Source organism: Nicotiana tabacum, chromosome 17, assembly GCF_000715075.1.
Source record: "Nicotiana tabacum cultivar K326 chromosome 17, ASM71507v2, whole genome shotgun sequence".
Classification (NCBI taxonomy): domain Eukaryota; kingdom Viridiplantae; phylum Streptophyta; class Magnoliopsida; order Solanales; family Solanaceae; genus Nicotiana; species Nicotiana tabacum.
In genome coordinates this window covers 90,348,761-90,637,118 of record NC_134096.1, presented here as the reverse complement: position 1 = coordinate 90,637,118, position 288,358 = coordinate 90,348,761, and the positions used below count along the sequence as shown (strand labels likewise).

The 288,358-nt window shown below is 39.6% G+C and overlaps 8 protein-coding genes across 12 annotated transcripts; 5 read left to right on the top strand and 3 right to left on the bottom strand.

Annotated features, from left to right (window-relative positions):
* Positions 1 to 56,443: 56,443 nt before the first annotated feature.
* On the bottom strand, positions 56,444 to 57,475 carry LOC142171968 (uncharacterized). The gene is made up of 3 exons (XM_075235701.1): positions 57,402 to 57,475; positions 57,120 to 57,256; positions 56,444 to 57,066 (listed from the first exon to the last, which is right to left on the bottom strand). The coding sequence occupies exons 1-3, from the start codon at positions 57,473 to 57,475 to the stop codon at positions 56,444 to 56,446; spliced, it is 834 nt and encodes a 277-aa protein (XP_075091802.1).
* A 21,825-nt stretch (positions 57,476 to 79,300) lies between these two features.
* On the top strand, positions 79,301 to 192,350 carry LOC107811686 (cystinosin homolog). The gene is made up of 11 exons (XM_075235700.1): positions 79,301 to 79,364; positions 157,204 to 157,280; positions 157,401 to 157,454; positions 158,405 to 158,494; positions 158,615 to 158,668; positions 172,787 to 172,876; positions 172,990 to 173,114; positions 173,292 to 173,334; positions 173,500 to 173,617; positions 192,019 to 192,064; positions 192,203 to 192,350. The coding sequence occupies exons 1-11, from the start codon at positions 79,301 to 79,303 to the stop codon at positions 192,348 to 192,350; spliced, it is 909 nt and encodes a 302-aa protein (XP_075091801.1).
* Positions 192,351 to 193,910: 1,560 nt separating this feature from the next.
* On the top strand, positions 193,911 to 197,802 carry LOC107811685 (cystinosin homolog). 3 transcript variants are annotated; one of them, XM_016636663.2, is made up of 11 exons: positions 193,911 to 194,020; positions 194,102 to 194,177; positions 195,153 to 195,306; positions 195,411 to 195,543; positions 196,122 to 196,211; positions 196,323 to 196,447; positions 196,624 to 196,666; positions 196,807 to 196,924; positions 197,062 to 197,111; positions 197,245 to 197,334; positions 197,458 to 197,802. In XM_016636663.2, exons 3-11 carry the CDS (start codon positions 195,188 to 195,190, stop codon positions 197,482 to 197,484), a joined length of 795 nt encoding a protein of 264 aa, XP_016492149.1. In that variant the 5' UTR covers positions 193,911 to 194,020; positions 194,102 to 194,177; positions 195,153 to 195,187; the 3' UTR covers positions 197,485 to 197,802. The 3 variants fall into 3 exon arrangements, with proteins under 3 accessions (XP_016492149.1, XP_016492148.1, XP_016492150.1); XM_016636662.2 differs by having other exon boundaries at positions 194,102 to 194,202; XM_016636664.2 differs by lacking the exon at positions 194,102 to 194,177 and having other exon boundaries at positions 193,917 to 194,020.
* Positions 197,803 to 204,525: 6,723 nt separating this feature from the next.
* On the bottom strand, positions 204,526 to 214,304 carry LOC107811684 (uncharacterized). The gene is made up of 10 exons (XM_075235699.1): positions 214,148 to 214,304; positions 213,040 to 213,155; positions 212,825 to 212,985; positions 212,501 to 212,725; positions 211,804 to 212,063; positions 208,190 to 208,398; positions 207,085 to 207,210; positions 205,899 to 206,084; positions 205,126 to 205,263; positions 204,526 to 205,044 (listed from the first exon to the last, which is right to left on the bottom strand). The coding sequence occupies exons 1-10, from the start codon at positions 214,302 to 214,304 to the stop codon at positions 204,718 to 204,720; spliced, it is 1,905 nt and encodes a 634-aa protein (XP_075091800.1). The 3' UTR covers positions 204,526 to 204,717.
* A 31,518-nt stretch (positions 214,305 to 245,822) lies between these two features.
* LOC107784570 (uncharacterized) lies at positions 245,823 to 246,711 on the top strand. Its single transcript, XM_016605714.2, has one exon. It carries the CDS (start codon positions 245,929 to 245,931, stop codon positions 246,568 to 246,570), a length of 642 nt encoding a protein of 213 aa, XP_016461200.1. The 5' UTR covers positions 245,823 to 245,928; the 3' UTR covers positions 246,571 to 246,711.
* A 1,192-nt stretch (positions 246,712 to 247,903) lies between these two features.
* On the bottom strand, positions 247,904 to 257,110 carry LOC107784571 (uncharacterized). Of its 3 annotated transcripts, XM_075234600.1 has the most exons (10): positions 256,901 to 257,110; positions 256,303 to 256,791; positions 255,437 to 255,814; positions 255,302 to 255,360; positions 255,105 to 255,179; positions 254,581 to 254,680; positions 254,408 to 254,470; positions 253,125 to 253,235; positions 252,706 to 252,835; positions 247,904 to 248,067 (listed from the first exon to the last, which is right to left on the bottom strand). In XM_075234600.1, the coding sequence occupies exons 1-10, from the start codon at positions 256,970 to 256,972 to the stop codon at positions 248,063 to 248,065; spliced, it is 1,482 nt and encodes a 493-aa protein (XP_075090701.1). In that variant the 5' UTR covers positions 256,973 to 257,110; the 3' UTR covers positions 247,904 to 248,062. The 3 variants fall into 3 exon arrangements, with proteins under 3 accessions (XP_075090701.1, XP_016461201.2, XP_016461202.2); XM_016605715.2 differs by lacking the exon at positions 247,904 to 248,067 and having other exon boundaries at positions 252,324 to 252,835; XM_016605716.2 differs by lacking the exon at positions 247,904 to 248,067 and having other exon boundaries at positions 252,324 to 252,835; positions 255,437 to 255,811.
* A 3,301-nt stretch (positions 257,111 to 260,411) lies between these two features.
* On the top strand, positions 260,412 to 271,082 carry LOC107784572 (uncharacterized). Its single transcript, XM_016605717.2, has 2 exons — positions 260,412 to 260,578; positions 260,982 to 271,082. The coding sequence occupies exon 2, from the start codon at positions 262,047 to 262,049 to the stop codon at positions 262,713 to 262,715; it is 669 nt and encodes a 222-aa protein (XP_016461203.1). The 5' UTR covers positions 260,412 to 260,578; positions 260,982 to 262,046; the 3' UTR covers positions 262,716 to 271,082.
* LOC142171967 (uncharacterized) lies at positions 269,617 to 270,780 on the top strand. The gene is made up of 3 exons (XM_075235698.1): positions 269,617 to 269,945; positions 270,073 to 270,196; positions 270,694 to 270,780. Exons 1-3 carry the CDS (start codon positions 269,617 to 269,619, stop codon positions 270,778 to 270,780), a joined length of 540 nt encoding a protein of 179 aa, XP_075091799.1.
* Positions 271,083 to 288,358: the final 17,276 nt, after the last annotated feature.

Sequence of the window (288,358 nt, the reverse complement as noted above, 5' to 3'; positions counted from 1 at the left end):
GTCTTGTTGTTTCGGTAAACTTGATAATATTCTGATCTATGTTGAAATTGGGAGCCTTTGGCTATTGCCAAGCGGATTATATTATATGGGATCGGGTTGCACGCCGCAACTGGTATGATTAATGTTATATGGGATCGGGTTGCACGCCGCAACATATATGAATTGTTGGCACGATATGCTGGGGAAAATATGATGGGGATATTGGCACGTGAGTTGTCCGTACGGTTGTGATATAGATATTGGCACGAGGTGCCGTGGAAATATGAAAGTGGGCTGAGACCCGTATTTTATGATTATGAGATGAGGTTTCACAAGGTGACTTTTATTTGAAAGGATTATATTCAAAATATTATTTGAAAGAATTATATTCGAAAGACATTTATTTGAAAGAATTATATTTGAAGGATATTATTTGAAAGAATTATATTCGAAAGATATTTATTTGAAAGAATTATATTTGAAGGATATTTAATTGAAAGAAGTATGTTCAAAATATATTTATTGGAAAAGATTATATTCGAGAGATTTCTATTGAAAAACTTATAGATGAAAGATGTATATTTTGAATGACTTGATTATTGGTTGTACTTGTGTTCATTATCTGTTTGAGCAATATTTATGGAGTTCTTGCTGCCTTGCTATTTACATCACTAGTTGATTATTATTTCTATCACTGCTATTTATTTTTCTATTATTTTTGTATACTATGCACAGGTTGTTAGACTAGTGAGTGTCTTGACTGTACCTCGTTACTACTCTACCGAGGTTAGTCTTGATACTTACTGGGTACCGACTGTGGTGTACTCATACTACACTTGTGCACATGTTTGTGCAGAGCCAGGTATTTGAGATATCGGACTCAGACATAGTTAGAGTGGGATCACAAGGATTCAAGGTAGAGCTGCTTGGTCGCCGTAGTCCCTTGGAGTCTTTCTATTTTATTGTACTGTTAATCATTATTCAAATAGTATTGAGTATTCGATCCTTGAGATAATTTCATATATTCAGTTAGAGTTCGTGAATCAGTATTTCCAGTCTTGAGAGGTTGTTTGTAATTATTTCCGCTGTTGGTTTCGATTATCTAAAAAAATATAGCTTGAATTGTATTTATAATCGGCTTACTTAGTCTTAGAGACTAAGTGCCATCACGACGCCTGCGGTGGGATTTTGGGCCGTGACAAGTTGGTATAAGAGCTCTAGGTTCACAGGTTGTAAGAGTCACGAATGAGTTTAGTAGAGTCTTGAGGATCGGTACAGAGATGTTTGTACTTATCTTCGAGAGGCTACAAAGCTAGTATCTTGTATCACCATCTTGTATCATCCCGGGAAGGCCAATGCGATGGCCGACGTTTTGAGTAGAAAGGCTGCGAGTATGGGTAGCCTTGCGTACATTCCAGTCAGTGAGAGACCGCTTGCATTAGATGTTCAGGCCTTGGCCAATCAGTTTGTGAGATTGGATGTTTCTGAGCCCAGTCATGTCCTAGCTTGTACAGTCACTCGGTCTTCCTTGTTTGAGCGCATCTGGGAAAGGCAGTATGACGACCCTCATTTGCTTGTCCTTAAGGACATAGTGCGACACAGTGGTGCCAAGCAGGTTACTGTTGGAGATGATGGAGTTTTGAGGATGCAGTGTCGTGTTTGTGTGCCTAATGTGGATGGACTTCGTGAGTTGATTCTTGAAGAGGCTCACAGTTCCAGGTATTCTATTCATTCGGGTGCCGCCAAGATGTATCGAGACTTGCGACAAAATTATTGGTGGAGGAGAATGAATAAGGACATAGTTGCATATGTAGCTCGGTGTCTAAATTGTGAGCAGGTAAAGTGTGAGCATCAAAGACCTGGTGCTTTGCTTCAGAGGATGGACATTCCTGAGTGGAAGTGGGAGCATACCACTATGGATTTCGTTGTTGGACTCTCACAGACTCAGACGAAGTTCGATGCTGTTTGGGTCATTATGGACAGGCTGACCAAGTCAGCACACTTCATTCTTGTGGCAGTTACCTATTCTTCCGAGCGGATGGCAGAGATTTATATCCGCGAGATCGTCCGTCTTCACCGTATTCCCGTGTCTATCATTTCTGATCGAGGTATGCAGTTCACCTGGCACTTTTGGAGAGCAGTACATCATGAGTTGGGCACACAGGTAGAGCTGAGCACATCATTTCATCCTTAGACGGACGAAAAGTTCGAGCGCACTATTAAGATATTGGAGGATATGCTCCGCGCTTGTGTTATAAACCAGTTCTTGCCTCTCGCGGAGTTTGCCTACAACAACAGCTACCCGTCGAGCATTCAGATGGCTCCCTATGAGGCATTATATGGTAGGCGGTGCTGATTGCCAGTTGGATGGTTTGAGCTGGGGGAGGCTCGATTGTTGGGTACAAATTTAGTACAGGATGCCTTGGATAATGTCAAGATTATGTAGGATCGACTTCGCAAAGCTCAGTCCAGGCAGAAGAGTTATGCCGACCGTAGAGTTCATGATGTTGCATTCATGGTCGGAGAGAGAGTGTTGCTCCGGGTATCACCCATGAAGGGTGTGATGAGGTTCGGTAAGAAGGGCAAGTTGAGCCCTCGGTATATCGGGCCTTTCAAGATTCTTGAGAGAGTGGGAGATGTGGCTTACAAGCTTGCGTTGCCACTGGGTTTATCAGCAGTTCATCCGGTGTTCCATGTGTCCATGCTCCGGAAGTATCACAGCGATCCGTCCCATGTGTTAGATTTCAGCTCTGTCCAGTTGGACAAGGATTTGACTTACGAGGAGGAGCCAGTGGCTATTATAGCCCGGCAGGTTCATCAGTTGAGGTCGAAGAGTTATACTTAAATCCGAGTGTAGTGGAGACGTCAGCCCATCGAGGCAGCTACTTGGGAGTCCGAGTCGTACATGCAGAGTAGATATCCCCACCTTTTCACCAACCCAAGTACTTTTCTATGTCCGTTCGAGGACGAACGATTGTTTTAGAGATGGAGAATGTGATGACCCGATAGGTCATCTTATGTTTTAGAACCTAATTCTGCATTTTGAAGCCTTAAATATGTCATTTTAGCCTTCCTCGATTTGTGTGCACAGTCCGAGTGTTTTTTCGGAAAAGCTTTTTTGTAAAAAACTGAGAAAATATGAATATTTTTCCTTAAGATCCATTTGAGTTGATTTCGGTCAACGTTTTGAGCAAACTGACCCGGATTCGTATTTTGACGATCTCGTTGGGTCTGTATCGTGATTTGAGACTTGGGCGTATGCCCAGAATCGAATTCGGAAGTCTTGAGTTATCAAACTTGTTTGAAATTTGAAAGTTTGAAAGCTTAATGATTTTAAAAGTTTGACCAATGTTTGATTTTATTGATATCGGGTCCGTATTTTAGTTTCGGAACCCGGTATAGGTCCAATACTACATTTATGACTTATCTGTCAAATTTGGTATGGAACGAAGTTGGTTTGAAGTGATTCAGACGTCTGGTTGTTAATATAACAATTCTAATGTTTCTTGAAAATTTCATTTGATTTTGGTGTCCGATTCATAGTTCTAGGTGTTATTTTGGTGATTTGATCGCGCGAGCAAGTTCGTATGATGTTTTAAGACTTGTGTGCATAGTTGGTTTAGAGCCCCGAGGGCTCGGGTGAATTTCGGATAGGCTACAAAGTGGTTTGGACTTAGAAAGACTCAGTTCGTGTTTCAATTCTGGTGTAGGCCTCTGATCTCGCATTTGCGACCTCTGATGGGTTCGCATTTGCGAGCAACTTATCGCATTTGTGAAGAGTAGCTGGGCCACATTATGTTCGCATTTGCGAAAAATACTTCACATTTGCGAAGTGGGTCAGGGGGTACATGATCACAATTGCGATCAGGTGGTCGTATTTGCAGAAGGTTAGAGTTCGCATTTGCGAACATTTCATTGCAAATGCGATAAATGCAGAGATGCGAAGGTCTTCGCATTTGCGATAGATTATTCGCATTTGCGGGGCTCGCATTTGTGAACCCCAAGTCGCAAATGCGACATCTGCAACTGATCAAATGGGACTTAGAGACAGGATTTTGCTCATTCTTAGAATTTTCAAAACAAGAAACCGTAGAGGCGATTTTTCAAAGAACCTTTCTTCCCCAAATCATTGGTAAGTGATTCTAAACTAGTTTCTTTCAATCTTTCATTACATTTCCTAAGATTTCAACCTAAAATCTAGTGTTTTCATGGTGGAAATTGGGGGTTTGGGTAGAATTAGGGATTTTTGTAAAATTAGGAATTAGACCTCAAATTGAGGTTGGATTCCAAAACAAATTACATAACCGGGCTCGGGGGTGAATGGGTAATCGGATTTTGGTCCGAATTTCGGGTTTGGACCAAGCAGATGTAATGACCCAACCAGTCATTTTTACTTTTAGAACCCCGTTCCCTAAAATAAAACTTCCCGTATGTGCTCTTAAATATTTATGACTTGCGGGGATGGTTGATTCGGGACTTGGAAGTGTTCGGGTTGAAATCAGAATACTTGGTTCCTTAAGTTGGCCTTAAAGTGCCAAGTTTGACTTCGGTCAAAATTTTGAGAAAGACGACCTTGGAATCAGGATTTGACGGTTCCAATAGCTCCTTATGGTGATTTTGAGCATGTTCATAATTTTATTTGGAAGTCCGTAGTTAAATTAGGCTTAAAATGGCTAAAACAAGAATTTAAGTTTGGAAGTTTGACCGGGGAGTTGACTTTTTGATATCGGGGTCGGAATTTAGTTCCGAAAATTTTCATTGCTCCGTTATGTTATTTATGACTTTTATGCAAAATTTGAGGTGAAGCAGACTTGAATTGATAAGTTCCGGCGTCGTTTGTAGAAATTGAAAGTTTCAAAGTTCATTAGGCTTGAATCTGTGTGTGATTCGTGTTTTTAGCATTGTTTAGTGTGATTTGAGGGTTCTGCTAAGTTCGTATGATATTTTGGGACTTGTTGGTATATTTGGTTGAGGACTTGGGGGGCTCGGGTGAGTTTCGGACGGCTAACAGATCATTTTTGGCTTTTGGGAGATTGCTGATAGCTGCTGGAATTTTGTTCTGATTTCCTTATACACGATCGCGTATGTCCGTCTGCGATCGCATAGTGTAATTTGGGCAGCTGGAAATTTATTCTATGTGATCACGTGGGAAAGTCCGCGATCGCGTAGGTCTGGCAAACCGTGCTATGGGAATGCGTGGCTAAGACCGCGTTCGCGAAGAGGAAACGAAGTAGAAGCTGGACCATGCGCTTAATGCTTCGCGATCTCGTGAGGAGGCTCGCGATCGCGTAGGCTTGCAGAGACTGTGCTTCGCGATCGCGTGGAATTTTCTGTGATCGTGTAGGGTTATTTTCTGGGGAGAATAATTTATGCTATGCAATCGCGTGAGTTGGTCCGTGATCGCGTAGAAGGAATCACTGGGCAAAGAGTTTAAGTTCTGACCCATTTTCTATTTTTAACGATTTGGAGCTCGGATTTGGACGATATTTCAGAGATTTTCAGAAAAAACAATGGGGTAAGTGTTCTTAACTCAATATTGGTTAAATTACCCGAATCCATCACTGTTTTTATCATTTAATTGGTGAATTGAGTTGGAAAAGTTTGAAAACCCTCTTGGATAGATTTGAGGATTTGAGGGCCGAATTGTTATCGGAATTTAGTGATTTTGCTATGGGTAGATTCGGACTTTTATTGAAAAATGTAGTATTTTCTTATAGAATTGATTCCTATAATTTTTAGTGATTGTATCGAATTATTTTGGCTAGATTCTAGCCAGAGGGAGTTGGATAATCGTGGAAAAGGCCTTCTAGTGGATTAAATTGGAGAAAATTGAGGTAAGTCTCTTGTCTAATCTTGTGAGGGGAAAATTACCCATAAGTGATTAAATTAATAATTGTTGCTAATTGTGGGGGCTACGTACGCACGCGGTGACGAGAGTCCGTGCGTAGCTACTATTAATGCTAAAGTCCGGGTAGTTTAGGACTCAAAGCATGAATTACTTGTACAAGTTGTATTCCTTAATTAATTAAAATTATTTGATATATATATATATATATATATATATATATATATATATATATATATATATATATATATATATATATATATATGGTGAATTGTTAGGGAATAATATTAAAGATGAAAATCTCATATGCTTAATTTTCTGTTTAAATTAATTAACTGTTAAAAGAAATTGTTCACCCTCCCGAATTTATCTTATAATGAATATTCTCTCTTTTCCGGAGGTACATAAGAAAATGTCCTCCTTTCTTGTGGAGCGAGCCGAACGCCTCGATAGGATAGATGCATCTATGGATCGTGCTGTACGTCCCTCGGCAGTGTACACAATACTCTAGGATCGGGCCGTACGACCTCGGCAGAAATCGTGCCTAATAATAATAATTACACGATATTTTAATAGTTTATTGCAACTTGTGAAGCAAATTGATAAATTCGAAATCTTTGGAATTTAAAGAATTATTATCCCTGCTTGTTAAGGAATTATTGTTATTCCTGTAAATGAGACTATTGATAAATTGGAAATTTATTAGAATTGAAGGATTTTAATTAATATATTGAGAATTGTTGTAATTGAAGGAATTTAATTATTTCTGCTGGTTAAATAAATTATTGTTATATTCTGTGAATCATGCTGATTTAGATATTCTAGTTTTATTTCAATTATTATTATTGACCCATAGTGAGTGTCAAAGTTGGCCATCTCGTCTCTACCACTTCGAGATTAGGCTTGATACTTACTGGGTACACGTTGTTTATGTACTCATACTACACTTGCTGCACTTTTTGTGCAGGACCTGAGGCAAGTACTAGTGGGGGACCTATCGTCTTACACCCACGTTATCCAGAGGCATAGTGGTGAGCTGCCTTTCTAAGCCGTTCTGTAACTACCAATGTCTCTTCTTATATTTACATTATGTTTATTTTATTTCAGACAACATTTGGAGTTTTGTAAAATCTAATAGATGTTCATACACTTGTGACACCAGGTCTTGGCACACACATTGGTATTATTTTCTGGAATTTAAACTAATCGGTATCTTTTATATTCTCTTTAATATTGCTAGTAAAAGAATAAAATTACTTAGAAAATTATTCTGAAAATAATTGATATATGTTTAATTTATTTGTTAGCTTGCCTAGTTGTGGTGTTGGGCGCCATCACGACCTATAGGTGAAATTGGGTTGTGACAACATGGTATCAGAGCACTAGGTTAACGTAGGTCTCACAAGTTATGAGCAGACCTAATAGAGTCTCGCGGATCGGTACAGAGACATCTGTACTTATCTTCGAGAGGCTATAGGGTGTTGGAAAACTACCTTTCTTCATATTCCATCATGCAATTAATGTAGTACTAAATATCCTTCTTTTATTCTCTCACAGATGGTGAAAACACGCTCTAATGAGGTTCCAGACCAGGGAAGAGCTACTCCCCCAGTTGCTAGAGGCCGAGGCAGAGGCCGAGGGAGGGCTCCAGCCCGTGGTAGAGGGCGAGGACGTCCCAGGACTGTTCCAGTTATGCTGCCAGTGGGTCCAGTAGAGAATCCCATTGTTGAGGAACAGGGTGAGGTGCCTGTGGCAGAGCTAACTCCGGTGGATTTCACATCTGCACCGGGATTCCAGGATGTTATGGGTAGTATGCTGCGGTTCATGGACAATATGACTCAGGCTGGTTTATTTCCGGCAGACCCAGCCACATCTCAGGCATGCGGGGGAGCACAAACCCCTACTGCACAGGCTCATGGACAGGCAGCTACTGTATATCAGACCCAGGATGCACTACCCGTGGGTGGAGCCCAGCCAGTGGCTGCAGCTACACCTGAGCCCAGGCCAGCTGTAGCCGTTGATCCTCAGAAATTATTGGACATATGGACTGGACTATATCCTCCTGTCATTGGGGGTGAGCGACATGAGGATCCCCAGAATTTCATTGATCGGTGCAAGGATATACTGTACAACATGAGGATATTGGAGTCTCATGGGTAGACTTTGCTACTTTTCAGCTAGAGAGCAGAGCCCGTAGATGGTGGCAGTCTTATGTTCTTGGCAGACCAGCAGATTCTCCTCCCATGACTTGGGACAGGTTCACCCGTATTTTCTTGGACATGTATATTCCACCCTCTCAGAGGGAAGAATTGAGGTTTCAGTTTGAGCAGCTCCAGAGGTTTCAGTTTCAGTTTGAGCAGCTCCACCCATGGACAATATGACTCAGGCTGGTTTATTTCCGGCAGACCCAGCCACATCTCAGGCAGGCGGAGGAGCACAGACCCCTACTGCATAGGCTCATGGACAGGCAACTGCTGTATATCATACCCAGGGTGCACTACCCGTGGGTGGAGCCCAGCCAGTGGCTGCAGCTACACCTGAGCCCAGGCCAGCTGTAGCCGTTGATCCTCAGAAACTATTGGACAGATGGACCGGACTATATCCTCCTGTCTTTGGGGGTGAGCGACATGAGGATCCCCAGAATTTCATTGATCGGTGCAAGGATAGACTGTACAACATGAGGATATTGGAGTCTCATGGGGTAGACTTTGCTACTTTTCAGCTAGAGAGCAGAGCCCGTAGATGGTGGCAGTCTTATGTTCTTGGCAGACCAGCAGATTCTCCTCCTATGACTTGGGACAAGTTCACCCGTATTTTCCTGGACATGTATATTCCACCCTCTCAGAAGGAAGATTTGAGGTTTCAGTTTGAGCAGCTCCAGTAGGGTCAGATGTTAGTGACCGATTATGAGGCGAGGGTTTCTGAGTTTTCTCGCCATGCACTTATGATACTCCCTACTGAGGCGGAGAGAGTGCGGAGGTTTGTTGTGGGTTTACATACTGGCATTCGGGCCACTATGGCTCGAGAGGTTGAGATGGGTACTTCTTATGAGCTAGTCGTGGAGATAGCCCGCATAATTGAGGGTGTACGTCAGCAAAGCCGAGAGCAGGTTATGAGAGATAAGCGGTTAAGGTATTCTGGAGAGTTCAGAGGTGCTCCGTCTGGGGGCAGAGGTCAGTTCATGAGAGGGCAGTCCAGCAGGCCCCCATATCCAGCACCACCGCCTCCCCGAGGTGCTCCAGTGCGACCCTATCTCAGTGCTATACCAGAGAGTTCTTATCGCCCCCAGCTATTCAGGGTCCTCCCAGTGGGTATTCAGTTCCCTAGGGCCATACTCTTAGTCAGCAACCCATCACACCGAAGAATTGTTATGAGTGCGGGGATCCCAGTCACATACGGAGATTCTGCCCCAGGCTTCGGGGTAAACTAGTGCAACAGGGTCAGCAACCTATGATTACCGGACCAATTGCTCCACCAGTTGTCCGACCACTAGGAGTTGGAGGACATATGGGTAGGGGCCATCCTAGAGGTGGAGGTCAGCCAGGTGGAGGCTAGCCAGATGGCGCTCTAGCTCGGTTCTATGCTTTTCCGGCCAGACCAGATGCAGAGGCCTCAGATGTTGTGATTACAAGTATTATTTCTGTTTGCGGAAAAGATGCCTCAGTATTATTTGATCCAGGATCTACGTATTCATATGTGTCATCTCTATTTGCTCCATTGCTGGGTGTTTCTTGTGAGTCCTTGAGTACTCATGTTTATGTGTCCACTCATGTGGGCGATTCTGTTGTTGTGAATTGGATCTACCGTTCTTGTATTATTACATTATGTAGTTATGAAACTAGAGAAAATCTCCTATTACTTGAGATGACTGATTTTGAAATTATTCTGGGCATGGGCTGGTTATCTCCATATCATGCTATTCTAGATTGTCATGCCAAGACTGTTACCTTGGCTATTCCAGCATTGCCTAAGCTGGAGTGGAAGGGTTCGTTTGCTAGTTCATTTAATCGAGTTATTTTGTTTATAAAGGCTCAACACCTGGTTGAGAAGGGTTGTTTGGCTTATTTAGCCTATGTTCGGGATACTACTGTAGAGACTCCCGCTATTGATTCAGTGCCTGTAGTTCGGGAGTTCTCTAATGTATTTCCTTCAGATATTCCAGGTATGCCACCTGATCGTGATATTGATTTCTGTACTGACTTGGCTCCAGATACCCAGCCTATATCTATCCCACCATATCGCATGGCTCTGAAAGAATTGAAAGAATTGAAAGAACAACTTGAGGAGTTACTAGCCAAAGAGTTTGTCAGACCGAGTGTATCGCCTTGGGGTGCACCGGTATTATTTGTGAAGAAAAAGGATGGAACAATGCGGATGTGTATTGATTATTGCCAATTGAACAAAGTCACTATTAAGAACATGTACCCATTGCCGCGTATTGATGATCTATTTGACCAGCTGCAGGGTGCTAGGGTGTTCTCTAAGATCGACTTGAGGTCGGGGTACCATCAGTTGAAGATTCGAGATCTGGATGTTCCAAAGACCGCCTTCCGGACTAGATATGGTCATTATGAGTTTCTGGTGATGTCCTTCGGTTCGACTAACGCCCCGGCATCATTTATGGATTTGATGAACATTGTATTCAGTCCATATATTGATTTGTTTATCATTGTCTTCATTGATGACATCTTGATCTACTCGCGCAGTAAGGAGGAGAACGAGCAGCATATGAGAGTGGTGCTTCAGATATTACGAGAACAAAAGCTATATGCTAAGTTCTCTAAATGTGAGTTTTGGCTAGAGTCTGTAGCATTTTTGGGGCATATTATATCGGGCAAGGGCATTAAGGTTGATCCCAAAAAGATTGAGGCAGTTCAGAATTGGCATCGTCCTACTTCGACGACTGAGATCAGGAGTTTTTTGGGTTTAGCAGGTTGTTATCATCGGTTCGTGGAAGGTTTTTCATCTATTTCAGCACCTTTGACCAAATTAACCCAGAAGGGTGCTCCGTTCCGATGGTCCGATGATTGTGAGGTGAGTTTTCAGAAGCTCAAGACAGCATTGACTACAGCACCAGTGTTAGTGTTGCCTTCCGGTTCGGGGATGTATACAGTGTATTGTGACGCTTCACGCATTGGCTTGGGTTGTGTATTAATGCAGGAATGGCGAGTTATTGCATATGCTTTACGTCAGCTGAAGCCCCACGAGAAGAATTATCTGGTACATGATTTGGAGTTAACTGCAATTGTTCACGCTCTTAAGATTTGGAGGCATTATCTTTATGGGGTGTCTTGTGAAGTTTACACTGATCATCGTAGTTTGCAGCATTTATTCAAGCAGAGGGACCTAAATCTGAGGCAGCAGATGGTTGGAATTATTGAAAGATTATGATATTACTATCCTGTATCATCCGGGCAAAGCAAATGTGGTTGCAGACGCCTTGAGTAGAAAGGAGGAGAGTATGGGTAGTTTGTCTTTCATTTCAGCAGAGGAGAGGCCATTAGCTTTGGATATTCAGTCCTTGGCCAACAGACTTGTGCGGCTAGATATTTTAGAGCCCGACCGAGTTCTTGCATATGTTATAGCTCAGTCTTCACTATTTGAGCAGATCAAGGCTCGCCAGTATGATGATCCACACTTAATAGTTCTTTTAGAAACGGTACTACGGGGTGGTGCCAAGGAAGTTACTATTGGCACAGATGGTGTTCTGCGACTCCAGGATCGTCTATGTGTTCCTAATGTGAATGGACTGAGGAAGAATGTCCTAGAGGAAGCACACAGTTCTTGATATTCTATTCATCCAAGTGCTACGAAGATGTATCGTGACCTGAGGCAGTATTATTAGTGGCGACGAATGAAAAAGGACATTGTTGAGCATGTAGCTAGGTGTCTAAATTGTCAGCAAGTTAAATATGAGCACTAGAGGCCAGGTGGCCTACTTCAGTAGATGACTATACCGAAGTGGAAATGGGAACGCATCACTATGGACTTTGTAGTCGGGTTGCCGCGTACATTACAAAAATTTGATGTAGTTTGGGTCATTGTCGAAAGGTTGACCAAGTCAGCACACTTTATTCCTGTTGTGACTATGTACACTTCAGAGAAGTTGGCCCAAATATATATATATTCAGGAGATAGTTCGGTTGCACGATATGCCAATTCTTATCATATCAAATAGAGGCCCTCAATTTACTTCACATTTTTGGAGAGCAGTAGAGAGTGAATTGGGGACCCTGTAGAGCTCAGCACAACCTTTCATACGCAGACCGACGGGAAGTCAGAGCGGACAATTCATATTTTGGGGGATATGCTCAGGGCATGTGTGATTGACTTTGGAGGTCAGTGGGATCGTTTCTTGCCTTTGGCTGAGTTTGCTTATAATAACAGTTACCAATCCAACATCGAGATGGCTCCATTTGAGGCTTTATATGGTCGGCGATGTTGTTCGCCTATCGGGTGGTTTGAGCCCGGTGAGGCTAAGTTATATGGTACCGATTTGGTGAAGGATGCCTTGGAAATGGTAAAGTTGATTCAGGAGCGACTTCGTACAGCGTAGTACAGACAGAAGAATTACGCGGATCAGAAAGCGCGTGATTTATCATTTATGGTAGGTGAGAAAGTTCTCTTAAAAGTTTTACCGATGAAGGGACTCATGAGATTTGGGAAAAAGGGGAAATTGAGCCCAAGGTTTATAGACCCATTTGAGGTGTTAAGACGAGTTGGGTAGGTTGCTTATGAGCTTGCATTGCTTCCCAGCCTATTGGGAGTTCATCCGGTTTTCCATGTATCTATGCTCCGAAAGTATCATGCCGACCTATCACATGTGTTAGACTTCAGCACAGTTCATCTAGATAATAGCTTGGGTTATGAAGAGTAGCCAGTTGCCATTATTGATAAACAACTTCGCCAGTTGAGGTCCAAGAGGATTTCTGCAGTAAAAGTCCAGTGGAGGGGCCAACCAGTTGAGGAAGCAACTTGGGAGGCCGAGGAAGACATGCGGAGCAGATATCCACACTTATTCAGCACTCTAGGTACAATTCTAAACCCGTTCTAGGACGAACGTTTGTTTAAGAGGTGGATAATGTAATGACCCAACTGGTCATTTTGACTTTTAGAATCCCGTTCCCTAAAATAAAACTTCCCGTATGTGCTCTTAAAGATTTATGACTTGCGGGGATGGTTGATTCGGGACTGGAAAGTGTTCGGGTTGAAATCGGAACACTTGGTTCCTTAAGTTGGCCTTAAAGTGCCAAGTTTGACTTCGGTCAACATTTTGAGAAAAACGACCTTGGAATCAGGATTTGACGGTTCCAATAGCTCCGTATGGTGATTTTGGACTTAGGAGCGTGTTCGGAATTTGATTTGAAAGTCCGTAGTTAAATTAGGCTTGAAATGGCTAAAACAAGAATTTAAGTTTGGAAGTTTGACCGGGGAGTTGACTTTTTGATATCGGGGTCGGAATTCAGTTCTGAAAATTTTCATAGCTCCGTTATGTTATTTATGAGTTTTGTGCAAAATTTGAGGTCAATCAGACATGAATTGATAGGTTCCGGCGTCATTTGTAGAAATTGGAAGTTTCAAAGTTTATTAGGCTTGAATCTATGTGTGATTCGTGTTTTAGCGTTGTTTGGTGTGATTTAAGGGTTCGACTAAGTTCGTATGATATTTTGGAATTTGTTGGTATATTTGGTTTAGGACCCGAGGGGCTCGGGTGAGTTTCGGACGGCTAACAGATCATTTTTGGCCTTTGGGAGATAGCTGATAGCTGCTGGAATTTTGTTTTGATTTCCTTATACGCGATCGCGTAAGTCCGTCTGCGATTGCGTAGGGTAATTTGGGCAGCTGGAAATTTGTTCTATGCGATCGCGTGGGCAAGTACGTGATCGCGTAGGTCTGGAAAGCTGTGCTATGCGAGCGCGTGGCTAAGACTGCGTTCGCGAAGAGGAAATGAAGCAGAAGCTGGACCACACGCTTAATTCTTCGCGATCGCGTGGGGAGGCTCGCGATCGCGTAGGCTTGCGGAGACTGTGCTTTGCAATTGCGTGGGATTTTCCGCGATCGCATAGGGTTATTTTCTGGAAAGAAATATTTGTGCTACGCGATCGCGTAGAAGGAATCACTGGGCAGAGAGTTTAAGTTCTGAAAACGGGACTTCGCGTGAGTTCGTCCCATTTTCCTTTTTAACGATTTGGAGCTTGGATTTGGATGATTTTTGGGAGATTTTTAGAGAAAACAATGGGGTAAGTATTCTTAACTCAGTCTTGGTTAAATTACCCGAATCCATCATTGTTTTTATTATTTAATTGGTGAATTGAGTTGGAAAAGCTTAAAAACCCTCTTGGATAGATTTGAGGATTTGAGGGCCAAATTGTTATCAGAATTTAGTGATTTTGGTATGGATAGACTCGTAATTGAGTAGGCGTTCATATTTTGTAACTTTTGCTGGATTCCGAGATGTGGGCCCCACGGACGATTTTTTAATTAATTTCGGACTTTTATTGAAAAATGTAGTATTTTCTTATAGAATTGATTCCTATAATTTTTAGTGATTGTATCGAATTATTTTGGCTAGATTCTAGCCAGAGAGAGTTGGATAATCGTGGAAAAGGCCTTCTAGTGGATTAAATTGGAGAAAATTGAGGTAAGTCTTTTGTCTAATCTTGTGAGGGGAAAATTACCCATAAGTGATTAAATTAATAATTGTTGCTAATTGTGGGGGCTGCGTACGCACGAGGTGACGAGAGTCCGTGCGTAGCTACTATTAATGCTAAAGTCCGGGTAGTTTAGGACTCAAAGCATGAATTACTTGTACAAGTTGTATTCCTTAATTAATTAAAATTATTTGATATATATATATATATATATATATATGGTGAATTGTTAGGGAATAATATTAAAGATGAAAATCTCATATGCTTAATTTTCTGTTTAAATTAATTAACTGTTAAAAGAAATTGTTCACCCTCCCGAATTTATCTTATAATGAATATTCTCTCTTTCCGGAGGTACATAAGAAAATGTACTCCTTTCTTGTGGAGCGGGCCGAACGCTTCGACTGGATAGATGCATCTATGGATCATGCCGCACGTCCCTCGGCAATATACACGACACTCTGGATCGGGCCGTACGACCTCGGCAGAAATCATGTCTAATAATAATAATTACACGATATTTTGATAGTTTATTGCAACTTGTGAAGCTAATTGATAAATTCAAAATCTTTGGAATTTAAAGAATTATTATCCCTGCTTGTTAAGGAATTATTGTTATTCCTGTAAATGAGACTATTGATAAATTGAAAATTTATTAGAATTGAAGGATTTTAATTAATATATTGAGAATTGTTGTAATTGAAGGAATTTAATTATTTCTGCTGGTTAAATAAATTATTGTTATATTCTGTGAATCATGCTGATTTAGATATTCTAGTTTTATTTCAATTATTATTATTGACCCATAGTGAGTGTCAAAGTTGGTCATCTCGTCTCTACCACTTCGAGATTAGGCTTGATACTTACTGGGTACACGTTGTTTACGTACTCATACTACACTTGCTGCACCTTTTGTGCAGGACCTGAGGCAAGTACTAGTGGGGGACCTATCGTCTTACACCCACGTTATCCAGAGGCATAGTGGTGAGCTGCCTTTCTAAGCTGTTCTGTAACTACCAATGTCTCTTCTTATATTTACATTATGTTTATTTTATTTCAGACATCATTTGGAGTTTTGTAAAATCTAATAGATGTTCATACACTTGTGACACCGGTTCTTGGCACACACATTGATATTATTTTTTGGAATTTAAACTAATCGGTATCTTTTATATTCTCTTTAATATTGCTAGTAAAAGAATAAAATTACTTAGAAAATTATTCTGAAAATAATTGATATATATTTAATTTATTTGTTGGCTTGCCTAACTGTAGTGTTGGGCGCTATCAAGACCTATAGGTGAAATTGGGCCCGGGAGTTGACTTTTTCAATAATGACCTAAATTGAATCCTTTGTAATCGTGGGTAGTTCCTAAGACTTAATTTGAATCGTTTGGTTGGTAATTTGCTAGATTCTATTGGTTCGGAGGCTTGTTTGAAAGGCAAATATATGATTGAGCTTTGAGTGGACCTTTGAAGCGAGGTAAGTGTCGTGGTTAACCCTGATTTGAGGGATTAGGAATTGTTTGTGTACTTTCTACATGTTTAGATATTGGGTATAACGTATATGTGAGGTGACGAGTACTTATGCGTTGTTGTCGGGTTAAAGCATGCGGGTGGGACTTGTTCCTTGTGGTTTATTGCTTACTTTGATCTTGTTATCCATGCTTAGACTAGTTACTTACTAAATTGATCATTCTTATCGTGTTTACGGGTTTTTGTGATAATTGAGTATTGATTCCAAAGTTGAGATTTGTATTATGGAACCACTGTTGAAGTAAGGCTTGTTCTTGTTGATTCTATCTCCCCACTATTACTTGTTCATTGATATGTGGTAAGGGAGAGTGTTAATGCACGAAGGGTGATGCCGTGCCATATTGTGAGTGTTAATGCACAAAGGGTGATGTCGTGCCATATTGTGAGTGTTAATGCACGAAGGGTGAAGCTGTGCAATATCTATTAATTTTTATTGTGAGGTTGAGAGTAAAAGTATGAAGGGTGATGCCGTACAATTTTCTTTATTGTGTTTAGTTATTTCCACTGGTTAAAAGCATGTTGACTGTTCTGGTTATCATTTCCGTTGTATCTCTTATATTTTGTGCCCCTTTAGCATATCCCCCTCCCAATAGTACATGTTTAGCTGTTATTGTTGTTTTCTTGTACATATACTGTTATTTGCACAGGTTTATTGTATTGATGTCTTGTCATAGCCTCGTCACTACTTCATCGAGGTTAGGTTCGATACTTACGAGTACATGGGGTCGGCTGTACTCATATTATACTCTACATTTTTTGTGCAGATTTTGGTACTGGTCCTAGCTGATCGTGAGGCTTAGAAGCTTGGACTTGCTTATTGGAGACTCAAGGGAGATCTACTGGCATCCGCAGACCTTGGAGTCCCCTTCTATCTCCCCTATTTTACTGTAATTCGTTGTAACGACCCTCGTTTTAAGAATTAACGGCCCGTTCAATGACTTAAGGACTCGAGCAGCTTCGTAATATGTATTATGACCCTCATGTGTGGTCGAGTTTGGTTTTCGGAAGATTCAGAATTTAATTAAAAGAACAATTCTCATTTTGAAGCTTAAAATTAAAAGAGTTGACCAGAGTTTGACTTTTGAGCAAACGACTTCGGAATGGAATTTCGATGATGTCAATAGTTTCGTATGGTGATTTTGGACTTGGACGTGTGTCCAGATTTGGATTTGGAAGCTTGTAGGACAATTCGACATATAATGGAGAAAGTTAAAAAAATAGAAGATTTTTGGAGAGTTCGACTGAAGGTTGAATTTTTTATAACGAGGTCGAAATTTGATTCCGGAAATTGGAACAGCTCCATTATATTATTTAAGACTCGTGTGAAAAATTTAAAGTCATTCCGGATTGATTTAATATGTTTCGATGCAAATTATAGAATTTGGAAATTTCATAACTCATAACTCGATTCGAGGTGCGATTCGTAATTTTGGCATTGTTTGATGTGATTTGAGGCCTCGACTAAGTTCTTATCATGTTTTAGGACTTGTTGGTATGATTTGTAGGGGTCCCGACGGGCTTGGGTGTATTTGTGGATCATTGGTTGAGAGACTAGTAAAGTAAAAATAAATTGGGAGTTTGACCACGGTAAATATCGGGTCAAGACGACCTTTTTTCAGTATTTTGAGTGCGCGAGCAGGTCCGTAGAGTGTTTTATGATTGAAATTCATATATGGTTTGTGTCCGAAATGTTTCGGATGAGTTTCGGGGTGGTTTCAGATCGTTTCAGAGAAGTTTGAGTTTGCTGGTTTCTGGTGAGGTACTTGTCACGACTCGAAATTCCCACCTCCAGGATCATGATGGCGCCTAACATTTTACTTGCTAGGCAAGCCAACGTTAAAATAATCTTAACTATTTCTAAACAAATTTAATTTAATAGAAGTAAGATTACTGAAATAAAGTGCGGAAGACCATAAATACCGATTTATCAAAATACATCCCCGAATCTGGTATAACAAGTACACGAGCTACTAGGATAACACAAATAAAGGTCTGAATAAAACTCAAGTTGTTTGAAAGATAAGACACAACTAAGATAAGATAAAAGGGGACTTCTGAACTGTCACGACCTAAATTAACCCTCCGTAAGGTGTCGTGACGGCACCTAGTCTTTACGACTAGGTAAGCCTAATATTACGAAAAATGTAAAGAAAGCTCAACATTTTAAAGATAAACAGCATATTGTGAATAACCAAAAGTAGTACCATTCGGCATATACAAAATAATTTTCCAAGACCCGGAATATCACTAAGTCACAAGCTGCTATAATCTATGTAGCTCTATACAAAAGTCTGAAGATAATAAAGAAAGTCTCTAGGCGACGGAGTAGAAGGGGACTCCGAGGATCTACGGATGCAAGCAGAAGTATCTTGAAGTCTCCTAGCATTAGCAGCACGCACTAACCTCGAGGCTGATAGCTCGTACCTGGTTCCGCACATGAAAACATGTACAGGAAAGGTCATGAGTATACCACAATGGTACCCAGTAAGTACCAAGCCTAACCTCGGTCGAGTAGTGACAAGGTCAGGTCAAGGCCCTACCGGAGTAAATGCAATAAATTAAATAGTAAAAGATATAAGTAAGTTTTATGGTAAACAATTAAAGAAAATTCTCAAATATTTAACAGTCAAGGGAACTCTCGGCTCAGAATAAGGTATACACAATGTGGAATCTCCCGGGATACCGTCCCATAGTTCCGAATGAATATGCAGTACAGGGGGATCTCCCAGAATACGTCCATAGTCCCAAAGTAAATATGCAGTGTTGGGGGATCTCCCAGAATACGTCTGTAGTCCCAAAATAAATATGCAAGATAGGGGGATCTCGCGGAATACGTCCGTAGTCTAAATTTAAATATGCAAGACAGGGGGATCTCGCAGAATACGTCCGTAGTCCCAATTTAAATATGCAACGCAAGATGAAATGACAGGTATGACATCGAGTTATACAGTTTACACTGAACACAGATAAGGAAAGTAGGGACTTAACTAAGCATGGCGCACAGAATGTCAAATAGGCAGTTAAAACACGTAAGCATGCTTCTCTAATCTAAGCTAAACAATTAAACGTATTAGTACAATTTAATAAGGGAAAATAGTTTATGATTTAGAAAGGAAAAATGGGATTTTTGCAATAATAGCCCGTGTACGTACTCGTCACCTCACGTACACGACGCCCACACATCAATTAATATCAAACATCCTAAGGGGAAAGTCCCCAACACAAGGTTAGGCAAGCCACTTACCTCGAACCGCTCAAATCAACTCGATACCACGCTCTTGCTACGAGTATCCAACTCCGAATGGCCCGAATCTATTCAAATTAATTGCATAATGTAAATATAACTACAAGTAACTAATTTAACTAATTAATTCAAAGCTAAAACATGAAATTAGGAAAAAACGCACAAAACGTCTCCCCAGGCCCACGCCTCAAAATCGGGTAAAAATTACAAATTATGAACACTCATTCACTCACGAGTTCACTCAAACAAAAATCATCTAAATCCGACGTCAAATTCCCATTCAAATCTCAGATTTTCAATTGGGGAACCTTTTACCCCATTTCCAAACTTCTACCCTCAAATTCCTTAATTAGACTAGGAAAACAACAATAGATTAATGTATTATGATCAAAATAGAGTTAGAATTAGTTACCCAATAGTTCTCCTTCCAAATCCCTCGAGAAATCGTCTCCCACCGAGCTCTAAATCGAATTTTGTGTTATGAAATTTCAAACCCTCGAAACCCCCTTTTTTGCTCAGCGATCCTCGCACCTGCGGATACCGCACTTGCGGTCCAAACGGCGCATCTGTGCATTTCATTAAAGAAGCCAGGCTCCGCACATGCGCCCGCGCTTCGCACATGCAGGCTCGCATGTGCGGTCAAACTTGCGCACCTGCGCTCCATCACCAGCCCCACCAGTGCCGCATCTGCGCACCTAGACCGCACCTATGGACAAACCCATCGCAGGTGCGAAGTCCACTTACTTGGGCTGGGTCCGCACCTGCAACCCCTGGGCCGCATCTGCGGTTCCACTTCTGCGGACAACCAGCCGTACTTGTGAGCCTAGCTTGACAAGCCCATTTCCGCATCTGCGAGCTTCCCATGCACACCTGCGGAGGATGCGAGCTTCCCATGCACACCTGCGGATCTCCCCTCCGCAGGTGCGAAATACCAGAACCAGCAATGCACCAAATTGTTTTCCTAAGTCTCATTTCCTCCCGTTAAGCATCTGAAACACTCCCGAGGCCCCCAGGACCTTAACCAAACCTACCAACCCTTCCTAAAACATCATTCAAACTTAGTCGAGCCTTCAAACCACATTGAACAACACCTAATACATGAATTAAGCACGGATTCAAGCCTAAGAACTTAGAATTTTCCAAATTCTACAAATGATGCTGAACCACGCCAAATCTAGTCCGAATGACCTCAAATTTTACACACAGGTCACAAATGACACTACGAACCTATATCCACTTTCGTAATTCCATTTCGAGCTCGATATCAAAATTTTCACTATCGGCCAAAATCGCCGAAAAACTAACTTTCGCCAATTCAAGCCTAAATATACTACAGACCTCCAAAACACATTACGGACGCGCTCCTACGCTCAAAATCACTCAACGAAGCTAATAGAGTCGACAAAGTTTCATTCCGGATCCGTCTTCACATAGTTCTGATTACGGTTCAATTTCTAAGGCTTAAACTCACTACTAGGGACTAAGTGTCCCAAAACTCCCCGAATTCCATAACCAATCACTCCGGCAAATCCCATAAACAGAAACAAATGTGGGGAAAGTAGATATTAAGGGATCGGGGATCTAATTCTCAAAATGACCGGCCGAGTCGTTACATCCTCCCCCTCTTAAAACAATCGTTCGTCCTCGAATGAGTATAAAGACATACCTGAAACTGTGAAAAGATGAGGGTACTGGCTGCGCATATCCTGATCAGTCTCCCAAGTCGCCTCCTCGACTGGCTGACCCCTCCACTAGATCTTTACTGAAGCAATATTCTTTGACCTGAGCTTTCTGACCTGCCTGTCCAAAATGGCTACTGGCTCCTCAACATAAGATAGATCCTTGTCCAACTGGACTGAGCTGAAATCCAATACATGAGTCGGATCACCGTGATACTTTCGGAGCATAGATACGTGGAATACCAGGTGAACTTCTGCTAGACTGGGAGGCAAGGCAAGCTCATAAGCAACCTCCCCAACTCACCGTAATATCTCAAAATGACCAATGAAACTCGGGCTCAGCTTGCCCTTCTTCCCAAATCTCATGACGCCCTTCATAGGCGATACCCGAAGCAAGACCCGCTCACCAACCATAAATGTCAAATAACGAACCTTCCGGTCCGCGTAACTCTTCTGCCTAGACTAGGCTGTGCGAAGTATCTCCTGAATCACCTTCACCTTATCCAGGGCATCCTGGACCAAATCTATACCCAACAATCGGGCCTCGCCCGGGTCAAACCATCCCACTAGGGACCGGCACCGCCTACCATACAAAATCTCATACGGTGCCATCTGAATGCTGGACTGGTAACTGTTGTTGTAAGCAAATTCTGCAAGTGGCAAGTATTGGTCTCATGACCCTTCGAACTCCATCACACAGGCACAAAGCATATCCTCAAGAATCTAAATCGTGCGCTCAGACTGCCCGTCCGTTTGAGGGTGAAAGGTTATGCTCAACTCCACCCTAGTACCTAACTCCTGCTGTACGACTCTCCAAAACCGTGATGTGAACTATGAACCTCTGTCTGAAATTATGGATACTGGAATACCATGAAGGTGGACAATCTCTATAATTTAAATCTCAGCCAACCTCTCAGAAGAATAAGTGGTCAACACTGGAATAAAATGAGCTGACTTGGTCAGCCGATCCACAATCACCCAAATATCATCGAACCTTCTCAAAGTCCGTGGAAGTCCAACTACAAAGTCTATGGTGATCCGTTCCCACTTCTACTCTGGGATCTCTAACCTCTGAAGTAATCAACCCGGCCTCTGGTGCTTATATTTGACCCGCTGACAGTTGAGACACTTGGCCACAAACCCAACTATATCCTTCTTCATCCTCCTCCACTAGTAGTGCTGTCTCAAATCCTGGTACATCTTCGCGACACCGGGATGAATGGAGTGCCGCTAGTTGTGGGACTCCTCGAGAATCAACTCCCAAAACCCATCTACATTGGGCACACAGATCTGGCCCTGCATCCTCATAACACCGTCATCACCAATAGTCACATCTCTGGCATCACCTCGCCAAACTATGTCTTGAAGAAATAGAAGATGAGGATCATCATACTGGGGCTCCCTGATACGGTCATAAAGAGAAGATCGAGCAACCACACAAGCTAATACCCAGCTAGGCTATGAAATATCCAATCTCATGAACTGGCTGGCTAAGGCCTGAACATCCAAGGCTAAGGGCCTCTCAGTTGCCGGAAGATATGCCAAACTCCCCAAACTCTCTACCCGGTGACTCAAGGCGTCGGCCACTACATTGGCCTTCCCCGGGTGGTATAATATAGTGATATCATAGTCTTTAAGTAGCTCCAACCACCTCCGCTGACACAAATTAAGGTCTTTCTGCCTGAACAAGTGCTATAAACTTCGGTTATCAGTGTAGATCTCACAAGGAACAAAGTACAAATAATGAAGCCAAATCTTCACGGCCTGAATAATAGATACTAACTCGAGATCATGGACCGGATAATTCTTCTCATGCACCTTCAACTGTCTAGACGCGTAGGCAATCACCCTACCATCCTGCATCAATACCTCTCCAAGGCCAATCCTCGAGGCATCATAATAGACAGTGTAGGACCTCGAACCTGTAGGCAATACTAATACTGGGGCTGTAGTCAAAGCTGTCTTGAGCTTCTGAAAGCTCTCCTCACACTCCTCGGTCCACCTGAACGGAGCACCCTTCTGGGTCAGCCTGGTCATAGGTGCTGCAATGGATGAAAATTCCTCCACAAAGCGATGGTAATATCCCGCCAAACCAAGAAAACTACAGATCTCCATAGCTGATGACGGTCTAGGCCAACTCCGCACTGCCTCCACATTCTTCGGATCTACCTTGATCCCATCACAAGATACTATATGGCCCAAGAATGCCACTGAATCAAGACAGAATTCATACTTAGAAAATTTTACATACAACCTCTTCTCCCTCAAAGTTTGAAGCACGGTCCTTAGGGGCTGCTCATGATCTTCTCGAGACCGGGAATATACCAGGATGTCATCAATAAACACAATGAAGAAGGAATCAAGATAAGGCCGGAACACACTGTGCATCAAATGCATAAAGGCTTCTGGGGCATTGGTCAGCCCAAATGACATGACAAGAAACTCATATTGACCATATTTGGTCCTGAAAGCAGTCTACAGGATATCCTGCTCCTGAATCTTCAACTGATGATAGCCAGAACGCAAGTCAATCTTGGAAAACACCCTGGCACCCTGTAACTGATCAAATAAATCTTCGATGCGAGGCAATGGATACCTGATTTTCACTGTAACCTTGTTCAACTGCCGATAATCAATACATAAACGCATACAACCATCCTAACTCATAGAACCATCCTTATTCTTCACAAATAAGACCGGAGCACCCCAAGGTGATACACTGGGCCTGATGAAACCCTTATCAAGCAACTCCTACAATCGCTCCTTCAACTCCTTCAACTCAGGAGGAGCCATATGGTAAGGAGGAATAGATATGGGTTGAGTGCCCGGCAACAGATCAATGTCGAAATCAATATCTCTATAGGGCGGCATACCCGGAAGATCAGCTGGAAACATATCAGGGAAGTCTGTCACTACTGGGATTGACTCAACTGTAGGGGTATCAATACTGACATCTCTCACATAGGCTAAATATGAATCACCACCCTTCTCAACCATTCGCTGAGCCTTAAGAAATGAAATGACCCTGCAGGGAGTATACTCTAAGGTACCTCTCCACTCTAATCTTGGCAAGCCTGGCATAGCCAGCGTCATAGTCTTAGCGTGACAATCAAGAATCGCATAATGGGGAGACAACCAGTTCATGCCCAAGATAACATCAAAATCTACCATACTGAGTAATAACAAATCGGCTTTGGTCTCAAAACCACTAAGAGTAATCAAACACGACCGATATACGCAGTCCACAATGAGAGAATCTCCCACATGAGTAGATACATAAACAGGGGAACTCAAAGAATCCCAAGATATCCCCAAATGTGGAGCAAAATAAGAAGACACATATGAATACGTAGAGCCTGGGTCAAATAATACTGATGCATCCCTATGACAGATAGGGGCGATACCTGTGATGACTGAATCTGAAGCGACGACCTTTGAACGGGCTGGAAGGGAATAGTACCTGGCCTGGCCTCCCCTCTAGGGCGACCTCTACCTCCTCGACCTCCTCCTCGAGCTACTTGAAAAGGTGGAGTGGCAGCTGGGGCTGGAAGAATGGCCGGAGGACCCAATGGAGCACATGGAGGCTGATAAGTCTATGGAGGTGCACCTCTCCTGGCTTTGGGGCAAAATCTAACCATGTAACGAGTGTCACTACACTCAAAACAACTCGTCAGAGGAGGCATCGGCTGAGACTGACTCGGACCTGGCCTGCTGGACTGGTCGGTAATAGCACTTCGAGTAGGAGGCATACTGGATACTGGCGGTGCATAATAGGGCTCCTGAGGTCGACGAGGAGCTGGAACACCGCTGGCTGCTGGAAGAGCTGAATGAACAGGGCGACTCACAAAACCCCTACCATAGCGTGCTGCTAGTGCACGAGCTCTTGAATAATGACCAGTCTCTCGAGACCTCTTGGCCTCTCTTTTCTCTCTGTCCCGGGTGAACATGCCCTCCACTCTCTTGGAAATGCTCACTGCCTGATGATAAGTGATGTCCATCTCCAACTCCCTGGCCATACTGGTCCGAATACTGAGGTGGAGTCCCTCAATGAAGCGACGAACCCTCTCTCTGACTGTAGCAACCAGAGCCGGTGCATGGCGAGCTAACTCACTGAAACAAACTGCATATTCCGACACAGTCATAGCACCCTGATGCAACTGCTCAAACTCTGTGCGCCAAGCATCCCTGAGGCTCTGAGGAACATACTCACGCAAGAACATCTCTGAAAACTGAGTCCAAGTGAGTAAGGCTGCCTCATTCAGACTACTCAGCTCATAGGCACGCCACCATTGATATGCTGCTCCCCTCAGCTGGAAAGTGGTGAAAGAAACCCCACTCGTCTCCATAATGCCTATAGTGCAGAGAATACGATGACACTCCTCAAGAAAACCTAGAGCATCATCTAAAGCTAGTCCGCTGAAAGTAGGTGGGTGGTACTTCTTGTACCTCTCAAGTATGAGTTGCTCTGCCTCAAAAGCAGCTACCCAAGTCTCATGCTGAATCGGAGCCACTGGGGGGCATAGGAATATACTTTGGGGCCCGATCAACCTGGACCCTCTGCTTAGGAGTGTGGGCTGCGGGAGTTTGTGCCCTTCCCCCGGCCTGAGATGTAGCGGGAGCTACCGGAAATTGTCCAGCCTAAGCCAGAGTGCTGAACATGCTCATGAACTGAGCTAAAGTCTCCTGGAGGGCTGGAGTAGCAATTGGGATCTCAGGTGCTGGCCCTCCAGCTGGAGCTGCTGGGGGCTCCTCTGACGCAGCTCTCGTAGGTGCTCGGGCTGCACCGCGTGGTCATCCTCTACCCCGATCCCGGCCTCTGGCGGCTCTGGCAGGGGGCTCGGGTGCCTGATCGTCGGTCCTCCCAGTATGGGTCCTCACCATTTGTGAGAAACAATAGAATAGAATTTTAGAATTTTTGATGTCAATAACTCGCACGACAAGGAAATCAAGGAAATATGATTGTTCTTAACAGTTACATAGCCTCCCGAAGATAAATACGGATGTCTCCGCACCGATCTGCAAGACTCTAATAAACTGGCTTGTGACTCGCGACTCCTATGAACCTAGTGCTCTGATACCAACTTGTCATGACCCAAATTAACCCTCCGTAAGGTATCGTGACGACACCTAGTCTTTACCCTTAGGTAAGTCTAATATTACAAAAAATGTAAAGAAAACACAACATTTTAAAGAAAAACAGCATATTGTGAATAACAAAAAGAAGTTCCACTCGGCATATACAAAATAATTTCCCAAGACCCGAAATATCACTAAGTCACAAGGTGCTATAATCTATGTAGGTCTATTCAAAAGTCTAAAGATAATAAAGAAAGTCTCTAGGCGAGGGAGTAGAAGGGGACTCCGAGGATCTGCGGACGCAAGCAGAAGTACCTTGAAGTCTCCTAGAATCAGCAGCACGCACTAACCCCGAGACTGATAGCTCGTACCTGAATCTGCACACGAAAACATATGCAGGAAAGGGCATGAGTACACCACAATGGTACCCAGTAAGTGCCAAGCCTAACCTCGGTCGAGTAGTGAAGAGGTCAGGTCAAGGCCCTACCGGAGTAAATATAATAAATTAAATAGTAAAAGATATAAGTGAGTTTTACGGTAAACAGTTAAAGAAAATTCTCAAAATTTTAACAGTCAAGGGAACCCTCGGCTCAGAACAAGGTATACACAATGTGGAATCTCCCGGGATACCGTCCCGTAGTTCCGAATGAATATGTAGTACAGGGGGATCTCCCAGAATACGTCCGTAGTCCCAAAGTAAATATGTAGTGCTGGGAGATCTCTCGGAATACGTCCGTAATCCCAAAAAATATATGTAAGATAGGGGGATCTCCCAGAATACATCCGTAGTCCCAGTTTAAATATGCAAGACATGGGGATATCTCGGAATACGTCCGTAGTCCCAATTTAAATATGCAACGCAAGATGAAATGACAGGTATGTCATCGAGTTATACAGTTTACACTGAACACAGATAAGGAAAGTAAGGACTTAACTAAGCATGGCGCACAAAATGTCAAATAGGCAGTTAAAACACTTAAGCATGCTTCTCTAATCTAAGCTAAACAATTAAGCGTATTAGTGCAATTTAATAAGGGAAAACAATTTATGATTTAGAAAGGAAAAACGGGATTTTTGCAATAATAGCCCATGTACATACTCTTCACCTCACGTACATGGCGCCCACGCATCAATTAATATCAAACATCCTAAGGGGAAAGTCCCCAACACAAGGTTAGGCAAGCCACTTACCTCGAACCGCTCAAATCAACTCGATACCACGCTCTTGCCATGAGTATTCAACTCCGAATGGCCCGAATCTATTCAAATTAATTGCATAATATAAATATAACTACAAGTAACTAATTTAACTAATTAATTCGAAGCTAAAACGTGAAATTAGGAAAAACGCCCAAAACGTCTCCCCGGGCCCACGTCTTAGAATCGGGGAAAAATTACAAATTATGAACACCCATTCACTCATGAGTTCACTCGAAAAAAAATCATCTAAATCCGACGTCAAATTCCCATTCAAATCTTAGATTTTCAATTGGGGAACCTTTTCCCCCATTTCCAAACTTCTACCCTCAAATTCCTTAATTAGATAAGGAAAACAACAATAGATTAATGTATTATGATCAAAATAGAGTTAGAATTAGTTACCCAATAGTTCTCCTTCAAAATCCCTCGAGAAATCATCTTCCACCGAGCTCTAAATCGAATTTTGTGTTATGAAATTTCAAACCCTCGAAATCCCCTTTTTTGCCCAGCGATCCTCGCACATGCGGCCGTTTCTCGCACCTGCGGTCCAAACAGCGCATCTGCGTATTTCATTAAAGCAGCTAGGCTCCGCACCTGCGCCCACGCTTCGCACCTGCGGGCTCGCAGGTGCGGTCAAACTTGTGCACCCGCGCTCCATCACCAGCCCCACCAGTTCCGTATCTGTGCACCTAGGAACGCACCTGCGGACAAACCCATCACAGGTGCAAAGTCCACTTACTTGGGTTGTGTCCGCACCTGCGACCCCTGGGCTGCATTTGCGGGTCCGCTTCTGCGACCCCTGAGCCGCATTTGTGGTTCTGCTTCTGCGGACAACCAGCGGCACGTGCGAGCCCAGCTTGATAAGGCCATTTCCGCATCTGTGAGCTTCCCATGCGCACCTGTGAGTCCGCACCTACGGACCTCCCCTTCGCAGGTGAGAAACATAAGGAACCAGCAATGCACCAGATTTTTTTCCTAAGTCTCATTTCCTTCCGTTAAGCATTTGAAACACTCCCGAGGCCCCCGGGACCTCAATCAAACCTACCAACCCTTGCTAAAACATCATTCAAACTTAGTCGAGCCTTCAAACCACATCGAACAATACCAAATACATGAATTAAGCACGGATTCAAGCCTAACAACTTAGAATTTTTCAAATTCTACAAACGACGCCGAACCACGTCAAATATAGTCCAAATGACCTCAAATTTTACACACATGTCACAAATGACACTACAAACCTATATCCACTTTCGGAATTCCATTCCGAGCTTGATATTAAAATTTCCACTATCGGCCGAAATCGCCGAAAAACTAACTTTCGCCAATTCAAGCCTAAATCTACTATAGATCTCCAAAACACATTCCGGATGCGCTCATAAGCTCAAAATCACTCAACGGAGCTAACAGAGTCGACGGAATTCATTCCGGATCTGTCTTCACACAGTTCCGATTATGGTCCAATTTCTAAGGCTTAAACTCACAACTAGGGACTAAGTGTCCAAAAACTCCCCGAATTCCATAACTAATCACTTCGAAAAATCCCAAAAGTAGAAACAAATGTGGGGAAAGCAGAAACAAATGTGGGGAAAGCAGATATTAGGGGATCAGGGCTCTAATTCTCAAAACGACTGGCCAGGTCATTACAAGAACTGCAGACGTCTTGCAGTTAAACCTCAAGTCTCCTCTAGGTAGTTGAATCCGGGCAAGTCTATGGTATGCCGCTGGGACCAACTTTAAAATCTGCATAAGAAGTGCAGAGTGTAATATCAGTACAACCGACTCCATATACTGGCAAGTGCCGAGCCTAACCTGACAAAGTTGTGACGAGGCTATGACAAGACGCGTACGTAAACCACATGTACAAGTATATACAAATGATAATATAAAAATGGCACAACACCACCCTTCGTGCTTTTACTCTCATTTGGCATGGCTACACCCTTCGTACTTTTACACTCACAAATGGCACGACAACACCCTTCGTGCTTTTACACTCACAAATGGCACGACAACACCCTTCGTGCTATTACACTCACAAATGGCATGACAACACCCTTCGTGATTTTACACTCTTCCTTACCATGACAATAATATTATGAATAATTAAAATGGCACGACATCACCCTTCGTGCTTTTACACTCTTCCTTACCATGAAAATAATTATATAAATTCGTAAGAGTATTTAAATGCGGGAATATACACTTATCAATCAATTCAATACCAGAATACCAACTTCACCTTCCAAAATATTCAACAATAATTTAATGAATAATAATTTCATGAGTAATGATCAAATAATCAATAATAAACTTAAGCAGGAATATATTAATTAATAGACAATTATTCACAATAAACAAATTCCACGTGCATGCTTTGACTCAACCACAATGCATAAGTACTCGTCACCTCACATATACGTTATACCCGCACATTAAATCATGTAGCAAATAGACAAATATGTCCTATTCCCTCAAGTCAAGGTTAACCACGACACTTACCCCACTTTGCAACCAAATTCAAGAATCCAATACACCTTTTTCTCGTGAATTCGTGTCTGAAATCCTCAAATCTAGTCATAAACAATTCAATATACTCAATATAAATCGTAGGAATTAATTCCATATGAATTTACTAATTTTTCGGATTAAAATCCGAAATTCATCTCAAAATTCAACAGTGGGTTCCACGTCTGGAATCTCGGAAAAACTTACTAAATCCGAACACCCGTTCCGAGACGAATCCAACCATACAAAAATTACCAAATTCCGATGTCAAATGGACCTTCAAATCTTAATTATTTTTTTGGAAGGTTTTACAAAAAATCCAATTTCTTGCATCTAAATCCGAAATAAGTGATGAATATAGACATGGATTCATGAAATATAATCACTTTTGGTTATAGAGCACTTACCCACTTCAAAGTCGTGAAACATCCCTTGGAAATCGTCTAAATCCGAAATGAGTAAATATGGCTAAAACCTGATTTTATGTATTATGTCCAGCATTTTCGCACTTGCGGACTATATTTTCGCACCTGCGGCTTCGCATTTGTGATACAAAGCTCGCATTTCTGGAACAGTGAAGCTTGTCTAGTGGCCGCATCTGCGCCCATACATGTCGCACCTGAGACATCGCATAAGCGCCCTAGTGACCGCAGAAGCGGTCTTCCTCGCAGAAGCGGCTCGTCCATCACGGATGCGGTTGCACACCTGCGCTCCTTTCTCCGCAGAAGCGGTGCTTGGCAGGGCTGTCCAATGTCGCATAAGTGGCTGGAATTCCGCAGGAGCGACCACACACCTGCGCACAAAATGTCGCAGGTGCGACACACCAGAACCAACACTGGGCAGCAGGTTCCAATTTCTCCGTGGCTCGTCCGAAACTCATCCGAGCCACTCGGGTCCTTGTCCGAATATTCCAACAAGTCCCGTAACATAATGCTGTCTTACTCGGGGTTTCAAATCATGTCAAACAACATCGAAATTGCACTTCACACCTCGATTCAGACTTTTGATTTTTTAAACTTTTCACTTTGCAAAACTCGTGCCAAGACATATTAAACGGATCCGGAATGACTTTAATTTTGACACACAAGTCATAAATGACATAATGGAGCTATTCTAATTTTCGGAATCGGATTCCGACCCCGATATCAAAAAGTCAAATTCGTGGTCAAACTTTAGAAATCTTTAGCCTTTAAATTTCTAGTTTTCGTTAAATTGCCATAACTTGAGCTAGGGACCTCCAAATTAAATTCCGGGCATACGCCCAAGTCCCAAATCATGATACGGACAAAACTATCAAAATACTGATCCGGGTTCATTTGCTAAAAATGTTGGCAAAAGTTAACTTAATTGAGTTTTAAAGTTCTATTTCACATTTTAATCCTTTTTTCACATAAAAACTTTCCAGAAAATTATACAGACTGTGCACGCAAGTCGAGGAATGATCAATAAGGCTTTTTGAGGTTTTAGAACATAGAATTTATTATTAAATTTAACGATGACCTTTTGGGTCATCACATTCTCCACCTTGAAAACAAACGTTCGTCCTCGAATGGAATTAGAAAAGTACATGAGCTGGTGAAAAGGTGTGGATATTTACTCCGCATGTCCGACTCGGACTCCCTGGTAGATGCTTCTACCGGCTTACCTCTCCATTGCACTCGAACTGATGGATAACTCTTAGACCTCAACTGTCGGACCTGCCGGGCTAGAATAGCTACCGGCTCCTCTTCATAAGTCAAATCTATGTCCAATTGGACTGAGATGAAATCTAGCACATGGGATGGATCACCATGATATTTCCGGAGCATTGACACATGGAACACTGACTGAACTGCTGATAAACTTGGTGGTAGTGCAAGCCTATAGGCTACTTCACCCACCCTTTCAAGAATTTCAAAGGGTCCAATATACCTAGGGCTCAACTTGCACTTCTTTCCGAACCTCATTACACCTTTCATAGGTGAAACCCAGAGCAATATTATTTCTCCAACCATGAATGTAATATCACAAACCTTACGGCCGACATAACTTTTTTGCCTAGACTGAGCTGTGCGAAGTCGATCTTGAATAACTTTGACCTTATCCAAGGCATCCTGTACCAAATCGGTACCCAACAACCGAGCCTCTCCTGGTTCAAACCAGCCAACTGGCGAACGACATCGCCTTCCGTATAATGCCTCATATGGATATATCTGAATGCTCGACTGGTAGCTATTATTACAAGCAAACTACACAAGTGGCAATAACTGATCCCAAGAACTTCCAAAGTCTATAACACAAGCGCGAAGCATATCTTCTAATATCTGAATAGTGCACTCTGACTGTCCGTCTATCTTTGGATGAAATGCTGTACTCAACTCAACCCGTGTGCCTAACTCACGCTGGACATCCCTCCAGAAATATGAAGTAAACTGCGTACCACGATCAAAAATGATAGACACGGGCACACCGTGAAGGCGGACAATCTCACGAATGTAAATTTCAGCTAACCATTCTGAAGAATAGGTAACTGCCACTAGAATGAAATGTGCTGACTTGGTCAACCTGTCCACAATGACCTAAATTGCGTCGAATTTTTTCTGAGTCCGTGGAAGCCCAACAACAAAATCCATAGTGATACGCTCTCACTTCCACTCAGGAATTTCTAATTTCTGAAGCAAACCACCAGGTCTCTGATGCTCGTACTTAGCTTGCTGACAATTCAGACACCGAGCTACAAATGTAACTATATCCTTCTTCATTCTCCTCCACCAATAATGTTGCCGCAAATCTTGATACATTTTGGCGGCACCTGGATGAATAGAATACCTGGAACTGTGGGCCTCTTCCAGAATTACTTCGTGAAGCCCATCCACATTAGGCACACAAATACGACCCTGCATTCGTAGAACTCCATCTTCCCCCCATAACAACCTGTTTGGCGTCACCATGCCGCACCGTGTCCATAAGGACAAGTAAATGAGGATCATCATACTGCCACTCTCTGATGCGATCATATAAAGAAGATCGAGCGACTGTGCAAGCTAGAACCCGATTGGGCTTTGAAACATCTAGCCTCATGAACTGATTAGCCAAAGTCTGAACATCTGCAGCTAACGGTCTCTCACCAACCGGAATATATGCAAGACTTCCCATACTCACAACCATTCTACTTAAAGCATCAGCCACCACATTGGCCTTTCTAGGGTGATACAAAATAGTGATATCATAATCTTTCAACAACTCCAACCATCTTCTCTAGCTCAAATTGAGATCTTTTTGCCTGAACAGATACTGCATGCTACGATGATCAGTAAATACCTCACATGAGACACCGTACAGGTAATGTCCCCAAATCTTCAAAGCATGGACAATGGCTGCCAATTCTAAGTCATGAACACGATAATGCTTCTCATGAACTTTCAACTACCGTGATGCATATGCAATCACCCTGCCATCTTGCATCAATACTGCACCAAGCCCAACGCGAGATACATCACAATACACCGTATAAGATCCCAAACCTGTGGGTAATACCAACATTGGCGCCGTAGTCAAAGCAGTCTTGAGCTTCTGAAAGCTCAACTCACACTCGTCTGACCATCCGAATGGAATACCTTTTTGGCTCAGTCTGGTCAATGGGTTTGCTATAGATGAAAACCCCTCCATGAACCGACGATAATAACCTGCCAAACCCAGGAAACTTCGGATCTCTATAACTGAAGTAGGTCTAGGCCAATTCTAAACAACCTCAATCTTCTTAGGATCCAATTTTATGCCTTTTCCCAAAACAACATGCCCCAAAAAGGCAACTGAGTCTAACCAAAATTCACATTTTGAAAATTTGGCATATAATTGATTATTCTTCAAAGTCTGAAGCACACTCCGAAGATGCTGCTCATGCTCCTCTCGACTGCTGGAGTAAATTAAGATTCATCAATGAATATAACCAAAAAATAATCCAAATAGGGCCTGAACACCCGATTCATCAAATCCATAAATGTCGTTGGGGCATTTGTCAGCCCAAATGACATCACTAGGAATTCGTAATGCCCATATCGAGTCCGAAAAGCTGTCTTAAGGACATCAGATGCCCTAATCTTCAACTGATGGTAACCATAGCTCAAATCGATCTTCGAAAATACCTTGGCACCCTGAAACTGATCAAATAAGTCATCAATTCTTGGCAACAGATATTTGTTTTTGATAGTGGCCTTGTTCAACTGCTGATAATCTATACACATCCGCATAGAGCCATCTTTCTTCTTTACAAATAGTACTGGTGCACCCCAGGGCGAGACACTGGGTCTAATGAATCCCTGATCAAGCAAGTCTTGTAACTGCTCCTTTAATTCTTTCAACTCTGGCGGGGCCATACGGTATGGTAGGATAGAAATGGGCTGAGTTCCCGGAGCTAAATCAATACAGAAGTCAATATATCTATCGGGTGGCATTCCCGGCAGATCTGCAAGAAATACATCTGAAAATTCACGGACAACTGGAACTGAATCCATAGAAGGAATTTCCGCACTGGGATCGCGAATATAAGCCAAATAAGCTAGACACCCCTTCTCGACCATACGTCGAGCTTTCATATATGAAATAACCCTGCTGGTAGAATGACCAAGAGTTCCTTTCCACGCTAATCAAGGTAACCTCGGCATGGATAGGGTCACCATCTTGGAATGACAATCCAATATAGCATGATAAGGTGATAGCCAATCCATACCCAAGATGACATCAGAATCTATCATATCAAGAAGTAGAAGATCCACACTAGTCTCAAGATTCCCAATTGTAACCACACACAAATGATAGACATGATCTACCACGAACAAATCTCCCACAGGAGTGGACACACATATAGGAGCACTCAGAGAATCATGAGGAATCACCAGATATGAAGCAAAATAAGAGGACACATAAGAATAAGTAGATCATGGATAAAATAGAACAAAAGCATCTTTATGGCAAATTGGAACAATATTTGTAATCATAACATCGGATGACTCGGCCTTAGGCCTAGCTGGAAAAGCATAAAATCGGGCCTGGGCCCCACCACTCTGAACTGCGTCCCAGGGATGACCTCTAACTGGCTGGCCTCTACCTCTAACGGCTTAACCTCTACCTCTAATAGTCTAACCTCCACCTCTAGCTGTCTGACCCCTACCTCTAGCTGGCTGAGCAGGCGGTGAAGCAAACGATGCTGGAACCATAGCAAGAGAACCCTGTTGATGCATGCTGCCTTGAGAACTGGGGCAGAATCTAGCAATGTTCCTCGGATCACCACAAGTATAACAGGACCTCGGCTGTTGTGACTGCTGACCCTGAAATTGTCCCCGTCGGCCTGAGTAACCACCTTTGAAACCCTGGAGCTGAGGTGCACTAACAGGAGCTGGTGGTGCATTGTAGGATGCCTGGAGTGCTGAATGAAATGGCCTGGGAGGATGACCCCTACCAAAATTAACCCTGCCTCCAGACGAGGCACCACTGAACCCACCGAACTGACGAGGCCTCTTATCAGACCCTTTCCCTCTCTCTTGTGCAAGAACCATCTCGATCGTCCTAGAAACATTAGCAGCTACCTGAAAAGAAATTTTACTTCTGGTCTCCTTGGTCATCTAAAGCCTAATAGGGTGATTGAGTCCCTCAATAAACCTCCTCACTCTCTCTCCCTTAGTAGGTAGTAAAAGGAGAGCATGACGGGCTAAATCCACAAAACGGGACTCATACTGAGTAACAGTCATACTGCCCTGCTGTAGACGCTCAAATTGCTTGCGGTAATCCTCCCTCAATGTGATAGGGAGGAATTTCTCTAGAAATAGCCGTGAAAACTACTCCCAGGTCAATGCAGGCGATCCAATTGGTCTGGTCAATGTATAATCTCTCCACCACCTCTTGGCTGAACCCGTCATCTGAAATACAGCAAAATCGACCCCATTGGTCTCAACTATACCCATTTTCTGCAGTACCTCATGGCAGCGGTCAAGATAGTCATGTGGGTCCTCAGAAGGTGTACCACTGAAGTGAACTGGAAAGAGTTTAGTAAACTTATCCAGTCTCAATAAGGCCTCAGAAGACATGGCGGGCCTATCACCGGCCTGTGCCGCAACAACTGGCTGAATTACCCCAACTGGTGGGGCTGCTGGAGCCTGATACTGCGGAGCCATCTACTCCGGAGCGGGGGTAGTGGGAGTTTGTGCTCCTCCCCCAGCCTATGAGACGGCTGGTGACACTAAAAATGTACCATTCTGGGCCACACCCTCCATAAGACTCACCAAATGGACTAGAGCGTCCTGAAGCACTAAAGTAGCCATAAATCCCCCCGGGACCTGAACTGGTCCAACCGGTACAGTCTGAACGGGAACCTCCTCCTGAAGATCCACCTAAGGTTCTACAACAGGTATTGCTGCTCAAGCTCTAGAGTGAGCTCTACCTCTGCCTCGGCCTCTAGCACGACCTCGACCTCGACCTCGACCTCTATCCCTGGTCATAGTTGCCACCGGGGTCTCTGGTCCCTATCCATCGGTTGATGTATTACGTGTTCTCACCATCTGCGAGAGAATAAGAATAGAATGGTTCAATCATCGATGACAGAATAAAATCGTACGACAGAATAAGAAAGAAGTGATATTGTTCCTAAACTTCATAGCATTTGAGAGATAAGTACTAACGTCTCCGTACCGATCCTTCATACTCTACTAAGCTTGCTCATGACTCGTAAGACCTATGTAATCTAGTGCTCTGATACCAACTGTCACGATCCAAAATTTCCACCTTCAGGATCGTGATGGCGCCTAACATTTCACTTGCTAGGCAAGCCAACATTAAAATAATCTTAACTATTTCTAAACAAATTTAATTTAATAGAAGTCAAATTACTGAAATAAAGCGCGGAAGACCATAAATACCGATTTATCAAAATACATCCCCGAATCTAGTGTCACAAGTACACGAGCTACTAGGATAATACAAATAAAGGTCTGAATAAAATTCAAGCTGTTTGAAAGATAAGACACAGCTAAGATAAGATAGAAGGGGACTTCAGAACTGCGGATGCTGTGCAGTTATACCTCAAGTCTCCTCTGGGTAGTTGAATTAGAGAAAGTCTATGGTATGCCGCTGAGACCAACTCCAAAATCTACACAAGAAGTGCAGAGTGTAGTATCAGTACAACCGACCCTATATACCGGTAAGTGCCGAGCCTAACCTCGACGAAGTAGTGACGAGGCTATGAGAAGACACGTACGTAAACCACCTATACAAGTATATACAAATACAAGGTAACAATAATACAATAAATAACAATTTATAAATTGGGAGGGAACATGCGAAGGGGAATGTTATAATAATTTCAGCAGGAGAAATATCACTTAGCAGTCAATTAATTCATCAACAATAAAATGAGCAAATGATAATATAAAAATGGCACAACACCACCCTTCGTGATTTTACTCTCATTTGGCACGGCAACACTCTTCGTACTTTTACACTCACAAATAGCACGACAACACCCTTCGTGCTTTTACACTCACAAATGGCACGACAACACCCTTCATGCTTTTACACTCACAAATGGCACGACAACACCCTTCGTGCTTTTACATTCTTCCTTACCATGACAATAATATTATGAATAATTAAAATGGCACGACATCACCCTTCGTGCTTTTACACTCTTCCTTACCATGAAAATAATTATATAAATTCGGAAGAGTATTTAAATGCGGGGATATACACTTATCAATCAATTCAATACCAGAATACTAACTTCACTTTCCAAAGTATTCAACAATAATTAAATGAATAATAATTTCACGAGTAATGATCAAATAATTAATAATAAACTTAAGTAGAAATATCTTAATTAAATATATAATTATTCACAATAAACAAATTCCACCCGCATGCTTTGACTCAACCACAACACACAAGTACTCGTCACCTCACATATACGTTGTACCCGCACATTAAATTATTAGCAAATACACAAATAAGTCATACTCCCTCAAGTCAAGGTTAACCACGACACTTACCTCGCTTTGCAATCAAATTCAAGAATCCAATACACCTTTGCCTCGCAAATTCGTGTCCGAAATCCTCAAATCTAGTCATAAACAATTCAATATACTCAATATAAATTGTAGGAATTAATTCCATATGAATTTACTAATTTTTCGGATTAAAATTCGAAACTCATCTCAAAAGTCAACAGTGGGGCCCACGTCTCGAATCTCAGAACAACTCATTAAATCTGAACACCCGTTCCTAGATGAATCCAACCATACAAAAACTACCAAATTCCGATGTCAAATGGACCTTCAAATCTTAATTTTTCATTTTTTGAAAGTTTTACAAAAATTCCAATTACTTGCATCTAAATCCGAAATAAGTGATGAATATAGACATGGATTCATGAAATATTATTACTTTTGGTTATAGAACACTTACCCACTTCAAAGTCGTGAAAAATCTCTTTGCAATTGCCTAAATCCGAGACTCAAAACTCAAAAATGAGTAAAAATGGCTAAAACCTGATTTTATGTATTCTGTGCAGTATTTTCGCACTTGCGGACTATATTTTCGCAACTGCGGCTTAGCATTTGCGAGACAAAGCTCGCATTTTTGGAATAGGGCAGCTTGTCCAGTGGCCGCATCTGCGCCCAGAAATGTCGCACCTGCGACATCGCAGGAGCGCCCTAGTGACCGCAAAAGCGGTCTTCCTCACAGAAGCGGCTCGTCCATCGCGGATGCCTTTGTGCACCTGCGCTCATTTCCCCGCAGAAGCGGAGCTCGGCAGGGCTGTCCAATGTCATAGAAGCGACTGGAATTCCACAGGAGCGACTACTCACCTGCACACAAAATGTCGCAGGTGCGACACACCAGAACCAGCACTGGGCAGCAGGTTCCAATTGCTATGTGGCTCGTCCGAAACTCATCCGAGCCACTCGGGACCTCGTTCGAATATTCCAACAAGTCCCGTTACATAATGCAGACTTACTCGAGGTTTCAAATCACGTCAAACAACATCGAAATTGCGCTAATTCAGACTTTTGATTTTTCAAACTTTTCACTTTGCAAAACTCGTTCCAAGACATATTAAACAAATCCGAAATGACTTCAAATTTGGCACACAAGTCATAAATGACATAACAAAGCTATTCCAATTTTCGGAATCGAAGTCTGACCCCGATATCAAAAAGTCAAATTCGTGGTCAAACATTGGAAATCTTTAGCCTTTAAATTTCTAATTTCCGTTAAATTGCCATAACTTGAGCTAGGGACCTCCAAATTAAATTTCGGGTATACGCCCAAGCCCCAAATTATGATATGGACCTACCGGAACTGTCAAAACACTAATTCGGGTCCATTTGCTAAAAATGTTGACCAAAGTCAACTTAATTGAGTTTTAAAGCTCTATTTCATATTTTAATCCATTTTTCACATAAAAACTTTTCGAAAAATTATACAGACTGCGTAAGCAAGTCGAGGAATGATCAATAAGGCTTTTCAAGGTCTTAGAATACAAAATTTATTATTAAATTTAAAGATGCTCTTTTGGGTCATCACAATACTGTTCATTCATAATTGCGAACAATTTATCGCAATTGCGAACACTGTTCATTGAAGGATTTTGTTCATTTGCAATTGCGATGATTTTTGGATTTTAATGAAGTTCGCAATTGCGAACTATTTATCGCAATTGCGATAATTTTGGATTTTAGTGCAGTTCGCAATCGCGAACAATGTATCGCAATTGTGAACACTGTTCATGGGAGGTTACTGTTCATTCGCAAATGCGAACCTAGGCAGAAACTTAAGGATTGAAGATTTGTCATTTCTTCATTTTCGATTGGGATTTTTGGAGCTCGGTTTTTTGGCCATTTTGAGGATTCCTTCATGACTTCGACTGTGGTAAGTGTTCTATATCCGAAAGTGATTATATTTCATGAATTTATGGTTATATTCATCATTTAATTCGAGTTTTGATGGAGGAAATTGGGATTTTTGTAAAACTTTTCAAAAACGAAAATTCAAGATTTGGAGGACGATTTGTTATTGGAATTCGATAAAATTGGTATGGTTGAACTCGTATCGGAATGGGTGTTCGAATTCCGTAAAAATTCTGTCGGGTTCCGAGAAGCGGGCCCCGCATTGACTTTTGGTTGAATTTTTAATGTGAAATTTTAAGTCGATATTTTATTATCCGGAATTATTTTTGATAAATTTTAATGAAGTTGTACAATTAATTTGGATAGATTTGAGCCGTCCGGAGGTCAATTCAAGTAAGAAGGCTATTTTGGAATATCAGCATAACTTCAAAAAGGTAAGTATCTTGCCTAACTTTAAGTGGGGGAAATTACTCGTTAGGCATTGAGTCGTATGTGCCATTTATGTAATGTGAAAGCTGTGTATGTGAGGTGACGAGTACGTACTTGTGCTTATACGTGAAAATTGTATTGGTTTAAAGTCTTAGGCATTCTCATGTATTAAATTGGAAATTGTTGGAACTTAGTAAATCCTTAAATTGTCATGCCTCGTTCCTTATTTGTCGAAATTGTATTTTATATGATAATTTGGTGTGATGGTCACTTGAAATTTTATGTGAATTCCGTGTGTTTGTTAATTGATATTTCCTAGAATTAATTATATTATGGATTTTTCATCTACAAATAATTAATTAAATAAGTTTAAATTGATGTATTAATATATTTATCAAAAGCTTGGACTAAAGAAGGTGTTGTTTTTATGCTTAGTTAGTTTTCCTTCATTGTTGTTGTTTTCGAGGTGTTATATACGTTGTGTGGAGCCTTGGGCTATTTGTTGTAAAATTAATTGATTTTGTTGTATTTTTGGAATTGGTTGTGGCCTATGGGCAATTTATAATATGAAATGTAGTTTTGTGTTATCGTGGTAATATCCGTGTTAATTGTTGTGTGATTTGGGTTATTGTTATGTAGCGGATAAGGGTGGCATTCCACTGTTGATATTATGTGGGTATAAGGGTGGCATTTCACTGTGATTATGTGTGTTGGGATATTGTCTGGACGGAGCGATAAGAGTGGCTATAGGAGCGATAAGGGTAGCTATTGATATTGTCAGGGCGGAGGGATAAGGGAGGTTATTATAGGAGTGATAAGGGTAGTTATAGGAGAGATAAGGGTGGGTAGTATCAGGGATGATATGTGATGATGTGGGATTATTGTGTTGGTAATTTTTATGTGATGTTATGATTTTTTGTATGTTTATCATTATATCTTGTGCATCTTGTCTTGTTGTTTCAGTAAACTTGATAATAGCTTGATCTATGTTAAAATTGTGAGCTTGTGGCTATTGCCGAGCAGGTAATGTTATGTGGGATTGGGTTGCACGCCGCAATATATAAGAAATATTGGCACGAGGTGCCGGGGGAAATATGATAATTTTATTACTGGCACGTGAACTGTCCGTGCAGATGTGATGTGAAAAGTGGGCACGAGGTGCCGAGAAAATATGATGATTTAATTATGGGCACGAAGTGCCATCAAAATATGAAAGTGGGCCGAGACCCGTATTTTATGATATTGAAATGAGGTGTCACAGGGTGACTTTTATTTAAAAGATATTTATTTGAAGAAATTATATTTGAAAGAGATTTATTTGAAAGAATTATATTGTAAAGATATTTATTGGAAGGAATTATATTTGCAAGAGATTTATTTGAAAGAATTATATTGTAAAGATATTTATTTGAAGAAATTATATTTGAAATAGATTTATTTGAAAGAATTATATTTGAAAGATATTTATTGAAGGGAGTATATTCGAAATATATTTATTGGAAAGTATTATATCTTGAAGATTATTATTTGAAAAACATATTGGTGAAAGATTTATATTTAAAGGACTTGATTAATTGGTTGTACTTGTATTCATTATTTGTTGAGCAATATTTATGGTGTTCTTGTTTCCCTGTTGTGTATATCACTGGTCGATTATTGTTTTCATCATTGTTATTTGTTTTCTATTAATTTTGTAGACTATATTGCACAGGTTATTTGACTAGTGAGTGTCTTGACTGTACCTCGTCACTACTCCACTGAGGTTAATCTTGATACTTACTGGGTACCGACTGTGGTGTACTCATACTATACTTCTGCACATTTTTGTGCAGAGCCAGGTATTGGAGATATTAGACTTGGACAAAGTTAGAGTGTGATCGCAAGGATTCAAGGTAGAGCTGCTTGGTCGTCGTAGTCCCTTGGAGTCTTTCCATTTTATTGTACTTTTAATTATTAATCAAACAATATTGAGTATTCGATCCTTGAGATCATTTCATGTATTCAGCTAGAGTTCGTGACTCAGTATTACCAGTCTTGGGAGTTTGTTTGAATATTTTCGCTGTTGGTTTTGACACTTGTATTATAATTATATGTTTAAAAAGAAAAACAATGGCTTGAATTGTTGTTATAGTCGGCTTACCTAGTCTTAGAGATTAAGTGCCATCACGACGCCTGTGGTGGGATTTTTTGGTTGTGACATTCTTATTATGATTTACAAAAATGTAATACAATCCCTATATGTAATGAATTGAGCTGTAATGAGAGATTCTCTTTAACAACTTCTCAACTAACTCAACTAACTTTAACTAACTTTTGGCTCTTAACTAACTTCCGGAACTGACCACTAACCACCCTAACTATCACACTTCTTTATTAAAACCAGCTCATTTATACTAATTGTGTGATGACCCGATAGGTCATTTTTAATTTTAACCTTCATTGATGTATTTTGAGACCTCGAATAGCTCCATTCAGCCTTTCTCGATTCGCATGCGCAATCCATATCTTTTTCGGAAAATTTTTACGTGAAAAAATAAAGAAAATGTGAAATTTTTTCTTTAAAACTCATTTGAGTTGACTGCGGTCAACATTTTGAGCAAACGAACCCGGATCAGTGTTTTAAAAGTTTGTGTGGGTCCGTATCGTGATTTGGGACTTGGGCGTATGCCCGAAATCAATTTTGGAAGTCCCTAGCTTGAATTATCGCCATTTGACGGAAATTAGAAATTTAAAGGTTTAAAGAATTCCTAAATTTGACTATAATTGTATTTTTGTTGATACCGGGTCCCAATTTGGATTCCGAGAGTTCAATCATCTTTGTAACAATATTTGTGATTTATGTACAAAATTTAGAGTTATTCCGAGGTGTGTAGGCACATTTTCTGTTTGTTTCAAAATGTTTGATTTTATAAAGCTTGAATTTCTAAAGTTTGACCGAAGATGTGACTTTTGAGCAAACGACTCTGGAATGGAATTTTGATGATTCCAATAGTTTCATATGGTGATTTCGGTCTTAGGAGCATGTCCGGATTTGGATTAAGATATCCTTAGGAAAAAATAGAAATTTTTTAGAAAGTTTGACCGGGAGTTGACTTTATTGATATCGGGGTCGAAATTCAATTCTGGAAATTGGAACAGCTCCATTATGTCATTTATGACTTGCATGCAAAGTTTGGAGTCTTTCCAGATTGATTTGATAGGTTTCGGCATCGAATGTAGAATTTGGAAATCGTTAGTTTTTATTAAGCTTGAATTAGGGTGTGATTCATGTTTTTAGCGATGTTTGATGTGATTTGAGACCTCTACTAAGTCCATAATATGTTTGGAGACTTGTTGGTGTGTTCGGATAGGGTCCCGAGGGGGTCAGGTGAGTTTCGGAGTAGTTTCAGATAATTTTTAACTGCTGATTTTAGACAGCAATGTGCGAAATTTCTGATGCGCAGAGTTAACTTTGGAAGCTTATATCTCGAAATCTATAAGGAATTTGGAAATTATCAAAACATAAAAGTTGTAGCTCGTTGATTCTAGTTTCCAGAAATTTCTGTTGCATAAGGCTGACTTTGGGAGCGTATATCTCACAATCTATAAAAAATTGGGAGATGAGCAAAACATAAAAGCTGTAGCCCTTGGTGTCTATATTCCATAAAGTTAAACCATTTATCATTTGGACATTTGTACAGAAAGTTATGATCGATTAACCGAAGCCTAGTACTACAGTTTTCACTGCAATTTCTGGTTGGAAATAAGTTGAAGTAGGTCGCATCTTACGTTGGCAGAAGCTATATTTTGGGGTTTCAGCCATTTTAACATATTTGGAGCTATGGAGCTCAGATTGAAGCGATCTTTGAGGCGATTTTTACCATATGGATTGGGGTAAGTGTTCTATATCTAAAAGTGATTATACTTCATGATTCCATGGTTATTTTCATCAAGTATTAGTGAATCAAATAGAAGAAAATGGAGAAATTTGTAAAACTTTTCAAAAACGAAAATTTAAGATTTGGAGGTCGATTCGTTATCGGAATTTGATAAAATTGGTATCGTTGAACTCATAGCTGAATGGGCGTTCGGATAAAAGAGGCGAGCCCCGCGTTGACTTTTGTTGACTTTTAAATGTGAAATTTTAAGTTGATGTTTTATTATCCGAAATTGTTCCCGATGAATTTTAATGAAGTTGTAAAATTAAATTGGATAGGTTCGAGCTGTCCGAAGGTAAATTCGAGCAAGAAGACTATTTTGGAAATATCGGCCTAACTTCAAAAATGTAAGTATCTTGCCTAACCTTGAGTAGGGGAATTACCCCTTAGGCATTGAGTCTTATGTGGAAATTTCATGATTGAAAGCCGTGTACGCAAGGTGACGAGTATTAAATTGGAAAACTGTTGGAACTTAGTAAATCCTTGAATTATCATGCCTCGTTCCTTGTTTGTCAAAATTGTATTTTATATGATAATTTGGTGTTATTGTCACTTGGATGTTTATGTGAATTCCGTGTGCTTGTTGATTTGATATTTTTCTTGGAATTAAATTCATTATGGAATCCTTATCTGCAAATAATTATTAAATAAGTTTAAAATGAGGCATTAATTTATATTTATTAAAATCTAGATTAAAGAAGGCGTTGTCATATGCTAAGTTACTTTTCCATCTCTGTTGTTGTTTTGAGATTTTATATACGTTGTGTGGAGCCTTGGGCTATTTTTGAGAAATTTATTGATTTTACTATATCATTGGAATTGGTTGTGGTCATTGGGCAAATTGTGATATGAATTGATTGTGTTGTGTTGTCATAATAATATTCCGTGTAAATTGTTGCGTGATTTGAGTTATTTTTATGAAGATATAAGGGTGGCATTTCACTTTGATATTATGTGGGTATAAGGGTGGCATTTTTGTAACGACCCGGCCGGCCGTTTTGAGAATTTAAGCCCTGTCCGGCGGCATAAGGCCCTGAGCAGCTTCATATTATGTGTATTGACTTGCGTGCGTGCTTGAATTTAGTTACCGGATGATTCAGAGTGATTTGGGACACTTAGTCCCTAAAACGGAAGCTTAAGTCTTAGGATTTTGACCGTAGTCGGAACTATGTGAAGACGACTCCGTAATGGAGTTCCGTCGGTTCCATTAGCTCCGTTGGGTAATTTTGGACTTAGGAGTATGTCCGGACTGTGAATCCGAGGTCTGTAGCTGATGTAGGCTTGATATGGCAAAAGTCGAATATTTGGAGATTTGAACCGGAAGTGGACTTTTTGATATAGGGGTCGGAATGCGATTTCGAGAGTTGGAAAAGCTCCGTTATGTTATTTGGGACTTGCCTACAAAATTTGACGTCATTCCGGGTTGATTTAATAGGTTTCGACACGAGTTTTAAAAGTTGGAAGATTTGAAAATTTATAAGTTCGATTCATGGTGCGATTCGTAGTTTCGACATTGTTTGATGTGATTTGAGACCTCGAGCGGGTCCGTGTTAGGGTATAGAACTTGTTGGTATGTTTGGACGGGGTCCCGAGGGCCCCGGGTGTTTTTGGACGAGTTACGGATGATTTCCATGGTTCTTTGGGAGGTCTGAGTTCTGGTGTAATCGCACCTACGGACCTTGGGCGCATGTGCGATGGTCGCAGGTGCGAAGAATGAGGCACAAGTGCGAGAGGGGCTGGACTGGGCAGTCTTCGCAGATGCGGGGAAATGGTGCGCACATGCGGCCCCGCAGAAGCGGATCCTTAGGCGCAGGAGCGAGAGGGAGCGCAGGTGCGGTTGGTCATGCGCACCTACGATTGCGCAGAAGCGACTATTTTTGTCGCAGGTGCGGTCATGCCTGGGCAGAGAGTTTATATTTGAGGGTTTGCCATTTTCTCCATATTTTGACTTGTAGAGCTCGGTTTTAAGCGATTCTTGGTGGGTTTTTCAAGCAATCCGATTGGGTAAGTGTTCTTCACCTAGTAATTAATGTATTCCATGAATTTATCTTCAATTCTATTATTAAATTTGTGTTTTGGGTTGAGGAAAATGTTGGTTTTCGAAGAAAATTTCTAAAATGAAAAATCATGATTTGAGGAACAAAATGGTATCGGAATTTGATAATTTTTGTATGGTTAAACTCATATTGGAACGGGTATTCGGATTTTTGTTAAATTTTCTAGGTTCCGAAGTGCGGACTCGGGGGTCGACTTTTGGACTGATTTTTGGATTTTGTTAAAGATTTAGACTTTATGATCCGGAATAGTTTCTTATAAGTTTTATGTTTGTTTTGAATATATTTTAGTTGGATTTGAGCCGTCCGGAGGTTTTTTCACCCGAGGAGTTCATTTTAGAGTACCGGGTTGTCGTCTTTGAGGTAAGTATATTGCCTAACCTTGTGTGAGGGAACTACCCCTTAGGATTTGAGTTTTCTATGTTGATTGTAGTCCGTGTACGCGAGGTGACGAGTGCGTGCTCAGACTAATTTGTGGGAAGTTGGCCTTTTAGGGTTCTTAGGTCCTTATATTCACCGTTTATGAAGTTGTTCATGATACGTTTGAGTCCCTATTTTCTAGTTTCACCTCTACATGATTTTATTAGAGATAATTACTTTAGGATTCATCCTTACTGTCTACTTGACCCTGATTTGACTTAACTGAAGATTTTACCTCCTCTATCGTCATGCTATATTTTCATAACTGCTTATCTTTAATTGAAATTATTATTATCTCATTCTATAATTGTTTAGTCTTAATTGGAGTTATTATTATCTTCTGTTGCTTACCCTTACTTGAATTGTTGAATATCTCTCGTAATTGCTCAACCTCAAAAGGAGTTTAGATAACCTATATCTTAGTTGACTTGCCTTTATTTGGAACTATTTGACTCGTGTTGGCTTCTTATTGTTGACTTGAATATTATGGAATCGTTGCTACATTTTTGTTTTGTTTTCCCTTGTTAAGTTGTTCTCCTTACAAGCCTAGCATTCTTTACTATGGTTATTCCTTGTGAATGAGTTCTACCGTTCTTGTGATTTAAGTTCTTGAGTTGATTTACTCACCGTACTTCGCATTACTGTCATTGTTGCTTTTGTACTTGTTGTGGTGATATACGAAGCTTCTGTCGTGCTATAGTTGTTACCTCTGTTGGTTGTGCTGCATATTTAAATTGGGACTACAAAACGATATTCCGGGAGATCCCCCTGTCTTGCATATTTACTTTGGGACTACAGACGTATTCCGGGAGATCCCCCCCAGCACTACATATTTACTTTGGGATTACGGGACGGTATTCTGGGAAATTCTCCCCAGCACTACATATTTATTTTGGGACTACGAACATATTCTGGGAGATCCCCCTGTCTTGCATATTTATTTTGGGACTACGGACGTATTCCGGGAGATCGCCCCCAGCACTGCATATTTATTTTGGGACTACGGACGTATTCCAGGAGATCCCCCTGTACTGCATAATTAATTCGGGACTACGGGATGGTATCCCGGTAGATTTTCATGTAGTTATATTTGTGTTCGGAGCTTCTAATATTCTATGCTTAGGTGTCACAGGGTGACTTATACTCTAAGGATATGTACTTGAAAAGTTTATATTTTAAAAGTATTTATCTTAAAGGAACTATGTTTGAAGGATATTTATGTCAAAGAGTTATATTTGAAAAGTATTGATCTTAGAAGAAATATGTTTGAAGGATATTTATTTGAAAAGTTATATTTGAAAGGTTTTTATCTTGAAAGAACTATGTTTGAAGGATATTATTTGAAGGAAATATATTTCAAAAAAAAGAATTTCTTATTGGAAAGGATTATATTCTAAAGACCTCAATTTAAAAACTTACGGGTGAAAGTTTACACTTGAAGGATTTGACTAATTTATTTGGGGTTTGTTGGCTGAGACCTGATGTGAAAACTATTGCAGTTGCTGAGTTAGTACTTGCCTTACTGTATTGTGATTTTCGGATTTGGGCTGTGTTTCCGTTCATTCTTCTGTGTCTTTATTATGGTGTTCCGCTATTACGTGCTGTTTTTCCTTCCTTATTGCCGTTACTATGTCTTTAGCCATATCGCGTGGTCCTTAGATAGATGTCATGTTCTGTCATCCCTATACTTATGCTTGTTCAGTTTATTAGACCAGTGGGTGTCTTTACTAGTCCTCACCACTACTTCCCCGAGGTTAGTCTTGATACTTACTGGGCACCGCTGTGGTGTGCGCATACTATACTTCTACACATTTTGTGCAGATCCAGGTATTGATTGTTAGTAGCTATGCGGATCCTTGCTGAGGAGACTCAAGGTATACCTGTCGCTGCGTTCGCAGGCTTCGGAGTCACCTTCTTACCTTGTATTTCAAACTGTTTTTACTCATTTCCATACAGTTGTATTTAGAAGTTGTAGCAACTTTGTAGAGCTTATGACTTGTACTACCGGTTTTGGAAAATTATAAATTCTGTAAAGATTTCTATATCGAGATTGTTAGATTTCCTTTATTATTGTTATTTAGTAAATGTTAGGCTTACCTAGTCCCTAAGACTAGGTGCCATCACGATACCTAACAGAGGAGAAATTGGGTCGTGACAAGTTGGTATCAGATCTCTAGGTTCATAGGTGCTATGAGTCATAAGCGAGTTTAGTAGAGTCTTGCGGATCGGTACAGAGACGCCTATACTTATCTTCGACAGGCTACAAAACTATTAGGACAATCTCACTTCTTTCATTCCTATCGTGCGAGATTATTGATCTCGGAGTTTGAACTTTTGTCATTCCATTCTTTCACAGATGGTGAGGACACGAGCTACAGTTATAGACGGCGTTTCTCCCGGAGCAAGTATCGTTAGAGGCAGAGGAAGAGGCTGACGAGGAGTAAGTGCCGCAGATAGAGCACCTACTAGAGCAGCAGTTGAGGAGCCGCCAGTAGTTCCAGTTGGGGAGCAGGTACCGGAGGCGCCTGTTGTTACCCCCGGACTTCAGGAGACCTTAGCACAATTCCTGAACATGTTTGGTACATTGGCTCAGGCGGGGTTGATTCCGGTTGCACAAGCTATTTCACAGACCTGGGGAGGAACCCAAACTCCTGCCGCCCACACCCAAGAACAGCGAGTTCATGTTGGTTAGGTTCTAGGTGTCATGGTGACACAGTCTGTGGTTCTAGTTCAGCCCGACGTTAGGGCAATAACATCTGAGGAAGAGCAGCGTAGACTTGCAAGGTTCAAGAAATTTGACCCTCCTACATTTAGTGGTTTGGCTTTAGAGAGTGCACAGGGTTTTCTATAAGAGTGCCATCGTATTCTCCGCACTATGGGTATTGTTGAGACGAGGTAGGTTGCTTTTACTACGTTCCAGCTTAGGGGAGCGGCTTATCAGTGGTGGCGGGCATATGAGTTGGGTAGTCCAGCCGAGTTAGCTTCACTTACATGGGTTCAATTTTCAGAGATGTTCCTGAGAGAGTTTGTACCTCAGTCCCTTCGAGATGCATGGCGCACGGAGTTTGAGCGGCTGTGCCAGGGCACTATGTCAGTATCAGAGTATGCCGTTAGATTCAGTGATTTGGCTAGACATGCACCTGCGTTGGTCACCATAGTTAGAAAGCATGTCCATAGATTTATTGAGGGATTCAGGCATGATATTCGGTTCAGCATGGCTCGGGAATTGGAGTCATATGTTTCGTTTCAGTAGGTGGTAGGGATCGCTCGCCGCATAGAGGGAATATGGGATCAGGAGAGAGAGGACAGGCGGGGCCATGAGAGAGAGAACAAACGAGCTCAGGGGAGAGAGGACAGGAAGGCGAGGAGGCCTCGTAGACCGGAGAGATTTACTGGTCCTTATTTTGGAGGCAGGGTACGCCATAGTAGAGGTTTTGTGGGTCAGCCAGTTCAGTTTGCACTTCAAGCTTCGCACAGTGTTCCATGTGCTCATGGGTCTCAGAGTACTCGTATCGCACAGTTACCACATCCACGTCAGCAGAGAGGTTGCTTCGAGTATGGGGATACTAGCCACAGGGTGAGAGATTTTCCTAGACTCCGGACATGTGGGTCACAACGGAGTATTCAGGCGAGTAGAGGGCACCCAAGAGAGGAAGGCCCGACCCGTTGATGTGTTTCATATAGCAGGCTTGAGGCCACTATGCCAGATGATGTCATACAGGTATGCTTTTGATTTTTTACATAGGGGCACCACTCGTATTTTGATTCGGTTCTGCTTATCGGGGTGAGTTCCCCTATTTGTTGACCCACCTATGGGTGAGTTCATGACTTAGTATCATGTTTATGTGTTTGACCCTATTAGGAGATTCTATGAGTGATAGCCGTGTCTATCATCGTTTTAATTCATTTGTTTTGAAAGTTACGAGACTAGAAGTGAATTCATGTTGTCCATTATGGCAGGTTTGATGTGATTCCTGAGTAATTTGGTTACGATTTGTGATTTGATACTCTACCGGGGTGAGAGTTTAGTAAGTGTTGTGATTTTATTGGAAGAACTGAGTTAGTAGAAGATTTCCATTGGTATGATGTGTATTCGACTTGTGATTCAGAGTTGAGGGTGAGACCCTCGCGATTCCATGTGATTTGATATGTTGAGCCGGGCTGAGTACTGCAGTGGAAGTTATATTAGGATGAGATCCTTGTGATTTGTTCATATACTTTAATTTTCCTTTTAAATTGATTCGTAGTAGGGTACTGTTAGAGAGTTGTGCCTGTCGGGCTTGTTTGATATTTATCTTATGTGTTTCTCTTTACATATTCAGTCATTTTTTGTTACGTGCTTCTTAAGTTTTTTCTTGCGGGGTGTGTGCCCGGTGGTGTTAGTTGTGACTTGTTGATTCGGGTGAATAGTTATGAGGTATTCGTATTTCTTGCATCATTGTCAGCGTTGTGGAGGTTTGAAACGGGTTGCTAACGGATATGGGTCTAATTATCGATGCTGGTTTTGATTTCGGGCAACTATTGTGATAAAAAATGTTATTATAATCCTATATGTGGTGTGTCTTGTTGTGTGGTCATACCTTGTGGATGTAGGCATGAGTTGTTATAGTTGGTTGAGACTGATACCGGTTATGGATTTAGAATAGGGTCTTTTGAAGATAAATGAAAGGTGAGAATTTTTGACTCTAAGGCTTATCGGCGTTGGCAGAATGGATAAATTACAGTTGAGATGGTGTCGTCAGGATTATGTGGATTGGGATGACGAGACCCCAAGTTGGGTATGTACTTTCAGTGATTTTAAGACTTTGAGGTGATTCTTAGCACGTTCGAGGACGCATGTTTGTTTAAAAGGGGAAGGATGTAACGACCCGGCCGGTCGCTTTAAGAATTTAAGTCTCGTCCGATGGCATTAGGCCCTGAGTAGCTTCATATTATGTGTATTGACTTGCGTGCATGATTGAATTCAGTTACCGGATGATTCGGAGTGACTTGGGACACTTAGTCCCTAAAACGGAAGCTTAAGTCTTAAGATTTTGACCGTAGTCGGAACTATGTGAAGACGACTCCGAAATGGAGTTCAGTCGGTTCCATTAGCTCCGTTGGGTGATTTTGGACTTAGGAACGCGTTCGAACTGTGAATCCGAGGTCTGTAGCTGATTTAGGATTGAAATGGCGAAAGTCAAATTTTTAGAGATTTGGACCGGAAGTGGACTTTCTGATATCGGGGTCGGAATGCGATTCCGAGAGTTGGAAAAGCTCCATTATGTTATTTGGGACTTGTCTGCAAAATTTGAAGTCATTCTGGGTTGATTTAATAGGTTTCAGAACGGGTTTTAGAAGTTGGAAGATTTGAAAATTTATAAGTTCGATTCATGGTGCAATTCGTAGTTTCGACGTTATTTGATGTGATTTGAGACCTCGAACTGGTCCGTGTTAGGGTATAGAACTTGTTGGTATGTTTGGTCAGGGTCCCGAGGGCCCCGGGTGTTTTTCGGACGAGTTGCAGATGATTTTCATGGTTTTGGGGAGGTCTGAGTTCTGGTGTAATTGCGCCTGCGAACCTTGGGCGCAGGTGTGATGGTCGCAGGTGCGAAGAATGAGGCGTAGGTGCGAGAGGGGCTGCACTTGGCAGTCTTCGCAGATGCGGAGAAATGGTGCGCACATGCGGCCCCGCGGAAGCGGATCCTTGGGCGCAGGAACGAGAGGGAGCGCAGGTGCGGTTGGTCATGCGCACCTGCGATTGCGCAGAAGCGGCTATTTTTGTCGCAGGTGCGGTCACGCCTGGGTAGAGAGTTTATATTTGAGGGTTTACCATTTTCTCCATATATTGACTTTTAGAGCTCGGTTTTGAGCGATTCTTGGTGGGTTTTTCAAGCAATCCGATTGGGTAAGTATTCTTCACCTAGTAATTAATGTATTCCATGTATTTATCTTCAATTCTATCATTAAATTTGTGTTATGAGTTGAGAAAAATGTTGGTTTTTGAAGAACATTTCTAAAATGAAAAATCATGATTTGAGGGACGAAATAGTATCGGAATTTGATAATTTTTGTATGGTTAAACTCATATTGAAATGGGTATTCGGATTTTTGTTAAATTTGTCGAGTTCCGAAGTGCGGACCCGGGGGTCGACTTTTGGACCGATTTTTGGATTTTGTTAAAGATTTAAACTTTATGATCCGGAATAGTTTCTTATAAGTTTTATGTGTGCTTCGAAGTTATTTTAGTTGGATTTGAGCCGTTCGGAGGTCTTTTCACATGAGGAGTTCATTTTAGAGTACCGGGATGTTGTCTTTGAGGTAAGTATCTTGCCTAACCTTGTGTGGGGGAGCTACCCCTTAGGATTTGAGTCTTCTATGTTGATTGTAGTCCGTGTACACGAGGTGACGAGTGCGTGCTCAGACTAATTTATGGGAAGTTGGCCTTTTAGGGTTCTTAGGTCCTTATATTCACCGTGTATGAAGTTGTTCATGATACGTTTGAGTCCCTATTTTCTAGTTTCACCTCTACATGATTTTATTAGAGATAATTACTTTAGGATTCATCCTTACTGTCTACTTGACCCTGATTTGACTTAACTGAAGATTTTACCTCCTCTATCGTCATGCTATATTTTCATAACTGCTTATCTTTAATTGAAATTATTATTATCTCATTCTATAATTGTTTAGTCTTAATTGGAGTTATTATTATCTTCTGTTGCTTACCCTTACTTGAATTGTTGAATATCTCTCGTAATTGCTCAACCTCAAAAGGAGTTTAGATAACCTATATCTTAGTTGACTTGCCTTTATTTGGAACTATTTGACTCGTGTTGGCTTCTTATTGTTGACTTGAATATTGTGGAATCGTTGCTACATTTTTGTTTTGTTTTCCCTTGTTAAGCTGTTCTCCTTGCGCCTAGCATTCTTTACTGTGGTTATTCCTTGTGAATGAGTTCTACCGTTCTTGTGATTTAAGTTCTTGTGTTGATTTACTCGTCGTACTTCGCATTACTGTCATTGTTGCTTTTGTACTTGTTGTGGTGATGTACGAAGCTTCTGTCGTGCTATAGTTGTTATCTCTGTTGGTTGCGTTGCATATTTAAATTGGGACTACAGAACGACATTCCGGGAGATCCCTCTATCTTGCATATTTACTTTGGGACTACGGACAGATTCCGGGAGATCCCCACCCCCCCCAGCACTGCATATTTACTTTGGGACTATGGACATATTCCGGGAGATCCTCCCCAGCACTGCATATTTATTTTGGGACTACGGACGTATTCTGGGAGATCCCCCTGTCTTGTATATTTACTTTGGGACTACGGATGTATACTTGGAGATTCCCCCCTCCCCCAGTACTGCATATTTATTTTGAGACTACGGACGTATTCCGGGAGATCCCCTGTACTGCATAATTAATTCGAGACTACGGGACAGTATCCCGGTAGATTTCCATGTGGTTATATCTGTGTTCGGAGCTTCTAATCTTCTATGCTTAGGTGTCACAGGGTGACTTATACTCAAAGGATATTTACTTGAAAAGTATTTATCTTGAAGGAACTATGTTTGAAGGATATTTATTTGAAAGAGTTATATTTAAAAAATATTGATTTTGGAAGAACTATGTTTGAAGGATATTTATTTGAAAAGTTATATTTGAAAGGTTTTTATCTTGAAAGAACTATGTTTGAAGGATATTATTTGAAGGAAATATATTTCAAAAAAAAAGAATTTCTTATTGGAAAGGATTATATTCTAAAGACCTCAATTTAAAAACTTGCGGGTGAAAGTTTACACTTGAAGGATTTGACTAATTTATTTGGGGTTTGTTGGCTGAGACCTGATGTGAAAACTATTGCAGTTGCTGAGTTACTACTTGTCTTACTATATTGTGATTTTCGGATTTGGGTTGTGTTTTCGTTCATTCTTCTGTGTCTTATTATGGTGTTCCGCTATTACGTGTTGTTTTTCCTTCCTTATTGCAGTTACTATGTCGTTAGCCATATCGCGTGGTCCTTAGATAGATGTCATGTTCTGTCATCCCTATACTTATGCTTGTTCAGTTTATTAGACCAGTAGGTGTCTTGACTAGTCCTCACCACTACTTCACCGAGGTTAGACTTGATATTACTGGGCACCGATGTGGTGTGCGCATACTATACTTCTGCACATTTTGTGCAGATCCAGGTATTGATCGTTAGTAGCTGTGCGGATCCTTGCTGAAGAGACTCAAGGTAAACCTGCCGCTGCGTTCGCAGGCTTCAGAGTCACCTTCTTACCTTGTATTTCAAACTGTTTTTACTCATTTCCAGACAGTTGTATTTGGAAGTTGTAGCAACTTTGTAGAGCTTATGACTTGTATTACCGGTTTTGGAAAATTATAAATTCTGTAAAGATTTCTATATCGAGACTGTTAGATTTCCTTTATTATTGTTGTTATTCAGTAAATGTTAGGCTTACCTAGTCCCTAAGACTAGGTGCCATCACGATACCTAATGGAGGGGAAATTGGGTCGTGACAATTTCATTGTGGTTATGTGTGTTAGGATATTGTCTGGGCGGAGTGATAAGGGTGGAGGGTGGCTATAGGAGCGATAAGGGTGGCTATTGATATTGTTAGGGTAGAGGGATAATTGAGGCTATTATAGGAGTGATAAGAGTGGCCATAGGAGAGATAAGGGTGGCTATTGTCAGGGATGATATGTGATGATGTAGAGTTATTGTGTTGGTAATTTTTATGTGATGATGTGGGGTTATTGCGTTGATAATTTTCATGTAATGTTGTGATTTTTCTTGTGTTTATTTTTATATCTTGTGCAACTTGTCTTGTTGTTTCGGTAAACTTGATAATAGTCTGATCTATGTTGAAATTGGGAGCCTGTGGCTATTGCCAGGCGGATTATATTATATGGGATCGGGTTGCACGCTGCAACAATTATGATTAATATCATATGGGATCGGGTTGCACACCGCAACAGATATAAAATGTGGGCACGAGGTGACGGGGAAAATATGATGGTGATATTGGCACGTGAGTTGTCCGTGCGGTTGTGATAGAGATATTGGAACGAGGTGCCGTGAAAATATGAAAGTGGGTTGAGACTCGTATTTTATGATTATGAGATGAGGTTTCACAAGGTGACTTTTATTTGAAAGGATTATATTCAAAATATTATTTGAAAGAATTATATTCGAAAGACATTTATTTGAAGGATATTATTTGAAAGAATTATATTTGAAATATATTTATTTGAAAGAATTATATTTGAAGGCTATTTAATTGAAAGAAGTATGTTCGAAATATATTTATTAGAAAGGATTATATTCTAGAGATTTCTATTGAAAAACTTATAGATGAAAGTTGTATATTTGGAATGACTTGATTATTGGTTGTACTTGTGTTCATTACCTGTTTGAACAATATTTATGGAGTTCCTGTTGCCTTGCTGTTTACATCACTAGATGATTATTGTTGCTATCACTGCTATTTGTTTTTCTATTATTTTTATATACTATATTGCACAAGTTGTTAGTGAGTGTCTTGACTATACCTCGTCACTACTCCACCGAGGTTAGTCTTGATACTTACTGGGTACCGACTATGGTGTACTCATACTACACTTCTGCATATTTTTGTGCAGAGCCAGGTATTTGAGATATAGGACTCGGACAGAATTAGAGTGGGATCGCAAGAATTCAAGGTAGAGCTGTTTGGTCGCCGCAGTCCCTTGGAGTCTTTTTATTTTATTGTACTTTTAATCATTATTCAAACAGTATTGAGTATTCGATTATTGAGATAATTTCATGTATTCAGTTAGACTTCATGACTCAGTATTTTCAATCTTGGGAGGTTGTTTGTAATTATTTCCGCTGTTAGTTTCGATTATCTAAAAAAAATGGCTAGAATTGTATTTATAATCAGCTTACTTAGTCTTAGAGACTAAGTTCCATCACGACGCCTGTGGTAAAATTTTGGGTCGTGACAAATTGTATCACTAATTACAATTTGTATAACAATACATCCCCCCCAAAAGAGATCCTTATCCTCAAGGATCAAAGTGAGGAAATCGAATTTTAAGCTCATTGTAGTACTCCCATGTAGCATCATCAGCTGGTATTCCTTGCCATTTAACAAGCACTTGTGCCACATCCTTATTTCCCCTTTTCACCATTCTTCTTTGTAAGATCAACTCTGGTTCTGGGCATTGAGGATCAGCAATGTCAACTACTGGAGGATAAAAAATATGATCGGGAATAACATGACACTTTTTCAACAAGGACACATGGACCGTTGGATGAATTTTGACAGATGCTGGAAGCAAGAGTGTGTAGGCTACAGAACCTATCCTCTTGGTCACTTGAATAGGTCTATAGAACTTAGAAGCTAGCTTGTGGTATGGCTGAGAAGATATGGTTGTCTGCTTATAAGGTTGCACCTTCAAACACACCCAATCTTCAACTTGAAAGGATATATCACTCCTGTGTTTGTCAGCTTGATTCTTCATCCTTAGCTGGGCTTTGGTCAAATAATGCTTGAGAAGTTGAAGTTTGAATTCCCTAGTAGTGATAATGTTGTCCACTTCACTTGCAGCTAATTCACCAAGAATGTATGGTAGGTGAATAGGAGGAGGTATGCCATATAAAGCTTCAAATGGAGTGGTATGGATGGCTGAATAATAATTGGTATTGTACCAATATTCAGCCATAGGAAAACAAGCTAACCAAGCAGTAGGATCTTCTGCACAAAAGCATCTGAGATAAGTTTCAAGACATCTGTTCGCCACTTCTGTTTGACCATCAGATTATGGGTGGTAAGCTGAGGACATATTGAGTTATACTCCTTGTAGAGCAAAGATCTCCTGCCAAACGATTTCTCAAGAATACTTTATCTCTGTCACTGGTTATGGTTGAAGGAAACCATGTAATTTCACAATGTTGTCTAAGAAAGCCTAGGCCACTGTTTGTGCAATATAAGGGTGTTTTAAGGCAAGGAAGTGAGCATACTTGTTCAATCTGTCTACAACTACCATGATAACTTCATACCCTTTAACCTTTGGTAAACCATCAATAAAATCCATGCTAATTTATGTCACGACCCAAAATCTCACCAGTCATGATGGAGTCTATCTCAATATTAGGCAAGCCCGCAATCTTAATAAACCATCATATCTTTTAAATTTGAAAATAAATTAATTAAATTCAGCGAAAGAAATCTTACAAATACAAATATAACACTCCCAAAATCTCGTGTCACTGAGTACATGAGCATCTAATATGAATACAAAGTCTGACTGACGAAATCACTGTCTAAAAATATAGAACAGTACAATCATTAAACATGAAGGGAATCAAGTTTGTGCGGATGTCAAGCAGCTACCTTGATAGTCTCCAACAGAATTAACTTCAAAATCTAGCAGCTGCCGTATCCGGGAGCACCTGGATCTGCACACGAGGTGTAGAGTGTAGTATGAGTACAACTAACTCAATAAGTAACAAGACTAACCTCTGGCTGAAAGCAATGGCGAGCTGTGTAGGTGCATTCCAGTATAAGTAATGGTACAAAAATGTAGGCATGCTTTCAAGTTTAACAGTTAAACTCAGTACAAGTGAAATAGATCAATACTCCATGAGGTATATCACATCTCAGTAGTAGGACCTCATGTAAATACTGGTCACAAATTATTCGGTTACTCTATACTTTTTACGGACAATGCAGCCCAGGGGTGTTCCAACCCGTATATAAATACACATCGACTGACAGTCAGTCACTTAGTACTGTATAAGGCCAATCCAGCTCTGGGGTAATTTATATCCAAATGTAAATGATACGGACAAGATCCATGTCCAGGTAAATTCAGTACAATATAAATCAGTAAGGCAAGTCCATGCCCTGGGAAATCCATCCCGAATATATATAATCATTTATGCTCACTGGGTTGTGTACAGACTCCGGAGGGTCTCCTTCAGCCCAAGCGTGATATAAAGCCTTTATGGCCTACTGCAGGTGGGCAGCCCCGATCCGTATAATAATAAAGACTATAAGGCCTTCTGCATGCGGGCATCCCCGATCCATAAAATAGTAAAGCCAATAAGGCCTGCTACAGGCGGGCAACCCCGATCCAGAACAATAATAATGTATAAAGCCATTCTGGACTGCTGCAAGCGGGCAACCCTGATCCATTTACTGATAACATATATAAAGCCAATATGGCCTGCTGCAGCGCGCATCTCGATCCTATAAATATCCTCATAATGGATGAATATGATTGAGTGTAACATGTACATTTTTAAAACAATTAATTCAACAGCAACACGACCCCATGGGTCACAAAATATCGGCACGTAGCCTAAACATGATCTTTAATAAGAGCCTCATCTCAATTTCTCTAACACGTGGGGAAATATGCAGATAATAACATGATTCTTTAATTTTTCAACTCTACAGAATTTATTCAAGTCACAATTTCAATGGTGCACGTCCACACGCTCGTCAACTATCGTGTGCATCACTTCCAAACAATTTATATAACACCAATTCGGGGATGCATACCCTCAGAACCAAGTTTAGAAGTGTTACTTACCTCAAACTGTATAATTCTTTACTCCGCTATTCCTTTGCCTCGTGAGTTGGCCTCCAAACGCCTCGAATCTAGCAACAATTAATTCGATTCAGTCAATAAAATTTATTGAAATTAATTCCATATGAAAATATAATTTTTCCATATAAATTTGAAATTTAACTCAAAAATCGCCCGTGGGGACCACATCTCGTAACCCGACAAAGGTTACAAAATAAGAAAGCCCATTCAACCACGAGTCTAACCATATCAATTTTACTTAATTCTGACATCAACTCAACCTTCAAATCCTCAAATTTATCCAAGAGGATTTTCAAACTTTTCCAACTTAATTCACCAATTAAATGATAAAAACTATGATGGATTCGGGTAATCTAACCAAAATTGAGTTAAGAACACTTACCCCGATGTTTTCTCTAAAAATCTCCCAAAAATCGCCTCAATCCGAGCTTCAAATCGGTAAAAATGGAAAATTGGACGAAGTCCCATCTTCTGAACTTAAACTCTCTGCCCAGTCATTTGCTCTATGCGATCGCGAACAAACACACGCGATCGCGAAGCACAGTTTTTCACTACCAGAAAAGACCCTACGCAATCGCGGTGTCCTTCATGCGATCGTGAAGCTCAAACTCATAGGCCTACACGATCGCGGACTCGTCTACGCGATCGCGAAGTATAAAACACGTGACCTCCACTTCTGCTACACTTACTCTATGTGAACGCAATCTTACCCACGCGTTCGCGAATCACAAAATCCTAGAGCTACGCGATCGCATCCCTCTTCACGCGATTGCATAGAACAAAACTCAGCAGCCCCCAATTAACTCTACGCGATCGCGAACACATTCATGCAATTGCGTATAAGGAAATCGGATACAGACATCAAAAAATTCCAGCAGCTGTTTAAGTCCAAATTTTGATCCGTTAACCATCCGAAACTCACCCGAGGCCCCCGGGACCTCATCTAAATACACCAACAAGTCCTAAAACCTCGTACGAACTTAGTTGAACACTCAAATTATATCCAACAATACTAAAAACACGAATCACACATTGATTCAAGCCTAATGAATTTTGAAACTTCCAATTTCTACAAACGACGCCGGAACATATCAAATCACATCCGATTGACCTCAAATTTTACACACAAGTCATAAACGACATAATGGAGCTATGCAAATTTTCAGAACTGGATTCCGACCCAGATATCAAAGAGTCACCATTTTAAGCCCAATTCTACTACGGACCTCCAAATAATTTTTCGGACACGCAACTAAGTCCAAAATCACCATACGGAGCTATTGGAATCATCAAAATTTAAATCCGAGGTCGTTTACACATAAGTCCACATCCGGTCAACTTTTCTAACTTAAATTTTCAATTATAAGACTAAGTGTCTTAATTAACTCCGAATTCCTTCCGGACCCGAACCAACTAACCCAGTAAGTCATAAAACAATTGTAAAGCATAAATTGAGCAGTAAATAGGGAAACGGGGTTGTAATACTCAAAACGACTGACCGAGTCGTTACATTCTCGCCCACTTAAACATACGTTCGTCATCGAACGTGCCAAGAGTTGTTTCCAAGCAATCACATCACTATTCCATCTACCACGCGCATACCCGGGGGGTGATCCCACGTCACCCTATTCTGTGTAAAGTGTATAGGCCTGACAACATAACATAATTGAAAATCATTACTTCAATCTTAGCCCATAAACCTTGAAATTTAATTTCCAACATTCAAAATTTCTTTTCAAGACCTGAATATCATATCTACACACTGTATAAGTTTGAACAAGCTGTATCAAGCCATAACCATAACCCCAGATATAATCACTTTCTAAGTCGACCTTCAATATTATCCTCCTAATATACCGTAATCAAACCTGATAGTATCCATTCTAGGTCCAATGACCTTATATTATTAAACACAACTATCGCATTAACGTGCCACACCAATACAACTCAATCCACAAACTGCGCAACCTTGTACCTAAAATGGAAGATGTCTCAAAGTAGAGAACCGTATTGTAAGTTCAACAAGAACCACCACAATTATAATACTATAAGCTCATTATATATAGTAGAACCAAGACACACAAGTTTAATAACAATAACCATCTCTTCTAGAGCTCACATTTACATCACTCGCACGGACAACTCACGTGCTATAGTATCAATATCTGAACCCGCACGGACAACTCACATGGCAATAATATCAATAATTTGAATATCAACAGTCTATCAACCAGGAGAGTACCATAATACCAATGAACATCCGTAAATCAAAACACAATGCCCTTTCAACCGCACACCCTTCTCAGGGATTACTGAGCAACTATAACATTCATCTAAATATATAACACTGACCATTCCGTCCAGAATTTGTGATCTTCCTTTCAAGAAGGAACTGCCACCTCATACATATAAATCTAAATCCCACACAACACAACACATCTATCACGTGAAAAGCACGAGAATCTCATTATAAACTCTGAGTTACCAGCAAATTACATACCCTATTAGTTGGAAACTTTTCTCTTGCTTCTTTCCAGGAGAAAATCTCAATGCACAACACGTTCCCCACACCGGTAGAAAATATCCGGTTGAAACCATGGTAGAAACTATTAAGAACACTCTGAAATCCATTTTCACCTAATCAAGCTATCAGAACTAATTTCCTCTATCTCGTCCAAGCCACGCTAGTCATCAAAACCCAAAAATATTGCCACCAAAACATCTGTAAAGCCTCCACATCATTATTACCCAAAAGAACTGAGCATGCCATTACCATACCGGTCTAGCCTACTACCTAGTGGTCCTATTCTTTCTGAGGTTCTCCTAAATTACCCTCAAGTTGACGTTTCTCCTTATCAGAACACTACTAACCTTACCCAAAGCTCACTATAAGACATCCCAACATAAAACCACACTGTCCTAAGGTCCATAAACCAATGTATTCTTCTTAAGCACCACAAAAGTACCACAAACGGTTGAAGACTCACTCTGAAAATACCTTATGTGAATTTAAAATTGTTCTTTTTCCCTTCTTATACTGGAATGTGGAATCCATAGTCATATAGAATTACCGCAAGTCCTGCACCATCCAGTGCAATAACCGATTCTGGCGATATGCAAATTCTGGAAATTTTTCAATTGACACATATACATTTTGAATCCATTATAACCCTTTCGAAAGTCATCCACTATGCTCAAATCTAAATTGTATCGCCCGAACAGGCCAAAAGACACAAGCCCTCATTAGCACAACAACCCCCAAAGAAGTAACCCTGCCTTAACACCACCAATCAAATCCATACTCTGTGTACACTACATCCTTCAAAATAACAATTTAATCATCTCATAATTTTTCATGAATTGCAATATAACCCACATCAAGAAATTTTCTTACTCAAGTCATCCTCGATCTCAACCTCTGTAAGTCATAACTAATCCACAAGTGTACCTCGGAATAAAACCAATACCGCACATAATCGCGCAATCAAATCATAGATAGCTGACTCCCCCACTTGGCCCAAAGCCATATAACAAAACATATGATATCTCACCATACCTAGATAATATCTAAATTGACCATACTAAGCAATAAAAGATCAACTCTGGTCTCGTCCCCCAATAATTTCCACACACGACCGATACACCCAATACACAATTATAGTATCGTCCAACAGCATACATACATGAACAGGTGAAACTAAGGACTCACGGGGCATATCCAGAAAATGAACAAAAATATGATGAAACATACGAATATGTGGAAGCCAGGGTCAAATAATATAGATGCCTCCCTATGGCACACTGAGACAATACCTGTGATCACTGCATCTGAAGAAACAACATCTGGCCTGGCAAGAATAGCATAGAATCGGCCATGACCGCCACCGGATCGACCTCCCCCTCTTGGGCGACCCCTAGCTGACTGAGCCCCACCCCGAGCTGGCTTGGCGGGTGGTGGAGCAACTGGTGCAGAAGTAGTAGCCTGACTCCTCTGCTGAACCTCGCGTATGGCGGGGATAATATTTCCTCACATGATCCAGCTCTCCACACTCATAGCACTCCATCTCGAAGAATGGTGGCGAGTTCTGAGGTGGACCTCGGGAACCAGAATAACTACCAAAAGGACCTGGTACAGAGCGTACTCGAGGCTGGAAGTGCACTGAAAGCTGACTGACTCTGATGAGAACTGTATGACCCATGGCTGGATGATGCACCACGGTGAATTGGACGACCCCTGTTGTGGTAGAACTGCCCTCCAGAAGGTACCCCATCAAAACCGCCTGACCTCGAGGCCTCTTAGCCTCCCTGTCACCACGCTCCTGGCTACGAACCACCTCTATCTGTCGAGCAATGTCAACCACCTCATCAAAAGTGGCACCAGATACCCTCTCCCTAGTCATAAGCAACCGCAGCTGATACGTGAGGCCATCAATGAACCTCATAATCCTCTCCCTATCAGTGGGAACCAACCAAACTGCGTGACGATCCAACTCAAAAAATCTCATCTAGTACTGCATCACGGACATGCCATCCTGACGTAACTGCTCAAACCGTCTGCATAACTCCTCTCTGCGAAACTGCGGCACAATCTTCTCCAAGAAGAGAACGGATAACTCCTGCCATGTAAGTGGTACTGCACCAACCGGTCTATGCCTCTCATAAGCCTCCCACCATCTGAAAGTATCCCTAGAAAATAGAAAAGTAATGAACGAGACCCCACTGGTCTCCAAAATACCTGCTGTTTGAAGCATCCACTGACTCTTATCCATAAAACCTTGAGCATTCTCTGACTCAGCACAGCTAAATGACGGAGGTCGAAGCCTCCCAAATCTCTTAAGTCTTATTTACTCATCATCTGCCATAACAGGGACTACCGGGGCCTGAGCAGCTATAACTGGCTGGGCTGCTAGTGCCCCCAGTATCTGAAGTCCTTGTACTACCTGGTCTAGAGTACGGGTAATAGGGGTATGAGTACCTACCCCGGCCTGAGAACTGGCAGGTGCGGCCTGAGTCAATACCACCTGAGCAAGGCCAGTGCAAACTGTCAATATCTGGGCCAAAGTCTCCTGAAGGCCTGGAATCTCTATGGGCACAGGTAGTACAAGTGCTGGTCCCACCGTGGTACGGGCTACACCTCTACCTCGGCCTCAGCCTCAACCTCTACCACGACCCCGGCCTCTTGCGGCCCTAACTGGTGGCATTGGTGGCTGACCGTCCGATCCGGTAGTACGTGTTCTCACCATCTGTGAGAGAATAGAATAACATGATTTTTAGTTTCCGGAATCAACAAGTTCGCATGACTAAATACAATAAAGTGAAATTTTCCTAAGGGTTCGACAGCGTCTCGAAGATAAGTACAGACGTCTCCGTACTAATCCGCAAGACTCTACTAAACATGCTCATGATTCGTGAGACCTATGTTACCTAGGGCTCTAATACCAACTTGTCACAACCCAAAATCTCACCAGTCGTGATAGCGTCTATCTCAATATTAGGCAAGCCCACAATCTTAATAAACCACCAAATCTTTTAAATTTGAAAATAAAATAATTAAATTCAGCGGAAGAAATCTCGCAAATACAAATATAACACTCCCAAAACCCGGTGTCACTAAGTACATGAGCATCTAATATCAATACAAAGTCTAACTGACAAAATCACTGTCTGGAAATATAGAACAGTACAATCATTAAACAGGAAGGGAATCAAGTCTACGGACGTCAAGCAGCTACCTTCATAGTCCCCAACAGAATTAACTTCAAAATCTAGCAGCCGCCGTATCCGGGAGCACCTGGATCTGTACACGAGGTGCAAAGTGTAGAATGAGTACAACTAACTGAATAAGTAACAAGACTAACCTCTGGCTAAAAGCAATGACGAGCTCCGCAGGTACAGTCCAGTATAAATAATGGTACAAAAATGTAGGCATGCTTTCAAGTTTAACAGTTAAACTCAGTACAAGTGAAATAGATCAATACTACATGATATGAGGTATATGACATCTCAATAGTAAGACCTCAAGTAAATACTGGTCACAAATTATTCGGTTACTCGATACTTTTTATGGCCAATCCAACCTAGGGGTGTTCCAACCCTTATATAAATACACATCAACTGACAGTCAGTCACTCAGTACTGTATAAGGCCATTCAGCCCTGGGGTAATTTATCCCCAAATATAAATAATACGGACAAGATCCATGTCCAGGTAAATTCAGTACAATATAAATCAATAAGGCAAGTCCATGCCCTGGGAAATCCTCTCCGAATATATATAGTCATCTACGCTTATTGGGGGTGTGTATAGACTCCGGAGGGGCTCCTTCAGCCCAAGCATGATATAAAGCCTTTATGGCCTACTGCAGGCGGGCAGTCCCGATCTGTATGATAATAAAGCCTATAAGGCCTGCTGCAGGCGGGCAACCCCGATCCATAAAATAGTAAAGCCAATAAGGCCTGCTGCAGGCGGGCAGCCCCGATCCAAAACAATAATAATAATGTATAAAGCCATTCTGGCTGGCTGCAGGCGGGCAGCCCCGATCCATTTAATGATAACATATATAAAGCCAATATGGCCTGCTGCGGCGCGCAGCTCGATCCCATAAATATCCTCACAATGGATGAATATTCTCTCAATTTCTCTAACACGTGAGGAAATGTGCAGATAATAACATGATTCTTTAATTTTTCAACTCCACAAAATTTATTTAAGTCACAATTTCAATGGTGCACGTCCACACGCTTGTCAACTATCATGTGCGTCACTTCCAAACAATTTATATAACACTAATTCGGGGATTCATACCCTCCGAACCAAGTTTAGAAGTGTTACTTACCTCAAACCATGTAATTGTTTACTCCGCTATGCCTTTGCCTTGTGAATTGGCCTTCAAACGCCTCGAATCTAGCAACAATTAATTTGATTCAGTCAATAAAATTTATTGAAATTAATTCCATATGAAAATACAAATTTTCCATAAAAATCCGAAATTTAACTCAAAATTTGCCCGTGGGACCCGGGGACCACGTCTCGAAATCCGACAAAAGTTACAAAATCTGAAAGCCCATTCAACCACGAGTCTAACCATACCAATTTTACTTAATTCTGATATCAACTCGACCCTCAAATCCTCAAATTTATCCAAGAGAGTTTTCAAACTTTTCCAACTTAATTCACCAATTAAATGATAAAAACTGTGATGGATTCGGGTAATCTAACCAAAATTGAGTTAAGAACACTTACCTCGATGTTTTCTCTTAAACTCTCCCAAAATTCGCCTCAATCTGAGCTCAAAATCGGTAAAAATGGAAAATGGGACGAAGTCCCATCTTTTGAACTTAAACTCTCTACCCAGTCATTTGCTCTACGCGATCGCGAACAAACACACGCGATCGCGAAGCACGGTTTTCCATTGCCCAGAAAAGACCCTATGCGATCGCAGTGTCCTTCACGCGATCGCAAAGTTCAAACTCACAAGCCTACGCGATCGCGAACTCGTCCACGCGATCGCGAAGTATAAAACGTGTGACCTCCACTTCTGCTACACTTACTCTATGCGAATGCAACCTTAGCAACGCGTTCGTAAATCACTAAATCCCAGAGCTACGCGATCGCATCCCTCTTCATGCGATCACATAGAACAAAACTCAGTAGCCCCAGATTAGCCCTGCGCGATCGCAAAGACATTCATGTGATCGCGTATAAGGAAACTAGATACAGACCTCAGGAAATTCCAGTAGTTGTTTAAGTCCAAATTTTGATCCGTTAACCATCTGAAACTCACTCGAGGCCCCCGGGACCTCAACTTGTAATGACTCGACCGATCGTTTTGAGTATTACAACCCAGTTTCCCCATTTACTACTCAAATTATACCTTACAGTTGTTGTGTGAATGTCTGGGGTAATTGGTTTGGGTCCGGTGAGGTTTTGGAATGAATTAGAACACTTAGTTCCAAGGTTTAAAGTTTAATTTAAAAATATGGACCGATGTGTAAATGACCTCGGATTCGAATTTTTATGATTCCAATAGCTTTGTATGGTGATTTTGGGCTTAGGAGCGTGTCCGAAATTTTATTTGGAGGTCCGTAGTGGAATTAGGCTTGAAATGCCGAAAGTTTAATTTTTGGGAAGTTTGACCCGGGGTGGTGACTTTTTAATATCGGGGTTGAATCTAATTCCAGAAATTGGAATAGGTTCATTATGTCATTTATGACTTGTGTGCAAAATTTGAGGTCAAACGGACTTGATTCGATAGGTTTCGGCATCGAATGTAGAAGTTGGAGATTTCATAATAGACTAAAGTTCAAGTGAGTTCGTACAAGACCCAAATTCAAATGAGCATAACTCTCATGATATGAAGTGTTATATGGTTTATTACCTATCACATGAAATATCTTTGATTCTAGTTTCTAAAGCTTCAAACCGTTCATCATTTGGACATTCCTACAAGAAATTATGACCAAATTACCAAAGACTAGAAAAATGCGATTCTGCGACCAATTCTGCGATCGCAGAACCATTATGCGATCGCAGAAGTAGTTATACGACCGCAAAATGGTCGCAAACCTGTCCAGTGAAGCCCATTTCTGGGCATCGATTTTGCGGTGCATTTTGTGACCCGCACATCCATTCTGCGGTCCATTATGCGACCGCAGACCTGCTTTCAGAGGGTTAATTTTTCTATTTTCATAACCCAATCCCATTTTGATAAATAGGATTTGGGACTCATTTTGGAGCAAAATATATAACATTTTTAGAGAGAAGAGAGAGTGTTCTAGAGAGAGGAAGAAGCTCAAGTGCTTTGTTCCTCAAGATCTTGTTCAAGCTTTGAAATCCAATAAGGAAATATCACAAGATCTTCACCCAAGAGGTAAGGTTCTAACCCCTAGTCTTCAATTTCGAGTTTGGGTAAAGATGAGTGATTAAGAGTATGATTCTTGGGTGTAATAGTATTATTTATACATATCAATAAGGTTTATGGAAAGATTTTTGAGTTCAAATGGGTAGAGATTGGGTTGAAAATGGTAGAAATCTTCAAAGACTTTAATTGAGGATTTGAAGGACGAATTGATGTCAGAATTTGATAAAATTTGTATGGTTGGACTCGTGGTTAGATGGGCGTTCAGATTTTGTAACCTTTGTCGGGTTCCAATATGTGGGCCCCACTGGCAATTTTTGAGTGTAATTTCGGATTTTGTGGAAAAATTAGTATTTTGATATGAAATTAATTCCTATAATTTTTGTGAGCTGAATCAAATTAATTGTGACTATATTTGAGACCGTTTGGAAGTTGATACGCGCATAATAGAATTTCTGGAGCATTGATTAGCTTGCTCGATATTGGATTTGGCTTGTTCGAGGTAAATAACTCTTCTAATCTTGGAGCTGAAGGTATGAACCCTGAATATATGTATTTCGTGAATTGTTGGGAGGTGACGCACATGCTAGGTGATGGGCGTGTGGGCGTGCACTACAGAAATTGTGACATAATTATTTCTGTGGAATTTTGTAGTTAAATGATCTTGGCATTTTCTATATGGTTTTATGAGTTAAAGAAATTGAGATGAAAGGCATATTAAAAATCATGTTGAGGCTATGTGCCAGTATTATTAGGACCCACAGAGGTCATATTGTTGTGAAATATTTATTTTAAATTGAAAATTCATACTCAGTCTTATTTATTTCATTGCATATCATATCTCAGTCTCTGTTATTATTTATTGATACATCATATCATCATTTTTGAACTATTCTCATGACATTAAGAGCCCATGAGAGAGAAATTGGAGAGATTGATAACTGAGGGAGGCCGAGGGCCTGATTGTGAGGATATTTTTGGGATCAGGCTGCACGCTGCAGCAAGCCATGTTGGCTTTATATATATTATACTATTGCACGTGAGTTGTCCGTGCAGATCCAGGTATTGATACCATAGCGCATGAGTTGTCCACGTAGCACGTGAGTTGTCCGTGCGAATCCAGGTATTGATACCATAGTGCGTCAGTTGTCCGCGTAGCACGTGAGTTGTCCGTGCGGATCCAGGTATTGATACCATAGCGTGTGAGTTATCCGCGTAGCACGTGAGTTGACCGTGCGGATCCAAGGATTGATATTATGGCATGTGAGTTGTTCGTGCAGCACATGAGTTGTCCGTGCTTATAGCGCTTGGGCTGTAGAAGCCGCTCATGAGTCTGTACACATCCCCAGTGAGCGTAGTCGACTATAAACAGGGATCGGGTTGCACGCCGCAACAGGTATTATATAGCACTGAGTGATTGAGTGTGCTGAACATAGTGAGAGAGAATGCGAGATAATGAGATTGAGTACTCTGAGAGTGTGAGTACATGAGTACAATCTCTGAGATACATTGCATTGACATCCACATATGACATATATGCATAGAGATGTGTTTTCCTCATGCTGTACGGTATCACATTATTCATGATTTCTCACGCATGTTGACAGATGGGCATAGTGATGCATTTGTTTTATACTGGTTATCTAGAAAGAAAATGAGATATTTTATTTATTATTGAAATAATTTTTGGAAAAATTAATGTTCTCAAATTATTCATATTTTTGGCAACTTCGGCAAACGATTTGGGTTTTCACTGATGTATTTGAAAGGAAGAGCTATTATTTTTGAAATCATGATTTGGCTGAGCATTTTATCTCAGTGTTTCTTCTGGTATTATTTGCTTTATGTTGTTATGGACTGTTGTGGACTAGTGGTTTTGGACCCGACCTTGGTAGAACCTCGTCACTGCTTTCAACCTACGGCTATGTTTGTTACTTACTCAGTACATGGGGTCGGTTGTACTGATACTACACTTCTGCACATTGCGTGCAAATATTGGCTACCGTTGTTGTTGTGCTCGATGGTTGCGGGATCTGAAGATGTACCTGCGTTCCTGTTGTAGCTGCCTCTTGTTCAGGGTAGCCTTAGATTTATAAAAGCTCTATTTATGCATTATTCAAACAGACTATGTATTTATTTCATTTTCGCTTTGTATACTCTATTCTTAGAAGCTCATGATTTGTACTGCCAGTTCTTGGGGAGATGTATTGGTTTTAAATATTTTCTTTTAATTAATTTCATTGGAATTGGATAGATGGAAATTGGCTTACCTAGCGGATTGGGTTAGGTGCCATCACGACTAGTGGGATTTTGGGTCGTGACAAGGTGGTATCAGAGCCCTAGGTTCATAGGTTCTACAAATCATGAGCAAGTGTCTAGTAGAGTCTTGCGGATCGGTATGATGACATCCATACTTATCTTCGAGAGGCTACAAGGCATTTAGGATATATACTTCCCATCTTTCTTTCCTTATCGTGCGAAATTGATTCAGCTCAAAATATAACTCTTTGAATTCCTTCCACGTATTCGTATGCACACATGAGCGCTCAGTATCAGCTGTGCATCGCCGACTTGTGATTCTATGAATGAGGTTCGAGATGTGTATTATTTGTTTTGGTGATGGGCCAGTCTAGAGGACTTGAGGCCAGGTTTAGTTCGCAGCTTAAGCTCGGTAGCTTCAGTTGTAACTCGTACAATTGGACTTATATGTTCGATAATGACCTTACAGTGTAAATTGTGGCTCGATGAGCGGTGGAATGGCGGTGTGATAGGTATTATATGACCGCGGGATGTGTTAAGACGATTGGAATATGATGAGAAGTGTTTCCTTGTAATGTAAAGGAAAGGCCATTGGGTGCTTGATTTTTGATTTGCTATGATGAACAGTCTCGAGTAACAAATGTTTTGAAGGATCTTTCACATTGTTAAATTTTGGGATAGACCAAATTCTCATGTCTTGTTAATAAGTTTGGACTTGGAAAGATTTAATGATTGCGTAGAAATTGTGACTGCTAAAGGGTATAACAAGATACTAATTTAAGGTTAAGCAGGTGGGTTATCCCCTGTGGAGTAATCTACGTAGGTGTATTCCTTATGACTTGAGTAGAGAGTTTCTTTTCTGCCTACGGGGCGTAGGTGTGGAGATTTGAATTTGAATCTGGCTGAGAAGGTTGACTTGATTGTCAAGAGAATACATGCGAGCTTAGCGGCTGATTGGGGTATTTTTATGGTTGGCATTACATGAGTTGGAAAAGAAGTTTCGTTGAACTAACTACCATATTATGACAGTAATAGAGTATGGGTATTGTGAATTATGGAGTATTTTAATCTATGGCTTTGAGCCAAGTGGGGGAGTCTGCTATTGACAATTTGATTTCATGGTTAGGTGTTAAATTTTAATTTTGGTCTGAGGCATACTAGTATATGGTTGGTTTTGGAGTAGTCACTGCGATCAGGAATGGTGCTACGAGCATGTGAGTTGTGTAATATGTTGGTTGATCATATCCGTGGTTATAGTTATAGCTCGATGCAACTTGTTTGGACTTATACGGTGTGTAAATGTAAGATTTGTGTCTTGAAAGAAATTCTAAAGGTTGGAAATTAAATCCAAGGTTTTTGGGCTAAGGTTAAATTAATGATTTTCAGTTGTATTGTGTTGTCAAACATATATGGAATAGGGTGACATGGGTTCACCCCCCGAGTACGTGTGTGGTAAGTTGGAACAGTGATTTGATGGCTTGGAAACAACTCTTGGCACGTTCGAGGACGAACGTATGTTTAAGTGGGGGAGAATGTAACGACCCGACCGGTCGTTTTGAGTAATACAACCCCGTTTCCCCATTTACTGCTCAAATTGTACCTTACAGTTGTTGTGTGAATTGACGGGATAATTGGTTTAGGTCCGGTGAGGTTTTGGAATGAATTGGAACACTTAGTTCCAATGTTTAAAGTTTAAGTTAGAAAAATAGACCGGATATGGACCGATGTGTAAACTAGCTCGGATTCGAATTTTTATGACTCCAATAGCTCTGTATGGTGATTTTGGGCTTAGGAGTGTGTCCGGAATATTATTTGGTGGTCCGTAGTGGAATTAGGCTTGAAATACCGAAAGTTTAATTTTTGGGAAGTTTGACCCGGGAGGGGGGTGACTTTTTGATATCGGGGTTGAATCTGATTCTATAAATTGGAATAGGTTCATTATGTCATTTATGACTTGTGTGCAAAATTTGAGGTCAAACGGACTTGATTCGATAGGTTTCGGCATCGAATGTAGAACTTGGAAATTTCATAATAGACTAAAGTTCAAGTGAGTTCGCACAAGACCCAACTTCAAATGAGCATAACTCTCATGATACGAAGTGTTATATGGTTTATTACCTATCATATGAAATATCTTTGAGTCTAGTTTCTAACGCTTCAAACCGTTCGTCATTTGGACCTTCCTACAAGAAGTTATGACCAAATTATCAAAGGCTGGAAAAATGCGATTCTGCGACCAATTCTGCGATCGCAGAACCATTATGCGATCGCAGAAGTAGTTATGCGACCGCAAAATGGTCGCAAACCTGTCCAGTGAAGCCCATTTCTGGGCATTGATTTTGCGGTGCATTTTGCGACCCGCATACCCATTTTGCGGACCATTATGTGACCGCAGACCTGCTTTCGGAGGGTTAATTTTTCTATTTTTATAACCCAATCCCATTTTGATAAATAGGCTTTGGGACTCATTTTGGAGCAAAATATCTTACATTTTTAGAGAGAAGAGAGAGTGTTCTAGAGAGAGGAAGAAGCTCAAGTGCTTTGTTCATCAAGATCTTGTTCAAGCTTTGAAATCCAACAAGGAAATATCACAAGATCTTCACCCAAGAGTAAGGTTCTAACCCCTAGTCTTCAATTTCGAGTTTGGTTAAAGATGGGTGATTAAGAGTATGATTCTTGGGTGTAATAGTATTATTTATACATATCAATAAGGTTTATGGAAATATTTTTGAGTTCAAATGGGTAGAGATTGAGTTGAAAATGGTAGAAATCTTCAAAGACTTTAATTGAGGATTTGAAGGTCGAGTTGATGTCGGAATTTGATAAAATTTGTATGGTTGGACTCGTGGTTGGATGGGCATTAGATTTTGTAACCTTTGTCGGGTTTCGATACGTGGGCCCCACGGGCAATTTTTGAGTGTAATTTCGGATTTTGTGGAAAAATTAGTATTTTGATATGAAATTAATTCCTATAATTTATTTTGAGCTGAATCAAATTAATTGTGACTAGATTCGAGCCGTTTGGAAGTTGATACGTGCATAATGAAATTTCTGGAGCATTGCTTAGCTTGCCCGATATTGAATTTGGCTTGTTCGAGGTAAGTAACTCTTCTAATCTTGGAGCTGAGGGTATGAACCCTGAATATATGTATTTCGTGAATTGTTGGGAGGTGACGCACATGCTAGGTGACGGGCGTGTGGGCGTGCACTATAAAAATCATGACATAATTCTTTTCTGTGGAATTTTGTAGTTAAATGATCTTGGCATTTTCTATGTGGTTTTATGAGTTAAAGATATTGAGCTGAAAAGTATATTAAAAATCACGTTGACGCTATGTTCCAGTATTATTGGGACCCACAGAGGTCATTATTTTGAAATATTTATTTTAAATTTAAAATTCATACTCAGTCATATTTATTTCATTGCATATCATATCTCAGTCTCTGTTGTTATTTATTGATATATCATATCAGCATTTTTGGACGATTCTCATGACATTGTAAGCCCATGAGATAGAGACTAGAGAGATTGATGACTGAGAGAGGCCGATATATATATATATATATATATATATATATATATATATATATATATATATATATATATATATATATATATATATATATATATATATATATATATATATATATATATATATATATATATATATATATATATATATATATATATATATATATATATATATATATATATATATATATATCACGTGAGTTGTTCGTGCGGATCCAGGTACTGAGTTGTCCGCGTAGCACGTGAGTTGTCCGTGCGAATCCAGGTATTGATACCATAGCGCGTGAGTTGTCCGCATAGAATGTGAGTTGTCCGTGCGGATTCAGGTATTGATACCATAGCGCGTGAGTTGTCCGCGTAGCATGTGAGTTGACCGTGCGGATCCAGGGATTGATATTATGGCACGTGAGTTGTCTGTGCAGCACGTGAGTTGTCCGTGCAGCACGTGAGTTTTCTGTGCTTATAGCACTTGGGCTGTAGGAGCACCTCATGAGTCTTTACACACCCCCAGTGAGCGCAGTCGACTATAAACAGGGATCGGACTGCACGCCGCAACAGGTATTATATAGCGCTGAGTGATTGAGTGTGCTGAACATAGTGAGAGAGAATGCGAGACAGTGAGATTGAGTACTCTGAGAGTGTGAGTACATGAGTACAATCTCTGAGATACATTGCATTGACATGCACATATGACATATATGCATAGAGATGTGTTTTTCTCATGCTGTACAATATCACATTATTCATGATTTCTCACGCATGTTGATAGATTGGCATAGTGATGCATTTATTTTACACTGGTTATCTGGGAAAGAAAATGAGATATTTTATTTACTATTGAAATGATTTTTGGAAAAATTACTGTTCTCAAATTATTCATATTTTTGGCAACTTCGGCAAACGATTTGGGTTTTCACTGATGTATTTGAAAGGAAGAACTATTATTTTTGAAATCATGTTTCGGCTGAGCATTTATCTCAGTGTTTCTTCTGGTATTATTTGCTTTATGTTGTTATGGACTGTTGTGGACTAGTGATTTTGGACCTGACCTTGGTAGAAGCTCGTCAGTGCTTTCAACCTATGGCTAGGTTTGTTACTTAATCAGTACATGGGGTCGGTTGTACTGATACTACACTTCTGCACATTGCGTGCAGATATTGGCTATCGTTGTTGTTGTGCTCGATGGTTGCGGGATCTGAAGATATACCTGTATTCCTGTTGTAGCTGCCTCTTGTTTAGGGTAGCCTTAGATTTATAAAAGCTCTATTTATGTATTATTCAAACAGACTATGTATTTATTTTATTTTCGCTTTGTATACTCTATTCTTAGAAGCTCATGATTTGTACTACCAGTTCTTGGGGAGATGTATTGGTTTTAGATATTTTCTTTTAATTAATTTCATTGGAATTGGATAGATGGAAATTGGCTTACCTAATGGGTTGGGTTAGTGGGATTTTGGGTCGTGACAAGGTGGGGTCGTGACAAGTTGGTATCACCAACAAGTCCTAAAACCTCATACGAACTTAGTTGAACCCTTAAATTACATCCAACAACACTAAAAATACGAATCACACATAGATTCAAGCCTAATGAACTTTGAAACTTCCAATTTCTACAAACGATGTCGGAACCTATCAAATCACGTCCGATTGACCTCAAATTTTGCACACAAGTCATAAACGACATAACGAAGCTATAAACGTTTCAGAACTGGGTTCCGACCACGATATCAAAAAGTCAACCCTCGGTCAAACTTCCCAAAAATTCAACTTTTGCCATTTCAAGTCCAATTCCACTACGGACCTCCAAATAATTTTTTGGACACGCTACTAAGTCCAAAATCACCATACAGAGCTATTGGAATCATCAAAATTTAAATTCGAGGTCGTTTACACTTAAGTCCACATCCGATCAACTTTTCTAACTTAAATTTTTAATTATGAGACTAAGTGTCTCATTTTACTCCGAATTCCTTCCGGACCCGAACCAACTAACCCGGTAAGTCATAAAAAAATTATAAAATATAAATTGAGCAGTAAATGGGGAAATGAGGTTGTAATACTCAGAACGACTGGTCGGGTCGTTACAATTTAAGACCAAACAGTGTCAGGTATGGGTAATGGTTATAATAGACCAGGAGAAGCTGCTAGGTCAGCCTTGTTCTTTTGACACACATCACAACCTTGTACATAAGCTTTAACATTTTTCCCGAGGTCTTTCTAATAAAATAGTGTCTGCAGTCTTTTGAGAGTAGCTTCCACTCCTGAGTGACCTCCATGTAAGGTGTTGTGCCAGTGGGAAATGATAGTTTGTCTAATGGATCCCTTGTCTACCACAAGTTTACCTTTCCTTCTTAGCTACATATGAGACCAAGTGTACTGAGGGTGTTTGGTGGAGTCTGCCTATAACTCCTCAATTAGCTTATTCACCTCTGGATCCTGATCCCAACTGTCAATAATGGACTGCAGCATTTCAGAAGTTTTAGGAAAGACTACCATGGCTAATAGTTCAGCACCAGTGATTCTGGAGATTGCATCAGCCACCTTGTTTTTAGCTCCTTTCTTGTATTCTATGATGTAATCAAAAGGCATGAGTTTAGTTAGACACCTCAGTTGAGTATTAGTGTGAATTTTTTGCTCCATCAGAAACTTCAAGGCTCTTTGATCAGTCCTAATAATGAATCTTTGGCCTAGTAAGTATTGATACCACTTCATTACTACATGACCAATATCATGGAGTTCTCTGTCATAGATAGACATAAGAGTTTTCTTGTGAGATAAAGCCTTGCTAATGAAAGCAATGGGGTGACCATGCTGCATAAGTATTGCTCCAATGCCATACCCACTAGCATCAGTCTCAACCACCAAAGTTTTAGTGAAGTCAGGTAAAGCTAAAACAGGAGCTTGAGTTAATGCTTTCTTAAGCTCATTAAAAGCCTTAGTAGATTCTGGTGACCATTTGAAGCCTTCTTTCTTTAAGAGATCAGTCAGTGGTCGGCTGATGATGCCAAAACTTTTAATGAACCTTTTGTAATAGCCTGCTAATCCCAAGAACCCTCTCAACTGTTTAAGGGTAGTAGGAATGGGCCAATTCTATATAGCCATGATCTTCTAAGGGTCTGTAGAGACACCTTCAACAGTAATGAAATACCCCAGGTATTCAATCCTTTGAACTCCAAAAGAACACTTGCTTCTCTTAGCAAATAACTTATGCCTCCTCATTTCTTCAAACACCAGTTATAAATGTTGTAGATGATGTTGTATACACTTGTTGTATATCAAGATCATCAAAGAAAACCAGAACAAACTTCTTCAAGAACTGATGGAATACAGAATTCATAAGACCTTGGAAGGTAGCTGGTGTATTAGATAAGCCAAAGGTCATAACAAGGTACTCATAATGCCCTGGATAAGTCCTAAAAGCTGTTTTAGGAATTTCATCAACAACCATTCTTAACCGATGATAACCTGATCTGAGATCTATCTTAGAAAAAACCACTGAACCTCCCAATTCATCCAACAGATCTTCCACAATAGGAATTGGGAATTTGTTCTTGATAGTCTGTTTGTTTAGATCCCTGTAGTGTACACACAACCTCCAAGTACCATCCTTCTTACCTACCAAAACTACAGGAGAAGCAAAGGGACTGCTACTAGGTTGAATTATGCCTTGATCTAACATTTATTTCACCAGACCTTCAATAATATCCTTCTTTACTGCAGGATATCTGTAAGATTTTTTGTTTATAGGTTCTGTTCCATTTTGAAGGATAATTTGGTAATCAAATATCCCTTCAGATGGTGGTAATCCAGTAGGTTCAACAAACAAATCCTTATACTTTTCTAGCAATGCTATCAAATCAGGATTACTGCTACAATTTTCACTACTAGTCTCCAAAGAATACCACTGCATACTCCTATCTTCTATGCATGGAATAACCCGAATCATTGCAAGTTGAGGTTGATTACCTGACAACTTAGCTATCTTCCCAGCATTGGCAGACTTGATTTAATTTCCAGCACCTTTGAGAACATGCTTTCTTCCCTTGTAGAAGAACTCCATAGTAAGCTTTTTGAAATTTATCTAGATATCTCCAAAATTAACCATCCATTCCATACCTAATACCACATCATAGTTTGCCATAGGTAATAACATGAAATTGGCTTCAAACTCAGCACCCTACAGTAGCCAAGACAATCTGCAAGCCCTATTTACCTCTATGACACTACCACTTGCAGCAACCACTACTTAAGAGCAGGTAGTTATTACATAACACCTTAGCCATTTCACTAGTTCAGAATTGATGAAGTTGTGTGTACTCCCGGTATGTATGAGAATGTGCAAAGGTTTCTTGGCATTATAGATCCATTCAATGCATGAACTGAAATCTCCATATGTTCTGTTTGTTCAGCCAATTCCACTATCTGTTCAGAATCTTCAGAACTCTCCGCATCTTCAAAGTGCTCAGTACTCGGCAGTTCCTCAACTTCTAATGCATATACCTGCTTAAGGTTCTTGCATTTGTGGTCAGGTACATATTTCTCATTGCAGAAATAGCACATTCCTTTGGCCCTTTTTTCATTGGCTTCCTCAACACTTAGCCTTCTTATGTTAAATCCTCCACTAGATTTTGGTTGTGGATCCTACTTGGGAGCAGGTAAGGCCAGTAATGGCTTGTTCTGGAATCTTTGATCCACATTCCTTTTAAAATTGGTAGTTTGAGGTGGAGGTAATGATATTCTTTGTACGATCTCCTTCGACTGAGCATCTATGTAGGCTTCTTGCATCCTGGCTGCCTTGAATGCTTGATCAAGTGATCTGGGATTAGTCATTTTCACAGCTATATTAAGCTGCTCCTTTAGTCCTCCTATGAAATAGCTGATTGTATTTTCCTGTGACAAGTTCACCCTTGTAAGACGCCTTTCAAAAGCTGTCTAATAATCCCTCACATTATAAGTTTGAACAATCGTTTTCAATTCCTCCATAGGATCATCATAATTCTCCCCAAATTTTTCAGTCAAAGCCATAACATACTCAGTCCACGTAGGTGGTTAAGTGTAACTCCTATACTTCATAAAGGCCTGATGTCACTCTATAACTTCACCTTCTAAATGCAGAGAAGCTACCATAACTCTTTCCTCAGCTGGTACTCAATCGATTTGAAAAATCTGTTCTGCCTTGAACAACCATGATCTCAAATCATTTCCAAAAAATCTAGGTAATGAAATCTGAGTATATTTGGAATACTGCCTACCATCTGTTTGATTTCCTTCCTCCTCAACATGATACTTCTCAGATGAATCATTGCTGTTAGATCTAGATTTAGATCCACTAGGGTCAATTGCTTCATCTTCATTTCTTTTCGTAGAGTTCAACATTTATTCCTTTAATTCACCTACTGCCTGATTCAAGCCCTTCAAATGAGAAACTTCACCAGCTAAAGATCATACTGTTGAAATCAACTGCTGCATCAATTCTCTGAGATCACCCAATTTTGCCATAAAATTTTCAACAGATTTACCCCCTTTCGTCATTTTTTATATCCAAGAATCAACTGCTCTGATACCAATGATATTCAAATGCAGGGATTAAGAGTAATCTGAGGTTTGAGTATAGCCACTAGGAGCTGAAACAGAAAAAGCTCGAAGATCGACTATGGCGACGAAGAAGAATGGAGGAAGAGAGAAGAGAAAAGAAAGAGACTGTTATTGGAAGAGCTGTAATTCTTATTATGATTTCCAAAAATGTAATACAATCCCTATATGTAATAAATTGAACTGTAATGAGAGATTCTCTTTAACAACTTCTCAACTAACTCAACTAACTCTAACTAACTTTTGGCTCCTAACTAACTTTCGGAATTGACCACTAACCACCCTAACTGTCACACTTCTTTATTAAAACCAGCTCATTTATACTAATTGTATCACTAGTTACAATTTGTATAACAGGTGGTCAATCGTTGGAGAAGGATCTTAGTGATAACAATAAACAGTCATATATACCGATTGCCGGCTGAAGCCATTGAACTTCTGTAATTTTACTCACAACTTGATTGACTGTAGTGCGGTGACAACAATAGTAATTATGTGTTTTCACACAAAAATTGTGGTTAAATATTTTGTTGATGATGTCTCTCTGCACAAGTTGTGATGGGATGCACCAGATACCTTAACCCTTAATTTGATGTCTGGAATCGAGCTTACAAAAGAAAAAAAAATCCTTGCTAAGAAATTTTCTTTTCTTTAATGGGCTTTATGCGGCACAAATTTAAATTAGTTGGTTTAGTAAATACCAAATGGTTATACGGAAAAACAAATTGTGATATAGACCGTATTTTCTTTATACAGTTTTGTTATTTAGGTTTGATGTGGAATATTACTAAATTAATTTTAGGTTTATTTTGTCAATCTTTTTAATTTTTAAATATTATTTTGAATTATTTTATGATAGATGACTCATTTAATTGAGAAGTCGATGGTCAGAATTGATTGGTGTGTGGACGGAAACTTTCACAAGGTAATAAGCTTTACTTTATGAGATAACATTTTTGTATAACCTTTTCCTCATTCCTCCTCTTATTTTCACACAATAAATATTTTTTAGATCTTGAAAGCCAACATTCAAGATGATTTTAGGTATGCAATTCTGTTTTTTCACTTTAAGTTACTATCTAATCCATATGCGTTCTTCTTTATTTTGCTCTTTGGAAGCCAGCAATTCAAGACATAGTTCTATAGTTCTAATAGTAAGTTTTTACTACTAATTTGCTTTATTTTATGTCCTTCGAATCTCTCTTTTGCAGCCATGTGCATATGTTTAATAAAGTGAATTTCACCTAATTGAAAGTTACATAGCAGAATCCAGAATGACTGATGCTCATATGTTGCACAAAATTCTATAATATTCACTATACTTTATATTTTCATTAGAGTACCATCACCTTCAAGTAGCATAATGTCACGATCTGAAATTCCCATCTTCGGGATCGTGATGGCACCTAACATTTCACTTGTTAGGCAAGCCAACGTTAGAATATAATTAGCCATTTAACACAAAAATTAAATTAATTAATAACAAGAAAACAAATGCGAAAATAAAGTCTGAAATAAAGTAAATAATCCATAATAATCGCGATATCTAAATACCATCCCAGAACTGGAGTCACAAGTGCACGAGCTTCTAGAATAATACAAATAAAGGTCTGAATAAAATTCAAGTTGTTTGAAATATAATACACAGCTGAGATAATATAGAAGGGGACTTCAGAACTGCGAATGTTGTGTAGTTATACCTCAAGTCTCCACTGGTAGCTGTATCCGGGCAAATCTACAGTACGCCACTGGGACAAACTCCGAAATTCGCACAAGAAGTGCAAAGTATAGTATCAGTATAACCGACCCTATGTACAAGTAAGTGCCGAGCCTAACCTCGACGAAGTAGTGACGAGGCTAAGGCAAGTCACATACATTAACTTGTACACAATAATAATAGTAACAACAATAATAGAAATACAACAGGTGTCTCTTTTCAACAGTTGAAGCCAACTCGGCAGTCATAACCAATTATTATTTCAATCAGTTTCCGTTGCGGCGTGCAACCCTTTCACGACCCAAACCAACCCTGTCGTGATGGCGCTTATCGTGGAACTCGGCAAGCCGACTCGTTTCCAAAAACAAACCGATACTTTCATTTCAAAGAAAATTTCAAGACTATTTAACATAAAAACCTTCGTAAAGGAGTTCAAATCAAAACAAAAGTGCGAAAAAGAAAAGCCCGACATCGGGGTGTCATCATGAGCATCTACTATAATTTTTCTGATAATATCGAGACTAACATTGTCTGAAAAATAGCTAAATACAACTAAAGAAAGATAAGAGGGAAAAGAGCAGGGCTGCGATCGTCGGGAAACTAACTTGCTATCCCCGAGAAAAATAAAAATCTGCAACCGGAATAGTCAACAGCCGCTACCGTATCCAAATACACTTGGATCTGCACACAGGGTATAGTGAGTAACGTGAGTACCCCAACTCAGTAAGTAATAACAGTAAATAAAGACTGAGTAGTAGTGACGAGCAACAAAGCATATAAAGTTCATATTATGAAATCTAGGTAAAATACAACATGCTTTAAGAATCAGTGTTTGAATCAAAGCATCTCGTTTAAACTAAGTTCCAGTAAAAATCATTTAAAGATATTTTTCAACAGTTTCAAACAGAGGCTCAATGCAAAGGTGAGCAAAAATGATGAAATCATAAACAGCCCCTCGGGCAAAACATCACTCATATGCAGCCCCTCGGGCAAACCTCACAGTCACTCGTATACAACCAAACAGGCATACCTCACAATCACTCGTAAACAGCCCCTCGGGCATACCTCACCATCACTCATGCCTCCCAGTCACTTAACACTCGACACTCGCACGCAGTAGGTACCTGCGATCACTGGGGGTATGTACAGACTCCAGAGGGGCTCCTTCAGCCCAAGGGCTATATCAAGCCAAATCATGGCATAAATCACTCAGGCCCTCGGCCTATATCAAACATGATGCGGCGTGCAGCACGATCCCGTAAATATCCTCACAAATCAGGCCTTTGGCCTTACTCAGTCATAAACCTCTCAAGCCACTCGGGCTCTCGGTAAAAATAGGGTGCTCAGCCCAAAACAACATTTATATGCATCAAAACAGAGTAATAAAATCGAGTTATACAGTAAACAGGTATAACCATGACTGATTATAGATTTTCAATCGAAAACAGTGAGAGGATAGTAAAAAAAGGTCCCTAAGGGTCCAATCAGTACTGGCACAAGGCCCAAACATGGCATTCCCCCCAATTTACAGAAACTCATTTTTAAAACTCATAAGTATCATATAATTTCAACAAAATATGCAACTTTACAGTTGCTACGGGATAGACCAAGTCACAATCCCCAATGTTGCACGACCACACGCCCGTCACCTAGCATGTGCATCACCTCAAAATAGTAAAATGATACGAAATTCGGGATTTCATACCCTTAGGACTAGATTTGCAATCGTAACTTACCTCAAACCGGTCAAATATCTACCCCGCGATGCTCTTGCCTCTCGACTCGGCCTCCAAATGCTCCGAATCTATTCACAATCAGTACAATACCATTAATATATGCTAATGGAATGAATTTCACAAGAAAAACTATCAAATTAGACCAAAAACCCGAAATCGGCTCAAACCCGGCCCCCGGGCCCACGTCTCGAAATTTGACAAAATTTACAAAATTAGAAAGCACATTCACTCACGAGTCTATACATATGAAATTTATCAAAATCCAACATCATTTGGTCCCTCAAATCCTTAAATTAAACTCTCAAAAATCCCAAGCCCTAACCCCTCATTTTCATTCCTAATTTATTACACAATGGGAAATCACCATATATACGAGTATTAAGATCAAGCAACTTACCTCACTAAAAGCCCTTGAATCACCCTTCAAATATCACTCCAAAAGCTCCAAATATCGACTTGAAAATGGTGGAAACGAACCAAAATTCGCGAAGTGTTCTATTTATGGTTTCTACCCAGGTCTTTGCACCTGCGGCCAAATATATGCATCTGCGATGTCGCACCTGCGGAATTTCCATTGCAGGTGTTGAACTCACTCAGGATCCCAGGTTCCGCATCTGCGGTCAACCTGTCGCACCTGCGCATGACTCTCCGCATCTGCGAAGCCAGCCATCTTCCTCTCTTCCGCATCTGCGCCCCAGGTCTCGCACCTGCGGGATCGAAGATGTGATAGCCTTCTCGCACTTGCGCATCCTGCCTAGCCCAGCACTGCCCGCACTTGCGAACTCCCACGCATGCCTGCGAGCTCGCACCTGTGTTTCCTCCTTTCGCAGGTGCGAAAATACCAGTAGCAGCAGCTTCAGCTGCATTTTACAACTTCAAACAATCCGTTAACCACCCGGAATCACCCCGAGGCCCACAGGACCTCAACCAAAAATACCAACAAGTCATATATCAACATACAAACTCAGTTGAACTTTCGAATCACTCAAAATAACATCAAATCACCAAATCAACCTCGGATTCAAGCCTAAGAACTTCTAAACTTCCAAATTCGACAACCGATGCCGAAACTAACCAAACCACGTCCGAATGACCTCAAATTTTGCACACACATTACAAATGACACTACGAACCTACTCCAACTTCCTGAATTCTATTCCGACCCTGATATCAAATTTTCCACTTCTGACCAAAATCGCTAAATTTCCAACTTTCGCCAATTCAAGCCTAATTCTACTACGGACCTCCAAATCACATTTCGGGCACACTCCTAAGTCCAAAATCACCTAACGGAGCTAACAAGACCATAAAATTCAAATCCGAGATCGTTTATACATAGGTCAACATCCAATTGACTTTTTCAACTTAAGTTTCTACTTTAGAGACTAAGTGTCTCAAACCACTCCGAAACCATTCCAGACTCGAACCAACTAACCCGATATATCATAAAATAGCTATAAAACACAAATGGAAGCAGACATGGGGCAAACAGGGCTATAACTCTCGAAATGATCGGCCGGGTCGTTACATCCTCCCTCTCTTAAATAATCGTTTGTCCTCAAACGGGTCTAGAAGCATATCTAGAGTCTCGAATAGGCGTGGATATCTGCTCCGCATCTCTCGCTCGGTCTCCCAGGTGGCCTCCTCCACCGACTACCCTTTCCACTGCACCTTCACCAAAGCTATGTACTTTGACCTCAACTTTCGCACCTGCCGATCCAAAATGGCCACCGGCTCCACATCATAAGTCATATCTGCCTCCAACTGAACCGTGCTAAAGTCTAAAACATGGGACGGATCGCCAACATACTTCCGTAGCATGGAAACATGAAACATTGGATGCACACTTGACAAGCTGGGTGGCAAGGCAAGCTTATAAGCCACCTCCCCTATCCTCTGAAGCACCTCAAAAGGCCCAATGAACTGGGAGCTCAACTTTCCCCTCTTCCCAAACCTCATAACACCCTTCATGGGTGATACCTTCAGCAAAACCTTCTCCCCAACCATGAAAGACACATCACAAACCTTCCTGTCTGTGTAGCTCTTCTACCTAGACTGCGCCGTGCGAAGCCGCTCCTGAATCAATTTCACCTTATCTAATGCATCCTAGACCAAGTCTGTACCCAAGAGCCTAGCCTCACCCGGCTTAAACCTTCCAACCGGAGATCTACACCTCCTCCCATATAAAGCCTCGTACGGAGCCATCTGAATACTCGACTGATAACTGTTGTTATATGCAAACTCCGCGAGTGGTAGAAACGGGTCCCATGAACCCCCAAAGTCAATGACACAAGCGCGCAGCATGTCCTCCAATATCTGAATAGTGCGCTTGGACTGCCCGTCCATCTGAGGATGAAAAGTTATGCTCAACGCAACCTGAGTACCCAACGCTCGCTGCACGGCCCTCCAAAACTACGATGTAAACTAGGTGCCCCTATCTGAAATGATGGAAACTGGGACACCATGCAGGCGAACAATTGCTCGGATGTAAATCTCAGCCAACCGCTCTGAAGTGTAAGTAGTACCAACTGGAATGAAGTGCGCGGACTTGGTTAAACGATCCACAATCACCCAAATAGCATCGAACTTCCTCGAAGTCCGTAGGAGCCCAACTACAAAGTCCATGGTGATCCGCTCCCACTTCCACTCTGGGATCTCTAATCTCTGAAGCAAGCCACCCAGTCTCTGATGTTCATACTTAACCTGCTGACAGTGGAGATACCGAGCCACAAACCCAACAATATCCTTCTTCATCCGCCTCCACCAATAGTGTTGTCTCAAATCCTGATACATCTTCACGGCACCCGGATGGATGGAATACCACGATTTATGGGCCTCCTCAAGAATCAACTACCGAAGCCCATCTACATTAGGCATACATATCCGGCCCTGCATCCTCAACACGCTATCATCACCAATAGTCACTTCCTTAGTATCACCTCTCTGCACCCTATCCTGAAGAACTAGTAAGTGGGGGTCATCATACTGACGCTCCCTGATACGGTCGTAAAGAGAAGACCTAGATACCACGCAAGCCAATACCCGACTAGGCTCCAAAATATCCAATCTCACAAGCTGGCCCGCTAAGGCCTGAACATCCAATGCCAAAGGTCTTTCTGCTGCTAGAAGATCTGCTAAACTCCCCAAACTCCCTGATCGGCGACTCAAAGCATCGGCTCCACATTGGCCTTCCCTGGATGGTACAGAATAGTGATATCATAGTCCTTAAGAAGCTCCAACAATCTCCGCTGATGCAAATTAAGATCCTTCTTCTTAAACAGATGCTGCAGAGTCTGGTGATCAATATAAATCTCATAATGAATCCCATACAAATAATGACGCCAAATCTTCAAGGCATGAACAATGGCTGCTAACTCAAGATCATGGACAAGGTAGTTCTTCTCATGGGTATTCAACTGGCACGAGGCGTAGGTAATTACCCTACCCTCCTACACCAAAACACAACCAATGCATATCCTCGAGGCATCACAATACACGGTGTAAGAACCTGAAGCTGATGGCAAAACCAACACTGGAGTTGTGGTCAAGGTAGTCTTGAGCTTCTGAAAGCTCTCCTCACACTCGTCTGACCACCTGAATGGAGCACCATTTGGGTCAATTTGGTCAAAGGCGAAGCAATAGATGAAATCCCTCCCCCCCACAAAGCGACGGTAGTAACCTGCCAAACCAAGAAAGCTCCTAATCTATGTGGCTGATGACGGTCTAGGCCAACTCTACACCGCCTCTATCTTGTTCGAATCCACCTGAATACCCTCACTGGATACCACATGTCCCAAGAATGCTACTGAGCTGAGCCAAAACTCATAATTGGAGAACTTTGCATAAAGTTTATCCTCCTTCAATCTTTGTAGTACAATCCTCAAATGTGGAGCGTGCTCCCCCTCGTTATGAGAGTACACCTGGAAGTCATCAATGAATACAACAATGAATGAGTCCAAATAGGGCTGGAATACACTGTTCATCAAATGCATGAACTTTGTTGGGGCATTGGTCAGCCCAAAAGACATCACTAAGAAATCGTAATGGCCATATCGGGTCCTGAAATGTGTCTTAAGAATATCCGAATCCCGAATTTTTAGCTGGTGATAACCGGACCTCAAATCAATCTTAGAGAACACCCTCGCTCCTTGAAGATGGTCAAATAAATCATCAATATGAGGCAAAGGATACTTGTTCTTGGTTGTGACCTTGTTCAACTGCCTGTAATCAATACACATTCTCATGGAACAATCCTTCTTCTTCATAAATAGAACCGGTGCACCCCAAGGTGACACACTAGGCTGAATAAATCCTTTGTTAAGGAGTTCCTGAAGTTGTTCTTTTAATTCCTTCAACTCCGCCGGTTCCATACAATACGGTGGAATAGAAATGGGCTGAGTGCCCAGCACCAAATCAATACCAAAGTCAATATCCCTATCAGGTGGCATGCCCGACAGGTCTGCAGGAAACACATCCGGAAAATCACGTACCACCGGAACAGAATCAATGGCAGGAGTCTCTGCACTAACATCCCTCACAAATGCCAAATAAGATAGGAAACCCTTCTCAACCATACGTTGAGCCTTCAAATATGAAATCACCCTACTAGGTATATAATCTATAAAACCACTCCATTCAATCCTCGGAAATCCTGGCATCGCCAACGTCACGGCCTTTGCGTGACAATCTAGAACAGCATGACATGGAGATAACCACATCAAAGTCAACCATACTGAGCAGCAAAAGGTCCACTTAGGTCTCCAGACCCCCAATAGTCACCACACATGACCGATATACGCGGTCCACAATAATAGTATCGCCCACATGAGTAGATACATGAACAGATGAAACTAAAGACTCACGGGGCATATCCAGAAAATGGGAGAAATACGAGAAAACATATGAATACGTGGAACCAAGGTCAAATAATGCGGAGGCATCTTTGTGACAAACTGAGACAATACCTGTAATCACAGCATCTGAAGCAATAGCATCTGGTCTGGCAGGGAGGGAGGGCATAGAAACGGTCCTGACCACCCCCTGATCTGCCTCCCCCTTTAGGGCGACCCCTAGCTGACTGACCTCTACCCCGAGCTGATTGGGCGGGTGGTGAAGTAACTGATGCTGAAGTCGAAGGCTGACTCCTCTTGTGAGATAGACCTCCATGACAACGAGGAAACTGCCTCCACATATGCCTAAACTCCTCACACTCAAAGCAACTCCCTGGTGCTGGTGGCGGGAACTGAAGGGAACCCCTAGCACCGAGATAACTGGTAGAAAGACCTGGCATAGAGGAGCCTTGAACTGGTGGAGCACGGGACGAACTTTGAGCTGGAAGGGCACCGAGTGATGAGTGGCCCCGATGAGAACTGTGAGAACCATGGCTAGATGATGCACCACGGTGAAATGGCTGAGCTGACGGAGCCTGTCTGAAATGACGACCTCTACCATGCTGGAACTGATCCCCCAAAAGGAGCACCGCTGAATCCACTATGACCACGAGGCCTCTTGGCCTCCCTCTCAACCCTCTCCTGACCACGAACCATCTCAATCTGCCAAACAATGTCGAAAACCTCATCAAAAGTAGCACTAGAGACTCTCTCTGTTTATAAGCAACCAAAGCTAAAAATCGAGGCCATCTATAAACCTCTTGATCCTCTCTCGGCCTATGGAAACCAACCCGATCGCATGACCGGCCAACTTGGAGAACCGCATCTCATACTGTTGTCATAGACATATCACCTTGACAAAGTTGCTCAAACTGTCTGCGCAGCTCCTCTCTCCGGGACTGAGGCACGAACTTCTCCAAAAAGGCCACGAAGAACTGCTGCCAAGTAAGGGGTGTTGCGCCAACAGGCCTATGCTTCTCGTAAGTCTCGCACCATCTGAGTGCAGCCCTGAAAAACTGAAAAGTAGTGAATGAGACCCCAGAAGTCTCTAGAATACCAGCTGTACGGAGTATCCTCTAACACCTGTCCAAGAAATCCTGAGCATCCTCTCTCTCTCTCTGTGTGCCACTGAAAGGTGGCGGCTGGAGTCTCCCAAACCTCTCTAACCTATGCTGATCATCCTCAGGCATAGCAGGAACCACATAATCCAGAGCAGCTACAATCGGCTGGGCTGGTGGTGCCTTCGGTGTCTGGAGTCCCTGAACAACCTACTCGGGTGTGCGAGCGACGGGAGTCTAAGTGCCTCCCCAGGCCTGAGAAGTGATTGTGGCCGTCGAGATAGAGACCGCCTGAGCAAGGTCAGTACACGCTGTCAGAATCTGAGCTAGGGCCTCTTGGAGGCCTGGAATCACAATAGGTATAGGTGGTGCCTGAGATGGTGCATCAACAACTGGAACCTGGTCCTGATCTGGGACAACTACTGGATCTGCAAGTACTGCCCCAGTTGCTGTACGGGTTGCACCTCTACCCCTACCACAGCCTCGGCCTCTCGCGGACCTAGTTGGTGGCACTGGTGGCTGGCCCTCCTGAGCGGTAGCGCGAGTCCTTACCATTTGTGAGAAAATGAAACAACAGATGTTTAGTTATTAGAATCAACAGATTCGCACGACAAGAATTCAAGAATGTGGAATTTTTCCTAAAGGTTCTGCAGCCTCTCGAAGATAAGTACAGATGTCTCCGTACCGATCCACAAGACTCTACTAAACACGCTCATGACTCGTGAGACCTATGTAACCTAGGCTCTGATACCAACTTGTCACGACCCAAACTAACCTTGTCTTGATGGTGCCTATCGTGGAACTAGGAAAACCGATACTTTCATTTCAAAGAAAATTTCAAGACTATTTAACATAAAAACCTTCGTAAAGGAGTTCAAATCAAAACAAAAGTGCTGAAAAGAAAAGCCCGACATCGGGGTGTCACTAGTCATGAGCATCTACTACAATTTGTCTGACAATATCGAGACTAACATGGTCTGGAAAATAGCTAAATAGAACTAAAGAAAGATAAGAGGGAGAAGAGCAGGGATGTGATCGCCGGGCAGCTACCTTGCTATCCCCGAGAAAAAAGAAATGTGCAACTGGAATAGTCAACAACCGCTATCGTATCCAAATACACCTGGATCTGCACGCAAGGTGCAGGGAGTAACGTGAGTACGCCAACTCAGTAAGTAACAATAGTAAATAAAGACTGAGCAGTAGTGACGAGCAACAAAGCATATAAAGTTCATATCATGAAATCTCGGTAAATTACAACATGCTTTAAAAATCAGTGTTTGAATCAAATTATCTCGTTTAAACCTAGTTCCAGTAAAAATCATTTAAAGATATTTTTCAACAGTTTCAAACATAGGCTCAATGAACAGGTGAGCAAAAATGATAAAATCATAAGTAGCCCCTCAGGCAAAACATCACTCATATACAGCCCCTCGGGCAAACCTCACAGTCACATGTATACAGCCCACCGGGCATACCTCACAATCACTCGTAAACAGCCCCTCGGGCATACCTCACCATCACCCATGCCTCCCAGTCACTCAGCACTCGACACTCGCACTCAGTAGGTACCTGCACTCACTGGGGTGTGTGTACAGACTCCGGAGGGGCTTCTTCAGCCCAAACGCTATATCAAGCCAAATCATGGCATAAATCACTCAGGCCCTCGGCCTATATCAAACATGATGCGGCATGCAACCTGATCCCATAAATTTCCTCACAAATCAGGCCCTTGGCCTCACTCAGTCATAAACTTCTCAAGCTACTCGGGCTCTCAGTGAAAACATGGTGCTCAGCCCAAAACAACATTTATATGCATCAAATCAGAGTAATAAAATTGAGTTATACAGTAAACAGGTATAACCATGACTGAGTATAGATTTTCAATCGAAAACAATGAGAGGATAGTAAGAAAAAGGCCCCTAAGGGTCCAAATAGCACTGGCACAAGGCCCAAACATGGCATTCCGCCCAATTTACAGAAACTCATTTCTAAAACTCATAAGTATCATATAATTTCAAAAACAATATGCAACTTTACAGTTGCTACGGGACAGACCAAGTCACAATCCCCAATGGTGCACGGCCACACGCCCGTCACCTAGCATGTACGTCACTTCAAAATAGTAAAATGATACAAAATTCGGGGTTTCATACCCTCAGGACTAGATTTACAATCGTTACTTACCTCAAACCGGTCAAATATCTATCCCGTGATGCTCTTGCCTCTTGACTCGGCCTCCAAATGCTGCGAATCTATTTACAATCAGTACAATACTATCAATATACGCTAATGGAATGAATTCCACAAGAAAAACTATCAAATTAGACCAAAAACTCGAAATCGGTTCAAACCCGGCACCCGGGCTCATGTCTCGAAATCCGACAAAATTTACAAAACTAGAAATTCCATTCACTCACTAGTCCATACATACAAAATTTATCAAAATCCGACATCATTTGGTCCCTCAAATCCTTAAATTAAACTCTCCAAAATCCCAAGCCCTAACCCCTCATTTTCACCCCTATTTTCCACTAATTACATGATTACACAACGGAAAATCACCATATATACGAGTATTAGAGCTCAAGCAACTTACCTCACTGAAAGCCCTTGAATCACCCTTCAAACATCACTCCAAAAGCTCCAAAAACCGACTTGAAAATGGTGTAAATGAACCAAAATTCGCGAAGTGTTCTATTTATGGTTTCTGCCCAGGTCTTCGCACTTACGGCCAAATATGCGCATCTGCGATGCTGCACCTGCAGAATTTCCATCGTAGGTGCGGAACTCACTTAGGATACCAGGTTCCGCATCTGCGGCCAACCTGTCGCACATGCGCTTACGCACCTGCGCGTGACACTCCGCATCTGCGAAGCCAGCCATCTTCCTCCCTTCCGCATCTGCGCCCCAGGTCTCGCACCTGCGGGCTCGCAGATGCGATAGTCTTCTCGCACCTGCGCATCCTGCCTAGCCTAGCACTTCCCGCACCTGCGAACTCTCACGCGTGCCTGCGAGCTCGCACCTGCGTTTCCTCCTTTCGCAGGTGCGAAAATACCAGTAGCAGCAGCTTCAACTGCATTTCCCAACTTCAAACAATCCGTTAACCACCCGGAATCACCCCGAGGCCCTAGGGACCTCAACCAAATATACCAACAAGTCATATACCAACATACAAACTTAGCCGAACTTTCGTATCACTCAAAACAATATCAAATCACCAAATCACCCTCAGATTTAAGCCTAAGAACTTATAAACTTCCAAATTCGACAACCGATGCCAAAACCAACCAAACCACGTCCAAATGACCTCAAATTTTGCACACACATCACAAATGACACTACGAACCTACTCCAACTTCTGAAATTTCATTCCAACCCCGATATCAAATTTTCCACTGCCGACCAAAATCGCCAAAATTTCAACTTTCGCCAATTCAAGACTAATTCTACTACGGACCTCCAAATCATATTTCGGACACACTCCTAAGTCCAAAATCACCTAACATAGCTAACGGAAACATACAAATTTAAATCTGAGATCGTTTACACATAGGTCAATATTCGGTTGACTTTTTCAACTTACGTTTCTACTTTAGAGACTAAGTGTCTCATACCACTCCGAAATCACTCCGAACTCGAACCAACTAACCCGGTATATCATACAATAGCTGAAAAGCACAAATGGAAGTTGAAATGGGGAAAACGGGGCTATAACTCTCGAAACGACCGGCCGGATCGTTACAAACCCGATCCCACAATATATTCATATTCAATTCTGTTGCGGCGTACAACCCGATCCTCCAATATATTCATTTCAATCAATTCTATTGCGGCATTCAACCCGTTCCTCCAATATATTCATTTTAATCAATTCTGTTACGGCGTGCAACCCGTTCCTCCAATATATTCATTTCAATCAATTCTGTTGTGGGTGCAACCTGTTCCTCCAATATATTCATTTCAATCAATTTTATTGCGGCATGCAACCCGTTCCTCCAATATATTCATTTTAATCAATTATGTTGCGGCGGACAACCCGTTTCTCCAATATATTCATTTCAATCAATTATGTTATGGCGTGCAACCTGTTCCTCCAATATATTTATTTCAATCAATTCTGTTGCGGCGTGCAACCCGTTCCTCCAATATATTCATTTCAATCAATTCTGTTTGCGGCGGACAACTCGTTCCTCCAATATATTCATTTCAATCAATTCTGTTGCGGCATGCAACCCTTCCTCCAATATATTCATTTCAATCAATTCTGTTGCGGCATGCAACTCGCTCCTCCAATATATTTAATTACCAATTCTTATAAAAGAAATTACTCCAACAAATGCAACAATTAATATGAAATTATAATATAACAAGCATACAATAATTACGATTTATTAGAAATAAGTGATGATAAGTAGCAATTAATTATGAAAATTAAGGATGTAATAGGCATTTTAATAATTAGTATGATAAACGTCAAGTGGAAATTAAGTCAGATAAATCAAATAAGCATGTAGCAATTATAGCATGGATTCGAGGCATGATATTGAGCAAAGAACACGAGAGAAATAATTAATATAATAATTAATTCATGATTTAAAATGATTTAAGATTTTTCAAGTAATTATGCAAACAATTAATTTGACGACGTATAGACACTCGTCACCTCACCTATACGTCGTTCACATACATTTCACATAACAAATAATTTAAGGGTTCTATTCCTTCAAGTCAAGGTTAACCACGACACTTACCTCGCTTTGCAAATAAATTCAAGATTTTAATAAACCTTTGCCTCACAAATTCGTGTCTGAAATCCTTAAATCTAGTCATAAACATTTTAATATACTCAATACAAATCGTAGAAATCAATACCGTATGAAATTACAAATTTTTCGGATTAAAAATCCAAAATTCATCTAAAAAATCAACAGTGGGACCCACGTCTCGAATCCCTAAAAACAAACTCACGAAATTCGAACACCCGTTCCGATACGAGTTCAACCATACAAAAATTATCAAATTCCGACATCGGATTGACCTTCAAATCTTAATTTTACACTTTTGGAAGATTTCAAAAAAATCTGATTTTTCTTCCACAAATTTACGGATTCATGATGTAAATGAGTATAGAATCATGGAATATAATCAATATAGGATACGAAACACTTACCCCAATAAATTTCTTGAAAACTCACGGAATATCGGTACAAACCGAGCTCCCAAAGTCCAAAATATGAAATAATACCCAAATCCTCGGTTATATAGTACACAATTCTGATTTTTCAATGTGCGGTCTGCACATTTTCAAGTTCTGCGGCCGCACAATTTTGAGTGCGGCCGTACTTCACTGTGGCAGATTACCACACTTCACTAAAATGCCCATAACATTCTGTATAAATTTCCAAATGTTTAATGCTACACCTTTCTGAACATTAGATTCAAAGGACTACAACTTTCCTTTTTGAATCATCTTCAAATTCATTGTGGATTAAAACATATAAGCTTCCGAAGTTGGACCATCGAACTTGCAGAACCCTTGAAGTGCTGCCGCAAAATTGTGTGGTCCGCACTTTTCCTCTGAAGTGCGGCCGCACACGAAATTATGCGGTCCGCACTTTTCCTCTGAAGTGCGGCCGCACTCAAAATTGTGCGGTCCGCACTTTTCCTCTATGGTCCGCACCTTTCCAAAAGTTCCAGAACAACATTAGAGTGCCGAAATGCCCGGATTCACTCAAAACTCACCCTGAAACTCATCGAGCCACTCGGAATCCCGTTCAATTATACCAACCAGTTCCATAACATAATACGGACTTACTCGTAGATTCAAATCACATCAAATAATATTGAAATTACAATTCACACATTGATTCGGACTTAAGAGTTTCAAACTTTTCCATTTACCAAACTTGTGCCGAAACATGTTAAATAAATCCGGAATGACTTTAAATTTGGCTGTAACTACCCGGCCAGTCATTTTAAAAGCGGTAGCCCCATTCCCCTAATTAATGCTCAGTATATACCTTATAACTGTTATATGACTTGCCGGGGCAAATGGTTCGGGTTCGATGAGATTTTTAGAATGAATTGGAACACTTAGTTCCAAAGTTTAAAACTTAAGTTAAAAAAAGTAGGCTGGATGTCGACCTATGTGTAAATAACCCTGGAATAAAATTTTGATGATTCCAACGGCTTCGTATGGTGATTTTGGACTTAGGAGCATATTCAGAATTTTATTTGGAAGTCCGTAGTTAAATTAGGCTTGAAATGGCTAAAATAGGAATTTAAGTTTGAAAGTTTGACCGGAGAGTTGACTTTTTGATATCGAGGTTGAAATCCAGTTCCGAAAATTTTTATAGCTCCGTTATGTCATTTATGACTTGCGTGCAAAATTTGAGATCAATCGAACTTGATTTGATTAGGTTCCGGCATCGTTTGTAGAAATTGAAAGTTTCGAAGTTCATTAGGCTTGAATCTATGTGTGATTCGTGTTTTTAGTGTTGTTGGATGTGATTTGAGGACTCGACTAAGTTCGTATGATATTTTAGGACTTATTGGTATATTTGATTGAGGTCCCGAGGGGCTCGGGTGAGTTTCTGATGGTTAACGGATCATTTTTGGCCTTTGGGTGATTGCTCATAGCTGCTGATATTTTTCTTCTGATTTCCTTATACATGATCGTGTAAGTTCGTCTATGATCGCGTAGGGTAATTTGGGTAGATGTGACTTTGTTCTACGCGATTGCGTGAATGGGGTTGCGATCGTGTAGGCTTAATTTGGTAGCTGGAAAATTTGTTCTATGCGATCGCGTAGGTTTGAGCGAGCTGTTCTATGTGAACGTGTGACTAAGGCCGCGTTCGCAAAGAGGAACGGAGGGAGGAACTGGGCCACATGCTCTTAATGCTTCGCGATCGCGTAGGTTTGCGGAGTCAGTGCTTCGCGATTGCATGAGTTTTTTTTTTTCCAAACCAAAATAGAAGTTGCATGAAGCTACTAGATATTTAAAAAGATAGAAAAGCTAAAATCTAATGAACTAACTATTACAACATGATAAGTTGAATGCTTCCTTCTCCTATTAGTGTATGTGAATCCAATTGTCATTAGCAAATACCAAGCAACACCTGTCAAGCTCTTACCAGGTGCCAGGGTATATTGTCCATAGGCTAAAATGAATTCCAAACATCTCCACCGCAGAGTTGAAGTCTGCATCGTCCTCCCAGTGTCGCTACTATATGATCTCCATATGTAGTGAACTGATTTTATTCAAGTATTAATCATGTGCTCACTCATCAAGATTGCGTGAGTCTTTCTGCGATCGCGTGGAGTTAATTTTGGCAGTGTTGAAATTGTGCTTCGCGATCACGTGAGGAAGCTCGCGATCGCGTAGAAGAAATCACTGGGCAGAGAGTTTAAGTTCTGAAAATGGGACTTCGTCCCATTTTCCATTTTTAACGATTTTGAGCTCGGATTTGAGGAATTTTTGGGAGATTTTCAGAGAAAACATCGGGGTAAGTGTTCTTAACTCAATCTTGGTTAGATTACCCGAATCCATCACTGTTTTTAACATTTAATTGGTGATTCAAGTTGGAAAAATTTGAAAACCCTCTTGGATAGATTTGAGGATTTGAGGGTCGAATGTTTATCGGAATTTAGTCATTTTGGTATGGTTAGACTCGTGGTTGAACAGGCATTCATATTACGTAACTTTCGCCGGATTCCGTAATTTTTGAGTTAATTTCGGATTTTTATTGAAAAATATAGTATTTTCTTATGGAATTGATTCTATAATTTTTGTTGACTGTATCGAATTAATTATGACTAGATTCGAATCGATCGGAGTAGAAAAATCATGGAAAAGGCATATTACTTGATTAAATTGGAGAAAGTCGAGGCAAGTGACTTGTCTAACTTTGTGTGGGAGAAATTTTCCCTAGGATTGATAATTGTAATGTGTTGAAAGTCATATACACGAGGTGTCGAGTGTGTTTACGGGCTAAATGTGAAAGATTATATTTTAAATTGTGTAGATCACAGTTGCACATTAATTAAATTATTTATTTTGTTATATTCTTCATCATTGATATGATTTTTATACTTTAAATTTTCTTGACCTTTCCCTGCTAATTGTCTTTACCTATTAACGGAAACTTGGTTTCTTTTATTCGATGTATTATTTGAAGGTGAAATTTCTTTAATTTAAATATATAAAAAATGAAGTATTTTACATTTAAAAATTTGTTATTTAAAACAAGGTGGTAGATTTGTGAAATATTATATTTGCTGAATATTTTGTGAGATTTTCGTACTAATTATGATAGAGCCGTGAGCTCTTTATTGTGGAAAAATATTATTGTTGAATTATTTTGGCATGAGTCGTGAGCTCTTTATTATGGAAAAATATTGTTGTTGATTTATTTTGACAAATTGAAATATTTGGGCACTTGAGGTGCAAATTATGATATATTGTGATATTGATACGCATGCGGTGAGATAAGGGTGGCTTGATACACGTGGCTAGTAGAGGAAACTACTAGAAGTCATGCGGTGTGATAAGGGTGGCTAAAACGCGGGATGCTATTTCGGGAAAAATATTTTCTTTAAAATAAATTGTGAAGGCTCCCGTGGTGATATAAGGATGAGATATTGTGAATTTATTTATAATTGGGGACTGCGAGGCGGTACCTCGGGAGTGCCCTTGTTGATATTGATTTATGGTCGTAGTTGCCTTGATTATTGTTGTGATTTTCTTAAAGTTGAAAAGAATTTTGTTTTGTTTCACAAGATATTATTTGCCGTTATTTGGTGTAATTAAAGGGTGACATACTACTTGATTTATTTTCATTGTCATTTTAATTTATCATATTGTTAAACATTTTTACCATGCCATTATTATTTACCAGTAGGGCCTCACCTGACCTCGTCACTACTTTACCGAGGTTAGGCTTGGCACTTACTGGGTACCGCTGTGGTGTACTCATACTACACTTCTGCATATCTTTTTGTGCAGATCCAGGTATATTTTACCAGCTTAGACGTCAGTGAGTTACCTGCGCACGGAGATTTTGAGGTATATCTGCCAGCGTCCGCAGACTCCGGAGTCCCATTCTATCATTATTATGTTGTTTCCTTATTTTTCTTTAGTCCCTGATGTATGAAAATATTCGTACTACTTCTTAAAAGTTTGTGACTTATTTTTACCGGGTTTTGGGAGTTATAATTATTTGAATTGTAGTTTATTTATTTCAGATATCTATTATTATTCCGCATTGATAGGCTTACCTAGTCTTAGAGACTAGGTGCCATCACGACCTCCTACGGAGGGAATTTGGGGTCGTGACATTGGCACACAAGTCATAAATAACATAACAGAGCTATTCCAATTTTCGGAATCGGATTCCGACCCCGATATCAAAAAGTCAAATCCGTGGTCAACTTTTGAAATCTTTAGCCTTTAAATTTCTAGTTTTCGTAAAATGGCCATAACTTGAGCTAGGGACCTCTAAATTAAATACCGGGCATACGCCCAAGTCCCAAATTATGATACGGACCTGTCGAAACTGTCAAAACACTGATCCAGATTCGTTTGCTCAAAATATTGACCAAAGTCAACTCAGTTAAATTTTAAAGCTATATTTCACATTTTAATCAATTTTTCATATAAACACTTTTCGAAAAATTATACGGGCTGTCCACGCAAGTCGAGGAATGATAAATAGTGCTTTTCGAGGTCTTAGAATACAGAATTAATTATTAAATTTAAAGATGACCTTTTGGGACATCACACATAAAGCAAATCTTCATTTCAAAAGGTTAATTCTACTCATATTTTTGAAACATTCGTAAACTTAAATATGTTAAAATTGCATCTCACTTCGTAGTACTTATTTCATCAATATAAGTAATTTTGTAATGAGCGTGTTTCTTCCTCAAGATAAAGTAAATAAAAATGTTTAATAAATTGACTGTACAAAGAAAGCAAGACAGTTTTATTCATTAGAATGAAAGAACTACTCTTGAAAGGCATCTTTCCGTTACTTACCAAAATGAGAAGCATAAACACGAGATGTATTTACTTAATTTTAGTTATATACTTTCTAAAATCATTGAAGAACATGTATCAAATCATAATATCATAGTTAGGAAGGGAAAACAGGAACAAAAAGAGAGAAAGAAACAAGGAAAAAAGTGGTGATTTAATTATAGTATGAATGGTTGCACGTGTAAATAAATTTTAAGGCTTATATTGTTTATATATTTAAAGATAAAAAATTTCTCCTTCTTCATATTATTAACATATTATTAAAATGTTACAACAAGAATCAAGATTTTATGATTCAATCTTAGCAAAAAAATAAAAAATCTCCCAATCATCTTTTCATTTGCGCACGTATGTCTTCCTTGTCCATTTTGTTGTCCGTAAGTAACTAAAAAAGTATTAATGATAATCAAATATACATGGCAATGTATGAATTAGCTACAAAAAGTAGCATTTTTAATTTTATAACTAAGTTGCTCGAATCAACACTATTTTGATAACTATTCATATATTTCACATTAACTATGTCACGATCCAATTTCACCTCTAAGTCGTGATGGCACCCAACACTACAGCTAGGCAAGCCAACTAATAAATTAAACATATATTGATAAAATTTAAAACCAAGAAAAAATATAATAAAATCCAAACTCTACCAATGTGTGTGCCAAGATCTGGTGTCACAAGTGTATGAGCATCTAGTAGATTATACAAAACCTCAAATACTGTCTGAAATAAAAATAGACAGAATAAAAAAAAATACAAAGAGAGACACTAGTAGCTGCAGAACGGATCAGAGAAACAGCTCACCACTATGCCCCTGGATAACGTGGATGCAAGACGATAGGTCCCCCACTAGTACTTGCCTCAGTTCCCTGCACAAAAGTGCAGCAAGTGTAGTATGAGTACGTAAACAACGTGTACCCAGTAAGTATCAAGCCTAATCTCGAAGTGGTAGAGACGAGATGGCCGACTTTGACACTCACTATGGGTCAACAATAATAATTGAAATATAAATAGAATATTTAAATCAGTGTGATTTACAGAGTTTTTAAAATAATTTATTTAATCAGCGAAAATAATCAAATTTCTCCAAATGCAACAATTATCAATATATTAATTAAATTCCTTCAATTCAAATAATTTCTAATTTATAAATTAAATATCATTTACAGGAATAACAATTAATTCTTTAACAAGTAAGAATAATAATTTATTAAATTCCAAGAATTTTTCAATTTATCAAATTTGCTTCGCAAGCTGAAATAAATTATGAAAGTATCATGTAATTATTAATATTATTAAGCACGATTTCTGTCGAGGACGTACGGCCCGATCCAGAGTGTCGTGTACACTGCCGAGGGACGTGCGGCGCGATCCATAGATGCATCTATCCTGCCGAGGCATTCGGCCCGCTCCACAAGAAAGGAGGACATTTTCTTATGTACCTCCGGAAGGAGAGTATATTTATTATGAGATAAATTCGGGAGGAAGAATAATTTTTTTTAACAATTAATTAATTTAAACAGATAATCAAACATATAAAATTTTTTCATCCTTTAATATTTTGATCTAACAATTCACAATATATATATATATATATATATATATATATATATATATATATATATATGTCAAATAATATTAATTAAGCAAGGAATACAATTTACACAAGTAATTCATGCTTTGAGTCCTAAACTACCTGGACTTTAGCATTAATAGTAGCTATGCACGGACTCTCGTCACCTCGTGCGTACGTAGCCCCCGTAATTATCAATAATTATTCAATTTAATCCTTATGGGGTAATTTTTCCCTCACAAGATTAGACAAGATACTTACCTCGTCTCAAAGTACACTTTCCGATTATCACGTCGTGTAAAATTCTCGATTTGATGCCGAAAAATTCGAAACTATTCAAAAGTTATATAAAATAATTAATATATGTTCAATATTTCGAAATTCATCTATTAAATAAATTACCCTATCCAAAATGGTAAAATTTTTAAAATTCACCCAGGGCCCACGTGCCCGGATTCTGGAAATATTTTGATGGAAACGTTACCCATAATCTCAATAACTCAAATATATAATTTCTACCCAATTCCATAACTATTTTCGTGGTTAAAATCTCATTTTTATAAAAATCTACGTTTTTCACCTAAACCTTTGATTTCTAAGATTTACTAGTTATAATCTACTTATAATCTATGTATTTAACTCAAGGAGTGTAGAGTTAACTTACCTCCAAATTGCTAGTTGAAATCTCCTCTCAAAAAGCTCTGAAATCACCCAAACATGAAAGAAGAATGGGCAAAAATGGTAAAATTCCGTTCTTTTAAGCCTTCTGCCAAACAGGTCTTTCGCACCTGCGGACAGATTACCGCACCTGCAAAAAATCCTCGTAGGTACGAGTTCCACTTGCCTGGCCAATTTTCGCATTTGCGCACAAAGCTTCGCACCTGCGCGTTCGCAGGAGCGCAAATCGTCCGCATCTGCGGTGGATTGCCCCTTCCCTTATTCCACTTCTGTGCTCAAAATCTCGCATATGCGAGGGCCGCGCCTGCGAGCTTCTGTCGCATCTGCGAATGTCGCACCTGCGACTGGCCAAGCGCAGGTGCGATTCTGACAGTAACTGGGGGCTTCAGTTTTGGCTCCCAACTTCCAACTTGGTCCGAGCCTCGTCCGATTGACACTCGGGGTCCCCGGGACCCCGCCCGAACATACCAACAAGTTTGAAATCATAAAACGGACTTGCTCGAACTCTCGGAATGCGTAAAACAACATCAAATCTAAGAATCATACCCTAAACCAAATTGATTCAAACTTAAAAATTTCAAGTTCTTCAAATTACTTCCAATGCGCCGAAATATACTTAAACTACTCGGAATGGCACGAAATTTTGCGTGCAAGTGTTAAATCACTATACGGAACTATTCCCAAACTCGAAATTCCAAACGGACTTCAATTTCTCAAAAACATACTCCAAACTAAATTTAAAGAACTTTAAACCTTCAAATAGTTGATGTTTACTATTAAGCGTCAAAACGCTCCCGGGTTATCCAAAACTCGATTCAGACATACTCCCAAGTCCAAAATCATCATACGAACCTATTGGAACCATCAAATCCCGATTCCGGGGTCGTTTTCTCAAAATGTTGACCGAAGTCAAACTTGCTCTTTTGAAGGCTAACTTAAGGAACCAAGTGTCTCGGTTTCAACCCAAACGCTTCCAAATCCCGGACCAACCATCCCCGCAAGTCAATAATCATTAAAAGCACATACGGAAAGTTTTATTTTAGGGAATGGGGTTCTAAAAGTTAAAATGACCGTTTGGGTCATTACATTCTCCACCTCTTAAACAAACGTTCGTCCTCGAACGGGTTTAGAATTGTACCTGGAGTGCTGAATAAGTGTGGATATCTTCTCTGCATGTCTTCCTCGGCATCCCAAGTCGCTTCCTCGCCTGGTTGGCCCCTCCACTGGACTTTTACTGTAGAAATCCTCTTGGACCTCAACTGGCGAACTTGTTTATCAATAATGGCAAATGGCTCTTCTTCATAACCCAAACTCTGATCTAGCTGAACTGTGCTGAAGTCCAACACATGTGATAGGTCAGCATGATACTTACGGAACATAGCTACATGGAAAACTGGATGAACTCCCGATAGACTGGGAGGCAATGCAAGCGCATAAGCAACCTCCCCAACTCGTCTCAACACCTCAAATGGGCCTATAAATCTAGGGCTCAACTTGCCCTTCTTCCCAAATCTCATAATTCCCTTCATTGGCGAAACCTTCAAGAGAACTGATTTCACCTACCATAAATGATAAATCATGCGCTTTCTGATCCGCGTAACTCTTTTATCTTGACTGTGCTGTACGAAGTCGCTCCTAAATCAACTTTACCTTTTCCAAGGCATCCTTTACCAAATCAGTACCATATAACTTAGCCTCACCGGGCTCAAACCATCTGATAGGTGAACGGCATCGACGGCCATATAAAGCCTCAAATGGAGCCATCTCGATGCTCGATTGGTAACTGTTATTATAAGCAAACTCGGCCAAAGGCAGGAAACGGTCCCACTAACCTCCAAAGTCAATCACACATGCCCTGAGCATATCCTCCAAAATCTGAATTATCCACTCTGACTGCCCGTTGGTCTGCGGATGAAAGGTTGTGCTGAGCTCTACACGGGTCCCTAATTCACTCTGTACTGCTCTCCCGAAATGTGAAGTAAACTGAGGGCCTCTATCTGATATGATGGAAATTGGCACCCCGTGAAACCGAACTATCTCCTGAATATAAATCTGGGCCAACCTCTCTGAAGTATACGTAGTCACAACATGAATAAAATGTGCCGACTTGGTTAACCTGTCAACAATTACCCAAACTGCATCAAACTTCCTCAAGGTCCGTGGAAACCCAACTACAAAGTCCATAGTAATTCGTTCCCATTTCCACTCTGGTATAGTCATCTGCTGAAGTAGGCCACCTGGCCTCTGGTGCTCATATTTAACTTGCTGGCAATTTAGACACCTAGCTACATACTCAACTATGTCCTTTTTCATTCGTCGCCACCAATAATGCTGCCTCAAGTCACGATACATCTTTGTAGTACCTGGATGAATAGAATACCTAGAACTATGTGCCTCCTCCAGGATCGTTTTCCTCAGTTCATCCATATTAGGAACATATAGACGATCCTGGAGTCGTAGAACACCATCCGCACCAATAGTAACTTCCTTGGCACCACCTCGTAGTACCATTTCTCGAAGAACCACTAAGTGTGGATCATCATACTGGCGAGCCTTGATCTGCTCAAATAGTGAAGACTGAGCTACAACACATGCAAGAATACGGCTGGGCTCTGAAATATCTAGCCGCACAAGCTTGTTGGCCAAGGACTGGATATCCAAAGCTAATGGCCTCTCTTCTGCTGAAATGAAAGCCAAACTACCCATACTCCCCGCCTTTCTACTCAAGGTATCTACAACTACATTTGCTTTACCTGGATGATATAGGATAGTAATATCATAATCTTTTAGTAATTCTAGCCATCTGCGCTGCCTCAAATTTAGGTCCCTCTGCTTGAAAAAATGCTGCAAACTGTGATGATCAGTATAAACTTCACAGGACACCCCATAAAGATAATGCCTCCAAATCTTAAGGGCGTGAACAATCGCAGCTAACTTCAAATCATGTACCGGATAATTCTTCTCCTGGGGTTTCAATTGACGTGAAGCATATGCAATAACTCGCCCTTCCTGCATCAATACACAACCCAAACCAACGCGTGAAGCGTCACAGTACATTGTATACATTCCCGAACCGGAAGATAACACTAACACTGGTGCTGTAGTCAATGCTATCTTGAGCTTCTGAAAGCTTGCCTCACAATCATCAGACCATCAGAATTGAACACCCTTCTGGGTTAATTTGGTCAAAGGTGCTGCAATAGATGAAAAGCCCTCCACGAACCGATGATAATAACCTGCTAAAACCAGGAAACTCTTGATCTCAGTCACCGAAGTGGGACGATGCCAATTCTGAACTGCCTCAATCTTTTTGGGATCAACTTTAATACCTTCACCCGATACAATATGTCCCAAAAATGATATAGACTCTAGCCAAAACTCACATTTAGAGAACTTAGCATATAGCTTTTATATCCGCAATGTCTGAAGCGCTACTCTCATATGCTGCTCATGTTCCTTTTTGCTGCACGAGTAGATCAAAATGTCATCAATGAAGACAATGACAAACGAATCAATATATGGCCTGAATACCTTGTTCATCAGATCCATAAATGCTGTCGGGGCATTAGTTAAACCGAAAGACATTAACAGGAATTCATAATGACCATATCTAGTACGGAAAGCAGTTTTCGGAACATCCAAATCTCGAATCTTCAACTGATGGTACCCCGACCTCAAGTCGATCTTAGAGAACACCCTAGAACCCTGCAACTGGTCAAATAGGTCATCAATACGCGGCAACCGGTACTTGTTTTTAATAGTGACTTTGTTCAATTGGTGATAATCAATACACGTCCGCATTGTTCCATCCTTACTTTTCACAAATAATACTGGTGCACCCCAAGGCGATACACTCGGTATGACGAACCCTTTGGCTAGTAACTCTTCAAGTTGTTTTTTCAATTCTTTCAGAGCCATGCGATACTGTGGGATAGATATAAGCTGGGTATCTAGAGCCAAGTCAATACAAAAATCAATATCACGATCAGGTGGCATACTTGGAAGATATGAAGGAAATACATCGGAGAACTCCCGAACTATTGGCACTGAATCAATAGCCGGAGTCTCTGCAGTAGTATCCCGAACATAGGCTAGATAAGCCAAACAACCCTTCTCAACCATGTGTTGAGCCTTTATAAAAGAAATAACCCGAATAAATGAACTAACCAACGAACCCTTCCACTCCAGCCTAGGCAAAGATGGAATAGCCAAGGTAACAGTTTTGGCATGACAATCTAGAATAGCATGATATGGAGATAACCAGTCCATACCCAGAATAATTTCAAAATCGATCATCTTGAGCAATAAGAGATCTGCTCTAGTTTCATAACCACAGAATGTAATAATACAAGATCGGTAGATCCAGTTCACAATAGCAGAATCGCCTACAGGAGTAGACACATAAACATAAGTACTCAAGGACTCACAAGAAACACCCAGGAATGGAGCAAATAGATATGACACATATGAATACGTGGATCCTGGATCAAATAATACTGAGGCATCTTTGCCGCAAATAGAAATAATACCTGTAATCACAGCATCTGAGTCCTCTGCATCTGGTCTAGCCGGAAAAGCATAGAACCGAACTGGAGCGCCAACTGGCTGGCTTCCGCCTGGCTGACCTCTACCTCTAGGATGGCCCCTACCCACCTGTCCTCCACCTCTTGGTGGTCGAACCACTGGTGGAGAAAATGGTCTGGTAAGCATAGGCTGCTGACCCTGCTGAACTGGTCTACCCTGAAGCCTGGGCAAAACCTCCGCATGTGACTGGGATCCACACACTCGTAACAACTCTTCGGTGCGATGGGCTGCTGACTAAGTGTCTGGCCCTGGGGAACTGAATACCCACTGAGAGGACCCTAAATAGCTGGTGGGCGGTAAGAACTCTCTGGTATATCACTGAGATAAGGTCGCACTGGAGCACCTCGAGGAGGTAGTGGTGCTGGATATGGGGGTCTGCTGAACTGTCCCCTCACAAACTGACCTCTGCCCCCAGACGGAGCACCCCTGAACTCTCAAGAGTACCTGAACCGCTTATCTCTCATAATCTGCTCTCGGCTCCGCTGACGCACACCCTCAATCCTCCGGGCTATCTCCATAGCTCGCTCATAAGAAGTAACCATCTCAACCTCTCAAACCATAGTGGCCTGAATACCAGTATGTAAACCGGCTACAAACCTCTGCACTCTCTCCGCCTCAGTAGGGAGTATCATAAGTGCATGGCGAGATAATTCAGAAAACCTTGCCTCATAATCAATCACTGACATCTGACCCTGTTGGAGCTGCTCAAACTGAAACCGCAACTCTTCCCTCTGGGAGGGTGGAATATACCTATCCAGGAAGATACGTGTGAACCTGTCCCAAGTCATGGGAGGAAAATCTGCTGGTCTGCCAAGAGCATAAGACTGCCACCATCTACGGGCTCTGCCCTCTAGCTGAAAAGTAGCAAAGTCTACCCCATGAGACTCCAATATCCTCATGTTGTACTGTCTATCCCTGCAACGATCAATGAAGTCCTGTGGATCCTCATGTCGCTCACTCCGAAAGACAGGAGGATGTAGTCTAGTCCATCTGTCCAATAATTTCTAAGGATCAGCGACTACAGCTGGCCTGGGCTCAGGTGGAGCTGCTGCCACTGGCTGGGCTCCACTCACGGGTAGTGCACCCTGGGTCTGAAATATAGCAGTTGCCTGTCCATGAGCATGTGCGGTAAGGGTCTGTGCTCCCCCGCCCGCCTGATATGTGGTTGGGTCTGCCGGAAATAAATCGGCCTGAGTCATATTGTCCATGAACCGCAGTATGCGACCCATGACATCCTGAAATCCCGGTACAGATGTGAAATCCATCGGAGCTGGCTCTGCCACAGGCACCTCACCCTGCTCCACAATAATGGGATTCTCTGCTGGACCCACTGGCGGCATAACTGGAATAGTCCCGGGACGTCCTTGCCCTCTACCACGGGCTGGAGCCCTCCCTCGGCATCAGCCTCTAGCAACTGGGAAGTAGCTCTTCCTTGGTTTGGAACTTCATTCGAGCGCGTTCTCACCATCTGTGAGAGAATAAGAGAAGGATATTTAGTACTACATTAATTGCATGATGGAATATGAAGAAAGGTAATTTCCTAACACCCTATAGCCTCTTGAAGATAAGTACAGACATCTCCGTACCGATCCGCAAGACTCTATTAGGCCTGCTCATAACTTGTGAGACCTAAGTGAACCTAGTGCTCTGATACCATGTTGTCATGACCTAATTTTACCTACAAGTCGTGATGGCGCCCAACACTACAGCTAGGCAAGCCAACTGATAAATTAAGCATACATTGATAAAATTTAAACCAGGAAAATATAATAAAATTTAAACTCTACCAATGTGTGTGCTAAGATCTGGTGTCACAAGTGTATGAGCATCTAGTAGATTATACAAAACCTCAAATACTGTCTGAAATAAAAATAGACAGAATAAAAAAATACAAAGAGAGACACTAGTAGCTGCAGAACGGATCAGAGAAACAGCTCACCACTATGCACCTGGATAACGTGGATGCAAGACGATAGGTCCTCCACTAGTACTTGCCTCAGTCCCTGCACAAAAGTGCAGCAAGTGTAGTATGAGTACGTAAACAACGTGTACCCAGTAAGTATCAAGCCTAATTTCGAAGTGGTAGAGACGAGATGGCCGACTTTGACACTCACTATGGGTCAACAATAATAATTGAAATATAACTAGGATATTTAAATCAGTGTGATTTACAGAGTTTTAAAAATAATTTATTTAATCAGCGAAAATAATCAAATTTTTCCAAATTCAACAATTCTCAATATATTAATTAAATTCCTTCAATTCAAATAATTTCTAATTTATCAATTAAATATTATTTACAGGAATAACAATTAATTCTTTAACAAGTAAGAATAATAATTCATTAAATTTCAAGGATTTTTCACTTTATTAAATTAGCTTCGCAAGCTGAAATAAATTATTAAAGTATCGTGTAATTATTAATATTATTAAGCACGATTTCTGTCGAGGACGTACGGCCCGATCCAGAGTGTCGTGTACACTGCCGAGGGACGTGCGACGCGATCCATAGATGCATCTATCCTGCCGAGGTGTTCGGCCCGCTCCACAAGAAAGGAGGACATTTTCTTATGTACCTCCGGAAGGAGAGTATATTTATTATGAGATAAATTCGGGAGGAAGAATAATTTCTTGTAACAGTTAATTAATTTAAACAGATAATCAAACAAATAAATATTTTTTCATCCTTTAATATTTTGATCTAACAATTCACAATGTATATATATAAAAATATGTCAAATAATATTGATTAAGCAAGGAATACAATTTACAGAAGTAATTCATGCTTTGAGTCCTAAACTACCCGGACTTTAGCATTAATAGTAGCTACGTACAGACTCTCGTCACCTCGTGCGTACGTAGCCCCCGCAATTATCAATAATTATTCAATTTAATCCTTATGGGGTAATTTCTCCCTCACAAGATTAGACAAGAGACTTACCTCATCTCAAAGTCCACTTTCCGATTATCGCGTCGCGCAAAATTCTCGATTCGATGCCGAAAAATCCGAAACTATTCAAAAGTTATATAAAATAGTTAATATATGTTCAATATTTCGAAATTCATCTATTAAATAAATTACCCAATCCAAAATGATAAATTTTTTAAAATTTACCCCGAGCCCACGTGCCCGGATTCTGGATATTTTTGGATGGAAACGTTACCCATAATCTCAAGAACTCAAATATATAATTTCTACCCAATTCCATAAATATTTTTGTGGTTAAAATCTCATTTTTATAAAAATCTAGGTTTTTCACCTAAACCTTTGATTTCTAAGATTTACTAGTTATAATCTACTTATAATCTATGTATTTAACTCAAGGAGTGTAGAATTAACTTACCTCCAAATTGCTAGTTTAAATCTCCTTTCAAAAAGCTCTGAAATCGCCCAAACATGGAAGAAGAATGGGCAAAATGGTAAAATCCCGTTCTTTTAAGCCTTCTGCCAAACAGGACTTTCGCACCTGCGGACAGATTACCGCACTTGCGAAAAATTCTCACAGGTGCGAGTTCCACTTGCCTGGCCAATTTTCGCATTTGCGCACAAAGCTTCGCACGTGTGCGTTCGCAAGTGCGCAAATCGTCCGCATCTGCGGTGGATTGCCCCTTCCCTTCTTCCGCTTCTGCGCTCAAAATCTCGCATATGCGAGGGTCGCGCCTGCAAGCTTCGATCGCATCTACGAATGTCGCACCTGCGACTGGCCAAGCGCAGGAGTGATTATGACAGTAGCTGGGAGCTTCAGTTTTGGCTCCCAACTTCCAACTTGGTCCGAGCCTCGTCCGATTGACGCTCGGGGTCCCCGGGACCCCGCCCGAACATACCAACAGGTTTTAAATCATAAAACAGACTCGCTCGAACTCTCGGGACACGTAAAACAATATCAAATCTAAGAATCATACCCAAAACCAAATTGATTCAAACTTAAAAATTTCAAGTTCTTTAAATTATTTTTAATGCGCCGAAATATTCTTAAACTACTCGGAATGGCACGAAATTTTGCATGAAAATCTTAAATCACTATACGGAACTATTCCCAAACTCGGAATTCCAAACGGACTTCAATTTCTCAAAAACCTACTCCAAACCAAATTTAAAGAACTTTAAACCTTCAAATAGTTGATTTTTACTATTAAGCGTCAAAATATTTTCGGGTTATCCAAAATCCAATTCGGACATACGTTCAAGTCCAAAATTATCATACGAACCTATTGGAACCGTCAAATCTCGATTCCGGGGTCGTTTTCTCAATGTTGACAGAAGTCAAACTTGCCCTTTGAAGACGAACTTAAGGAACCAAGTGTCCCGATTTCAACCCAAACGCTTCCAAATCCCGGACCAACCATCCCCACAAGTCAATAATCATTAAAAGTACATACACAAAGTTTTATTTTAGGGAATGGGGTTCTAAAAGTTAAAATAACCGTTTGGGTCATTGCAAACTATTAGGCGCTTTAATTGTTACACGCTTCTAATGTCTACTACTATCTTATCTTTTATTACACTTTTGTTTTTCATCTTTTCCCAGTCCTAAGTATTACGTGATAAGCACGTACGTAGAGATTAGTACTATATTAAAAACACGAAGGCTATATCGAAATATTATTCGACTTTTTTATCCTTCATAAGTGCATTATATGTTGGATATACTTGTGATTGTAATTATTAATTATTAGTTTTTAGCAAAATTAAAACTAACGTGTGCTTCCTTTTAGATTTAGAATTCTTTAGAATTTACATTGTTTGACATTCTTGCCGTACGAGTTTTTTCTCTTTTGTTTTTGTTTCCTATAGTTTTACGATTCTTGGATTGTTTTTCGTTGGTTTTTGTTTAGTTTAGTTTAGTTTTAGGATCTTGGATTTTTTTTCATGGTTTTTGTTTCCTTTGTTTTAGGATTCTTTAGATTCTTACTTTATAATTACGTAACTCTTTTTTTCATTGTCCTTTTTGTGTTTGTTTAGGATGCAATTTCTATTGTCTCTTTTGTGTAGGTTTAGGATTCAATGTATACCGTAGTTTATGGTAACGTTGTATCTTTACTTTGTTTATGTTAAAAAATTTTAGAACCAAAATGTCACAACCCAAAATCCCAACTTCGGAGCCGTGATGGCGCCTAACATTTCACTTGCTAGGCAAGCCAATGTTAGTATATAATTAGCCATTTTAATAATAAAAATATTATAAATTAATAACAAAGAAATAAATGCGGAAGTAAAGTCTGAAATATAGTGAATAATCCATAATAATAGCGATGTCTAAATACCATCCTAGAATTGGTGTCACAAGTACACGAGCTTCTAGAATGATACAAATAAGGGTCTGAATAAAATAAAGTTGTCCGAAAGCAAAGACACATCTAAAATAAAGTAGACGGGGACTTCACAACTGCGGACGTTGTGCAATTATACTTCAAGTTTTCTCTGGGTAGCTGAAATTCGAGCAAGTCTATGGTACGCCGCTGGGACCAACTCCGAAATCTGCACAAGAAGTGCAGAGTGTAGTATCAGTATAACCGACCCCATGTACTAGTAAGTGTCGAGCCTAACCTCGACGAAGTAGTGACGAGGCTAAGGCAGGTCACTTACATTAACCTGTACGCAATAATAGTAAAAACAACAATAATAGAAATAAATCAGATAACTCATTTATAATAATTGAAGCCAACTCAGCAGTCATAACCAATTATTATTTCCATCAATTCTGTTTGCGGCGTGCAACCCGATCCCACAATATATTCATATTTTATTCTGTTGTGGTGTGCAACCCGATCCTATTAAATCTTTTCAATCAATTCTGTTGCGGCGTGCAACCCGCTGCTCCAATATATATTCATTTCAATCAATTCTGTTGCAGCGTGCAACCCGCTCCTCCAATATATTCATTTCAATCAATTCTGTTGCGGCGTGCAACCCGCTCCTCCAATATATTCATTTCAATCAGTTCTGTTGCGGCGTGCTACTTGCTTCTCCAATATAATCATTTCAATCAATCCTGTTGTGGCGTGCAACCCTCTCCTCCAATATATTCATTTCAATTAATTCTGTTACGGCATGCAACCCGCTCTTCCAATATAATCATTTCAATCAATTCTGTTTCGACGTGCAACCCGCTCCTCCAATATATTCATTTATCAATTATTATAAAAGAATTTACTCCAATAAATGCAACAATTACTATGAAATTATAAGACAACAAGCATACAATGGTTATAATTTATTTACAAAACAAACAATGACAAGTAGCAATTAATTATGGAAATCAGGGGAAAAATAGGTAGTTTAATATTTAATATGCTAAATGTCAAATAGCAATTAAGACACATAAGCCAAATAAGCATGTAACAATTATTGCAGGAATTCAAGAATTTATATTTGACAAGGAACATGAATGAAACAATTATTATAACAATTAATTAGTGCCTTAAAATAATTTAAGATATTTAAATAATTAAGCAAACAATTAATTTGACAAAGTATAGGCACCCGTCACCTTAGCTATACATCGTTACACATGAAATTCACATAGCAAATAATTCAAAGGTTCTATTCCCTCAAGTCAAGGTTAACCACGACACTTACCTCGCCTTGCAACCACATTCCAAGTATCCAATAAACCTTTGCCTCCCAAATTTGTGTCCGAAATCCTCAAATCTAGTCATAAATAATTCAATATACTCAATATAAATCGTAGGAATTAATTTCATATGAATTTACTAATTTTTCGGATTAAAATCCGAAATTTATCTAAAAGAATCATCAGTGGGACTCACATCTCGAATCATGGAAAAACATACGAAATCCGAATACCCGTTCCGATACGAGTTCAACCATACAAAAATTATTGAATTCCGATATCGAATTGGCTTTCAATTCTTCATTTTACATTTTTGGAAGATTTTATAAAAATCTGATTTTTCTTCCATAAATTCACGGATTCATGATATAAATGAGTATGGAATCATGAAATATAATCAATATAGGATAAGGAACACTTACCCCAAATGTTTTTCCGTGAAAATCGCCCAAAAATCGTCTTACCCGAGCTCCAAAATGACCAAAATGAGAAAAATCGCGGAAGCTCTCATTTTTAACACTGCCCGGGCATTTCCGCACCTGCGGTGCCTGGGCTCGCACCTGCGCATCCACTTTTGCGGAAGGAGTTTCGCTTTTGTGAACCTCACTTGCCCAGCCTCCGCTTCAGCAACGCTTAGGACCGCATCTGCGCCAACCATGTCGCACCTGCGGCTAAGACCATCGCAGATGCGATTACATCAGAGGCAGCAGTTTCCAGAATTTACTTAAGTTCACAATTTGATCCGATTTTGATCTGAATCACACTCGGGGTACTCGGGTGTAACGACCCGGCCGGTCGTTTTGAGAGTAATAGCCTCGATCCCCTATTCACTGCTTTCCCCAAATCTTTTTCTGCTATTGTTACTTGCCGGGATGATTGGTTTTGAGTTTCGGAGTATTTTGGGACACATAGTCCCTAAATGAGAGCTTAAGCCTTAGGATTTGGACCGTAGTCGGAACTATGTGAAGACGACTCCGAAATAGAATTTTGTCGGTTCTGTTATCTCCGTTAGGTAATTTTGGGTTTAGGAACGTGTCCGGATTGTGTTTTGGAGGTTCGTAGCTCATTTAGGCTTGAAATGGCGAAAGTCGAATTTTTGCAGTTTTGGGCCAGTAGTGGAATTTTTGATATCGGGGTCGTTTTCCGATTTCGGAAGTTGGAGTAGGTCCGTAATTTTGATAATGACTTGTGCGCAAAATTTGAGGTCAATCGGATGTGATTTGATAGGTTTCGGCATCGGTTGTAGAATTTTAAAGTTTCAAGTTCTTTAAGTTTGAATTGGAGGGTGATTCGTGATTTTAGCATTGTTTGATTGAATTTGAGAGCTCGACTAAGTTCGTATGGTGTTTTAGGATTGGTTGGTATGTTTGGTCGAGGTCCCGAGGGCCTCGGGTGTGTTTCGGATGCTCAACGAGTCATCTTTGGACTTAGAGAAGTGGCAGATTTCTGGTGTTTTATTGCAGAAAAATCCTTCATCGCGTTCCCTAGAGGTGCCTCGCGATCGCGTAGTGCATCTGGGAAAGGAAGCGAAGTTGTTCTTCGTGTTCGCGATGTTGTTTCCACGTTCGCGAAGGTGTGGGACCTTAAGCCTAGGCGTTCGCAATATGGTCCTCGCGTTCGCGTAGAGGAACGGGGCAGAGGAAGCTTCGGGAATTAAGCCTACGCATTCGCGAAGAGGTTCTCGCATTCGCGAAAGAGGAATTTTGGGCCAGTGGAAGATTGTTCATCGTGTTCGCGATCGTGATGTCGCGTTCGCGAAGAAGAACGCACCTGGGCAGAATTTAAGGTTCCAAAACGAGGGTTGAGTTCATAACACAAAAAATTTGATTGAGAGCTCGGTAGAAGGCGAAATTTGGAGAGATTTTCGGAGGAAGTTTTTGGGTAATGATTCCTAACTCCTTTATGGTTATATTCCACTAATCTATGGTTGATTTAATCATTTAATTTCGGATTTGGGGTGAAAAATTGAGAAAGATTCTTAGGCCGAATTTTGGGGTTTTGATCGAGATTTTGGTATTGGATTCGAGCAATTTTGGTACGAGTAAACTCGTGAGTGAATGGGTGTTCGTATTTTTGTGACTTTTACCCGATTTCGAGACGTGGGCCCGAGGTGACTTTTTGGGCATTTTTCCTAATTTCACGCTTTAGCTTCGAATTAATTAGCTAAATTAGTTACTCATAGTTATATTTACATTATGCAATTTATTTGAATAGATTCGGGTCGTTTGGAGTCGGATACTCATGGCAAGAACGTGTTATCGGGATGATTTGAGCAGTTCGAGGTAAGTGGCTTGCCTAACCTTGTGTTGGAGACTTTCTCCTTAGGATATCTTAATATTATTTGGTGTGTGGGCGCCGTGTATGTGAGGTGACGAGTACGTACACGGTCTATTATTGCAAAAATCCCGTTTAACCTTTTTTTATCATAAATTGTTTCTCTTATTAAGTCGTACTAATATGTTTAATTGTGTAGTTTAGACTAGAAAAGCATGTTTACGTGTTTTAACTGCCTAATTGACATTCTGTGCGTCATGTTTAGCTAAGTCCTCATTTGCCTTATCTGGGTCCAGTATAAACTATATAACTTGATGTCATACCTGTCATTTCATCTTGCGTTGCATATTTACTTTGGGACTACGGACGTATTCCGGGAGATCCCCCAGCACTGCATATTTACTTTGGGACTACGGACGTATTTCGGGAGATCCCCCTGTACTGCATATTTACTTTGGGACTACGGACGTATTCCGGGAGATCCCCATGTACTGCATATTTATTTTGGGACTACGGACGTATTCCGGAAGATCCCCCTGTACTGCATATTCATTTGAAACTACGGGACGGTATCCCGAGAGATTTTTCCACTGTGTTTACCTTGTTTTGAGCCGAGGGCTCCCTTAACTATTAAATTTTCGAGAATTTCTTTAACTATGTTACCATAAATTTCACTTATATCTTTTACTGTTTAATTTATTATATTTACTCCGGTAAGGCCTTGACCTGACCTCGTCACTACTCGACCGAGGTTAGGCTTGGCACTTACTGGGTACTATTGTGGTGTACTCATGCCCTTCCCTGCACATGTTTTCGTGTGCAGATCCAGGTGCGAGCTATCAACCTCGGGGTTAGTACGTGCTGCTAATTCTAGGAGACTTCAAGGTACTTCTGCTTGTGTCCACAGATCTTCGGAGTCCCCTTCTACTCCCTCTCCTAGATACTTTCTTTATTATCCTTAGACTTTTGTATAGAGTTACATAGATTGTAGCAGCTTGTGACTTAGTGATATTCCGGGTCTTGAGAAATTATTTTGCATATGCCGAGTGGTACTACTCTTGGCTATTTATAATATGTTGTTTATCTTTAAAATGTTGTGTTTCTTTATATTTTGTTTTGCAATATTACGCTTACCTAGTCGTAAAGACTAGGTGCCATCACGATACCTTACGGAGGGATAATTTGGGGTCGTGACATCGGCACCCCGTTCAAATATACCAACAAGTCCCGTTATATAATACCGACTTACTCAGGGTCTCATATCACGTCAAACAACGCTGAAATTGCAATTCACACCTCGATTCGAACTTTTGGGTTTTAAACTTTTCAATTTTCAAATCTTGTGCCAAAACATATTAAATGAATCTGGAATGACTTCAAATTTGGCACACAAGTCATAAATCACATAACGGAGCTATTCCAATTTTTGGAATCGGATTCCAACTCCGGTATCAAAAAGTCAAATCCGTGGTCAAACTTTTGGAAATCTTTAGCCTTTAAATTACTAGTTACCGTTAAATGGCCATAACTTGAGCTAGGGACCTCCAAATTAAATTTCGGGCATACGCCCAAGTCCCAAATTACGATACAGACCTACAAAACTGTCAAAAACACTGATCTGAGTTTGTTTGCTCAAATGGTTGACCAAAGTCAACTCACTTGAGTTTTAAGGATCTATTTCACATTTTAATCCTTTTTTCACATAAAAACTTTTCGGAAAATTATACGGACTGCGCACACAAGTAGAGGAATGATAAATAGTGCTTTTCGAGGTCTTAGAACATAGAATTAATTATCAAATTTAAAGATGACCTTTTGGGTCATCATATTCTCCACCTCTAAAACAAACGTTCGTCCTCGAACGGAATTAGAAAAATACCTGAGCTGGTGAAAAGGTGTGGATATTTACTCCGCATGTCCGACTCGGACTCCCAGGTAGATGTTTCTACCGGCTGACCTCTTCATTGTACCCGAACTTAAGGATAACTCTTAGACCTCAACTGTCAGAGCTGCCGACCTAGAATAGCTACCGGCTCCTCCTCATAAGTCAAATCTTTGTCCAATTGGACTGAGCTGAAGTCTAACACATGGGATGGATCACCATGATATTTACGGATCATAGACACACGAAATACCGGATGAACCACTGATAAACTAGGTGGTAATGCAAGCATGTAGGCTACGTCAACCACCTTTTAAAGAATTTCAAAGGGTCCAATATACCTAGGGCTCAAATTGCCCTTCTTTCCGAACCTCATTATACTTTTTATAGGTGAAACCCGGAGCAATATTCTTTCTATAACCATGAATGCAATATCACGAACTTTATGGTCGGCATAACTCTTTTGCCTAGACTGAGCTGTGCGAAGTCGATCTTGAATAACCGTGTCTTTATCCAAGGCATTCTGTACCAAATTGGTACCCAACAACCGAGCCTCACCCGGTTCAAACCAGCTAACTGGCGAACGGCATCGCCTTCCATATAATGCGTCATATGGAGCCATTTGAATTCTCGACAGGTAGCTATTATTATAAGCAAACTCTGCAAGTGGCAAGAACTGATCCCAAGAACCTCCAAAGTCTATAACACAAGCGCGAAGCATATCTTCCAATATCTGAATAGTGCGCTCTGACTGTCCGTCTGTCTATGGATGAAATGTTATACTCAACTCAACCCGCAAACCTAACTCAGGTTGTACAACCCTCTAAAAGTGTGACATAAACTGCGTACCTCGATTTGAAATAATAGACACGGGCACACCGTGTAGGCGTACAATCTCACGAATGTAAATTTTAGCTAACCGCTCCGAAAAATAGGTAACTGCCACTGGAATGAAATTTGCTGACTTGGTCAACCTGTCCACGATGACCCAAACTGCATCAAATTTTCTCTGAGTCCGTGGGAGCCCAACAACAAAATTCATAGTGATACGCTCCCATTTCCACTCAGGAATTTTAAAATTCTGAAGCAAACCACCAGGTCTCTGATGCTTGTACTTAACTTGCTGACAATTCAGACACCGAGCTACAAATACAACTATATCCTTCTTCATTCTCCTCCACCAATAATGTTGCCGCAAATCTTGATACATTTAGGCGTTACCTGGATGAATAGAATACCTGGAACTGCGGGACTCTTCAAGAATTAATTCACGAAGCCCATCCACATTAGGCACACAAATACGACTCTACATTCGCAGAACTCTATCTTCCCCCACAACAACCTATTTGGCATCACCGTGTTGTAGCGTGTCCTTAAGGACAAGTAAATGAGGATCATCATACTGTTTCTCTCTGATGCGCTCATATAAAGAAGACCGAGCGACTGTGCAAGCTAGAACTAGATTAGGTGCTGAAACATCTAACCTCACGAACTGATTAGCCAAAGTCTGGACATCTATAGCTAACGGTCTCTCACCAACCAAAATATAAGCAAGGTTTCCCATACTCACAGCCTTTCTACTCAAAGCATCAGCCACCACATTAGCCTTTTCGGGGTGATACAAAATGGTGATATCATAATCTTTCAACAACTTCAACTATCTTCTCTGCCTCAAATTGAGATCTTTTTGTTTGAACAGATATTGAAGGCTACGATGATCGGTAAATACCTCACACAAGATACCATAGAGGTAATGCCTCCAAATATTCAGTGCGTGAACAATGGATGCCAATTCAAAGTCATGAACATGATAATTCTTCTCGTGAACATTCAACTGTCGTGACGCATATGCAATCACCCTGTCATCTTGCATTAATACTGCACCAAACTCAATGTGAGATGCATCACAATATACAATATAAGATCCTGAACCTGTGGGTAATACCAATATTGGCATGGTAGTCAAAGCAGTCTTGAGCTTCTGAAAGCTCAACTCACACTCGTCTGACCATCTGAATGGGACACCTTTCTGGGTCAGTCTGGTCAATGGGCTTTCTATAGATGAAAACCCTTCCACAAACCGACGATAATAACCTGCCAAACCCAGGAAACTCTGGATCTCTGTAACTGAAGTAGGTCTAGGCCAATTCTGAACAGCCTCAATCTTCTTAGGATCCACCTTTATGCCTTCTGTCGATACAACATGCCCCAAAAAGGCAACCGAGTCTAACCAAAATTCACATTTTGAAAATTTGGCATATAACTGATTATTCTTCAAAGTCTGAAGCACACTCCGAAGATGCTGCTCATGCTTCTTTTGACTGCTGGAGAAAATCAAGATATCATCAATGAATACAACCACAAAATAATCCAAATAGGGCTTGAACACCTAATTCATCAAATCCATAAATGTTGCTGGGGCATTTGTTAGCCCAAATGACATCACTAGAAATTCATAATGCCCATACCGAGTCTGAAAAGCTGTCTTAGGGACATCAGATGCCCTAATCTTCAACTGATGGTAACCAGACCTGAAATCGATCTTCGAAAATACTTTGGCACCCTGAAGCTGATCAAATAAGTCATCAATATTTGGCAGCGGATATTTGTTTTTGATAGTGGCCTTGTTCAACTGCCGATAATCTATACACGTCCGCATAGATCCATCATTCTTCTTTATAAATAGTACTGGTGTACTCCAGGGTGAGACACCGAGATCTAATGAATCCCTGATCAAGCAAGTCTTGTAACTGCTCCTTCAATTCTTTCAACTCCGATGGGGCCATACGGTATGGTAGGATAGAAATGGGCTGAGTGCCCGGAGCTAAATCAATACAGAAGTCAATATCTCTGTCGGGTGGCATCCCTGGCAAATATGCAGGAAATACTTCTGGAAATTCACGAACAACTGGTACTGAGTCCATAGAAGGAATATCCGCACTGGGATCGCGAATATAAGCCAAATAAGCTAGACACCCTTTCTCGACCATATGCCAAGCCTTCATATAAGAAATAACCCTGCTGGTAGAATGACCAGGAGTTCCTTTCCACTCTAACTGGGGTAACCCCGGCATGGCTAGGGTCACCGTCTTGGCATGACAATCCAATATAGCATGATAAGGTGACAGCCAATCCATACCCAAGATGACATCAAAATCCACCATATCAAGAAGTAGAAGATCCACACTAGTATCAAGACTACCAATAGTAACCATACACAAACGATAGACATGATCTCCTACAATAGAGTCTCCCACCGATGTAGATACACATACAAAAGCACTCAGAGAATCATAAGGCACAACCAAATATGAAGCAAAATAGGAGGACACATAGGAATAAGTAGATCCTGAATCAAATAGAACTGAAGTATCTCTATGGCAAACTGGAATAATACCTGTGATCACAACATCATATGACTCGGCCTCAGGCCTAGCTAGAAAAGCATAAAATCGGGGCTAGGCCACACCACTCTGAACTGCATCTCTGGGACGGCCTCTAACTGGCTGCCCTCCACCTCTAATGGTTTGACCTCCACCTCTAATGGCCTGACCTCCACCTCTAGCTTTCTGACCCCTACCTCTAGCTGGCTGAGCAGGCGATGAAACAACCGGTGCCGGTATGATGGCATGAGAATCATGTCGAGATCTGTTACTTGACAACCTAGGGCAATACCTCCTGCTGTGACCAATGTTCCCACACTCATAACACCTATCATGAACCGTGGCTGAAGAAGCTGAAGTTGACTCAAACAGGCCGGATAACCGCTGTAGTGACTCTGGAGTGGTGGTGCGCTAATAGGAGCTGAATGTGCACTAAAGGCTGGCTGCCCAGAGTAAGGCATAATAGGACTGTGACTCCCTGAAGCACCGGGAGATGCCTGCAGTGCTGAATGAAACAGACTGGGAGAATGACCTCTACCAAAATTACCCCTGCCTCCAGACGAGGCACCACTGAAGCCATCAAACTGACGAGGCCTCTTATAAGACCTCTGCCCTCTCTCCTGTGCAAGAACCATCTCGATCCTCCTCGCGACATTAGCAGCCGCCTGAAAGGAAATCTCACTTCCGGTTTCCTTGGCCATCTGAAGCTTGATAGGGTGAATGAGTCCCTCAATAAACCTCCTCATTGTCTCTCCCTTAGTAGGTAGTAAAAGGAGAGCATGACGGGCTAAATCCACAAAACAGGACTCATACTGAGTAACAGTCATACTGCCCTACGGTAGACGCTCAAATTGCTTGCGGTAATCCTCTCTCAATGTGATAGGAAGGAACTTCCCCAGAAATAGCTGCGATAACTGCTCCCAAGTAAGTGCGGGTGATCCAACTGGTCTGGTCAATGTATAATCTCTCCACCACCTCTTGGCAGAACCCGTCATCTAAAATACGGCAAAATCGACCCCATTGGTCTCAACTATACCCCATGTTCCGCATCACCTCATGGCAGCGGTCAAGATAATCCTGTGGGTCCTCAGAAGGTGTACCACTGAAGTGTACTAGAAAGAGCTTAATAAACTTATCCAGTCTCAATAAGGCCTCAAAATACATGGCGGGCCTATCACCGGTCTGTGCCGCAACAACTGGCTAAACTACCCCAACTGGCGGAGTGGCTGGAGCTTGATTCTGGGGAGACATCTACTCCGGAGCTAGAGTAGTAGGAGTTTGTGCTCCTCCCCCAGCCTGTGAAATGGCTGGTGCCACTAGAAATGTACCATTCTTGGCCACACCCTCCATTAGGCTCACCAAATGGATTAGAGCGTCCTGAAGTACTGGAGTAGCTATGAACCCTTCCAAAACCTGAATTGGTCCAACCGGTACAGTCTGAACTGGAACCTCCTCCTGAAGATCCACCTGAGATTCTACAACAGGTGTGGTTGCTCGAGCTCTAGACTGAGCTCTACCTCTGCCTTGGCCTCTACCTCTGGCCATAGTTGCCACCGAGGGATCTGGTCCCTATTCCTACCTAGCTCTACCTCTTCCTCGGCCTCTACCTCTGGCCATAGAACGTCGGTAGATGTATTACGTGTTCTCACCATCTGTGAGAGAATAAGAATATAATGGTTCAATCATCGATGATAGAATAAAATCGCATGACAGAATAAGAAAGAAGTGATATTGTTCCTAAACTTCATAGCCTCTGATAGATAAGTACAGATGTCTCCGTACCGATCCTTCAGACTCTACTAAGCTTGCTCGTGACTCATGAGACCTATGTAATCTAGAGCTCTGATACCAACTGTCACGACCCAAAATTCTCACCTTCGGGACCGTGATGGCACCTAACATTTCACTTGCTAGGCAAGCCAACGTTAGAATATAATTAGCCATTTAATAAAAAATTTATTAATTAATAACAAAGAAACAAATATGGAAGTAAAGTCTGAAATATAGTGAATAATCCATAATAATAGCGATGTCTAAATACCATCCCAGAATTGGTGTCACAAGTGCACGAGAATGATACAAATAAAGGTCTGAATAAAATAAAGTTGTCTGAAAGCAAACAGCTAAAATAAAGTAGACAGGGACTTCAGAATTGCGAACGTTGTGCAGTTATACCTCAAGTCTCCTCTGGGTAGCTGAAATCCGAGCAATCTATGGTACGCCGTTGGGACCAACTCCGAAATCTGCATAAGGAGTGCAGAGTGTAGTATTAGTACAACTGACCCCATGTACTGGTAAGTGCCGAGCCTAACCTTGACGAAGTAGTGACGAGGCTAAGGCAGGTCACTTACATTAACCTGCACGCAATAATAATAATAATAATAATAACAACAATAATAGAAATAAATCAGATAACTCATTTTAACAGTTGAAGCCAACTCGGCAGTCATAGCCAATTATTATTTCCATCAATTTCCATTGCGGCGTGCAACCCGATCCCATAATATATTCATATTCTATTCTGTTGCGGCGTGCAACCCGATCCCATTATATTTTTTCAATCAATTCTGTTGCGGCGTGCAACCTGCTCCTCCAATATATATTCATTTCAATCAATTCTGTTGCGGCGTGCAACCCGCTCCTCTAATATATTCATTTCAATTAATTTTGTTGCAGTGTGCAACCCGCTTCTCCAATATATTCATTTCAATCAATTCTGTTGTGGCGTGCAACCCGCTCCTCCAATATAATTATTTCAATCAATTTTGTTGCGGCGTGCAACTCGCTCCTCCAATATATTCATTTCAATTAATTCTGTTGTGGCCTGCAACCCGCTCCTCCAATATAATCATTTCAATCAATTCTGTTGCGGTGTGCAACCCGCTCCTCCAATATATTCATTTACCAATTCTTATAAAAGAATTTACTCTAATAAATGCAACAATTAATATGAAATTATAAGACAACAAGCATAAAATAATTATAATTTATTTACGAAACAAACAATGACAAGTAGCAATTAATTGTGGAAATCGGGGAGAAAATAGGCAGTTTAATATTTAATATGTTAAATGTCAAATAGCAATTAAGACACATAAGCCAAATAATCATGTAATAATTATTGCAGGAATTCAAGAATTTATATTTGACAAGGAACCTGAGTGAAACAATTATTATAACGATTAATTCGTGCCTTAAACAGTTTAAGATGTTTAAATAATTAATCAAACAATTAATTTGACAAAGTATAGGCACCTGTTACCTTGCCTATACATCGTTACACATGAAATTCACATAGAAAATAATTCAAGGGTTCTATACCCTCAAGTCAAGGTTAACCACGACACTTACCTCGCCTTGCAACCAAATTCCAAGAATCCAATAAACCTTTACCTCGCGAATTTGTGTTCGAAACCCTCAAATCTAGTCATAAACAATTCAATATACTCAATATAAATCGTAGGAATTAATTTCATAGGAATTTACTAATTTTTCGGATTAAAATCCGATATTTATCTCAAAAATATCAGTGGGACCCACATCTCGAATCCCGGAAAAACTCACGAAATCCAAACACCGATTCCGATATGAGTTCAACCATACAAAAATTATCGAATTCCGACATCGGATTGGCTTTCAAATCTTCATTTTACATTTTTTGAAGATTTTATAAAAATCTGATTTTTCTTCCATAAATTCACGGATTCATGATGTAAATGAGTATGTAATCATGAAATATAATCAATATTGGATAAGGAACACTTACCCCAAATGTTTTTCCGTGAAAATTTCCCAAAAATCGTCTTACCCGACGCCCAAAATGATCAAAATGAGAAAAATCTCGGAAGCTCTCGTTCTTAACACTGCCCAGGCATTTCCGCACCTGCGGTGCATGGGCCCGCACCTGCGGTGCATGGGCTCGCACCTGCGCATCCACTTTTGCGGAAGGAGTTTCGCTTCTACGAACCTCACTTGCCCAGCCTCTGCCGCTGCGACGCTTAGGACCGCATCTGCGGTCGCGCTTTTGCGCAAAAATCGCCGCACCTACGGAGACCCCAGTCCCGCATCTATGCCAACCACGCCGCACCTGCGGCATCGCACATGTGGCCAAGACCCTCGCAGGTGCGATTACATCAGAGGCAGCGATTTCCAGAATTTGCTTAAGTTCATAGTTTGATTTGATTTTGATCCGAATCACACTCGAGGTACTCGGGACCCCGTCCGAATATACCACCAAGTACCGTAACATAATATGGACTTAATCGGGGTCTCATTTCATGTCAAACAACGCTGAAATTACAATTCACACCTCGATTCAAACTTTTAAGTTTTAAACTTTTCAATTTGCAAATCTCGTGCCAAAACATATTAAATGAATCCGGAATGACTTTAAATTTGGCACACAAGTCATAAATGACATAACGGAGCTATTCCAATTTTCGAAATCGGATTCCGACCCCAGTATCAAAAAGTCAAATCTGTGGTCAAACTTTTAAAAATCTTTAGCCTTTAAATTACTACTTTCCGTTAAATAGCCATAACTTGAGCTAGGGGCCTCCAAATTAAATTCCGGGCATACGCCCAAGTCCCAAATTACGATATAGACCTACCGGAATTGTCAAAACACTAATTCGAGTTTGTTTACTCAAAATGTTGACCAAAGTCAACTCAGTTGAGTTTTAAGGCTCTATTTCATATTTTAATCCATTTTTCACATAAAAACTTTCTGGAAAATTATACAGACTGTGCACGCAAGTCGAGGAATAATAAATAGTACTTTTTGAGGTCTTAGAATACAAAATTAATTATCAAATTTAAAAATCACCTTTTGGGTCATCACATAAAATAGTTGAGAATAAGGAGGAATTAAACACTTATATACAAGAAGTCACTATCCTACATTCTTTACCATTAATTGTTCATAGCATTAACGTGCGCATAAATAAATTTGCTTGTGATTTAAAGTAAAATTTAAAATGACTCAACCGGTCATTTTGACTTTTAGAACCCCCTTCCCTTAAATAAAATGGCCCGTATGTGCTTTTATTAATGTATGACTTGCGGGGATGGTTGGTTCGAGATTTGGAAGTGTTCGGGTTGAAATCGGAATACTTGGTTCCTTAAGTTGGCCTTAAAAGGCAAAGTTTAACTTCGGTCAACATTTTGGGAAAACGACCCCGGAATCGGGATTTGACAGTTCCAATAGGTTTGTATGATGATTTCAGACTTGGGCGTATGTTCGAATCGGGTTTTGGATAACCCGAAAGAGTTTTAGTGCTTAATAGTGAAAAGCAACTATTTGAAGGTTAAAAGTACTTTAGATTTGGTTTGGAGTAGGTTTTGGAGTAATCGAGGTCCGTTTGAAATTCCGAGTTTGGGAATAGTTCTGTACGGTGATTTAAGACTTACACGCAAAATTTGGTGTCATTCCGAGTAGTATAAGTATATTTCGGCGCGTTCGGGTAAGTTTGAAGAATTTGAAATTTCTAAGTTGAATCAATTTGGTTTGAGGTATGATTCTTAGATTTGATGTTATTTTACACGTTCCGAGAGTTCGAGCAAGTCCGTTTTATGATTTTAAACCTATTGGTATGTTCGGGCGGGGCCCAGGGGGCCCAGAGTGTTAACCGGACGGGGCTCAGACCAATTTTGGAATTTTGAAGAAGAGCTGAAGCTTCCAGCTTCTGGTATGATTGCACCAGTGCATGGGCAACCGCAGGTGCGAGCCACCGGCCGCAGGTGCGAAGGTGAGGAGCAGGTATGCCACCGCAGGTGCGGAACTTTGGACGCACCTGCGATGCGCACGTGCGAGAAAATGGGCGCAGATGCGAACCTTGGTAGTGAAGGAAAACTCGCACCTGCGAGGCTTTTCCACAGGTTCGGTACACCATCCGCAGGTGCGAAAATCGCAAAAGGCAAAACCTTCCATGTTTGGGCAATTTCAGAGCTTTTTGAGAGAGGATTTCAACTAGCATCTTGGAGGTAAGTTAATTCTACACCCATTGAGTGTACATACATAGATTATAGGTAGATTATAACCTGTAAATCTTAGAAATCAAGGGTTTAGATGAAAAACCTAAAATTTTATAAAAATGAGATTTTAACCACAAAAATGATTATGGAATTGGATAGAAATTATGTAATTGAGTTCTTGACATTATGGGTAACATTTTCATCCGAAATTTTTTGGAATCGGGGTACGTGAGACCGGGGTGAATTATAGAAATTTTACCATTTTGGATAGGGTAATTTATTTAATAGATGAATTTCGAACTGAACGTGTATTAATTATTGTATATAACTTTTGGTTAGTTTCAAATTTTTCGGCATCGAATTGAGGTTTTCGCGACATTTTGATCGGAAAAGTGGACTTTGAGACAAGGTAAGTCTCTTGTCTAATCTTGTGAGGGGGAATTTACCCCATAGTTGATTAAAAATAAAAATTGTTGCTAATTTTGGGGGGCAACGTACGCACGAGGTGATGAGAGTCCGTACGTAGCTACTATCTATGCTAAGTCCGGGTAGTTTAGGACTCAAAGCATGAATTATGTTTGTAAATTGTATTCTTTATTTAATTAAATTATTTGATATATATTGTGAATTATTAGAGAAAATAGTAAGAGATTGAAATCTCATATACTTGAATTTTTGTTTGAATTAATTTAATTGTTAAAAGGAATTGTGCATCCTCTCGTATTAACCCTTTAATAAATACACTCTCATTCCGGAGGTACATAAGAAAATGTCCTTCTTTCTAGTGGAGCGATCCGAACGCCTCGGCAGTATAGATGCATCTATGGATCGCGCCGCACGTCCCTCGGCAGTGTACACGACACTCTGGATTGGTTTATACGACCTCGGCAGAAATTATGCCTAATAATAATAATAATTATAAGATACCTTGATATCTTTATTGTAGCTTGTGAATTTAATTAATAGATTGGAAATTGTTGTAATTGAAGGAATTTAATTATTTCTGTTGGTTAAATAAAAATTATTTTTAACTCTGTGAATCATGTTGATTTAAATATTTCTATTTTATTCTATTTATTATTGTTGACCCTTAGTGAGTGTCAAAGTCGACCATCTCGTTTCTACCCCTTCGAGATTAGGCTTGATACTTACTGGGTACACGCTGTTTACATACTCATGCTACACTTGCTGCACCTTTTGTGCAGGACCTGAAACATGTGCTATAGTCGGACATATCGACGCGCACCCACGATACCCAAAGGCTTAGTGGTGAGCTGCCATTCTGAGTCATTCTGCAGCAACCAATGCCTCTTCCTGGAGACTTTATTCTATCTATTTTATTTCAGACAGTATTTGAAATTATTTTTATATAATCTACTAGATACTCTTACACTAGTGACACCAGGTCTTGGCACACACATTGGTAGAATTGAGAGTATCTTACTTTTCTTGGATTTAAATTAACATGTATCTTTTCTATTTTTCTTTAATATTGTTAGTAAAAGAACAAAAGTACTTAAAATTTTCTGAAAATAATTGATGTATGTTTTAATTGCTAGCTAGCTTGCCTAGCCATTGTGTTGGGCGCCATCACGACCTATAGGTGAAATTGGGTCATGACAACATGGTATCAGAGCACTAGGTTCACGTAGGTCTCACAAGTTATGAGCAGGCCTAATAGAGTCTTGCGGATCGGTACTGAGACGTCTGTACTTATCTTCGAGAGGCTATAGGGTGTTAGGAAACTACCTTTCTTCATCTTCCATCGTGGAATTGATGTAGTACTAAATATCTTTCTCTTACTCTCTCACAGATGGTGAGAACGCACTCTAATGAGGCTCCAGACCAGGGAAGAGCTACTCCCCCAGTTGCTAGAGGCCGAGGGAGGGCTCCAGCCCGTGGTAGAGGGCGAGGACGTCCCAGGACTGTTCCAGTTATGCCGCCAGTGGATCCAGCAGAGAATCCCATTATTGAGGAGCAAGGTGAGGTGCCTGTGGCAGAGCCAGGTCCGGTGGATTTCACATATGCACCGGGATTCCAGGATGTCATGGGTCGTATGCTGCGGTTCATGGAGACTATGACTCAGGTCGGTTTATTTCTGGCATACCCAGCCACATCTCAGGAGGGCGGGGGAGTAGAGACCCCTACTGCGCAGGCTCATGGGCAGGCAACTGCTGTATATCAGACCTAGGGTGCACTACCCGTGGGTGGAGCCCAACTAGTGGCAGCCGCTACACCTGAGCCCAAGCCAGCTGCAGCCGCTGATCTGCATAAACTAAAGGATAGATGGACTAGACTACATCCTCCTGTCTTTGGGGGTGAGCGACATGAGGATCCCTGGGAGTTTATTGATTGGTGAAGAGACAGACTGTACAACATGAGGATATTGGAGTCTCATGGGGTTGACTTTGCTACTTTTCAGGTAGAGGGCAGATCCCATAAATGGTGGAAGTCTTATATTCTTGGCAGACCAGCAAATTCTCCTCCCATGACTTGGGACAGGTTCACCCGTATCTTCCTGGACAAGTATATTCCACCCTCCCAGAGGGAAGAGTTGCAGTTTCAGTTTGAGCAGCTCCAGCAGGGTCAGATGTCAGTGATCGATTATGAGGCGAGGTTTTCTGAGTTATCTCGCCATGCACTTATGATACTCCCTACTGAGGCAGAGAGAGTATGGAGGTTTGTTGCGGGTTTACATACTGGCATTCAGGCCACTATGGCTCGAGACGTTGAGATGGGTACTTCTTATGAGCTAGTCATGGAGATAGCCCGGAGGATTGAGGGTGTGCATCAGCGTAGACGAGAGCAGGTTATGAGAGATAAGCGGTTTAGGTATTCTGGAGAGTTCAGAGGTGCTTCGTCTGGGGGCAGAGGTCACTTCGTGAGAGGCCAGTCCAGCAGGCCCCCATATCCAGCACCACTGCCTCCTCGGGGTGCTCCAGTGTGACCTTATTTCAGCGCTATGCTAGAGAGTTCTTATTGCCCACCAGCTATTCAGGGTTCTTACAGTGGGTATTCAGGTTCCCAGTGTCAGATTCTTAGTCACCAGCCCATCGCACGAAGAGTTGTTACGAGTGTGGGAATCCCAGTCATATGCGGATATTCTGCCACAGGCTGCGGGGTAGACCAGTGCAGCAGGATCAACAACCTATGATTACCACACCAGTTGCTCCACCAGTCGTCCGACCACCAAGAGGTGGAGGACAGGTGGGCAGGGGTCATCCTAGAGGTGGAGGTCAGCCAGGCGGAGACCAGCCGGTTGGCGCTCCAGCTCAGTTTTATGCTTTTCCGGCCAGACCAGATGCAGAGGCCTCAGATGCCGTGATTACAGGTATTATTTATGTTTGTGGCAAAGATGCCTCCGTATTATTTGATCCAAGATCTACATATTCCTATGTGTCATCTCTATTTGCTCATTTCCTAGGTGTTTCTCGTGAGTCCTTGAGTACTCGTGTTTATGTGTCCACTCCTGTGGGTGATTATGTTGTTGTGAATCAGATATATCGGTCCTGTATAATAATATTTTATGGTTATGAAACTAGAGCAGATCTCCTATTGCTTGAGATGACCGATTTTGAAATTATTCTGGGCATGGATTGGTTATCTCCATATCATGCTATTCTAGATTGTCATGCCAAAACTGTTACCTTGGCTATTCCAGCATTGCCTAGGCTGGAGTGGAAGGGTTCGTCTGTTAGTGCATTTAATCAGGTTATTTCTTTTATGAAGGCTCAACACATGGTTGAGAAGGGTTGTTTAGCTTATCTAGCCTATGTTCGGGATACTACTGCAGAGACTCCGATATTGATTCAGTGCCTGTAGTTCGGGAGTTCTCCGATGTATTTCCTTCAAATCTTCCAGGTATGCCACCTGATCGTGATATTGATTTCTGTATTGACTTGGCTCCAGATACCCACTCTATATCTATCCCACCGTATCGCATGGCTCCGAAAGAATTGAAGGAGTGAAAAGAACAGCTTGAGGAGTTACTAGCCAAAGGGTTCGTCAGACCGAGTGTATCGCCTTGGAGTGCGCCGGTATTATTTGTGAAGAAGACGGATGGAACGATGCGAATGTGCATTGATTATCTTCAATTGAACAAAATCACTATTAAGAAAAAGTACCCGTTGTCGCGTATTGATGATCTATTTGACCAGTTGCATGGTGCTAGGGTGTTCTCTAAGATCGACTTGAGGTCGGGGTACCATCAGTTGAAGATTCGGGATTTGGATGTTCCGAAGACTGCTTTCCGGACTAGATATGGTCATTATGAGTTTCTGGTGATGTCCTTCGGTTTGACTAACGCCCCGATAGTGTTCATGGATTTGATGAACATGGTTTTTTGGCCATATATTGATTCGTTTGTCATTGTCTTCATTGATGATATTTTGATCTACTCGCGCAGTAAGGAGGAGCACAAGCAGCATATGAGAGTGGTGCTTCAAACGTTGAGGGAACAAAAGATATATGCTAAGTTCTCCAAAAGTGAGTTCTTGCTAGAGTTTGTAGCATTTTTGGGGCATATTGTATCGGGTGAGGGCATTAAAGTTGATCCCAAAAAGATTGAGGCAATTCAGAATTGGCATCGTCCCACTTCGGCGACTGAGATCAGGAGTTTCCTAGGTTTACCAGGTTATTATCATCGGTTCGTGAAGGATTTTTTATTTATTGCAACACCTTTGACCAAATTAACCCAGAAGGGTGCTCCGTTCCGATGGTCCAATGATTGTGAAGTGAGCTTTCAGAAACTCAAGACAGCATTGACTACAGCACCAGTGTTAGTGTTGCCTTCCGGTTTGGGGATGTATACAGTATATTGTAACGCTTCACGCGTTGGCTTGGGTTGTGTATTGATATAGGAAGTGCGAGTTATTACATATGCTTCACGTCAGCTGAAGCCCAGGAGAAGAATTACCAGTACATGATTTGGAGTTAGCTGCGATTGTTCACGCTCTTAAAATTTTGAGGCATTATCTTTATGGGGTGTCTTGTGAGGTTTACATTGATCATCGCAGTTTGCAGCATTTGTTCAAGCAGAAGGATCTAAATTTGAGGCAGCGCAGATGGCTTGAGATACTAAAAGATTATGATATTACTATCTTGTATCAGCCGGGCAAAGCAAACGTCGTTGCAGACGCCTTGAGTAGGAAGGCAGAGAGTATGGGTAAGTTTGGCTTTCATTTCAACAGAGGAGAGGCCATTAGCTTTGGATATTCAATCTGTGGCTAACAAACTTGTGAAATTGGATATTTCAGAGCCTAGTCGAGTTCTTGCATGTGTTGTGGCCTAGTCTTCACTATTTGAGTAGATGAAGGCTCGCCAGTATGATGATCCACACTTAATGGTTCTTCGAGAAACGGTACTACGGGGTGGTGCCAAGGAAGTTACTATTGGCGTGGATGGTGTTCTTGCGACTCCGGAATCGTCTATGTGTTCCTAATGTGGATGGACTGAGGAAAACGATCCTAGAGGAGGCACACAGTTCTCGGTATTCTATTCATCCTGGAGCTACAAAGATGTATCGTGACCTGAGGCAGCATTATTGGTGGCGATGAATGAAAAAGGACATAGTTGAGTATGTAGCTAGGTGTCTAAATTGCCAGCAAGTTAAATATGAGCACCAGAGACCAGGTGGCGTACTTCAGCAGATGACTATATCGGAGTGGAAATGGGAACGCATTACTATGGACTTTGTAGTTTGGTTTTCGCGGACCTTGCGAAAGTTTGATGCAGTTTGGGTGATTGTTGACAGGTTGACCAAGTCGGCACACTTTATTCTGGTTGTGACTACGTATACTTCAGAGAGGTTGGCCCAGATTTATATTTAGGAGATAGTTCGGTTGCACGGTGTGCCAATTTCCATCATATCAGATAGAGGCCCTCAGTTTACTTCACATTTCTGGAGAGCAGTACAGAGTGAATTGGGGACCCGTGTAGAGCTCAGCACAGTCTTTCATCCGCAGACCGATGGGCAGTCAGAGCGGACAATTCAGATTTTGGAGGATATGCTCAGGGCATGTGTGATTGACTTTGGAGGTCAGTGGGATCGTTTCTTGCCTTTGGCCGAGTTTGCTTATAATAACAATTACCAATCCAACATCGAGATGGCTCCATTTGAGGCTTTATATGGTCGGCGATGTCGTTCGCCCATCGGATGGTTTGAGCCCGGTGAGTCTAAGTTATATGGTATTGATTTGGTGAAAGATGCCTTGGAAAAAGTAAAGTTGATTCAGGAGCGACTTCGTACTGCACAGTCCAGACAAAAGTGTTACGCAGATCAGAAAGCACGTGATTTATCATTTATGGTGGGTGAAAAAGTTCTCTTGAAAGTTTCGCCGATGAAGGGAATCATGAGATTTGGGAAAAGGGGGAAGTTGAGCCCAAGGTTTATAGGCCCATTTGAGGTGTTCAGACAAGTTGGGGAGGTTGCTTATGAGCTTGCTTTGCCTCCCAGTTTAACAGGAGTTCATCCGGTTTTTCATGTATCTATGCTTCAGAAGTATCATGCCTACCTATCACACGTGTTAGACTTCAGCACAGTTCAACTAGATAATAGTTTGGGCTATAAAGAAGAACCAGTTGCCATTGTTGATAAGCATGTTTGCCAGTTGAGGTCCAAGAGGATTTATGCAGTAAAAGTCCAGTGGAGGGGCCAACCAGTCGAGGAAGCGACTTAGGAGGCCGAGGAAAACATGCAGGGTATATATCCACACTTATTCAGCACTCCAGGTAAAATTCGAAATCCGTTCGAGGACGAACGTTTGTTTAAGAGGTGGAAAATGTAATGACCCAACCGTTCATTTTGACTTTTAGAACACTGTTCCCCTAAATAAAACTCCTCGTATGTGCTTTTATTAATGTATGACTTGCGAAAATGATTGGTTCGGGATTTGAAAGTGCTCGGGTTGAAATCGGAACACTTGGTTCCGTAAGTTGCCCTTAAAAGGCCAAGTTTGACTTCGGTCAATATTTTGAGAAACCGACCTCGGAATCGGGATTTGATGGTTCCAATAAGTTCGTATGATGATTTCGGATTTGGGCGTATATTCGAATCGGGTTTTGGATAACCCGAGAGCGTTTTGGCGCTTAATAGTGAAAATCAACTATTTGAAGGTTTAAAGTTCTTTAAATTTGGTTTGGAGTAGGTTTTGGAGTAATAGAGGTTAGTTTGAAATTTTGAGTTTGGGAATAGTTTTGTACGGTGATTTAAGACTTGCACGCAAAATTTGGTGTCATTCTGAGTAGTATAAGCATATTTCGACGCGTTCAGAGTAAGCTTGAAGAATTTAATATTTCTAAGTTGAATCAATTTGGTTTGGGGTATGATTCTTAGATTTGATGTTTTTTTACACGTTCCGAGAGTTTGAGAGAGTCTATTTTATGATTTCTAACCTGTTGGTATGTTCGGGCGGGGCCCCGGGAGGGCCGAGTGTTAACTGGACGGGGCTCGGACTAATTTTGGAATTTTGAAGTTTCCAGCTTCTGATATGATCGCACTTGCGTATGGGCAGCCGCATGTGCGAGCTCGCGGGTATGAAGGTGAGGAGCAGGTCTGCCACAGCAGGTGCGGAACTTTGGGCACACCTGCGAACGCGCAGATGCGAAGCTTGGCAGCGAAGGAAAACTCGCACCTGCGAGGCTTTTCCGCATGTGCGGTACACCCTCCGCAGGTGCGGAGATTGCATAAGGCAGAACCTTCATTTAAGTCCGGAGTTGCGTATTTTTGTCCATTTTTCTTCCATGTTTAGGCGATTTCAGAGCTTTTTGAGAGGGGATTTCAACTAGCAACTTGGAGGTAAGTTAATTCTACACACCTTGATTTAAATACATAGATTATGGGTAGATTATAATCGGTAAATCTTAGAAATCAAGGGTTTAGATAAAAAAACCTAGAATTTTATAAAATGATATTTTAACCACGAAAATGGTTATGGAATTGGATAGAAATTATGTAATTGAGTTCTTGAGATTATGGGTAACGTTTTCATCTGAAAATTTCTGGAATCCTGGCACGTGGGGCCGGGTTGAATTATAGAAATTTTACCATTTTGGATAGGGTAAGTTATTTAATAGATGAATTTTGAATTATTGAACGTGTATTAATTATAGTATATAACTTTTGGTTAGTTTCAGATTTTTCGGCATCGAATTGAGGTTTTCGCGACATTTTGATCGAAAAAGTGGACTTTGAGACAAGGTAAGTCTTTTGTCTAATCTTGTGAGGGAGAATTTACCCCATAGTTGATTAAAAATAAAAATTATTGCTAATTTTGGGGGGCAACGTACGCACGAGGTGACGAGAGTCCGTACGTAGCTACTATCTATGCTAAGTCCGGGTAGTTTAAGACTCAAAGCATGAATTATGTTTGTAAATTGTATTCTTTATTTAATTAAATTATTTGATATATATTGTGAATTATTAGAGAAAATAGTAAGAGATTGAAATCTCATATACTTGAATTTTTGTTTGAATTAATTTAATTGTTAAAAGGAATTGTGCATCCTCTCGTATTAACCCTTTAATAAATACACTCTCATTCCGGAGGTACATAAGAAAATGTCCTTCTTTCTAGTGGAGCGATCCGAACGCCTCGGCAGTATAGATGCATCTATGGATCGCGCCGCACGTCCCTCGGCAGTGTACACGACACTCTGGATTGGTTTATACGACCTCGGCAGAAATTATGCCTAATAATAATAATAATTATAAGATACCTTGATATCTTTATTGTAGCTTGTGAATTTAATTAATAGATTGAAAATTATTGCAATTGAAGGAATTTAATTATTTCTGCTGGTTAAATAAAAATTATTGTTAACTCTATGAATCATGTTGATTTAAATATTTCTATTTTATTCTATTTATTATTGTTGACCTTTAGTGAGTGTCAAAGTCGATCAACTCGTCTCTACCCCTTCGAGATTAGGCTTGATACTTACTGGGTACACGTTGTTTACGTACTCATGCTACACTTGCTGTACTTTTTGTGCAGGACCTGAGACAGGTGCTATAGTCGGACCTATCGATGCGCACCCACGATACCCAGAGGCTTGGTGTGACATGCCCTTCTGAGTTATTCTGCAGCAACCAATGCCTCTTCCTTAAGACTTTATTCTGTCTATTTTATTACAGATAATATTTAGATTTTTTTTTGTATAACCTACTAGATGCTCATACACTTGTGACATCAGGTCTTGGCACACACATTGGTAGAATTGAGAGTTGCTTACTTTTCTTGGTTTAAATTAACCGGTATCTTTTCTATTTTTCTTTAATATTGTTAGTAAAAGAACAAAATTACTTGAAAATGTTTGAAAATAATTGATGTATGTTTTAATTGCTAGCTGGCTTACCTAGCCGTTGTGTTGGGCGCCATCACGACCTATAAGTGAAATTGGGTCGTGACAAAATTTCTACCATGTACTATATTCTTAATAATGGTCGTTCATGCTTTATTAACAAACAACTCCACATTGAATATTTGTCATATGATTTTTGTTACAATATCTCGTATATGATCATTGGTTTAATATTGACTCATATACGAATAGTGTATAGGTTGTTTGGATCGTTGCATTCGTCACATAAAATTGGTTAGGCATTCAAACTCATATCACTTGAATATTTTATTAATTTACTTAACAGTTTTAAACTACCGTGTGCTTCCTTTTAGGTTTAGAATTTTTTAGAATTTACATTATTTGAGATTCTTTCCTTACGGGTTTTTTTTCCCTTTTGGTTTTTGTTTCCTTTAGTTTTAGAATTCTTGGGGATTTTTCTTCGTTGCTTTTTCTTTTTGTCCACATCTTGCTTTGAGAGAAATTCTTTGTATAGGTAAGTTTGTGCTTCACTATCTTTTGAGCATATCTCAAAATATACGGTGAACATGATTCTCGTGGCACATGTTATAATATTTTCCAATTTTTGTTTGCTCTAATAGTAGATTATTATTGGTATTCCGTTAGAACTTGCGCTATTAATTATTTCAAGTCTTTTTTATAAGAGCATAAACGTTCAAAATGTAGCACATACATGGAATAGGCACAAAGTTAAGTCTCCAAATAAATAGCCATTAATTGTAAATACAAATACCAAATAAGATACTACTTATACCAATAATATAGTCACTTAGAATAGCTTAAAAGATTAATTAGCGAGCTCCTCCTTAAAGTTATCTGATGCAAGGTTTGGTAAAAGCATGGATAGCAGAAGCAGGAAGCTTAGGGATGACTCCATAACAGAAAATACACTATAAAGACTAAAGTAAAAAACAGAAAGTACTACATGGTAAATAAAATAACGTAAAACAACTTATTTCAAGTTCGGCTTGAGTGTTACTAAATTCACTTATTTTATTAAAATACAATTATATACCAGAAGTAAAACAACCTAATAAAAATAAGAACAAGCCTGTAATATGATGAAGATAAAGAATTCAATAACAACAATTTAAATAAATGAAAGAAAAATGCGAGGAAAAGATAGAAGAAAATGAAACTTCACATATTATCTCAAAAGCACATTTCTAACACAACATATGACTGTATTTATTAGCAGCCGATTATGTAATTAAATTTTAAAATACTAAAAACTGATAAAACATTAGGGCGAAAATTTCCATTCAAGAAAAGTAGTTCCATGAAATACTCAACAAGAAAAATAAGTTGTTTTTGTTTATTATCTTATTCTTGTTTAATTTTATTAAGAATTGCATGAATTTATTAACTTAATACATGTACAAGCATAACTGGTGATCAATAAGGACAAATAAGTTGGCTTAAATTATTTTATTAGTAATTATTATTCAAAATCAATACTTATAATAATTAAGGGTATTTTATCAAACTAGCTGGTATTTTAAAGTCATATTAAATTTAAATTGTCACGATACAAAATCCGACTAGACGTGATGGCACCTAACCCAACCCGCTAGGTAAGTCAATTAACCACTAACCAATTCCAATAACAATTAATAAAGCAATTAAGTAAAGAAATATCTAAATCTAATAGATTCCACAAGAACTGGTAGTACAAATCATGAGCTTCTAAGAATAGAGTTTACAAAACGGAAATAAAATATATACATAGTCTGTTTGAAAAGTACATAAACAGAGTTTTATAGATCTAAGACTACCACGAACAAGAGGCAGCTACAACACGCAGGTACATCTTCAGATCCAACTCCCAACGAACACGGTAACATCTGCACATAAGGTGCCATGAAAACTCTAGAGTCCCAACTCACATGGTTCACGCCCACACGCCCGTCACCTAGCATGTGCGTCACCTCAATACCAATCACATAACACGTATTACAGGGTCTCATACCCTCAGCACTAAGATTATAAGAGTTACTTACCTCGAACAAGCTAATACCAATGCCGAGCAAACCAAACGGTGCTCCAAAGATGCCATCACACACGTTCCGACCTCCGAACGGCTCGAAACTAATCAAAAGTAACTCAAATACATCAAACAATGCTAAAGGAACCAATCCCGATCGAAAAGATCAAATCTTGAATCAAAAGCCCAAAATCGGCCAAAACTCACACTCGGGCCCACGCCTCGGAACCGATCAAACTCACAAAATCCGATAACCCTTTCAATTACGAGTCCACCCATACTAGTTTTACTCAAATGCGACTCCAATTTGATATTCAAAACTAAAAAATTCACATTATGAAACTTTAGGCCAAAACCCCCAATTTCCTCTTTAAAATTCACAATTCCATTACCAAAAACGAAGATAGATTCATGAAATATAACCAAAATCGAGTAGAGAACACTTACCCCAATTCATATGGCGAAATTTTCTTCAAGAATCGCCTCAATCCGAGCTCCATAGCTCCCAAAATGTAAACAAATGGCCGAACCCCTCGAAATTGAGTACTTTATACTTCTGCCCAGGCATCCTCTTACGCGAACGCATCAACACCATCGCGTTCGCGATGAACAAAATAATTCGCCACCATAATACACTTCGCGGTAAAAACCTCGTGAACGCGACTCACAGCTGGCTCAGACCTTCACGAACACGGCTCCAATTACGCAAACGCGATGAAGAAGGCATCCGGCTCCCAACTCAACCCTACGCGTCCGTGATCCATCATACGCGAACGCGAAGAAGACTTGCCCCAACACTACGCGAACGCAGACCATTACTCTCGAACGCGATGAAGAAATGCTACTGCCATCCAAATACACTACGCATTCGCGACACTTACCACGCGAACGTGATGAAGAACTGAGATACCAGAAAATAGCAGAACACAACAGTACAAAAATGAAGAAAAATGATCCAAAATAAATTTGAAATATGCCGAGCCCCTCGGGACCCCGTCCAAATATACCAAAAAGTCCTATAACATAACACGGACCTACTCGAGGTCTCAAAACACACAAAACAACATCGGAACGATGAATCACACCTCAATTCCAATTCAATGAACTTTGAAACTTCAAACTTCCACAACCGATGCCGAAACCTATCAAATCACGTCCGATTGACCTTAGATTATGCACACAAGTCACATTCGACATTACAGACCTGCTCCAACTTTCGGAATTGGAATCCGACCCTGATATCAAAAAGTCCACCTCTGGTCAAACTTTTCTAAATTTTAACTTTCGCCATTTCGAGCCAAATTCAACCACGGACCTCCGTATCACAATCTGGACGCGCTCCTAAGTCCAAAACCACCCAACGGAGCTAACCAATTTCAATAACAATTAATAAAGCAATTAAGCAAAGAAATATCTAAATCTAATACATTCCCCAAGAATTGATAGTACAAATCATGAGCTTCTAAGAATAGAGTTTACAAAACAGAAATAAAATATATACATAGTCTGTTTGAAAAGTACATAAACAGAGTTTTATAGATCTAAGACTACCACGAACAAGAGGCAGCTACAACACGCAGGTACATCTTCAGATCCAGCTCCCAACGAACACGGTAACATCTGCACACAAGGTGCCATGAAAACTCTAGAGTCCCAACTCACATGGTGCACGCCCACACGCCCGTCACCTAGCATGTGTGTCACCTCAATACCAATCATATAACATGTATTACATGGTCTCATACCCTCAGCACTAAGATTATAAGAGTTACTTACCTCGAACAAGCCAATACCAATACCGAGCAAACCAAACGGTGCTCCAAAGATGCCATCACATGCGTTCCGACCTCCGAACGGCTCGAAACTAACCAAAAATAACTCAAATACATCAAACAATGCTAAAGGAACCAATCCCGATCGAAAAGATCAAATCTTGAATCAAAAGCCCAAAATCGGCCAAAACTCACACTCGAGCCCACGCCTCGGAACCGATCAAACTCACAAAATCCGACAACCTTTTCAATTACGAGTCCAGCCATACTAGTTTCACTCAAATACGACTCCAATTTGATGTTCAAAACTAAAAAATTCACATTATGAAACTTTAGGCCAAAACCCCCAATTTTCTCTTTAAAATTCACGATTCCATTACCAAAAACGAAGATAGATTCATGAAATATAACCAAAATCGAGTAGAGAACACTTACCCCAATTCATATGGTAAAAATTTCTTCAAGAACGCCTCAATATGAGCTCTATAGCTCCCAAAATGTAAACAAATGGCCGAACCCCTAGAAATAGAGTACTTTATACTTCTGTCCAGGCATCCTCTTACGCGAACGCGTCAACACCATCGTGTTCGCGATGAAAAAAATAATCTGCCACCATAATACACTTCGCGTTCGCGGTAAAAACCTCGCGAACACGACTCACAGCTGGCTCAGACCTTCACGAACGTAGCTCCAACTACGCGAACGCGATGAAGAAGGCCTCCGGCTCTAGCTCCCAGCTCAACCCTACGCGTCTGCGATCCATCATACGCGAACGCGAAGAAGACTTGCCCCAACACTATGCGAACGCGGACCATTACTCTCAAACGCGATGAAGAAATGCTACTGCCAACCAAATACACTACGCATTCGTGACACTTGCCACGCGAACGTGATGAAGCACTGAGATACCAGAAAATAGCAGAACACAACAGTACCAAAATGAAGAAAAATGATCCGAAATAAATTTGAAACAGGCCCGAGCCCCTCGAGACCCCGTCCAAATATACCAACAAGTTCCATAACATAACACATACCTACTCGAGGTCTCAAAACACGCAAAACAACATCGAAATGATGAATCACACCTCAATTCGAATTCAATGAACTTTGAAACTTCAAACTTCCACAACCGATGCCGAAACCTATCAAATCACGTCCGATTGACCTCATATTATGCACACAAGTCACATTCGACATTACAGACCTGCTCCAACTTTCAAAATCGGAATCCGACCCTGATATCAAAAAGTCCACATCTGGTCAAACTTTTCAAAATTTCAACTTTCGTCATTTTAAGCCAAATTCAACCACGGACCTCCAAATCACAATTCGGACACGCTCCTAAGTCCAAAATCACCCAACGGAGCTAACGGAACCATCAAAATTCCAATCTGAGCTCAAATGCTAAAAAGTCAAACTTGGTCACCTCTTTCAAATTTAAAGCTTAGTTGAGAATCATTCTTTCAAATAAGTGCCAAACAACCTGAAAACCAAACCGATGATTCACACAAGTCAAAATACATCATACGGAGCTACTCACGCCTGTAAACTACCGAGTGAAGTACAAATGATCAAAAGGACCGGTCGGGTCTTTACATCCTCCCCCACTTAAACATACGTTCGTCCTCGAACGTATCCAGAGTTGTTCTCAAAGCCATCAAAACGCCGTATAACCTTGCCATGCACATACCCGAGTTTGATCCCACGTCACCCTATTCCATATAGGCCCGACAACATAACATAACTGAACATCATTACTCCAACCTTAGTGCATAAGCCTTAGTATCCAATTTCCAACATCTGGAATTTCTATAAGGGCAGAATCCCGCAACCTACACATTATATAAGTCTGAACAAGTTGTACCAAAAGCCGTAACCATAACTCAAATACTCAAAACTCAAATACCACATAGCTCAAATTCTCGAAGCAATGATTTCTAATCACAGTAGTTGCTCAAAACAACCCAATGCCGATAACAAACCTCATATCAAACAAGACTCCATTCTAAAACCTTCGTACACTACCGATGATGAAAGAAACACACAGAAACTCGTAACCATTCATCAGGTCCACCAGTCGTGGAGCTCACTCTTCTTCGACTAGAACCATAGCAAATTTCTAAGCCGACTATCGATATTATCCTTCCAAATATACCACAATCAAATCTGATAGCACCCATCCTAGATCCGACGACTTCATCTTATCAAATACCAACTACTCTACTGACATGCCATACCAATACTATCTAAAGCCACAACCCATGCAATCTGTGCACCAATAAGCAACATTCCAGATGTACTCAATCACGAAAATGACTCAAACAAGAGAACCGTCCCGCAAGCTCGACGGATACCACCCCAACGCAATGCTAAGAACCTATCACACACCGTAGAACCAAAATACACGAATCTAACACGAAGGATCATGTCTCAACATAACTCTACCGTAATGTGCGACCCCATCCAAACCCTGGACCATATGAGACACCTCGAGCCACCATGCTCAAAATCAATAGCCATGCGAAATTCGACATCAAGTACCAAAGTGCATTACCATAACCACGGAGAAGCAGATGACACAATGCCACACAAAACCAGAAAGAACATAACCAATACGCCATCAATCATACAATACCCAACTACTCATCTCGCTCAAACTCCTCTATAAGACCACAATAGAACTGCACCATGTGTGCCTAAAACTAACGAATCACAACCCCTCGTAGCATAGAAAAGTAACCCACCGAATATATCAGAACACGAATAAACTCAACAACAACTGAATGGCACATCCCTCAATAATAGCAGTATGGAGCCAACCAATCCGACTCGGTGTAAAATACACACCCTAATTGGACCTACCAATGGACCCCCAAATCAACTCCAGGCACCTACACATGGATAAATAACCCTCTGAAAGCCCACAATGACTTAATCATAACACATACTATCGTCTAGCTAGCTTTGCCAATGACTTCACAGTCCACAACCATGAAACAACCTACTTTTGAGAACTCCCAGTCTACAAATCCAGAGAACACACAAATCACCATGTCTGATCCCAATTTCACCGCCAGAATGTCTAACACATCTCTCATACGCGATCATCCCATGAGGAATACTTCTAAAATTCTTCTGTGCCACATAGCAAAATTTGAATATCAGCAGTTGATCAACCAAGAGAGTGTCGTAATACCAATGAAGTGCCCATATATCAAAACACATTGCCCCTTCTGAAATGTATACTCTCATCAGGCCATACCGATTAGTAATATCATTTGCCTAGTCATCTGAATTCGTCCATGCTACCTACGAATCTATGACCTTCCCTTCCAAACAGAACTGTGATCCTGCTCACGCAAATCTCAATCCTACACAACACACCGCATATACCATGCCATCATATGAAAAATACGAGAACTTCATAGTTCACTCCGAGTCACAAGCAACTACATACTCAATTAGCTAAGGACCTTCCATTTGATTTCATCCAGGAGAAATTCACTATACACCACATGTTGCTCACACCATCAGGACATATACCCCTCGAACCTTGGTAAAAACCAGTGAGAACTCTTCGAAACCTATTTTTACATAACCAAGCTACCTGAACCGAATCTCTCTAACTCACCCAGCCACGCAGGTTGCCAAAACCCAAGAGCATTGCCACGAAACACCTGTGGAGACTATCCACATCATAGGTACCTAAAGAACCGATTATATCCATTACTGTGTTGATCCAAACTACTACCAAGATGTCCTATTTCTCCAAGTCCTTTCCAAATTGCCTTCAAATTGATACTTCTCCTTGCTAGAACACCACGATCCTTAACCAAAATTCACCACACAAAAGATCCTAGTATAAAACCACAACGCCCTAAGGCCCATAAGCCGCTGACTTCCCTCTTAAGCACCCCAAAACACCACAACCGTGACACCCACTCTAAAGAGACCTTATATAAACCTAAAATTATTTCCTTCACTTTCTTGATACTGAAATGCATAATCCATAATGATAAAAAATGCCACAAGTCTCGACACCATCCAATGCAACTCCCAGTTTCTAGCCATATATAAATCTTGAAAATTCTAAATCGCTACATATAAACCTTGAATCCATTAGAATCATCCACTCTACTCAAATCTTAATTAAACCGATCAAATGGACCGAACGATTTATGCCCCATTAGCACACCAACACCCAAGGGAGTAAAGAGTAACCAACACTCCTAAGCAACCGAGCAAATTCCTACTCCATGTACACTACATCCTTTGCGAATAACCACTCAATTATTTTATGATTCCCATATACCCATAGAGTATAATACAACCCGTATCCAGAAATTCCCTTACTCAAGTCATCCTCAATCTCAACCCCTGCAATCATAGCTGATTCACCAGTATACCTCGAACCGAAACCAATATAACACATAATCATGCAATCAACTTGTCGATAGTAGACTCCCCCACTTGGCTCAAAGCCATAGAACAAAACAGTTGATAACATCACGATACACGTACTCTATTACTTCTAGAATGCCGCACTGAAACTCAACTAAATCCTTCGCAAGACAATGTAACACAAACCATATAATACCTCAAATCGTTTGCAAATCTTGCATTCACCCTTGTAATAGTCAAGCCAACTTCCACAAGAGATCCAAACTCAAATTGCAACATATATCATTCACTGGTAAAAGAGAACTCTCTATAAAACATCATAAGCAGCACACAATCTCAGAATACCTCGCAGGAGATAACCTACCTGCTCTGCCTCAAGCTGACATCTCTCTATACCCTTCCACATCCATAACTATTACGCAATCACTTAATCTTCCTGAGTCGGAACTCATAACACAACATAAAATTTACTGCACTCAACAACTAAACAACATGAGAGGTCTTTCAACACACCCATAACTCGATTTCATACGCCAAATTAAGACAGAAATCAAACACCCAATAGTTCTTGCTACATCTCAAGTAAACTCTTCTCGTTACATTCAAATCATATGAACACATCTCGCAGTCACATCATACTCACCACATAGCCATTCCACCGCTCATCGAGCCACAAATTCCACTAATAAGGACACTAGCGAACATATATGTCCAAAAGCACGTGCTCAGACAATCAATATCTTTGCGCTCAAGTCACAGTCAAAACCCAGCCTTAAGTCCTCTAGACTGGCCCATCATCAGCATACTGAAATCACATCTTGCACCCCATTCATAGAATCACAAGTCGGCCAATGCACAGCTGATACTGAGCTTTCGAATGCACATATGAATGCGTGGAGGGAATTCAAAGGGTTACGCTTCAAGCTGAATCAATGTCGCACGATAAGGAAAGAAAGATAGGAAGTATATCCTAAATGTCCTATAGCCTCTCGAAGATAAGTATGGACGTCATCATACCGATCCGCAAGACTCTACTAGACACTTGCTCATGACTTGTAGAACATATGAACCTAGAGCTCTATACCACCTTGTAACGACCCAAAATCCGACTAGTCGTGATAGCACCTAACCCAAGCCGTTAGGTAAGCCAATTAACCACTAACCAATTACAATAACAATTAATAAAGCAATTAAGTAAAGAAATATTTGAATCTAATACATTCCCCAAGAATTGGTAGTACAAATCATGATCTTCTAAAAATAGAGTTTACAAAGCAAAAATAAAATATATACATAGTCTGTTTGAAAAGTACATAAACAGAGTTTTATAGATCTAAGGCTACCACGAACAAGAGGCAGCTACAACACACAGGTACATCTTCAGATCCAGCTCCCAACGAACACGACAACATCAACAGCCAATATCTGCACGCAAGGTGCAGAAGTGTAGTACGAGTACAACCGACCCCATGTACTCAATAAGTAACAAACCTAACCTTAGGTTGAAAGTAGTGACGAGCTAACAAAAAGGTCGGGTACAACACTAATATTCCACCACAGTTCATAACAGCATGGTATAATAACAAAAGAGTATCTCTGAAATAAAAGGCTCAGTTCGTTCACAGATCCAAAAACAATAGGCATTTCTTTTCAAGTATCTCAGTGAAAACCCAAATCGTTTACAGAAAAAAAGCCAAAGTACGAGTAAGTTTGAAAACTGTAGCTTTTTTCCAAAACTCCTTTCAACAAATAGTAAGATGTTTCATTTTCAAATAGCATGAGGAAAGTACTTCTCTATGCCTACATGTCAAGATACAAGTAAAATCATAAATGTCCCCAAAACCGGGTAGCAGAAGGAAATGCATCTCTATGTATGTATCTCAAGTACGCATATCAAATGCAATGCATCTCAATGATGAGCCTAGGTACTCACACTCTCAGAGTACTCAATCTCACTGTCTCTCATTCTCTCTCACTATGCTCAATGCTCAGTACACTCAATCACTCAGCGTTGTACAATACTTGTTGCGGCGTGCAACCCGATCCACATATATATATATATAGTCGACTACGCTCACTGGGGATGTGAATACTCCAAAGCGCTATATCGCTACGGCGTGCAGCCCGATCCCATAATATATAAATAGCCATAAGGCTCGTTGCGGCGTGCAACCCGATCCATATATATATATACGCCCTAAAGCTCGTTGCGGCCTGCAACCCAATCCATATAAAATATAATCAATATAATATGCTGCGGCGACGTGCAGCCCGATCCCAAAATGTCACTCTCACTCAGGCCCTCGGCCTCACTCAGTCATCAATCTCTCCAGTCTCACTCACTGGCTCACAATGTCATGAAACTAGCCCGACAATAATGATATGATGTATCAATAAATAATATCTGATAATGAAATATGGTATGAATACATGGATATGACTGAGTATGAAATATCGATGAAATCAGTGAGATGATAGCAAGAAACTACCATTATGGGTCCAAACAGTATCCGCAAAACGCCTAAACATGATATCTAGCACGATTGACAGCTCAATTACTTTATCACATGGTGAAAACAGGGATATCAACAAAATATGACCACTACACAGTTCCATGGAAACAACAGAGTCCCAATTCACATGGTGCATGCCCACATGCCCGTCACCTAGCATGTGCGTCACCTCAATACCAATCACATAATATGTATTACAGGGTTTCATACCCTCAACACTAAGATTAAAAGAGTTACTTACCTCGAACAAGTCAATACCAATACCGAGCAAACCAAGCAATGCTCCAAATATTCCATCACGCGCATTCCGACCTCTGAACAGCTCGAAACTAACCGAAAACAACTCAAATACATCAAACAATGCTAAAGGAACCAATCCCAGTCGAAAAGATCAAATCTTGAATCAAAAGCCCAAAATCGACCAAAATTCACACTTGGGACCACACCTAGGAACCCGATAAAACTTACAAAATCCGACAATCCATTCAATTACGAGTCCAACCATACTAGTTTCACTCAAATCCGACTCCAATTCGATGTTCAAAACTAAACAAATTCACATTATGAAACTTTAGGCCAAAACCCTCAATTTCCTCTTTAAAATTCACAATCTCATTACTAAAAATGAAGATAGATTCATGAAATATAACCAAAACCGAGTAGATAACACTTGCCCCAATTCATATGGTAAAAATTGCTTCAAGAATCACCTCAATCCGAGCTCCATAGCTCCCAAAATGTAAAAGAAATGGCGCAAACCCTCGAAATAGAGTACTTTATACATCTTCCAAGGCATCCTCTTACGTGAACGCATCAACACCATCGCGTTCGCGATGAACAAAATAATTTACCACCATAATACACTTCGCGTCCGCGGTAAAAATCTCGCGAACGCGACTCACAGCTGGCTCAGACCTTCGCGAATGTGGCTCCAACTACGCGAACGTGATGAAGAAGGCATCCTGCTCCTAGCTCAACCCTACGCGTACGATATCCATCATATGCGAACGCGAAGAAGACTTGCCCCAACACTACGTGCGCGAACGCGATGAAGAAATGCAACTGCCATCCAAATGCACTACGCGTTCGCGACACTTGCCACGCGACGCGAAAAATGATTTGAAATTAATCTGAAACAAGCCCGAGCCCCTCGGGACCCCGTCCAAACATACCAACAAGTCCCATAACATAACACAGACCGACGAATCACCCCTCAATTCGAATTTAATAAACTTTAAAACTTCAAACATCCACAACTGATGTCGAAACCTATCAAATCACGTCCGATTGGCCTCAAATTTTGCACACAAGTAACATTCGACATTATAGACCTACTCCAACTTCCGGAATTGGAATCCGACCCCGATATCAAAAAGTCCACTCCCGATCAAACTTTTCAAAATTTCAAATTTCGCCATTTCGAGCCAAATTGAACCACGGACCTCCAAATCACAATCCGGACGCGCACCTAAGTTCAAAATCACCCAACGGAGCTAACGGTACCATCAAAATTCTAATTCGAGGTCAAATGCTAAAAATTCAAACTTGGTCAACTCTTTCAAATTTAAAGCTCCCTAGCTGAGAATCATTCTTCCAAATCAGTCCCGAATAACCTGAAAACTAAACCGACGATTCACACTAGTCAAAATACATCATACGGAGCTACTCGCGCCCGTAAACTACCGAGCGAAGTGCAAATGCTCAAAACTACTGGTTGGGTTGTTACATAAATATATTATAAATTTCAACAAATAATACAATTAATTCAAACGTTGTATTCATAAATACAATACAATATGAGATAATACAATATATTATGAAAGATGAAAAAAAATAATAAACTGATGACTGAATATTAATTACAAATAAAATGATCCTTCGTCTATTTTCTATAACAATATTTCTTTTTCACGCATGCGTGATTACCTACAAATAAATTTTTTGGAATACAGGTTGGCATTAAAGGAAAATGGATCAATAATGTTACTAAGGAATTGGGATCCTTCAATGGCTTATGCATGGTACAAGAATGATATAATTATAGGTCAAAATACCTCCAAGCATTTATTTATCCCAAGAATTCAATTTTCGCCTTCAAAAAATAAAGGATGCTCTTTTAAATTCATCAAAAAAGAATTATCAGTACGTTTATATTTTTCAATGACAATAAATAAAGTACACGGTCAAACAATCCTCTGCATAAGCATGTAGTTGCTGCAATATATTTTTTCACATGGATAACTATAAGTTGTACTTTCAAGAGGTATATTGATGTCAAAAACAAGAGTTTTGGTCATGACAAAGCAAGATGGAAAAGGACATACACCAAGAACACCGTCTATAAAGAGATATTAGGTAAGATGTCCAACATATTTAAATTCACCTATTACATCTAAGTAATTACACTCACTTTTTTATTTCAACTGCATGTTGAATATATTTGGATGTTAATTGCTATTATACTTAGTTTATTCTCGTTGTATAAAATATTGATACTAACAAGATGCGAGTTACACGTGCATCGCACGTACATAGAAACTAGTGACTTAAAGTTTCTCTACCGGTTTAGAATATGAATACAAAAATTCAATTTAAACATAAATACTATAAAAGCATAAGGTTTTATTAACAAATGGTTGAAAATTTAGAGTAAAAGTTTAAGTTGACTTTCTTAAGACACATCTAAAACAATTGTGCAATTTGATCGCTTCTAAACTATTAACCCTATTTTCTAGCTTATCAATTTATATTGAACATAGTTGTTTCAGGAAATATATATAATCCTACGAACATAGGCTTATTTACGATTACGTAAATATGGATAATGAGAGAAAGCGACATGAATACGGTCGTAATATGGGGCACATTCATTACATTGTCATTGCGATTCGCATCTAATTACAAAGCAGCCCATCTTTTTTAGCTTATTTTCTATAAATAGCGAACGGTATAAAAATGCGACAAGTCTCGACACCATCCAATGTAACTCTCAGTGTCTAGCCATACACAAATCTTGAAAATTCCAAATCGCTACATATAAATCTTGAATCCATTAGAACCATTCTCGAGAGTCATCCACTCTACTCAAATCTCAATTAAACCGACCAAACGGACCGAACGACTTGTGCCCCATTAGCACACCAACACCCAAGGGAGTAACCCAAACTCCTAAGAAACCGAGCATATTCCTATTCCATGTACACTACACCCTTCACGAATAACCACACAATTATTTTATGATTCCCATATACCTATAGAGTATAATACAACCTGTATCCAGAAACTCCTTTACCCGAGTCATCCTCGATCTCGACCTCTGCAAGTCATAACTGATTCACTAGTATGCCCCGAACCGAAACCAATACAACACATAACCGTGCAATTAACTCGTCGATAACAGACTCCCCCACTTGGCTCAAAGCCATGGAATAAAACATCTGATTACTTACAATATCCATACCCCATTACTACCATAATTCCACAGTGAGATTCCACTAAATCCTTCATCCACTCATGCAACACAAACCATCTAATACCTCAAATCATCTGCAAATCGTAAACTCCACTAATAGGGACACCAACGGATCTATAAGTCCCAAAAGCACATGCTCACACAATCGAAATCTCCATGTTCAAGCTACCATCGAAACCCGACCTCAAGTCCTCCAGACTGGCCCATCATCAACATGCCAAAGCCACATCCCGCACCTCAATCATGGAATCACAAGACGCTGGCGCACAACCGATATCGAACGCTCACATGCGCATACAAATGCGTGAAAGGAATTCAAAGAGTTACGCTCCATGCAGAAACAATGCCGCATGATAAGGAAAGAAAGATGGGAAGTATATCCTAATTATCCCGTAGCCTCACGAAGATAGGTATGGACGTCATCATACCTATCCACAAGACTCTACTAGATACTTGCTCATGACTTGTAGAACCTATGAACCTAGAGCTCCGATACCATCTTGTCACAACCCAAAATCCAACTAGTCGTGATGACACCTAACTCAACCCGCTAGGTAAGCCAGTTGACCACTAACCAATTCCAATAACAATAAATAAAGGAATTAAGTAAAGAAATATCTAAATCTGATACATTCCCCATGAACTGGTAGTACAAATTATGAGCTTCTAAGAATAGAGTTTACAAATCTGGTATGAAGTAAATACATCATCTGTTTGAAAATTACATAAACAGAGTTTTCTGAATATAAGGCTACCATGAACAAGAGACAACTACAACTGGAACGCAGGTACATCTCCAGATCCAGCTCCCAACGAACACAGCAACATCAGTAGCCAATATCTGCACGCAAGGTACAGAAGTGTAGTACGAGTACAATCGACCCCATATACTCAATAAGTAACATACCTAACCTTAGGTTGAAAATAGTGACGAGCTTGTACCAAGGTCAGAGTCCAACTCCAATAACCAACAATAGTTCATAACAACATAACGCAAGTAATAAAAGCAATAACTCAAAGATAAAGTGTTCAGCTTTATCATGATTTCTGAAAATAGTTCTACCTTTAAAGTATATCTGTGAAAAGCCAAATCATTCATCGAAGTTGCCAAAAATATGAGTAAGTTTGAAAACAGTAATTTTTCCCAAAAATCCTTTCAATCATAAATAAGATGTCTCATTTTCTTTCTAGATAGCCAGTGTAAAACAAATGCATCACTATGCCCATATATCAACATGTGTGAGAAGTCATGAATGACGTGATATCGTACAACATGAGGAAAATACATCTCTATGCATGTATGTCATGGGTGCATGACAGTGCAATGTATCTAAGAGATAAACTCACATTCTCAGAGTACTCAATATCACTTTCTCACACATTCCACTCATCATGCTCAATCACTCGGTACTGTATATGGCCAATCTGGCCCAGGGAAGATCAATCCCGGAATATACACATCAACTGATCATCAGTCACTTAGTACCGAGTAGGGCCAATCCAGCTCGTGGAGAAGATCCATCTCCAGGTATATAATGCTTCAGACAAGATCCATGTCCAGGGAAGATCCATCCCTCAATAATATCAACCGCGCTCACTGGGAGTGTGCAGACTCCGGAGGGGCTCCTATAGCCCAAGCGCTATAATCCGCACAGAAAACTCACGTGTTGCACGGATAACTCACGTGCCATAATATCAATATCTGGATCCACACGGATAACTCACGTGCTGCACAGACAACCTACGTGCTGCATGGACAACTCACGTGATATAGTATCAATATCCTCACAAACAGGCCCATGGCCTCACTTAGTCATCAATCTCTCCAGTCTTACTCACGGGCTCACAATGTCATGAAACTAGCCCGACAACAATGATATGATGTATCAATAAATAACAACTGAGACTGAGATATGATATGCATGCATGAATATGACTGAGTACGAAATATCAATGAAATCAGTGAAATGACAGCAAGAAACGACCACTGTGGGTCCTAGCAGTATCGTCATAAAGTCTAAACATGATATCTAGCATGATTGACAACTCAATTACATTATCACAAGGTGAAAACACAGACATCAACAAAGTAGGACCACTATACAGTGCCATGGAAACAACAGAGTCCCAATTCATATGGTGCACGCCCACACGCCCGTCACCTAGCATGTGCGTCACCTCAATACCAATCATATAACACGTATTTCGGGATTTCATACCCTCAGCACTAGGTTTAGAATAGTTAGTTACCTCGAAAAAGCCAATACCAATGCCGAGCAAGCCAAGCGATGCTCCAAAGATGCCATCACGCGCGTAGCGATATCCGAATGGCTCAAAACTAGCCAAAAGCAACTCAAATACATCAAATAAATCCCAAGGAAGCAATTCCAAATGATAAAGATCGAATCCTTAATCAAAACCCAAAATCGGCCAAATATTACACCCGGGCCCGTGCCTCGTAACCCAACAAAACTCATAAAATCCGACAACTTATTCAATTACGAGTCGAACCATACTAGTTTCACTCTAATCCGACTCTAATTCGATGTTCAAAACTCAAAAATTCATATTATGAAACTTTAGGCCAAAACCCCAAATTTTCTCTTTAAAGCTCACAATCCAATTACCAAAAACTAAGGTAGATTCGTGATATAAAATAAAAAATGAGTCGAGAACACTTACCCCAGTCCACAAGATGAAAATTGCTTCAAGAATTGCCTCAATCCGAGCTTTGAAATGTAAAAATGAAGCCAAAATCGCGAACCCTTGTATTTATTATTCAGCCCAGCACTTTCGCATTTGCGGTCAATTCGTCGCATCTGCGACCACCGCTTTTGCGGAAAAATTTCGCTTCTACGAAGAATAGCCTTTCCCAGCAACCCCCGCACCTGCGGGATTAAACTACGCATCTGCGCCTCAACGCACCGCTTCTGTGCTTCTGCAGGTGCGTCCCAACTCTCGCATCTTCGAAGCCCTGCTCCAGCTTGACATCCGCTCCTGCGACTCCATTGTCGCTTCTGCGACCATCGCACCTGCACAAATCCAACCGCAGGTGTGATCACACCAGAACCAGCACCCTTCTGCAATGCACTATGCAACAAAAGTGATCCGTACCTCGTCCGAAACTCATCCGAGTCACTCGAGACCCCGTCTGAATATACCAACAAGTCCAATAACATAACACGGACCAACTCGAGGCCTCAAATCATGCATAACAACATCGAAACAATGAATCGCACCTCAAATCGAACTTAATGAACTTTGAACTTTTCAACTTCAATAACTCGTGTTGAAACATAACAAATCAACCCGGAATGAACCCAAATTTTGCACACAAGTCCCAAATGACAAAACAAAGCTATTCCAATTCTCGGAATCACAATCCAAGTCCGATATCAAAAAGTCCACTCCCGGTTAAACTTTTCAAAAATCCAACTTCCGCCATTTCAAGCCAAATTCCACTACGGACCTCCAAATCATAATCCGGACGTGCTCTTAAGTCCAAATTTACCCAATGGATCTACCAGAACCATCAAAACTCCGTTCCGAGTTCAAATTCATAAAAAGTCAAACTTGGTCAACTCTCAAAATTTAAAGCTTCTGCAATGAAATTCATTCTTCCAATTCGATTCTGAATAACCTAAAAATCAAAACCGATGATTCACATAAGTTATAATACATCATACAGATCTACTCATGCCCGTAATCTACCAAGCGAAGTGCAAATTCTCAAAACGATCGGTTGGGTCGCTACAATTGCAATTCAATATGGTATCAAAACGAGCATATGAACAACCACAACATATTTAATGTAAATAGTTCAACGTGTTTGCGCAGTTCAATTAGATAGAAACAAAAAGAGAAAATGATTTGAAGGTATTGTTATAAACCTCATTATAGCCATATCGACGATGGTATTGCCTCTGAACGGCAGAACTGAAGAACATGGAGACATCGTAAATGAGATACGACGAGTGCTTTGTCAAATTCAACACCACGAAATCAAAATTCAACCCCACCACACTGTTTTTCAATCAAAAAAATTCACGTAAGAAAAATAGTTTTTAACCAAATAAGAAAAAAATAATGTAGAGAAGAAATACAAAACCTTTTTCTACGGAAATTCAGTACAACTTGAGGATAAAAGCTAATAGACCATAATACAAATGCAATCCATCCAAAAACATTGTACAACACTTCCAACATAACTGAATTCCACGACCCCATCAAAATCAACCTCTTTCTTTTAGACTCTTTTGTAACTTCAAAAAACAGGACAATATGTAATCTTTATGCATTCCAGCATCAAGAAGGTGAAGGAAATAGTTTTAGGTTCAGATAAGGTCTCTTTAGAGTGGGTGTCGCAGTTGTGGTGTTTTGGGGGTGCTTAAGAGGGACGTCAGCGGCTTATGGGCCTTAAGGCATTGTGGTTTTATACTAGGGTCTCTTATGTGGCGAATTTTGGTTAAGGATCGTGGTGTTCCAGCAAAGAGAAGTATCAATTTGAAGGTAATTTGGAAGGGACTTGGAGAAATAGGACAGCTTAGTAGTAGGTTGGATCAGCACAGTAATAGATATAATCGGTTATTTGGGTACTTATGATGTGGCTAGTCTCCACAGGTGTTTCATGGTAATGCTCTTGGGTTTTGGCGACCTGCGTGGCTGGGTTGAGTTAGAGAGATTCGGTTCTGATAGCTTGGTTATGAGCAAATGGACTTTAAAGAGTTCTCAATGGTTTCTACCACCGTTCGAGGGGTATATTACCTACTAGCATGAGGAGCATGTGGTGTATAGTGATTTTCTCCTGGATGAAGTCAAATGGGAGGTCCTTGGCTAATTGAGTATGTAGTTCCTTGTGACTAGGAGTGGACTATGAGGTTCTTGTATTTTTCATATGATGGCATGGTATATGTGGTGTGTTGTGTAGGATTGAGATTTACGTGAGCGAGATCACAGTTCAGTTTTGAAGGGAAGGTCATAAAATTCGTAGGCAGCATGGACGATTTCAAATGACTAGGTAAATGATATTACTATTTGGTATGGCTTGATGAGAGTATACATTTCAGAAGGGGCAATGTGTTTTGATTTATGGATACTTCACTGGTACTGCGGCACTTTCCTGGTTGATCGACAGCTGATATTCCAATTTTGTTATATGGCACGGAAGAATTTTAGAAGTATTCCTTGTGGGATGATAATTTATGAGAGATGTGTTAGACATTATGGCGGTGGACTTGGGATCAGATATGGTGATTCATGTGTTCTATGGATTTGGAGACTGGGAGTTCTCAAGAGCAGATTGTTTCATGGTTGTGGACTGTGATGTCATGGCCGAAGCTAGCTAGACGATAATATGTGTTATGATTCAGTCATTGGGGGCTTTCGGAGAGTTATTTATCTATTTGTGGGTGCCCAGAGTTGATTTGAGGGTCCATTGGTAGGCCCAATTAGGATGTGTATTCTATATCGAGCCGGATTGGTTGGTTACATACTGCTATTATTGAGGGATGTGCCATTCGGTTGTTGCTGAGCTTATTCGTGTTCTAAAATGATCTGTGAGTTACTCTTCTATGCTACAAGAAGTTGTAATTCGTTGGTTATAAGCACACCCGGTGCGGTTCTATTTGAGCTTTATAGCGAAATTTGAGCGAGATGAGTAATTGGATATTGCATGATTGATGGTGTATGGGTTATGTTCTTTCGGGTTTTGTATGGCATTGTGTCATCTGCTTCTCCATGGTTATGGTAATTCACTTTGAGTACTTGATGTCGGATTGTGCGTGGTTATTGATTTTGAGCATGGTGGCTGAGCTATTTCATATGGATGGGGTCACGCATTGCAGCGGAGTTATGTTGAGATATTGTCACGCCCCACCTCGGGGAGCGCGACCGGTGCTGAACCAAGTGAACCCGGTTGAGCAAGCCTATTGGTATGTGTTACCCTTAGACTTTTTGGTATGTGTTATGTGATTGGTATTGAGGTGACTCACATGCTAGGTGACAGGCGTGTAGGCGTGCACCATGTGAATTGGGACTATGTTGTTTCCATGGCACTGTATAGTGGTCCTACTTTGTTGATGTCTGTATTTTCACCATGTGATAAAGTAATTGAGTTGTCAATCATGCTAGATATCATGTTTAGGCTTTATGACGATACTGTTGGGACCCATAGTGATCGTTTCTTGTTGTCATTTCATTGATATTTTGTACTCAGTCATATTCATGCATTCATATCATATCTCAGTCTCAGTTGTTATTTATTGATACATCATATCATTGTTGTCGGGCTAGTTTCATGACATTGTGAGCCCGTGAGTGAGACTAGAGAGATTGATGAATGAGTGAGACCGGGGGCCTGTTTATTGAGGATATTGATACTATAGCAAGTGAGTTGTCCGTGCAGCACGTGAGTTGTCCGTGCGGATCCAAATATTGATATTATGGCACGTGAGTTGTCCGTGCAGCACGTGAGTTGTCCGTGCGGATTATAGCGCTTGGGCTGTAGGAGCCCCTCCGGAGTTTGCACACCCCCAGTGAGCGCGGTTGATATTATTGAGGGATGGATCTTCCCTAGACATGGATCTTGTCCGAAGCATTATATACCTAGATATGGATCTTCTCCACGGGCAGGATTAGCCCTACTCGGTACTGAGTGACTGATAATCAGTTGATGTGTATATTCCGGGATGGATCTTTCCTGGGCCGGATTGGCCATATACAGTACCGAGTGATTGATCATGATGAGTGGAATGTATGAGAAAGTGAGACTGAGTACTCTGATAGTGTGAGTACATGAGTTCATATCTAAGATACATTGCATTGACATTGCACCCATGACATACATGCATAGAGATATATTTTCCTCATATTGTACGGTATCACGTAATTCATGGCTTCTCATACATGTTGATATATGGGCATAGTGATGCATTTTTTTTACACTGGCTATCTGAAAAGAAAATGAGACATCTTATTTATTATTGAAAGGATATTTGGAAAAGATTACTGTTTTCAAACTTACTCATATTTTTTGGCAACTTCGATGAACGATTTGGGTTTTCACTGATATACTTGAAAGGCAGAATATTTTCAGAAATCATGATTAAGCCGAACATTTTATCTTTGAGTTACTGCTTTTATTACTTGTGTTATGTTGTTATGAACTATTGTTGGTTATTATAGTTGGACTCTGACCTTGGTACAAGATCGTCATTACTTTCAACCTAAGGTTAGGTTTATTACTTATTGAGTACATGGGGTCGGTTGTACTCATACTATACTTCTGCACCTTGCGTGCAGATGCTGGCTGCTGATGTTGCTGTATTCATTGGGAGCTGGATCTTAAGATGTACCTGTGTTCCAGTTGTAGTTGCCTCTTGTTCATAGTAGCCTTAGAGTCACAAAACTCTGTTTATGTAATTTTCAAACAAATGATGTATTACTTCATACCAGCTTTGTAAACTCAATTCTTAGAAGCTCAGGATTTGTACTACCAGTTCTTGGGGAATGTATCATATTTAGATATTTCTTTACTTATTTACTTTATTAATTGTCATAGGAATTGGTTAGTGGTTAACTGGCTAACCTAGCTGGTTGAGTTAGGTGTCATCACGACTAGTTGGATTTTGGGTCGTGACAACAATAATTGTTCCAATGTTGAAAAGTTATAATTCATTCAAGTTTAGACGGTTATAAACACTGAATTTGCCCGTATGATATTTGGTTAAGCACATTATAGATTCAATTTTATAAGAATACTATGTTTTTGCCCCTTTATATAGGAAATATGTTAATTCAGTTTTTGCACAATGCATTTGTGGTTAAGCAGTTGAACAATTAATAATTCACTAAACCTATGATGTATAAGTATAGGAAGTAAAAGTGCACAATTTGATTAATTAATAGAAGGCTATATATGTTTAACTAAATATCACGAGGATCAAAATAAATCTTTTTAGATATTTGATGGACTAAAATCACAAACTTTCCTTCTATTTTATTTCTTCATATTAAGTTGATACTATGTTTTATAGTGAAGTTAATGACTAATGTGTTGAACTGCTAACTACCTTCATTGTTTAATTTCATATGATACTTGTAGCTACCAATGACGTGGCTTTCTCTACTCATGCAGTTGCTTTAACAACATTTATCTTATTACAGATTGCTATTTATGATGTAAGTATACCATTCTTTTTTTACTCTTTTCAGCTCAAATATTATATGCACACTGAAATGTGAGTTTATTACTTGGTTCTCATAAACATTACATATTTCTTTTTACATCGTGGAAATCAGAAGGTCTCAAAAACTGCTATTGCAATTGTCACTGTTGCTTGGTTAAGGGTTGCAGTTTGTGTTTTTGTGGCTTTCCCTAAGCATTCTTGGTTATGGCTAGCTTCCTGCTTCAAGTAAGCCACTTATTTTAAATCCACAATTAGTTCTACTTAACACCCTTTTTCTTCATGTTTTAAAATTTGCATAACAATTAAAAAAGGCCGGTGTACTAAGCTCCCGCTATGCGGGGGGTCCAAGGAAAGGCCGAACTCCAACCTCTTTATCAAAATTTCAACCTTCGGTTGGACTTTTCAAAAATCTTCTATTTTTTAGCTTTCGCCAAAATGCGTCGAATTGTCCTACGGACTTCCAAATCCAAATCCGAATATACGTCTAAGTCTGAACTCATCATACGAAACTATTTCCATCATCGAAATTCTATTTCGGGGTCGTTTGCTCAAAAGTCAACTCTCCGGTCAACTCTTTCCATTTAAGTTTCTAAATAAGAATTGTTCTTTTAATTAAATTTCGAATCTTCCGAAAATCAAACTCGACCGCACCCGCGAATCGCAATACATATTACGAAGTTATTCGAGACCTTAAGTCACTGAACGGGGTATAAATTCTTAAAACGACAAGTCGGGTCGATACCATTTCCCTAATCATTCTTGGCTATGGCTAGTATCCTGCTTCAAGTAAGCCATTTTCTATTAAATGCACAATTAGTTCTACTTAACACCCTTTTCTTCATGTTTTAAAATTTTCATAACAATTAAAAAGGGCCGGTGTACTAAGATCCCGCTATGCGCGGGGTCCGGCGAAGGGTCGGTCCACAAGGATCTATCGTATGCAACCTTACCCTGCATTTCTGCAAGAGGTTGTTTCCACGGCTCGAACCCGTGACTTCCTAATCACATGGCAATACTTTCTATTTTATTTCTTCATATTAAGTTGATACTATGTTTTATAGTGAAGTTAATGACTAATGTGTTGAACTGCTAACTACCTTCATTGTTTAATTTCAGATGATACCTGTAGCTGCCAATGATGTGGCTTTCTCTACTCATGTTGTTGCTTTAACAGCATTTACCTTATTACAGATTGCTATTTATGATGTAAGTATACCATTCTTTTTTTACTCTTTTCAGCTCAAATATTATATGCACACTGAAATGTGAGTTTATTACTTGGTTCTCATAAACATTACATATTTCTTTTTACATCGTGGAAATCAGAAGGTCTCAAAAACTGCTATTGCACTTGTCACTGTTGCTTGGTTAAGTGTTGCAGTTTGTGTTTTTGTGGCTTTCTGTCGCGACCCAAAAATCGAGTCACAAGTGTCGTGATTGCACTTAATCTTTAAGGCTAGGTAAGCCGATTTTTATAACAACTCAAGCCATTTTTAAAAAATAAAAATAGGTAATAAAAAATAACAACGAAAATAAATATGAAAATATCCCAAGACTGGTAACACTGAATTACAAACTCTAATTGAATATATGAAATGATCTCAAGGATCGAATACTTAATACTGTTTGAATAATAATTAATAGTACAATAAAATAGAAAGACTCCAAGGAACTGCGACGATAAAGCAGCTCTATCTTAAATCCTTGCGATCCCACTCTAACTTTGTCCGGGTCCGTTATCTCCAATACTTGGCTCTGCACAAAAATATGCAGAAGTGTAGTATAAGTATACCACAGTCGGTAGCCAGTAAGTATCAAGACACTCACTAGTATAATAACCTGGGCAATATAGTATACAAAATAATAAGAAACAAATAACCATAATGGCAACACTTAATCAACCAGTGATATGCACAGCAGAGCAATAAGAACACCATTAATAATGCTCAATAAATAATAAATACAACTACACACAATTAAATCAAGTCCTTCAAATATAAATTTTTCGCCTATATGCTTCGCAAATAATACTCTTCAGGATATAATACTTTTTAATAAATATATTTTGAATATACTCCCTTCAAATAAATACCTTTCGAATATAATTCTTTCGAATAAATCTTTTTCAAATATAATTCCTTCAATAAATATCATTCAAATATAATTCTTTCAAATAAATCTCTTTCTAATATAATTCCTTCAAATGAGTATTTTTCGAATAAAAGTCACCATGTGACACCTCATTTTCAAAATCATAAAGTACGGGTCTCAGCCCAATTTTAAATTTTCACAGCACCTCGTGCCAATTTCTGTACCACAATCACATGGACAACTCACGTGCCAAATGTCATTATCATTTAATCACTGCACCTCGTGCTCGCATTTCATATCACAACTGCAAGGACAATTCACATGCCAATATCATCATTATTTACTCACGGCACCTCGTGCCCACATTTCTCTTCATAATCCGCATGGCAATAACCATAGGCCCCCAATCTCAACATAAATCAGATTGTTATCAAATTACCAATAACAAGACAAATTGTATAAGGTATAAAAATAAACACAGAAAAAATCACAACATCACATAAAATTTACCAACGCAACAACTCCACCCCATCACATATCATCCCTAATAATAGCCACTCTTATATCTCATATAACCATCCTTATCACTCCTATAATAGCCTCCCTTATCCCTCCGCCCTGACAATATCAATAGTCATCCTTATCGCTCCTACAACCACCCTTATCACTCCGCCCAGATAATATTCCAACACACATAATAACAGTGAAATGCTACCCTTATACCCACATAATATCAACAATGGAATGCCATCCTTATATCCTCAAAATAACAACTCACACAACACAATAATTTATACGAAAAATTATCACGGCAACATAACAAAATCAATTCATATCACAATTTGCCCAATGGCCCCAACCAATTCCAAAGGTACAACAAATCAATTAATTTCACAACAAATAGTCGAAGGCTCCACACAATATGTATAAGACCTCAAAAACAATCAACAGAGATAGAAATTACTCAGCATAGGGCAGCACCTTCATTAATCCAAATTCTCAATAATTATATAAACACATCTTCCTAAGCTCATTTAATTAATTAGGCATGGCAAATAGATGATTTAATTAGGCATGAAAAATACAACAACCAGGATTTAGGCATGGCAAATAGATGATTTAATAAATGCCAACAATAATCCAATTTATTACATAATAATGCCTAAGACTTTAACCCAATAAAATTTACACATATAAGCCCGAGTACGTACTCGTCACGTCGCGTACACGGCTTTTCACATTTCACAAATGGCACATAAGTCTCGATGCCTAAGGGGTAATTTTCCCCACTCGAGGTTAGGCAAGATAATTACCTTTTAGAAGTTATGCCGATATTCCAAAATTGCCTTCTTGCTAGAATTGACCTCCGGAACGCTCATATCTATTCAAATTAATTGTATAACTTCATTAAAATTCATCAAAAATAATTTCGAAAAATAAAACGTCGACTTATAAATTTATTCTAAAACATCAACAAAAGTCAACGCGGGGCTCGCCCCTCGGAACCCAACATAATTTTCATGAAATCCGAATACCCATTCCGATACGAGTTCAACCATACCAATTTTATCCAATTCCGATAACAACTCGACCTCTAAATCTTAAATTTTTTCTTTCATAAAAATCGTAATTAAACGATGAATATAATCATAGATTCATGAAATATAATCACTTTAGGACATAGAACACTTACTTAAGTCAAAGTCTTGAAGAACTCCTCCAAAATCGCCCAAAACCCGAGCTCCAAAATCCCAATCGAAATGGCGAAATGACCATTTTTGGTCCTAAAATATTTTTGCCTAGTTTCACACCTGCGGACAATTTTGTCGCACCTGAGAGCTCGCTTTTGTGAGAAAATTCTCGCTTCTGCGACGTCCACTAGCCACTGCCCTCTCGCGCCTGCAGAAAAGCTTCCACTTCTGCGGTCACGCAGGTGCGGAAAATGCATCTCACCTGCGACCTCTGCCCATTCCAGTCTAGGCCGCATCTGCGACCACTTTGTCGCTTTTGCGGTCGTGCACCTGCGACCATTTCCATCGCAGGTACGATTGCACCAGAATTGAAAAACTTCCAGAATTCCTTCAAGCATAATTTTGGTCCGTTTAACCATCCCAAACTCGCCTGAGTCCCTCGGGACCTTTACCAGTTATACTAACACGTCCCAAAATACAATACAAACTTAGTCGAGGCTTCAAACCACATCAAACAATGCCGAAATTACGAATCGTGCATCGAATCGAATTATGAGTTTTTCAATCTTCCAACTTCTGTATTTTGCGCTGAAACGTATCAAATCAATCCGGAATGACTTCAAATTTTGAACACAAGTCATAAATAACATAATTGAGCTATTCCAATTTTCGGAATCGAAATCCGACCTCATTATCAAAATTTCAACCTTCGGTCGGTCTTTCCAAAAATCTTCTATTTTCCAACTTTCGCCAAAATGCGTCAAATTATCCCACGGACTTCCAAATTCAAATCCGAATATATGCCTAAGTCTGAAATCATTATACGAAACTATTGCCATCATCGAAATTCTATTCCGGGGTCGTTTGCTCAAAAGTTAACTCTCCGGTCAACGCTTTTCATTTAAACTTCTAAATAAAATTATTCTTTTAATTAAATTCCGAATCTTCCAAAAATTAAACTCGACCACATCAGCGAGTCGTAATAAATATTACGAAGTTGCCCGAGACCTTAAGTCACTGAACGGGGCATAAATTTTTAAAACGACAAGTTGGGTCGTTACACTTTCCCTAAGCATTCTTGGCTATGGCTAGTTTCCTGCTTCAAGGAAGCAACTTTGTTTTAAATCCACAATTAGTTCTACTTAACACCCTTTTCTTCATGTTTTAAAATTGTCATAACAATTAAAAAGAGTTGGTGTACTAAGCTCCCGCTATGCGCGGGGTTCGGGGAAGGGCCGGACCATAAGGATCTATCGTACGCAATCTTACCCATCATTTCTGCAAGAGGCTATTTCCACTGATCAAATCTGTGACCTCCTAGTCACTTGAAAATAACTTTACCAGTTACGACAAGGCTCCCCTTCTAAAAAAATTCATAATAATAAAAATAAAAAATTGGTCAAGTTAAATTAACAGTACTTTATCCATTTAACCACTATAACAATAAAATCTCACACTTCTTTATCTTAATTACAGCACATTGCAGGTTGTTATGACAGTAATTAAGTACATTCCCCAGATAATTGTTGTTATTTTGAAGGAAAAATACTCTGACTTCTATATGAATTGCATGTGATTTTGTTCTCTTCTATTCAAATTATAAAATTTTGTGATATGTTTATACTATTTGTTTCCTTCTCATGCTTCCTGTATTAAAGTTGGTGGCTCTGTAAAAATCTATAGGCTATTATGAATTTTCGGCGAAAAGGCACAATTGGATTTAGTATTGGAAACATTTTGCTGGATTTGTTTGAAGGTTTAACAAATTATGGGAAGATGGCAGTGCAATCCATAGATCAGCATGAGTTTCACATTTCAATTATATAGAGTTCACTAAATGTAACGATCCGCCCGGTTATTTTGAGTATTATAACCTTGTTCCCTTTTTTACTGCTCAATTTATGCTTTGCAGTTGTTTTATGACTTACCGGGTTAGTTGGTTCGGGTCCGAAAGGCATTCGGAGTGAAGCGAGACACGTAGTCTCATAATTAAAAATTTAAGTTAGAAAGAATTGACCGGATGCGGACTTATGTGTAAACGACCTCGGATTTGAATTTTGATAATTTTAATAGCTCTGCATGGTGATTTTGGACTTAGGAACGTATCCGGAAAATTATTTGAAGGTTCATAGTGGAATTTAGCTTAAAATGGCGAAAGTCAAATTTTGGAAAGTTTGGTCGGAGTTGACTTTTTTGATATCGGGGTCAAAATTCGATTCTGAAAATTGGAATACCTCCGTTATGTCGTTTATGAGATGTGTGCAAAATTTGAGGTCAATCGGAAGTGATTTGATAGGTTCTGACGTCGTTTGTAGAAATTGGAAGCTTCAAAGTTCATTAGGCTTGAATTTATGTGTGATTCGTATTTTTAGTGTTGTTGGATGTGATTTGAACACTCGACTAAGTTTGTATGGTGTTTAGGACTTGTTGGTGTATTTGGTCGAGGAACCGAGGGCCTCAGGTGAGTTTCGGATGGTTAACGGATCAAACATTTAGACTTAGGAAAATCTGGAATTTTTGCTTCTGGTGTAACCGCACCTGCGAAGCTTTGATCGCAGGTGCGACACCGCAGGTGTGCAAGGACCATCGCAAAAGCGGTCAGGAGTGAAGGGCAGGGCAAGTTGCGCAGGTGCAAAGATTTTGCCGCACCTGCGAGGTCGCAGATGCGGTCCCCTGATCGCAGAAGCGGAGGCAGGCTTAAGTGATTTTTCCGAAGAAGCGGAGCTGTGACCGCAGATGCGGAAATGGAGCCGCAGGTGCGGCAATCTTGGACAGAATGTTAAAAATAAAGGAGTCCGAGATTTTGTCATTTTGGACATTTCCAAGAATGGGTGAAGCGGCTTTTGAGCGAGAAATCACGAGAAATCTTGAGGTAAGTCCCTTGTGATCATTTCTATTCCATAATATTGAATTATCATCGAATAATCCGACTAGATTACATATTTTTGAGATGTAAATCGAGGGTTTGAACTTAGGGATTTGAAAATAAAATTTGAAGATTTGGAGGTCGCGTTGAGGTTCCGATTTTGATAAAATTAGTATGGTTAGACTCGTGGTTGAATGAAATTTTGGATTTTTTAACTTTTGCCGGGTTCCGAGACTGCGATGTTTGAGCTAAATTTCGAATTTCTATGGAAAATTAGCATTTTTTTATGAAATTAATTGCAATAAATTTTATTGACTGAATCAAATTATTTGTGACTAGATTCGAGGCATTTGGAGGCAAATTCACAAGGCAAAGGCTTAGCGGAATAAGAATTTTACGGTTTGAAGTAAATAAGAGTTATAAATCTGGTCCTGAGGGTATGAAACCCTGGAATTTGGTATCATATGATTACTTTGGAGGTGACGCACATGCTAGGTGACGGGCGTGTGGGCGTGCACCGAGGGGATCGTGACTTGGTCCATCCCGTGAAACTGTAAAGTTGAATAACTTGTTGTTAGCTATCTGTTCTCTCTATGTTGTGGAAATTTGACAGTAAGTCATGTTAGAAACCATGTCTAGATTATATTTTGGTACTATAGGGACCCACAGAGGTCGTGTACATATTGAACTATCTGCTTAATGGTTGTTCTGTACTCAGTCACAGTTTACTTGTTTATTTTATCTCAGTCTTTATTTTTCATTATTGATGCATCATATCATTGTTGTTTGGGCTGATTTCATGATTTCTGAGAGCTGAGAGTCGAGTGGTTGAGCTATTGTGACGAGTTGAGTGACTGTTGCCCTAAAAGCCCAAACAACAATGATATGATGCATCAATAATGAACAATAGAGACTGAGATACTCATACCCACTTCTCGGGCCGGGGGAGGTACCCATACCCCTGTTGCCCGTACTCCAGACCAGATAGTATAGGCACTTCATATACCGGGGGCACTACCAGCCCAACCGGCTACAGCTGCTCAGGCCCCGGTAGTTCCTGTTATGGCAGAGGATGAACAAAGGAGACTTGAGAGATTTGAGAGGCTTCAACCTCCACCATTTAGCGGAACTGAGTCAGAGGATGCTCAGGGTTTTCTGGATATGTGTCAATGGATGCTTCGGACAGCGGGTATTCTAGAGACCACTGGGGTCTCGTTCACTACCTTTCAGTTTTCTGGGACTGCCTTCAGATGGTGGGAGGCTTATGAGAGGTGCAGGCCAGTTGGTGCAGTACCACTTATATGGCAGGAGTTCTCCGTTCTCTTTTTGGAGAAGTTTGTGTCGCAGTCTTGCAGTCTCGCAGAGAGGAGCTGCGCATACAGTTTGAGTAGTTACGTCAAAATGGTATGTCTGTGATGCAATACGAGTTGAGATTTTCTGAGTTGGCTCGTCACGCAGTATGATTGGTTCCCACTAATAGGGAAAGGATTAGGAGGTTCATTAATGGCCTCACATATTAGCTGTGGTTACTTATGACTAGGGAGAGGGTATCTAGTGCTACTTTTGATGAGGTAGATGATATTGCTCGGCAGATAGAGATGGTTCATAGCTAGGAACGTAGAGAGAGGGAGGCTAAGAGGCCTCGTGGTCCAGGTGAATACAGCGGTGCTCCTTCAGGGGGTCAGTTTTATCGCGGTAGGGGTCGTTCTTATAGACACGCTCAGACGGGTCGTCTAGCTCATCATGGTGCATTAGCTACCCACGGTTCTTACAGTGCTCACTCAGTACAGTCTTCATTCAGTGAACTACCAGTGTAGAGTTCTCATTATGCCTCGTCTGCTCAGGCTTCTACAGGTAATTCCTCGAGTTATCAGGAGCAGCAGTTCTGTCAGAGGAGGGGTTGTTTCGAGTGCGGAGAATTTGGTCATTTCAAGAGAGAGTGTCCTAGGTTATTGAGTGGGGATCCATAGTAGAGTTCTCGACTGACTGCACCAACATCAGCAGTTCCACCACCCGCCCAGCTAGCTCGGGGTGGGGGTCAGGCAGCTAGGGGTCGCCCAAGAAGGGAAGGCGGATCAGGTGGCAGTCAGACCCGATTCTATGCTTTTCCTGCCATGCCAGATACTATTACCTCAGATGCAGTGATCACAGGTATTGTTTCAGTGTGCCACAGGGAGGCTTCTATATTATTTGACCCTGGTTCCACTTATTCATATGTATCATCGTATTTTTCTCATTATCTGAATATTCCCTATGAGTCCTTAGTTTCACATGTTTGTGTATCTACACCGGTGAGCAATATTATTATTGTGGACCGTGTGTGGTAACTATTGGGGAACTGGACATGAGAGTTTATCTTTTATTACTCGGTATGGTTGATTTCGATGTAATCCTAGGTATGGATTGGTTGTCTCCATGTCATGCCATTCTGGACTGTCATGCAAAAACCGTGATATTGATGATGTTGGGGTTGCCAAAGGTTGAATGGAGAGGTTCTCTAGATGTTTTTCCTAGCAGGGTAATTTCTTATTTGAAGGAACAACGTATGGTTGGAAAGGGATGTTTGTCATATTTGGCCCTTGTGAGAGATATGATGCAGATAGTCCTATTATTGATTCAGTACCGGTCGTGCGGGACTTTTCGGATGTATTTCCTACAGACCTGCCGGGTATGCCACCCGACATGGATATTGATTTCGGTATTGACTTGGTGCAGGGCACTCGGCCCATTTATATTTCTCCGTACCGTATGGCACCAGCTGAGTTAAAAGAATTGAAAGAGCAACTTTAGGAATTCCTTGAAAAGGGGTTTATTAGGCCTAGTGTGTCACCTTGGGGTGCACCAGTTTTGTTTGTGAAAAAGAAAGATGGTACTATGCGGATGTGCATTAATTATAGGCAGTTGAACAAAGTTTCAATCAAGAATAAATATCCTTTGCCGTGTTTTGATAACTTATTTAACCAGCTTCAGGGAGCGACAGTGTTCTCCAAAATTGATTAAAGATTTGGGTATCACCAGTTGAAAATTCGGGATTCAGATGTTCTAAAGACGGCATTCAGAAATCATTATGGCCACTATAAATTTCTTGTGATGTCTTTTGGGCTAACCAATGCCCCAACAGGATTTATGCATTTGATGAATAGTGTATTCCAGCCATATCTTGATTTATTTGTCATAGTATTTATTAATGATATTATGGTGTACTCACGTAGCCAGAAAGAGCATTCACAACACTTGGGTATTGTATTACAGAGATTGAGAGAGGAAAAGCTTTATGCCAAATTTTCTAAGTCTGAGTTCTGGCATAATTCGGTGGCATTCTTGGGACATATAGTGTCCAATGAAGGAATTAAGGTGGATCCAAAGAAAATAGAGGCAGTTCAGAGTTGGCCCAGACCATCTTCAGTTACTGAGATTCGTAGTTTTCTCGGCTTAGCCGGTTATTATCGTCGCTTCGTGGAGGATTTCTCGTCTATTGCATCGCCTATGACTAAATTAACCCAGAAAGGTGCTCCATTCAAGTGGTCAGATGAATGTAAAGAGAGCTTTCAGAAGCTCAAAACAGCTTCGGCTACAGCTCCAGTATTGGTGTTGCCTACAGATTCAGAGTCTTATATTGTGTATTGTGATGCATCGCGTATTGGTCTCGGTGCAGTGCTGATGCAAAATGGTAGGGTGATTGCTTATGCATCCAGACAGTTAAAGGTACATGAAAAGAATTATCCGGTCCACGATCTTGAGTTAGCATCTATTGTTCATGCCTTGAAAATTTGGCGGCATTACTTGTACGGTGTCCAGTGTGAGGTATATACCGATCATCGGAGTCTACAACATTTGTTCAAATAGAAGGATCTTAATTTAAGGCAGCGAAGGTGGTTGGTGTTGCTTAAGGATTATGACATTACCATTCTCTACCATCCTAAAAAGGTCAATCTGGTGGCTGATGCCTTGAGTCGTAAGGCGGAGAGTTTGGGCAGCTTAGCATACTTACCGGTAGCAGAGAGGCCTTTAGCCTTGGATGTTTAGGCCTTGGCCAGCCAGTTTGTTAGATTGGATGTTTCCGAGCCGAATCGAGTTTGGGCTTGTGTGGTTTCTCGGTCTTCTTTATATGATCGCATCAAAGAGCGCCAATATGATGATCCCCATTTGCTCATCCTTAAGGACACGGTTCAGCACGGTGATGCCAAGGAAGTCACTTTTGGAGATGACGGTGTATTACGGATGCAGGGCAGGTTATGTGTGCCTAGTATAGATGGTTTGCGTGAGTTGATTCTCCAGGAAGCTCACAGTTCGTGGTACTCCATTCATCCAGGTGCCGCGAATATGTATCAAGATTTAGATATTAGAGGATATACTACGCGCTTGTGTCATTGATTTTGGGTGTTCTTGGGATCAATTTCTGCCACTCGTGGAGTTTTCTTACAATAATAGCTACCAATCGAGTATTCAGATGGCTCCGTATGAGGCTTTGTTTGGGAGACGGTGTCGGTCCCCTGTGGGTTGGATTGAGCCGGGTGAGGCTAGGCTATTGGGTACTGGCTTGGTTCAGGATGCTTTAGAGAAGGTCAAACTAATTCAGGAACGACTTCGCACGGCACAATCTAGACTCTTTATGCCGACAGGAAGGTTCGTGATGTTGTTCATATGGTTGGGGAGAAGGTTCTACTCACGATTTCATCCATGAAGGGTGTGTTGAGGTTCGGGAAGAAGGGAAAGTTGAGCCCTCGGTTTATTGGGCCTTTTGAGATACTTAAGAAAATTGGAGGTGTGGCTTATGAACTTGCCTTGCCACCTAGTCTATCAGGTGTTCATCCAGTGTTCCATGTATCCATGCTCCTAAAGTATGTCGGGGATCTGTCTCATATTTTGGATTTCAGTACAATACAGTTGGACGGTAATTTGACTTATGATGTGGAGTCGGTGGCTAGTTTAGACCGGCAGGTTCGAAAGCTGAAGTCAAAGAACATAGCATCAATGAAGGTACAGTGGAGAGGCCATCCAGTCGGAGAAGCTACTTGGGAGATTGAGCAGGAGATGCGGAACAACTATCCATACCTATTTGAGACTCTAGGTATGATTCTAAACCCATTCAAGGACGAACGTTTGTTTAAGAGGGGGCGAATGTAACAACCCGGCCGGTCATTTTGAGTATTATAACCCCGTTCCCCCATTTACTTCTCAATTTATTCTTTGCAGTTGTTTTATGACTTACCGGGTTAGTTGGTTTGGGTCCGGAAGGAATTCAGAGTGAAGTGAGAAACTTAGTCTCATAATTGAAAATTGAAGTTAGAAACAATTGATCGGATGCGGACTTATGTGTAAATGACTACGGATTCAAATTCTGATAATTCCAATAGATCTGTATGGTGATTTTGGACTTAGGAGCGTGTCCGGAAAATTATTTAGAGGTCCATAGTGGAATTTGGCTTAAAATGGCGAAAGTCGAATTTTTGGGAAGTTTGACCCGGGGGTTGACATTTTTGATATCGGGATCGAAATCTGATTCTGAAAATTGGAATACCTCCATTATGTCATTTATGACTTGTGTGCAAAATTCGAGGTCAATCGGACGTGATTTGATAGGTTCCAGCATCGTTTGTAGAAATTGGAAGCTTCAAAGTTCATTAGACTTGAATCTATGTGTGATTCGTATTTTTAGTGTTGTTGGATGCGATTTGAAGATTCCACTAAGTTCGTATGATATTTTAGGACTTGTTGCTGTATTTGGTTGAGGTCCCGAGGGCCTCGGGTGAGTTTCGGATGGTAAACGGATCAAAATTTTAGACTTAGGAAAATTTGGAAATTTTGCTTCTCGTGTAACCACACCTGCGAAGCTTTGATCGCACGTGCGATACCACAGGTGCGCAAGGACCATCGTAGAAGCATCCAGGAGTGAAGGGCAGGGCAAGTTGCGCAGGTGCGAAGATTTTGACGCATCTGCGAGGTCGCAGATGCGGTCCCTTGATCGCAGAAGCAGAGGCAGGCTTAAGTGATTTTTCCGCAGATGCGGAGCTTTGACTGCATATGCGGAAATGGAGCCGTAGGTGCGAAAATCCTGGACAAAATGCTAAAAACAGAGGAGTCCGAGATTTTGTCATTTTTGACATTTCCAAAAGAAGGTGAGGCTATTTTTGAGCGATAAATCACGGGAAATCTTGAGGTAGGTCTCTTGTAATTATTTCTACTCCATAATATTGAATTATCATCGAATAATCCGACTAGATTACATGTTTATGAGGTGTAAATCGGGGGTTTGAACTTAGAGATTTGAAAATAAGATTTGAAGATTTGGAGGTCGAGTTGAGGTTAGATTTTGGTAAAATTAGTATGGTTAGACGCATGGTTGAATGGGCTTTAGGATTTAGTAACTTTTATCGGGTTCCGAGACGGTAATTTTTGAGCTAAATTTCGGATTTCTATGGAAAATTAGTATTTTCTTATGTAATTAATTCCAATAAATTTTATTGACTGAATCGAATTATTTATGACTAGATCGAGACGTTTGGAGGCAAATTCACGAGGCAAAGGCTTAGCGGAATAAGAATTTCACGGTTTGAAGTAAGTAATAGTTTTAAATTTGGTCCTGAGGGTATGAAACCCCAGAATTTGGTATCATTTGATTACTTTGGAGGTGATGCACATGCTAGGTGACGGGCGTGTGGGCGTGCACCGAGGGTATCGTGACTTGGTCCGTCCCGTGAAACTGTAAAGTTGAATAACTTGTTGTTAGCTATTTGTTCTCTCTGTGTTGTGGAAATTTGACTGTAAGTCATGTTAGAAATCATGTCTAGATTATATGTTAGCATTGTAGGGACCTACAGAGGTCGTGTACATGTTGAACTATCTACTTAATGGTTGTTCTGTACTCAGTCACAGTTTACTTGTTTATTTTATCTTAGTCTCTATTGTTCATTATTGATGCATCATATCATTGTTGTTTGGGCTGATTTCATGATTTCTGAGAGCCCGAGAGACTGGAGAGATTTATGACTGAGTGATGCCGAGAGCCTGATTGTGAGATATTATTATAGCATGTGAGTTATTCGTGCAGCACATGAGTTGTCCGTGCGGATCCAGATATTATACTATAGCACGGGAGTTGTTCGTGCAGCACGTGAGTTGTCCGTGCGGATCCAGATATTATACTATAGCATGTGAGTTGTTCGTGCAGCACGTGAGTTGTCCGTGCGGATCCAGATATTATACTATAGCATGTGAGTTATTCGTGCAGCACGTGAGTTGTCCGTGCGGATCCAGATATTATACTATAGCATGTGAGTTGTTCGTGCAGCACGTGAGTTGTCCGTGCGAATTCAGATATTGATAATATAGCATGTGAGTTATTCGTGCAGCACGTGAGTTATCCATGTGGATTATTGCGCTTGGGCTGTAGGAGCCCTTCTGGAGTCCGTACACCTCCAGTGAGTGTGGGTACCTATTGTGTGTGAGTGTTGAGGGCTGAGAGTCGAGTTGTTGAGATGTTGTGACGAGTTGAGTGACTGTTTCTCTGAGAGGCTGTACTTGCTTTTCATTTGTTGTTGCACTTAGTTGTTATCTGTCATTGTTGTGAAATTCTTTGAAAGATTTTATATCCGGATTACATGAACTTGAACTATATAAAATTAATTTGACTTAAACTGTTGGATTTGAAAGCATGTCTATTCTTTGCTGGAATTACTGAAAGTGAACTATAACTGTGTAGCTCATCACTATCTTCTGTTCCTTAATTATTATTGTTACTTGCTGAGTTGGTTGTACTCATACTACACCCTGCACTTCGTGTGCAGATCCAGGTGTTCCCAAACATAGCGGGTGTTGATTCTTTTGCACAATTGATTTTTCGGAGATTCAGAGGTAGCTACCGTGTTTCGCAAACCTTGTCTCTCCTTCCCTATCTCCTTATTTATTGTATTTGATGTCAAACTGTTATGAAACGTATTTTTCAGATTTGTATTCATATCAGATGCTCATGTACTCAGTGACACCAGGTTTTGGGAGTGTTTGTATCGGTATTTGCTAGATTTGTGAGTTATGTTTAAATATTATATTTTCATACATAAAAGAAATTGTGATTTGTTGAGATTGTCGGCTTGACTAGTATCGAGATAGGCGTCATCACGACTGGTTAGAATTTTTGGGTCGTGACACTAAACCTATGATGTATAAGTATAGGAAGTAAAAGTGCACAATTTGATTAATTAATAGAAGGCTATATATGTTTAACTAAATATCACGAGGATTGAAATAAATCTTTTTAGATATTTGTTATGACAGTAATTAAGTACATTCCCCAGGTAATTGTTGCTCGGTTTAAAAGAAAAATACTCAGACTTCTATATGAATTGCTTGTGATTTTGTTCTATTCTATTCAAATTACAAGATTTTGTGATATGTTTATATTATTTGTTTATTTCTGATGCTTCCTGAATTAAAGTTGTTGGCTCTGTAAAAATCTATAGGCTGTTATGAATTTCCGGCAAAAAAGCACAATTGGATTTAGTATTGGCAACATTTTGCTGAATTTGTTTGAAGGTTTAAGAAATTATGGGCAGATGGCAGTGCAATCCATAGATCAACGTGAATTTCACATTTCAATTATATAGAGTTCACTAAACCTATGATGTATAAGTATTGGAAGTAAAAGTGCACAATTTGATTAATTAATAGAAGGCTATATATGTTTAACTAAATATCACGAGGATCAAAATAAATATTTTTAGATATTTGATGGACTAAAATCACAAACTTTCCTTCTATTTTATTTCTTCATATTAAGTTGATACTATGTTTTATAGTGAACTTAATGACTAATGTGTTGAACTGTTGATTACCTTCATTGTTTAATTTCAGATGATACTTGTAGCTGCCAATGACGTGACTTTCTCTACTCATGCTGCTGCTTTAATAACATTTACCTTATATCATATTGCTATTTATGATGTAAGTATACCATTCTTTTTTTTTTTTACTATTTTCAGCTCAAATATTATGTGCATACTGAAATGTGAGTTTATGACTTGGTGCTAATAAACAATACATATTTCTTTTTACAGCGTGGAAATCAGAAGGTCCCAAAAACTGCTATTGCAATTGTCACTGTTTCTTGGTTGAGTGTTGCAGTTTGTATTTTTGTGGCTTTCCCTAAATACTCTTGGCTATTTCTAGTTTCCTGCTTCAAGTAAGCCACTTTCTTTTAAATCCACAATTAGTTCTACTTAACACCCTTTTCTTCATGTTTAAAAAAATTCATAACAATAAAAATAAATTTGTTTGTTTGGTCAAGTTAAGGTAACAGTACTTTATCCATTTAACCACTATAACAATAAATTCTCACACTTCTATATCTTAATTGCAGCACATTGCAGGTTGTTATGACAGTAATTAAGTATATTCCCCATGTAATTGTTGCTCTGTTTGAAGGGAATAAACTCAGACTTCTATATGAATTACTTGTGATTTTGTTCTCTTCTATTCAAATTACAAGATTTTGTGATATGTTTATACTATCTGTTTCCTTCTGATGCTTCCTGAATTAAAGTTTTTAGCTCTGTAAAAATCTATAGGCTGTTATGAATTTTCGGCGAAAAAGCACAATTGGGTTTAGTATTGGCAACATTTTGCTGGATTTGTTTGGAGGTTTAACAAATTATGGGCAGATGGCAGTGCAATCCACAGATCAGCGTGAGTTTCACATTTCAATTATATAGAGTTCCACTAACATACTTTAATATTTCTATTATTTTGTCACGGCCCAAAATTCCACCACAGGGGTCGTGATGGTACTTAGTCTCTATGACTAAATAAGCCGATCATAATAACAATCCAAGCCATATTTTTTTTATAAATAGATAATCGAAACCAACAACGAAAATAATGATACAATCACCCAAGACTGGTAATATTGAGTCACGAACTCTAACTGAATACATGAAATGATCTCAAGAAAATTGAATATATAATATTGTTCGAATAATAATTGACAGTACGATAAAATGGAAAGACTCCAAGGGACTGCGACGACCAAGCAGCTCTACATTGAATCCTTGCGATCGCACTCTAACTATGTCCGAGTCCGATATCTCCAATACCTGACTCTGCACAAAAATGTGCAGAAGTGTAGTATAAGTACACCACAGTCGGTACCCAGTAAGTATCAAGAGTAACCTCGGTGGAGTAGTGACAATGTACAATCAAGACACTCACTAATCAATTAACCTGTGCAGTGTAGCAGTATATAATAATAATAATAATAATAATAATAATAATAATAATAATAATAATAATAATAATAATAATAATAATAATAATAATAATAGAAACAAATGGCAACGATGGCAACAAGAATAAATAAATGATATAAATAACAAGACAACAAGAACACTATAAATATTGCTCAAACGAATAAGAAACACAAATACAACTAATCAATCAAGTCCCTCAAATATACGTCTTTCCAATGTAAGTACTTCAAGTATAAATCTTTCAAATATGCATTTTTCAATAAAAATGCCTCGTGCCTATGTGATGGAGTTCGGAGGGTCATGGGACCAATACTTGCCACTTGTAGAGTTTTCTTACAACAACAGTTACCAGTCCAACATTCAGATGGCACCGTATGAGGCATTGTATGATAGGCGGTGCCGGTCCCCAATGGGATGGTTTGAGTCGGGCGAGGCCTGATTGTTGGGGACAGATTTGGTCCAGGATGCCCTGGATAAGGTGAAGGTGATTCAGGAGAGACTTCGCACAGCCTAGTCCAGGCAGAAGAGTTATGCGGACCGTAAGGTTCGTGATTTGGCATTTATGGTTGGTGAGCGGATCCTGCTTCGGGTATCACCTATGAAGAGCGTCATGAGATTCGGAAAGAAGGGCAAGCTGAGCCCGAGGTTCATTGGTCCTTTTGAGATATTGCGGCGAGTTGAGGAGGTTGCTTATGAGCTTGCCTTGCCTCCCAGCCTAGCAGGAGTTCACCCGCTATTCCACGTGTCTATGCTCCGGAAGTATCATGGTGATCCGACTCATGTATTGGATTTCAGCTTAGTCTAGTTGGACAAGGATCTATCTTATGTTAAGGAGCCAGTAGCCATTTTGGACAGGCAGGTCAGAAAGCTCAGGTCAAAGAATATTGCTTCAGTAAAGGTCTAGTAGAGGGGTCAGCCGGTGAAAGAGGCGACTTGGGAGACCGAGCAGGACATGTGCAGCCTGTACCCTCATCTTTTCACAGTTTCAGGTATGTCTTTATACTCGTTCGAGGACGAACGGTTGTTTTAAAAGGGGGAGGATGTAATGACCCGGCCGGTCGTTTTGACAATTAGAGCCCCGATCCCCTCATATTTGCTTTCCCCACATTTGTTTCTGTTTTTGGGATTTGCCAGAGTGATTGGTTATGGAATTCGGGGAGTTTTGGGACACTCAGTCCCTAGTGGTGAATTTAAGTCTTAGAAATTAGACCGTAGTCGGAACTGTGTGAAAACAGATCCGGAATGGAATTCCGTCGACTCCGTTAGCTCCGTTGAGTATTTTGAGATTAGGAGCGCGTCCGGAATGTGTTTTGGAGGTTTGTAGTAGATTTAGGCTTGAATTGGCAGAAGTTAGATTTACGGCGATTTGGGCCGATAGTGAAATTTTTTACATCGAGCTCAGAATAGAATTTCGGAGGTGGCTGTAGGTTCGTAATGTCATTTGTGACCTGTATGTAAAATTTGAGGTCATTCGGACTAGATTTGACGTGGTTCGACGTCGTTTGTAGATTTTGGAAAATTCTAAGTTCTTAGGCTTGAATCCATGCTTAATTCATGTATTTGGTGTTGTTCGATGTGGTTTGAAGGCTCGAATAAGTTCGTATGGTGTTATAGGATTGGTTGGTAGGTTTGGTTAAGGTCCCGGAGGCCTCGGGTATGTTTCGGATGCTTAACGGAATGAATATTGGACTTAGGAAAATCTAGTGCCTTTATTGGTTCTGGTGTTTTGCACCTGCGGAAAGGAGACCGCAGGTGCGGAGGGAGTGCGCAAATGCGGAATTGGGGAGGCTAGTGATGGAGCGCAGGTGCGCAAGTTTGACCGCACCTGCGAGCCCGCAGGTGCGAAGCGTGGGCGCAGGTGCGGAACCTGGCACTTAAACGAAATGCGAAGATGCGCCGTATGGACCACAGGTGCGAGAAATGCCCGCAAATGCGGCCCCAACCCGGATAAGTGACCTTCGCACCTGCGATGATTTTTTCCGCAGGTGCGTGACCGCAGGTGCGAAAATCGCTGGGTTGAAGAAGCAAATTCGAGGGTTCATTCCTTATTTTTCACCAATTCGAATTTTAGCTCGGGAGAAAGCGATTTTTGCAAGGGTTGTGAAAAGGAAATAAGTGGATAACGATTCTTAACTCTAATTCGTGTATATTTCATTAATCTATTGTTGTTTTCCTTGTCTAATTAAGGAATTTGAGGGTAAAACTTTGGAAATGGGGAAAAAGGTTCCCCAATTAAATTTTGAGATTTGAATGGGAATTTGACGTCGGATTTAGATGATTTTTGTTCGAGTGAATTCGTGAGTGAATGGGTGTTCATAATTTGTAATTTTTACCCGATTTTGAGACGTGGTCCCGGGGAGACCTTTTGGGCGTTTTTCCTAATTTCATGCTTTAGCTTCGAATTAATTAGTTAAATTAGTTACTTGTAGTTATATTTACATCATGCAATTAATTTGAATAGATTCTGGTCATTTGGAGTCGGATACTCGTGGCAAGAACGTGATATCAAGTTGATTCGAGCGGGCGAGGTAAGTGGCTTGCCTAACCTTGTGTTGGGGACTTTTCCCTTAAGATGTTTGATATTAATTAATGTGTAGGCGTCCTGTACGTGAGGTGACGAGTACGTACACGGGCTATTATTGAAAAAATCCCGTTTTTTCTTTCTAAATCATAAACTGTTTTCCCTTATTAAATTGCACTAATAAGTTTAATTATTTATATTATATTAAAGAAGCATGCTTACGTGTTTCAACTGCATATTTGATATTCTGTGTGTCATGCTTAGTTAAGTCCCTACTTTCCTTATCTGTGTTCAGTGTAAATTATATAACTCGATGCCATACCTGTCATTTCATCTTGCGTTGCATATTTAAATTGGGACTACGGACATATTCTGGGAGATCCCACTGTCTTGTATATTTATTTGTGTTTACGGACATATTCCGGGAGATCCCCCAGCACTGCATATTTATTTTGGAATTACGGACATATTCCGGGAGATCCCCAAGCACTGCATATTTACTTTGGGACTACGTACGTATTCTGGGAGATCTCCTTGTACTGCATATTCATTCGGAACTACGGGACGGTATCCCGGGAGATTCCACTTTGTGTTTACCTTGTTCTGAGACGAGGGTTCCCTTAACTGTTAAATTTTCGAGAATTTCTTTAATTTTGTTACCGTAAACTTTACTTATATCTTTTACTATTTAATTTATTATATTTACTCCGGTAGGGCCTTGACCCGACCTCGTCACTACTCTACCGAGACTAGGCTTGGAACTTACTAGGTACCATTGTGGTGTACTCATGCCCTTTCCTGCACATGTTTTCGTATGCAGATTCATGTACGAGCTATCAGCCTCGGGGTTAGTGTGTGCTGCTGATTCTAGGAGATTTCAAGGTACTTCTGCTTGCGTCAGCAGATCCTCAGAGTCTCCTTCTATTCCCTCGCCTAGAGACTTTCTTTATTATGTTCAGACTTCTGTATAGAGCTACATAAATTATAGCAGCTTGTGACTTAGTGATATTCCGGGTCTTGGAAAATTATTTTGTATATGCCGAGTGGTACTACTTTTAGTTATTCACAATATGCTGTTTATTTTTAAAATGTTGTATTTTCTTTACATTTTTCATAATATTAGGCTTACCTAGTCGTAAAGACTAGGTGCCGTCACGACACCTTACGGAGGATTTATTTGGGTCGTGACAAGTTGGTATCAGAGCACTAGGTTCATAGGAGTCGCGAGTCACAAGCCGGTTTATTAGAGTCTCACGGATCGGTGCGGAGACGTCCGTACTTATCTTCGGGAGGCTATGTAACTCTTAAGAACAATCATATTTCTTTGATTTCCTTGTCGTGCGAGTTGTTGACATCAAAAATTCTAAAATAATTCTATTCTATTCTTTCTCATAGATGGTAAGGACCTGTACTAGGAGGACCGACGATCAGGCACCCGAGCCCCCTGCCAGGGCCGCCAGAGGTCGGGGTCGGGGTAGAGGACGACCACGCAGTGCTGCCCGAGCACCTGCGAGAGCTATGTCAGAGGATCCCCCAGCAGCTCTAGCTGGAGGGCCCGCACCGGAGATCCTTATTACTACTCCAGCCATCCAGGAGTCTTTAGCTCAGTTCATGAGCATGTTCAGCACTCTAGCTCAGGCTGGACTATTTCCGATAGCTCTCGCTACATCTCAGGTCGGGGGAGGGGCACAGACTCCCGCAACCCGCACTCCTGAGCAGAGGGTCCAGGTTAATCAAGCCCTAGAGTATATTTCTATGACCCCAGTGGCTCTGTTTTAGCAAGAGACTAGGGTAGCTGCTTCTGAGACAGAGCAGCTCAGACTTGAGAGGTACAAGAAGTACCACCCACTTACTTTCAGCGGACTAGCTTCAGATGATGCTCTAGGTTTTCTTAAGGAGTGTCATCGTATTCTCCGCACTATGGGCATTGTGGAGACGAGTGTGGTTTCTTTCACCTCTTTCCAGCTGAGGGGAGCGGCATATCAGTGGTGGCGTGCGTATGAGTTGAGAAGTCCGGACAAGGCCACCTCACTCACTTGGACTCAGTTTTCAGAGATATTCTTGGCACGTAGAGTTTGAGCAGCTGCATCAGGGTGCTATGACTGTGTTGGAGTATGCAGTCTGTTTCAGTGAGTTAGCTCGACATGTACCAGCTCTGGTTGCTACAGTCAGAGAGAGGGTTCGTCGCTTCATTGAGGGACTCCACCCCAGTATTTGGACCAGTATGGCCACGGAGTTGGAGATGGACATCACTTATCAGCAGGCAGTGAGCATTGCCAGGAAAGTGGAGGGCATGTTCGCCCGGGATAGAGAGGAGAGAGAGGCCAAGAGGTCTCGAGAGACTGGTCATTATTCAGGAGCTCGTGCACCAGCAGCACGCTATGGTAGGGGTTTTGTGAGTCGCCCTGTTCATTCAGCTCTTCCAACAGCCAGCGGTATTCCAGCTCCTCCTAGACCTCAGGAGCCCTATTATGCACCGCCAGTATCCAGTATGCCTCCTACTCGAGGTGCTATTACCGGCCAGTCCAGCAGGCCAGGTCTGAGTCAGTCTCAGCCGTCGCGTCCTCCGAAGGGTTGTTTTGAGTGTGGTAACACTCGTCACATGATTAGAGATTGCCCAGAGCCAGGAGGGGTACACCTCCACAAACTTATCAGCCTCCACATGCACCACCGGGTCCTCCGGCCATTCTTCCAGCCCCAGCTTCCACTCCACCTCCTCAGGCCGATCGAGGCGGAGGTCGGGGTGGTAGAGGTCACCCTAGAAGGGGAGGCCAGGCCTAGTACTATGCCCTTCCAGTCCATTTATAGGCGTTTCTTCAGATTCAGTCATCACAGGTATCGTCCTTGTCTGTCATAAGGAAGCATCAGTATTATTTGCCCAGGCTCTACGTATTCATATGTGTCTTCTTATTTTGCTCCACATTTGAGGATATCTCGTGATTCTTTGAGTTCCCATCTTTATGTATATACTCCTGTGGGAGATTCTCTCATTGTGAACCACGTACATCAGTCGTGTTTGATTGCTCTTAGTGGTTTTGAGACCAGAGCTGATTTGTTATTACTCAGTATGGTAGATTTTGATGTTATCTTGGTTATGGACTGGTTATCGCCTCATTATGCTATTCTTGATTGTCATGCTAAGACCGTGACGCTGGCTATGCCAGGTTTGCCGAGATTAGAGTGGAGAGGTACCTTAGAGTATACTCCCCGCAGGGTCATTTCATTTCTTAAGGCTCAGCGAATGGTTGAGAAGGGGTGTGATGTGTATTTGGCCTATGTGAGAGATGTCAGTATTGATACCCCTACAATTGAGTCAGCCCCAGTAGTGAGGGACTTCCCTGATGTGTTTCCAGCCGATCTCCCGGGTATGCCGCCCGATAGAGATATAAATTTCGGCATTGATTTGTTGCCAGGCACTCAGCCCATATCTATTCCTCCTTACCGTATTGCTCCTCCTGAGTTGAAGGAGTTGTAGGAGTTGCTTGATAAGGGTTTCATTGGGCCTAGTGTATCACCTTATTTGTGAAGAAGAAGAACGGTTCTATGCGTATGTGTATTGATTATCGGCAGTTGAACAGGGTTACAGTGAAGAACAGGTATCCTTTGCTTCACATCGATGATTTATTTGATCAGTTACAGGGTGCCAGGGTATTTTCCAAGATTGACTTGCATTCTAGCTATCATCAGTTGAAGATTCGGGAGTCGGATATCTCGAAGACTGCTTTCAGGACCAGATATGGTCATTATAAGTTTCTTGTCATGTCATTTGGGCTAACCAATGCCCCAGCAGCCTTAATGCATTTGATGCACATTGTGTTCTGGCCTTATCTTGATTCCTTCATCATTATGTTTATTGATAACATCCTGGTATATTCCTGGTCTCGGGAAGATCATGAGCAGCACTTGAGGACCGTGCTTCAGACTTTGAGGGAGAAGAGGTTGTATGCAAAATTTTCCAAGTGTGAATGCTGGCTTGATTCAATGGCATTCTTAGGCCACATAGTGTCTTGTGATGGGATCAAGGTAGATCCGAAGAAGGTGGAGGCAGTGCAGAGTTGGCCTATACCGTCATCAGCTACGAAGATCCGTAGTTTCCATGGTTTGGCGGGGTATTACCGTTGCTTTGTGGAGGTATTTTCATCCATTGTAGCACCTATGACTAGGCTGACCTAGAAGGGTGCTCCGTTCAGGTGGACCGAAGAGTGTGAGGAGAGCTTTCAGAAGCTCAAGACAGCTTTGATTACAGCCCCAGTATTAGTATTGCCTACAGGTTCGGGGTCCTACACTGTCTATTATGATGCCTCGAGGATTGGCCTTGGAGCGGTATTGATACAAGACAGTAGGGTGATTGCTTACGCATCTAGACAGTTGAAGGTGCATGAGAAGAATTATTCGGACCATGATCTCGAGTTAGCAGCTATTGTTCACGCCCTGAAGATCTAGCGTCATTATTTGTACGGTGTTCCTTATGAGATCTACACTGATCACCAGAGTTTGCAGCACTTATTCAGGCAGAAGGACCTTAATTTGCGTCAGCGGAGATGGTTAGAGCTACTTAAAGACTATGATATCACTATATTGTACCACCCGGGGAAGGACAATGTAGTGGCCGACGCATTGAGTCGCCGGGCAGAGAGTTTGGGGAGTTTGGCATATCTTCCGGTAGCTGAGAGGCCCTTAGCCTTAGATGTTCAGGCCTTAGCCAGCCAATTTGTGAGATTGGATATTTCATAGCCTAGCCGGGTATTAGCTTGTGTGGCTGCTCGCTCTTCTCTTTATGACCGTATTAGGGAGCGCCAGTATGATGATCCTCATCTTCTAGTTCTTCAAGACATGGTTCGGTGAGTTGATGCCAGAGATGTGACTATTGGTGATGACAGTGTGATGAGGATGTAGGCCGGATCTGTGTGCCCAATGTAGATGGGATTCGGGAGTTGATTCTCGAGGAGGCCCACAACTCGCGGTACTCCATTCATCCCGGTGCCGCAAAGATGTACCAGGATTTGAGACAGCACTATTGGTGGAGAAGGATGAAAAGGGATATAGTTGGGTTTGTGTCCAAGTGTCTCAACTGTCAGCAGGTCAAATATAAGCACCAGAGGCCGGGTGGATTACTTCAGAGGATAGAGATCCCAGAGTGGAAGTGGGAGCGGATCACCATGGACTTCGTAGTTGGACTTCCACGGACTTTGAGAAAGTTTGATGCTATTTGGGTGATCATCGGCTGACCAAGTCAGCTCATTTTATTCCAGTGTTGACCACTTATTCTTTTGAGAGGTTGGCTGATATTTATATCAGAGAGATTGTCCGCCTTCATGGTATTCCAGTATCCATCATTTCAGACAGAGGTACACAATTCACATCACGGTTTTGGAGAGTCGTACAGCAGGAGTTGGGTACTAGGGTGGAGCTGAGCACAACCTTTCACCCTCAGATGGACGGGCAGTCCGAGCGCACGATTCAGATTCTTGAGGATATGCTCTGTGCCTGTGTGATGGAGTTTGGAGGGTCATGGGACTAATACTATCCACTTGTAGAGTTTGCTTACAACAACAGTTACCGGTCCAGCATTCAGATGGCACCGTATGAGGCTTTGTATGGTAGGCGGTGCTGGTACCCAGTGGGATTGTTTGAGCCGGGCGAGGCCCGATTATTGGGTACATATTTGGTCCAGGATTCCCTGGATAAGGTGAAGGTGATTCAGGAGAGACTTCGCACAGCCCAGTCCAGGCAGAAGAGTTATGCGTACCGGAAGTATCGTGATTTGGCATTTATGGTTAGTGAGCTTGTCCTGCTTCGGGTATCGCTTATGAAGGGCGTCATGAGATTCGGGAAGAAGGTCAAGCTGAGCCCGAGGTTCATTGGTCCTTTTGAGATATTGCGATGAGTTGGAGAGGTTGCTTATGAGCTTGCCTTGCCTTCCAGCCTAGCAGGAGTTCACCCAATATTCCACGTGTCTATGCTCCGAAAGTATCACGGTGATCCGACTTATGTATTGGATTTCAGCTCAGTCCACTTGGACAAAGATCTATCTTATATTGAGGAGCCAGTAGCCATTTTGGACAGGTGGGTCAGAAAGCTTAGGTCAAAGAATATTGCTTCAGTAAAGGTCCAGTGGAGGGGTTAGCAGGTTGAGGAGGCGACTTGGGAGACCGAACAGGACATGCGCAGCCAGTACCCTCATCTTTTCATAGTTTCAGGTATGTCTTTATACTCGTTCGAGGACGAACGATTGTTTTAAGAGGGGGAGGATGTAATGACCCGGCCGGTCGTTTTGAGAATTAGAGCCCCGATCCCCTAATATCTACTTTCCCCACATTTGTTTCTGTTTTTGGGATTTGCCAGAGTGATTGGTTATGGAATTCGGGGAGTTTTGGGACATTTAGTCCCTAGTGGTGAGTTTAAGTCTTAGAAATTGGACCGTAGTCGGAACTGTGTGAAGAAGGATCTGAAATGGAATTCTGTCGACTCTGTTAGCTCCGTTGAGTGATTTTGAGCTTAGGAGCGCGTCCGGAATGTGTTTTGGAGGTCTATAGTAGATTTAGGCTTGAATTGGCGGAAGTTAGATTTTCGGCGATTTCGGCCGATAGTGGAATTTTTTATATCGAGCTCGGAATGGAATTCCGGAGCTGGATGTAAGTTTGTAGTGTCATTTGTGACCTGTGTGTAAAATTTGAGGTCATTCAGACTAGATTTGACATGGTTCGACGTCATTTGTATAATTTGGAAAATTCTAAGTTCTTAGGCTTGAATCCGTGCATAATTCATGTATTTGGTGTTGTTCGATGTGGTTTGAAGGCTCGACTAAGTTTGTATGGTGTTATAGGATTGGTTGGTAGGATTGGTTGAGGTCCCGGGGGGCTTCGGGTGTATTTCGGATGCTTAACGAAATGAATTCTGGACTTAGAAAAATCTGGTGCCTTTGCTGGTTCTGGTGTTTCGCACCTGCGGAAAGGAGACCGTAGGTGTGCGAGCTACAGGTGCGGAGGGAGTTCGCAGATGCGGAACTGGGGAGGCTGGTGATAGAGCGCAGGTGTGCAAGTTTGACCGCACCTGCGAGCCTATAGGTGCGAAGCGTGGGCGCAGGTGCGGAACCTGGCGCTTAAATGAAATGCGCAGATGCGCCGTGTGGACCGCAGGTGCGAGAAATGCCCGCAGATGCGGACCCAACCCGAATAAGTGACCTTCGCACCTGCGATGATTTTGTCCACAGGTGCGGTCCTAGGTCCGCAGGTGCCCAAATCGCTGGGTTGAAGAGGCAGTTTCGAGGGTTCATTCCTCATTTTTCACCAATTCGAATTTTAGGTCAGGAGAAGGCGATTTTTGCAAGGGATTTGAAGAGGAAATCAGTGGGTAACGATTCTTAACTCTAATTCGTGTATATTTCATTAATCTATTGTTGTTTTCCTCGTCTAATTAAGGAATTTGAGGGTAAAAGTTTGGAAATGGGGGAAAAGGTTCCCCAATTGAAAATCTGAGATTTGAATGGGAATTTGATGTCGGATTTAGATGATTTTTGTTCGAGTGAATGGTTGTTCATAATTTGTAATTTTTACTTGATTTCGAGACGTGAGCCCGGGGAAACGTTTTGGGAGTTTTTCCTAATTTCACGCTTTAGCTTCAAATTAATTAGTTAAATTAGTTACATGTAGTTATATTTACATCATGCAATTAATTTGAATAGATTCTGGTCATTTGGAGTCGGATACTCGTGGCAAGAATGTGATATCAAGTTGATTCGAGCGGTCGAGGTAAGTGGCTTGCCTAATCTTGTGTTGGGGACTTTTTCCTTAAGATGTTTGATATTAATTGATGTGTGGGCGTCGTGTACGTGAGGTGACGAGTACGTACACGGGCTATTATTTCAAAAATCATGTTTTTCCTTTCTAAATCATAAATTATTTTCCCTTATTAAATTGCACTAATAAGTTTAATTGTTTAGTTTAGATTAGAGAAGCATTCTTACGTATTTTAACTGCCTATTTGATATTCTGTGCGCCATGCTTAATTAAGTCCCTACTTTCCTTATCTGTGTTCAGTGCAAATTATATAACTCGATGACATACTCGTCATTTCATCTTGCGTTGCATATTTAAATTGGGACTACGGACGTATTCCGGGAGAACCCCCTATTTTGCATATTTATTTGGGACTACGGACGTATTTCGGGAGGTCCCCCAGCACTGCATATTTATTTTGGGACTACGGACGTATTCCGGGAGATCCCCCAGCACTGCATATTTACTTTGGGACAACAGACGTATTCCGGGAGATCCCCTTGTACTGCATATTCATTCGGAACTACGGGATGATATCCCGGGAGATTCCACTTTGTGTTTACCTTGTTCTGAGATGAGGGTTCCCTTAACTGTTAAATTTTTAAGAATTTCTTTAACTGTGTTACCGTAAACTTTACTTATATATTTTACTGTTTAATTTATTATATTTACTCCGGTAGGGCCTTGATCCGACCTCGTCACTACTCGACCGAGGTTAGGCTTGGCACTTACTGGGTACCATTGTGGTGTACTCATACCCTTTCCTGCACATGTTTTCGTGTGCAGATTCAGGTACGGGCTATCAGCCTCGGGGTTAGTGCGTGCTGCTGATTCTAGGAGACTTCTAGGTACTTCTGCTTGTGTCCGCAGATCCTCAGAGTCCCCTTCTACTCCCTCGCCTAGAAACTTTCTTTATTATCTTCAGACTTTTGTATTGAGCTACATAAGTTATAGCAGCTTGTGATTTAGTGATATTTCGGGTCTTGAGAAATTATTTTGTATATGCCGAGTGGTACTACTTTTAGTTATTCACAATATGCTGTTTATTTTTAAAATGTTATATTTTCTTTACATTTTTCGTAATATTAGGCTTACCTAGTCGTAAATACTAGGTGCCGTCACGACACCTTGCGGAGGGTTTATTTGGGTCGTGACATAATATCTACATGATCAATTTATTTCTAATAAAGTAAGTTTAAAATTTTTAAATCAAGTAAGAAATCAACAAAGAAATGAATTTATTTTAAAAATCGTTTGTTTGAAGAAAATAACATTTCAATTAAAATGAAGCACCCGATAGCTGCCGATTTGGATGTAAAACTTATTAATTTAAAATATAATAGTAATTTATTTTATTTAAAACAACTCAATCATCGAAAATCAGTAAAAATCCAAAAACTTTAAAACTTCAGTCTCGTACTAAAATTCCAAAGACAACAGAATACAACAAGGAGCACAAAACATATAATAATAAAGTCAACTAGTACATCACGGAAGAAGACAACAATTTACATATTAAATGAACCAAAGTCACCAAAGACAAGAATATAAATACGAAATATCAACAGGGCACTCCCGAGGTACCACCTCGTAGTCCCAAATCATAAATAAATTCACAATATCTCATTTTCCTATATCATCGCGGGAGCCTTCACATTTAATTTTAAAGAAATTATTTTTCCCGAAATGGCATCCCGCGTTTTAACCACCCGTATTATATTTCATGACTTCTAGTAGTTTCCCTACTAGCCACGCGTTTCAAGCCACCCTTATCTCACTGCATGTGTTTCAATACCCTGACCTTATATCACCGTATGCGTATCAATATCATAATATTTCACAAATCGCACCTCAAGTGCCCAAATATCACAGCATAATACAACTTGTACCTCAAGTGCTCACATATCACAACATATCACAAATTGCTAAGTGCTCAAATATTACAATATATCAAAAATTGCACATCAAGTGCTCAAATCTTACAACATATCATTGTGATGATCTAAAAAGTCATCTTTAAATTTAATAATACATTCTGTGTTCTAAGACCTTGAAAAGCACTATTTATCATTCCTCAACTTGCGTGCACAGTCCGTATAATTTTTCGGAAAGTTTTTATATGAAAAAATGGATTAAAATGTGAAATGGGGCTTTAAAACTTAATTAAGTTAACCTTGGTCAACATTTTTAGCAAACGGACCCAGATCAGTATTTTGACACTTTCGGTAGGTCCGTATCATGATTTGGGACTTGGGCGTATGCCCAAAATTTAATTTGGAGGTCCCCAGCTCAGGTTATGGCCATTTAACGGAAACTAGGAATTTAAAAGCTAAAGATTTCCAAAGTTTGACAACGAAAATGACTTTTTGATATCGAGGTCGGAATCTAATTTTGGAAATTGGAATAGCTCTGTTATGTCATTTATGACTTATGTGCCATATTTGAAGTCATTCCGGATTCGTTTAATATGTTTTGGCATGAGTTTTGCAAAGTGAAAAGTTTAAAAAATCAAAAGTCCGAATCAAGGTGTGAAGCGCAATTGTGATGTTGTTTGACGTGATTTGAAACCCCGTGTAAGTCTGCATTATGTTACGGGACTTGTTGGAATATTCGGACAAGTTCTCGAGTGGCTCGGATGAGTTACGGACGAGTCACAGAGCAATTGGAACTTGCTGCCTAGTGCTGGTTCTGGTGTGTCGCACCTGCGACATTTTGTGCGTAGGTGCGTGGTCGCTCCTGCAGAATTCCAATTGCTTCTGTGACATTGGACAGCCCTACCGAGCTCCGCTTCTACGGAGAAATGAGCGCAGGTGCGCAACTGCATCCGTGATGGACGAGTCGCTTCTGTGAGGAAGACCGCTTCTGCGGTCACTAGGCGCTTCTGCGATGTCGCAGGTGCGACATTTTTGGGCGCAGATGTGGCCACTGGACAAGCTGCCCTGTTCCGCAAATGCGAAGCCGCATGTGCAAAAATATAGTCCGCTGGTGCGAAAATGCTGGACAGAATACATAAAATCGGGTTTTAGCCATTTTTACTCAATTTTGAGTTTTGAGTCTTGGATTTAGGCGATTTCAAAGGAATTTTGCACGACTTGGAATTGGGTAAGTGTTCTATAACCAAAAGTGATTATATTTCATAAATTCATGTCTATATTCATCCTTTATTTCGGATTTAGATGGAAGAAATTGGAATTTTTGTAAAACTTTCCAAAAACGAAAAGTTTAGATTTGAAGGTTCATTTGACATCGGAATTTGATAATTGTTGTATGGTTTGACTCGTCTCGGAACGGGTGTTTGAATTTCGTAAGTTTTTCTGAGATTCGAGACGTGAGCCCCACAGTCGAATTTAGATGAATTTCGGATTTTAATCCGAAAAATTAGTAAATTCATATGGAATTAATTTCTACGATTTGTATTGAGTATATTAAATTGTTTATGACTAGATTTTAGGATTTCGGACAATTCGCGAAGCAAGGGCTTATTGGATTCTTGAATTTGGTTGCAAAGTGAGGTAAGTGTCGTGGTTAACCTTGACTTGAGAGAGTAGGACTTAGTTGTCTATTTGCTACGTGATTTAATGTGCGGGTATAATATATATGTGAGGTGACGAGTACTTATGCATTGTGGTTGAGTCAAAGCATGCGGGTGGAATTTGTTTATTATGAATAATTGCCTATTTAATTAAGATATTCTTATTTAAGTTTATTATTGATTATTTGATCATTATTCGTGAAATTATTATTCATTTAATTATTGTTGAATATTTTGGAAGGTGAAGTCAGTATTCTGGTATTGAATAGATTGATAAGTGCATATGCCCGCATTTAAATACTCTTCCAAATTTATATTATTATTTTCATAGTAAGGAAGATTGTAAAAGCACGAAGAGTGATGCCGTGCTATTTTTATTATTTATAATATCATTGTCATGGTAAGTAAGAGTGTAAAATCAAGAAGGGTGTTGTCGTGCCATTTGTGAGTGTAAAAGCACGAAAGGTGTTGTCGTGCCATTTGTGAGTGTAAAAGCACGAAGGGTGTTGTCATGCCATTTGTGAGTGTAAAAGCACGAAGGATGATGTCGTGTCATTTTCAGAAAGTGTAAAAGCACGAAGGGTGATGCCATGCCAAATGAGAGTAAAAGCACGAAGAGTGGTGTCGTGCCATTTTCATATCATCAATTGCTCATTTTATTGTTGAGGAATTATTTGGCTGCTAAGTGATAATTCTCCTGCTAAAATTATTATATCAACCCCCTTAGCATGTTCCCTCCCAAATTTATAAAATGTTATTTATTATTTTATTGTTGCTTCGTATTTGTATATACTTGTACAGGTTGTTTATGTACTCTTTCTTGTCATAGTCTCGTCACTATTTCATCGAGGTTAGGCTCGACACTTACAGAATACATGGGGTCGGTTGTACTCATACTACACTCTGTACTTCTTGTGCAGATTTTAGAGTTGGTCTCAGCGACGTACCATAAACTTGCTCGGATTCAACTACCCAGAGGAGACTTGAGGTATAACTGCACAGCGTCCGCAGTTCTGAAGTCCCCTTCTATCTTATCTTAGCTGTGTATTATCTTTCAAATAGCTTGAATTTTATTCAGACCTTTATTTGTATTATCCTAGTAGCTCGTGTACTTGTGACACCAGATTCGGAGATGTATTTTGATAATTCGGTATTTATGGTCTTCCACACTTTATTTCAGTAATTTGACTTCTATTTAATTAAATTTGCTTTAAAATAGTTAAGATTATTTTAACGTTGGCTTTCCTAGCAAGTGAAATATTACGCGCCATCACGATCCTGAAGGTAGGAATTTCGGGTCGTGACAATCACAAATTGCACATCAAGTGCTCAAATATTATAAAATATCACATATTGCACATCAGGTGTCCAAATATTATAACTTTCCACATAAATCAACAATACATTAATTTTCCACAATAAGAAGCTCACGACTCGGCCATAATGCGCACAAAAATCTTAACAAAATATCCGGGAGTGAAAAACTCAACAAAATAATATTTTATAATTTAACACTTCGCCTCAATATGATTTACGACCTTTATAACTCAATACCAATTTCAATGACATGAACTGAAAAGTAATTCATCAAGGAACAACGCCTTCTTTAATCTAAAGTTTTAGCAAATAGATTAATGTCTCCTTTTAAAATTATTTAATAAATTATTTGCAAAGGAAAAATTCATAATGAAATTATTTTCACGAAATGGAAACTCAACAAACACAGAATTCACATAAAAAACAAGTGGAAATCATATCAAATTACCATATAAAAACAACCTCGTCAAACAAGGAAAAGAGGCATGACAAATAAAGGATTTAATAAGTTCCAACAATTTTCCAATTTAATACATAAGGGTGTCTACGAATTTTAACCGATATAATTTGCACATATAAACCAAGTACGTACTCGTCACCTCGCGTACATGATTTTTAATCACACAATCTCCACGTAAGACTTAATGCCTAAGGGAAAATTTTCTCACACAAGTTTAGGCAAGATACTTACCTTTTTGAAGTTAGGCCGATATTCATTTGCTTGAATTGACCTCCGGACAGCTCAAATCTAAACAAACTAATTGTATAACTTCATTAAAACTCATCGGAAATAATTCCGGATAATAAAATACCAACTTAAAATTTTATTCTAAAAAGAAAACACGGGGCCCGCCCCTCGGAATCCAACAAATATTTTACGAAATCTGAACACCCATTCTGATACGAGTTCAACCATACCAAAATTATCAAATTCCGATAACGGATCGCCCTTCAAATCATAAATTAAAGTCTAGAGAATTTCTACCATTTTCAACCCAATTCACTAATTTAGTGATAAAACAGCAATAGATTCATGTAATTTAACCAAAATCAAGTTAGGAATTCTTACCCCCATTGTTTTCCTTGAAACACTCTCGTAAAATCGCCTCACCCGAGCTTCCTTGGTCCAATAATGGAAGAATGAGACTAAATTGGACTTTATTATGCTGCCTAGGGGTTTGTTCTTCGCGTTCGCGACACTCCCCTCGCATTCACGATGAACAAATTCTTCAACAGCCATTTTCAAACTCTTCTCAGACAGCCTCTAGTATAATAGTCATAACGTTTTGTACAAAACTCCAAATGATTAATGGTTTAACTTTTTGAAAATTAGACTCCAAAGAATATAACTTTCATTTGTTGCTTATCTCCCAATTTCTTATAGATTGCGAGATATAAGCTTCCAAAGTTATCCCTATGCAATAGAGATTTCCAAACTCTTCTCAGATAGCCTATAGTTTATCTACCATAACTTTTTGTACACAACTCCAAATGACAAATGGCTTACGTTTCTAAAAACTAGATACAAAGGGCTACAACTTTTAATTTTGGATCATCTTAAAATTCCTTATAGATTGCGAGATATGAGCCTCCAAAGTCAAAAGACGAACAACAACATTTCCTTCTTCGCGAACGCGAAGAACAAAGTCCCAACAGCAAAATCCTTCGTCGTGAACGCGAGAGGCTCCTCGCGAACGCGAAGAATAACACCAGAACGAGCAACCAACAATATCAAAACACCCAAACTTGGTCCGGAACCACCCCGAATCAAACCCGAGGCCCACGGGACCCCGAGGCCCACGGGACCCCGAGTCCCCCGGGACCCCGGCCAATCGTACCAACCAGTCCCAATACATAACACGAACCTGCTCGAGGCCTCAAATCACATCAAACAACATCAAAACTATGAATCACACCCCAATTCAAGCTTTATGAACTTTAGAACTTCAAAGTTTTACATTCGACGCCAAAACCTATCAAATCAAATCCGACTGACCTCGAATTTTGCACACAAGTCATAATTGACATTACGGACCTACTCCCACTTCCGGAATCGGAATCCGACCACGATATCAAAAAGTCCACTCTTGGTCAAACTTCCCAAAAACCTTCAAATTTCTAACTTTTGCCAAATGACCCCGAAATGACCTACAGATTTTCAAATCCACATCCGGACGCTCCCCTAAGACCAGAATCATCATGCAGAGCTATTCCCAGGATTGGAATCCCAAACGGATATCGATAGCATCAAAATTCACTTCAACCCAAACTTAGGAATTCTTAAACTTTAAAAATGCCAACCTTCAGTAATAAGCGCCGAAATACTCCTGGCCACCTGATACTCAACCCGAACATACACCCAAGGCCAAAATCATCATACAGACCTATTGAAATTATCAAAATTCTATTCCAAAATCGTTTGCTCAATAGTCAAACTTCGGTCAACTCTTTTCATTTAAGCTTAAAAAATGAGAATTGTTATTTCAATTTAAATTCTGAATCTTTCGAAAATCAAACGACCGCACATGCAAGTCATAATACATATTACGAAGTTGCTCGGGACCTTAAATAGCTGAATGGGGCATAGATTCTTAAAATGACAAGTCGGGTCGTTACATTTTTACCTAGTAAAGGAATTCTATGAGATTCTGTATATGTGCCTAATGTTTATTTTCGAACTATTTTCTGTACAGATTCTTTGGTTAACTTTTATGGAAACATCGGCAAGACCTTATTGTCATTGGTAAGAAATATTCTTTTATATCTATCTATTTATTTACTACACTTATCTCAGATTCTCTTTGTATCTGATTCTTGAGCCTAATTACTGGTTATGTAAGTCCTAGACAATTATGTGGTTTTGATGAAATGAATGTTGTTGGTGTCGATATTCTTGGACATTCTCTTCATTGTGCAACATTATGTGCTCTATCCTTCTAGGAAAGAAGTTGCTTCTCTTGATTTTGATGTGGTAAGCAAGAACCCATTACTTAAATCTTCAGATCATCCACATACGTTACGGTAAAATGTTTATTGTATTGTTTGATAAAGTATGCAAAGATATGCTAAGTAAAGACTATATTTCTGCCTGTAGACACCAAGGGACTTTGAGGGACGCTGACGGCTATAGCTAGTGATATTCCGAACATATTCATTTGCTCTTTCTCTAAGTATACTGAGTTCTAGAGTTGGGAGCACAAATTCCCCGAGGCAGAACAAAGATCTCAGGCATGGTTAAGTGGATTCTATGTTTAGACGTTTCTCCAATCTGCGAAATGCAATTCCTTCTGGTATTGTGTGGAGCATTTAGAGAGAAATAGCAATAAATGTTTTATCAAATGCGTAAACTATGTACAGTCATTTTGGTGTAAAATGCATTATGTATATATAAGTCCAATACTGTCATGGACTTCATTAAATCGAAACATAGTTAAAAGAAGATGTAGTCTATCATATTTGTAAATTCAGCACTTGCTTGGTGCAGTTTTTTTTATTAATAATAAAACTAACATTTACTCATCCAGAAAACGTCTCTAACTTTATAGGGCAGGGGTAAGGTCTGCCTATACACTACCCTTCCCAGATACCATTTATGGAATTAAACTTTTTTTTTCTTTTTTGTACTTATCCCGAAAATTTACTCCAATGTTTCCAGTTTTGTCCAGTTAACTTGTATGTTGCCGTGCCTGCGATTGTATTTTGACAGTAGCAGAAGCATTCTACAAGGTCAAGCCCACAAAATATGTTTGATCTTTGTTTAATGACTAATGAAAATTCACGAATGAAGTTTTTGTAGCAGCACTTATGAATGTATTCTCCAACAATTCGAACTATATATATAGGACATCAATGACGTGAATGTTGGATCTTATATTACGTTTGACAAGCTAGTAGATTAATTTGGACAGGTCAATTGTAACAGTCTAGCCCGCTAGTGATATTGTTCGCTCTGGGCCTAGACCCTCACGAGTTTAAAACGCTTCACTAGGGTCTAAGGTTTGTTAACTTATATACTCACCATCCCTCTTGTGTTTTGCCGACGTAGGACTTTGTCTAAAGTCCGGGATGTTACATAATAAACAAGGTGCACAAGGTGCCCGCGAACATAATAAACAAGGTGCACAAGGTATTCAGGAAGCGGGTGGACCGCCGAGATTCTTTGCAATGACTAGACATAATAAACAAGATGCACAAGGCGTATGTAGTGTAAATATGAAAAGATAAGATGAGTGTAACGACGAAGTACTCATACCTCTCTTTTATAGGGTATAAGTCGGTTAACATTCGAGGACGAATATTCTTTTAAGTGGGGATAATGTAATAACCTGATATTTTATTAGTTATAATTTATTTAATTTTCACGAGTATTAATATGCATGTACATATATTTTTAATTGGGATTATTATTTACATAGGTATAAAGTGATTGGTTGATGGTCTAATTAATGAGGGCTAGGCAACTGACAATTTAAATATTTTATACTAATAAAGTGGGCCAAGCCCACCATCCTAGTCACGGGCAAGACCTAAAGGGGATACCTAAAGTAATAAATAGGTGAACAATTAGCTTGAGATAACTAAGAGAAAATTCATTACAGTATAGAGGGCTTTTCGACATTAGCAGGGATTCTCTTGAACCGAGAGCTAGGAAGAGTGGAATATTTTTGCAAGTTACAACTCAACTGTGATAGCAAGGTATAGATTTAATTTATCCCTATGACTATATCTCTTGAATTAATGTAGGAGAGACATTATCATTGGTTTTTTTTGTTATAGTGACAAGGATTGAGTTAGGAACAAAGTGGACATGGCGGATATCGGATATAGGTTCAATTGTGATCTCAAAAACTGGGTATAGATGCAAAAGCCCGAAGATGGTAGTCATACATTTTGGGCTTGAAACAAAATGGAATAACAAAGTGCAACAAGACATGTTTTCTCTTTTCTTTAACCTTGTTTAATCCAACAAAAATTGAGAAATTAATAGTCATTTTTTATTACTCCGTTATTCAACGCTATTTTACTTCAAGATCTTTGATAGCACCATTTTATCAAGTAGTAATAGCTTGGTATAAATTTTACCATTTTTAAAATTTTAAATTCATGAATTGCGGATGTAAATTCAAAATATTTTATGAGAGATAAGACATTTCATTTTTGTAGCCACCTCTTGTCTCCCCCCCTCCCCTCCCACCCCCACAAATAACTACCTCTTGTCAGAGGCGGACATACCCTCAGGATAGTGAGCTGTCAGGAATCTGGACTCGATCTCACTTCAACATTTGCTCAAATTTTTATTCACCGGCCACTTTCAAATCCTGAGTCTGACTTAAAATTTTGCTACCAGTTTAGAACAAGGATACAAAACTTCAATTTAAACGTAAAGACTATAAAAGCATAAGGTTTTATTAACATATGGTTGAAAATTTAGTGTAAAAGTTTAAGTTGACTTTCCCTTCAGACACATCCGAAAAAATTGTGCAATTTGATCGCTTCTAAACTATTAACCCTATTTTCTAGCTTATCAATTTATATATTGAACATAGTTGTTTTAGGAAATATATATAATCCTACTGAACATAGGCTTATTTACGATTACTTAAATATGGATAATGGGAGAAAGCGACATGAATACTGTCGTAATATGGGGCACATTCATTACATAGATGTAATATTTTTGGAAAAATTTAATTCGTCAGCAACTGAAACTTCTGTCATTGGGATTCGCATCTAATTACAGAGCAACCCATATTTTTAGCTTATTTTCTATAAATAGCGATAAGTATTTGATACGAACAAAGATTACATATTATCCTGTTTTTTGAAGTTACAAAAGAATCTAAAAGAAAGAGGTTGATTTTGATGGGGTCGTGGAATTCAGTTTCGTTGGAAGTGTTGTACAATGTTTTTGGATGGATTGCGTTTGTCTTATGGTCTATTAGCTTTTATCCTCAAGTCGTACTGAATTTCCGTAGGAAAAGGTTTGTGCTTCTTCTCTACATAATTTATTTCTTCTTTTACTACTAGTTCTTTTCTTTGCTTAATAATTATGTTTCTTACGTGAATCTTTTTGAATGAAAAACAGTGTGGTGGGGTTGAATTTTGATTTTGTGGTGTTGAATTTGACAAAGCACTCGTCCTATCTCATCTACAATGTTTTCATGTTCTTCAGTTCTGCCGTTCAGAGGCAATATCATCGTCGATATGGCTCTAACGAGGTTTATAACACCACCCTCAAATCCTTTTCTCCTTTTCGTTTTTTCTATTGAATTGTTTGAACCGCGCAAACACGTTGAACTGTTTACATTAAATATGTTACGGTTGCTCATATGCTTGTTTTGATACCATATTGAATTGCAACAATTGTTCCAATGTTGAAAAGCTATAATTCATTTGGTTATAAACACTGAATTTGCCCGTATGATATTTGGTTAAGCACATTATATATTCAATTTTATAAAAATACTATGTTTTTGCCCCTTTATATAGGAAATATGTTAATTCAGTTTTTGCACAATACATTTGTGATTAAACAGTTGAACAATTAATAATTCACTAAACCTATGATGTATAAGTATTGGAAGTAAAAGTGCACAATTTGATTAATTAATAGAAGGCTATATATGTTTAACTAAATATCACGAGGATCAAAATAATTTTTTTTAGATATTTGATGGACTAAAATCACAAACTTTCCTTCTATTTTATTTCTTCATATTAAGTTGATACTATGTTTTATAGTGAACTTAATGACTAATGTGCTGAACTGCTGACTACCTTCATTGTTTAATTTCAGATGATACCTGTAGCTGCCAATGATGTGGCTTTCTCTACTCATGCTGTTGCTTTAACAGCATTTACCTTATTTCAGATTGCTATTTATGATGTAAGTATACCATTATTTTTTTTTTACTCTTTACAGCTCAAATATTATGTGCATACTGAAATGTGAGTTTATGACTTGGTGCTAATAAACAGTACATATTTCTTTTTACAGCGTGGAAATCAGAAGGTCTCAAAAACTGCTATTGCAATTGTCACTGTTGCTTGGTTGAGTGTTGCAGTTTGTGTTTTTGTGGCTTTCCCTAAACACTCTTGGTTATTTCTAGTTTCCTGCTTCAAGTAAGCCACTTTCTTTTAAATCCACGATTAGTTCTACTTAACACCCTTTTCTTCATGTTTAAAAAATTTCATAACAATAAAATAAATTTGTTTGTTTGGTCAAGTTAAGGTAACAGTACTTTATCCATTTAACCACTATAACAATAAATTCTCACAGTTCTATATCTTAATTGCAGCACATTGCAGGTTGTTATGACAGTAATTAAGTACATTCCCCAGGTAATTGTTGCTCTGGTTGAAGGGAATAAACTCAGACTTCTATATGAATTGCTTGTGATTTTGTTCTCTTCTATTCAAATTACAAGATTTTGTGATATGTTTATACTGAATTAAAGTTGTTGGCTCTAAAAAATCTATAGGCTGTTATGAATTTCCGGCGAAAGAGCACAATTGGATTTAGTATTGGCAACATTTTGCTGGATTTGTTTGGAGGATTAACAAATTATGGGCAGATGGCAGTGCAATCCATAGATCAACGTGAGTTTCAGCATTTCAATTATATAGCGTTCGACTAACATACATTGCTATTTCTGTTTTTTACCTAGTTAAAGAATTCTATGAGATTCTGTATATGTGCCTAATGTATAAATATTTCCGAACTATTTTCTGTACAGATTCTTGGGTGAACTTTTATGGAAACATCGGCAAGACATTATTGTCATTGGTAAGTAATTTTTCTTTATATTCCATTTATTTACTACACTTCTGATCAGATTCTCTTTGTTTCCTGTTCTTGCTTCTAATTACTAGGTTAAGGCACAGACAATTATGTGGTTTTGATGAAATGAATGTTGCAGGTGTCGATATTCTTTGACATTCTCTTCATTGTGCAACATTATGTGCTCTATCCTTCTAGGAAAGAAGTTGCTTCTCTTGATTTTGATGTGGTAAGCAAGAACCCATTATTTAAATCTTTAGATCATCCACATACGTTACTGTAAAATGTTTATTGTATTGTTTGATAAAGTATGCAAAGATATGCTAAGTAAAGACTATATTTCTGCCTGTAGACACCAAGGGACATTGAGGGATGCTGATGGCTATAGCTAGTGATATTCCGAACATATTCATTTGCTCTTTCTCTAAGTATACTGAGCTCTAGAGTTGGGAGCACAAATTCCCCGAGGCAGAACAAAGATCTCACGCATGATTAAGTGGATTCTATGTTTAGACGTTTCTCCAATACAAATTCATTATGCATTCTATGTAAAATGCATAATGTATATAAGTCCAATACTGTCATGGACTTCATTGAATCGAAACGTAGTTAAAAGAAGATGTAGTCTATCGTATTTGTAAATTCAGCACTTGCTTGGTGCAGTTTTTTTAATTAATAATAAAACTAACATTTACTCATCCAGAAAGCCTCTCTACCTTTATAGGATAGGGGTAAAGTCCTTCCCATACACCACTTATGACATTAAACAAGGTTTTTTTTTTTGTTGTTGAAAATTTACTCCAATGTTTTCAGTTTTGTCCAGTTAACTAGTATGTTGCCGTGCCTGCAATTGTATTTTGATACTAGCAGAAGCATTCTACAAGGTCAAGCCCACAAAATATGTTTGATCTTTGTTTAATGACTAATGAAAATTCACGAATGAAGTTTTTGTAGCAGCAATTATGAGTGTATTCTCCAACAATTCGAACTATATAATATAGGACATCAATGACGTGAATGTTGGATCTTATATTACGCTTGACAAGCTAGTAGATTAATTTAGCAGGTCAATAAAATTGGAAAAACTTATATCCTTATTTCAGGATAAAATGATGAGAAAGAATTGAGACAGCAGAGGACGGAATTAAAAAGGCAAGTACAAAGCCACTGCCGGGCACCCTGTTGAGGTTTTATTTTTAAGATGTAATATTCTTAAAATGAGGGTGAATGGGAAATGGAGGGAAAATGAAATTTTGAGTAAAATTTTAAGTTTTTCCCTCTTAACAATGAGACATTGTCCCATATTGGAAGTGGAAGACATTTTTGGTGGGTATATATATAATTGCTCTTCTTGTAGCTCTTAAAGAGTTAAGAAGAAAGCAAGCCTCGCGCCGTCGTCGTCGCTCGCTCGCTCGGCTACGGATTTGGATTTGGATTTGGATTTGGTCAATTGATTGATTAATTTTTTGGACCAAATTTATTTGTTAATAGTAAATATTAATGTAGTGCTTGCTCCACAAATATGTAATGCTTGATCCACCATTGAAGAAAGATACTCAACTCAACATACAATTCGCTCAACAAATTGGCTATACATTGCACTCCTTCCTCTCAGAACTTCCATACGTTTTTCTGAGTATATACTCCTTCGTTCTGCATTGTTTTTTAACTTCAAACAAAGCAACTGTAAGTGTGATTTGCTACCGAACTTTGTGTTCGCCGAAACACTGGGGTTTGAAGTACCGCTACACCAGTGTGTTATTCGTTCTATCCTGGGAGGAAATAATCCATTACCTTGGGTACTAGGAGGGGATTAAATTCCTTAAGGAAACACTGTGAATTCAGTGGGCTCGAATTTATTATTATTGTTTCATTACGTTAACTTATATTTTGCAGAATTAATATTTACAAATACAGCAATATTGACCGGGAATAACAATCTTAAGGAATTTAATATTTATTTCTGTACTTGTGTTATTCTTATTATTCTGCAAACTAAAACCTTTGTGGTTTGTGTACTCCCGTTTTGGAGAGTTAAGCCTTCGTGGCGTTTTGTTGGATATTAAAATCTACGTGATTTTTACTCCAGTTTGAAAATGTGTATTAAACGTTTGTTTGTGTCATTCTTTTACAGAAAAGATGATGACTGAAAACGAAAACCAAGCTATTCCGATGGCGACTGCCAACGCAACGACAAGCCGAACACCGGCGTTGGCACCGGCAGAAAAACCCGAAAAATTTTCCGGGATTGATTTCAAACGCTGGCAGCAGAAGATGTTCTTCTACTTAACTACGTTATGTCTACAGAAGTTCATCAAGGAAGATGTTCCTGATCTGCCGGATAAAACTCCAGATAATGAACGCTTTCTCGTGATTGAAGCGTGGAAGCATTCTGATTTTTTATGCAAGAATTATATTCTTAGCGGACTGGATGATAATCTGTATAATGTATACAGTAGCATGGAGACATCCAAAGAATTGTGGAATGCGCTTGAAAAGAAATATAAGACTGAAGATGCCGGGATGAAGAAATTCATTGCCGCAAAATTTCTGGACTACAAAATGATAGATAGCAAGTCTGTTATTACTCAAGTCCAGGAATTGCAAGTGATTATTCATGATCTACTTGCTGAAGGTCTTGTAATCAACGAAGCATTCCAAGTAGCAGCAATGATTGAGAAGTTGCCTCCGTTGTGGAAGGACTTCAAAAATTATTTGAAACACAAACGAAAGGAAATGTCCCTTGAAGATCTCATTGTTCGGTTGAGAATCGAAGAGGACAATAAAGCTGCTGAAAGGAGAGGCCGTGGAAATTCAACAATAATGGGAGCAAATATTGTTGAAGCTAACAAAAAGAGAAAGAAGGCTTCTGGTCCGAAATACAACTCAAGCAAGAAGCGGTTCAGTGGAAACTGCTACAACTGTGGGAAAACCGGACACAAATCTACGGAGTGTCGTGCTCCGAAGAAAGACAAGAAAAGGGGTCAAGCAAACATGGTAGTAAACCATGATGATGTTGATAACTTGTGTGCCATGCTCTCTGAATGTAACTTGGTGGGAAATCCTAAACTGTGGTGGTTTGATTCAGGAGCCACTCGCCATGTTTGTGCAGTTAGAGAGGCTTTTGCTACCTATGCTCTTGCTGAACCCGGAGAGACAGTTTATATGGGAAATGCTTCAACAGCAAAAGTTGAAGGATATGGGAAGGTATTTCTAAAAAATGACTTCTGGCAAGGTCATGACTTTGAACAATGTCCTTCATGTTCCCGAAATGAGAAAGAATTTAGTCTCTACTGGACTTCTTGTTAAGCACGGTTTTAAGTGCGTTTTTTTATCCAACAATGTTGTAATTAGTAAGAATGGAATATTTGTGGGAAAAGGTTACCTCACCGAGGGCCTTTTCAATCTAAATGTAATGGTTGTTGAAAATAATAATAATATTTCAGCTTCTTCTTACTTACTTGAGTCAAATGATTTATGGCATGTACGTTTGGGTCATGTCAATTATAAAACCTTGCGGAAAATGATTAACTTGGAAGTACTGCCCAAGTTTGAATGCGAAAAATCAAAATGTCAAATATGTGTGGAATGTAAGTATGTTAAACATCCTTATAAGTCAGTTGAAAGGAATTCAAATCCTTTAGACTTAATTCACACAGATATTTGTGACATGAAGTCAATACCATCTCGCGGTGGAAAGAAGTATTTCATAACTTTTATTGACGATGGTACTCGATATTGCTATGTTTACTTACTGAATAGTAAAGATGAAGCAATAGACGCATTCAGGCAATACAAAAATGAAGTTGAAACGCAACTTAACAAGAAAGTAAAAATGATAAGAAGTGATAGGGGTGGTGAATATGAATCTCCTTTTGAAGAAATATGTTTAGAATATGGAATTATTCATCAAACAACAGCCCCTTACACGCCCCAATCTAATGGGATTGCGGAAAGAAAGAATCGCACATTAAAGGAGATGATGAATGCGTTGTTGATAAGTTCTGGTTTGCCACAGAACTTGTGGGGGGAAGCCATTCTTACGGCTAATCGAATATTAAATCGAGTGCCCCATAGCAAAACACAATCCATTCCTTATGAATAATGGAAAGGAAGGAAGTCCAACTTGAATTATTTTAAAGTGTGGGGGTGTTTGGCAAAAGTGCAAGTTCCTAAACCCAAAAGGGTAAAGATAGGACCGAAAACCGTTGATTGTGTTTTCATAGGATATGCGACAAATAGTAAAGCATATCGATTTCTGGTTCATAAATCAGAAAATCCCGACATTCATAATAATACGGTTATAGAATCAGATAATGCTGAGTTTTTTGAAAATATATATCCGTATAAAAAGGAATGTGAGTCGTTTGGTGAAGGATCTAAACGACCTCGGGAAGAAACAAAAGAAAGTACATGTAATCAGGAGAATCCAAGACGTAGTAAACGTCAAAGAACGTCTACTTCATTTGGACCAGATTTTGTGACTTTCTTATTGGAGAATGAGCCTCAAACATTTAAAGAAGCTATGACTTCTTCAAAATCATTGTTTTGGAAAGAGGCAGTCAATAGTGAAATACAATCCATATTGAACAACCATACATGGGAATTGGTTGATCTTCCTCCTGGAAATAAACCTTTGGGTTCTAAATGGATTTTTAAGAGAAAAATCAAAGATGATGGCACTATTGATAAATTCAAGGCAAGGCTCGTAGTCAAAGGGTATAGACAACGAGAAGGTCTAGACTACTTTGATACATACTCTCCAGTTACAAGAATTACGTCCATACGGATGTTAGTAGCATTAGCTGCAGTGTATGGTCTTGAAATTCATCAAATGGATGTTAAGACGGCCTTCTTAAATGGAGAGTTGGAGGAAGAAATTTACATGGAACAACCTGAAGGGTTTGTGGTTTCAGGTAAAGAAAAGAAGATATGTAGACTTGTTAAGTCTCTTTACGGACTAAAACAAGCACCCAAACAATGGCATGCGAAATTTGACCAAACAATGTTGTCAAATGGTTTTAAGATAAATGAATGTGATAAATGCGTGTACATTAAAAATGTTCCAAATCACATAGTCATTGTTTGCCTATATGTGGATGATATGTTGATAATGAGTAATGACATTGCCAACATAAATGCTACTAAGCGTATGCTCAATAGCAAGTTTGATATGAAAGACTTGGGAGTTGCTGATTTAATTCTGGGAATTAAGATCAATAAGACTCCTCAAGGTCTGGCATTGTCACAATCTCATTATATTAAGACAGTACTTGAAAAATTCAAGCACTTGGGCTTTAAAGTTGCAAAGACTCCAATTGACGTGAATCTTGCATTAGCAAAGAACAAAGGCCAAAGCATATCACAATTGGATTATGCTCGTGTATTGGGATGCTTAATGTATATCATGAATTGTACACGACCAGACATAGCTTGTGCTATAAGTAAACTGAGTCGATATACGAGCAATCCAGGCCAATCTCATTGGATGGCAATGAAACGAGTTTTGGGATATTTAGAACATACCCAGAACTTTGAATTGCACTACAGTAATTTCCCTGCGGTGATTGAGGGATACTGTGATGCAAATTGGATCACCGGTTCAACTGATTCTAAGTCCACGAGTGGATATGTATTCACTATTGGTGGAGGAGCGGTATCTTGGAAGTCGTCCAAACAAACATGTATTGCCCGCTCTACAATGGAGGCTGAATTCATAGCCTTAGATAAAGCCGGTGAAGAAGCTGAATGGCTCCGGAATTTCTTGGAAGACATTCCATTTTGGCCCAAACCGTTGGCACCAATATGCATACATTGTGATAGTCAAGCGGCAATTGGAAGGGCTGGGAGCGTCATGTATAACGGTAAATCTCGTCATATACGACGAAGACATAAAACATTAGGCAATTACTCTCTAGAGGAATTATCACAATTGACTATGTAAAGTCAAGTGATAATGTGTCGGATCCACTTACAAAAGGCCTAACTAGAGAGGTAGTTGAGAAATCATCAAGGGGAATGGGGCTATGGCCGAGAACAAGTCATTGTGGCGGTAACTCTACCTAGAAGACTGGAGATCCCAAGATCTAGGTTCAAAGAGATCAAACAAAGTCATTAATGACGGTTCAACATTGTCAAATAAAATTTTAGTCCATTCTCGTGATGAGACAATGTTCAGTACCAAGGATAAAGCATTAAGGCTTTTTAATGATTTCTAAATTTGATACGGGGTATATCAAATAGTGTATCTACAGGATGACACGTTTAGGAATCACCTATTTAAGTGTGAAGTGTGAGCCGCTTCAAGGAGAACTTTGTAAGGCCAGTTCTCTACGCACTTATGAAACCAGGCGGTGTTCATGGCTGAAACGAACACAACAATGAGAACCAAAGACGGTTAAGGGTTGATTGTGTGACTTATGGTTGTCTAGGTATACACCAAAGATCGACGGTTCAAAGATATCAAATCTACCGATTGACCGAGTATATCCGACATAAGTTTACTACGGAAAGTTCAAAGGGAAACCTACTTATCCAGATGCAATTAATCCTTGCTTGTAAATCACACAGTTTTTCATGCATACTTCCGTGATATAGCCATTCCCCATTCATGTGGGGGATTGTTGAGGTTTTATTTTTAAGATGTAATATTCTTAAAATGAAGGGTGAATGGGAAATGGAGGAAAAATGAAATTTTGAGTAAAATTTTAAGTTTTCCCCTCTTAACAATGAGACATTGTCCCATATTGGAAGTGGAAGATATTTTTGGTGGGTATATATATAATTGCTCTTCTTGTAGCTCTTAAAGAGTTAAGAAGAAAGCAAGCCTCGCGCCGTCGTCGTCGTCGCTCGCTCGGCTCGGCTTCGGCTTCGGCTTCGGCTTCGGCTTCGGCTTCGGATTCGGATTCGGATTTGGATTTGGATTTGGTCAAATGATCGATTGATTGATTAATTTTTTGGACCAAATTTATTTGTTAATAGTAAATATTAATGTAAACGGATATTTATGAAGTGATTGCTCCACAAATATGTAATGCTTGATCCACCATGAAGGGTGGACGTTTGGTCTTGCACTCCTTCTTGGCTGCTATATATATGAGCAGCAAATGTTGAAGAAATACTCAACTCAACATACAATTCGCTCAACAAATTGGCTATACATTGCACTCCTTCCTCTCAGAACTTCCATACGTTTTTCTGAGTATATACTCCTTCGTTCTGCATTGTTTTTTAACTTCAAACAAAGCAACTGTAAGTGTGATTTGCTACCGAACTTTGTGTTCGCCGAAACACTGGGGTTTGAAGTACCGCTACACCAGTGTGTTATTCGTTCTATCCTGGGAGGAAATAATCCATTACCTTGGGTACTAGGAGGGGATTAAATTCCTTAAGGAAACACTGTGAATTCAGTGGGCTCGAATTTATTATTATTGTTTCATTACGTTAACTTATATTTTGCAGAATTAATATTTACAAATACAGCAATATTGACCGGGAATAACACACCCAACCCAAATAGATGGACACCTACTTTTGCAAAGACCAAATATACTCTATTTCTATCTTCCTCCAAATTAAGTTATGATCATTGATAAGCTAAAGTTTGGATAATTCAACTGGTAATACTGTTTTCTACAGCAAGGATGGTTCTTTTGTCAGAGACCACCCTTTCCACCGCTCTATTAGTTGATTGCTCGTTCTTGCTGCTGGTTTTAGTCCTACCATTTCTTTCAACTGTTCGTTGCAATATCCGGACTGGTATCCCACCCAAATCAAAGTCTTCCTTCAAAGATCTAGTTAGGAACCTCAAATCTGTCTCTGAGAGCTGGGTTTTTCCGCTCATAAATGCAATAAAAGTCGGTGGTCTAGCTTTCACCTGAGTGAAATACTTGATCTTGGGTTGAGCCGCCTGGTCTTTCCAAGAATGTCTGCTCATGACCTGCCACACATTGTCAATCAACATTTATTTACCCAAAAACATAACTTGGCCTGGTGTGACACATTTAGGGAAACTGTATACCTTGCGTAGCCAACGGTTAAGACAAGCTGTTGGCGATCTCAAACACCATTTTTCGTATGTTTCAACAACCTGACGCATGACAGCTATCCGACCCTTTCCTTCTAGTGCTGAAACAAATACAACAGGTATTCCTGTTACCTGCAAATAAATTGCTTTAATGATGAATCAAATTCTACAACTGAAATTAACAAAGTATTCTCCCGAAGGTCATCTACCTATTTTTAAAGTGATAACATGCATCAAAAGATAGGAAAAGGAAACATAAGACATACAGTACAAAATTATATGTCCCAATTATCAGCTAGAGTAACTACATTGTTATCAGTGCATAAAATTTGTTCTTTTAATAAGAATTTTTGTTCAAGGAGAAACTGAAGTTGTCCTTGAATAGCATACTCATCAATCAAGTGGTAATACAAGATTAAGTATAGTAAATTCCGATTCTGCATTATTTCTTTTTAAGAAAGAAAGAGAAGGAACTGATAAAGATTAATCCCGTGGTTACTTGTCTACACATGTTTCCTTACATAGTCTGCTTATACAATCACAAGAAATCCCCCATTCCTAAATGTCTTGAGATAATCACTGACTACCATAGAAGTGATATCCTCCTATAAAAAAAATTCTTACATATTAGGGACATAGAAATGCCACGAATTCACTTGTATTATGGAATGGTGGACAAGCTCCTCCAAAGGTAGATGCATGAGAAACATTGAAATAAACAGTAGGATAACTGCAACAACAGATTATAGTTTTCCACACTGACAAACCTGTGGTATAACTGTCTGAATTTCTGCGGGTACAACTTCAATTACGCGTTTGTACAATTTGGAATTTTCTTCCCCTCTCAGAAGATCCATCTTATTTACAATCACAACCAGACCACGTCCTTCCTCTACTGCTCGCCTCGCTAAAACTACTTCAACATGCTTTATGCTCCACCTAGCTTTTGCAATCTAATCATTATAAAGGAAAAAATATAGAATAGTTGCATGGCAGTTAGAAAAAAAGATGCGTGAAACACAGAAATAGAAATTACTTATACCACAATAGTATTAGAGGGGAAAAAACAAGGAAAACTTTTGCAGATTATTCATGACTCAGGTAGAGCAGCAACTACACAAATCCCGTTGAATTGTCAGTCCATTAGCAGGCATAGAGCTATATGTTGCATTGCATTTGATACATCTCCTATATTATAGGTGTGGGTTACAATTTTCAGCCAATATTCTAGGTTGTTTCCACCAATCGGATGTTATATATATGAAACATTGATGCAAGTCATTCCTTCATGACACTGTTTAAACTAGAACCAACAGCTCTTCACTATCCCTTTGTGACTACTAGGCCACACTTTTGGGTGCCTTTTCCGTCATTCTTATTCAAGCAAGAGATACAAAAGTTAAAATGTTGTCCAGTTCTCAGAAAGAAGACAGAGAAGAAGATTATGGTTCACAGAATTTCTAGTAACAGCTAAAGCACAGTAATGTTTTCCACATTAAAACTAACTGAAACAAACACTGCATCAGCAAAGACAATGAAATGGACTAACCTTCATTGCCGAAAAATAAGGTTGCAAATACTCATAGATCGAGGCCACTTTATTTGTTTAAATATTTTTTATAATGGTTATATCTGGGCCAGCTTGCGCTCAACATTGACTATTCCATTGGGTACCCGCTATCTCCCATTAGCATAGGTACCGTAACTCTACGCACCAAGGCTTAGGAAGATGGGAAGAAAGAATTCACCTAGCATTTTTTGTTTCTATTGGGATTTGAACCCTGGGCTCCATGGTTTTCACCCATTTCACCGACAAATATGTCACACTGTTAGGTGCATCTAAGCCAATTTATTAGAATTGCAATTTTAATCGTTTATCACACAGCAAATTCATTAAGTGGGCCAAATTCATGAATCTAAAACCAAAAAGATTGATCATCACAATTAGCAAACCTCTTCTGCATCGAGGACCAAAGCAACTATATGTGCTCTCATAAGGTGCTTCCTTGATTGCATAATACTTAAAGATGCTGGGCCCTTGTCCTGTTTTGTCCTTTCCAACCAACCTGCTGTGCCAACCTGAGACAATTAAACCCTCTCAACATCAGAACCTATCATGCAAATACAGAAATCAAGGAGCCTCTATTCAAAAAAGAACTCATGGGCAATAAGGCATATGTCTTAGTGCCATGCCTATACTGAAGTTTGAAGCACAACTTAAGCTAAGCGAAGCCCCCTTCCTGAGCTTTTGTGAGATTTAGGGCTAAAGCACGTCTTAAATGAACCTTTGACAACATTGTTTTGCGTCATTCAATGACACTTTTATGTCACTTATTTGTCGAAACAATGGTTCGTATTGGTATGAAAGTCAAAGCCGATAGGGATGAATCTTCCCCATATGCAGCTAAGCTTGCTGCATAAGATGTTTCTCAGAGATGCAAACAAGACTAAAACACCTGGACCTGTTGCTCAGTATGCTCTTAGGGCTCTTACCCACTAGGGGTCTAGGAATGAAAATTGGTCATATAGAGGATGTGACTCCAATTCGTACTGATAGCACTTGCAGAAAGGGTGGTAGGAGAGGAAGAAGGCTGTAACCTTGCTGCTCTAGTCAAGAAGCAAATGAGGATTCTTGTTGAGAATGCTGCAGGTTTTTAGTTTCGATATGAACTTAAATCTTGCTCATCTACTATGTAGGTCTACTGATGTTGGCCTTGCCTATAAATTTTGCTTCTTTTTTCATGGTTGAATTTGTGAGACAATTATGGTTTGGGTTTGGGGTGGGGTGGGGTTGGGGTGGGGGAGAATATGATATTGTTTGTAGAAAAAAAAAAGAGGAAAAATAAAAGGAATAATAAGGTTAAAAATTTTAAGGAATAAAAAAAAAGATTACTTTTTTTAATGTGATCTCTTTGAGTGCAATCATTACAATGAAGCTGAAGAAGGTCATGCTAATGAGTTTTACATCTACAAGAGTACTCTTCAAAAGAAATATTTTAGCCAAACTTGAATTGACCTAGTGACGGACAATATTTGCTTCAGAGTTACAGATATTTACCAAATAAATGGTTCTTCCTTCATACTCAAATTCAGCGCGAATGGAATCTCTAGTCAAACCAGCCTCGGGGCCAACCAAAACACGATCTTCTTGCAATATTGTGTTCAACAAGGTTGACTTTCCAACATTGGGCCGCCCGACAATTGCCAACTGCAATGGCAATTTACACTCCATATCCTCAGAGGAGTCATCCTCCTGGCTCTCATCATCTGAAAGATTACATGTAGAATAGCAGAAAAGATCAGAAGCTAAGTTGATAAGCTCTGCAGGAAAAAAGAAACACTTCTACAAAAGAATGCTGCCTTTGTACCTCTGCAATTGTAGGTATATCTCTTGACATGTGACAGGTCACTGTATAATCACATTAAGGAATATTTTCTAGAAGATACATCACTTCATTTAAGATATACTCCATTTGCAGTAAGCAAAGCATAGTGAGATTAACCAAATAGAAGTGTTTCTCATATCATTCTCCACTTCCCATCCTATCTCCTCTGTTAGGATCGAGAACCCGGGTAGTGCGGAATATAGCCAAACAACGGTATAATGGCAATAACAAAGACAATGGAAGTTGATAACAACGACAATAAAGTAGATAAAGAAGACACAAATTTAACGTGGTTCGGTCAAAGTGACCTACGTCCGCAAGCGGAGAAGAGCAATTTACTATAACAATAAGAGTACAAAAGAGAGTACAAAATTAGAGTAAACACTCTAATTAATCCCAAATACCCTAAGAGAATAACCTCACAAGATCACTCCAAAGAAAGGGTTCACACAAGTGCTTCCCAACACTAACTCTCATACAAAACACTCTTAATAAAGGAAGAAAGGAAGAAACAAGAATTGAAGACAAGTCTTGTTGGTGTGTTTTCAAATGAGTAGAGAGTCCTCATTATATAGGAAGAGAAGAAAGAAATGCTTGTCCAACAATTGGCCACATCCTCTCAAAATACAAGGCCATTTATTTGGCCAACAAGGCCTTAAATAAAAGGTTTCAAATGTGCCAACAAAGCTAACAAATAAAAAACCTAAAAATAAGGCCACATTTTACAAATCTCCACCTTGGCCTAATTTTGGCTGATATAGTAAATTTGCTTCACCTTCTCCGCAAAAGCCCCAATGGACATATGTCAAAATTTAATGCCATCAAAATCAGACAAGTTGTCTGATACCGAAACTGCAGTAGGGCCTTTAACAGTGGAGCCCAATAAAGTATACAACGAACCAGATCTGTGTGCTTTCATGATCACAAGAGCATCTTGAAAAACTTTTAAAACTCCACCTTCACTAGTGAATATCTAACATCGGTGAGAGTTCTCACCACATCATCGTGCATTCTGAACCGAATTGTACCTTTGCCAATAACGTTGCAAGTAACATTGTTACCCAGTTGGACAACTCCACCTGCAACTGAATCATATGTAGAAAACAAGTCCCTGCTAGGACACATATGATATGAACAACCGGAATCTAAAATCCACTCATTGTCTAATCTGAAACTAGTTTCAGATGCTAAAAATATAGTTCCCTCAATCTCATCAGTTGCTACACTAGCTTCGGCGGTGTCAGTATTTTTGTGCTCATTTATTCTTTCTTTATGTTTTTCTTTATTTTTCAGTTTATAGCATTCAGAGATATTGTGACCTTTCTTATGACAATAGCGACACTGTAAATTATTGTATCTGGATATGGAGTCGGATTTGCCTCTAACAAACAAGCCAACTTCCGTTTGAGTTCCACTAGCTTCCCCAGTAATATCACTATCTATCTGTTCTTTTGATTTAAAGATAGATTTAATATCCTTATAAGAGATATTATCCTTTGCATAAAGCATAGTATCTCTTATATGCTTAAAAGATGGGGGTAGAGAACAAAACAGTAACACGGCTTGATCCTCATCTTTAATTTCAGCATCTATATTACTCAAATCCATAAGAATGGAATCAAAGGTGTCAAGATGAGAGAGAATACAGGTACCTTCACCCATACGAATTGTATAAAGCTTCTACTTTAGGTAAAATCTATTTTTCACCGTCCTCTTCATATATAAGGTTTTCAATTTTTCCCACATGCTTTTGGCTGTGGTTTCTACAGAAACTTCACGTAAAACCTCATTTGACAGATTTAAAATGATACCTGCTTTTGCCCTTTTGTCTATGACTGCAAACTCCTCATCCGTCATTTTATCCGGCTTCTTCTCCTTTCCTTGTAACGCCAAGTCTAAGCCATCCTGAATTAGGATAGCTTCCATCTTTAATTGCCACATTCCGAAGTTTGCACTTCGATCAAATTTCTCAACATAGGTATTTGTTAGAGTCATTTTGGCTATTGAAACTAACCCGGTTAGATCCGGCTCTGATACCAATTTGTTAGGATCGAGAACCCAGGTAGTGCGGAATATAGCCAAACAACGATATAATGGCAATAACAAAGACAATGGAAGTTGATAACAACGACAATTAAAGTAGATAAAGAAGACACAAATTTAACGCGGTTCGGTCAAAGTGACCTACGTTCACAAGCGGAGAGGAGCAATTTACTATAACAATAAGAGTACAAAAGAGCGTACAAAATTAGAGTAAACACTCTAATTAATTCCAAATATCCTAAGAGAATAACCTCATAAGATCACTCCAAAGAAATGGTTCACACAAGTGTTTCTCAACACTAACTCTCATACAAAACACTCTTAATAAAGGAAGAAACAAGAAATGAAGACTCAAGTCTTGTTGGTGTGTTTTCAAATGAGTAGAGAGTCCTCATTATATAGGAAGAGAAGAAAGAAATGCTTGTCCAACAATTGGCCACATCCTCTCAAAATACAAGGCCATTATTTGGCCAACAAGGCCTTAAATAAAAGGCTCCAAATGTGCCAACAAGGCTAACAAATAAAAAAACTAAAAATAAGGCCACATTTTACATCCTCTATGCGGACAAAAGAGATATATAACTTAGCTAAAAGAGAGAAAATTAGCTTCCAGTCTCACTTACGTAGCTTCTAATACTGTTTGTTTAATCTTTTGAGAACAAATCCAAAATGACATGCATCTCTGCAGTTTCACTTAAGTAGCTGAAGTTGTTTATTGTATTTGTACCAACCTAAAAATATTATCTTCTTTCTGCACAGTACACTAAACTTCAACTGAGCAATTAAATGATCATAGGAGTAATGCTTTAGGGTTGAGTATCACATATTCATGATGTTACTAAACTACATCAGTAACATGGTTCTAGAAGTTACTAGCCATATTGAGCTGTTTTCAACAATCCACACAAATCATAACAGCAACCAGATCCATGCACTCATAATATTGATAGAGATACCTTTAGCAAGGATGCTGAGATTAATATTCAATTTGACCATGCAAAAGCAAACTAATCTCAAAACAGACAAAGGTAACATTTGAAGAAGCCAAATGAAGATGCGATTCCATGTCACTAGAGAATGCAGACTCACTGGCAAGCATAGGGAGATAAAGAGGTAGATGATCAAGACATTTACGAGGAAAAAATTCCTCCTCTGAAATAAAACCTTGAAAAGGACAAGAAGATTCAGATAAAGGAGGATAATTACCAAGCACAAAAATTCTCTCTGGGCATGAGTTTCTTACCATTTACGTTTTGGAGCACATATTCTTCAAGTAATGGTCGAAGAGTTTCATGAAGTTCAGCCATGCCCAGTCCAGTTTCAGCAGAAAAAGCAACGGGATCGCCAAATCCTAAGATATAAGATTCACCGACAACAGCTGCAAGAGAACCGTCATAGTCATCTAGCGATTCAGCTTTATTCATCACCACAATAGTCTTCATTCCAGGTGCATTCTTCCTCAACCACTTTCCAACATCCAAATCCATAAGCTGCAGTCCATCTCTAGTCACGATACAGAAGGATAGTTAATGTTTGCATCCAGAAAGAATTTAGTAATACAGTATGCAAAGTTTAAGTTTCACAAGCTACCAGCTTTGAGGCGTGTGATTATGTGATTAATTATGCTTTACTTTAGCAAATACCTTTTCAGCAGAATTTTCATCCTTTTTCTATTAGACAATAAGGAATCTCATCTATTGCAGCCAACGCATGGACTTTTAGAACAATGAATGACGTTAAATTTCTTGGAAGATTTGCATATTCGTTGTCCTATTCTTCGAAAAATTCTATATTTTTTCTTCTTTATAAGTAATTTATTGGAAAAGAAAAAAAGAGTTACCATAACTGTCTATCTGATAATCAACAGAGAAGAGAAAAGATAATATTGAAGAAACCAAGATTTTGTATTTTCATATGGTAAAATTCTTTTCCAATTCAACCTTGCATCAACTAAGAAGAGTGCAAATTGAGATCTTGACAGCACATTTCCAGTCATTTCTGCAGTTCTACGGAGAACAGAACCAGAAGAAGCCTCTGCTTCTAAGCCAGCAGAATCCAACACCTTAAACCTTAAATCACCCAATTTTGCAACACCTTCTCGTATGTCCCAGGTAACATGGTCAGTTGGAGTGTTGTATACAAGGGCCTCCCTCCTTCGTATCAAACTACAAATCAAAAGCAAATTAATGATTACATAACGATGACTGAAGGGTTCCCTTGCACTTGATTACAAATCAAATTCAAATCTTCTTTGCTGTACTTACCGGTAAAACAATGCTGACTTCCCTACATTAGGTCGTCCTATGATTACAACCGTTGGCAGCTTGTTAATATGAATCCATGTAAAATCAACCAAGTCTTCAGTGGGATGTTTAGCTTGCGGTCGACCATCAGTTTGACCAGCAGCAGCTTTAATATTGAAGTCCTATGGTACATTGTCACAAGCATCATCACCATCTGAAGCAACGTTATCTAATACTTCATCATCTGCCCTCTCTTGACCTAACAGAGTGCAGAATTTCGCAATGTTCTGAAAGAAATAATGTTTTGATACTGAAACTGGAGTTCCACCACCAATCTTCGTTGATGGAAATCCTAAAACAGAAAAGTAGCACCTGATTATGATGAGTATCAACTTTAATACACAAAATCTATCAAAGCCTAATAAAAGCATTACATAAGCAAAATTAGAAAAACAACAATATAACTAGTACACATCCATCCCAAAATAGTTGTGGTGGGCTATATTAATCCACTTAAGTTCCATTTTATTTCAGTACACAACAAATTAACATTCTAGCAGAATGAATGTTTGGCCTCCTGTGCTGGTTGTGCTGGTTGGCTTCTAACACTATATGTAATCTCTTAGTTGAAAAGGAGGGAAGCAGAATACTAGGCTGGCCATCTCCGACTATAAGAAAAGATTCCTAGGCTCAGCCTAGGGGTGGCAAACGGGCGGGTCGGATCGGTCGGATATGAGCGGGTCGAAAACGGGTAATTCAAAAAACAGATAAATTATCCGACCCGATCCGTATTTGAAACGGATAAAAAACGGGCTATCCGGCGGATAATATGGATATACATATTATTCATAACTTCTTGAATATGATCACTTATGAGAGAATTCCTAGTCTCTCAAATTTGAGGAACCTCCAATTTGAGGCTTTACAAATGTAAAAGTTAAACACATTAGTTATCCATTTGGTTAACCATTTTTTAAGTGAATAATATGGTTCTTATCCATATTCGACCAGTTTTTAAAAAGTTCATTATCCAATCCATTTTTTAATGGATAATATGGGTGGATAACTGTTTCCTTTTAACCATTTTGCCACCTCTAACTCAGCCTAAAGTTTCTACTCGTTCAGTATACTACTCCCTCTGTTTCACTTTATGTGATGTAGTTTCGAGTACGAGGTCCACGTTGACTATTTTTTAGACACAATAGTTAGCAATTCAAAATATTTAAAAAAAATTGCAAGAAAGCGATCAAAGAAAACCTTCTTTTGACTCTCCAAATAGTAATTACATCACATAAAGTGGAACAGAGTGAGTAGTATTTACTTTGAAACATATGCTTAAAGTACCAAAATCAATAGGCACAAACAAAAGATTACCAATAATCTCATTGCAGATGCTTTTTTTGTGGAATACTGAAGCTGAGGCAGTAGAATTTACTCTGGAGAGGATACTAAAGCTATAGTGGATTTTCCGTGCAGCTCGGAACCATGCAGCATAAGACATTCCAAATCAGGGAATCAGAAAAAAACTGGTTAGTCTCTGACTATAAGAAAAGCGGTTACGGTTGGAAAGAATGAAAAGTTTGAAGCTTTAAAACTGCCGCCATAGCTCTGAGCGAAGAGGAAGCAGCTGAAGAAGTCCACCAATTTTAATACTGAACAAAAATATTCACTACTCTATTAAAATTAATACGAAAATACATTTTTACCCTTTCTTCTATTTCTTTTATTCTCAAACCCTCATTTATACGCTTCTCTCGATTTAAGTTCAGAGTCAAAATTTCAGAGGCAAAATCTCACTCCCTCAATATCGTTCCTCCATGCAACTCTTTCTGAGATTTTGTTCCTGCCCAGCCCATATCAATTCTCTGTGTATACTTTATCCAACTTAATCTATTTCTCCTTTGTCATCTTCTTTGCAGCGAACCAGCTAACCGGTATGTTTTCGATTTTGCTTTTATGCATTTTTCTTTTTGTATATCTCTAATCGTGATCAATGTTGTGTTTGTCATCAAGTATGTGTGAAATGTCCAAAATAATGATTATAACTTGATTCGCTGAGGAATAAGGAGCGGATTTTTGTGAGAAAGTTATTGAGAACCTTTTGGTATTGAAATGTGTTTGTGGTTCAATCAATATCGTGATTATGTAAGGACATTTCAGAAAAATAGTCCTAAGAATTTATAAGCTAACTGTGTTTAGGAATTTTAGTTAACTGTGTTTCTATTAAAGATGCATCTAATTAGGTCCTGGATTTTAGTTTTTTAGTTTAAATATTAAGGACATTTCAGAAAAATAGTCCTAAGAATTTGTAAGTTAATTTTAGTTAATTATGCTTCTATTAAAGATGCATCTAATTAGGTCCTGGATTTTAGTTTTTTAGTTTAAATATTAAGGACATTTCAGAAAAATAGTCCTAAGAATTTGTAAGCTAATTTTAGTTTACTGTTCTTCTATTAAAAATGCATCTACATAAGGTCCTGGATTTTAGTTTAAATATTAAGGACATTTCAAATAATCCTAATGTTTACGTTCTATTTCCTTCTTTGTAGTGTGCTAATGGAAGGAGATCGTGTTTTCGAGTTTGATAATTGACGTAATTCGATGAGCTATTGGAAAGGAGATTTTCAGTATAAGGAAACAATAAAAAGTTTCTTGTCAAACACGCAATGGAAGAAGTTGAGGGATGGTGTTTTCGGAAACTTTTTCCGATTACAAGGTGTGAAGTTTTGTGGTAAACTTATTCATTGTATGTTGCTTTCAAAAATTGTAAGCAATGACTCGAATTCAATGATATTCAAGGTTTTTGATCATGAAGTGAAGTTTACACGTGAAGCATTCCAGATAATTACTGGGTTGAAATATTCTTCGTCAGTGGACTTCAAAGTTTTAAGTAAAAGAGAGAATAGGCTTTCGAAAGTCTACTTCCCTGGAAAGGATAGAATCGTGTTAGGTGATTTGTGGCATTTTATTACTAGTCACTCATATGGTACAACTGCATCATTTGTAGGCAGCCATGATGATGCGGTGAAGTTGGCAATAATTTATTTTGTTGAATCTGTGTTGATGGGGAAGCGCAAGAATCGGAATGTGTCTGAACGAGTAATGAAAATCGTAGATGACGATGAACTCTGCTCTTCTTTCAATTGGGGTTCTCTTTGTTATGAAAAGTTACTAAAATCATTGAAGAGTTGCTTGAAGCCCAAACAAAACACTTCGGACAATGAGAATGAGAAAGAGAAAGATAAAGAGAAGGACAGTTATACTATACTTGGCTTCCCTTTCGCCTTCTGTGTTTGGATTATAGAAGTATTCCCAATATTTCAGAAAAAACAATTTGTGAACTTCAGAGAATGTGGGTTCCCTCGGATGCTTTGTTATTCAGATATGAAATCTTCACATTATGACACCCTATGTAAAAAGTACTTCCATAATGAAAAAGTAAGTTAATAGGATTACTAGCTATTTTTTTGTTTATGTGTTTTAGTTTTGAATACTTACGTTTTTTTTTCTTATATAATAGTTGTATCAGTTACTCGAGCTGGTACCATTTCTTTCTTTTGAAGAAGATGCGGAGCCCGCTAGTGTGCATGTGCCATTGTCTCAAGATCAAAGTTCAATGCCTTCAACACAATTTGATAAAGTCTTGCTTAAGAAAATTGTTAACGTAGGTTTTGTGTCTTTGAATTCCATTAGTTTTTTATTTGCTTATTTTTGCTTAAGAGACTTTTTTATTTTTATCGTTTTTGATTCAGAGATTATCGGAAAAGTTCAAAAAGGATATGCAGGCAGAAAGTACTAGAATACATCAAAAAATAGCTTTATCAGGAAAAAAAAAAGATTCAAAATGACATCAAGGTAATATCCTTAATTTATGTGCTTGTAACTCTAAGTTAAGGACATTATGTCCTTAATTTTTTAACTTGTAACTCTAAGTTCAGGACTACATATCCTTAACTTTTTAACTTGTAACTATAAGTTCAGGACTACATGTCCTTATTTTTTGAACTTGGAACTCTAAGTTCAGGACTACCTGTCCTTAATTTCTGTGCTTGTAACTCTAAGTTAAGGAACACTTGTCCTTAATTACTGTGCTTGTACCTCTATGTTAAGGACCAAGTGTCCGTAACTTATAAGCAGCTAACATTCTGATTCTTATTTTAAATACTATCTCACGGGCTTTAAAGAAAAACCTAGGATCAAAGATTGATACTTTATTGAAGTTTCTTGACAAACCTCATGAAAGGACCATAGAGAGAGAACCTAGTATTCCAATTAGCAAAGATGCAGTTGATGATCAATGTGATGATATAGATGTGCATGTAGAAGATCATTATGAAAGCGATTATAGAGATGCGCATCTAGAAGATGAAACTGATATTGGCATCGAAATTGGGAAAGGTTAGATACAGTTTTTGAATTTGTTGTCATTGAAATTTATATTCAATAGCGTAATACATATAAACTTTTTGTGATTATAATGTGTGTAGAATCTTTTGATGGAGTGAAAGTTCAAGATGGAGTGGATTGTCAAGACCAGGAAAATCCAAAAGAGACAAGTGTAACAGAAATAATTTGTAAATCTGGAGTGCAATCTCAGGATTTAGAAAATCCATTGGGAACAAGTATAAGTGAGATTGTATGCAAATGTGTTGAAGGAATATATGATCTATCTATACCTCTCTCACTTAAAGAGAAATAATGGAAATCAAAATGATGCCAATCAAGATTAGATGGAATTTTTATGATATGTTGAATGCTAGTTTTAGTAAACTATTAGTAACAAGTATTAATTATAAATGTTATAGAATCTTTTGAAGCTGCAAGGAAAGAAGATGGAGTGGACTATCAAGATGATGAAATTTCAAAAGAGAAAAGTGGAGGACAATCTCAAGACATAGAAAATACTCAAGGAACAAGCATATTATTTGCAAATGTATAGAAGGAACATATGATATCTCTACACCTCTCTCTCTTACAGACAATATTGGAAGCCAAAAAAATGCTAGTCAAGATAATAATTTAACTGGCATGATATTGACAGTTGCAAAAGGTTAGACGGAGTTGTTTTCATCTTATACATGTTTGTTTTAATCAAAGATTAGTAACAAGTACTAATTGTATTAGCTTTTGTAAATATTTTACAAAATCTTGTGAACTTGCAATCGAAGAACATGGAGAACAGTTGCAAGATAAAGAAAATGCAATCAATATATCAGTTCCATTGTCTGTTAGAGAAATACAAGAAGGCAGTGTGGCCAACACAAGTATTGATTGTGTCCTTAATATTGTATTCATAATTCAAATTGTCAGGACATTTCAAAAATTATGTCCTTAGTTTTTGTCTCTTCATTTGACAATTTGTCCTAGAATTGACGACTTGCAGCAAACTAATGTATATGTAGTGTTGCTTGCAGAGAAAAACAAAGATGAAGTCGTTAACCAATATACTAGAAAAAGGAAGAGAGATAGTATTGGTTTTGATGGTCCATCATTTGCTATTCTTACTCCTATTCCTCCGACTACACAAATAAGCATTGATGAGGGTTTGTCTATGGAGGTTGAAGGAAATGTTGAAGAAGAGCTTGGTCAAGGGAAAAGGAATAAGAAGCTTAGTTGGCAATTGAAATCTCCTTTTGAACAGAAAAGAAAAAGAGGAACATCGATGGCACACAATGAAAATACTCCCGAGTATACGGGCTGGATAAAATCAAAATATACTCGTACATGTATTTTTCATTATGTCAAAGATGATGAAAACTTATTGAAGAAATTCATTGGGTGGTTGGGCAAGGAGAAAAGGAAAGGTCGCAAAAAAGTGTAAGTCCCTAAATGTATTCATTATTTCTTAATTGCTTACATTTTGTGTCTTGAACTTGTAATTTTAAATTCGGGACTAAGTGTATTGAGCTTCCAACTCTAACTTCATAACTAAATATCCTAAATTTTTGAGCTTGTAACTCTAAGTTAAGGATTAAGTATCCTTAACTTTTGAGATTGTAAGTCTAAGTTCAGGACTAAGTGTCCTTAACTTTTGAATTTGTAACTGTAAGTTAAGGACTACCTGTCCTTAATTTTTGAATTTGCAACTCTAACTTCAGGACCAAGTGTCCTTAATTTTTGAACTTTCACTTAAGTTCAGGACCAATTGTCCTTAACTTATGAGCTTGTTACTCTAAGTTCATGACTAATTGTCCTTTAATTTATGAGCTTGTAAGTCTAAGTTCAAGACCAAGTGTCCTTAACTTTTGAACTTGTAACTGTAAGTTAAGGACTACCTGTCCTTAATTTTTGAATTTGCAACTCTAACTTCAGGACCAAGTGTCCTTAATTTTTGAACTTCCACTCTAAGTTCAGGACCAATTGTCCTTAACTTATGAGTTTGTTACTCTAAGTTCAGGACTTTAATTTATGAGCTTGTAAGTCTAAGTTCAGGACCAAGTATCCTTAACTTTTGAACTTGTAACTATAAGTTAAGGACTACCTGTCCTTAATTTTTGAATTTGCAACTCGAACTTCAGGACCAAGTGTCCTAAACTTATGACCTTGTTACTGTAAGTTCAGACCAAGTGTACTTAATAGGAATTGAGGACTAACTTATAAACTTTCTAACTTTGATATTTTCAAAATTTTCAGGGGACAAACTGATATATATGCTGAGGATAATGGTGTGAGAAAGAATCTATATAAATTGTACCATAAAAAAATCAGTAGCAAAATGTTCTTCCTTGAGCTTTCAGATAGTAGCTTTGTACTTGATGATAAGGTTGATAATTCACAAGGCATTTATTTTCTTTCTTCTTAATTTATTGTTATTTAATTATTTATGATTGATGGATTTTTTTTCTTTTTTGCCTTTTTATGATGCATATTGACATTGGCCTGTATTATTTGAGAAAGAAGGAATGTTACCACCCTTGCGCCCATCTTTTTCGTTACACAACTACAGATATACTTTTTGATAACTATATGCTACTTGTGTATAAAGATTTCAATGTAGATGCTTCAGATGAGTTTTGGTGTGGTGATAATCAATTGGTTCTCACACCATATGTGTGGGGTGACAATCGTAGATGTGGAATTGCTTGGACAGAGGTTGACAAAAAATAAATTCCATGTCGGCTTCCTTCAGAAGATAATGATGTTGTGATACATTTTCTTTTGGGGGTATTGGACTTGAATGAGAGAAAGATTGATGTATACGATTCTATATATAGTGAGCCATATGAGCAAGGAATGAAACATATTGAAATGTATGCACGCATGATCCCCCACTTGCTAAAGTTCTCACAGTTTGAGAAAAATCACAAGTCTTTTGAAAATGCATTCAACAAATTTGATATTCAGTGGCAAAGATCACCACACCAAACTGGATCGTACGTGTTGTCATTTGCTATATAATTTATATGTACTTTAGATTTATTTTATTTAAAATATTGTTTAATTGACTCCATATCTTACATTTTTCTTAGGACTGATTGTGGTGCATTCCTAATCAAGTATGTGGAGTTGTTGAAGATGGGAAAGGATGTGGAGAAATTCCAACCTGAGGACATATAAAACTTCAGAAAAGAACTTGCAGCAAATCTTTGGGCACATGGAGAGTGAAAAAGAAATTCTGGTTATGATACACCACCAGAAAATGTCGGCGACGACTATGATAGTGAAAATGAAACTTCTTGCCCAAAGGAGTTGCAGTATAGTTGTAAAGAAAGTCAGCTGTAGTGGAATTGGTATAAAATTGTTGTAAAGAATCCATATGAATTCTGAAATATCCTGTAAATTGTTCACAAGGCACTTTATTTTGTTTGCATAGCATAATGTTTTAGTCACAGTTATGCCAAATTACAGTTTCAGCAGTAATATGAAGGCATCATGTTATCAATTTCTTTCTTTCTTTCTTTCACAGTTTTAAATGTCCTAAACTTCTGAAAATATAGACAATAAACTGAGTGTAACAACCCGACCAGTCATTTTGAATATTATAACCCCGTTCTTTATTTACTGCTCAATTTATGTCTTGCAATTGATTTATGACTTATCGGGTTAGTTGGTTCAGGTCCGGAAGAAACTCGAAGTGAAATGAGATACTTAGTCTCATAATTAAAAATTTTAAGTTAGAAAAGTGGACCGGATATGGATCTATGTGTAAACGACCTCGGATTTGAATTTTTAATATTACAATAGCTCCGTATGGTAATTTTGGACTTAGGAGCGTGTCCGAAATATTATTTGGAAGTCCGTAGAGGAATTAGGCTTGAAATGCCGAAAGTTTAATTCTTGAGAAGTTTGACCGGGGGGTTGTCTTTTTGATATCGGAGTCAGAATCCGATTCTGAAAATTGGAATACCTCTGTTACGTTATTTATGACTTGTGTGCAAAATTTGAGGTTAATCGGACGTGATTTGATAGGTTCCGGAGTCATTTGTAGAAATTAGAAATTTTAAAGTTTATTAGGCTTGAATTGGGGTGTAATTCATGGTTTTAGCGTTGTTTGAGGCGATTTGAGGATTCGACTAAGTCCGTATGATGTTTTAGGACTTGTTGGTATATTTGGTCTAGCTCCCGAGGGGCTCGGGTGAGTTTCGGATGGTTAACGGGTTGGATTTTGGACTTGGAACTCGGCTGGAATTTTTCTGATGCTCCATCTGGTTTCCTTCATCGCGTTCGCGAGTGGAGTCTCGCGTTCGCGAAGAGGAACTGAGAGGCTGACAATATTTGCTCTTCGCGTTCGTGAAGAGGAGCACGCGTTCACGAAGGGTGGACTGGGTGTGTATCACGAACGCGAGAGGTGTTATGCGTTCGTGAAGAAGAGAGGAAGCAGCTGAGGCCCCCAGGCAATTGGTCTACGCGTTCGCGTAGTGAGGGGGAGCGGAGCATCGCGTTTGCGATGGGTTGAACGCATTCACGTAGAAGGCATTGAGGCAGAGGCACTTTATGCTTCGCGAACGCGAGGGTGATGTCGCATTCGCGAAGGAGGAATTTGTACGGGAGATATTTTGTGCTTCGCGAACGCGAGGCACGGACCGCGTTCGCGAAGAAGAAAAGCCTGGGCAGTGAGTTTAAGTTCTGAAAATCAATTTTTGACGATTTGGAGCTCGGATTTGAGGCGATTTTGGGTGATTTTTAGAGGAAACAACGAGATAAGTGATTCTAACTCGGTTTTGGTTAAATTACACGAATCTATTATTGTTTTTATCAACAAATTAGTGTTTTGGGTTGAAAATAGTAGAAAAATTCATAGACTTTAATTGAGGATTTGAAGGCCGAGTTGTGGTCAGATTTGAGTAATTTTGGTATGGTTAGACTCGTGGTTGGATGGGAGTTCAGACTTTGTGAGTTTTATCAGATTCCGAGACGTGGGCCCCATGGGTGATTTTTGGGGTGTAATTTCGGTTTTTTTGAAAATATTATTATTTTGATATGGAATTTATTCCTATAATTTTTGTGAGCTGAATCAAATTAATTGTGAATAGATTCGGAGCATTTGGAGACCGAGTCCATAGACGATGGCATCCCGGAGTAGGATTTTTATGTTGTTAAGGTAAGTAACAGTTTTAAATCTGGCTTTGAGGGTATAAACCCGGAGATTTGACATCAGGTGATTATTTGGAAGTGATACAAATGCTAGGTGACGAGCGTGTGGGTATGGAATGCGAGGGATTGAGACTTGGTCCGTCCCGTGAGGCTATGAGGCCTAATAGCTATTATCTATGGTTATGTGTTTAATTGTTGTTGAACTTGTTTGCCTTCATGATAGATATCATGCTTAGGCTTTATTCATGCTCACATTATTTGTACTCAGTCATAGAAATTATTGTACCTATTTACCTCAGTCTCTATTATTTGTTAATATGCGCCGATACTTTATGTGGGCTGTGTTCCCTTATTTGTTGGTGATGATGATGAGGCTAGTGAGGTACATGATTGAGTGAGGCCGAGGGCCTGGTTGTGAGGATATTAATACCATAGAGCGTGAGTTGTATGCGTAGCACGTGAGTTGACCATGCAGGTCCAGGTATTTATACCATAGCGCGTGAGTTGTCCGCGTAGCACGTGAGTTGTCCGTGCTTAGCGCTTGGGCTTTGGGAGCCCCTCCGGAGTCTGTACACACCCCCAGTGAGCGCAGAGTGTTGAGTGTTTTGAGTATTGAGTGCTGAGTGCGAGTGATGAGTGATGGAGTGACACTGCTGTGAGGTTGTATTTATTTGTGTTGTTGTTGCATTTATTTGTTAAACTTCTTTGTGGCATTTACTGACTTATGGAATTTACCTGTTTATTTTTAAATTGTGAAAAGAAATAATTGGACTGTTTTACTTAGCTCGTCACTATTGCTCAGTTCCTTAGTTATTTCTGTTACTTGCTGAGGTGGTTGTACTCATGCTACACCCTGCACTTTATGTGCAGATTCAGGTGAGTTAAAGCGCGGCGATCATTGAGTTTAGGCCGGCTATCTGTGGAGATTGCAAGGTAGCTGCTAGCGTCCGCAGGACCTTGTTACTCCTTTTATCATTTCTTCTTTTGGATTGTATTGACAGTTAGACAGTTTCATTTCTTAGTTCATAGATTTAGTCGCTCATGACTTAGTGACACCTCGATGTTTGGGGCTCGTTTCCGTATTTCTAAAATTATATTTAGAGTTGATTTAGTTTATGAGAAATTCAAATGTTGAAATGTTTTATTAAATTCTTATAATCGGTTTAGTAGTAATATTTTGGGAAAATAGGCTTGCCTTGTAACACGATAGGCGCCATCACGACCATGGCTAGATTTTGGGTCGTGACAAGTTGGTATCATAGCCTAGTATCATAGGTCTCACGAGTCATGAGCGGGTTTAGTAGAGTCTTGCGAATCGGTACGGAGACGTCTGTACTTATCTTCGAGAGGGTGCAGAACCCTTAGGAAAATTTCACATTCTTGGATTCTTATCGTGCGTTCTGTGTATTCTAGTAACTAAACATTTGTATTTCATTCTCTCACATATGGTGAGGACTCGTGCTACCGGTCAAGAGGGTCAGCCACCAGTTCGGGTCGTGAGAGGCCGAGGCCGCGGTAGAGGCCGTGGTAGGGGCAGAGGTGCAGCTCGTACAACAGCTGGGGCAGTACCTGCAGATCTACCGGTTGTCCTAGATCAGGACCAGGTTCCAGTTGTTGATGCGCCAGCTCAGGCACCACCTGTGCCTATTGTGATTCCAGGCCTTCAGGAGGCCCTAGCTCAGATTCTGACAACGTGTACCGGCCTTGCTCAGGCGGTTTCTATTTCGACGGCCGCAACCACTTCTCAGGCTGGGGGAGGCACTCAGACTCCCGTCGCTCGCACACTCAAGCAGGTTGTTCAGGGACTTCAGACACCGAAGGCACTACCAGCCCAGCCGGTTGCAGCTGCACAGGATTATGTGGTTCCTGCTATGCCTGAGGATGATCAGCGTAGGTTGGAGAGGCTTGGGAGACTCCAGCTGCCACCTTTCAGTGGCACAAAGAGAGAGGACGCTCAGGATTTCTTGGACAGGTGTCAGAGGATACTCCATACTACTAGTATTTTGGATACTTGTGGGGTCTCATTCACTACCTTTCAGTTTTCTAGGGCTGCACTCAGATGATGGGAGACTTACGAGAGGCGTAGGCCTGTTGGCGCAGCACCCCTTACTTGGCAGCAGTTTTCCGTTCTTTTTCTAGAGAAGTTTGTACCTGAGTCCCGCAGAGAGGAGCTGCGCAGGCAGTTTGAGCAGCTTCGCCAGGGTGAGATGTCTGTTACACAGTATGAGATGCGGTTCTCCGAGTTAGCTCGTCATGCTGTTTGGTTGGTTCCCATAGATCGAGAGAGAATCGGGAGGTTTATAGATGGCCTCAGTTTTCAGCTTCGATTGCTTATGACCAGGGATAGAGTATCTGGGGTTACCTTTGATGAGGTTGTCAACATTGCTCGACAGATTGAGATAGTTCGAGGTCAGGAGAGGACTGAGAGGGAGGCTAAGAGGCCTCGTGGTCAGGGTGGTTCCAGTGGTGTTCCTCAGGGAGGTCAGTTTCAGCAGAGTCAGTCGTCATTCAGTGCATTTCCAGCACAAGGTTCTCATTATGCCCCGCCCGCCCAGGTATCATCGGGTAATTCATTTGGGCATCAGAAGCAGCAGTTTCGTCAGAGGATGGGTTGTTTCGAGTATGGGGATTTTGGTCACATTGCGATATATTGCCCTAGGATGTTGGGTGGGACTCCGCAGCAGAGTACTCTGCCAACGGCACTAATACCAGTTCCTCCACCACCCGCCCAGCCAGCTAGGGGTAGAGTTCAGCCAGCTAGGGGCAGAGCCTAATCATCTATGGGTCGCTCGAGAGGGGGAGGCGGATCATGGGGTGGTCAGGCCTGTTTCTATGCCCTCCCAGCCAGGCCAGATGTTATTGCTTCAGATGCTGTGATTTCAGGTATGTTCTTCTGTTAGACTCGTTCGAGGACGAACGTTTGTTTAAGAGGGGATAATGTAATGACCCGGCCAGTCGTTTTGAATATTATAACCTCGTTCCCCATTTACTACTCAATTTATGTCTTGCAATTGATTTATGACTTATCGGGTTAGTTGGTTCGGGTCCGGAAGAAACTCGAAGTGAAATGAGACACTTAGTCTCATAATTAAAAAATTTAAGTTAGAAAAGTAGATCGGATATGGATCTATGTGTAAACGACCTCGAATTTGAATTTTTAAGATTTCAATAGCTCTGTATGGTGATTTTGGGCTTAGGAGCGTGTCCGGAATATTATTTGGAAGTCTGTAGAGGAATTATGCTTGAAATGCCGAAAGTTTAATTTTTGAGAAGTTTGACCGGGGGTTGACTTTTTGATATCAGAGTCGGAATCCGATTCTGAAAATTGGAATACCTCTGTTATGTCATTTATGACTTGTGTGCAAAATTTGAGGTCAATCGGACGTGATTCGATAGGTTCCGGAGTCGTTTGTAGAAATTAGAAATTTCAAAGTTCATTAGGCTTGAATTAGGGTATAATTCATGGTTTTAGCATTGTTTGAGGTGATTTGAGGAGTCGACTAAGTCTGTATGATGTTATAGGTTGTGTTGGTACATTTGGTCTAGGTCCCGAGGGGCTCGGGTGAGTTTCGGATGGTTAACGGGTTGGATTTTGGACATGGAACTCTACTGGAATTTTTTTGATGCTCCATCTGGTTTCCTTCACCGCGTTCACGAGTGGAGTCTCGCGTTCGCGAAGAGGAACTGAGACGCGTTTGCAAAGGGTGGACTGGGTGTGCATCGCGAATGCGAGAGGTGTTACGCGTTCGCGAAGAAGAGAGAAAGTAGCTGAGGACCCCAGGCAATTAGTCTACGCGTTCGCGTATGGGATGTCGTGTTCGCGTAGTGAGGGGGAGCGACGCATCGCGTTCTCGATGGGTTGAACGCGTTCGCATAGAAGGCAGAGGCACTTTGTGCTTCGCGAACATGAGGGTGATGTCGCATTCGCGAAGGAGGAATTTGAACGGGAGATATTTTGTGCTTCGCGAACGCGAGGCACAGACCGCGTCCGTGAAGAAGAAAAGCCTGGGCAGTGAGTTTAAGCCATTTTCTATTTTTGACGATTTGGAGCTCGAATTTGAGGCGATTTTGGGTGATTTTCAGAGAAAACAACGAGATAAGTGATTCTAACTCGGTTTTGGTTAAATTACTATTATTGTTTTTATCAACAAATTAGTGTTTTGGGTTGAAAATAGTAGAAAAATTCATAGCCTTTAATTGAGGATTTGAAGGCCGAGTTGTGGTCGGATTTGAGTATTTTTGGTATGGTTGGACTCGTGATTGGATGGGGGTTCAGATTTTATGAGTTTTATCGGATTCCGAGATATGGGCCCCACGTGTGATTTTTAGGGCGTAATTTCGGATTTTTAGAAAATATTTGTATTTTGATATGGAATTAATTCCTATAATTTTTGTGAGCTGAATCAAATTAATTGTGAATAGATTCGGAGCATTTGGAAACCTAGTCCATAGACGAGTGCATCCCGGAGTAGGATTTTTACGCTGTTAAGGTAAGTAACAGTTTTTACTCTGGCTTTGAGGGTATAAACCCAGAGATTTGACATCACGTGATTGTTTGGAAGTGATACCCACGCTAGGTGACGAGCGTATGGGTATGCATGCGAGGGATTGAGACTTGGTCCATCCCGTGAGGCTGTGAGGCCTAATGGCTATTATCTATGGTTATGTGTTTAATTGTTGTTGAACTTGTTTGCCTTCATGATAGATATCATGCTTAGGCTTTATTCATGCTCACATTATTTGTACTCAGTCATAGAAATTATTGTACATGTTTACCTCAGTCTCAATTATTTGTTAATATGCGGTGATACTTGATGTGGGTTGTGTTCCCTTATTTGTTGGTGATGATGAGGCTAGTGAGGTACATGATTGAGTGAGGCCGAGGGCCTGGTTGACCATGCGGGTCCAGGTATTGACACAATAGCGTGTGAGTTGTCCGCATAGCACGTGAGTTGACCGTGCGGATTCAGGTATTGATATAATGGCACGTGAGTTGTCCGTGCTTAGCGCTTAGGATTTGGGAGCCCCTCCGGAGTCTGTACACACCCCCAGTGAGCGCAGAGTATTGAGTGTTTTGAGTATTGAGTATTGAGTGCTGAGTGCGAGTGATGAGTGATGGAGTGACACTACTGTGAGGTTGAATTTATTTGTGTTGTTGCTGCATTTATTTGTTAAACTTCTTTGTGGCATTTACTGAGTTATGGAATTTACCTGTTTATTTTTAAATTGTGAAAATAAATAATTGGACTATTTTACTTAGCTCGTCACTATTGCTCAGTTCCTTAGTTATTTCTGTTACTTGCTGAGGGGGTTGTACTCATGCTACACCCTGCACTTTATGTGCAGATTCAAGTGAGTTAGAGCGCGGCGATCGTTGAGTTCAGACCGGCTATCTGTGGAGATTGCAAGGTAGCTGCTAGCTTCCGCAGGACCTTGTTACTCATTTTATCATTTCTTCATTTGGATTGTATTGACAGTTAGACAGTTTTATTTCTTAGTTCATAGATTTAGACGCTCATGACTGTCACGCCCCGACCTGGGAGCGAGACTGGCACCCGGTGCCTCAACTAACCTGGTGTACCAAATTGCGACTAAGGGATTCTGAACATATAATGTCATAATTTGGCCATGGGGCCACCTTGCAAGACAATTTGCAAAGCAAAATATAAAACTGAATGGAAACTAGCGCTGACTAAACATCAATATAAAGTTGGGTCGACAAAGCTGTCATAACTACTACAACTGACAAACTACCAAAATATACATACCAGGCCTATAAGCCCAACATAGTGCACTAACTGACAGGATATGTCTACAAGCCTCTACTGATGGATATATTGTGATCGGAACTGGGCCCCGACCTACCCATAATATATATACATACATACAGAAGATGTACACGAAAACCTAGACCTGATAACTCTGAAGGACGTGGAGCTTACCGATCAGGTTGAACTCTGGAAACACCTACTGAGGAGGTCTACCCGTCTGTCTATCTGAACCTGCACGCATGAAATGCAGCGTCCCCAGAAAAGGGACGTCAGTACAAAATAATGTACCGAGTATATAAGGCAATAACATAACTGAAAATTGAAACTGAACTGATAATATAATAACTGAAAGTAATTGGGAGTCAAACATGATCTGGAGATATACTTACCTGTTGATACTGACTCAACTCCTTCAATATATTAATTAAAATAATTGTCCGGCCTTATAAAACTCAGTGTATATAATTGCTCTGCCGTAGTAGGCTCGCTCATAGGCGCTCGTCCATACTAGGCTATGTATCTCGGCCATGCTGGGCTCGCTCATAGGTGCTCGGCCACAGTAGGCTCGATATATAACTTTCCATCTGATTAGAGGTTGCCCAATAGGGGCCTGCCCATCGATTATAGCTCAATGGTAATGAAAATACTGTAATACTTGTATATATAGGCTTGTTGCTCTCTTGACTGGAAGAAGACAATACTAAATTGAATATAGAGTCTCGATAAGGAATAATATTGTAACTTATGAGACTAGAATAATGTGAATAAATTCATGAATACGAACTTCTCTTTATGTCTCATTACTAACACATGTAGCTACGAGATCATGCCAAAATGAAGGAAGGCTTAGCCTTAACATACCTTATCACACTCTTTCCAATCACCAAGTTTAACTCGTCTCTTCTCACCTTAATCTACAACAACGATAATAATACTATCATTAAGTTATGAAACGTATAACTATCGCACAACGAACGGCATGCTTATTTTGTATTAAAACGGACAACATCTTCCCTATAATCCTTACTTCCTCCAAATTCAAGATAACACCAACAACACAAAAAACAGCAATAACAACATATATACATTATTTTCCAACCTTATGTACACCACACAATACTACAAAACAGCCCAACACACCCCAATCTCTTCATACAAAGCGACCACCGTAGTAGTGTCAACAAACCCGAAAATGTTACGACGAACGACCAGCCCAACATCCTGCATTTATGTGGTGTTTCTCCATACCCTTCCTCCTCCAAAACTCCACAAAATAGTAGTAAATCACGCAGCCCAATAGCAACATCAAACTGTCCACAAAACAATCCATAAAACAGTCCGCTACACGTGAATAACTCGAACTCACGGCTTCCGATCACCGTCCCGTGAGTTCTTACAAATATAGAACAACTTACCATGCATCTACAACTGTAAAGAATGGATGAAAGAGAGCAGTAAATTTACCTTATTTTTGGGATAACTCAGCTCCTATCTTGGTTCTTCAAACTCTAGGCTTTACCTCTAATTAGAACTTGAAAGGGAGAGAAAAGCAATTGGGGTTTGTGGGAAATATTTTGGGAGGATTTTTGCAGAGATTAAATCTGGTTATTTTGCCCTATTATCATCCTAATATATGAAGGGGATAGGCCTTTAAAAAGGCCTCTTTGAACGACCCGAACTGACCCAGTTTTGGACGACCCGAACTGGCCTAGTTTTGGATTCTCGTTTAAGCAAGCAGGTGACAGTCTGCGCAGTCTCGCAAAAATTCTCATATCTCTCTACTCTGATATTGTATTGACAAACGGTTTAATGCGTTGGAAAGTAGACTCATAGATATTTAAGTTGATGGGTGGAAAACCCCATAAATCTAAGTATATTGGGAGAAAAATGCAGTTACATTTGACCCAAAGTTTCAGTAAAACTTATGAACGTAACTTGTGATGACTTTTATCGACTTTTGTTCCACCACTCGCTTGACTTCAAAACATAACACACGACTATCATACGAATAACATAACTCGTAACATAACCTCTTTATCATGTAAAACACCCTGGTCTCATCCCAAAAGTACATGCTATAACATTCCCAATTTATCGGCTTTCGACGAAACATTATTTTCTTCAATTCCTTTAGCTTCTAAACCTTCCAACCCTCTTTGTACTTGTTGTTCATGATATTCAATATTTGTAACTTCCGAGGTAACATGATTAACTTGCTTTATATATTTTCAAAGATGATCTCATTTTTGGGTCCTACATTAGTTTGCTCACGATGCAGTTTTACGTACAAAAAAATATAGGGTGTAGCATCATTCCCCCCTTGGGAACATTCGTCCTCGAATGTTTACTTTTAGAGACTTTGGAAAACTTTTACCAGAGTCTCCTCCGTACACTAGACTATAACCAACTTGCATGCAGCCAGAAAATATACTATGCATGCCACACTTGGCCAATGTCTATAAATAATAACACTTTGCCTCAAAGAGTCGTAAATCATAAATACTGAAAGTTAGAAAATAAGAGCTTACCTGATGACTTACTAGCCTGAATAGAGTTGTGCTGTAGCATCCCATCTCGAGCCATATCTTCAGTTTGAAATAGGTGGGGGTATTTATACTTCATTTCTTCCTCCGCTTCCCATGTCATCTCTTCCACATTATTGCTTCTCCATAAAACCTTCACGGAGGCTACCTCCTAATTTCGTAGCTTGCAAATTTGTCAGTCTAAGATGGCAACTGGAATTTTATTGTATGACACACCTCCATAATTTGTACATCATATGTGGACATCACTCTGGTAGGATCGCCAATGCACTTCCGTAGCATAGATACGTGAAAAATCGGATGGACTTACTCCAATTCTGAGGGAAATTCTAACTCATAAGCTACTTGGCCCACTCTCTGAATAATCCTATAAGGACTAATATACCGTGGGCTAAGCTTGCCTTTCTTGCCAAACCTCATCACGCCCTTCATAGGGGATACTTTTAAGAATACCCAGTCATTAACTTCAAACTCAAAGTCTCGTTGCCGCACGTCAGAATATGACTTCTGGCGACTCTGAGCTATCAACAGTCGCTCTCGGATAAGCTTTACTTTCTCTACGGCCTGCTGAACTAGGTCTGGCCCATGTAACCCAGATTCTCCAACATCAAACCACCCTATAGGAGATCTGCACTTACGCCCATACAAAGCCTCGTACGAAGCCATCCGGATACTGGAGTGGTAACTGTTATTATATGCAAACTCGAAAAGAGGTAGATGTTCATCCCAACTTCTTTTAAAATCCAACACACATGCTCGTAACATATCCTCGAGCGTCTGAATTGTGCGCTCGGCTTGTCCATCAGTCTGTGGATGAAAAGTTATGCTGAGATTCACCTGAGTCCCTAGATCTCTCTGAAATGACCTCCAAAAATGTGTTGTAAATTGAGCCCCACGGTCAGATATAATAGATACTGGTGCTCCGTGTAACTGCACTATCTCCTTAATATATAACTTTGAATAATCTTTTGTTGTATATGTAGATATGGCCAGAAGAAAATTAGCTGATTTAGTGAGCCTATCGACTATCACCCATATAGAATCGAACTTACGATGAGAACGAGGTAAACCCGTAACAAAGTCCATGTTTATCGCCTCCCATTTCCATGTCGGGATCTCTATAGTCTGTGAAGCTGATCTATGAAATCCTGCGGGTCCTCCCTCTGATCTGACCCCATAAACTCTGGGGACTCAAAGCAATAAAACCTCGGACCCTTAAACTCCCAGACCCCTCAGAAGATCCTCCACTAGCTGATGCCCTAGCTTGTTGCTGGGTAGCTACCAATTGTGTCAACAAATGCACCGCACTCCTCAAGTCCTGATCTGGTGAAAGTGGAGAGGGAACTGGATGTGCGGTATCCCTAGGAATCTCCTCAGGTGGTGGAGGAGCCGGTAATGGCTGAGTAGGGGCCTCGCCTTGGGCCTCAGACTGGGACCCATCTACTGGGGTTACCCTGCTGGTCCCCTCACCCGTTGTTGTATCTCCCCTCTGGCTAGCCGTAGTCTTCCTAGTCACCGTCATCTGTGTATGAAAACACCAACACGTAAGTTTAACTCAAATTTCCTATAACTCAGTTCTACAGCACGATTTAGATTTGAAAGAAGAGTAACCAACTCCTAAATGTCCTGTAGCTCCCTGCTTATATAATGTGGTGCACAACACATCTATAAACAAGATCCTACTAGACACGACTTGTAGACTCCCTAGGATAGAACTGCTCTGATACCAAGTTTGTCACGCCCCGACCTGGAAGCGAGACTGGCACCCGGTGCCTCAACTAACCTAGTGTACCAAATTGCGACTAAGGGACTCTGAACATATAATGTCATAATTTGGCCAAGGGGCCACCTTGCAAGACAATTTGCGAAGCAAAATATAAAACTGAATGGAAACTAGCGCTGACTAAACATCAATATAAAGTTGGGCCGACAAGGCCGTCATAACTACTACAACTGACAAACCACCAAAATATACATACCAGGCCTACAAGCCCAACATAGTGCACTAACTGACAGGATATGTCTACAAGCCTCTACTGATGGATATATTGTGATCGGAACAGGGCCCTGACTTACCCATAACATACATACATACATACAGAAGATGTACATGAAAACCTAGACCCGATAACTCTGAAGGACGTGGAGCTTACCGATCAGGCTGAACTCTGGAAACACCTACTGAGGAGGTCTACCCGTCTGTCTATCTGAACCTGCACGCATGAAATGCAGCGTCCCCAGAAAAAGGACGTCAGTACAAAATAATGTACCGAGTATATAAGACAATAACATAACTGAAAGTTGAAACTGAACAAAAAATATAATAACTGAAAGTAATTGGGAGTCAAAGATGATCTGGAGATATACTTACCTGTTGATACTGACTCAACTCCTTCAATATATTAAGTAAAATAATTGTCCGGCCTTATAAAACTCAGTGTATATAATTGCTCTGCCGTAGTAGGCTCGCTCATAGGCGCTCGTCCATACTAGGCTATGTATCTCGGCCATGCTGGGCTCGCTCATAGGCGCTCGGCCATAGTAGGCTTGGTATATAACTTTCCATCTGATCAGAGGTTGCCCAATAGGGGCCTGCCCATCGATTATAGCTCGATGGTAATGAAAATACTGTAATACTGTATATATAGGCATGCTGCTCTCTTGACTGGAAGAAAACAATACTAAATTGAATATAGAGTCTCGATAAGGAATAATATTGTAACTTATGAGGCTAGAATAATGTGAATAAATTCATGAATACGAATTTCTCTTTATGTCTTATTACTAACACGAGCTACGAGATCATGCCAAAATGAAGGAAGGCTTAGCCTTAACATACCTTATCACACTCTTTCCAATCACCAAGTTGAACTCGCCTCTTCTCACCTTAATCTACAACAACGATAATAATACTATCATTAAGTTATGAAACGTATAACTATCGCACAACGAATAACATGCTTATTTTGTATTAAAACGGACAGCATCTCCCCTATAATCCTTACTTCCTCCAAATTCAAGATAATACCAACAACACCAAAAACAACAATAACAACATATATACATTATTTTCCAACCTTATGTACACCACACAATACTATAAAACAGCCCAACACACCCCAATCTCTTCATACACAAAATGACCACCGTAGTAGTGTCAACAACTCCGAAAATGTTATGACGAACGACCACCCCAACATCCTGCATTTATGTGGTGTTTCTCCACACCCTTAATCCTCCAAAACTCCAAAAACAGTAGTAAATCACACTGCCCAACAGCAACACCAAACAGTCCACAAAACAATCCATAAAATAGTCCGCTATAAGTGAATAACTCGAACTTATGGCTTCCGAACACCGTCCCGTGAGTTCTTACAAATATAGAACAACTTACCATGCATCTACAACTGTAAAGAATGGATGAAAGAGAGAAGTAAACTTACCTTATTTGTAGTATAACTCAGCTCCTATCTTGGTTCTTCAAACTCTAGACTTTACCTCCAATTAGAACTTGAAAGGGAGAGAAAATCAATTGGGGTTTGTGGAAAATTTTTTGGGAGGATTTTTGCAGAGATTAAGTCTGGTTATTTTGCCCTATTATCATCCTAATATATGAAGGGGATAGTCCTTTAAAAATTCCTCTTTGAGCTACCCGAACTGGCCCAGTTTTGGACGACCCGAACTGGCCCAGTTTTGGATTCTCGTTTAAGCAAGTAGGTGACAGTCTGCGCAGTCTCACAAAAATACCCATATCTCTCTACTCTAATATCGTATTGACAAACGGTTTAATGTGTTGGAAAGTAGACTCATAGATATTTAAGTTTAAGGGTGGAGAACCCCATAACTCTAAGTATATTGGGATAAAATTGCAGTTACATTTGACCCAAAGTTTCAGTAAAACTTATGAACGTAATTTGTGATGACTTTCATCGACTTTTGTTCCACCACTCGCTTGACTTCAAAACATAACACACGACTATCATACGAATAACATAACTCGTAACATAACCTCCTTATCATGTAAAACACCCTGGTCTCATCCCAAAAGTACATGCTATAACATTCCCAATTTGTCGGCTTTCGACGAAATATTATTTTCTTCAATTCCTTTTGCTTCTAAACCTTCCAACCCTCTTTGTACTTGTTGTTCATGATATTCAATATTTGTAACTTCCGAGGTAACATGATTAACCTGCTTTATATATTTTCAAAGATGATCTCATTTTTGGGTCCTACATTAGTTTGCTCACGACGCAGTTTTATGTACAAAACAATATAGGGTGTAACAATGACTTAGTGACACCCCGATGTTTGGGGCTCGTTTCCGTATTTCTAAAATTATATTTAGAGTTGATTTAGTTTATGAGAAATTCAAATGTTAAAATGTTTTATTAAATTCTTATAATCGGTTTAATAGTAATATTTTGGGAAAATAGGCTTGCCTTGTAACACGATAGGCGCCATCACGACCATGGCTAGATTTTGGGTCGTGACAAGTTAGTATCAAAGCCTAGGTTACATAGGTCTCACGAGTCATGAGCGAGTTTAGTAGAGTCTTGCGGATCGGTACGGAGACGTCTGTACTTATCTTCGAGAGGCTGCAGAACCCTTAGGAAAATTTCACATTCTTGGATTCTTATCGTGCGTTTTGTGTATTCTAGTAACTAAACATCTGTATTTTATTCTCTCACAGATGGTGAGGACTCGTGCTACCGGTCAAGAGGGTCAGCCACCAGTTCGGGCCGCGAGAGGCCGAGGCTGTGGTAGAGGCTGTGGTAGGGGCAGAGGTGCAGCCCGCACAGCAGCTGGGGCAGTACCTGCAGATCCACCGGTTGTCCTAGATCAGTACCAAGTTCCAGCTGTTGATGAGCCAGCTCAGGCACCACCTGTGCCTATTGTGATTCCAGGCCTTCAGGAGGCCCTAGATCAGATTCTGACAGCGTGTACCGGCCTTGCTCTGGCGGTTTCTATTTCGACGGTCGCAACCATTTCTCAGGCTGGGGGAGGCACTCAGACTCCCGTCGCTCGCACACTCGAGCAGGTTGTTCAGGGACTTCAGACACCGGAGGCACCAACATCCTAGTCGATTTCAGCTGCACAGGATTATGTGGTTCCTGCTATGCCTGAGGATGATTAGCGTAGGTTGGAGAGGTTTGGGAGACTCCAGCCGCCACCTTTCAGTGGCATAGAGAGAGAGGATGCTCAGGACTTTTTGGACAGGTGTCAGAGGATACTTCGTACTGCTGGTATTTTGGAGACTTGTGGGGTCTCATTCACTACCTTTCACTTTTCTGGGGCTCCGCTCAGATGGTGGGAGACTTACGAGAGGCATAGGCCTGTTGGCGCAGCACTCCTTACTTGGCAGCAGTTCTCCGTTCTTTTTCTGGAGAAGTTTGTACCTGAGTCCTGCAGAGAGGAGCTGCGCAGGCAGTTTGAGCAGCTTCGCCAGGGTGAGATGTCTGTTACACAGTATGAGATGCGATTCTCCGAGTTAGCTTGTCATGCGGTCTGGTTGGTTCCTACAGATCGAGAGAGGATCAGGAGGTTTATAGATGGCCTCGATTTTCAGCTTCGATTGCTTATGACCAGCGAGAGAGTATCTGGGGTTACCTTTGATGAGGTTGTCGACATTGCTCTACAGATTGAGATGGTTCGAGGTCAGGAGAGAACTGAGAGGGAGGCTAAGAGGCCTCGTGGTCAGGGTGGTTCCAGTGGTGTTCCTCAGGGAGGTCAGTTTCAGCAGGACCAGTTTCAGCAGAGTCAGTCGTCATTCAGTGCATTGCCAGCACAAGGTTCTCATTATGCCCCGCCCGCCCAGGTATCATCGGGTAATTCCTTTGGGCATCAGGAGCAGCAGTTTCGTTAGAGGAGGGGTTGTTTCGAGTGCGGGGATTTTGGTCACATTGCGAGATATTGCCCTAGGATGTTAGGTGGGACTCCGCAGTAGAGTACTCGGCCAACGGCACCAACACCAGTTCCTCCACCACCCACCCACCCAGCTAGGGGTGGAGTTCAGCCAGCTAGGGGCAGAGCCCAGTCAGCTATGGGTCGCTCGAGAGGGGGAGGCAGATTAGGGGGTGGTCAAGCCCGTTTCTATGCCCTCCCAGCCAGGCCATACGTTATTGCTTCAGATGCTGTGATTTCAGGTATGTTCTTCTGTTAGACTCGTTCGAGGACGAACGTTTGTTTAAGAGGGGGGGAATGTAATGACCCGGCCAGTCATTTTGAATATTATAACCTCGTTCCCCATTTACTACTCAATTTATGTCTTGCAATTGATTTATGACTTATCGGATTAGTTGGTTCGGGTCCGGAAGAAACTCGAAGTGAAATGAGACACTTAGTCTCATAATTAAAAAATTTAAGTTAGAAAAGTAGACCGGATATGGATCTATGTGTAAACGATCTCAGATTTGAATTTTTAAGATTTCAATAGCTCTGTATGGTGATTTTGGGCTTAGGCGTGTGTCCGGAATATTATTTGGAAGTCCGTAGAGAAATTATGCTTGAAATGCCGAAAGTTTAATTTTTGAGAAGTTTGACCGGGGGGAGGGGTGACTTTTTGATATTGGAGTTAGAATCCGATTCTGAAATTTGGAATACCTCTGTTATGTCATTTATGACTTGTGTGTAAAATTTGAGGTCAATCGGACGTGATTTGATAGGTTCTGGAGTCGTTTGTAGAAATTAGAAATTTCAAAGTTCATTAGGCTTGAATTGGGGTGTAATTCATGGTTTTAGCGTTGTTTGAGGTGATTTGAGGATTTAACTAAGTCCGTATAATATTATAGGACTTGTTGGTATATTTGGTCTAGCTCCCGAGGGGCTCGGGTGAGTTTCGGATGGTTAAAGGGTTGGATTTTGGACTTGGAACTCTGCTGGAATTTTTCTGATGCTCCATCTGGTTTCCTTTATCGCGTTCGCGAGTGGAGTCTCGCGTTCGCGAAGAGGAACTGAGAGGCTGACAATATTTGCTCTTCGCATTCGCAAAGAGGAGCACGCGTTCGCGAAGGGTGGACTGGGTGTGCATCGCGAACGCGAGAGGTGTTACGTGTTCGCGAAGAAGAGAGGAAGCTGCTGAGGACCCCAGGCAATTGGTCTACGTGTTCGTGTAGGGGATGTCGCGTTCACATAGTTAGGGGGGATGAAGCACCGCGTTCGCGATGGGTTGAACGCGTTCGCGTAGAAGTCATTGAGGCAGAGGCACTTTGTGCTTCGCGAACGCGAGGGTGATGCCTCGTTCGCGAAGGAGGAATTTGGACAGGAGATAATTTGTGCTTCGCGAACGCGAGGCACGGACCGCGTTCGCGAAGAAGAAAAGCCTGGGCAGTGAGTTTAAGTTCTGAAATCCCATTTTCAGTTTTTGACGATTTGGAGCTCGGATTTGAGGCGATTTTGGGTGATTTTCAGAGAAAACAACGGGGTAAGTGATTCTAACTCGATTTTGGTTAAATTACACGAATCTATTATTGTTTTTATTAATAAATTAGTGTTTTGGGTTGAAAATAGTAGAAACATTCATACATTTTAATTGAGGATTTGAAAGCTGAGTTGTGGTCGGATTTGAGTAATTTTGGTATGGTTGGACTCGTGGTTGGATGAGAGTTCGGATTTTGTGAGTTTTATCGGATTCCGAGACGTGGGCCCCATGGGTATTTTTGGGGCGTAATTTTGAATTTTTGGAAAATATTAGTATTTTAATATGGAATTAAATCCTATAATTTTGGTAAGCTGAATCAAATTAATTGTGAATATATTCGGAGCATTTGGAGACCGAGTCCATAGACGAGGGCATCCCAGAGTAAGATTTTTACGTTGTTAAGGTAAGTAACAGTTTTAACTCTGGCTTTGAGGGTATAAACCCGGAGATTTGACATCACGTGATTGTTTAGAAGTGATACCCACGCTAGGTGACAAGCGTGTGGGTATGCACTGTGAGGGATTAAGAGTTGGTCCGTCCCGTGAGGCTGTGAGGCCTAATGGCTATTATCTGTGGTTATGTGTTTAATTGTTGTTGAACTTGTTTGCTTTTATGATAGAGATCATACTTAGGCTTTATTCATGCTCACATTATTTGTACTCAGTCATAGAAATTATTGTACTTGTTTACCTCAGTTTCTATTATTTGTTAATATGCGGTGATACTTGATGTGGGATGTGTTCCCTTATTTGTTGGTGATGATGAGGCTAGTGAGTTACATGATTGAGTGAGGCCGAGGGCCTGGTTGTGAGGATATTAATACCATAGCGCGTGAGTTGTCTGCATAGCACATGAGTTGACCGTGCGGGTCCAGGTATTGATATAATAGCGCGTGAGTTGTCTGCGTAGCACGTGAGTTGACCGTGCGGATCCAGGTATTGATATAATGGCACGTGAGTTATCCGTGCTTAGCGCTTGGGCTTTGGGAGCCCCTCCGGAGTTTGTACACACCCCCAGTGAGTGCAGAGTGTTGAGTGCGAGTGATGAGTGATGGAGTGACACTGCTGTGAGGTTGAATTTATTTGTGTTATTGCTGCATTTATTTGTTAAACTTCTTTATGGCATTTACTGAGTTATGAAATTTATATGTTTATGTTTAAATTGTGAAAATAAATAATTGGACTGTTTGACTTAGCTCGTCACTATTGCTTAGTTCCTTAGTTATTTCTGTTACTTGCTGAGGTAGTTGTACTCATGCTACACCCTGCACTTTATGTGCAGATTCAGGTGAGTTAGAGCGCGGTGATCGTTGAGTTCACGCCGGCTATCTGTGGAGATTACAAGGCAGCTGCTAAGGTCCGCAGGACCTTGTTACTCCTTTTATCATTTCTTCTTTTGGATTGTATTGACAGTTAGACAGTTTCATTTCTTAGTTCATAGATTTAGACGTTCATGACTTAGTGACACCCAGATGTTTAAGGCTCGTTTCCGTATTTCTAAAATTATATTTAGAGTTGATTTAGTTTATGAGAAATTCAAATGTTGAAATATTTTATTAAATTCTTATAATTGGTTTAGTAGTAATATTTTTAGAAAATAGGCTTGCCTTGTAACACAATAGGCGCCATCACTACCATGGTTAGATTTTGGGTCGTGACACTGAGATTTCCAGAAGTTAAGGACATTTTAGAAATTTATGTCCTATATATTAGAGTCATACTTCAAATGTTCAGGACGTTTCAAAAAATTATGTCCTGAAGTCTACTTGTACCAATCTCATTTTAAAAATAAGATGTAGCAAGCTGTGTTTAGCAAGCTGCAGATGTCAAATTTTATAACTACTGATTTGTCTATTTTAAATTGCCAGTCTTTTATTAAATCTGTAGAGATATAGCAAAAGATACATTGATTGTTGTAGAACTTCAGGACATAATGTTCATAAACGTCCTGATTTGTTGAAGGATGAAAATAATATTCAGGACATATTTTTCTAAAATGTCTCGAACTTCTAGAAATCTAGACAATAATCTGAGATTTCCAAAAGTTAAGGACATTTTAGAAATTTATGTCCTAAATATTAGATTCATACTTGAAATTTTCAGGACTTTAAAAAAATTATGTCCTTAAGTTTTACCTGTACCAATCTGATTTTAAAAATAAAGATGTAGCAAGCTGTAGGCGTCAAATTATATAAAGAAAAGGACTTTGTTGTTTACTTACGGTAAGAGTAAAATCCTATAAACAATAATTGGTTCGACAAAGGTAAATTGAACTCCCAGAAAAAGAAAAAGAAACAAAGAGCACGTAAGCGCAAAGAAACTTTGAAAATTCAAGATATCTTTTATATAACCATCTGCTAATGTTTACTTGCTCAAATAAAAACAATCTAAATGAATCCAATTTATAGCAAAAACTTAAAAGAGTAGATAAATATACGTGGATATATCTATTATTCTCTATGCTTCCTTGAAAATGGATGGACTGCCGGAGAATATATACAATATGTTCTATTATGACCAATTCTTTTGCAACGACCACATTTGAATGTTATTTTTGATGATTCGGTAGCTGGAATATGCCTTTTCTTCTGCCTTCTACCTGGCGGAACTTTGAAATCTGGAGGTTTAATAATTTGTGACTTAACACTCTCTGGTACAATCCAAGAATCCGTATGTCCTACAGGATGTATTTGTCTTTCATATGTTTTCAGCCAAGATTCCTTTAAGTACCAGTCCGAGCAGAAATTGGACTTCTTGATGTTTCTCTTCTCGATAGCTGCAATTGCATGTATACATGGTAATTCATCAAATTGAAACTGAAAACAATCACATGTTCTTTTGTTTAAGTCCACCAAGAAAGTAATTCCTTCTTCCTCAACTCTAGAACGCCATGAATCAACAGGGAAGACCTTCAAAGTTGAAAAACTATAAGTTAGTACATTATGTTAAATTATCATTAAAATAATAAGCTAAAGTAAGAACATAATACTTACATTTAAAGTAAAAGCTAAATCTATCTTTTTCTTCAATTCCTCTTCTACCCAACAAGAAACGTCATAAAAAGTTCCTTCTGCTTCATTTCTTCTTTCATAAAACCAACGTTGTAGCTTCACTTGGATAAAATTCATCATTCTTAATATAGGCAGCTCCCTTGTTTCTAATAGCACATAATTCATTGACTCAACTATGTTTATTGTGAGTATGTCATATCTTTGTCGTGGACTACAAGAACGTGCCCACCTTTTCGGTGGTTCTTCCATCAAGTAGTCAAAAGTCTTCTTATCAACTTTTGCTATATCTGACATGTATAAATCAAATTTTTTGCGCCTGTATACTCTTGCAGCACTTTGAAAAAGTTTTATGACCTCACTTTTCACTTTCCTTCGCTTTAGGTTCTGCTCCAAATGATAGATACAAATCCCATGGTGGCTTTCAAGATATACCTTTGCGATGCCATGTGCAATAGATTGATGCTTGTCCGATAAAAAAATAAATTGTCACGGCTCCCAATTGCATTGCGAAGCTCACTAAAGTACCACTCATAGGAATTGTTATTTTCAGATTCTGCAATTCCAAAGGCTAGTGGGAATATTTGGTTATTTGCATCCTTTGAAACTGAAATCATTAAAATACCACAATATTTTGACTTCAAAAAAGTTGCATCAACAGCAATCACTAGTCTACAATGATTCCAACCAGCTATTGATGATCCATATGCATAAAACATATAAAACCCCCCTGAAAATACAGTTTAACAGAAAGTTAAAAATACAGGACACCAAATCCTTAACATTTACATTGCACACATCAAAGTTAAGGACATCTTGTCCTTAATATTTTCGCTGCACACATCAAAGTTAAGGATAACTTGTCCTTAACTTTTACAATGCACACATCAAAGTTAAGGACACCATGTCCTTAACTTTTACAATGCACGCATTAAAGTTAAGGACACCATGTCCTTAACTTTTTCACTACACACATCCAAGTTAAGGATACCATGTCCTTAATATTTTCACTGCACACATCAAAGTTAAGGACACCATGTCCTTAACATTTTCACTGCACACATCAAAGTTAAGGACACCATGTCCTTAACTTTTACAATGCACATATAAAAGTTAAGGACACCATGTCCTTAGCTTTTTCACTGCACATATCAAATTTAAGGACACCGTGTCCTTAACATTTTTATTGCACACATCCAAGTTAAGGACACCACGTCCTAAAGTTTATAAAACAGACTAATAAACTTTTTTTGATTGTTTACCTATTGTTGTCGTCTATCTTTATGTTAGTGTATGTTTCCGGATTTTTACTTTTCATCATATACAAGTATGAAGACAATAATTCATAAATCTCTTCAGGAGTTTCTCTTATTAAAGCTGAAGCACGTTGAATAGCACGCCACGCCTTGTGATAACCAATGTCTAGTCCATGCAATTTTTGCATTTCTGCCATGGCAAAGGCTGGTGTAACTTCAAAACTTGGGTCTCGAAGATTGTCAATAATGTAACCGCTAATCAACTTTGAAGTTGCATGCCTTTGATCAACTTTCATAGTGTTAACTGAGCAGTCATGATTTTTCTCAATCTTTACTATCTTGAATAGTGTTGAATCTTTAATTCTGAAAGCACGCACACACCACCCACACCTATCATCATTGCATTTCAACGAATATCTTGTTGAACTTGATCTAACAACCTTGAATTCAAAATGTCATTTAATTGCTATATTCGAAAAACAGTTAATTATACTCTTCTTTTTGTCAAATATTGATCCCACTTTTATTTCATCCAACAAAGCATTTTCTCTTAATATCGTAGTTGGGGATTCTTTTTGTTTTGAATTTGAGCTTCGTCTAGTTAGTTGAGTAGAGAGTTTTTCAGCAACTTCTTCTATTACCGGTGCACTCTCTAAGACTTGAATACCCAAAGCTTGTTCGTTGTCAATCTCTATAATGCTTCGTCCTTCCACTTGAATAGAATCAAATGTTTGAAGCACCTCTTCAGTTATTGGTTGAGCTTCAACCACATCTATTTTCATTATCTGGTGGCATTTGTCTTGATTGTCTTGTTGAGTTTCTGTATTGACATGTTCAAAGGTGCTTGTAGAACCAAAAACTCTTTCCGAAACATCAACAATGAAATGATAGCCCTTGAAGAGTGAATGACTTTTTAGTAACTCTATACATGTGTGAAGATCTAAATCTTTGGATACAAGCATTCCCTTGCTTGTTCCCAGGTTGATATCAAACCATATCATTGCTTCAAACTTGTCTTTATCTAATTCAATAACTTCAAAGACCTGGTTAATGAAATCTTCAAATCGAATTACCTCAGGTACTAGAACAAGCTTTGTTTGATGATCAAGATACTTATAGTCTGCAGTCCATCTACCATTAAAAGCAACTATAATACATATTGTATCCATCCTGCAAGTCAAAAAATAGGAAATTCAGACATATTTATACAACAATCGTGAAGTTAAGGACACAATGTCCTAAACATTATCAATACAAGTTGCAAAACACAGGACACTATGTCCTTAATATTTAGAATAACAGTCATGAAGTTAAGGGCATTATGTCCTAAACTTTATTAATACAAGTTGCAAATACAGGACACTATGTCCTTAATATTTACACAATAGTCATGAAGTTAAGGACATCATGTCCTAAACTTTATCAGTACAAGTTGTAAAAACAGGACACAATATCCTTAATTTTTACACAGTAGTCATGAAGTTAAGGACATCATGTCCTAAATTTTATCAATACAAGTTACAAATACAGGACACTATGTCCTTAATATTTACACAGTAGTCATTAAAATAAGGACATCATGTCCTAAACTTTATCAATACAATTTGCAAATACATGACACTATGTCCTTTATATTTAGAACAACAGGCAGAAAGTTAAGGACATTGTGTCCTTAACTTTATCAATACAATTTGCAAATACAAGACACTATGTCCTTAATATTTAGAACAACAGTCATGAAGTTAAGGACATCGTGTCCTTAACTTTATTAATACAAGTTGCAAAACACATGACACTTTGTCCTTAATAGTTTTTAGAACAACAGTCATGTTAAGGACACCAAATCCTTAACATTATGTCCTCAATATTTACAGAACAATCACAGAGTTAAGGACGCGATGTCCTTAACGTTATCAATACAGAAAAGAAAAAAAATCAAATTCCTAGCATCTTATTCTTCAGTAACGAAATAAAAATCCACACAAACACACAAAAGCATATAGAGATATCTGAAACTTTAGAACTTACTGTAATTTTATGGTGAATTTTGGACAAGAAATTTGAATTCTCGAGTTTGAAATCGGAAGAGAAGCTTCTGCAATTTTGGACGATCACATCAATTCTCTGCACGTAAGTTTGCACGTAAATTTGAGCTGCTGCTGATCGTAAATAAATAGCGTAGGTATCAGCGAAATCCTTATAGCAGAAGGGTATTTTCGTCCGGATGGCTAAAAATTTATTAAATTAGTGGCTAAAGACTAAAGATATTTAAAATAATGGCTTAAAAGTAAATACATGTGTTATTACTGGCTATCTGTGCACATCGCCCAACAAGATGCTGTATTTCCTGCTGGGCTAGGCCCAATAAATTCTTACAGGAAGCAGGCCACAATAAAACATATAGGCCCAATTAGTTCTTGAATGCAGGGTCGGAGTCAATCACAAATTTTGTGTTTGGCACTTTGTCTTGTCATTGATGAAAACTTGAAAATGACCAAAGAGGATAAGAAATGTAAAAATTTCACGGGCCAATGTTTATTTGGACTACTGAAAGAAAAGAAAAAAAGTTTATTTGGACTCCCCCTTTAACCAACCTAGAATTTTGCCGTATGAATGCATCAATTATTTTCTATCCAAATTATATGCATAACTTTTTTTTTTTTTTTAAAAAGAAAGTTACTTATATAAATTACACACACTAAGTCCCCATCTATTGTTACACAAAGGTAGTTGATGCATAGTATTCTGTACAATCTAATTTTTACAATTGCAGATTCACCTAATTTTATTAATTCGATCTCATATACTATTTTTTTGGAAAAAGATCCAAATTACTTCTTAATTATGCAAATAATAATAATAATATTATCCTCTGTTATACTATATGGTTGTGATATCCTAGTCAATAACAATAGTTTTCCACATACGTCTTTAACTTTAATAAAGCTCCGATATAAATTGAATGGATTTCATGTGTCAAAATCTTACAGAAATATTTTTTAGATTTACCCTTAATTTATTCTATGCAGTGACAGGGGCAGAATTTTCGCTAAGAGGTTCAAAAGAAAAGTTTAAAAAAATCATAGATAGTGGGAATTAAACAAATGACTACACAAATTTTGTCTTATATACACAGTGTAATTTTTTTGCGAAGGAAATTCGGTAATCCCTCCCGCCTCCTAAATCCGCCCCTGATCCTATGTATGCTTTAGTTAGGTCATCTCCATTAGGAGCATGGGAAAATATAATATGATTTAACACTAACAAAGATACAAATAATCCTAAAGTATAGTTGTGGGTAATTTAAAATATTTTGTACAGTAAATAAGTATTTTTTTTTTTATCGTTTTCCATATATTTAGCATTAAATGAGGTGTGAGCAGTTGTTGGGAATTTTGAATTAGGCTTGGAAGACACGCACCCAAAAAACGAAAAGCATATGCCTAAGTTGACTAATTAAAACACCTTGCTTCCCAAGTTTTCCCACCTCTTCCACCTCCAAAACTCTCTACTCCTCCTATATATAAACCGAATCCATCGCCATTTCTAAAACCAATTCAACCATTTCTAAGATCACAAAAAACTCAACCAAAAATGAAGAGAGAAGGTCGCCAACACGGTATGGTTCGTACCTACCCAATTTTACCTTCTCCATATAACCCAAAAACCGACTCCTGGTATATCAACAAGTCCAATTCACCTCCAACCGCTGGGCTTTTCACAAAGGTTTCAACTAAGCCCTGTAACCATTCCAAGTTCACAGGCAAGTGCGGTAGGCCCAGGTGCAACAGCTGCCATATTCACCCTGCTGGAAAATCGAAGGACAAAACTAAAGGAACTCAAAAATTAAAGGGACGTGGCGACGTCGTTTCGAATTATAGGTTGATTACTTGGAGAGTTGTTGATTCCAGACCTGGGTTGAATTTTTCTGGGTTTTCGGCTACTGGACTTTTGGATCATTTGGATAGTGATTATTCTTATTACATGGATCATGATGATGATCATGGAATTTACTATGATGCCCCGAGTCCTGGTGAAGATTATTTTAACGAGGAAATTGGATCAGAATTGGTAGTTGACTCCAATTGGTCAACACCTGGTGTTGAGATTGAGGAAATTGATGAATGTGAAGACAATGGGGATGATGATGAAGAAAGAATGAGTTTCTGTGAGGTGGGATTTGTGTGGGAAAAGGTTGAAGAAGATGGAGATTGGTGTGTTGTGGAAGAAATGTAATTCGGTCCGTTCAATTGTGTTTATATTTTACTATTGTGACCTTTCAATTGTATTTACTGTAAAAAAAAAAAAAAATCTTACATCTCTGTAATTGTATTTACTTGTCAAATAAATTGAATATATTACAGAATTGAGATGGCATTGGTTTGTGAAAAAGATGCAGTTTTTAATTTGTCCATATGCAAACTTTTTTTTAACTTGTCGAACTCATAACCGTTTTTTTTTAACTTGTCGAACTCAAGACCTAACGGTCATGATCGGAATTGCTTTACCAAATTAGCAATTCTTACTTGTCGTATCATTCAACTTAATTGTTAGAAACAAATGAAAATTTAATGTTTCAGATTCAGTTCACCGGGAATTGAGCATATTCTAAATTCTTTTACGCCAAAAAGATGGTGGTGTCGTATAAGTTAGTGATTGTCCACTACTCCTTTTTTATTGTTATCCTTTTATATGCACCGAACAACCGACTCATTGCTCCGTCAGAGATTTTACATTGCGTATTCTGTTTGTGGTTAAACTCTTGGACTTAAAAACAATATTGATCCACAAATAAGATTTTCGGTCTACTGGAAACAGCTTCTCTATCCGCTTTAAGTAGGGGTGACATTTGCCTACGGACTACTTTGTTGTTGTTGTAACTATGTTCTTGAGATCCTTCAAAAATGTTGCCGAATGCATGTTGGATCCTTCAAAAATAGTGTATAAGAATCCGCGATATTTTTCAAAAGCCCAAACAATATAATTTGGCATGTAGCATGAAATACTCTTCATCGCATCAACATATAATTTGACAAGAGTGGATTACTCTAGTGGTGAGCACCCTCCACTTCCAATCAAGAGATTGTGAGTTCGAGTCACCCCAAGAGCAAGGTGGGGAGTTCTTGGAGGGAGGGAGCCGAGGGTCTATCGGAAACAACCTCTCTACCCTAGGGTAGGGGTAAAGTCTGCGTACACATCATCCTCCTCAGACCCCACTAGTGAGATTATACTGGGTTGTTGTTGTTGTTGCATCAACATATAATCAATGCTCCTTCTTCTCTTCCGTTTCTTTCATGTTATAGAAAAAAGTTCACCATCTTGTATATATGTCAGTCACACATACGGGTAATGCTCTACCTTAGTAGATACTGGATGTACGGACAGTACCATACATATGCTTATGGTCACAGCAGGACAATATTTAAGCTTTGCTTTATAATTTGACTAAACTTACCTAAATTGAGCTGGTTTAGTATTTCACAATGTAATCGTTGTGAAATGAAAATTTACGATTTTGAAGGGTAAATACTAGACACCATCTACCGTCATGGTCAGGGTGGAAGCTCAGTTCAGGACTCAGGGTAACACATGCGTGTAACACATGCGTCTAGATAGCTTTTATACAAGATTTTAGAGTTGAGGAGAAATAAACCTCCCCAGCTGATCAGGACCAAGCAATTCTAAAAAAAACACTACTCTTTGCAAGGAATGAAAATTTTATAGGTTTTCAACTAATGCTGCTCGGTGGGCCGGGCCTGAACCGGACCGGACCGGGCCCGCGGTCCTAACGGGCCTGGTGGGCCTGGTGGGCCGGTCCTGGGTGGGCCGGTCTTGGTGGGCCTCTGAGCCCGTCACGGGCTGGTCTCCATGGTTGAGCCCACGAGCCCGGGACCGTTTGGCCCGGGACCGGCAGGCGGGCCTGGGCCGGTCCTGGCGGGCCTGGCGGGCCCAACGGCTATTTTAAAAAAAAAAAAAAAAAAAAAAAAAATCAAACGGCCATATTTAAAATCTAGCCGTTTGGGCTGAAAATATGACCGTTTTTTAAGTTAAAAAAATGGCCATTTGGCCCCCAAACTTTATTTTAACCCCAAACTTTATATAATTACACTTTTCCCCATTTCTCAACTATAAATACCCCCTCATTCTTTCATTTTTATTCACCAATTCATCAATATCTCTCAATATCTCTCAATCTCTCTCAATCTCTCTACTACAATTACTTAATTTATTGTTGAAATTTCGTGAAAAATTGTGAAGTTGTTGAATTGAAGTTTTCAAGTGTTCAACGATTTTCAATTTTCAAGAAGTTGTTCGGCAATCCGGTAAACTCGTTTCAACTCTTACGTTTTTATAATATATTTTTGTGTGGTTTAGTTTGCATAATTATAATTAATATGGCATTTACTTTGAAAAAAATGTTTGGTAAAGGAAAAGATAAAACCGGTGAAAGTAGTGGCCAACCAACTACCCTTCCCCCGGCTCCCCGACCTAGAAAAGATAAGCAAGTTGAAAGTAGTCGCCAACCTAGACGTCCTCCTCCTTCCGTAATTCTTGATAGTGATCACCCTTGTTTTCAATTTACCGATAGTGAATTTTATCATAATGTTGCACCAGGTGATAGATTAGATGATGAAATTATGAATGCTCTTTATCCTAATGAAACCATCTTAGAAAATAATGAGGAAAATGAGGATGATGATGAAACTCAAGCACCGGATTTAGATGATACACCTACTAGTCCTCTTAATAACCCAAGTGATGCACCGGTCGACCCACCTGTAGAAACTCCTACTTTTAATAGAGAACCTGCTAAACGCTTAGAAACATCATTAGTTTGGAATTTTTTTACTCAAGTAAGAGAAAAAATAAGGCTAAGTGTAAAACTTGTGGGAAATTAATGTCGCATAAATATGTAGGAGACCGTAGCGGCACAGGTAGTTTGACTAGGCACATAAAAACACACCCTAGAGATAAGGCTAGATTTTTTCAAATGAAAGCGCATCTAGAGGGGACAAGTGTAGATTCTGCGATTAACCCTAGTACAGGTTCAAATCTAGTTCAACCAGGAATTAACACTGTCACTGGAGGTATTTTATATTACGATCCAAATAGAGATCGTGAAGAATTAGCAAAGATGATTACTGTTATGTGCTTACCTTATACTTTTGCTTCTAATCCTAATTGGGTTCATTATATTAGAAGAGTGTTTAATCCTACTTATAAAGGTTGGCCTCGCGCAACAGTTAAGAGTGATATTTATAAATTCAAACATGAATATGAACAATATTTGCGTTATTTATTTACTCATATACCTAATCGGATTTCTATTACTACTGATATTGGTAGAAGTGGTAATGATTGTGATTACCTAACTGTTACAAGTCATTGGATAGATGAAGAATGGATAATGCAAAAACGCATAATTGCATATAGAATAATTAATTCGCGTCACACAGGTAAATTTATAGCTAACACTGTTGCAGATATTTGTAGATATTTTTGCTTTAGCGATAAAATAATGGCAATTTCAATGGATAATGCTTCTAGTAACACCAGTGCTATAGGCATGCTTACAACAACACTAAATCCTGCATTTACTAATATTTTCCATGTTAGATGTATTTGTCATATTTATCATTTAATTGTCGGTGATGGTATGCGAATATTAAACATAGAAATTGAAAAGGTTAGAATGGCTCTTAATTGGCTTTTTTATTCAAACCGTAGAAGTAGACTTAGAGAGTATTTTAAAAAATGTGATGAATATGGCCTTAGAGAAAGAAAGGTTCCTAAACCTTGCCCGACTAGATGGAATTGTATGTACGAAAGTTTAGTAGTAGCATATGAATATAGAAACCCAATTAATGCAACGTTTAATTCTCGGGTAGGTGGTGAAGATGATGATGAAATGCTTACCACTCAAGATTGGACTAATGTTAAAATTCTTTTAGATTTTTTAGAACATTTTCAAATTGCAACAAATGCATTTTCTGGGCAATATTATCCTACTATTTCAAACTGTTTAGTTTATATTGCAGCACTATCTGATTTGTTTGTTGAATTTAGTGAGGGTGGGGATATTTATGAACTTGCTATAAATGAAATGAAACAAAAGTTTAAAAAATATTTTTTTCCTATCCCTCCTATTTATGGTCTTGCTGCAATGCTAAATCCTACAATGAAATTGGGAGGTCCTCATTTTTGGTATTCAAATATTTATAAGGCTTTAGATCTTTCAAATGAGGAAATTGCGACACTTGCAGATGCAAAAGCTTCAATTAAGATTAACGCTCAAACAGTTTATAATGCTTATCAACTTGCCTTAGAGCATGCTAGGCCAACTATTCCAACCCCTACTTCGTCTAGCTCACAATCCTCTAAAAGAGTTGCGGGCTTAAAAGCTCTTAAATCTTGGACGGAGTTCAGGGGTCTCAAGGTGAAAATTATGATGAAACTTCACATCTAAATGAGCTTCAAGTTTATTTGTCTCAGGGACTTGAAAAGGAGAATCCAGACGGCTCTTTTGATCTTTTGGAATGGTGGAAGGCAAGGGAAAAACATTTTCCTGTTCTTGCAAGGATGGCTCGGGATATTTTATCAATTCAAGCTTCAACTGTTGCATCAGAGAGCGCTTTCAGTCAAGCAAGACTGCAAATAGGTGATCATAGAGCGTCTATGAGGGATAGCTTGGAAAAATCAGTATTGTTTAGAGATTGGATCCGCTCGGAAAGAAGAAACTTTGGAATTGCAGAAGCACAACCGGCGATAGATGAAGCTTATGAAGAAATGATAGCGGAACTTACGGAGGATTCGGCTTCGCCCGGAAGTGGTGATGAACAAGCTTCTTTTCCACCACCACCAACGCAACCTCCTCCGAACCTTGAAGGATTTATGAGATTTGTTAGAGATAATACATAGAATAATATGTAACTTGTATTTTGGCACATCTTCCTTAGTTTTTTTCCTTCTAATGGTGGTATTAGTACCTTGTTGTGCTCATTCCATTGGGGGAAGGATGACTAAGAAAGATATGTCATTTTTTGGTAATAAAATTTATTGCTTCTACCCATGAGCTTCTTTTCGCAATATTTCTTTGTCTATACTTAGAATTATTTATATGCTACAATATATACATAATATACAATATATATACTACAAGAAAATATATTTATAAGATACAATATATACATAAGATACAATATATATACTACAAGAAAATATATAAGAGAATATATATACATAAGATACAATATAATATACTACAAGAAAATATATTATGCTACAATATATACATAATATACAATATATATACTACAAGAAAATATATAAGAGAATATATATACATAAGATACAATATAATATACTACAAGAAAATATATTATGCTACAATATATACATAATATACAATATATATACTACAAGAAAATATATTTATAAGCTACAATATATACATAAGATACAATATATATACTACAAGAAAATATATAAGAGAATATATATACATAAGATACAATATAATATACTACAAGCAAATATATAAGAGAATATATATACATAAGATACAATATAATATACTACAAGCAAATATATTATGCTACAATATATACATAATATACAATATATATACTACAAGAAAATATATTTATAAGCTACAATATATACATAATATACAATATATATACTACAAGAAAATATATAAGAGAATATATATACATAAGATACAATATATATACTACAAGAAAATATATTATGCTACAATATATACATAATATACAATATATATACTACAAGAAAATATATAAGAGAATATATATACATAAGATACAATATAATATACTACAAGAAAATATATTATGCTACAATATATACATAATATACAATATATATACTACAAGAAAATATATTTATAAGCTACAATATATACATAAGATACAATATATATACTAAAAGAAAATATATAAGAGAATATATATACATAAGATACAATATAATATCAAGAAGTGATATTTATGCATGACAATTTAGTGTTTTACTATTGTTTTGTTATTTTCTTTTTCGTCAAGCACTTTAATAATTAGATATACATATATACTACATATTAATATAGCCATGATACTACAAGAAATTGTCTTTAAAAAAAAAAAAAAAACCCGCTAGGCCCGCGAAGCCCACGAGCCCGGCCCGTTAAGCACAGGACCATGTGGGCTTAGGCCCGTCACGGGCCGGTTCCACCCATTAGGCCCACGAAGACCGGGACCGCCAGGCCCGGGACCGCCAGAGCCCGGGACCACGAAGCCCGGGACCGCGAGGCCCGGCCCGTTAGGCCCACTAAGGCCCGGGCCCGGGACAAAATACAGCCCTATTTTCAACATGTCTTCTTTCTTGGATTCTTGCAAGAGTCATTCTTGGTCAAAGATGCAGAAGCAGGCTTCGAGACTAAGCCTTGCTTTGAGCTTGGATAGGGCATTCTTCTAAGCTTGGGCAATTGTGCAATTGGAGTCTGCACAAAATTAAACCATATAAAGCGCTGCTACTAACAGGACAGCATAGATTGAAGCAATCAGTAAGGTATAGGATATGAACTAGGAGAAAATTGCGGAGAAGGATGCTGATCAAAACAGTTCATTGTCGAGACTGTCATTCATCGTGAAGTTATTTATATTCATCATTGCCAATTCCTTGAAAGTGGGAGTATAGGGTGCATTTTGAAAAAGGGAACAAAAAAGAGGGGACAAAAGTAGCTCTTAAGAATATCTGAATAATGAAGGAATAATACAATGTAGTGGTACCTTTTTTGTGGGATCTATTGCTGTTTCTCTTTCCTTGTAGAACTCAGGCAGGGGGCGAGCTTTGAAGCAAAAGCTTTGCCGAAGTTTCCTGAACTCCGATTCTGCTTTCTCCTGCAAGCAAGAATGCATTGTTTATTGATACGAATTTGACTTTATATAAGATCATTTACTATTTAAGATGACACTTCAATGATAGAAATTTTGGTACGAAAAAATACTGCCGAATATGAAAAGAGTGGATTAAAGGTGTGTAACTTTGTCTCTTTCCATTAAGCATTTTCAGGAAAAAAAAGAAGTACCAAATCCGATCTGCATTTGTAAGCCATTAGCATGAGTAACAGATGCTAAAGATGGTTTAGATGCGTTTTATACAAAATCTGAATCATGCGTAGTTAAAGATTGTTGTTTTCTTCCACTTAAACATCTTATTCCAATATTTGACTCCAAACCGATGAATAGAAAAGATGATGCTAAGCAGTGCATATGTATCAGTAAATGTTAGAAACTTTAATCTTTTTATACACTATAGAGCAACCTTTCCTTATTATTAGAAATCATACGAAGAAAACTGGAGGAAACGAATAGTAAATGTCAACTCCCAAATTGACTACAAGTGAAAAGACCAGAAGTATATATTGCTATGTAACGGTTTCTACCCAAATGTTTAGGGTGGAAGTAACACTTCTCGACCCAACTCCTCCAAAATCTTTGCTCCTTTCTTGGATACAATCAAACCGATTGCATTAGTAAAAACACAATCACACCCCTTACAGCATTCAAAAGATTTAAGCAGAACTTTTAATAAGAATTTTGCAGCAAAGTGTTGCAGCAAAGTATAACTTAACATGATCATAAACATGAGAAGGTTAAAAAGTCTTAGATTACTCCTTTCTGTATGTTTAACTTGGCAAAGGTAAGGCAGTTTTCTGTTTTATAGGACAAGATACAATTGTTTGGATTAACTGACAGTCTTTTCTTAGTAGTATTAAATAACTTTTCTTTCAATATAATATTAAAAAAAATATTAATCCAATATTAAAAAACTGAAAAGGAATTATTAAATCCTTACCCTAAAATCTTGAGCTTAACCACTTTAATTCTACATAGTATACCCAAAAAGCTTTTGAAGTTATTTTGTGAGTCTCATTCCTAAGTAAAGTTGGGTCAAAGTTCACACACTACTTTTCTTTGTTTTCGTTGTTCTGAAAATAGGAGGTGCAGAATTCACGGTAAAGACAAACATTATACAAGCCATAAGGGAAGCTTTGCATAAGGAGTCAAACCTTTAATGTCGTTTGTGGTTGGACTTTCTTTACCTCCTTGGCATTGAATTTCTCTTCAAGCTTCTGAAAATATTTGCAGAAGTACAAGATATATGAGAACATTGGAGTTTTCATAATGCAAAGGGAGATAACCCACATAAAAATCCTACTATAAATTTAAAAATTACACTCGCCTGTTTTCTTTGTGCAGCTCTTTCTTCTGTCCTCAAGTGGAAAGGAGTGGATGAAGTTGGTGATTGTAATTTGTTTCGGTAGGCCGTGAAAGACTTGGAACTGAACAGGGAACACCAAAGGTAAGAGAGATCCAACGGCAAACAACAGTGGCACAATTTTATACTAAATAACCCCAAATTGGATACTTTGCAGAAAGAATACAATCACTGTTATGGTGCATGATGGATTGACGCACCAATATACTCTTGTTGACAAAAATGAAACTATTCCTGTGTGAAGATAACTAAGTTCAAGTGGAAAAAAAATTGCATCTCAGATTTTTTTTACAAAGTCTCCAGCATTCAAACTGTATTCAACGAAATCCAATTGTTTTGAAATACCGCAAAGTCTGGCTACTTAAATGGGACTTCCAAATAGCAGTTTTAACATGTTAAGAGAATAAAGTTCTACTTCGATTCGTTTCAATGTACAAATGATTATGCTACATTTGTGAAGCCAGAGTCATCATTTTATAGACACTTACACAGAAGATAAAATGTTCCACTTAGGCCCCGTTGTTTTACTTCCTGAAGCTGAGGGATGAATTGGTGTTTTGATCCTGTAAATTGGAAGATAGGAAAACCAAAGAACCATGTTAGTGGTTTGTCAGTGGAAGCAATGCTTCAATGAAATGCTATTACATAAGAAAGCTTGTTTACAGTGATATATATGGAAGTATACCTTCTACTTTCTGAAGATGGCGTTGTCATTGGACGACTTGATGCACCATTTGATGTTGCCTGTAGTTGAAAAGATAAGTAATCTTAGAAAATCCTAGATTATTATCAGGATTAGCATTTATATAAAGAAGTTTACCATGGGAGTCTTGAGAGGAGTTGCGCACTTCTTAGTTGCCGCGCCAGCGGTAGGAGTGACCATTGAACTATCCTTCTTGAAAGGGGGAGGTGGAGGAGGTATTTTATTAGACTCTTTCGCAGCAGTAAGATTGATCAGTTTACTTAAGGATTTTGGGGTTGATCTCGTTTCATTCTTTAGGTCTAAAGCGGAATTTCTTGTGATTGGAGTGAAATTGTTTTCTTTATCGACATCAAGAGGAATGTCATGCCTAGCAGGTGAAGGTGGGACTTTAAATTTTCTGGAATAAACAGATGATTTGAATGAAGAAAAAGCAGACTTTTTCTTGCTCGTCACTGATGTAGCATCATCGTCATCTCGTTTAGAGCTGGAGCTCTGCTGAATCAGATAAGATAAATCAGTTCAATATAGTATTCAAAATCAATATATCCATCAATCAATAGGCCTTAATCACAAACTAATTGGGGTTTCCATATAAATTCACTCATACTTGAGTATTTTTACACTACCATCACCCTTTAATAATTAACTATGCTTTTCACAAAGGCAAAATTCTTAATAGTATTGGCATATTTTAGAAATCCAACAGACCAAAGGACTGTAAAGAACACATATTTACCTTAATCTTCAGCAAAGGTTTCTCAGTATGAGATGTTTCACTAATATCAGTTAGGCCTTAATTACAAACTAATTAGGGTCATCTATATAAATGCTCTCATAGTTGAACTACTTTTCCACTCACCATCAACCTTTTATCCGTATTTGGGACTAACTATGCTTTTCACAAAGCCAAAATTTCCTATAGTATTGGCATATTTTAGAAATCCAAAATTGAGGCCAAAGGACTGTAAAGAACACATATTTACCTTTGTTTTCAGCAAAGGCTTCTCAGTGTGAGATGTTTCACTAATTTCAGACCCTGAAACTGTTTCTTGATTCTCCCCATTCTCAATCTGGTTTGATGGTTCTGTCTCCATAGCTTCAGGAGTACCAGGTCCCTCCACTGGGGCATCATTTTCTCTCTCCTCCACATCAGCAACTCCTTCACCAACTAATACTGAAGCGCTAACTATGGAATCTGTTACTAAATCAGGGGCTGAATTTTGGGTGATTTCAGAATTGGGGGTTTCTTCATTGGCTTTTTCAAGCAAAGCTGCAGCCTTTTGAGCAGCAATTTTCTTGTAATGAGCTTCAAAGAAAGCTTTTTTCTGGGCAACAGAACCTGGTTTAGCATACCTCTCAGCTTCCTCTACATATTTTTTGTGAGAAAAAGTTGACCATTTATCCCAATCCAATGACTCTGACATAAATCTCCCAAAAGAAATGGATTCCCCAAGCGCATGCATAGGATTCCCCTGTATATACAAATCCTCACTCAATTCCATGCCCAAAAATTTCAAGTAAGAAGTTAAATTTCGAGTGTCTTGAAAAATAAATAGTGGGTGTTTGTTGTTTAATTAGTACCTGTTTTGCTTCATTGGGTATAGGAGAAGCATAAGAGAACGCATGCATAAGACAAGCTGAATCTGCCATCATATCAGTCTGCAACAAAAAAACAGGAGAACAAGAATGGAACCTGAAAAATCTAGAGAATTATTATTCTACCGTTATTTAAATTGTTTTTTTGTGGCATGTAATCTCTCTCTCTGAGAATTTAAATTTGAAATTCAAATGAAAAAGTGAGATAAAAGAATAAGATACACGTTGTTTGAAGAAAGGCCACTCATAGAGTAAGAGTAGAGGACAAGAAACTAAAAAGGTGTCATGTTTTAAATTTGGCCAAGGGCTTGGGGTTCTGGAATTCTGGGGTTCTTTTTCAGACTTTGGCTAAGACTTTTATATTTTCAGTGTATTTTTCAATTTGAGGGGTGGGCCCACATTGTTTGAACTCGATCCCAATCTCTAACGTTCGAATTTTGTTTATCTACTATTCCATGACCATATTTTATATGATATTATTTGCCAGAGAATAAAGACTTTTACAAAAATTAAATATATGCAAGATATTAATTATTTTTTCTAATATAATTAAGTAAAAAAATGATAAGAGTTTCACATATTGTTACTTATAGAACTAAGCTGGAAGAACGAGTTATCTTAGTAAGAGTAAAATATAAACGTTGGGATTAAATAATTTTCAAATACACGAAGGCATATCAACTATTAAAAAGGTAAAAGAATACTTTATCACGTAAAATAAACTGATCAACTATTTATTTTGTAAAGGCATATCATTGCTCGATTATGATGTCCAAAGTCAATGTTTGGTAAATTCTACGTATCTTTTTCTTAATTTAGAGAATATCCCAAATTGTAGGACTGAAGAAATTTGATATTTAATTTCACGTTTTACTAATATTTGTACTAATTGAACAGCATTAATTCCCGTCTTCTACGCCAACTTATTTCCAAATGATGCAATCGGATTCTACAAATTACGTAGTTATTGACATAATTTTAGAGATCTATTTGCTGTTTCGTTTTCATTGGTAGGAGAATTCTTTTACGTATTTCTTGAAGCAACAGACTTGGAATGCAAAAGATGCAACAGCCAACTACCAGTTGTTAAAACGTCATTTTTCCAAAGTAAAATTTGAGTAGCTGTTTAACTTTAGGAAACCACAACAAAAGAGCCATATCAACATCAAGAAGCTAAATAAATCTTACTCGGCCAATAACACTCTAATTATGTGCTTTAGAAAATTGAGAACAAAGGGATAATTTAGGGAGGCCGCCACATTATTTAGCTTTTCTGTAGTAATTTTGGATAAAATACCTTTAATATAATATGTTCGTTTTTGCACCCTTCCCAATATTTAGCTTCTGTAGTATTATTTTTTTCCTTCTTTTTTGTTACCTATGACGCTACCTTGCAAATCATGGGTCTGCCACCGATTGAGACAGTGTCTGAAAAAATATTTTTCTAGCTGACACGTTTTGTATTATAATTTATTATAAATTGATGTAAATTTAATGTAACTTTCATCTTTTATCTGAACTTGACCTGATAATGTGAGCGGCTCATATAAATGGAATTAATAGATTGATAAGTCCATTCAGAAGCGAAGCCAGAATTTCAAGTATATGAGTTCTGAAATTTAGGACATGATAATTTACTGAGTTCGTAATAAATTATTTATATATTAAATAAATTTTTTAATACAAATGCATGATTTGAGCTTATGTCTTATTTCCGTTTGAATAGGTAAGACTGTTAAGTGATATCACTGGATATTGTGTAATTCTAGTAGTAGAAGGAACAAAGACCAAAAACTACGTCCAATCTCTATCACACTTCCTTTTTCTGATATAGATTAAAGAAGACCTCGTTAGATGACAAAAGAAAAAGGAAGAGGAAAGAACAAACTTCCCATTCCATGTCCACGGTGTCATTCTTGAGCAACTTGAAAAAAGTCAAATTGTGGCCTGAAGTTTTATATCCAGTAGCAGAGAATTCAATATCAACAGTCAAATTAAAAAGCAGCATTTCTTCCTCTTAGGATTAACTTGAGGCGTGTCAAGACACTATTTTTAAAATATTTCATCTATACAATAAGGAATAAAATAAGCATATCCCTCAGGATTCAATAAACTTTTTCAGTTATAAACACTTGGTATATATAGGTAGAGGATTAATAATTAGCTTAAGATTAATAACTAACTAACGGTTAGTTAAAGATTAATCACCAACGGTTTGTACTGGCTAGTTTGAAAATTAATTTCTGGCTAGTTTTGATCACTTTAGGGTAAGGCAAAAATACATAAAATTAATAAGCATAAGCAAAAATATTGTTTTGCAAAATGTGAGTTGGATCAGCATAAGTAGCCCAACTTTATTGTGCATGCAAGACCAATCCCTATTTTGATATTGAAAAGTTCGCTAAAGGATAATTGTAAATAAAGTGAAAGGACCAGCTTTTCCCAACGGCCAACCTAATATGGTACACTCCCTTTTGAGTGGAAAATACCAAAACAATACATATCTATAGATCAAAATCATACATATTCTTTCACATGAAGCATTAATAGTATATTTACTTTAATAAAGTGGTACAATTTTAATCATAACATTGAACACATTTTATTTTTTAATAAAAATCTAAGATCTGACAAAATATCTGTTCCCTTTATTTTCTTGTTTACCGAAAGAAATAAAAATAAATATTTACTAAAGTAAATATACATAAAATAAAAATAAATATTATGTTTACTATACGCTGACTCCCATAAAATAAAAAAATCTAATAAATATATATATTACGTATATTTATTTTGGTAATAAAATTTATTTTACTTTCAGCAACGATTTTACGTATATTTATATTATGTCAACGTATAGTAAATATTATGTATATAATAAAAAATCTAGATACCATTTGAGGTTATCTAGATAAAAATTATTGCAAATAAATATTAACGGTGTTTAACGTTTCTTAGTAAAATGTATACTTTACGTATAGTAAATAAATTCTATGTATATTTATTATTTGCTATCTAGATAAATATGTCATCTTTATTTCTTTCGGTAAACAAGAAAATAAAGGGAACATATATTTTGTCAGATCTTAGATTTTTATTAAAAAATAAAATGTGTTTAGTGTTATGACTAAAAGTGCACCACTTTGTTAAAGTAAATGGACTATTAGTGCTCCATGTGGAAGAATATGTATGACTTTGAGTCTAAAGCCAAAGATAATGTATGTTTTGGGCTTTTTTCAGTGTTATGACTAAAAGTGCATTACTTTGTTAAAGTAAATGTACTATTAGTGTTCCATGTGAAAGAATATGTATTAATTTGATTCTAAAGCCAAAGATGATGTATTGTTTTGGTCTTTTCCTCCCCTTCCAACATAAACTAGCCAACAACAGCTTCCTGGACATCTTTTGAGTTACGTGTTCAATCTAAGATCTTTCAGAAATCATACAAATTAAACGTCTAACGTTTGTTACTTTGTATCACGTTTTCAGCACTAAGAGTCGCATATCCTGTCCATTGCTACCCCATAAACTAGAATATGAAATTTGTCTTAGTTTTCTGCTTCTATCTCTTGCCTCTTCCTTCTTCTTTTTTTTCCCTTTAAAAAGCATGACAAAACAGCAGATTGACAAATAACTTCAAGTGTTCAACTTCAAACATCCATGGTAAGTAAACTGTGCGCTGTAGAAACTCATCAGATTGATTACATGTCGTCGGATAAATACAGTGAGCCCATCATCTGTTAACCAAGCCAACCAGCGTCCCATTTGCTTTTATAGAAGCCTAGTTACCAAGTACCAACCTTAAATTCTGTAATTCTTAATAATGGCTAAATCTTCCGCACAATACGTAGGAACATGAACTGATTTCTGTATACCCAGAACATAGTCATCAAGCTAGGCGGATGTAGCCTAGAGTCTATAGGTTCGTATGAACCACAAAATCTATTAAAATCTTAACAAAATGTTAGATCTGCTCATAGTTTTAACAATATACTAAGTTCGGTGCAAATTAGAACCATTAAATTTAAATTCTGAATCTAACTTTGCAAGCAACTCCTATCTCAAGGTCTGCCTGCCACCACCAATGTCGGTCACTCTCCTTGACAACACCCATGGCGCATCAACTCCCCTTCCCGACTTATTCAAATGACAAGAGAAAGGAGATTCACCCCTTCGTCTTCTTGAACTGATGTTGTTGCGATAGCTGCTGCTGCAACTCGTGATGCTAAGGTTACTCTCACTGACCTCCCTCATGTGCTGCCTAATATACTATTCAATGTTGATGCAAACTCACAAGAGCCACTGTTGTCAACCAATGTTTGATGTTAGCGGGATGCCATGTATGAATCTTATTGTCATGTTTAATAGTGAGTTTGGCTAAAAAAAGAAGGAAGCGCTCTTTGCTTTTACATGGAAATACGATCAACAAAGAAAACTATGTCTGCATATAAAGCATTGCATACAAAGACACTCTGCATAAATAAGTTATAATCCATCTCCAACAACAAAATTCAATCAGTGAGGGAATAAGGCAGTTGGCAAACCAGTGACGAATCCACCAATTGAATCTCCAAATCCTCGAGGAGGCAATGAAACAGTAACCCTAACAATTGAGGAGGAAAAAATTCAAAGTTTGAAAGCCGTAAAACAATGGAACGAGATCATGCAAGGTTCCAGCAGCGAAGGAAGGAATGAATCAACAAGCAAAGGTAGGAAATCATGGGCAGACCAGGTGGAAGAGGAGGAATCGATTGAGAAGAAAACCTCGGTATGGGACAATTTTGATATTACTAAAATCTCAAATGCTGGATTCAAATTAGAATATGTATCTTCAATTGTACAAGGAGATTCGAACATAGTTGAATTAGAATTGGAGGATATTGAATCGGAAGTTGAATACTGGAAAAATGTTGTTGTCTGCTATATCCTAGGTGCTTATCCACCTTTTGCTATTATTAAGGGGTATGTTCAGAGGTTATGGGGTAAATATGGCTTGAACAAGATTGTAATGTTGAAGAATGGGATTGTGCTGGTTAGATTTGACACTGAACTAGGCAAGAATGATGTTGTGCAAGGTAGTATTTACCACTTTGATAATAAGCCTTTCATTGTGAAAGCTTGAAACTCTGACATGGAGTTCACAAAGGAGGAACTGTATACAGTTTCAATTTGGATAAAATTACCAGGATTGGACTTCAAGTATTGGAACCAAAAAGGATTGAGTAAAATAGGAAGCTTGGTAGGGAAGCCTTTAATGGTGGACCAAAATACTGAGAGGAAGATAAGGTTGAACTTTGCTAGGCTATTGGTGGAAGTGGATATGGATGCAAAACTGCCAGATACCATCCTTTTTAGAAGTGAAAAGGGACATGTGGTAGAGCAAAAGGTCACCTACGATTGGAAGCCAACTTTATGCCAATATTGTAGGAAACATGGCCATTCAGAGGAAATCTGTAGGAAAAAGAATCCTCCTCCAAAACCAATACAGAAGGAAACTGAGAAGCGGGGACCTAAGGAGCCTAAAATACCAGCTGTGAAAACTGGTGCAACAGAAGAGCCAACTAGTCAAATAAGCAAGCAAACACAAGGGAAGTCGAGTAATGTATTGCAAGAGGTCAGTACAAATTTAGGGTGGACGACTACTGGAAGAATTGGTAAAGGTCAACAAAATAAGGGGCAGGCTATTGAGAGTAGTAATTCATTTCAGGTATTAAACAAGCTAGATACTATGAAGATTAATATAGCTGAAGATAAAGAGAATGTGAGAAGTCAGATCATCCCTCGTGCTGGGGATGGTTAACTGCCTATCATGGAATGTAAGGGGGCTAAATGCCCCAAATAAGTAGAGGGAGGTGCAACTCCTCTGCCATGAAGAAAAATCTGGAATAATTGGACTATTGAAAACAAAAATAAAGAAAGAGAAGGTGGAGCAGATTATAGGGAAGATGTTTAATGGTTGGCCATATGTCACCAACCTCAATTCACACTACAATGATAGAATTTTGGTAGCATTGAGACCTGACTACTATAGAGTCACCCCAATACTTATTACTGCCCAAGTTGTATCATGTGATGTATTCTATGTTCCTTTGCAAATGGAATTTGGAATCTCATTTATGTATGATTTTAATACAAAAGATGAAAGGAAAGGGTTATGGGAGTGTTTAGTAAACCAACTTTCGGCTGTACAAAGCCATGGATGGTTGTAGGGGACTTTACCGCTTGCTGCTCCACAATGCTCTCTCCAAAACAAAACTCAAGTGAGTGAAAAAAGCCAGCATTCCCTTTCTTCTTTCCCTTATCGCTAGGGGCCTTGCTCTGTACTAAACATGAAAGATAGAATTGGTGGAAATCCTATTACATGGGCAGAGATGGTGGATTTTTATAATTGTATTGAAGCTTGTGGACTTTTTGAACTTCCTCATCAAGGAAATAAGTATTCCTGGAATGACAGACATGATGATGAGAGAATTTATTCAAAAATTGACTAGGCATTCATAAATGGGGAGTGGCTAGATTCAATACCAAATTGTTGTGCCAAATATTTGCCTGAAGAAATAAGTGACCATTGCCCTATCAAAATCATATCACATGACGACCAATCTAGGAGGAAATGATCCTTCAAATATTATAATGTGTGGGCTGAACACCCTCAGTTCCTAGATATAGTAAGGGAAGATGGAATGTGCAAGTGGAAGGCTGTAAAATGCTACAAGTGGTTAGGAAGTTGAAGCTCTTAAAAAAGGGGCTAAAAAAGTTGAATGCTCAATATTTCAGACACATTGAGATAGAAGCTAAGCAGGATAGAGAGTCACTCATTCAAGCACAAAAGCAGCTGCAGCTAAATCCTGGGGATCAAGGTCTCCAACAGGATAAATTTCAGAAGTACCAAAAGTTCAGGAGATCCTCATACCTAACAGAGGTATATTTACAGCAGAAGAGCAAAGCAAATTGGATAAAACTGAGAGATGATAATACTGGCTATTTTCATTCAGTGATAAAGCACATGAACTTCAGATCAAATGTGACTCAATTGAAAGATGTATAGGGCAATTGGTAATCCAATCCAGACACAATTGCTCAAATGTTTGTAGACTATTATGAAGACCTACTTGGGCAGGAGGCTGACTATAGAGAAAGAGTTGTTAAGAAATTCCTAGCTAATGGACCTATCCTATCAGCTGGCCATCAAGTGCAGCTGTTAAAGCCTTTTGAAAAAAGAGAGGTTAAAAAAGTAATATTTCAGATAGAGAGCAACAAGAGCCCTGGGCCAGATGGCTATGGCAGTGGATTCTTTAAGACTTCTTGGTCAATTATAGGTGAAGATATATCTATTGCCATATTGGAATACTTTCAGAATGGCAAACTTCTGAAACAACTAAATGCTACTTGCATAGCTTTGATCTCTAAAATATCATAATGAGAAGTAGCTAGTCAATTCAGAACTATTTCTTGTTGCAATGTTGTCACGACCCAAAATTCCACCACAGGCGTCGTGATGGCACCTAGTCTTTAAGACTAGGTAAGCCGATTTCTATTACATTTTGAAGCTATTTTTTTTTTTGAATTAAATAAGTAACCAAAACTAACAGCGGAATAAATATGAATATACAACCTCCCAAGACTGGTAGTACTGAGTCACGAACTCTAACTGAATACATGGAATGATCACGAGGACCGAATATAAAATACTGTTTGATTACAAATTAACAGTACAATGAAATAAAAAGACTCTCCGAGATAAATAAAAGACTCTTTCAAGAACATTTCCGAAAATTGAGTCTAAGTTGGTGGGGTTGCATCGGTTGGTCTACCTTCTTTATAGATTTGCCACCACCGATACGCTGCGCCTGACAGTTGAAATGTAGTAAAGGAAACTCCTCTCACGTCCACAATACCCATAGTGCGGAGAATACAGTGACAATTTTCTAGAAATTCTTGTGCATCCTCTGTGGCTGTGCCACTGAAAGTTGGTGGATCATATTTCTTAAACCTTTCTAGTCTCTTTTGTTCTTCTTCTGATGCCTCTGGCCTGACCTCAGGTCGAACCGGAATAACATGTTATACCGGTGCTACACCCGGAACCTGACCAACGGGAACCTGTTGCTCTGGAGTTGTGGTCGGAGTCTGAGCAACTCCCCCAATCTGCGGAATGTGTGGTGCAACAGAGATCAATCCCGCCCGAGTTAATGTACCAAACATACTCAGGAACTGTGCTAAAGTCTCCTGAAGTCCTGGGGTAACAACAGGTGCTTTTGGTACCTGTCCCCCAACTGGAGCTATTAGTGGCTCCTCAATTGTTGTTCTGACAGGTGCTCTAGTCGCAGCACGTGCCCTTCCTCTACCTCTACCTCGACCTCTATCTCGGCCCCGGCCTCTTGCAGCCTTAGCAGTATGAGCGGATGCCTGCTCAGCTAACCTGGTAGCACGTGTCCTCACCATCTGTGAGAAAACAGAGATACAAAGGCTCCAATTCCAAATTCAACAAATTCCGCACGACAGGAATGAAATAAATAAAAATTTCCTAACAGTTCTGTAGCCTCTCGAAGATAAGTACATACGTCTCCGTACCGATCCGCAAGACTCTACTTGACTCGTTCATCACTCGTAGAACCTATGAACCTAGAGCTCTGATACCAACTTGTCACGACCCAAAATTCCACCACAGGCGTCGTGATGGCACCTAGTCTCTAAGACTAGGTAAGCCGATTTCTATTACATTTTGAAGCCATTTTTTTTAATTAAATAAGTAACCAAAACTAACAGCGAAATAAATATCAATATACAACCTCCCAAGACTGATAGTACTGAGTCATGAACTCTAACTGAATACATGGAATGATCATGAGGACCGAATATACAATACTGTTTGATTACAAATTAACAATACAATGAAATGAAAAGACTCCAAGGGACTGCGACGGCCAAGCAGCTCTACCTTGAATCCTTATGATCGCGCTTTAACTCTGCTCAAGTCCGATATCTCCAATACCTGGCTCTGCACAAAAATGTGCAGAAGTGTAGTATGAGTACACCACGGTCGGTACCCAGTAAGTATCAAGACTAACCTTAATGGAGTAGAGACGAGGTATAGTCAAGACACTCACTAGTCTAATAACCTGTGCAATATAATATACAAAATAATAGTAAACAAATAATAATAAGGGCAACATAAAACAACCAATGATATGCACAGTAAGACAATAAAATCATCATTTAATATCGCTCAATAATTAATAAATATAATTACACCCAGTTAAATCAAGTTTTTCAATTAAATATCTTTCACATATAATTCTTACGAATAAAACTCTTTTTCAAATATATTTTCGTCGAATAAATATCTTTCAAATATAATTCTTTCATATAATTCTTCTTGAATAAAAATCCGTTCAAATAAATATTTTGAATATAATTCTTTCGATTAAAGAGTCACCATGTGACACCTCATTTCAAAATCATAAAAATACGGGTCTCAGCCCATTTTCATATTTTTCGTAAACACGGGTCTCAACCCATTTTTCATATTTCCACGGCACCTCGTGCCCATAATTAAATCATCATATTTTTCCGGCACCTCGTGCTCTCATTTCATATCACAACTGCACGGATAATTCACGTGCCAAATATCATTATCATTTCATCACAGCACCTCATGCCCATATTTCATATCACAACTGTACGGACAATTCACGCGCCAAATAGCCTCATTATTTACTCACGGCACCTCGTGCCCACAATTTATTTTATAATCCGCCTGGCAATAGCCACATGCTCTCAATTTCAACATAAATCAGATTGTTATCAATTTACCAACAACAAGACAAATTGCACAAGGCATAAAAATAAACACAAGAAAATCACAACATCACATGAAAATCATCAATGCCACAACCCCACATCATCACATATCGTCCCTGACAATAGCCACCCTTATCGCTCCTATTGCCACCCTTATCGCTCCTATAGCCACCCTTATCGCTCTGCCCAGACAATATCAATAGCCACCCTTATCGCTCATATTGCCACCCTTATCGCTCCTATAGCCACCCTTATCGCTCCGCCAAGACAATATTCCAACAACACAACAACAGTGAAATGCCACATTTATACGTACATAATATCAAAGGTAAAATGCCACCCTTATCTTCTCAAAATAATAATTCACACAACACAACAATTTATACGGCAACATAACAAAATCAATTCACATTACAGTTTGCCCAATGGCCACAACAAATTTCAAGGATATAACAAAATCAATTAATTTCACAATAAATAGCCAAAAGCTCCACACAATGTGTACAACACCCAAAAACAACTAATAGAGATAGAAATTACTCATCATAAAGCAAAGTCTTCATTAAATTTAAATTTTTAATAATTATATAAACACCTCTTCTTAAGCTCATTTAATTAATTATTTGTAAAGGAAAAATCCATAATGAAATTAAATTACAATAATTATCAAACCAACAAATTTACGGAATTACATAAATAATCAAGTAACAATCACATCAAATTGTCATATAACAACAGATTCAACAACAACAAAGATTTAGGCATGGCAAACAGATGATTTAATACTTATCCACGATTACTCAATTTATTACACAATAATGTCTAAGACTTTAATCCAATAAAAATTGGCACATATAAGCCAGAGTACGTACTCGTCACTTCGCATACACGGCTTTTCACAATTCACAAATGGCACATAAGACTCGATGCCTAAGGGGTAATTCCCCCACTCGAGGTTAAACAAGACACTTGCCTCTTTGAAGTTATGCCGATATTTCAAAATCGCCTTCTTGCTTGAATTGACCTCCGGACAGCTCATATCTATCCAAATTAATTGTATAACTTCATTAAAATTCATCGAAAATAATTCCGGATAATAATACGTCGACTTAAAAATTTATTCCAAAAAGTCAACGCGGGACCCACCCCTCGGAACCCGACATAATTTTTATGAAACCCGAACACACATTCCGATACGAGTTCAACCATACCAATTTTATTGAATTCCAATAACAACTCGACCTCCAAATCTTAAATTTTTGTTTTTCGAAGATTTTGGAAAAATCTTGAATTCTTCCATTTAAATCCGAACTAAATGATGAATATAATCATAGATTCATGAAATATAATCACTTTAGGATATAGAATACTTACTCCAACCAAGCTTATGAAACATCCCTCCAGAATCGCCCAATTCCGAGCTCCAAAAATTCCAAAACGAAATGCCAAAAATGTCCATTTTTGGTCCTTATGATTCTGCCTAGTTTCGCACATGCGGACTAATTTTTGCACCTGCGTGCTCTCTTTTGCGAGCGAATACACGCTTCTGCAAGGTCACTGCCCAGCCACAAAGCTCACACATGCGGAGCCATTTCCACTTCTGCGTTGATCGTAGGTGCGCAGCATTTCCGTTTCTGCGCTGCCTCGTCGCTTCTGCGTAGCAAATATCGCACATGCGATTGCGCAGGTGCGGAAGGTTGTCCGCATCTGCGACCTTCCTCCAGCTCTGCCCAGTTCTCTTCTGCGACGAAATCCTCGCTTCTGCGAGGTCGCACCTGCGCTCAAAATTCCGCAGGTGCGAATCCAACAATTGCTGCCATTTTCCAGCAGCTTCTTCCAAGTCCGAATTGCTCTGTTAACCTTCCGAAATTCACCCGAGGCCCCCGGGACCTCAACCAATTATAACAACATGTCTAAAAGTACAATACGAACTTAGTTGAGGCTTCAAACTACATCAAACAATGCCGAAATTACGAATCGCGCATCAAATCGAATTATAAGTTTTCAAATCCTCCAACTTCTATATTTTGCGCCGAAACGTATCAAATCAATCCGAAATGACTTTAAATTTTGTACACAAGTCATAATTGATGTAAGGGATCTATTCCCATTTTCGGAATCAAAATCTGACCTCGTTATCAAAAATTCACCCTTCAGTCGGACTTTTCCAAAATCTTATATTTTCCAACTTTCGCCAAAATGTGTCAAATTATCCTACGGACGTCCAAATCCAAATCCGAACATACGCCTAAGTCCGAATTCATCATACAAAACTATTTCCATCATCGAAATTTCATTCCGTGGTCGTTTTCTCAAAAGTCAACTCTCCGGTCAACTCTTTCCATTTAAGCTTCTAAATAAGAATTGTTCTTTTAATTAAATTCTGAAAAGCAAACTCGACCATACCCACGGGTCATAATACATATTACGAAACTTCTCGAGACCTTAAGCCACTGAACGGGGCGTAAATTCTTAAAACGACAAGTCGGGTAGTTACAAATGTACTATACAGGTGCATTTCAAAGATGATCTGTAGTAGACTTAAAGATGCAGTGAATGAGCTGGCGGCAGACAACCAATCAGCTTTTGTACCAGGAAGATCAATTCTCCATAATGTGCTAATTTGTCATGATTTACTAAGGCACTACAATATGAAAACTACACCTAGATGCTTGATGAAAATTGATCTGAGGAAAGCATATGACATGGTCAGCTGGGATTTCCTGACAGAGGTACTTCATGGGCTAGGCTTCCCAACTAAGTTCATCATGTTGATAATGAACTGTGTGTCAACCACTAAGTTCTCTATTAATGCAAATGGGGAGAGCCATGACTACTTTGAAGGTAGAAGGGGTTTAAGATAGGGTGACCCTTTTTCACCAATATTATTTGTTCTTATAATGGAGTACTTGTCAAGGGTGTTTAAAAGCATGGGTAGTTTGCCTGACTTTAAAATGCATCCAATGAGTAAGAAGTTGAAACTCACACACTTGATATTTGCTGATGATTTAATGGTATTCTGCAAGGGTGAGGTGGGGTCAGTGAAAAGAGAGGTTGAAGCTTTAACTCACTTTAGCAGGGTCTCAGGACTAGTTGCTAACATGGACAAATCCAGTTTATTCATGGTAAGGATAATTGAGGAGGAAAAACAAGAGCTGTTGAATATTACAGGCTTCAGTGAAGGATCATTTCCTATTAGATACTTTAGACTTCCTTTATCACCTAAAAAGTGAAGTAAATTAGAATGCCATCAGTTGAGACAAGATTACTAGCAGAATTAAATTTGGCTACTCAAAGAAGATTTCATATGCTGGCAGATTTCAAGTGATCAACTCTGTCATATTCTCTATCCACAGCTTCTGGGGATCAATTCTCATTCTCCCACAGAGTATAGTAAAAGAATTGGACAGAATCTGCAAAGATTTCCTATGTGGAGGTACAGAGGAGAAGAGGAAAATATCACTAGTAGTTTGGGATAAAGTTTGCTTGCCAAAAAGTTGTGGAGGTTTGAACATCAAAAAATGTAAGGAATGGAATAAGGCCCTAGTTGGGAAGTTGCTTTGGCAACTTATTGTGAAAAAGGACAGCTTATTTCACAGGACAACTTGTGGGTTAAATGGGTACATGGATTATATATAAAATCAGATTCAAGCATTTGGACTCATACAACCCCTCAGGACAGCAGCTGGTATTGGAGAAAGTTAAATCACTTGAAGCAAGAAATGCAAAACTGGTTTCAGCAAGATCAGTACATATTAAGCCACTCAGGACAATACTCAATTATAAAGAGTTACCTAACCATTATTGGAAATCACAGGAAACTAGATACTGCTGACCTTATTTGAAATGTAACTGCTCAGCCTAAACACAGATTTATCATCTGGCTGGCCTATCAGAACAGGTTTCTAACAAGGGAGATACTACAACAGCTGCACATACCAGTCAATGACACCAATTGCTGTATGTGCAATGATCAGGTTGATGAAACTGCCCAGCACTTGTTTATGGAATATAGTTGGTCTAAGGAAGTGAGAATTACAGTAATGCAATGGGCTGGTATTTAACTGGCTGGAGGTGATGTGGCCATGGTTCTAAGGAGTATAAAGAAAGAGAAATGGAAGCAATTCAAGAAAGAGGTAGTTGCAGCTATTCTGGAAGCAGTCATCTACCGCACTTGGAAAGCTAGGAATTGGAAAAATTTTAGAGGAACAAATGTAAATACTGAGGTTATAGTTGTACAGATTAAAAAATAAGTAATAGATAGGCTGGAAGTAAGTAGGAACTCAAAAAAAAGCACCGAAATGTAGAGGCTTTTTGCAAGCAATAGCTGTATAGTTCAGATATGTTGGCCATTACTCACAGGTTCTTGTGAGGAGGTGCTCTTTAGTTTGTAACTGTTTGATTGATATTAATGGTAATTCACAATGTTACCTCCAACAACAAGCTTCAATCCTTTTTAATACAGACATTACACAGCTTCAAATCGATTATATTAACTTCCACATTGACATAATATACACAAAAATGTGCATTACACATTCTTTTTTGAAAAGCATTGTCATTCTTTGCTTGCACACTTGTACCACCATAACACTTTCAGAAATATGGAAAGTAGATCAGCAGAAGTGTCCTCCTTTCAGGAATAAATGGATCAATGCCCCATATAAAGCAACCAAGACAACTCAGTTCTTCCAAATCCAAGTTATCATTATCATCTTTTCCTCAACTGAGAGCCTCTTCTAATTGCCTTTATATATTTGAATCGCCGAAGCAAACAAAGTGCACAATTCTCTTACCATTAGGATAGACTGCAAAGACACTGGTCCCAATATTTTTCTTGCAAAGAGCGCACATGCTATCACTTCTGATCTTCAAGACTGCTTTTCGTTGGTTATAAATTTCATTTTGAAGTTGTGTACAACAGCTCTGTAATGAAGATAACAAATACTTAACTACAACTTTAGTAAATAATCTACTTGTAGAAATTAAATACACCAGGATCAATTCCAAATTACCAGAAATTCTCTAACATAAACTCTAAACCAATTAAATAGCAAATATAACAATTGGTTGTTTCCATAAAACAGAGAAACGGAAAAGAAAAAAATGAAAAAGAAACAGGAAAAAAATGAAACCAGACAACCCAAATGAAATATACCTGTAGATTTTCACTTTCCCACAAGCTTTTTATAACGGAAAAGTTCTGATACGCTTCACTGGATTTCCTTAGAAGAGGTCCAAGAAATGGAAGCAAGTTCTGCATGATGCCATATATTAATACTACTATAACAACAAGATCTGAAACATTCTTGCTCATGCACACATTCATGCACAAGGCAAAGCTAGAGGTAATGATTCTGCAGTTGCAATTTTAGCATGTCTAGGCATGAAAGGATGTTTACTCGAACAAATAAAACAATGTTGCATATATTATTCCCACGATGAGTGTATAGAATTTTCAGAAAACCCTAAAAGCTCTACTACTTTATCTTCTCATAACTTGGTGTTGGGAGGAGAAAACAAGGAAAAACTGATAAAATTCTTTGTCCAAAGAGAATCATGAAGATGATGATGCGATATCAACAAGAGCATATGATTAACATTAGATAGTGTTTTTTACTTGGCATGGTAGTTTCTAACAGATGATTCTGTTGGGTTTTAAGCTTAGTTTAGCTTTAAAAGAGTGTGAATGAAAAATTGAGGGCAAAATAAAATTTTTATTTTTCTTCCTTGACAAAGGGACATTATCCCATATTAGAGGAGAAAAAGACTTGTTATATATATAATTGCTCTTCTTCTAGCTCTGAAAGAGTTTAGAAGAAGGCAAGCCTCGCGTCGTCGTCGTCGTCGCTCGCTCGCTCAGCTTCGGCTTTGGCCAAATGATCGATCGATTGATTAATTTTTTGGACCAAATTTATTTGTTAATATTAAGATTAACGTAATATTATTTTAATCCAAATTATTCATTTTTATAATGATAAATTAATTTTCCTCCGCGTTTTGATATCCTATTTTATTTTGCGTAAATAGCCATTTACGTAATGGCCATTTTACGTGAACAGTAATAACAGACATTATGAAGAGTTGCACCTCTTCGTTTAAACTCAATATGTTGGCTATAAATAGCAGACCATTCCCTCAGATTTTTCTTACTAAATTTCTGAATTCTCTTCTTTCTTTCTGCATTGTTTCCTTACGAAACAAACAACGTAAGTGCGATTTGCCGCTGCCATTTGTGTTCGTTGAAACACTGGGGTTTAAAGTACCGCTACACCAGTGTGTAATCCGTTCTATCCTGGGAGGAAATAATCCACAACCTCGGGTACTAGGAGGGGATTAAGTTCCTTAAAGAAAAACTGTGAATTTAGTGGGCTCGGATTAAATTCGATTTCTTCTACATTTCTTTTTATACGTTATTTTTTCTTCTCCAGAATTATTTTACAAATACAATATTCTAACAGGTTTTATATACATGACCATTTGAAAGCGAGATTGATAAAACTTTACCATGAAGCTTGTTTAATGTGTATCGGTTTAAGGAAAATAAGGTTTTAACATATAATATGCAATTTAAGGACCGTGAACAATATACAAATCATACATTAGAAATATAGGACAAATAAACATCATTAGTGCTCAGATGCACAGAATACGATCACTCTTGAATAACAACTAAATTCCTCATATACCTAATGTTTACATGTAGCTTAGTATCCCTTGTCAACAGTTTCAGAGCTTGGGCCCCGTGAATTTGTAACGAAAGGAGATTATATGTCAAGCTTTATTATTTATAGGTTGACCCTCATTAGTTTTACCACTACAGTTTAGCCCTAATTTATAATTTATTTTCATTAGTACCTCTATTAGGTTCTTATATATTCTGTAAACAGAGCATTGTAGGTCATAAATGTTAAATGAAAATCTAAATTTTTATATTTTAATTTCTTTTCTCTTAATTTCTACTTGACATTTCAATGGCGAATCCACCGTGGGATTCGCTATAATTGGTATCAGAATCATCGATCTTCGGCTTCACTTCCGCATCAACATTCAACCAATTGGCAGGAATGAAGCAATGGTTCACTCCGCAACATCACTGCACTAATCAGCCCTACTAAACAGATTCCTATTTTTATATGACATCCTATGGTACTGGGAACTATTGTGGTAAATTTTATCAGCATCCTTATGGCTTTGAAGTTAATGGTGTGAGGCAGGATTCACATGTAGATCACTGTTACAATACAAATCTCGGTTCTTTACCTAATCCTTATTGCTTTGAGTGTATCTCGGCAACTACGAGTATTGCACGAGACTCTAAGCAAAAATGACATGTTGTCGGAGGCAAGAAAAAAGCTTGGAGGAAGAAGTGCAAATATGAGCTTTGTTGACAATTTGCATTTGCCAAACTTTCAAGTAAAAAGGGGGCCAGGCGGGTTCATTTACAAGTCAACAATACTGAATGGGCGCCCAAGTTTTCTATTGGAAGAGAAATAATGAAAGAGCACCAACCTTTAGTTATGGAAGGAAATAGAGAAATCGAGGTTCAGGTGTTCGATAAAATTCCTCAGAGGGAGGAAATCCATGTGACAAATGAGGAATGGGATAATAATGTGAGGAATGAACAACCGCAGATTGATGGTATAGGAATTGAGATCAAAGATGCCATTGTTGATAATGTTGTTGCCGATTACTTGGAGATTAGTAAGGACTAGTTGTTTGTGGAATGTCCTCTAAAGGATAACACTGGTTCGTCTGTTGTGCTTCAGTCAATGAAAATAGAAGATGATTTTTAAAGCACCAGAGGTATCTCTAGTGTCCTTACAGACATCCATGAATGGAAAAGTATTTATAAGCAAATTTGTATGGACTATGAAACTCATTTTGTTAACATTAATAATGATAAGAGAAAATAACGTCGTAGAGGGAAATGAGAAGTTCACAAACAAGCAGAAACAAACAAATGGAGGCACTGAGATGGAGATGGAAAAAGGCAAGGAAGAGGATCTGGAAGCTGAGCTGGTGGATATGCTTTTAGAAATTTCCTCGAATGATCAACTAGCAGTGATTCCTGATTTCAGAGAAGATACCCCAAATTTGGTCAATAAAGATCCAACGGACCTGGAAATCTTCACGTTCAGATTAGGTTATGATATGTTGTTTGGGAACATTTACACTCTTAAGCATGTCAAATCTGATTCATTAGAGTTGTTGGGTGAATGTTGCCAAAAGGGCATAGCTGGGCTAGGTCGCCAGAGGTCCAAAGAGGAAGGAATAATTGTGGTGGAAATTAGAGTGAATATGCCCCTGATAGCTACAGAATTGAGTATAATGTTCATGAAGATTCTGAATAACGTAGGTCACTAATTTAGTGAGAACATTATATACTTTCTTAGAATCCTAAGTTTAGTCAAAGGAAGTATTAGTGCAAGTCACAAATGTGAAATTGCGAAGTCTTACTTCTGTTGGGCTGTCATTTTCAAAGAATTTTCACATCTATATTTTGAAGTATTATGCATAAACCCGTCATTGAATTTGGAATTGCATCAATCTTTGTTCACCAGTAGCTTGATTGATGGTTCTTATGCTCTTGGCATTCAGTCAACTGATGAATCTTTAATAGTGTTTCTAACCTTGGATTTTTTGTCTCCATTAGCTACTTCAATTCCTTTGGTATTTACCATTGGACTTGGGCTATATGATAAATGGAAAGCTACTGTGGAGAGAAATATAAGGTTGACTGATGTGATGGGTGTTGACAAGGTGAAAAGTGAACTGAAATTTTGTTTTCGTGATCTACGAGACCCCAAGTGTTGCATTAGAGTTAGTGGCCAGCTTCCAAGTGGAGTTTTATTTTCTGATTTTCCTAAAATTAGAGCTCGAAGATTGATAATCTATTTTGAAGGTATGATAAAAAGAAATATAATTTTGGGTGTCGATCAATGATTTATGTTGCTTCTTCATAATTTTTGCTTAGATGCTTGGATTTTACTTGATATTGGACAAGGAGAAAATATGAGTCACTTGCTAAGGCCTTCTAGAAATAAAGTAAAGTTTTGACAAGAAATGATCTTGTTGTATATCTATGGTACTGTCAATTCATTTTCTCATTTCAAGCAGGAGTACTCATATACTTCATTCCTTCTACCTCGTATTCTCTGGCAAGATCAACATGGTAACTTCTTCTACATTTCTCATATACATATGCAAAGAGAAGTTGGTTGCATATGGTTTCCCATGCTTACAAATGAACTAGTTTCATTGATCCATCACGTTTATTTGGTCTTCGACATTAACAATGTGATTATGTTACTCCTGTCATCTTATTTCCGTCAGAATAGGATTGGTTTTGAAATGCATATTGGTGTGAATTATTCATTTAATTTGTCTAAAGAAAGAGTTGAAACAGTAGTGAAGACTAGCAAGATAACATTTCTTGATTTTATTATGGTTAGTTATGTTCATCATAAAAGGTGGTGGCAGATTACATATTTGGAAGGTGCTTATAGTGCAACTATTCGAGATGGTCTTCTATGCAAAGAAGTTAGTAGAAAAATTGGTTCAAGACTCTCGGTTCTTATTAGCTCCTTAGCAGTGGTCTATTTTTCAAAAGTAAAACCTGGTGCTCTTACTTCCTTGATTGATGGATTCAAACAAGAACTTCGGGTAACGCTGGACAAGGTAGACAAAATAGAGTGTTGTATTGTTGGTGCAAAGTTTCTGCTTAAGACAGTGAAACATGAATCCTTTATGTCTATGAGAGGTCGAAAGGTACAAATTTATCGAAGTGATTTATACTGTTACCTCCCCTTTTCAATATTGATTATGGGGTTAACAAGATAAGGGTAGAAGGAAATGGAAGATTTTTGAGAGTTAGTCGAACTAGTCTTTATGGTGGCACTTTTTGTGTCCTAGGTAAGTTTTTGATAAGAAGTAGAAAGTTTGAGGAGCTGCTGGAATTGAGCCAACTGCGAAAGAACAGAATGATAGTCATGCGTTGTAATGGAATGAAGTATTCAAATTTCTATTTCTCTTAATTTCTTTTTCACATTTCAATGGCGAATCCACCGCGGGATTCGCTACAATTGGTATCAGAGCCACCGATCTTCGGCTTCACTTCCGTAACAACATTCAACCAATCGACAAGAACAGAGCAATGGTTTACTCCGCAACATCACTGCACTAATCAGTACTACCAAACAGATTCCCATTTTTATATGGCATCCTCTGGCACTGAAAACTATTGTGGTAAATTTTATCAGCATCCTTATGGCTTTGAAGTTAATGGTGTGAGGCAGGATTCACATATGGATCACTGTTACAATACAAATCTCGGTTCTCTTCCAAATCGTTATGGCTTTGAGTGTATCTCCGCAACCACAAGTGTTGCATGAGACTCTAAGCACAAATGACATGCCGCCGGAGGCAGAAAAAAAGGTTGGAGGAAGAAGCACAAATATGAGCTTGGTTGACAATCTGCATTTGCCAAACTTTCAAGTAAAAAGAGGGTCCGACGGGTTTATTTACAAGTCAACAATGGTGAATGGGCACCACAGTTTTCTATTGGTAGGAAAATAATGAGAGAGCACCAGCCTTTAGTTGTGGAAGGAAATAGAGAAATCGAGGTTCAGGTGTTCGATAAAATTCCTCACATGGAGGAAATCCATGTAACAGATGAGGAATGGGATGATGATGTAAGGAATGAACAACCGCAGATTGATGGTATAGGAATTTAGATCAAAGATGCCATTGTTGCTAATGTTGCAGTCGAATACTTGGAGATTAGTAAGGACTAGTTGTTTATGGAATGTCCTCTAAAGGACAATACTGGTTCGTCTGATGTGCTTCAGTCAATGAAAATTGAAGATGATTTTGAAAACACAAGAGGTGTCTCTAGTGCCTTTACAGACATCCATGAATGGTAAAGTATTTATAAGCAAATTTATATGGATTATGAGACTCATTTTGTTAACATTAATGATGATGGAGAAAACAACGTTGTAGAGGGAAATGAGAAGTTCAGTAACAAGCAGAAATAAACTAATGGAGGCACTAAGATGGAGAGGGAAAAGGTAAGGAAGAGGATCCGAAAGATGATCTAGTGGATATACTTTTAGAAATTTCCTCGAATGATCAACTAGCAGTGCTTCCTGATTTCAGAAAAAATACCCAAAATTTGGTCAATAAAGATCCAATTGACCATAAAATCTTCACGTTCAGATTAGGTTATGATATGTTGTTTGGGAACATTTGCACCCTTGAGCATGTCAAATCTGATTCATTAGAGTTGTTGGGTGAATGTTGCCAAAAGGGTATAACCGGGCTAGGTCACTAGAGGTCCAAAGAGGAAGGGATAATTGTGGTAAAAATTGGAGTTAATAGGCCCATGATAGCTACAGAATTGAGTATAATGTTCATGGAGATTCTGAATAACGTAGGTCACTGTTTTAACGAGAACATTATATACTTTTTTAGAATCCTAAGTTTAGTCGAAGGAAGTATTAGTGCAAGTCACAAATGTGAAATTGCGAAGTCTTTCTTCTGTTGGATTGTCATTTTCAAAGAATTTGCACATCCATCTTTTGAAGTATTTTGCACAAACCCGTTATTATATTTGGAATTGCGTCAATCTTTGTTCACTAGTAGCTTTATTGAAGGCTCTTATGCTCTTGGCATTCAGTCGACTGATGAATATTTAGTAGTATTTCTATTCTTAGATCTTTTATTTCCATTAGCTACTTCAATTCCTCTGGTATTCACCAATGGACTTGGTCTATATGATAAATGGAAAGCTATTGTGGAGAGCAACATAAGGTTGACTGATATGAGGGGTGTTGACAAGGTGCAAAGTGAACTGGAATTTTATTTTCGTGATTTACGAGATCCAAGTATTGCATTCGATTTAGTGGCCAGCTTCCAAGTGGAGTTTTATTTTCTGATTTTTCTTAAATTAGATCTCGAAGAGTGATAATCTATTTTGAAGGGATGAGGAAAAGTAATATAATTTTGGCTGTCGATCAATGTGTTATGTTGCTTATTCATAATATTTGCTTAGATGCTTGGATTTTACTTGATATTGGACAGGGAGGAAATATGAGTCACTTGCTAAGGCCTTCTGGAAACAAAGTAAAATTTCGACAAGAAATGATCTTGTTGTATCTCTATGGTACTGCCAATTCATTTTCTCATTTCAAGAGGGAGTACTCAAATATTTCATACCTTCTAACTCACATTCTCCGGTAAGACCAATCTGGTAACTTCTTCTACATTTCTTATATCCATATGCAAAGAGAAGTTAATTTTATATGGTTTCCCATGCTTACAAATGATCTAGTTTCGTTGATCCATCACGTTTATTTGGCCTTCGACATTAACAATTTGATTATGTTACTCCTGTCATCTCATTTCCATCAGAATAGGATTGGTTTTGAAATGCATATTGGTGTGAATTATTCATTTAATTTATCTGAAAAAAGAGTTGAAACAGTAGTGAAAACTAGCAAGATAATATTTCTTGATTTTATTATGGTTAGTTATGTTCATCATAAAAGGTGGTGGCAGATTACATATTTGGAAGGTTCTTATAGTGCATCTATTCAATATGGTCTTCTTTGCAAAGAAGTTAGTGGAAAAATTGGTTCAAGACTCTCGGTTCTTATTAGCTACTTAGCAGTGGTCTATTTTGCAAAAGTAAAACCTGGTGCTCTTACTTCCTTGATTGATGGATTCAAACAAGAATTTCGGGTAACGCTGGACAAGGTACACAAGAGAGAGTGTTGTATTGTTGGTGCAAAGTTTCTGCTTAAGATTGTCATGCCCCGATCCTGGGTATGGACACAACACGATACCTGGTGCCTGACTACATACGATCGAGCAAACCAACTGGCTAGCTGAATCAACATGTGATATCATAACATACTAAATACGGAAGATAAACTACACATGTTGATATACTGAAAGTCTGAATGATATAAATCAAGTGCGAAAATACTAATATAATTCTGAAATATATTTGTATCCAACATAGCTTAACATGAAAAGCCTGCGACTCTATCTAACTGTTACTCTAGTCTATGAAGCCTCTAATAAAGTACTGAAAATACTGACTATCTATAAATACTGAAAGATTATAAAGTAATGATATTGCCCCGAAAGAACTGGGGCTCACCAAATAGGTGGTACGAGAATCCTAGCGCTCTAAATCGTCAACCTGTAAATCATTACCTGCATCGTGAGATACAGGCCCGACGTCGGTATATTTGAATTGCACTAGTATGTAAAGTAACTGAAAGAAAGAAATATAAATGTTGAAACTGATACTTAGCTGATAACTGAGAATTGATAATTGAAATGATAACTGTTGAAACTGAAACTGAAATAAAAACTGATAACTGATAATTGATAATTGAAATGATAACTGATAGCTGAACTGAACAAAGGAAGTAAGGATATGAATTCTCCCTCTTCTGAATGATAAACAACATGTTAATCTGAATAAACTATGGCCTCGGGCCCAAAATATATGTACACAAGCTACGGCCTCAGGCCCAAGTATACGTATACATAACTATTGCCTCATGCCCAAAAATGCATAAAGCATAAACTACGGCCTCAGACCCAAACATGCATAAAGCATAAACTATGGCCTCAGGCCTAATACCGGTGTTCAACATTCAGGGATTTAAAAACAGAAACTGAGAATCGTACTGTAATACATGATACTGAAATACTGAACCATATTGAGTTACATGATACTTGAATGTTGAATAGAACCGAACTGAGACATGTATTCATGAACTGATTATGAGAACTTATGCTTCTGTCATGACCTAAAACCTAACCCGTCGTGATGGCGCCTATCGTGGTACTAGGCAAGCCAATCTTTCCAAAACACTTTTAAAATTTAACAGAAATGAATTAATACATTTAAGATAACTGGAGTTTTTTATAAAATGGGGGTAAAACCCAATTAAAACATAAGTGCGGAAAAATAGCCCGACATTGGTGTGTCACTAAGTCACGAGCATCTAACAACCAATCTAGAAAATAGAGCCTACTACAGTCTGTGCCAAATGCCAATACAAGAGAGAAAAGATAATAAGAAAGGAGAAACAAGGATTGCGGACGCCGGCAGCTGCCTCGTAAGTTTCTTATAGTCAGCTCACGCACGAACTCAGCGACCGCCAGAACCGTACACACCTGGATCTGCACATGAAGTGCGGGGTGTAGCATGAGTATAGTTAACTCAGCAAGTAACAGAATTAAATAAGGAACCGAGAAGCAGTGACGAGCTATAAAAATACAGTTCATTTCAAAAGTTTTCAGTAAAGAGTGAACATGCTTTCAAATCCGGTGGTGTAAGTTAAATCAGTTCGAGCTCAAGTAAAACAGATATGAATCTTCCAGAAATTTCACCACAACAACATATAATAACTAAGTGCAACAATAAATAAAAGCAAGTACAGCCTCTTAAGGAAACAATCACTCAACTCATCACAACAGCTCTCAGCTCATACCTCGACTCTCAGCCTCAATACACATTCTCGATAGGTACATGCACTCATTGGGGGTGTACAGACACCGGAGGGGCTCCTTCAGCCTAAGCGTTATATTGATGCGGCGCGCAGCCCGATCCAATATTGTTGTGGCGTGCAATCCGATCCAATATTATTGCGGCGTGCAACCCGATCCAATATATATATATATATATATATATATATATATATATATATATATATATATATATATATATCCCGCCTTGTTGTGGCGTGCAACCCGATCCATATACCTCACAGCTCGGCACTTAGGCCCTATCTCAGTCAGTAACCTCTCCAACCCTCAATACAACAAGTTTCAATAAGAAATGAGAGGAAACAGAGATATAACACACAAGTAAGACTGTGACTAAGTACAAGACATCAATTAGCAGTCAATTCAACAAGTATACGACCGTTGCGGGTCCCAACAGTGATATGATATGCCCTAAGCATAGTTTCTAACATGAAAGGAAGTCAATTTCTCAAAGACAAGGAAAACAAGTAATAACAATGGCTATTCGACTTTACAGTCTCACGGGATGGACCAAGTCACAATCCCCCACGGTGCACGCTCGCACGCCCGTCACCTAGCATGTGCGTCACCTCCAAATATTCACATTATACAAATTCTCGGGGTTTCATACCCTCAAAACCAGATTTAAGATTGTTACTTACCTTAAACCAAGCAAATCTCTACTTCGAAATGCCTTTGCCTCTCAAATCAGTCTCCAAATGTCCCGAATCTAGCCACAAGTAGAACAATACAATCAATATAGGCTAAAGGGATCAATTCCCTAAGAAAAGTACTAAATTAAAGCCAAAAATCCAAAATTGGCCCGAACCCGGCCCACGTCTCAAAATCTGACAAAAGTCACAAAACCCGAAAGCCCATTCAGTCACGAGTCTAAACATACCAAATTTACTCAAATCCGATAAAAAAATCCCATTCAAAACCTCAAACATCCCACTCAAGAGTTTTTCCTCTTTTTCCCCAATTTCTCATCCCAAATTACATAATAGATGATAAAATTAAAGATGAAATCATGGAATTTAACCAAAACTAAGTAAGAATCACTTACCCCAATCAACTCCACGAAAATCCCTTCAAGAATCGCCCAATTCCATGTTCTCTAGCTCAAAATATGCAAAATGGGTTCAAACCCTCGTTTTGGAAACTTTAATACTGCCCAGACATTTCCTTAATCGCAATCACGAAAATAGCCTCGCGATCGTGAAGAACAACTTCGCTGCCCCAGGATTTTTATCCTACATGATCGCGGAATTACCCACGCGATCGCGGATCACTGCCTCTCATACCTACGTGATCGCATCCTGCCTCACGCGATCGCGTAGAGCATTGGCCACACCTCCCCTCCTGCTCAAATCCTTCTACGCGAACGCGACCTTAGCCACGTGTTCGTGAAGCACAACTTCGCACACATATGCTATCGCGTTCCTAACTCTGTGATCGCGTAGAACAAACTCACCTCTGCCCCGAATAAGATTACGCGATCTCGAATGAATCCCCGCAATCGCGTACAAGGAAACTAGAACCTACAACAACCAGACTTCAACTATCAAGCCAAGTCCAAAAATGATCCGTTAATCATCTGAAACTCACCCGAGGCCCCGGGGACCTCAACCAAACATGCCAACACATCCCAAAACACCGTACGAACTTAGTCGAGCCTTCGAATCACTCAAAACATCAATTATACCCGGATTCAAGCCTAAAGAACTTTTAAACTTTTAAATTCCACAAACGACGCCGAAACCTACCAAACCACGTCTGATTGACCTCAAATTTTACACACAAGTCATATTCAACATTACAGACCTACTCCAACTTCCGGAATCAGACTCCGACCCCGATATCAAAAAGTCAACCCCCCGGTCAATCTTCCTAAAATTTGACTTTCGCCATTTCAAGCCTAAATTAGCTACAGACCACAAATTCACAGTCCGGACACGCTCCTAAGTCCAAAATCACCCAACGGAGCTAACGGAACCGACGGAACTCCATCCCGAAGTCGTCGTCACACATTTCCAACTACAGTCAAAATCCTGAGACTTAAACCTCTATTTAGGGACTAAGCGTCCTAAAACACTCCAAAACTCAAAAACAAAACCTCCCGGCAAGTTACAATTACATAAATAGATATGGGAGAAGCAGTAAATAGAGGGTCGGGCTATTACTCTCAAAACGACCGGCCGGGTCGTTACATACTCCCTCTCTTAAAACAATCGTTCGTCCTCGAACAAGCATAGAGACATACTTGAAGTGGTGAATGGATGAGGATAACGGCTGCGCATATCATGCTCGGTCTCCCAAGTCGCCTCCTAGACCGGCTGACCCCTCCATTGAACCTTCACAGAAGCAATACTCTTCGACCTCGGCTTTCGAACCTGCCTATCTAAGATCGCCACCGGCTCCTCAACATAAGATAAATCCTTGTCCAACTGGACTGAGCTAAAATCCAACACGTGACAGATCGTCGTGATATTTCTGGAGCATAGAAACATGAAATACTAGGTGAACTCCTGCTAGACTGGGAGGCAAGGCAAGCTCATAAGCAACCTCTGCAACACATTGCAATACCTCAAATGGACCGATAAACCTCGGGCTCAGCTTGCCCTTCTTTCCGAACCTCATAACACCCTTCATGGGTCACACCCGGAGCAAGACCCGCTCTCCAACCATGAATGCAACATCGCGAACCTTCCGATCCACATAACTCTTCTGTGTGGACTGGGCCATACGTAGTCTATCCTGAATTTCCCTAGCCTTCTCCAGAGCATCCTGAACCAAGTATGTGCCCAATAATCTAGCCTCGCCCGGCTCGAACCAACCCACTGGAGACCTACACCGCCTACCATACAGAGCCTCATACGGTGTCATCTGGAAGCTCTACTGGTAACTGTTGTTGTAAGAAAACTCTGCTAGATGCAAGAACTGATCCCACGAACCCCCAAACTCCATCACACACGCACAGAACATATCCTCTAATATCCGAATAGTGCGCTCGGACTATCCGTCCGTCCGAGGGTGAAATGATGTGCTCAACTCCACTCGAGTACCCAACTCATGTTGTACGGCCCTCCTGAACCGTGATGTAAATTGCGTACCCCGGTCCAAGATGATAGATATCGGTACGCCATTAAGCCTGACTATCTCGCGGATATACACTCGAGCCAGCTGCTCGGAAGAATAGGTAGCCATCATAGGAATGAAATGAGCTGAGTAGGTCAGTCGGTCCACAATCACCCAAACTGCATCAAACTTCTGCTGCGCCCGTGGAAGCCCAACAACGAAATCCATAGTGATCCGCTCCCATTTCCACTCCGGAATCTCTAACTTCTGAAGCAACCTACCTGGTCGTTGATGCTCATACTTCAGCTGCTGGCAATTTAAGCACCGAGCTACATACTCCGCTATGTACTTCTTCATTATCCTCCACCAGTAATGTTGTCTCAAGTCTTGATACATCTTTGCGACACCCGGATGAATAGAATACCGCAAACTATGAGCCTCATGGAGAATCAACTCACGCAAATCATCTACATTGGGCACACATAGCCTGCCCTGCATTCTCAATGCACCATCATCCCCAATAGTGACCTCCTTAGAATCACCTTGCTAGACTGTGTCCTTAAGGACAAGCAGGTGGGGTTCCTCATACTGACGCTCCCTGATATGATCATAAAGAGAAGACCGAGAGACCACACAAGCCAATACTCGACTCGGCTCAGAAACATACAATCTAACATGCTGACTAGCTAAGGCCAATGGACTCTCTGCTGCCGGAAGATATGCTAAGCTCACCAAACTCTCCGCCCGGCAATTCAAGGCATCAGCCACCACCTTGGCCTTTCCGGGATGGTACAAAATGGTGATATCATAGTCTTTAAGAAGCTCCAAACACCTCCGCTTACGCGAGTTAAGATCCTTCTGTTTTAACAGATGCTGCAAACATCGATGATCCGTGTAAATCTCACAATGGACACCGTACAAATAGTGCTGCCAAATCTTCAAGGCGTGAACAATAGCTGCTAACTCAAGATCGTGGACAGGATAGTTCTTCTCATGGGTCTTCAATTAGCACGAAGCATAAGCAATCACTCTACCCTCCTACATCAGAACACACCCAATACCGATTTGCGAGGCATCACAATACATTATGTAGGAACCAAAAGCTGATGGCAGAACTAGAACTGGAGTCATGGTCAAAGCAGTCTTGAGCTTCTGAAAGGCTCTCCTCGCACTCATCCGACCACCTGAATGGAGCACCCTTTTGGGTTAATTTGGTCAAGGGAGATGCAATAGATGAAAAACCCTCCACAAAATGACGGTAATATCATGGCAAACCAAGAAAATCCTAATTTCTGTGGCTGAGGATGGTCTGAGCCAACTCTGCACCGCCTATATCTTCTTCGGATCACCGAATACCCTCACTGGACACCACATGTCCCAAGAACGCCACTGAACTGAGCCAAAACTCACACTTGGAGAATTTTGCATAAAGCTTATCCCCCTTCAATCGCTGAAACACAATCCTAGATATTGGGCATGCTCCTCCTGGCTATGAGAGTACACCAGGATGTCATCAGTGAATACAATGATGAATGGGTCTAAATACGGCTGAAACACAATGTTCATTAGATGCATGAACGTTGCTGGGGCATTAGTCAGCCCAAAAGACATCACAAGGAACTCATAATGGCCATATCGGGTCCTGAAAGCTGTCTTAAGAATATCTGAGTCCCGAATCTTTAGCTGGTGATACCCTGACCTCAAATCAATCTTGGAGAACACCGTCGCTCCCTGAAGCTGGTCAAACAAATCATCAATACGCGGCAAAGGATACTTGTTCTTGACTGTGACCTTGTTCAACTATCTGTAATCAATGCACATTCTCATAGTACCATCCTTCTTCTTCACAAATAGAACTGGTGCACCCCAAGGTGACACGCTAGGCCGAATAAACCCCTTGTCAAGGAGTTCCTGAAGCTGCTCCTTCAATTTCTTTAACTCAGCCGGTGCCATACAGTACAGTGGAATAGAAATGGGCTGAGTGCCCGGCACTAAATCAATACCGAAATTAATATCCCTGTCGGGCGGCATGCCCGACAGGTCTGCAGAAAACACATCCGAAAAATCTCGCACCACCGGAACAGAATCAATTATATGGGCCTCTGCACTAACATCCCTCACAAAGGCCAGATAACATAGACAACCTTTCTCAACCATCCGCTGAGCTTTCAAGAATGAAATCAATCCACTGGAATATAGTCTATAGAACCGTTCCACTCAACCCTCGGCAAACCCGGCATGGCCAACGTCACAGTCTTAGCGTGACAATCTAGAACAGTATGACATGGGGACAACCAATTCATACCCAATATCATATCAAAATCGACCATACTGAGCATCAAAAGATCCACTCTGGTCTCCAGACCCCCGATACTCACCACACATGACCAATATACGTGGTCTACAATAATATTATCGCCCACAAGAGTGGGTACATGAACAGATGAAACTAGAGACTCATGGGGCATATCCAGATAATGAGAGAAATACGAGGACACATATGAATAAGTGGAACCGGGGTCAAATAATACAGAGGCATCTCTATGGCAAACTGAGACAATACCTGTAATCACAACATCCAAAGCAATATCATCTGGTCTGGTAGGAAGAGCATAAAAACGGGCCTGGCCGCCCCCTGATCGGCCTCTCCCTCTCAGGCGGCCCCTAGCTGAATAGGCTCCACCCTGGGCTGGCTGAGCGAGTTATGGAGGGGCTGGTGCTGATGACATAGACTGGCTCCTCTGCGGAGCTGGACCTCCCACTATACGGGGACACTCTCTCCTTATGTGACCAAACTCCCCACACGCATAACAACTCCCCGGTGCTGGTGCAGGGGACTGAAGGGAGCCCCGAGCAACGAGATAACTAGCAGAAGGACCTGGCATAGGCGAACCCTGACCTGATGGAGCACAGGACGAGCTCTACGCTGGGAGGGCACCGAGAGATGAACGGCCCTGCTGATAACTGTGAGAACCATGGCCAGATGATGCACCACGGTGACCTGGACGTGTTGGAACTGACCCCCAGAAGGAGCACCGCTAAATCCTCCATGTCCACGAGGCCTCTTGGCCTCCCTCTCAACCCTCTCCTAGCTAAGAACCATAAATCTAACGAGCAATGTCGACAACCTCATCAAAAGTAGCACCAGACACTCTCTCTGGTCATAAGCAATCGCAGCTGATAAGTGAGGCCATCTATAAACCTCATGATCCTCTCCCTGTCTATGAGAACCAACCAGATAGCATGACGGGCCAACTCCGAGAATTGCATCTCATACTGCGTCACAGACATATCACCCTGACGAAGCTGCTCAAACTATTTGCGCAGCTCCTCTCTCCGGGACTGAGGCACGAACTTCTCCAGAAAGATAACGGAGAACTGCTGCCAGGTAAGGGGCACTACGTCGACCGGCCTACGTCTCTCATAAGCCACCTACCAACTGAATGCAGCCCCGGAGAACTAAAAGGTAGTGAAAGAGACCCCACTGGTCTCTAGAATACCTGCCGTATGGAGTATCCTCTGACACCTGTCTAAGATACCCTGTGTATCCTCTCCTTCTGCACCACTGAAAGATGGAGGCTGGAGTCTCCCAAACCTCTCCAATCTACGTTGCTCATCCTCAGGCATAGCAGGAACCATATAGCCCTGAGCAGCTGCAACCGGCTGGGCTAGGAGTGCCCCCTGTGTCTGGAATCCCTGTACCACCTACTCTGGTGTGCGGGCAGCGGGAGTCTGAGCACCTCCCCTGGTCTGAGAAGTGGCTGCTGCGGCCGGAACAGAGACTGCCTGAGCAAGACTAGTACACGCAATTAGAATCTGAGCTAAGACCTCCTGAAGTCCTGAAATCACAATAGGCACAGGTGGTGCCTGAGCTGGTGCATCAACAACTGGAATCTGGTCCTAATCTGGGGTAACTGGTGGATCTGCAGGTACTGTCCCAGCTGTTGTGTGGGCTGCACCTCTGCCCCTACCGCAGCCCTAGCTGGTGGTACTGGTGGCTGTCCATCCTGCCCG

Bases quoted from the DNA above. Each gene is read 5' to 3' on its own strand.
- LOC107811686 (XM_075235700.1), top strand. From the start codon at position 79,301: ATGGCGACGAAGAAGAATGGAGGAAGAGAGAAGAGAAAAGAAAGAGAC. The intron at 157,281-157,400 runs GTAAGTATACCA...CGTGGAAATCAG, and splicing joins TACAGATTGCTATTTATGAT to AAGGTCTCAAAAACTGCTAT. The intron at 158,669-172,786 runs GTTTGTGTTTTT...GTTTAATTTCAG, and splicing joins TTGCTTGGTTAAGTGTTGCA to ATGATACTTGTAGCTGCCAA.
- LOC107784571 (XM_075234600.1), bottom strand. From the start codon at position 256,972: ATGATGGCAGATTCAGCTTGTCTTATGCATGCGTTCTCTTATGCTTCT. The intron at 255,361-255,436 runs GTAAACTTCTTT...TTTCAACTACAG, and splicing joins CTCCTCTCAAGACTCCCATG to GCAACATCAAATGGTGCATC. The intron at 254,471-254,580 runs GCGAGTGTAATT...AAATATTTTCAG, and splicing joins GAGCTGCACAAAGAAAACAG to AAGCTTGAAGAGAAATTCAA.
- LOC107811684 (XM_075235699.1), bottom strand. From the start codon at position 214,304: ATGTCTTATGCTGCATGGTTCCGAGCTGCACGGAAAATCCACTATAGC. The intron at 207,211-208,189 runs GTAAATATCTGT...TAATTGTCTCAG, and splicing joins AAGGAAGAACCATTTATTTG to GTTGGCACAGCAGGTTGGTT. The intron at 206,085-207,084 runs GTTTGCTAATTG...TATAATGATTAG, and splicing joins TGGTCCTCGATGCAGAAGAG to ATTGCAAAAGCTAGGTGGAG.
- LOC107784570 (XM_016605714.2), top strand. From the start codon at position 245,929: ATGAAGAGAGAAGGTCGCCAACACGGTATGGTTCGTACCTACCCAATT.
- LOC107784572 (XM_016605717.2), top strand. From the start codon at position 262,047: ATGGAGTTCACAAAGGAGGAACTGTATACAGTTTCAATTTGGATAAAA.
- LOC142171968 (XM_075235701.1), bottom strand. From the start codon at position 57,475: ATGGATTTTATTGATGGTTTACCAAAGGTTAAAGGGTATGAAGTTATC. The intron at 57,257-57,401 runs GTATGCTCACTT...ATCGTTTGGCAG, and splicing joins GTTGTAGACAGATTGAACAA to GAGATCTTTGCTCTACAAGG. The intron at 57,067-57,119 runs GTTAGCTTGTTT...ATTATTATTCAG, and splicing joins GCAGAAGATCCTACTGCTTG to CCATCCATACCACTCCATTT.
- LOC142171967 (XM_075235698.1), top strand. From the start codon at position 269,617: ATGGAGTACTTGTCAAGGGTGTTTAAAAGCATGGGTAGTTTGCCTGAC. The intron at 269,946-270,072 runs GTGAAGTAAATT...CTCTATCCACAG, and splicing joins CTTCCTTTATCACCTAAAAA to CTTCTGGGGATCAATTCTCA. The intron at 270,197-270,693 runs GTTTGCTTGCCA...TGCAATGATCAG, and splicing joins CACTAGTAGTTTGGGATAAA to GTTGATGAAACTGCCCAGCA.
- LOC107811685 (XM_016636662.2), top strand. The intron at 196,448-196,623 runs GTAAGCCACTTT...TCTTAATTGCAG, and splicing joins TTTCTAGTTTCCTGCTTCAA to CACATTGCAGGTTGTTATGA. The intron at 196,925-197,061 runs GTGAGTTTCAGC...TTTTCTGTACAG, and splicing joins AGTGCAATCCATAGATCAAC to ATTCTTGGGTGAACTTTTAT.